Source organism: Stegodyphus dumicola, chromosome 4, assembly GCF_044657685.1.
Source record: "Stegodyphus dumicola isolate Sdum_Otavi_A_Nest chromosome 4, ASM4465768v1".
Taxonomy (NCBI): Eukaryota; Metazoa; Arthropoda; class Arachnida; order Araneae; family Eresidae; genus Stegodyphus; species Stegodyphus dumicola.
The window spans coordinates 144430554-144718911 of NC_140771.1; the positions used below are offsets into that span (position 1 = coordinate 144430554).

The 288358-nt window shown below is 32.8% G+C and overlaps 1 protein-coding gene and 1 pseudogene across 4 annotated transcripts; one reads left to right on the top strand and one right to left on the bottom strand.

The window, feature by feature from the left end:
* Positions 1 to 36362: 36362 nt before the first annotated feature.
* Positions 36363 to 217638, bottom strand: LOC118184286 (ATP-binding cassette sub-family C member 5-like). Of its 4 annotated transcripts, none has more exons than XM_035353937.2 (31): positions 217514 to 217638; positions 206723 to 206843; positions 201438 to 201572; positions 186913 to 187071; positions 185166 to 185313; positions 175609 to 175842; positions 172629 to 172802; positions 165281 to 165343; positions 165098 to 165182; positions 151838 to 151986; positions 148609 to 148716; positions 143680 to 143839; positions 131655 to 131776; positions 128935 to 129006; positions 125921 to 126045; positions 125693 to 125765; positions 125186 to 125389; positions 123508 to 123661; positions 116719 to 116808; positions 105599 to 105616; positions 105106 to 105290; positions 96239 to 96409; positions 94810 to 94939; positions 84111 to 84393; positions 81249 to 81435; positions 73583 to 73862; positions 67619 to 67778; positions 62349 to 62427; positions 49576 to 49689; positions 48952 to 49116; positions 36363 to 39727 (listed from the first exon to the last, which is right to left on the bottom strand). In XM_035353937.2, the coding sequence occupies exons 2-31, from the start codon at positions 206815 to 206817 to the stop codon at positions 39632 to 39634; spliced, it is 4218 nt and encodes a 1405-aa protein (XP_035209828.2). In that variant the 5' UTR covers positions 206818 to 206843; positions 217514 to 217638; the 3' UTR covers positions 36363 to 39631. The 4 variants fall into 4 exon arrangements, with proteins under 4 accessions (XP_035209828.2, XP_085671708.1, XP_085671710.1 ...); XM_085815582.1 differs by lacking the exon at positions 217514 to 217638 and adding an exon at positions 217374 to 217402; XM_085815584.1 differs by lacking the exon at positions 201438 to 201572.
* LOC146997718 (fragile X messenger ribonucleoprotein 1 homolog pseudogene) lies at positions 180709 to 181843 on the top strand (annotated as a pseudogene).
* Positions 217639 to 288358: the final 70720 nt, after the last annotated feature.

A 288358-nucleotide genomic window follows, 5' to 3' on the forward strand; every position in this document is an offset into this window, starting at 1 on the left:
TCATTTTTTAATAAATTGGACTTTTTTATTCTAAGAGTTGGACCTGCACGTATAATTCTTTCTCTTCCACTGTGCTTCCATATCTCATTTTATTCTGTTCTCTTCTTTTTTCATTTTTTTCCTCCCTTATTTAGAATGCAACTTTTCCTTTCAGGCCTCTAACAGATTTAATCAAGCGCTTCTGCCGTTTCACAAATGTTTTTAATGACATAATCAAATTTAGAATTACAAAAATAAAGCGTTCTCTCTACCCTGAAGTCTTCTGGGGAAGGGAAGACATTAAATTTAATATGAAACAGGCGGAAAAAAGTTTGAAATTTTTATGTTCACAGTGGGAATATTAAAATCAAATGCATTCAAATATGAATGAATGCTTCGTAATAAAAAAATAAACATAGCGAGAACTCGAAATACTTTGCAAAAAGAAAAAAAAGTGTGTACGAAATTTAAGTTTATTATTTAACTGAATCTTCTTGGGAAGTATGGACGGAAACAGGATATTTGCATGAGAAAGCTTATTGAAATATGAATATTATCTAGAAGAAGGTGGGGAGGAATTGTTTCTAAGAAACCCTCACAAAAGTAAGAAGCAATAAAAAAAGGTAAAGAAAAGAAAAAAAAAAAAAAATTCCCCTGGATTGGATGAGACATAGTTCTTTTTCCTCACGTCAGTTTTAACTTGCGAATGTGGTTAAGCAAGGGACCAATCAAATGCTTATACCAATTTTTTCAATACCTCTTTTTTTGAGTGCATAGACAGCCACTAAGAGGGAGGGGGGAGCTTCCTTAAACTGGTTCGATTTAAGCAAACATGACGAAAACATGGAGGTTATAAAAAAGACCAAGAAAAAAAGAACTCCCAGCCTTGCTCCTGCTACTTACAAACGAATCTGCATACACGGCGAGAATTCCTTTAAAAGAATGGAAACAAGGAAAAGAAAAAGACAGACCAAAAAAGAAAGTAAGGGCAGGGGGAAAAAATATACCGACGTTTCAACATTGAAAAAGGCTTCAGTTCTTGGGAATAAAACAGAGGGAAAATTCTCCATCTATATATGCATGAAGATATACATACATTCATGCGTGCATATGTGTGAAGGAAGGGGGGAATCTAAGGCACAAATTGTTCAATGTTGGTCTTTCAACGTTTGGCTTCATTCACCTTCAGCGTCCTCCTCCCTTCCTCGCCTTCCGTCCCACTCGTTCTTCCCCTGAAGTCGCTCGAAGAGCCAGCGACGGATTCATTAAGATATTAATAAGATACACACCATTTAAATTACAAATAAACGCGGGTAATTGAATCAGGTTGATGAGAGGGCAACTTTGGCAGGGGAGGAGGGGCTTGGGGGCAGAGAAATTTCGCTCGGAGGCAGGGGGTGCCAAGCAAAAGGCCCCAAATTGTCCGACAAATATCTTCCGTTCCAGGAATATTTGTTGACAAACAAAGCCCAATTACGGGTAAAGCAATTACGGCAGGGGGCACGCGGCGCCGCGCCGCTTCTAGTAGGATTGTGAACGAGTAAGATAGGTTTGCTATATTTGGCTTCATATCGCCTACATCGTTGGTTTTGTGTCTTCAGGTTACCATGCATAAAATTGCTTTATAATAATAAATAGTAGATACTATTACATACTCTTCAGAAAGTTCGCAGAAAATGCTTCTAAAGCAGGTTGTTTAAAGTGTAAAAAACTGTTAATTATCATTTTTGAAGTGATATTCATCGTGTACTCATACTCCAGAGCAGAGCCGGATTCAGACTTGATAATGCCCTAAGCGTTTTGAGATATGGGGTCCTTTATTAGTCTGTTATAATATAATATATTTTTGTACTATTTATACTATATTTTAATGTTTTTTTAATGTTTTTGGGGGGGCCAAGAAATTGGAGGCCCTAAGCTATACCTTGTGTAGCTTATACGTAAATTCGGCACTGTTCCAGAGCTACTGCCATTTCTGGAAGCAAAAGGAAAATGCCTTTCTTTCTTTCTTTTTTTTTTTTTTTTTTTTTTTTTTTTTTTTGTTTCTTTGATAGACTAAGCATCGCATCCTTTTTGAATAGTTTGAATAATCTGAAAATTTATAGAGTCATCTTAAAAAGAATTTTTTCTTATTCGGCAGGATCAGGGGTTGTGAAATTGGGCAAATAACTTGCTTTAGGCGCAGCATTAATTTGCCACCTTATTACAAGACAAGCATCTCATTATGGGATCAGAAACCCAAACTTTTTATCTCAAAATGCCAAACAGCACCAAATGTTCGGATGATGCCATAAATCATTTTTAACTACAACATGAATCATGGCGTTCCAAAAGACGTCACTTCATACATTTGTTCTACAGAGAACACGACTGTCGTCCAACCGGCAGAGTAGTGACGCTGACTACTGTACCGCTCCCGAATCCCGGAGAAAGCATGGATGCTTGTAAGCGAGAAGGGGTACTCAATATTCACGGCAAACTGAAAATTCTCTCAGAAGGTTAGTGGTTAGGGTAGAGAGGTGAGGGATGGAAGCCCCTCGAACTGCCTTCCAGGTTGTCCGCCCTTAAAGTTGTACCGAAAGCTAGTCAACTAGCTCCAGTAATAGCTCTATCACCTGAAGTACTATAGAAGTGCTGGCCTACTTTCGACCTATACTTGTATAGAGAACAGGATTTTTAATTATGATAAATTTAATGTTCTTCGATTAATATCTCTTCGGTATCAGCGAACAAAGAAAAATCATTAAGCGATTTTTATCATCAAGTAGAGACCATCAGTTGGTTGCGTAAATAAGGCTGCTGAACACTGGTATTTTATGTTGGATTCAACTTCTAGTAAATGGGTGGTTTCTGAAGCGAAGTATGGTTCTAAGAATAAGAATAAGAAAGAAAGGTCTTAAGAAGAAAATGAGCCAGTTTCTGTTACAATGTCCCACATGAAGGTGTCCTTTCTATGGCTGACAGACTTGCGAACATTTCTCTAACTGATGAAGCTGGCATAGCATTTTATGATTTTTTATAACGTTCAGTCTTAATATTCTGAAATTTTCAGTTTTATTATTTTGGCAATTCAAATAGAGATAACACATCTGATCTGGGTCTTAGTGTAAGATATTTATTTTTGAAATAAATTTCTTATATTACAGGAGAAAAATTAACTTTTGCTTTTTCCAGATGAAAGCTTTCTCTTGGATGCAAGTGGTGCATAGTATTGCACGTTCAAAATAAGTGAAATTCTTTCAATTAATTTCAACTAAGAAGGCTTAGTGCATTTAGAAAGTCAAATTGATTCAACTTTCTGTCGTTTCGAGAAGGCAATATTCTGTAATCATCAGAAGAAAGTATTTGTCAGATATTTGCTGTTGACAACGTGCGGATTAGTCTAGAAAAGTTTTCATAAATAGAATCAAATTTTATAGAAATATTAAACTGATATTTGCTTGCCTAATTTTTTTAGTATACTTTCAACCGAAATTAGTAAATTTTTAACCATTTAGAAGATACTAAAGAAATTTTGTTTATTATATTTCAATCAGAAAATACATATTAAGTTGACCCTTTAAAAAAAAAAAGCAAAACAAAAAAAACAAAAAAAAAAAAAAAAAAAAAAAAAAAAAAAAAGATAGCAACATGTATTTACGACCACATTTTCTATGATTTGGGGAACGTTTTGTGACTCTTGTTTCTTCAATTTTCGCTTATAAACTTGGCCTTTACTATAAAAAGAAACATTTCCTCCCCCCGAAAAGATTCATGCAATTTTTGTTTTGCACTCCTAAACTCCAGATTAAAATTAGATATATCTTAAAGGTACATTTATTTTTGAAGTAAATATTTCAGGATTTCTTGCGAGCTAAAAATTATAAACTAATATATAAAGAGTTATAGCATTGCTCTAAAAATATGTAATAAACTCAGGAATAAAACTCGAAATTAAAATGATTCTAAAAGCGAGCACAGAATAAATAGAAAGAGTTTCAATAATCACGTCTTTTAATAGAATCAAAGCACAAATTTCCTTCCCAAATACTTTATGATAATTTACAAAATAAATAAATAGTACGGGTTTTAAAATGAAACTGGCATTTTTCTGCACGCACTAAATCAGAGATGGACAAAACTCGGCCCGCGAGCCGTATGCAGCTGTTCTAATTGCTTAATTCGTTATGAAAGAATGTGCAACGTCATTTCATGTCTTTCCTGTCGTATTTTATATTCAAACCATCGCAGTCAGCGGAACAAGTGCGCATCGATCATACGTTCCATATGCGCATCGATACGTAAGACTATACTAGCGATCAACCTAATACGAGAGCACTAGCCTGTGCATCTGCTGAAGAATATAGTCCTATCATATCTAGCAGCTCTAATTTAGAAATTAAGCAACGACTAAATGACATTTGAATGCTACTGAGTTTTATTTATACTTATTTTTTTAAAGAAAATCTGAAAGGTTTCAGATTTTAAATTGCGTCCAAAGGGGCGTTTTTTTAACATTTTGTGTGTTACCTTTATTTACTAAATACCACGTTCTTCGCACTTAAACCATAAAATTCAGTTCAAGAGCAATATCGCAAAATCATTTTAAATTGAGCATATCTTTAGAATTTCCGATACACAGTCTCACGCGCTGGAAATAAAAATGTTTTTTCTATACAACGTTGCCGCGCTTTGAAATCCTTGAGTTTGTTAATAAAAAATTCATTAAAGTTTTACAAAATATGAAATCGATAATAAAACAAATTCCAAATTTCAAATTTGGTCTTTCACATGCCCATATTCGCAGTAGGATTACGTCGTGCAAAACTGGAGGGCTCTAGGTACCGTTGTTTTATCACAGCGCGAGAAACATACATATATTTATGCAGATTCTTCATTATTTAATTTCTTTAAATATAATACAGTGCCATAATATTTGGTGGTGGCAAAATTTGAAAAGGATGCAATGCCAAAACGAAAATAATAGTCCTTCAGGACTAATTGCCCCTTTGGACTAAAAACTGATCAGATTATCATGAAAGCGAGCTTAGGAAAAGAACACTTCCAACTTTAAATTTTTATTTGAAAATTAAACAGTATAAATATCGACCATTTGATGACCAATAAGAACAGATCCTTTTTGGCATATTTGTAATTTTTTTAATTGTAAGTGTAATCTTTTTTAAACTTTCACCATGGAGGGGTACCTCCCTAGCTCTTCGCGTCCTGCAAACGATAGAAACGCCGCCAAAGATCGTCATGGTCCCACCCTCAATGATGCACTAAAAAATACCTCTTTTGGCCTGTGGTTAAAAGTATTTGCCTATACCTGTACTAACAGTTTTCTCTAGAAAAGAATATGTGTCAACTTGAAACTTCTTGCAAGAAAACATATTGTTGCGTGCGTACGGATTCGTTACTAAATGAATGCACAAGTCCGATGAAAAATGAACAAAAATTTATTATTATCACAACAAAAATGCTTAAATTTTCTCAAATTATCACGCAGTATTACAATATCTCACAGTAGTTTTCTTTTAACTACTCAAATGTCCAATAGAACGTAATTCAAAACAGCTAAAGAACGCTAATCCGCGAATTCGCTACAATCAACAACAGTAGTTTTCTAAACAACAACAAACTAAGCAACTACTACGAACTGAGATGTTTTCCTCCTTTTATAACATTTTAAAATCACGCGCTAGAATTTTCCAGTACTTTCTCGAAATGAAAAAGAGTTATTTATTTATTTAATGCACGCGCTCTTGTATTTTCAATTTTCCGGCTTAGCTTTCTTTTAATATTCGTCACGCGCTGCACTGCGCGAGAAATAAAACCATTTAATTTATAATTGAACTAACATTTGCTTTTTAAATACCAAATTCGTAACACTGCCCCCTTCCCAAGGACTGCACGTCCCGGGCAGTACAATCCCTGGATAGGAAGCTAAACTTACAACTGTGGCATAAATGCAACTGAGGCATAAACATTACATTACAATATCAAACAACATGAACAATAAATGCAATAACTAACTTGAACAAATCAAATGCTATCAAATACTAAATATAAAACAAATACTAAATGCAAATCAAATACTAAATACAAATCAAATACTAAATGCAAATCAAATACTAAATACAAATCAAATCAAATACACATTTATAAACAAAAAGGACCATGGTCTAATACTATTTACAATTATTTACATTATGTACTATGGCCATAGTAACGAGCTAACCTGTCGTAAGAGTTCGAAGACTCACGGATCCGAACCACGACGTCATTCGTGTTCAGCGCTGTATATGGACCATCCGAAGGTGACTGTAATTTAGGACTCAGTCCTTTTCGTTGAATCGGGTTCCACAACCACACCTTGTCTCCTTTGTTGGATCTATGTCTAGTAGCTCTTGTGTCGCATCTGGTCTTCATTTTCTCCGTCGCCAAGTTGACTCGCTTTCGTGCAGAACGGTGCATCCCCTCAAACCGGGCCTGGGCGTCTTGGATGTGTTCCTCAGGCGATGAAGGCGCATCCGTATGGCGATCAAACACGTGGTCACAAGGCAGACGAAGGTCTCGACCGGAGAGCTTCTGAGATGGAGAATAGATGGTAGTCTTGCGTTTCTTTTCGACCCCGGTATGATTTCGGCGGCTTCCCGAGCTGGGTCTTTCGGACAAGGCGTCGGCATTTCCAAGTGAGGATCTCTTCTGAGGATGGATAGTCATGTCACCAGATGCTGAAAGCAGTTTGTTGTTTTTGAAGTCTAAGGAAAAATTGTATTTCCTTAAAAAGTCCAATCCGAGTATGCATGGATCTGTGATATCCGCCACATAAGCCGTGTGATGGTAGGCGGCATTTCCAAACGTGATGTTTACGTTTAACTTCCCAGTTATGTCGATCTTGTCACCAGACGCAGTCTGAAGGGTAACACAGGATGGCGTCCAAATAAGTTTGTCTTTAAACTGTTCAGCTAAATCTTTCCTAATGATGGTAACATTAGCTCCTGTGTGATCATATCGCAAGGAACTCCATCGATATTCCCATTAATGGACATTCCGTTACTGTTGCTACTCACTGTATAAATTTTAAGCGCTTTAAAACAAGGTTTTTCATTATCTGACAACCTCCGTTCCTCGATATGGTCACTAATTCGTTTACTGCGTCGTTGCTGGGAAATGGTCTTATTTTCCGTACCTCGGGATGTTCTGCAATTTCTTCGTATGTGGCCTTCAACTCCGCAGTTCCAGCATTTTAGAATTAGTTTCTTTTCACATATGTTCCGTCTCAAGCCACTGACTTGTCTGGTAAAATCATCTGCTTTATATTCCGTACCCTGGGGTGCTCTGCAATTCCGTCTTAGGTGACCTTCACTACCACATCTCCAACACCTTAGAGCCACTTTCTTCTCCCTCCTACTCCGTATCAAAGCGTCGACTTGTCTGGCTAAATCATCTAAACGAGCCATCAGTTGATCCACTGGCTCATGGACTCGCACAGCTCTAACTGGGTAGCGATCTCTACTAGTTGCTTGCTGGGCTGCCTCGAACTTCATGGCGTACAACAGAGCGCTTTTCATGTCCTTTACATCTGCCATTCGAAGAGCTTTCTGTATTTCAGGATCTCGGATGCCGTCGATGAAATATTGCAGCGACAGGATTTCTCTTGTTTCTGTCGGGCACTCCGAAAAGGCGAGGTGGGACAGCCTTTCAACATCCGTGGCGAGCTCCTGAAGTGTTTCGGTAGGCTTCTGTTGACGAGATTTTAATTGGAGCCTGCTGTAGTCTTTTAAACACTTCTCCCCAAAGCGCAACTCCAAGGCGCCGGACAGAGCTTCGAAATCTAACCTTTTGTTTTCGGGAAGAGTCTGAAGGATATCCGCTGCGTCGGCTCTTAGAGAAGCGGCGAGATGACAGGCCTTAGCTTGGGAATCCCATCCATTCGCATCCGCCACGATAGAAAATTGTGTCTTATACACCTGCCAGGAGGTCTTCCCATCATATGTGGATAGCTTCAGAGGTGGACGAGCAGGCATTGGTAAGAATTTAAAATCATCACTCCTGCTCCCTGCCGACGCTACGAATTTCTTGAAAGTATCCATTTCTTTGGCAACTTCAGAAACTCTCTCATCAATTTGTTGTTCGATTTGGTGTTGGACGGCACAAACTCTTCCTTCAATTCGTTCCTCCACAGCAGAAACTCTCCCTTCTATATGTTCTTTTACAGAAGAAACTCTTTCTTCTATTTCTTCTTTCACCGAAGAAACTCTTTCTTCAATTAGTCCAACTTTATTTTCAACTGTGTCAATTCTGCCTTCCATAGCTTCAAATTTATTTTCTATTATGCAGGTAATCTCTCTTTTCATTTCTTCTTGACCTGCTTCAATCTTTTCTTGACTAGCTTGAACGGCTTTCATTTCGTCCTTAACAGAGTTGACGGCCCCTTCCATCTTTCCTTGGCTAGATTTCATCTCTTCTTTCATTTCTTCTTTAAACGAGGCAAAGGCTGTTATCAATTGCCTTAACTGCTCTTCCATCGCTCTTGTTATTGGCATTCAAATCCCACTTCTGACACCAAAAATTGTTGCGTGCGTACGGATTCGTTACTAAATGAATGCACAAGTCCGATGAAAAATGAACAAAAATTTATTATTATCACAACAAAAATGCTTAAATTTTCTCAAATTATCACGCAGTATTACAATATCTCACAGTAGTTTTCTTTTAACTACTCAAATGTCCAATAGAACGTAATTCAAAACAGCTAAAGAACGCTAATCCGCGAATTCGCTACAATCAACAACAGTAGTTTTCTAAACAACAACAAACTAAGCAACTACTACGAACTGAGATGTTTTCCTCCTTTTATAACATTTTAAAATCACGCGCTAGAATTTTCCAGTACTTTCTCGGAATGAAAAAGAGTTATTTATTTATTTAATGCACGCGCTTTTGTATTTTCAATTTTCCGGCTTAGCTTTCTTTTAATATTCGTCACGCGCTGCACTGCGCGAGAAATAAAACCATTTAATTTATAATTGAACTAACATTTGCTTTTTAAATACCAAATTCGTAACAATATTTACACTATCAGCTCATTTCAATTGGGATAAAAGTTTTGTAAAAATAAGAAATCTATTTCTTAAATTATTTATTTTCATTTTAACTTCTTTGTACGAAGTAAAAAGGAAGTATTGTAATCGCGAAAAGTTTCAAGCAGCATATTTCAACGAAAATATCCATTTTGACCGCTATTGAATGCAATTTAACGATGCTTTTGCGTGATATCTGTACGTAAAGACAGAATAAAATACTCTTTTCCTTCAAAATATTATAAAACTGCTTTAAAATTAATTCTGAAGAGAATTTTTCGTCGCGTCTGTACGAACGTATGTACGTACGTGCGTACGTACGTATCTCGCATAACTCAAAAACGAGTAACCTCAGAACGTTGAAATTTTGTATATAGGACTGCTATAATATGTAGATGTGCACCTCGTACTTTGGTTGCAATCGGCCTCACCAAACGTATATAAATATATTTATATATATATATATATCCACTCTGTTACCCGGCTCAGTGATCTCAGTTTCTTTACTCTTATATATTTGTAAATTGTACATTTTTTGCTTTAAAAATGTTTGAATTATGTTGTTTTTATCTTCCGGTTAAGGATTTTATGCCTTTAGTAAATCTGTGTGCAATATTTTTAGAATTATCAGCAATTTTAAAGTTGTTTAATTGCCGCTAAGCCTTTTTTAATGGCGGCCATTGATGTTTACATTTGAAACAGGAGACTAGTGGATTTGTTGCCAATCTAGAGAAACTTAGCTTCGCAACAACAAAGATAACGCATTCATTTATTATTGCCAATTAAATCATGCTTAATTCTTTCTGGGATTTTTTCGAGGAAATAAGTGTTTGAGATTTACTTAGTAATTTTTAATATAGATATTTTGAGTTTTTATGTATTTTTGCCTTCTCGCGAAGTGAGAACTGAATTAATTAAATGAGAAATACTCAATCGTCTGTGAAAAACTGTTTCTTTTTTGTTTTCTTTGCTTAATTTCTTTTATACATCATTCTAGCTTTATTATAGTATTTGAATAGAACATGTGGCAACGATTAGATAATTCTATTCTTTAAATGATATAAATTTTGTGCATTATGAGTTATAATATGAACGAAATATATACGTTAACTGTTATATAATCCAATAATTAACTGTTATATAATTATTGGATTATATAACAGTTAACTTAGTTTTCGTTACATAATTATTATATAAGTTAACTTTTATATAATTATTAATACTGTTAAGTGAATCTAGGGCCAGAGTGTCGCTATGGTAAACAAATACTAGAGTGAATTTTAAAGAATGCATTTATTCTATTGTGGTTTATGCGCTGTCGGCGAAGTAGATTTAATTCAATCCAATAAGTTTAAATGAAATGCAAGAAAAAATGCGTATAATTTAATATTCCAATTTAACATTCCAATACAAGGAATTCATGCGGTGTACACATCAGATTTTTTTTTAAAGAGAAGAGTTTAAAAGAAACTGAATGATACTGTTTTATAGAACTGTGTCGTTTATAGAATTATAGAATATATAGTAGAATATTTTATAGAATTCAGAGAATTTTTATTGACAATACTTACTCTGAAAATAAGAAAAATATTGTAAGATATAACAACAGGTTGTTTAATTTAACAATAGGCAATGTTGGCATTACATTAGTATCATTCAGTTTCAGTTCAGAACAGTATCATTCAGTTTCTTTTAAACTCTTCTCTTTAAAAAAAAATCTGATGTGTACACCGCATGAATTCCTTGTATTGGAATGTTAAATTGGAATATTAAATTATATACGTATCTGGAAATTATTTAGCATACGTTATGTCCTATCGTGGAAAACAAAATCCTAAATTTCTTAAATGTAACAGTGCAACTGCTAATTAGAAATCTTATCTCTCTGCTCAGTTATACCTTTATACATTACATTTGATCAACAAAATTTCTGAAATTTTCCACTTCATAAAACGATTAAATTGACTGCTATTCAAATCGGAACTGTAAGATTTTTATGTAATAATATACATTAAATAGTTCAATTATAAAACGGATGATTGGAAGAGTGATTCTAGTGTACCCTGCCAAGAACTATCAGAAGCAAGTGAGTATAAGCAGTTCCGTGGCATAAAATTAACAGTTGAAAATCTAATCCGATTTATAAGAAAATGTGATGAAATTGGGTTTTAAAAGCATATTACTCTATCTTTAGGGAGGAATATTCGCAAAGAACTTAGCTTGAAAACTTAAAGTAATATTTGAAGCTTCTGCCGAGTTTCAAACACAAGATTTCGCTGTGCTGCACCAATGCTCTAAACATTTCACTACAAAAGCATATGCCAGCAAAACGTTTAGTTATGCGCTGAATTCATCACATAGATTATCAAAAAAAGCCATCGGCTTCTTATTCATATTTCCAAATTTGTGTTAAGGTTTAAAATCGTTTCACGTCTACAAAACCTATATACCTTTCGCAATAAATGTATTATGGCATGAACAAAATTCTATTACTGACTATTATTTCTGCTTTACGGTATTTAATTTAATAAAATCACTTCGTTAACTACCAGTATCTGACATCAGTTTTACTTACAATACTCTATAGTGATACGCTTCTTAGTAATTATTATTATTATTATTATAGTGAAACGACTCCATAGTAATAATTATCCACCATCAGATAACAGGCGTAGCAGAACCTGCTAATCCGGAGGTTTACTCTAAATTTTGAATGCAATACATCTTTAGATGCATTCGCATTACTTCCAAAACATTCCATTTGTGATAGACTTCAGTTCAAATCATAAAAAGCAGCGTTATCATTCACAAAAGGTTTAATAAATAATAATAATTAAATCAAAGCTAGGATGTACTTTTATCTCTCACAAATCCACAATATATCTCAATCTAGAATTTTAAAATTCCGATGCTCATTTTGAGTTGCTATTTGCAATAAACAAAATGCAGTACAAAAGTAAGGATGTTGATATATGCTTTTAAACATTAATAGTCAGGTATTATTCAGCCACATTATCACCTTAAGAAAACAAGAATACTACAAATGCCCCTCACGTACTAAAAGTGCTCCACCAACAAACCAACGGGCTATCTAAGCTGCCCATTTCTGCATTTATAGTAAGCTTCTTAGATATTATATCGATTGACATTATAGTGTGCAGTATTACCATCTGAATGTACTTCTATTTAACCTGTCTACTTATTTTAATACTTGGTACTAATTAGTATACTTGTTATGACATTACTTAAGCCATATTGGTTCATGGAAGTAAGTAGAACATTAAATTAAATAACATGAATATAAATTTTAGATTATGTAGTGCATTTTAAAGATTTAAGCTACAATCAAAGCAAAATGTTAATAGATACACATCTTATAACGCATCAAATAGGATAAAAGAGAATGGCAAAGCCTGGAGATTCCTTGTTAAAAACCGACTCGGGCCATTAAGGATTAACATGCAGTCGTCCGTTATTTTCATCAAAGCGGCATAATTACCTTGTCATGATAGTCAGTTCGCCTGAAGTTATGCAGTAAAAATTAATTAAATTTAGTTGAAAGTTAGAAATTTTATGCTACGAGGTTTGGGCCTCAAATGCTGATTTAACGCAGCTCCTTTGCTTAGAGATATTGCTAGGCTTATGCCACTTTCTATACTACTTACGCCATAGTATAATCACATTCTTCTAACTCAAAGTCAAGTAGTTATACCTCTGACTCAATAAGTGGTCAAATAACAGACTATACTTGCTCTGCACATGCAAGAAAACTGTTAAATGTTAATATACTTTCTTACCAAATTTAGAAAATGTAAGTTTAAAGTCTGTTGAATGATTTTACTTAAATTTTTTGTAGATGGGAGGAGGAAGGAAAATGAATCTTAACAATAGCAAAATCTAGTGTTGGCGATTGCTTGTAGAAGTTTTATGTCTCTTTCGCATGAGACAGAGAAGTAATTTCGAAATGTTGGGCTAACCGGGAAGACAGAACTTAACGCTCTGTTAAAGTTTTACCTAACAAGAAAACATTAATATTTTTACTTTAACACGTATCGACATTGTATGAATGCCCATGTATGTATCGACATTAGTCTCGAAGCACAATACTGCGTTGATTCACTTTCAATGTCGTGCAGTGGCCTGCAATGATTTTTTCTCTTTCGATTCTACTATTAGAGTCTGTTACCATTCGACAAATTGTACGATATATTTCTTTCAAATTTGATCTGTCTATTATTCATTAATAAGCTAAAATATTTAGAAGTAATAAATGCAGTTTAATTTTTTTTTAAATTTTTAATCTGATTATATTTAATTCATGTTATATTTAATTAAAAGCATTAAATATTTTTATAGAATTACATTATTTATTTTTTTTACTTTCAAATATACAGGAAATATATAATGTTCCCATGTTACTCTCTAAATCTATATGCATCTAGTATCCTACAAAGTATTTCACTATTCCACCTAGGTCATCTCTATTGATAAATTAGGTTAAACTTTTAAACATCCCATTTGGGCGATCGTTATAAACTAAATTTGTATAAACCTTTTACTTTACTCGTTTAAAGATATTTTAGAGGTTACAGAAATCTTTAAACGAGTAAAGTGAATGGTTTATACAAATTTCATTTTATAATGATAGCCTTATTATAAAACAAACAAAAAAAAATGCTTCAATCAAAATTCTAAGTAAGCTATAAAAGCGCGCTATCGAACTTGGATTGTAGTTCCCGCAGATCGCAGTTACACATATCATGAGTCCCTTGGCGCCATTTCAGTGGTCGCCAATATCTCGTAGTTCGAGCAACCCCAATGTACGGGAAGGGGGGGACAAGAGCGAAAGCGCGTTGGTTAGGCCTAATGCAATCACGGGCCAGCACACAGGCTATCGACGGGAATTGGGGGAATAGGCCCTACTAATTCGGCACCTGCTGTTGGGGAAGTAGTCCGCTGGAGCTAAAGGGGAGGGTGGCAGAGAAGGATCGAACCCGCGGCCTTTAAACGTAATGGACGGATCTTTATTAATTCAATTTTGATCAAGCTGCCGAAATTATGTTGCCATTCAAAATAAACAATGAGTTTGGCTCGTTGTACACTTCATTTCCGGGTCGCTTCCACCCCAATTACTTCCCCCCCCCTTTGCGTTGTTCATTTCATTGTTCTCTCCCTGATATAACTCCCTCCCCCACACACTCCTCACTTGTCTGAAAGTTCCCCACAAGGGAATGTCCGATCGTTTAGAATTACATTTGATTCCGTTATATGCTCGAAGGTGAAAACATCAAAGAGGAAAGGTATGCGGAAAGGTTGAGAATATTGGAGAAGCGTGACAATTTAACGAGAATTGCGCACTTGGCTTACTAAACGGGAAGCTTCCAAATTATGAACGTGATAATATAAAGTGTATAAACAGCGTGCCTTTAATTCTTGGTGGAACGCATACCGCCTTCCTCTCTCCAAAAATGCCAAATTAAAATTTTTGAAACACCTCGAAACAGTTTTATTGCTTTCAGCTTGATATTTAAGTGGCCTAGAAAAACTAAATGTATTGCGACTTGAGAGAAATATTTGTTATAAGCCTGATGCATGAAGGATGCAATTAAATAAATGTATAGTTATCTATTGAATAATTCTTTACTTTAATAGTTTTTTCTTCAACAGCCAAATGCGAATTATGATGGTGATTCGGAGTGATAATTTATGATGAATAATTTTAATTATTATTAATGATTATTATTTTAATTATTATTAATAATTATTATTTTAATTATTATTAATAATTTATTATGAAATAATATATTAACTTTTTTCTTGTCATTTTTTTGCCATTTTGAACACTTAAGTTTTAATATGAGATTTTATGTTTTATATCCTTGATTTCTAGGGAAAAAGTCTTAAATTAGTAGGCTTATCACAACTGGTTAGCTTAAAGTCATTTCAGGTTGTTAAACTGAAATCTTTACATGAAGATCAGATAGCAAATTCTTTTGATCTTATGATTTTAACACTTTTGAAATTAAAAAAATAATATATTTAACATATGAAAATTTTAATGGTGAAATTTACTAAGTATTAAACGATAACGAAACTTCAATGTGTCGCTGCGTAGTGATTGGGAAACTGTCGCCTGAATTATAATATAGATACGAATGTAGCAGTAATTTTATCGCAGAAAGAAAAGGCAAAATCTGTGAGATAATAAAGGGAAAATCAGGAAATCTCTGGCCGAAACTTTACAACCACCCTCCTCGAGTCTACTAAATATGTAACAGTGAAACAATGATTATTATTTAACTAAAGAAGAATTGTAGTATATCATTCGAATGATACGCTATAGTATTGCAGGTATTGATCTATAAAACAAGATTCCATTTTGATTGTATTTCCTTCTATATCATCATAACATTAGAATATAGTAATAAATAACAAACTAATGTTTATTCTAATATAACATTACAATAAACATAATATAATAATATACCAGTCATTCCTGTTATGTTTAATCTAACGGTGTTATATTAAAAAAAAATTATGATAAATATTCTAAAATATTTCGCCAAAACCAAGCTTATTTAAACGTTAATTAAATCTATATTAGCTTTTTTTATTATCCTTCGAAAGCATTTTCGTAGTCTAAAATTTTTCTTACCGAGGGCATCAAGTAGTTTTTTTTTCTCTAACTTTTCAGCTGTCTTCAGTTTAACGTTAAGTGTATAAAATACAAATTCTCTGTTAAAATTCTATTCAAAGCACCGTTTAATACAAATTGTATATTGAAATTTTATCTTTTTGATTTGTTCATACAATAAATATTGTCGATAAGAAGTGTTATGTGTATTGAAATATGTATTTTACCCTTTTGTCAATTAAAACTCTTTTTTTTTTTTTTTTTTTTTTTTTTTTTTTTTTTTTTTTAAGTCAAAAGGGGCAATTTGCCCAGAAGATTGCCACCATATATTATGGCCTTGCCTTATATTTAAAGAAATTAAATAATGAAGAATCTGCGTAATGTATGTATGTGGAAGCCCTAATTTGAATTTGAAATTTGTTTTATTGTCGATTTCAGATTTTGTAACATTTCGTAACGAATTTTTGATTAAAAACTAAACGATTTCAAAGCGAGCAATGGCAACACTGTACGGGAAAAAAAAAAAAATTATCTCCAACGCGCAAGATTCTGTATCGGAAATTCTAAAAAGATATGCTCATTTTAAATTAATTTGCGATATTGCTGTTGAACAGAATTTGATAGTTTGAGTACGTGATATTTAATAAATAAATGTAACACACAAAACGTTGAAAAAAACGCCCCTTTGGACGTAAGTTAAAATCTGAAATCTTTCATATTTTTATTTTATTTTATTTTATTTTTGCAAGTGGGACATTATGCAAAAATGTATTGAAATCTATCCTTTTATTTAAATCAGAAAAAAAGCAGGACGTAAGATCACTGAAGAAAGGACTATATAGCAATACCACTATACAGATTGCTAACCCATCTGGTGGTTTCATTTTCGTCCAACTAAATAGACAATTAATACAACTATAAGAAAACATGAGGCAAATCTAACATCAAACCGTCCACAATAACCATTACCATGCGAAGTAATGTGGCATAGTACTAAGAAAAGAAATTATCCATATTGTTCCATAACTGATCATCATATAGAAACATCTAGATTTTGCTCATATTCATCATTTTAATCTTAAAGGCCTGAAGAGTGAAGTAAAGCTAAGGATCATAATGGCTTACTATACTTTTTAAACATCCAGTGAATATTTTTGACAGAAATATTTCACAGAAAACGTTGCCTATATTTGTGAATACTCCAAGTAATTTATTTGAATTCTGAATATCATATTCAGTTTACTTATAACTTAAGGGATAATTACTCGTCTTCGTTTTGTAAGAGCACAAACGAAAATTTTTAAAGCAACTCGAAGCATTTTGGACCTAACTTTAACTAACTGATTATGGGAGAGCTTCTATAAAGAATATATAATCGAAAAAAAAAATTCCTTAACTCTGCCTTTCATTCGGAACTGTAATAGGAACAGGGATAAAAGTGAAAGCTTACATATTTACCGACTAAAAAATGTTGCATTCGCTCGAATTCGTGAAATGGAAAAGGTTGTCAGAGTGCAGCTTACGATAGCCTTCTTTATTTCATTTTAATTGGTTTTATTGCTTTTATATCTAAATATATTTTCTTGTGAAATATTTATTTTCTAAAATTTGGGCTCGTATTACATTTTTCATTTTATTTATTCAAAAAGAATTATTCAAATTGTGGGAGACTTTCGAATTTCATATTAACATAACCAATGCACTAATACGATGTCGAATCGTCTTATTAACATAATATCACAAACTTTCAAAACATGTAAAAGCGTGTGTTGAATCGTCTTATTAACGTAACATCACAACATGTAAAAGCATGTCTTTAGCAATGCATATGAGGACGTGTATACCTTAATGACTAAATATGACTTTTCCAGGTCCAAAATTGAAGTAAATGTTTTGCAAACTTGATTTGAAGTCTTCAAGTCCTGATTTGAAGTCTTCAGTAAATTAAAACATGTTTTATTCCACGGAGTTTTCAGGAATTCTAATTGTCATTTATTCTAAAAAGGCTAAAATTAGCATGCAGTTTCTTTATTTTTTGGGGAAAATAGAAGGTAACTAACTCTTTCAGAATATGAGTACGCATAATTGATATTTTTCATATATATATTATCCTTAAATTTCCAATTCCAGTTTTTTCCCTGTCTTCTTATTGATATTGCTGTCATCTAAATCATATGGATATTTTCTACCATAAAAATGTATCACACAGAAATTGTGACAAGAGAAAATTACTATTAAATACAAAAACAACAAAAAGAGTGACTTCCTCTCCCTTGTCTACTGGAAAGTTCCTTTGATTCCATCAGTTTTGAAAGCAATTAATTTATTTTTTCACTATTCTGTTTATTTAAAAAATCCAGATTATTTTAAATTTAAGAAGTAATGTTGAATTTTTTGCTTAATTTGTTAAAAAATTATTTCTAATTCATGCCATTTTTGAAATTAGACTGTGAAAAATATCTTGAAGTGCGCAAGAAAAGAAAGTATGAATCAATTACCTTAAATCATAAGCTAATTGAAAAATCGCGATAAATTTTTCGTAGAACTTGTAAACATTATATGCAAAAATTGACTCATTTTGTCGAGAGCGAACAATTTACAAGGATGGATAAATGCTGCCTTTTTAGATTTTTGTTTAGTACTGTTTGGACAATAATAAAGATGAAGATAAAATGAAAAATGATAAAGCTATAAAAAGGATACCAGGCAGTAATTACTGGATTAGTTACTGAATACATCTGAATCAATTTCGGTAGATTAGAATGCAGCTAAAGTCAGTGCAAGCAGTTAGATGATTGATCGTCGACCGGTACAGTTCTCAGGTTTGACAACAGCACTGGTCAACAAATTTAGGGAAGCATTTTTGTTAAACGTTTTTGTTCAAGCTTGTTGTGCAAAGATCTTAACGATCCCACGGAATAAGGAAAAACTAGCTGTAGAAGGCAGTTCAAAAGATTTATTAACACCAATGATGTCAAAATTCGGTCTTTAATAAAAAAATGAAATTTATAATAGACATCTGCTGCTATTATATTCTTGCTGTCAATATCTTTGAAGATTAAGAGAACGAATGCTTTAGATCCTATTTCCCCTCCTTTATTCCGTTTGTGGGAATACTGAAGGAAAATTCCTAGTCGAAGCTTTCGTGCAATATTAGATCTGGTTTATAATTCTTTCAATTTAATTAATTTGACTGTTTTTTCATATGCATGTCAAGTACATATATACGCGTGTTTCAGTATATATTGAACGTTTTGTAAATAGCAATAAAATGCTTAAATTGTACTAGCTAACATTCGAAATTGTAAAACGCTCTTCGCAAAAACGAGAACAAGAGAAACAAAAACATTTAGCCGAGTCAGATTGAGCACTTCTAATTGTATGACAATAATCAATACTTGCCATAAAAACGGAAATAGCAATACTGAAATCGCAAGAATTAAAAACCTACCAGTTTTAATTTTTTGTGATTCTGGTTAAAATGATATTTCATAAAGTAATAAGATGTTCTTGAAATAGTCTCATTTTTATTAACATGCACATTTTAATGCTTATTTTATGAAATAATACTAACAGTATATATATAAAAACACGAAAAGCACTTTTTAACATCTTAAGAAGGGCTGATCAAACTAAACTTAAAAAATCTGATGTGTACACCACATGACTTCCTTGTACGGAAAATTAAATTATACGCATTTTTTCTTGCATTTTGTTTAAACTTATTGGATTTAATTATATCTACTTCGCCGACAGCGCATAAACCACAATAGAGTAAGTGCATTCTTTAAAATTCACTCTATTTGTTTACCATAGCGACACTCTGGCGCTAGGTTCACTTAACAGTATTATATTTCGTTCATATTATAACTCAGAATGCACAAAATTTGTAACATTTAAAGAATTAGCTAATCGTTGCCACGTGTTCTATTCAAGTACTATAATAAAGCTAGAACGATGTATAAAAGAAAGTAAGCAAAGAAACAGTTTTTCACAGACGATTGAGTATTTCTCATTCAATTAATTCAGTTCTCACTTCGCAACAAGGCAAAAATACATAAAAACTCAAAATATCTCTACTAAAAATTACTAATTATTAAAAATTAAATTATTAAAAATTAAGAAATCTTAAACACTTATTTCCTCGAAAAATTTCCAGAAAGGATTAAGCATGATTTAAGTCGAAATAATAAATGAAGGCGTTTATTTTTGTTGTTGCGAAGCTACGTTTCTCTAGATTGGCAACAAATTCACTACTCAGCTGTTTCAAATATAAACAAGTAATGGCCGCCATCAAAATAGACTTAGCGGCACTTAAACAACTTTTAAATTGTTGATAATTCTAAAAATATTGCATACAGATTTACTAAAGGCATAAAACCCTTAACCGGATGATAAAAACACCATAATTCAATCATTTTTAAAGCAAAAAATGTACAATTTATAAACATATAAGAGTAAAGAAACTGAGATCACTGAGCCGAGTAACACAGTGGATACATTTATAAATATATTTATATACGTTTGGCGCAGCCGATTGAAACCAAAATACGAGGTGCACATCTACATGTAGTATCTATAGTAGTCCTATATACAGAATTTCAACGTCCTGAAGCTACTCGTTTTTGAGTTATGCGAGATAATGTGACGTTACAGCTACTAGCACCCCCCCCCCGCGGGCACAGGTGCTGAATTATAACTTCCTGTTTTGTTCGCGGACGAAATGGACCATACCTGCAAAAAGCAGGACTGCAGATAAAACCCCTGGGAGTTTCCGGACACAAGGAACTAATTATGTTTCTCTTCGCAGATAACAAAACGAGTGAAATCTTTGTGTAAGAGTTCTTCATGTGATTTTGAGGTGACAGGACGCATCTTTTACGTTCTAAACCACGCCAGTGGTTTCTGTAGAAAAATAGTTTTTTTTTATGCTGTAACTACAGTAAAAAGGACGCTTTTTTGCGTCCAATCTGTATGATTTGTAGCGGATATTGTATGATTTAGGGCTGTAATGATCAGTTTATTTTTATGTTTTAATCAAGAAATCTATTTTAGTTTATCAAATAAATAATTTAAAAGACAACCTGTCTTTCTTTCACCCGACACGACTTTGTTATGTGTTTTGACGTTACAGCTATAATAAATGGTGGCAGCGGTGGGATAAGAAAATCCATGCAGAGATTGCAGACCGTCCGAGTCTGAAGTTCATCTCGAGTTTGTAGGACAGCCATTGTCCGAACATGATCAGTGTTTGCAGATAGTACAGACCGCCAGGCTCTGAAGTGCAGCACGAATTTACGAACATCCGTTCAAAAAGTGATTTACAGCTCTTCGAAGTGGGGAATAGAATCCACGAAGAAGTTACGAACATCAGTCCAGAAAAAGAGGAACGACAGTCACCTGAAATAAGCTCATCTTTAAGCGCGGTGATAAAGGTGCTACTTGTGCGATCATCTTTTGTGTTCGAGAAAATTTACCGCAGTGAGCGTGTGGGACAATCATTGTCCGAAGATCATCAGATCATTGTGATGTGTAGAGTATTGAAAAAGTGATATGTGGGTGATCACCCTTGTGATCGAGAAAATTTAGATCATCAGATCTTGTGTGTGTGCGATATAGGTGCCTGGATCATCAGTGTCCATAAAATCTTAAATTGTGAGAAAGCGAAGTTGTGACGGCATCCGGTTTTGCATCGCAACCATTTCAACTCTCCAATCCAGAGGGGTAAGTACCTTGGATTTTTATATTGAGGCAGTGAAGTAATTTAATTTATTTCTGTAAATCAGTATGTAAGTTCACATAACTGTTTTGAGTCAACTTGTTCCTGTAAAGCTTAAAGAAATGTGCTTTTTGGGTTTTATGTTACAATAAGAAAGTATAAAATTTTAGAATTTAAACCTGTGTTAATAGATTTTTTTTAATATCTGAAATGTTAATGTGTTGTGCTTAAATTAAACTTATATATTGGATTGTGTAAAGGAGTAGAATTACTGTAACTTGAAGGTTTTAATGTTAGGTGGCATTCTGACATATCATTTCTAAGACGTTTTGAATGTTATAAATATTAGAATTTCAGTTAAGGTGTGTCAAACTTTTATTTGTGTAAGAACTGAGAATTTTTTTTTTCTATTGAAGGAGTAAAAGGGGAATGATAAAACCCCTAGTATCTTTCCTTTTAACTGTTTTCATATTAATGTTCATCACTAGCATATGGATAGGTATTGTGTAATTTATTGTATTTCTGAATGCATATTTTAACATATCCCAAATTTTGAGGAAAGTATATTGTATTATCATAAGCAAGTGTGTTTTACGCAACCGAATTTAAAACTTTTCAGAGGATAATATTATTTGTAGTTTCATATGTCCTCAAGTAGACAATTTTTGTTTTTATTTTTGAATGCATAATGTGCGTAATATAGTGTAAACTGTCTTGTTTTTGTCTAACATCTGTAAAATAGGTTGTGAAAAAAATTATAAAAGTTTAATTTTTACTCTCTCTTGTGAAAATGATATCTGTTTAAATCAATTGTATGTATCTGTAGTGTGAGGGAGCTAAAATTGTTAGGATCATAATTTTGGTTATATCATGGCATTCTTAGCAAAAGTTAGGAAAGAGGATCTTAAATCCTTGGCTGAAGAGTTAGGGAAAAAAGTTAGCCCTGGACTTAGGATATTGGATTTAAGACAGCTGATTATGGGAAATGAATCCTATGAAGAGGAACTAGTGAAAGGCCTGTTAGAAAATATCACTTCAACGAGGCTTGAGAGAGAAAAAAAGGAGCAGGAGAGAATTAGGAAGGAAGAAGAAGAGAGGCAAGAAAGAATTAGGAGAGAAGAAGAAGAAAGGCAAGAAAGAATTAGGAGAGAAGAAAAAAAGGAGCAGAAAAGAATTAGGAGAGAAGAAGAAGAAAGGCGGGATAGAATTAGAAGAGAAGAAATGGAATTTGAATTATCCAAGTTACGTTTACTAGCCGCTAACGGAAATGACTCTGGAAATGGTGGGAATGAAGAAAATGGACTAAAAAAAAAAAAAGCCGATATGATCTGAAAAAAAAAAAAAAAAAAAAAAAAAAAAGATGTCAAAATTTGATCCTGAACAGAACGATATCAGTTTGTATCTAGTCATGTTTGAGCGCCAAGCAAAGCGAATCTTCGCCAATCAGAATGGGTTTCGATTTTATTGACAATTTTAACAACTGACATAGTTCAGCTGATTATGCGAGAACCAGAACAGCAGGCTTATGATTACGCTTATATAAAAGGGATACTGCTTAAAAGGTTCAAACTTAGTCCAGAAAAATTTCGCATCAAATTCGTGCAATCTCAGAAACACCCCCAAACCACTTGGAGAGATTTTGCCTTTGAATTAAGGAATTATTTTGAAGAATGGATTGCAGGTTTAGAAGTTACGGATTTTGAACTTTTAAAGGATCTCATAATAACGGACCAAATGAAGCGTCGTGTAAATGCCGAAGTGCGCAACATTTTATTGAAGATAACGACTCCAGAGAAATTAGCGGAAATGCTAGAAGAATATGAAAATGTGCGTGAACCCCGGAAGAAAATCTCTCTTGTTCATAGTTCGGAGTCACGAAGGGGAAATACAAATAATTTAAATTCGAGGGATCCGCAAAAGTATCATCAGTCCGGAGGGAAAACGAGATATGCGCCCGAGAAAAAATGAAACTTTCAGAAATCAGAAAGAACGCTAATTTGATGTCCGTAAACCACTTAAGTGTTATTCCTGCGGTTCCACCGAACACTTAAGGCCTCAATGCCCGAAAGTTCAAAAAGATTTCAAATCGCCAGCTGTAGCAAATAGGGTACAGGAAACTGAAGAAGTTTTTTAACCCAGTACACAACGATGGCTAAGTGAATGGATTCGATTTACCAGTATTACGGGATTCGGGAGCATCTATAGATGTAATTTGCAACAAATACATCACTCCTTCGATGCTGACGGGCGAAACGGTTTGGGTCAAACATCCGTTTGATGCGACCCCAATTTGTTTACCCTTAGCACACGTCAAATTAGAAGGGGAGTTTGTTCAAGTGACAACAAAGGCAGCTGTCATTCGAAACGACTTAGATCAAGGCCGATATCTCCTGGGGAATAGGACGGCTACAAAATTACAAGCAGACCAACTGGATAGAAATTTCTTCCGAGTAAACGCGGTGGAGACCCGGGCTCAGAAACTCCGCCAAGAAAAGAACGAAATCGACGAAAGTCTTCGGCAAGAGTCGGAAGCCAAACCACCGGGCGAAAAGGAAGTCCCAACAAAGGGGATGAAGGAGATCAATTTCTCCCTGCCTGAAACAGAGGTGAACGACCTGACACTGCTCACTATAGATAAAACGCAGTTGTCGGATCTACAGAAGAAAAGTACGGATTTAAAACCACTTTTCGACCTGGCTGCGTCAGACGATCAAAATAACTCTACGAAAAACGTTTACAAATTAAAAGATGGACTGTTATATAAATGTCAGGAAGACCGGATAGAAAATGTAAGGAAATTACTGGTCGTTCCCGAAACTTGTCGGACAGAGGTGCTACGTTTATGCCATGAGCAGGTCTCAGGACATCTGGGCGTAACAAAGTCGAAAGACCATCTCGCGAGGTATTTTTTTGGCCGAAATGTTACCAAGACATGGAAAACTATATTCGAACTCGTGACCCTTGTCAAAGGGTGGGGAAGACTAACGACCGAAAAAAAGCACCTCTAAAATTAGTACCCGTGATATCAGAAGTATTCTCAAAGATAAACATAGATACATGTGGTCCTTTGCCCACCACGCCTAGGGGAAAGAAATATATCTTGACCGTACTCTGTTTATCTTCCAAATATCCGGAAGCAATTCCTATAGAAGACATCACTTCCCTTTCGATAGTGGATGCTTTGATGCAACTTTTCAGCCGGATGGGGTTTCCTAAAGAAGTCCAGTGCGATCAAGGGACGTCTTTTATGAGTAACTTAACAACGGAATTTTTTGAACGTTTTGGAATTAAAATTAGCCATAGTTCGGTCCACCACCCCCAGTCTAATCCGGTAGAAAGATTTCATCGCACCATAAAAAGAATTCTGCGAGTTTTATGTTTAGAGGCTGGTTCGGATTGGGAGCAAGTTTTACCCTCGGCCCTTCTGGCCTTAAGAACAGTGACACATGAAAGCACAGGGTTCACTCCTGCGGAATTAGTCCACGGAAAAAATTTGCGAACTCCAGAGACATTGTTATACGAACATTGGACAAATAATCAAGAGGAAGAACAACCGGTGACTGAGTACATTTTTAAACTTATAAATCGTCTGAAGAAATGCCAAGAGTTGGCAGTTGAGAAAATGCAAGACCAGCAACTCAAAAGGAAGAAAGGGAACGATAAAAATTCCAAAAAAAGAGAGTTTAAAGAAGGTGATCTAGTCTTAATTTTGGCTACTTCCAAAGCAAAGAAACTTTCGGCTCATTGGACGGGACCGGGGAAAATTGAAAGTAAAATGTCGGAAACCAACTACATTGTGGCTTTACCGAGAAAGAAAGAGAAATCCCAAATTTATCATATCAATATGTTGAAACCCTACTACCAAAGACCTGAGGCAATTAATTATTTGTCATGTAGCGGAAATGGTTCTGACCAAATTGATACGGAAATAGATTTTCCCTATATAGACACTGATCCAAATGTTTACGATTATTCTGAGGTCATTAAAAATAGTAAATTGGAAGAATTGTTAGAACCCTTGCAAAGAAACCAATTAAAAAAAATTATTGAATAAATTTTCGAGGAGCTTTTCTAATGCGCCGGGCATGACAGACCTCGTAGAACACGACATTGAAGTTATCAGTGATAAGCCAGTAAGATCCAAGCCGTATCGTATATCACATCGACAAAATGAAATTTTAAAAAGAGAAATTCAGCGAATGCTTGACCTAAAAATTATTGAGGTGGGAGAATCTGATTACACTTCGCCGATGATTCTCGTGGAAGCCCCAAATAAAGATCCCCGTCCTTGCGTGGATTACCAACGCTTAAACGAAGTTACCCGAACCCAGTATTATCCTTTACCCAACATAGAAAAACGGGTGGAAGAAATTGCTTCAGCAAAATATATCTCGGTTATAGACTTAGCTAAAGGATATTGGCAGATACCTTTGAGCCCTAATACGCAAAGATATGCTGCCTTCGTGACAAGTTTCGGCACTTACAGACCCTTACGGTTAAGTTTTGACTTAAAAATGCTCCATATTTCTTTTCCAAAATGATGCAAGAAATACTTAAAGGATGCGAAGAATTTGCAGTTCCGTACCTCGATGATGTAGCGATTTTTTCAAAGACCTGGGAAAGCCATCTTAAGCATCTGGAAATAATACTAAAACGTATAAATAAAGCAAAACTTACCATCAAACCTTCGAAGTGTCGTTTTGCGCAAAAACGTGTCCTTTACTTGGGCCATATTGTAGGCCAAGGTTACCGGAAACCGTCGGATGTAAAAACTAAGGCGATAAAAGATTTCCCCACTCCCAAAACTAAAACGGATATAAGGGCATTTTTAGGTTTAGTGGGCTACTATAGTGGTTGTATTCCAATGTATTCAGCGATCGCAGCTCCGCTGACGAATCTTTTAAAAGGGTGATATTCTGTAAAATGCAGACTGTGAGAGGTCGTTCACCGATCTGAAAGAAAAACTAACAAATCACCCAGTTTTGTATGCACCTGATTTTAGTCTTCCTTTTATTCTCCAGACCGACGCATCGGATCAAGGAATGGGTGTTGTCCTAGCCCAACTCTCTAACAAGGAAGAGGACCATCCGATTATTTTTCTCAGCAAGAAGTTTTCAGAGGTAGAGAAAAAATATTGCACTACCGAAAAGAAATGTGCCAGCATTGTTTTCGGTATCAAGAAACTTCATTGTTATCTAGACGGACAAGACTTTACTGTGCAAACGGATCATAACCCGCTCACTTGGTTACGGACTAATGCCAGTAATAACCCTCGCTTAATGCGTTGGGCGCTAGCTCTTCAGCCATATAATTTCTCAATTGTTTACCGTTCAGGAAAACTCAATAAGAATGCTGACGCGTTAAGCCGGAGGGCTTGTGAACCCATTCTCTATATTTCCGTTATAGTCATAAACTTTTTTTTTTTTTTTGTATAAATTTTTTTCCCATTTAAATCCATTTTTTAGAAACTATACTTTTGTTATTGTATATGAATAATTAAGTTATTTCTTAGTATTGTGTGTTTATAATTTTTTTTACTGGCCTCAATATAGTTCTTGTTATATATTATCCTTGGTAAAATGTATTAATGCTATTAACTGCTAATTAGTTTACTTTGAAAACTTGCTGTGGTAGCTACCGGGAATTGGAGTTCTGAAAACCTGGGAGAAAAAGGGTTGTGACGTTACAGCTACTAGCACCCCCCGCGGGCACAGGTGCTGAATTATAATTTCCTCTTTTGTTCGCGGACGAAATGGACCATACCTGCAAAAAGCAGGACTGCAGATAAAACCCCTGGGAGTTTCCGGACACAAGGTGTGTGTATGTGATTATGGCAAAGCCTCGAGGGCTATCTGCCTAAGAGGAGGGATGCCTTCGTGGAGGACTTTCTAAGGGAAACTGGCTCGTATACACGTTACACTTGGGGAAAACCACGAAAACGCCCATGCAGCCAGCCCGTTCGCGGGATTCGAACCTCGGACCGAACTACCAGTGTTCAGCGACTTTACCGCTCGGCCGCTGGTGGGCTCCCCGGACACAAGAAACTAATTATGTTTCTCTCCGCAGATAACAAAACGAGTGAAATCTTTGTGTAAGAGTTCGTCATGTGATTTTGAGGTGACAGGACGCATCTTTTACGTTCTAAACCACGCCAGTGGTTTCTGTAGAACAATGGTTTTTTTTATGCTGTAACTACAGTAAAAAGGACGCTTTTTTGCGTCCAATTTGCGTTAGCAGATATTGTATGATTTAGGGCTGTAATGATCAGCTTATTTTTATGTTTTTATGTTTTAATCAAGGAATCTATTTTAGTTTATCAAATAAATAATTCAAAAGACAACCTGTCTTTCTTTCACCCGACACGGGTGTCCTGACGTTACAATACGTACGTTCGTACGCACGTACGTACATACGTTTGTACAGACGCCACGAAAAATTCTCTTCAGAATTCATTTTAAAGCAGTTTTTTTGGAGGAAAAGAGTCTTTTATTCTGTCCTTACGTACAGATATCACGCAAAAACATCGTTAAATTGCATTCAAAAGCGGTCAAATTTGATATTTTCGTTGAAATATGCTGCCTGAAGCTTTTCGCGATTACAATACTTCCTTTTTACTTCGTACAAGGAAGTAAAAAGAGAATTTCCCCCCTTTTTTTTAAACATATAACAATATCATAAGACTAATTGCATGTCCCGAAAAGTATCTAAAGAACAAAAATCGGAAATTATCCCATTTTTAAATCCAAATTCAAGCCTAGGTGATAACATGTAAGAAGATCAGAAATAAAATTTTTGAAAACATACTGTAATTGTCTAGAGACTTCAGTTTCTTTCAAGTGAGCTGAATCTTTCACTGAGAAACGTCGAGGACGTACATCCGTTAGTGCTTTTGAACAGAGTAATGAGCACAGAAATGCTATATTTGCAGTTCAAACATAAAAGAACTAATTCCATTGATAAAATTATAAACACTATAGTAAACAGCGGAAACTTACAATTTGGAATATCAGCACTAAAAAGGATGGATAAATTTCTTTAAATACCTGCTATATTTAACTTACAGGCTTCCAGTAAAATGCGGTAAAAACCCCGAAGAGATGATAGAGAAATAGTCGAGGGAAACCAAAAAACTCATTCAAAAGCTCTTTAGACCAAAGTCTGGATTAATTGCAGACAAACATAACTCAGATTTTACGAATTCAAATGGTGAAAACACGGCAAGCTAATTTTTTCCTTTTTCTTTCTTTTTTTTTTTGGGGGGGGGGGTGTTTGTGTGTGACTAATCTAGAAATTTTTGGAAATAGCAAAGGTAGATGCTAATTTTATTAAAACGATTCATGTAATTTTAAGAACTGTTTTAAGCGATCATTCTATAAATATTGAAAAATTCGGATAAAGTGTTCAAACATACTGTTAAATAAGTAATAAAGATACTGTTAAATATTTTGCAGAAAAAGATCCGTAATATTTATTATATGCCATCTACGGTATGTAAATTTTCAACATAAGGATCTGAAATCAGTGGCGTAGCAAGCATAACTGGAGCCCGGGGCAAAATACCTTTTCGGCGCCCCCCCAAAACAAACACTTACAGTATAATGTATAGAATACTTTCGTAATAAGAAAATAATGCAAATAATAATAAAATGCTGAATCTGCCATAAAATACTCTAAAATATATTAAGAATAGTCACTACCTAACTGCACTAGCATTGGATTCGGAAATGTATCTGTGTCGGCGGAAAAATCAGACATACGATGATCTAGAATTAGTTAAAAAAATATTTATTTTACATATTTTTATAATTGTTTTTAAAAAGTACAATTTTTATACAATTAAAAGTTAATATATATTATATATAAGTAGATATATTTATTTATAATAATATATTATAATGCATTAATTCAATTAATTACTATATATACATTTTTCTTGCCTTGGATGAAGCAAATTTATCAATTGCTTCATCAAAGTCGATCCTTTCAAATTTTTCTCTTTCCACATTTAAAAAGGCTAGATGACTTAGGGGATCTTGTCCCATCGTTGATTGTAAATATGTCAAAATTTATTTTAATTTGCTGAACGAACGTTCACAGGTAGCATTTGATAATGAAATAGCTGGAGTATTTGAAGTGAGACTCTTAGGTTTCGAAAAATATTTTCACTATAGATCTGTAATGGAGTTTTAGGTTCCATTCCTTTTCTGCTGCGGAGTAACATCTTGCAGTTACATTCACTGCTCAAAACAATTAGGGGATATTGTGGCGTCGGTATAAAATAACCATATAATCGACAACCTTTTAAAGAAAAGGAAATAGAAGAGATTATAAAGGAAAATTATAACGTTTAGAAAGCTGGGAATATGCAAATTTAGTCTGTGTCGTCCAAAACTATGCGTTTTAGATAAGGAGTAAGAAGCGACCTGTAGCATTCCTTTTGTAATAGGAGATTAAAAACAATTGACACGCGTTGAATGTCTCAACAAGATGACTTATTTGAATCGGTAGCCATCAAGGCCATCAGTCGTTTACAGGAGAGTCAAAGGCAATCCATAGTAGTGGAAGCGTTAGAAGTTTTCCAAAATGTCATTTCCAGACTATGGAATCGGTTTCTGGAAACTGGATATGTTTGAGAAATTCGGGACAATGTCGTGTTATCGTTTAGAAATAAAAAACGGGAGCTATATGTGCATTTCGTTTTTAAAAAATAAAAATATATCTCTATTTTAGAGAAATAAAGTGGTCAGAAAGAACGTTTTGTATGCGCAGATATTTGATTGATGTACTGCAAACATTTCATTACACATTTTATCAGACAAATTAAGGAAATAAGTAATTAATTATATTACAATAATTATTAATTTTAAACATATTTTCAAGAATTCGATCAAAATAAAAACTGAAATTTTCCGGAAAATCTCGTTTGGAAACCATCTGGCGCCCGGGCTCATACACCCCCTTGCCCCCCATCGCTACGCCGCTGTCTGAAATAATATTTTTTGCCAACTGAACAGTTAACAGAGCAATCTCTGAATTGGAGATGAAAGGATTTTAAAAGATATCCTTAGTACAATTTAAGAAAATATGGTCGAAAACTATAGAATGAAGGTATTTTTTTATTTAATTTTACTAAGCTCTGATCCCATTACAAATAGCAAAAAGGAGAAACTACCTAAAGCGAAATTAAAAAATTTGCAGAATAAAGATTTATGTTTATTGGTATCTCAATCTCTAGAAGTCTATGAGAAAAGAATACAGTGGCAATAGCTATAATGAGGTTAATTTTAATAAGTTCATAATGAGGGATTCTGTTTTGTAGTAAGCATATATTGAGCTCAAATTTAGTTTATATCAGTTAATTGCATAAATATTTAATTCACATTATTATTGGATAGTGAAGATAATAAAAGTGACTTTTTCTTCTGTTACTCTATAGTTTGTGCTAACTATGCATTTAAAAAAATTAGTTTATGTATAATTACATACTTGGAAATGAGTTATTTGCTTAAATTATAGATAAAAAATCATTTAAAATAATTTTAAATTCATTAAATAAGTTAAAAGTCTAGGAATTAAGATCGAATTTTATTCTTGCTTCATTTTGCATTTGCTGTATCGTCGGCCTCGGCTTCGAATCCCGCAGAAAGCAATGATGCTTTAGATGTATGACGTCTCTGCGGTATGGCGGCACTCAAAATGCATGGTGAACCAAGTGTTATCTCGTGTAATCTATTGGTAGGGAAAGAGGGGTAAGAGATCTTCGGATTGTTCCCCTGAGTGTTCTTCCTTAAAACTGAAGCAGAACATAACACCTTATGTGGCGGGAATACACCTGTACAACTAACTGTGAATTTCTGGTAACCGTTATAATTTATCCCTGTACTTGTTAACATGCCCAATGAACACGTTTTGCCTGAAAGTACCGTTTGGCAAGCCATAGGAAGATTCGAAGTCAACGGATCATAGTGTTCGCAGTTACAGTGAGCCGGAAAGTAATTGCACGCTCGTGGAATCGACAAGAATCTAACATACAGTAGCTCACGAAAATGATCGGGCACTTTGAACTTTTTGTATTCTTTAATGAACATAACATAAAAACTAAAATAAATTAAAACAAAAAGAAAGGCTTTTTAATTATATATAAATTGAACACTTTTTTATAGTTGAAAAGAATGAAAATTTGATTTGGGAAAAAACACGCATTTCTATTTAAGAAACGTATTCTATAAAAAGTTCGCACTCTGCAAAATAAACGAATTATAGCTCTGTTAACTTCAGGCTAATGTTTCTCCAGTTTTTTAATTAAAGAACCTATTACACGAATCCCTTTATAGCAAGTTGTACCATGAAACTGCACAAAATATTTTTTCCAACTCGTAAATTGTCTTAATACATGAATGTGAAGGTGTAGTCAAGCCTCCTAAAGACAATAATTTAATCCATTCTGAATGAAGTTATTGCTTCTTCAACACTATTTTTAGATATTGCTCCCAATGATAGGTCTTTGTCTCGCAGAGAATATAACCTGCAACATATGTTAATGCTTCTTTTTCGGCGGTCGAAAACTGTCTGGTGGAATTCAATTCTAATTTCCAAGCCACAGGAGAAGGTTCCTCTATGAAATCCAAATCATTAATAGTATTTAATGAGTTTTCAATCCATGCAATCCTCGGAGTTGACTTTCTAAAGAAGTATAAGTTTTGTTCACCTTTCTTACGTTGTTAAAATGTTGCATGCACCTAAGGCGTTTGATCCAGAAATGACCCATCGTGTAATTCTGGATGTTACTGAATTATAAACCCATTTTGTCAATGTTAATAACGTAATTATTTAGTAATCATTTTCTGCATTTATATGTCATTTAACAATGTATTACGGTAACATTTTCATGACTATAAGGAAATACAAACTTAATGAACCATTATGTATTTATGAAATAAAAAATGTTGCTATTCCATCATTCACCCCTCAAAATCACAGTATGGACGCATTTTTCTGTATTTATAACATTTATTTATTTTTACATTCATTTGATATGTCAAGAAAGTTTACACTCATGCATATTATTCGTTTATTTCCTAAAAGTAAAACTACACAATACAAACTATTTGTGAAATATTTAGCTTAATCCAACAATACAAGTTCGGTTGTTTGAACATTTAATAGAATATCCGAAAATGCGTTAGTCTATAAGTTGTTCGTTTATATACAGTTGTTAGATAATTGATAGAAATGTTTCTTTTACGTGAACAGTCCACATCTGCTTTTGCCAGTACTTGGTACACGCCCAAATGCCTCAGGCTGTCTTGAGTTTCGAATACTCACTGCCGATTCTCGGTAACTCTTTGCTTTTGGTAATTCCTTCAATGTGGTGGGTAACCAAAGTCATGCAAAGCTTCTCAATGAACATTCTTCTTTTGTGAAATGAGTTCATCTCCTATGCTGAAATGATCTTGATGCATTATACCCGGAAATATATAGGATATTAAAGAAATTACGATCGGCCATCTGTCTTCCACCGTTAGGAACAATGGGGGGGGGACCAGTTTATCTAACCTTTCTACTCCTCTTTCGGTGCTATTATAATCCAGAATTATTTGAGGATTCTTTGTGTCTGTGTGCTCTGAAGAACTACACACTTGCCTCTGCTCGGGATGTATGATACAAGAGTCCTATCCTTCGTGAATTAAAAAAAAAAAAAAATGTTGATATAGTATACTTTGGAGTTCCTTTTGCAATTTAAGAAAGGAGATCAAGTCTGACTGTACAGCTCGAAGAGTGGTCGCAGAATCTCTCTCAAGCTAGATATCCTGGGAGGGGCTCTACCGTGTGATAAAAAAAAATTAGTAACACAGTGAGTATGGTGAATGTATAAAGAACTCCTTCTTCTAAACCGAAGTTAGTGCACTACGACAGACTTGCGACTTATTAGAGTACAGAGAATTAGCTATCCCTAATCTTGGAGATTGCACTGTCCGGAAACTGCCGTTCCTAAGGAGGGGCCGAAGTTGTAAATATTTTGATCTTTGTTAATTGTATTTATTATTTTCTCTATAGCTGTGGTATTTTGTAATCCTTTACTTATTTATTGTTTTTAGAATGGTGATTTTATAGTTTATTATGCATTTAATCTAATCTAGTCACATTTATCAATGATTATTTTATCCAGTTATCAGCCGAATGATATCTGCTTCTTAATTTTCACCATGTAGTTTCCGATGAACAATGATTTCTCTTTCATGTGAATCATCCATCAATTAGTACAAAATTTTCTTTCACCATTTTACAAATTCTGCATTTTTTTGCGATCAAAAGAGCTTTAGAATATATATCTCACATCTTGAAACCATGAGGCTAAAAGATCAATTTCAGCATCTTTCGAGGCCCACAACCTGCCAAATGATAAAGTTGATGAATACTGATAGTTCAACACCAAGGAAATGGGCTAACTGCAAGGGCATTTCCTCGGTTTTCCCAATGTGTAGCATAGATAAGAACCAGCTTCCTTTAGAAAGTCCTAGAAGGCAACCCTCCCTTTAAGTAGATAGTCCTCACGTTGCTATAATCAAACCAATAAATATCTCGCGATTTTCAGTCCCTTATGCACTTCCTTCAAACATTTGCAATTTTTATTAATTTTCCATCAACTACAGTTCATTATTTAAATGAAAATTATCAACTTAAATGAAGCTTTTCTTTGATTGCACTTGCGAAGAAAATCATGCTCCAAAAAGGGAGAGTTTACAACTATACTGGCCAAACACTTTCCATTGATGCATTACATGCTTGAGAGAAAAGTATACTGTGGTCCTAAATCAGATAAACAGGTGAATTACAAACAACTTTGATACGTACGATATTCTGACACTGAAACAATCCATCTTTTAGCAGTTTGAGTTTTATTAGCTGCAAAGATGGGTTTAAGAAATGATTTTTTTTCTATTAATTAGTATATATGTTTTCATTCTTGGACATCTGGAAGTAATACGCAATTGTTTTTACAAACCAATGAGTTTAATAAGTGGTGAATACTGTACACGCTATTGTGGCACAAACTGAGTGATGTGATATACATAAATGCAAAACAAAACTAAATACAAATGTTAACTGATTAAAAATTGTTTTAATCTGCATAAAAAAAAATCTTCAAATGCCTACAATTGATTAAAGGCTACTTGGAAATAATAAAGTTGCACAAGAAAACTTATGTTAAAAATTTCAAGGGAGATTCATTTTGCTCAATTTGAGTTTCATTAATTCAACAAATTGCCTCTTTGCTGGGAAGCTAAAATAAAAACCTGAAAGTTTTGTTATTTACTGGAATACCAAAAGATATTATGAAAAACTGGGAGTCTCCCTGTAAGATCAGAGGGTCAGCAGCCATGCAGTACATTTTTAGCTTTTCAGAAGGAAAAGTTTAACTACATGGCATCATCACTTTCTATGAGCCCGTAGATCAGACTGGTCATCTAAAATGCTACCCACCAGTGATACATGGGCAGATCTGCATCCATGATCCAGCCACCCCCTGGAGTACAGAGTTCTTACCTCTCTCCTCACCAAGGTAGAGCACCAATATGGATAAATTCCAATTATCCCTTGGTACAATCATATGATGTAATCTTCCTTTGGGGTTCTGGAACCACCAGACTTGTGTTTTAACCCCTGGTGCCGAGACTACCAAGTTACAGATCTGAGCCAGTATAATAAATGACAGCCAGGAATATATTAAGGCATATGAAGGACTCGGCCAACTGAAACCACTCTCATGAGAAATGGTTTCACAATGGTTGCTACATGACGGTGCACTATTTTGCATAAATATAAGAGCCACTGTGAGATCTCATTTCATTAAACAAAATATCATATTCTCGCATAACATTTTCAGGTAGCACCATTGTTTTACATACATGCTTTTCAGCCACTGTTGTTGCACAAGGATCTTCAAATAAGAATGGGCCAACAATGACAAGTGCCATGTAACTGCATCCGAGGCTAGCACTGGACATTTTGCAATCCAGAGTAAACTCTGTGACACCAAAATTCTGCTTCCCCGATCAAGTCTAAAAATTTCGCTGCTCACAAATTAGGATGTCCAGGGCAGCTACACACTATCTGCCGTAGCCCTGACTGCACCATACAGTGATTTGTGATGAATGCACTAGCTTCTCTAAATATATTTGGAAATTATTTTTGGTTGATATTTGACAATTATGGATTTTAATACTTTCATGCAACAAAAAATATGTTTCATCTGCCTAAAGAGTTGTTTAGAATGTATTATAAATCATCAGCAATTATTCCCAATACCCATATAATAAATTATCTGTATTTAGAGACATCACTTGAATTCAAATATTAGTATGATTGCAAATTGTAGGGATTCAGGTACAAGTAGAAAATAAGCTAGTGCCTCTGTAGTACCACAGTTACCAATGAGTTATTGCTGAACCTAGCTAGCAGTTAAGCTTCCACCTAATTTTGAGGGAAAACACCTTGGGGGTGGGGTCCAAGGATTTCCCAAACCTCTTCTCCTGCTACCAACCTCTTGAGAGGGTTTTTGGCTTGCCATATATTTTGAGAACTCCCTTCCGCACATACATTCAATCCTTACAAATATCTACAACTTCTCGGGAATTTAAAGCTGGATCCATTGGTATGGAAGTCAGCATCACTAACTACTATACTGGCTGGGAAGCTATTGTAAGCATATGATTGAAGTGCATAAATGCAAGATAATTAATGCTGACGTAGCTCTGTGATTCTGCCAACTTCCCAAGCACAATTAACATGGCTTACTATTTTTGCAAAGTTTCTACCTGTGCTTCACATGTGATTTGTATGGGATTCAGTTATTGATGATCTTCCACACTGACATCAGTTTACCAAGTTACCAGTTTCTTCAAAATATAATATGAGAATTTTTAGAAAGATAAAAATTTAAAGAAAAGATAAAAAGCTCTCCATTACTTCATCATTTTTAATCAAAAAAGTACATAACTTCTTGATATAAGAATAGACAATATAGAATTTTATCTGCAATGCAAGAATGTTTGTATATAAACTCACATTTCACACTTATTAGTTAAATTATTTTAAAACATGTAGGTCCTACAGTATTGTATAAAAATAGGACATCTATATTATTACTCTACTGACTTGAAATGCTGGACTCTTCTTGAAGAACAAAATTATCAGATTCACTTTGACAAGCTTTAATTACAATATTCATTTCGATTTTGCATATCAGCAACGACTGATATGCAAAATCAATTGATAAGACAAATTTAAGGAGAGTGAGAAAAAAATTTGAGCTATGAAAAAACTTATATCAATTTCAAGTCTAAATTTTGTTATTCAATTTCAGATTTCAAATTTTTGAAGAAATTGTTTTCTTAATTTCCTTCAGAACAGGCACAGTGAAGTTGAAAGTCATTCTTTTTATTCTAAAAGAATAATTTATATTACACACATTAATCAATAACAGGATGAAAAGAGACCTTACAATACATTTCAGAAGCTTTAGTTTTTATCTCTTAAATGAGTGAATTTCAAAAACTGTCTTTCAAACAAATCAATGATAAAATATATATCATAAACATATATAATAAATATTAAAATTATATATATTTATAAAATAAATAATTAATACAAGCACTGTTAAAATAGCACCATTTCTACAATTAAAATTTCTCTAATTACATAATTTAAAACAAATGTTCATGAATTAAAATATGTCATTCATTATTCCTTATTAAAATATTTTATATAATAGGATGTATATATTTCAAAAAAATAAAAGAGATGGAATATTGCATGAATGGTAACAAAATACATTTATCACATTAAAACATGTCCATAAGCACAAACAGACATGAAAAAATTATCTACAATATATTAAAATATATTATTTATGCTATAAAACAAGTTAAAATAGTATGGCATCTAAGGTCAGAACATTTACCAATCCAAAAACACTTATAAATGATCTTATACACATATACAATGGAATTATAATTTATTTAAATTATACCCCCCCTCAATAATGATGTGACAAGAGTTAAAAACAATTACTGACAATACTGTTTACTAAATACATTCTAAATTAAAAGAGCATGAAATAACATTTGACCATTTCCATACAAACATGCTTCCAATAACCATAATATAATGAGGAGGGGTGATGGGGGAGAGGAAATGGTAAAAGTTAAAGAAAGTCAGAGGTCAAAATAGAAATACTGTAATAATAAGTTTAAATAAAGCTTAGTCTACAAAACTGAAACAACCTTTCCCATTATATAAAATTTTATGTAAATAAAGTTAGCAGATTATACTGAAAAAAAAAAAAAAAATACAAAAAGAAATATTTTATGCAACATTTGTTTAAAAATAAAAAAAAGTATTATGGACACTATGAAAAATAAAGCAATGTTTGCATTTACTCAGAAGTTAAATTACAAGAAAAGAATTTATTACAACTATTTCTTTTTAAAAACAGCAAAATCCAAAAAGCACCTGCCACATGTACATAAATGCTCTTAAAGTAACCCTGTTTGTAATAATTTAAAATCATATCAATATCATCAAAGCCCTGCAACACATATCACTTACTGTATTTCTCAACAGCACAACATATACCTTTATATTCTCCTTTACGTTTCTAAAAAGGTTGCAAAAAGGAAATCAAATTTCAAAACATTACTTTGCATGATTGCTGAAAACAAAGAATTCAAAAACAAAAGTTACAGATGAGAATATGATTATGGTTCATACGAAAAAAAGACATATCAAGGAACTATGCAGAAAGTCAGCAAAGTATATCAGACATCTTTCTCTCCTCATTACTTTCATAGACTTTAAATGCATAAAAAGTAACCAATAATTAAGCTTCAATTAAAATCTGCAAATACATAATAAAATCCCTAGACTTCATTATGTATTTTCTACAGTATAAAACAATATATTAAAGTTATTTTACATTATTTTATAATGTATAATTTAATATCATACCCCCAAAGTGGTATTTCAGGGTATTATGATATTAAATTATTCCACAGTATAAAACTATAAACTAAAGTTACTGATTAATATGCAGCTTCTCATATATATAAAGAGTGTTTTGTCATACTTAGGACTGCTACTTTGGAAATAAGGTTTTTCATAATAATGATAACATGCCAATAATAGAATACATAGTTCAGAATTGGGATTTAAATAATTTAAAGATAAATTTGCTGCATTACTAACTATCTTAAGTATAAAAACAACATAACAGTTTATCTCCCTTACAACATTTTTAACAACAATGCACAAATAAATATGCACTAACATTTAAAAGATAGTTTTAAACGTCACTACACAAATAAACAAAAGTCTTTTCTTATATATACTCACAAAAAATTATTTGAATAGAGAAGTATATTCAAGATAAAGACTAGAAAAATATTTGTATGAATAAATTCATGAATTTTGAAGAACTGTCTTTCCCTTGGCAAGTTATGCTTTTCTTTAAATTTAAATGATGTAAATTTCATATTCGAATATGTTAAATGAAATTTTACACATAATTTCCATGATGATAAGAAATGTACATTTAAAACAGATAATAAAATTAATAGTGATGATTCCCTGTGAAAATACAGAACATGTACAACAAATACAGCACAAAAAAAACAAATATCACCTTATATCCAATTAAAATTTGAATTCTTAAGAAGAAAGTACCATAGGGAAAAAATGTATTAATAGATATGCTTAACAGAAATGAAAATATGTTTATTACAACCAATATAAAAGTAATTTGAAGTCAAAGGTATTCTATTGTGAACAGTAAATTTAAGTTGAATTTAGTTTTATAAGTTAAAAAAATGGATAGGGAAAGCGAGAGAAGTATACAAAGAATAACAATTCTAAGCTTTATAAAAACTACAACTGCACAATGCAATTTATTATTGAAATATTCAAAGTTAAAATTACTGAGTATAAAAGTTATGCTATATTTTTATTCTGTAACAGGACTTTGCTTTAAAATACAAAATATAACATTATTTTATAACATGACAGTAAACAAATCTTATCAAAAATATTTATAATATACTCAACATATTCAGTATGATTACTCAGTAGAAAGACAAATTTCTTCCCTTGAATCACAATTACATCAAAAAAATTCTTAAAAGTCTCTTGTTATAAAAATATATGCTTTTATGATAAAACTGTTTCACATAAAACTTATAGGTTTATGGAAGAACGTGACGTAGCCATCAATTGAGAGAAATGACTTTTAGGATTAGCCAATAGAAGAGTTGGTTGGTCAAATTCAACAACCTAAATTATGGGGAAAAAAGGTTTAATTAAGTAACTGTAATGTCTTTATTATATTATGTTTAAAAAACATAAACTAAAGAGTTAAATTGGAATGAAAATACTATAAAAAGTTAAATTGAAATAAAAATACTAGGTAACATAGTGATCTCCAAGAATTGGTGATTATTATTTAGTAACAGTAAACAAAAAAGAAATTACAAAATTATTGATAATGTAAAGAGAAACACTGAAAGTATTTTTCCTATGACTTTGCATATTCTTGATATGTTTATATTTTGTGAAACCACAAAAGTCTATTTCATATTAAAATTTGAGCATGCTCATTCCAGCATTGTCTGGCTGAGCACAGCAACTGCCATGATAATATTTTTTATCAATTCCATTAATAACTAAATGGGATTCTACATTAGTAAGTAGAAGAGTAATTCATGCTGATTTCAATGAGAAATTATACTATAATGCAACAACGAATAATTGATCATGTTCTACTTGACAAATGACCTTCTGATTCCTTCTTCAGAGCTTACCTTAAAGACTTGGCATTTGTGTTGCTGCTGTACCGAAATCTAATTGGAACTGATATGAACATTTTGCAAGAGTATCAGACAGACCACACAGTAGCGGAATGACAGTAGGACAAATTTTATTTGCCATGTTAAAAAAAAGCAGCTACACCAAGAATTTAAGGCCTGTAAAAAGTTTCAAAATTTCTCTTTCAATCATTATTAACAACGCTGTTATATCTTTGTTGGGTAGAGGTGAGCGAACGTTTTTTCTTATGCGCATGCATATTAATTATGACGGCACAGCTGTCTCTTCTACCAACACATCCGTCATTCGACCTTCGAGCGTATGGAGATGATGATATGATATTTGCTGTGTGATGGTCCGTATGATTTCCTGTGTGATCCTTTTATTCATTATTCATGTAAATAAAGTGTATTGTCCTAAATCGATGGCTTCTTTACTCTAAATATTGGCCTCTGAACAACAAATGGTAGCAGCTCTGTGGTTTTGTCAAGAAGAATTGGATATAAAATACCAAGTCGAAACCGAAACTGTCTTAGTGGAAGCCAAAAATGGAGAAGTGGAACGTTCCCGAATTAACTGGAGAGAACTATTTTATTTGGGCATTGAAAATTAAAGCTGCCTTATCACTGAAAAGACTTGACTCGGTAATTTCAACAGTAAAACCAGAAAATTTAGACGAGAAAGATGAAAGATTGTGGAATGAGAAAAATGCTGACGCCATAGCATATATAAAACTTTCACTATCGGATCAACAGGTGCTGCAGTTCTCTACAGAAGAGAATGCAAAAATTCTTTGGGAAAAAATAAAGTCAACATTTACGGGACAAGCCAAAGATCGAAAAATAGATGCTGGTAATGAGTTAAAAAATTTAGAAATGAAGTTGCATGAGTCGGCTAATGATTATATCGCAAGAGCGAGAGGAATAGCAACTAAGTGCCAATCGCTAGGCCTAGATGTATCTCCTCGGGAACTGGTGTTTTACACAGTCCGTGGACTTCGTGGAAAATTCTCTCGAATTAGGGAAATTTTAAAAACTTAGCGTGAAAAAACAATTGATGAAGTACTCGAAATACTCCGTGAGGAAGAGTCCGTTCACACGACCTGATGGAAACAATGCAGAGGCGTTCATATCAAGAAGGAATAAAAACTATAAGCCAAGAATTTGTTACATTTGCTGACGGCCTGGTCACATCGCGAAGGACTGCTATTACAGAAACAAGAATCCAAAAAGTGAGTTATCCAAAGGTAACAAGGAAAGAAAGAAGTCACAATCTACAAGTGCGAACGTTTCATCTCGTTCTGATGAAAGAAAAAATGATTTTGCTTTCCAACTTACACGTGGAAAAAATGATGAATATGATAAAATTTGGTTGCTGGATAGTGGTGCAACTGGACACATTGCAAAAGACTTCTTTTGGTTTCAGAATATTACACCAGAGGTGAGGGAAATTTACCAGGCAGGTAAACATTCAAAAATATTTTCAGAAGGTAATGGTACTGTTAAAGCAAAAACTATAAATACAAAGAATTCTAGTTTTATTAATTTAACTATTAGTAATGTTAGTTATATTCTTGATTTAAGAAATAACTTATTGTCACTCACTGCCTTAATGGATAAAGGATGTAAATTTGAATCAAGGAATAATTCTGTATTAGTTTTTAGTAGGTGTAATGAATTACTTTTTAAAGCATTTAAGAATAACGGTAGGCTTGAAGTTAATTTAGAACCATACTATAATTCTGAATGTTGCATTGCTAATGATTGTACTGGTTATAATTATGAACTTTGGCATAGTAGATTGTGCCATTTAAATCCAAAATTTATGCTTAAAATGGAAGAATACATTGATATTAATGATGTAAGTGATTTTAAGTGTGAAACTTGTGACATAAGTAAAATAACTAGAAAAAGTCATCCAAATATTGACATTAATCAGAGTTCAGAAATTTTAGAATTAATTTATTCGGATCTATGTAGCCCTGTTCAAACTGAATCAATTGGTGGGTCTAAATATTTTATGATCTTTGTGGATGATTTTTCTGGAATGTATTTTACTTATTTTCTTAAAAGTAAAAGTGAAGTATTTGACGCATTTTGTAAATTTAAAGCTAAGTATGAAAATTTAACTGGTAAAAGAATTAAACGTTTGAGAACAGACAATGGTTTAGAATTTTTAAACCAACAATTAGATAATTATCTTGTTAATTAATGTATTTTTCATGAAAAAACAATTCCATATAACAGTGAGAGTAATGGGAAAGCTGAACGGGCAAACAGAGTTCTCTTAGAAAGAGCTATGACATTACTACATGAGAGTGAGCTTCCGGTAAAATTCTGGGCAGAAGCAATTAATTTTAGTACTCAAGTATCAAATTTAACACCCCGGAAAGAAAAAGAAAAAATTCCTTTAGAAATCTGGAATGGTAAAAAACCCAAATTAAACTATCTAAAAAAGTTTGGATGTGTGGCATACTTTCACATTCCGAAAGTAATGCGAAACAAATTTGACATACCAGGGAAAAGAGGGATAATGTTAGGATATGCTAGAGAAAGAAAAGGATATCGTATTTATGTTATAGCAAGTTATAAAATAATTGAAGAACGATCAGTTAAATTTAACGAATCTTTAAAAGGTAGTAATTATATGGGGGAAAATAAATCCTTAGAAACTTGGGATATTGAAGAATTAAAAGGAAGGGGAAATGACGCAGATAAAAAACCACACCTCGAATTGGTTGTTACGGAAAATACTTAAGCAAGCGAATATGATGACTCATCGAATTTCGAAAACGCCGATTTATAATGATACCAAAATCATTTTTATATTGTGTTTGTATGTTGATGATTTAGCTGTATTCTGTAATAATAAAGAAATGCTTGAAAATATTGTTTCTAAAATTAAAAATGTATTTGGGTTACATGAAAATACTAATTCAAAATTTTTGGGAATGCAAATAGAAAAACTTGAAAATGGTATATGTTTGTCTCAAACAGAATATATTGAATCTTTATTGACTAAACACAATCTGGAAAATTGTAAAGCAGTAGAAACGCCAATCCTTAAAGGGGCAGATAAAGGTTTTTCATGTACAAATGAAAAAAATTGATGCAATTTTGTATCAGGAATTAATTGGGGAACTTTTATATTTAGCAAATAGAACGCGTCCTGATATATCATTTGTAACAACTTATTTGTCACAATTTAATCATGTACCAGAAAAAAGGCATTATCTTTTGGCTAAAAGGGTATTAAGGTATTTGAAAGGTACACAAAATAAAAAACTTTTTTATAGCAATGATTTCGGAGTTTTAAATGCATATGCTAATGCTAGCTGGGGAAATGCAGAAAATGGTAAGTTATTTTCTGGTGGTACTATTTTATTAGGTGATTCATTGATTTCTTGGAAATGTCGTAAGCAGAGAAGTGTTAGTCTGTCTACTTGTGAAGTAGAATTATTTTCTATTTCTGAAATTTGTAAGCATATTATTTGGACTGTAAATTTATTATCAGAATTAAAATGTAAACAATTTTTTAACGGTGCAGTGGTCTTGAATACAGACAGTCAAGCTGCCATCCAGTGGATGAACTGTGCCAGATCTTCTACGAAATCCAGACACATGAACTTGCGTTTCCATTTTATGAAGGACTTAACAAAGGACAATGTCATTAAGTTGGAATATTCACAAACTGATAATATGATTGCAGATTTTCTTACTAAGAGTATCAGTGAAGAAAAATTAATGTATACATTGAAAATAATTTCCTTAATCTCTTAATGTAATGTGTTATATATATTGTTTGTATTTATTTTTGTATTGAAAAAATGTTGCTCGCAGGAGGGGTGTGTTGGGTAGAGGCGAGCGAACATTTTTTCTTATGCGCATGCGTATTAATTATGATGGCACAGCTGTCTCTTCTACCGACACATCCGTCATTCGAGCTTCGAGCGTATGGAGATGATGATATGATATTTGCTGTGTGACGGTCAGTATGATTTTCTGTGTGATCCTTTTATTCATTATTCATGTAAATAAAGTGTATTGTCCTAACTCGATGGCTTCTTTACTCTAAATATTGGCCTCTGAACAACAATCTTCTTACTTAAGATGCAGTGATACACTAAAATTCCACTTCATCCTTTACATAAGAAATAAATAGCTCCCTTTATTTTATGCTTTTACTGTATAAGTTGATCAAGAGCAATTCAGCAAACCGTAATTTAGCACTACCTTCCATGAAAATACGTCACATTTTCTAAATTTTTGAGTGGGCTTGAGCTATTCATTGAACAGCTCAACCATTGTTCCATAGCTGTTTCGGAGTATGCCAAATTCTTTTCATATCTTCTTGAAGTGGATTCTAGGTTAACAGTAATCTGTAATAATTGTGAATAAGTGCCATGACTACAGATATGAAGCTTAATTCACACATACACAATAATAATAATAATAATAAAATTCAGATGAGCAATTGATGTTCCTGTCTTTACAGGTCAGTGTACTGATTCTCGGCAGGCAAAAGAACAACTCGATTTGTATCTTGCTGAGTACATGTGGAGACGGAAATAGAAAAAATCCGACATGTGCAAGTTAATGGATATATTTCTCAGTAAGATGTCAGCAATATATCTGCAAAAGGTTAAGTTTTATTTATTACTATTGACTTCACTTTTCCCACTAATAAATATTTCTCTGCAAATAGCACAGCTATTTTAAAGAATTGTCTCTAGAGTATTTTCAGATAGCAAGTAAAGCACTTCTGCTTGCTGAGAGAGCATTTTATATAATACATATATTTAGCTTTAGTCATAGCTTCAATAAATACGAAAAGAGCTTTTTCTGATGTAAAGCAAAATACTATATCATGTCCAAAACAGATATGAACTTTTAAAAGAACTGACAGTGTCATATCTGTAGAAAGCTTGTAAGAGTTACATAGCATAGACTCCTTTACATTTATCTAAGATAGAACAATTTTTCACTTTTTGCTGCTGCTGCTGATTTTTTTAAAGTGCATATGAAAACCATAAAATTAGTTCCAGATATTTCCCTTATCATCTAGTATGTAGATAACAATGTTGAAAACCATTCATTTTTAAAATTTCATTCATATTTATCATATGCATATATATATATGCTTAGCTGCAAGTAAACTCTTCACTTTGCATACGGGCAATAATGAGATTCCTAACTTAAGATAACAGAATTACTTACAACCTTTACATTACCCCCTTTTTAAAATTTCATTTGATTTTTTTTTCTCTTTTATTAACCAACATGTACTGATTTATAGGATACATTTAACCCTTTGAAAGGTACCAATATATAATATAACCAGTGAATAACCGGTTGTTTGTCAGTTTTTTAACCTAAAAAAAAATGCTATTTTCTCTACACCAAAAGCTATAATCGTAAGTTTCTACTGTTTCCTTTCGATTCTAAATGGCAGCACTACCCTATGAACGCTAAATATTTTGTAGTTATGAAATTAATATACCTTGTTCCAAGGTATCATCTTTGATGAATTCTATTAGAGGGAAAGAAAAAATTCAAAATCTGTAAATATATGACATACATATACTGAACCTTTTATATTTACTGCATTTCAATCAAAACTGATAATTAAAAGAAGATTATGTACACGTTTTTAATACCGGTATGCATCCCTACTGAGGGTACCTTGCCAATAGATAGCAGCACTAGGCTTCTCCTTCTCTACTCTGTGAGATGACAGCATTTCTTTACATTATAATAGTTTATGATGTAATAATTTGTTTATGATTAAGTTGTTTAGGATTCAGTATTATGTTCATGAAGGGATGGGGAGTTTACTGACCCTGCACTAGGACTGAATACAAGTATATTTGTTTATTTGTATTTTTTTTTTTACTCCACTCGAGTTTCATTCGTCTCTATTTAGCTAAAATTTTAACTTCAGCACTTCACCCTTTCCCAAGAAAAGACTCATCAATTTCAAAATTGCTGTCAGGGGTCAAAATTTTACACAATTGTAGGGCTTAAATGTGGCATGTTATCCCCCAAAAGACACACATTGCTTCGTGTTTTCCAAAATCCTAGAATCCAACGAAAATGAAAGGAGCTGATTGACAACTGATTTGTTATTGAGGAGTCCTGCCTTCTTTCCTTTGTGTGGTGTGATAAGGTCACACAAAGAGAAAGCTTCTTTAAAAATACAGGAAATGGAAGTGTACTTAAGTCCATCTCTTATTGCAATCACAAAAACTGCTGATTTGAAAGCATGCTTTTATTCTTATCGTCTATGTTAATTTCTCTGTGTGTGTGGGGGGGGGGCGATTCTTGGTATCATAGCATGAACCATGTTTTTTTTATTTATTATCTAAAGCATAAAATATGATTTCAAAAATGCAACATACTTTCTCATCTGAGTCACAGTGTTTCATTTTTCAATTTTTTTATTTTTTGGCTGTTATATCTCCTTGAAATATTATACTAGTTCAGTTACAGCATGATACGATTTACGTATGCAGTGTCATATTTGCTAATTTTTTTTATAAAATAATAATATTGAATTTAAATCAAGTTCAAAACCTTTTTACCCATATTTTACATAAGTATGTTCAGCTGGGTTACATTATCAAAGTGCATAAAAACATAAATCTTATTTTTAAAATTTTAAATTTCTACCAAAATTAAAAAAGTTTTTGTCTTCAGAATTACATAACTATATTCAAGCACCCATCTCTACAGATCACATCAAAAGTACACAAAATTAATTAAAAAAAACAAAAATTAACAATTGGCAGCTACCTGGAAAAAATTGTCTTAGAGGGGCTTTCAAAATTTAGGATTTCGCTCTAGATTTTTTTTAAGTCTCAATTTTGAGTCCTTAGGGTCCATAAGTTATAGTTCCTGCAAAATTTTACCATAATTTAAATTATTTTATATACTGCCCCTCAAACGGTTAAGACACAGTGAATTAGTTTAATTGTTGGGCTAGGTGTACTTTAACATAAACTCAGAAATACAGCAAAATCAATTTTCTGCATCCTGTACCCAGAGATTGTGTGTGTGTGGGAGGGGGGGGGAAAGAGTGGAAAAACAATTAATTTATACTAAGCATGATCTAAAATATATAACTGGTAGGTTTAATCTAGCAGCTATCCCTGTAGATAGAAATACACAAGGGGCTTTTAGATAAAATAATTTCAAATAACAACATTCTGAAAATTTCATAATTCTTTGCAATCCATTTAAGGGTATTAAATAATTTAATTATTATAAAAAATTTTAAAAAGCACTAAAAATCAATAAGCATTTAATTTTGGCAAATGCTACTATGCCTCTCTCCATGAATGACATTGGTATTCTTTAAATTCTTGGGCAGAAGATAGCATTTGCCCAATCAGTAAGATGCTGATTTATAGATTAAAAAGATCACTTTTGATCTTTATTTGCAGTAGAGTAACAACCATTTAATTGATTCTGTTAGACATCAGGCAACCCCGTCCTCCGTTACCAACCAACCATTTAATTGGCAAATAGTGAAAACATGTTGATTTTCAGCAGCCACGCCAAATAAAGGGTTAAAAAGTAATATTTATTCTAACTGGAAAATAAAAACAGTAGCTTATTTATTAAATTATAGCTCCCCCCCCAAAAAAAACTAGGTTCTAAATACAATCATGAAGGTGGCTGTCATTTGGATACACACATTCTACAAACTGACCTTTCATGTTTTGTAATATATTAATATAACACAGCTAAACAAATTTCAGCAGACAGTTTTTTTTCCCAAGTTCTTTTCTATTATTTATTTTGTATAAGTACATAACCAATCATTTTACTCTTCAAAGTTTACTTCATTTCCTTTTACTCTTTCAGAAGAAAATAATCACATGCAGTCAGATTATCAATTTTGTGGGTCAAGGACTGAATTGGACTGTGTTTGATGGTGGCAAATTGGTCTCAATTGAAACGGCAACCCTGTGCCGTGGCCAACTTCACTCCATTAGCTAGTACAGTTACGCAAGCAACCAATAAACTATCAGCGACAAACAGACACTTAAGCCGCATATAATAAAGATATTTATTTATTTCATTTTATTTGTTTTTTCAACGTTGCTGGTTTTTGCCAGTTGCTTATTTCCAAATTCTATTATATATAGATGTTAAATTTATTTATTAAATGTTAAATGCACATGCTCTTGTATTTTTAATTTTTCCAGCTTAGCTTTCTCATAATATTCGTCACGTGCTGCACTGCACGAGGAATAAAACAATTTACAGTTACGCAAGCAACCAATAAACTATTGGCAACAAACACTTAAGCCACATATATACATAAGATTCTTATAATTAGACAATTTCAGATGATACAACAGCAGTGAGATGCAGTACACCATTTATATCTCTCTAATTTATAAATAAATATTTTGCTGCTTTCAACAAGCCTGAAAATTTCTGCCAAAACACAATCAATGACACCATAATTCTACGAAAAATATATTGTCTTGAACATATGAATAAACATGTATTGTTATTTTTCCTTTATAACTAAGGGTCATAATAAATCATTTTCCCCGATTCAAAATTCAACATGTACAAATATAAAATGAATAGTTATTTATACTTTATACAAAAAGATTAGAAGAAATGTAATTAGCATTCCTATGATGTAATTAGCATATGCAAAAAATATATGCAACTTACTTTCCCTTCAGACAGCACCATTACTCGATCACAGTTTGCCACAGTTGTGAGTCTATGTGCAATAATTAAAACTGTTGAGTTAGAAAAAACTTCTCGTAAAACTTTTTGGATTATTTTGTCTGTTTCGCTATCAAGAGAAGCAGTAGCTTCATCAAGGAGAACAACCTTCAAAAGAAATTACAAAATAAACCTTTCATCAATAATATATATATACACACATAATCTTAAAGCATCTTAAGCATCTTAAAGTTAAAATTAAATTGGAATCAAAGCAATTTCTCAACAATATTAAAAACTGCAACCGTGGATAAGAGGTTCTGCAAGCATAATACCACAAGAAAACATGACTTTTTTATTCAGAAAAATACGATGACTAATTATAAAAAAGGTTAATAATAATAACAAATAATAATACTTAAATAATTGCATACATACTTAAACATAACAATATTTTAATAATAACGATTTTAATTTATACACCTTTAACATAGAAACAGGTCATAACATGAATTACTGCAATATTCCTCACCCTCTCATTTAAAAATCCAAATGAAAATATTTGTTTTTCCTTTGAAAATCTACAAAATAAAACATTGTTTAATGCTTATGTTGCTGCTAATTTACCTTGCTCTGATGCAGAAGGGCTCTAGCCATGCACAGCAACTGTTTCTCTCCAACAGAAAAATTATTTCCTCCTTCTACAATATATGCTTCCAGCCCACCTTCTAATGAAGAAATCTGCAAGATGACAAAAATAAATAAATGAAAAAAAACATAATAATCATCTGAAAATATTTAACTCCACTCTTAATATCTTGAAACAAATTTATTACTTTCAAGCTGAATTAAATATTTTGTAAAATGGTCTCCATTTTTTAAACTGTAGGAACAAAATCACCAGGTTAAAACGCAGTCAAAAGATTTAAGTCATTCACTAAGCACTGAGATACTTTTACTTAAAATTTGGCCTTGCTACAACAATAAGACTGCACTTCATGCCCTTAGACCACAGATGCTCAACATGGCATTTTTATTCACACTGCAGACACTGAGATGTTTGTTGGGGGTTAACGGTTTTAGGCGTGGTTACAAAGCATTAAGAAGCAATTAAAAACACACTTGGAAATTTTGGTTACTTAAATATTTTTGAAATGTTTAAAGATCCACTTCATTATATAAATATTGCAGTCCTGCATCTTTACAAAATTATATCACATCATACTGGTCGACCTTTCACACAAGATGGTGCAAATTGTGCATAATTTTATTTTCTTTATTCCAAGATATTAGAAGTTACAAATCATCAGTCTTATACTCTAAAACATAGACCACAAATCCAAACATGCAGTGATATGCAGTATGCCCAAATAGTATGCTCTTTTGATACAAACCACTGCATATGCTATGGTAGGAATAGATGCATTTTTTTAAGTTCATTACTATAAACATTTCAGATGTCTTTAATATATACCATTCTGTTTTAGTATTGCATGACAAATTTTGATACATAATTTGAATCAGTGCAAGTGCAATACACATCTAAAAATTTTAATGTCTTTACAATCACTGCCCCCAGATTACATTTAAGAGATATATAACACATCCTTGTTGCAAAGGTAGAAGGACACTGAAAATCTCCAAAAGTATGCTGAGCAAATTAAAAACTGAAAAGAAGCAGAGAGTTAAAAAAATATTGGGAAATTAGGTCCTAGGCTTTCATACCTGCTAATTTATTGACAATAAAAATCCGAAGACTTCTGAAAAACATTTTCAGAAATAAGCGATAAGTGCATTGTGTAGAAAAAAAAAAACTGACACTCGAAGGGAATATTCTGAAGGAATCAGATGGCAGGGATATTTACCATAAAAAATTAAAGTCAAGAAATGAAATTTATTTTAATAAAATAGAAAGAAATTTTAAAACTTTAATTGCATTGTTTAAAGTTTACAACAAAGATAGTCAAAATCCTAAATATGAAAGGTAAACACACTGCAAAGCAAGACAAAAGATAATAATTAATTTTTTTTAACTTTCATATTTTTAAAACAACTCAATTTTAATACATTACTATTATTTTAAAAATGCGAGATAACTTTATTGTAATGTTTATTAATAAGTAAGATTCACAATTTCAAAGCAAAATTGGTTTTAAAATCAACAAAATGTTGAAGTCATCAAACCTAGAAATGTGCAGTAGAAGGATTCATATTCTAAAAAAATCTGATGTGTACACCACATGACTTCCTTTTATTGGAATTTAAATTATACGCATTTTTTCTTGCATTTCATTTAAACTTATTGGATTGAATTAAATCTACTTCGCCGACAACGCATAAACCACAATAGAATAAATGCATTCTTTAAAATTCAATCTAGTATTTGTTTACCATAGTGACACTCTGGCGCTAGATTCACTTAACAGTATTAATAATTATATAACAGTTAACTTATATAATAATTATATAATGGAAACTAAGTTAATTGTTATATAATCTAATAATTATATAACAGTTAACTTATATATTTCGTTCATATTATAACTCAGAATGCACAAAATTTATATCATTTAAAGAATAGAATTATCTAATCGTTGCCACATGTTCTATTCAAAAACTATAATAAAGCTAGAATGATGTATAAAAGAAATTAAGCAAACAAAACAAAAAAGAAACAGTTTTGCACAGACGATTGAGTATTTCTCATTTAATTAAATCAGTTCTCACTTCGCGAGAAGGCAAAAATACATAAAAACTCAAAATATCTATATTAAAAATTACGAAGTAAATCTTAAACACTTATTTCCAGAAAACATTCCAGAAAGAATTAAGCATAATTTAATTGGCAATAATAAATGAAAGCATTATCTTTGTTGTTGCAAAGCTAAGTTTCTCTACATTCGCAACAAATCCACTAGTCTCCTGTTTCAAATGTACACATCAATGGCCACCATTAAAAAAAGGCTTAGCGGCACTTAGACAACTTGTTAATAATTCTAAAAATATTGCACACAGATTTACTAAAGACATAAAATCCTTAACCGGAAGATAAAAACAACACAATTCAATCATTTTTAAAGCAAAAAATGTACAATTTACAAACATATAAGAGTAAAGAAACTGAGATCATCGAGCCGGGTAACAGAGTGGATATATATATAAATATATTTATATACGTTTGGTGTGGCTGATTGCAACCAAAATACGAGGTGCACATCTACATGTTATAGCAGTTCTATACACAAAATTTCAACGTTCTGAGGCTACTCGTTTTTGAGTTATGCGAGATGTGTACGTACGTTCGTACAGATGCCACGAAAAATTCTCTTCAGAATTAATTTTAAAGCAGTTTTATAATTTTTTGAAGGAAAATAGTATTTTATTCTGTCCTTACGTACAGATATCACGCAAAAATATCGTTAAATTGCATTCGATAGAGATCAAAATGGATATTTTCGTTGAAATATGCTGCCTGAAACTTTTCGTGATTACAATACTTCCTTTTTACTTCGTACGTACGAAGTAAAAAGGAAAAAGAAAAATTATTTCAGTATAATAAAGATGAATACAAACAGTAATCCAAATATTTGTCAAGAGTTAAGCACTGAAGTACCAATCATCAAACTGGCTTAATGTATGTACATAAAAAATTAGCAGATACTATTATAAAACTATCCTAATTTTTATAAAATTCTGAAAAAAAAATCATTAAAGGTGCCAAATATGCACTTTTAACAAAATTTAATGACAGCAAGTATATATGCATTAATATATTTTTTCAGCACTAAAAGAATCATTTTGAAAATGGCACAAAATAAATAAGACGAAGCATTTAATTTAAAATCTCAAAGAATTTATTTATTTTCTCAAAGGAAAATAAATGTAAATAAAAAAAATTATGGAAAAACTATAAAAAATTACAGACATCAAACTATCAAAAATTACAGACAAGTCTCTATTGCAAGCAATGCATCTGTAGCATTCTTGAAGCTGTATTTAACACAGTCTCCATTATAAGCAATGCACCTTGCCATTCCTGAAGCTATATTTGGTGGTCGTGTGTGCTTAATGCATGATATAATTAAAGAAAATAAGAGTAGACAATCTCCTATAACAAAAGAATATATTAAATACTAAATTACAATTTAAATTACATTGCAGAGATCAACACAGAGCTCGGAACACAGTTCATGCTACCTTCGCGTACAGTTGTGTGACGAGAAGTCTGAGTGAGTAAAGATGTCGCTTTGCTGCTCCGATTAAGAACTGGATTTTACACGTGGCGCCATCTCATGAATAGAAGTTGAAGTATCTGTCGGAACGCCACAGTACTCCCCCCCAAGTACCATCGGTACGTTATAAGTACTTTGGGTTAAATTTAACCTTTCTTCCAGATCTGGTAGTTTTAGGTTGCTCTTTAACAGGATGTAAGCTTTCTTCCGGGAGTGATGTTGATGAGGAAGTTGTTGGATCTTGCATTAGAAATGCTGGTTTGAGACAATCGATTCCAATCACTGATTGTTTGCCATTGCAGATGATGGTGAAATGTTTCGGTGTTCGTTTGACAATTTTGAATGGACCATCATATGAAGGTGTTAAAGGTGGCTTAATTGCATCGTTGCGCACGAATACGTGCGAAGATGTCTCAAGCGCAGGATGTACAAAATAGCTTGGCTGGTTATGCGAAGATGCTGGGGTTGGCGAGATATTGCTCATGGTCTCACGTAAACGTTGAAGGAATGTGGGAGGGTCGATAACTGGAGTAGATTCTGGGTGAAAGAATTCACCAGGCAGACGGAGGGTTGCACCATATAACAGCTCAGCACGTGCTACCAATGTCTTCTTTGAATGTTGTGCGAAGACCAAGCAAGACTAGGGGTAAGGCTTCTGTCCAGTGTGTGCTACTGTGGCACTTCAGACCTTGTTTGAGAGATCGGTGAAAGCGTTCCACCATCCCATTTCCAGATGGATGGTATGGTGTTGTGCGAATATGGCAAATGCCAAGAAGAGAGGTGAGGGATGCGAACAAGTGACATTGAAATTGTCGGCCTTGGTCAGTAATGATGGTGGTAGGCATGCCAAATCTTGAAAGCCACTGGGAGATGAATGCTCAAGCTACAGTTTCAGCGGATATATTTTCAATAGGAATGGCTTCAGGCCATCTTGTGTACCGATCAATACAAGTGAGGAGGTAAGTGTAACCATTTGAAGGAGGCAATGGGCCAACCAAGTCTAAGTGCACATGATCAAAGCGTCTTGCTGGAAGGTTAAATTGTTGAATGGGGCTGTGAGTGTGACGGGATACTTTACATCGTTGACATCTAATACATGAACGAGTCCATTCTGTGATGTCTTGATTCATTGCTGGCCAGACAAATCTGTCCGCGATCAGCTTTTTGGTGGCACGGATTCCAGGATGTGCCAAATTGTGCAAGGCATTAAACACTTCACGTCTAAAATTGACAGGAATATAGGGACGTATTCTATTGTTCTCTGTGTCACAGTAAATTTTAAGCGTTGGATCAATGTGCAGCGGTTGTAACTGAAGGGAGGTTTGTGCATTTGAGATTAGGTTCTTGAGTTCCTCATCATGCAATTGAGCTTTTGCAATTTCAGAGAAATCTGGGGTAGTGAGGTTGATATTGTTTACCTGAGACAAGGCATCAGCGACACAATTATCAGTACCAGAGACATATCTGATATCTGTACTAAACTGGGCGATGAAATCCAGATGTCGAAGCTGATGAGGAGAACATGAGTCAGAGTTTTTTTTAAAAGCGAAGGTTAATGGTCGATGATCAGTGAAAATGATTTAGTTTTAATCCATGATCTTTAAGGCGAGTGAAAATCTGACGCAGATGTTGAAAATGTTCTTCCGCATCTGTAGATGCAACCAGGATATCATCAAAATATGGGATGCAGAAATCGAGGACAGACAGTACTTGGTGTATGAAACGCTGAAATGTTTGGCCAGCATTGCGAAGGCCAAACGGCATATATAAGTACTCAAAGAGACCAAATGGTGTAGTCACTGCGGTCTTGGGCACATCTTCAGCATGCACTGGGATCTGATGATATGCTCTGGCAAGATCGAGGGTAGAAAATATGTTTGTTCCATGAAAAAGATGGGTACAGTCTTGGATATGTGGGACTGGATATCTGTCAGGGACTGTGACGGCATTAAGTCGACGATAATCTCCACAAGGCCGCCAGTCACCATTAGACTTTTTAACCATGTGAAGTGGACTGGCCCATGGACTTTTAGATGGGCGAATGGTTCCCTGTGCTAGCATGAATTCAAATTCTTTGCGAGCAGCTTTTAGCATCTCTGGAGAAAGACGACGAGGCTTGGAAAATACAGGTGGGCCATGTGTTTCAATGTGATGATACACTTCTGGCTGATGAGTATGCTGCCCTGATTTGGATGGGTTTAAAATGTCAGGGAATTCTGCTAATAACCGATGAAACCGTGTGCTGCCCGATACAACACTTATGTTGGTAGGTACGTTCAATATATGAGAAGCTTGGCCCTGTGATGTCAGCTGAGTTGTAGCATCAATTAAGCAATTATTCTTGACATCCATTAGAAGGTGGAAATGTGTCAAGAAGTCGACACCAATAATTGCTTGAGTTACATCCGCAATAATAAAAGGCCAGTTGAAAGTCCGCCGCAAGTTTAAATCAAGTGTCAATAGTTTGGTGCCATAGGTTGCAATTTGGGTACCATTGGCTGCATACAGTACAAGTTTATTAAGTTGGTGAGCATTTGATTTAGTTCTCAGCACTGATATGTCAGCTCCAGTATCTACTAGAAAACATAACTGAGTTGAACGATCAGCCAGTACTATTCTGTCGATGTGGCGGACATGCTGTTGGCCAGCAGAAGACCACCCATTTAGTTTCCCGCTTGTACAAAAGTGCATGGAGGGGCACACTTGCGAGCTTGAGCTCCAAGATTCATATGATAAAAACATATGCCACTTGTGGGTTCTTTGTACTGCGTTCGAGTATTGTGACGAGATTGACTCCTGCTTCGGGCATGAAATTTATTACGTGGGCCCTGATTTGATCGATTGTATCTCCGTGAAGCATGAAGACTTGTAGAGAGTTCAGATACTTTTTTGGTCAATTCAGCCACTTGTTGTTCGAGGAATGAACTGGAAGGTGCAGCATTAGCAGCACTGACATAAGCTGGAGTAACAAGTTCATTAATTTTGTCAGCCATTGCTGCTAAACGGGTTAGATCTTCATTGGAAGCAGCAAGAATTATTTGTAAGTTATTAGGGAGACGCAAAAGCCATAGTGACTTCAGCAAGTCTTCACTAAAATGGCTTCCTGCCAGATCACGCATTCGTGACAGCAAGTATGAAGGTCGCTGATCTCCAAGTTCAAGTCCTTGTAGTAAAGTACGTATTTTTGAAGATTCACTTCCTGAATAGATTTCAATGAGCTGCTGTTTCAGTTTGGAGTATTTATCACAATTGGGTGGTTTGAGAATTAAGTCATGCACTGAATTCAGAATATCAGACTCAATTGCTGCAACTACATGGTTGAATTTTGTAGAATCCTCACTAATGCGAGCGATAGAAAATTGTGCTTTGATCTGAGCGAACCACAATGAAGGATTATTTTTCCAGAAAGGCGGTGGCTTCACCACAACGCGTGTGATTTGTGGCTCTGGTGGAATATCGTCGGGCATACTGATAGATAATTTTCACTTTAATTAATAAACACTTAACAGCACAAATATCGTAGCATGAGGATACACTATTGATATTTTACCATGATAACAATAAATATTTTAACCATGCAGAAAAAATTTACGTAACGATACACACACAAATAATACAGGGTCAGCAATTACACACACAAATAATATTTTACCGAAATGCATTTGAAAAGAAACCCCTATTCGAGAAAAAATGATGCGTTCATTTTGTATTGCGCACACACAAAATCACCACTTCACACTGCTAAGGCACTTTCGAAGGAAAAAAGGAAATCACTCCTGTAGCACATGGGAAAAAAATTCACTACTTTCGAACACTGAGGGAAGAATTTTGCCGTAGTACGTTGCAGAAAAATTACTGATGTAGCACATTTAGTGAAAATCACTATTGTATCACACTTGTCACAAAAGTTGAATGATCGAAGAATTATTGCACGACTGGCGAAGTCAGCGGAATGGAACAGATCACATTGATGATTTGCTGAAGCTCCTTGCGATGATAGCACGACTTTGAAAAAACACAAGCAATATATATCAATACTTCTAGAAATAATTGAAAGGGTACGTTGTAGCATACGTTTAATGTCCATATTCGTTGTTATTTTTAGTCAGTTCTTCAGAATGCCTTGGATGCACGTGGCTTAGGGTCGTTGAAAATTCATTCTCAGTAGCGTGCTCAGTCAAAAGGTCACCACTTTTGGTGGTCGTGTGTGCTTAATGCATGATATAATTAAAGAAAATAAGAGTAGACAATCTCCTATAACAAAAGAATATATTAAGTACTAAATTACAATTTAAATTACATTGCAGAGATCAACACAGAGCTCGGAACACAGTTCATGCTACCTTCGCGTACAGTTGTGTGACGAGAAGTCTGAGTGAGTAAAGATGTCGCTTTGCTGCTCCGATTAAGAACTGGATTTTACACGTGGCGCCATCTCATGAATAGACGTTGAAGTATCTGTCAGAACGCCACATATTTTAACGCAATGTCCATTACTAGCAAGGCACTTGTGCCATCCTTAAAGCAAACTCTCAAATTCTCTTTGGAAAAGTTCAGGTGAGCACTGTTTTATCATTGCTTTACAAGCACCTTATTTATGTCAGCAAATCGTTGTCTCAATTAGACCAAAGAGTTGGTTGGTTGGTTAGAATAATAACTGGCACAAAACCAAAAATGATTATATTAGAAGAAGTTATATCAAGTCTATTTAGTTAAAACTACATACTTAAAAATCAATGAACTGATGAATACAAAAGTATGGCAAGAAGAATATATGAATAAAATTGAGTGAATGAATACACATATAAAATGAGATAAAATAACACAATCACGATATTTCCGAAAAAGTAAGTGTCTGAAGACGCAAAATCCAGAATGGATAAAGCCCAATTTGCTATCATGAAAGTTGTCATCAAAAACAGGTAAGTATATACATTACCATGATAAATACATATCAAATTCAGATTCTTATTTGGTCTTTTTTTTTTTTTTTATGGTTCTTGACACTTTTGGAACACACAGTGACCAGCATATGAAATACATCACATGCATATCATACTGTGAACACCATGTGAAATACATCACATGTATGTCATACTGTGACCAGCATGTGAAATATATCACATGCTGATAACAGTATGATATGCTCAAATATCAAACAGAATGAAGCCCTTGTCATCCTCAGAAATGAATTATGAACAGTATTCAATACTCAGTGCAATTGAATGTCCTTTTCTCAATTATATCTGCTATTAATCATCTAAATATCCACTTTGTACATACTTCATTATAGCCTAACTCACCATCTTTCATGTTGCATTGTCATCAAAACCCACTTATTCAGAAAGCTCAAAGATCATGTACTCGAACTCATTTGGTATATTGAAGGTTTCTTACTGTATGGTTTATCTTTACTGCTAGTTTTCCTTTTTGAAATGGTTGAAAATAGCTATTATGTATACACAGTGGACCATCCATAGTGTTCCATTAAGATACTTCCTTCATCCATCTATGTATACTACTATTGTTGATAAAGTTGAAGCTATTGGATACAGCCACTTTAACACTCCATTGGGTGCATTTGATCTACTAGGCACAAATCGAGCACTTTTGTTTTAACTATCTCCTTCAAACATTGTCATTCTTTCTCCATTCAGTTAGTTTCCCCTCTCTTTTAGCGCCACTGGCAGTTGTAAAGGTCAGTTGGTAAATATATTTCTTCATTTCCAGTTGCTGATGAAACGATCTAACAGGCTCATTACACCCAATTATGTTGCAATACGACAAGTAAGTTTTCTGTGATTTTGTTAATACTGTATCACATTTTTTGGTCAGAAATTTCATATAATAAAATATTTTATGATTATCTACAAAACTAAGTGTGTTTTCTGACTCTTGCTTCTCAAGCACATTGAGCCTGATCACGTCATGAATTGCAAAATGTTTTAGTAACTTAAAATACTGCTCATTACAAAATCTGACAAATACATTTTCATAACAACATTATAAATATTTATTTGATTCAACCTTCAAAAGAAATTTGATTTGAGAAACCTTCAAGACCTTGAAGAAATTCACTGTTTATTGGAGGCATCCGATGAAGACTACGATGATGTCAAAGATGAAGATTTTGATGTCGAAAACTATATTGATTCAGGAGATGGTGAAGAGGAATGTGAAGAGAGATCAGAGACAGAATAAGAGGGAAGCGAAGATGACAACATTGAAAAAATACTGACTTTTATTTAGGACAAAGGCAGACCACACCACTGAAGTAATTTTGGCTTCAGCTGTGATGGTAATATTTTGGTGTCCTACATTCCAAGGAAAAACAAAAAAGTCCTTCTTGTATCATAATTGCATGATAATCAAGCTATTGATCTTTCTACTGCAAAAAAGAGAAACCAGAAATAATCAGTTTCTACAATGAAAGCAAGTTAGGGGTAGATGCTGTAGATAAAATGTGTGGATCATATGATGTGTCTCAGAATGTAAAACAGTGGTCCATGATAATCTTTTTTATAATGTTAAACATTGCTTCAATCAGTTCTCAGATCATACATGTAGGTAATGGGTTCACAGCTCTTAAAAGAAGGTTGCTCATAAAACAACTGCTAATGAACTTGTGTTTGGACAACTTGCTCAATGAAGTCTGAAGCCTATTGGGTTGCCAGTACACTTACAACAAAAATTAAAGAGATATGCTGCCAACCAAGAACAACCTCACAATTACGATGAGCCACAGATACTTATAAAAAGACAAACATGTGAAAGATGTTATTTGGAGACTCATAAGAGAATATTAAGCTAATATGACTGCAAAAAGTGTCACAAAACAACTTGCCTCTCATATGCTGTTTACACGTGTCTACCATGTTATAAGAGAGAAGCAGAAGGACAGATATCTGCTAATGAATCAGATGAACAAGAGATTATACTTATGTTCTATTTTAATTAAATTTAAATCTATAATTAGTCTTGTACAACAACTATATGAAAGTTATTTTGCAAATTGTTTTAATATAAATAGTTTCCTTTTAAGACTATAAAAATTGTTTTATCGTACCTTAAGTATTTTTATAACTTGTGAAAGTTTAATAATAATGCATATTGATTTTTGTAAGAGAAAACTTTTTATACATAAAAAAGTTTAGTAAATCAAGAAGTGCCTCTCAGGCTCAATGTGTGTGAACATGTTCCGAAACATACCGCACCCGACAAAGTGTTTATAATATGTTGGGTAATAAGTTAGGCTGACTTTTACATTACTTTCAAAATGATACTCATACACAAGAAATTAGACAGAAAATCTAGCAGAGAGCAAAGGCAAACTGCATTATCTTTATTAACTACACAATCTCCGCACCAAAAATTCCAGGACTGATATAATAATAAATCAGAAAATTTATATGTGTGTTCCTAGAAACAGTAGATAATGTCTTAAATCATTTTTTTTTCTGTCTGAATAAAACAGCAGCACAGATGTACCACATGTTAAAAGAAGCTGAACTTAACATTACCTTGCATGCTAATTTACAAGAGCATATTATTTCTATGACAACCAGGAGCCACAAAACCTTCAGAATGCTGATTGAAATGGCTTTTCATAGACAGCTTGTATAGTGCAAAAAAACTGACAATTATTTACATTTGGATCACTCAATTATTTTTGAAAGATGGGTGAGTAAGTCAACCCATTATGACATTCTTTATATTACAACAAAAGAGTCATTCATAAAAGCATTTGGATTTGCTGCAAAATGAAATAAAGGTTCTGATTTCTATAAAAACAGTTACTAATAAGAATGGAACAGACTGCCCGCAGTATTATGATCCATTAACAAGATAAAGTGCTAGATGGAAAGGCAGCCAGTTACTACTATTCATGAAAGCCTGCATGCAGCTATCACACATAAAAATGATGTTCAATTTTTTTTTTTTTTTTTGATTAGAAAGGAGATGGATTATCTGTAAAGGAACTTGTATCAGTGGATGAAGCTATATACTGTTCAATTCAGTAATTATTATGATATTTACAATATGGTATTTGCTGTAATCATGATAATGGTCATGCATATGCCTTTGTTACTTCAATATTTCCCTTACACCATAAGATAACTGCATTTCCCTTTTTTCCAGAGTCCCAAAACCAATCTCCGAGTTACTATTTCCTGTTCTCCAAGATAAAATGAGTGACAAAAGTATAGCACTGTGCAGACTTTCCAGCTATTTAAGCAGTTATGAAAAAGCAATCCAAAGACATACCAATATAATGCTTTCTAGAACTGCATACTTATTTGTATTTTGGAAACTGCATACTGATTTTCAAGGCAATTATTTTGAAAGAAAAGTCAAAATTATACATATGTTTTATATTATTTCAGGCAGCAGCATAGTGTTTTTCCAACTCATTTTGCATTAATGGTACAAAGGCTAACAAAACTACATGCAAAATATTTATTAAGAAAATGATGATGTTTTTGAAATGGCCTTTTAAAAGAAATATCATTTTGCCTCGTTTGCTTTGCGTTGATACAATTTGGAAGATAATCATATTCTGAAGGCACTAGGTACAACTTCACCCCTTGCATTATTAGCATAATACTGCACTGAATTTAAGCCACAATTTTATTTAAATTTTTAAGATGTAAAATCAAAACTTATCTTGAATTTAAAGTTATTTTTTTTAATTCCTCCAATTTTTTTTTTAAATTTTAAAATTTTACTTCTGGTTTAAAATAAAAGTAATGTGGTACATATCACAAGAAACTATCTTCAACTATCATCAATCATACTAAATTTATAAATATTTTGCCTTCTGGTATTTTTAATCATTTAGTGAACTGAAATTTCCTGACAAAAAATCTAGAAATTAAAGTTTATCCAACAATCTTCTTGCTAACAAAAACTACTAAAACATTATTCTCCAATTTGCACTGAACCTTTAGTGACTCATTTTGTTATGCTCAAAAATAAAACTTTATTATTTATCAGATAAATAAAAGATCTTATACCACAGCCATCAGTGATTCTATTTTGCCAAATTACAGTTTTCCTCATAAAATGAAGAATATTTGCTTTCAGTGTGATTAAAAGCTATACATGCAACATGGGATAGAGTAAAATACAAACAAAATGTAAAATAAATAAATTTTATAAGATATTAACTTTTGATTTCATATCTACTTCTGAAAGAACTTTCCACAATATTTCATCTTCAAATTCATTCAAAGGATCAAGGTTGTACCTGAAATAGATTTTTGTATTTCTAGATTATACTATATCAACCAGAAGTGTACATAATCATTTACAATAATTATAAAAATATAATTTATTTTATTAGAACTATTTTAAGACAATGCAAATACATATTTCATTTTAAAAGAGGAACTGGCTCATAATCTCCTTACACATAAGAAAAATTATAACAACTTCATTATGTCTGGGCTCGTTAACAACCTCATTAAGTCTGGGTTCGTTTTTCTGGAACCAAACTTTGGGTGGGCTTCTAGATTTCAGGAACTTCAAATACTGAGTAACTATTGAGTTACAAGGAAGAAATTATATTAAAATCGTCACTTAAATGAAAGTTTTCATATGACACGAAGAAAAGGTATGATATTCTGAAGTATCGAAAATATCGAGTTAGTGAAAGTACTCAATGAACCAAGATAAACAAAAATGTCATATTTTCAATGTCATATTCTCAAGAAAATATTGACCAAAAGAAACTGAAGTTCTAATCTTATTCTATCTTTATATTCTATAATTACTATTTTCATATATTCCTCACTTGCCTTTTTAATCAAATAAATATAGTTATTATTACAAAAGTACTAGTGAATATTGATTCTATATTTTAACTAATGTTTTAGCAGAATTAGTTAAAACAATTATCTTTCTATTTATAGTTCTTTCAGTTGATTAACAGAACTTGAAAAAAGGAAAGAACACAATTAGTGTTTAACTAATCAAGATGATTTACTAATGCGTTTTAACTTAAATGATTATGATAAAATAATGCTTTATGTACAGTTTATTACTCATAATTAAAAATTGACACTTTTCATTCCATATAAAATAGTATTCTTCTCAATCAACACTAATTGGTACAATGTAATTTTAACTCTTAAAAGTCTTGAATTAAGTACAGTCAAAAGTCGTTAATTCGGACACCCATAATCCGGACCTCAAAGCTACAAACTTTCTGCGCATGAGTCGCATTGTAAGACTTTTACGGCTGCGAATATGCGTGTGCACATGCGTGTTTAATGTATAACGGATGGTATAAGCTAAGGTAAAATTATCTAATTCAGTTAATGTTGCAGATTGCATTGTTCCTTAATCTTCGAATTGGATCCGGCTTATTATTTTTTGCAGACTGTTAGAGCAATTTTATAAAAGTAAGCTTGAACTTTCGATTATGTCAAATAAAATTTCCGATATATATTTACTAATATATAAAGGATCTACAAAGCGAAAGTATGTTTCGAAGTCCATTCAATAAAAGTGGAATTGCTGCAAAAAATGACCTAACCGTTCTGAAATTTGTTTATCAATTTTACACTGCTCTGCTGTGTGTGTGTGTGAGGGGGAAATGCCACGCGCAATGAATTGGAAGTTGATCTGTCAGCACTATCCTTATCTTCAAAACAGATGTTTTTATTTTATTTGGCTTATAATTCCTTACTAAATGTAGTATTTCATCTCGATGTACTCCGTCTTTGATATGATTTAAATCAAATTCCTCATCATTATAATTTGCTTCCGATAGTGAAGAAAGTGACACAGAGGTTATTGAAAACAAAAAAATTTCGATTGACTAATTAGTCGGTATTCTCGACACAGCAATTATAGGATTTGAACAGTGGAACTTTGTAACTGAACAAGAAATTATGTCTGTTTATAGAATTAAAGAGAAAGTATTATCACATAAAACGAAGCAACTTAAACAACTTACATTGAAAGAAATGTTTAATAAAGTAAACAAATAAATATTAAGCTTTCTTTTTTTTGCAAATTTTGATACCCTTTAGATCATAATTGTTCTTTATTTCATAAATTACGATTTCATATTTTTAATTTTATAATTTCTGCATGCCATCTTACCAGATTTAAACTGATGATCTATAATCCAGAAAAATCGATAATCCGGAATCGCCAAAGTTCCGACGAGTCCGGATTAACGACTTTTGACTGTATAATGAAGAAAGAAGGCATGGGAGACTGTTAAAGTTAAACTCCTACAAATTGGTGAGCGGCGTGTACCAGCGGGCTGCGGACTTGGATTTTTCTCGGATTTCAGCTGATGAGGATTTTGCTCGAGTTGAGACAAAGTGCTCTATGCAAAATATAGCTTCACTGCTTCTCCATTATATTTTCCCGAGAACTTTAATTAGACATTCTCGAGGTGATCATAATATCAGGTGTTTGTCCTGGATATCCCTACTTTTTCCTGACCAGTATTTTTCCAGATTGGTCCTTACCAAGGCGTTCCTGATAAAGAATGTTCCTAAGTACTACTTTAGCGCATGATTATTAGTGAATATACCTGACACTTGTAAGTTCTGGATCGATGTGAGTTATTACTATCCGGCTCTTGTGGTTCCTGACACATAAACATTTCACACAGAAATATGTTCTTGAAGAACGCATTTTTTTCTGATCGGGCGGTTAAGTTTACAGAAGAAATTAACCCCTTTTCCAGAAATTCTTGTGCAGAATGGAATTCAACGCATGAATGTTAGCTTATTAACTGTAATCAAAGTGTTGGCTCAAGGAAATAGACATCCTCCTTGAGAAAAATTGGACACTTCTCTCAAGGTTATATATTCCGGAAAATCTGTGAGTGATTTTAAAATTTGTCTACCTCTCTATCTTTTCAAATTACTTAGAAGAAAAACATTTGTTTTATATATGTAAATTACTAAGTGATTAGAATATTTTGAATAATGACCAGTTAATTTAAAGCCTGCAAATGAAAGTTTAAAGATTTGTTTAGCAGCTTAATTAGTGAGCTATTGAATATCAAAAATAGTAAACTTATAAATTAATATGAGTATGTTAATTTTAGAATGAGATAGGTGTTATTTTTATCCCAATGTTTATTAGTTATTGTAAGCTGTAATTTGGTGTGGTACTATGTGATATTTTGCATAGTATTATTATGGTAGGGAACAGATCAGTTTAACCAGTTAACTTATGTTAGAATTATTCAACAAAATAAATGTGTTTGTCTTATAATTTTATTGCATTTATTTATCTTGTGTATTTATTTATTTATTTTTGGTGGTCAGTCAAGTTCCTCCATTTGTTTGAGCTGGGAGGCTTTTTAAGGAACATGGAGCTTTTATTGAATTTCGATTATAGTTTTTCCCTAGTGGGCTTCACAACGTGCCCTTTTGTACTAACCCATATTTGATATGATTTTGTACTAACCCTATATGATATGACTTATGATGAATGTGATTTTTTAGTTAGTTCTGTTCGGCACCATGTGTTGAGTTGAGTCAAAGTTAAAAGTCATAAAAGTTTAAAATCCCTTATTTTCAGCTACGATTGTTTTTATGATTTATTTTATTTCGAGTTTTCAAATTTTTATTTTGAGTTTATTTTGAGCGTCAGATAAAAGTCATAAAAGTAACACCCTGTAATTTTCAGCTATTTAAGAGGAAATAAATTAAGCGTTGCTCTCCTGGAAGGACTCATTAACACGAACATCCCCACAATTCTAGGAGGAGAATTAAATGTCAAGTATTGTGACTGTGGGTGCCAGAACTCAAACTGCAATGGAACTATTGTGCATGATTCTGTGAGCAACTATCTTTCTGTTATATTTAACTTTTATAGTACATCATGTACATCAATAAGTTTACCTTCTAAGTTTAATAATGCTCTTGAAGTTCATTTCATGGAATAATCTTTCATAAGTAAACAACACATGGAGTGCAGCTTAAATGTTTGGTTTAGTTTGTTTGATTACAGCAAAGCATCAAGTAGCTATCTGGTTAAAGGAATTTACACCTTCATGGAAGACTACACATAAAACAGCAGGGGGTCGCCAAAAATTTTAACAGTTTTGATATTTCTTTAACTTATTATAATAATTTTACAATTACCAAATATTTTTATACTGTGTATCTGAAAATAGATAAAGATAAGACATTACAGACAAAGAAAAAAAAAAAACATTTCAATGCATTCTTTTTATAATATAAACGTTCATTTTCCTTGCTTTGCCTGTGACGCTCTCATTTTGTCTGTTACTTATTTAACATTTTCACATTGTTCTTTGTCTTAAAATTAGAAATTAAAGTTAATAACCTAAAAGTGCAATAGTATATTACAATACAAGTGAAAAAATGGACAGTTTCACTCATGCATGTGTCGGATTTGTGCAATAGTTATAGGGCCCCACAAAATTTTTGTAAATATTATGGGGTCCTGCGAGTGGCGAAAAAAAATCTCAGTGATAAAAAGGGGTTGCGACTGAAAAACGTTTAAGAAACCCCGGTCTAAACTACATAAGATTAGGACTGCAGAAGATTGGAAAGAAGTCATTTGATTTGAGGAGTTCTGCTTCTGCCTTGACAATTGTTGACTGACATTAAAACAAAACAAAAATGAAGCCTTTAAATGAAGATTAAGTGCAAAATTTGGTAAATAGCAAAGTTGGGTCATTGATTTCCTAGAATATTTCATATGCTCTGAATTAGGCCCCCTAATTGTACTTAATATGCATTAGAACCACCAAATTTTTTGATGAACAGGTACTTCTCTCCCCCCTTTCAGAATCCTGCTGATAATTTAAGTGAGAACAAACCTATTTTTCTCAGTGACAACTGTCACTTACAGGTTTCATGAACAATCCAAACAGCTCCAATTAAACTTACTCTCTCTGGCCAGCAACATCCCTGAATTTAATGAAATTTATAAAACCACCTAGAAAAACAAGTCAATAACAGTCAAAGACCCCAAATATTTAAAAGGACTAGTTTGATGCTAGAAAGAATAATAAACAATATCCACATATTTGCAGCATTTATGTCAAGAAAAATGCTGCTGTCATTTATGCTAACAAAGAGATAAATAGTAATTCTCATTTACTAGAGAAGTTTTTTGTCTGAGGAGCATATTCATGAGTTGCATTTCTACACAGCTTTAATAATATATGTAGATTATTTGTTATCAATATCAAAGACTCAACTATTATCTTTTACTGTTCAAGTTTAAACAAAATTACAAAAGCTATTACATGTTTAAATTAAACTCTTGTTGCTGAAGAATTTTATCAACTTTGGATTCAAATTTAATTCACTTTTAAAAATATGCAAGTTTTGAAGGAAGTGCATCAATAAAAATTAACAACTTCTACTAACAAATGCAGTAAATGTCATTTATATGACAGATAAATAGTTTTTAAATGAAAGCAATATTACCTAACAGTTCCTTGAAACAGAATTGGATCCTGAGGTATGGCAGACATTCTTGAACGTAAATCCTCCAATCCTAATTCATCAATATTGATTCCATCAATAACAATGCTACCTGATGTTAATTCTACTACTCTAAATAAGGCAGCTCCTAATGAAGATTTCCCTAGATTGAACACATATTATTAATCAACAAGCATAATAATCACAGCAAATTTATAATTCTGGTTAGGTTAATTTGATTAAATCAGTGCACATGTCAATCATCTGCTCAAAGAAAGGAAATGCTTTTGTACAGCACTTTTGACAGAAATTGGCTTGCATTATATTTAAGGAAAACCAATGCAGTCAGACGGTTTATGAAATTTTGGTCTGAGTTGAACTAACAGCATTCAACAGCCTTATCCTCTTAGCCATTGATTAATTAATTTTCTTTGAAGAGTGGAATACTAATTCACATGCACTTTAATAAATATGACTTCATTTCCTAGCAAGACAAAAAGTTTTGGCTTAGACATTATTTTTTTTTTTTTTTTTTCACTACACATAATCAAATCGCTTTAAGCTTCATATTTTCTTTATTTAATTGAAAGCTAAAGACGGAGATGCATAAATGCATATTTACAGGAAACTTTAAAACTTGTGACGTAATTTCTTTTTTCTATTCCTTCTATCTTAATTGAAGTTATTTGCATGGCTGTGTATAGCAAAACTTGTCTATAAAAAGTACACTCTAAAATAATTTAATTACTACAATATGAGACTTCATACAGTGAATTTTCCATGTTACTCCCAGAAAACAATATCTAATAATATGTGTTATTTTTTATTGAAAACTGAAATGTCAATAACAAATTCAGAGCTTAGCAAAGTAACATTTTTGCTCATCACAAATTATGATTGGAAAAAATAACCTTGCATAACAACAAGCACAGTAAAACATCACATAATTGGTAAAGTAGTACAAATTTTGAATTATGCATTAATTTTCCCTACTGGACTCTTCAGTTTGGACAATGGAGTGAAAGGAGGCTGAATGATAAGCAACTGGTTATTTTTACTTTTCTTTTTTAATAGAAATGATCTCAATTAGTTAGGAGACAGGGCAATACTGATTTTGTACTGATTTAAGTGCTAATTAAGTTTGCAATGAGTGTTTTAAAAGATGTAAGTGACCAATGTGAGGAAAAAGAAAAAGTTAAACAAACTCTCAAATGACCGAAAAAATTTCTGAATTTTTGAATGGCAATCCTCTGAAAAGAAAATAACTCCATTCAATATTTTTTGACAATAATAAAAAACAAAAATTCCAACGTATGTGAGCAAATTTCCAAACATATAAATGATCTTGAAAATGGAACCTTTTTTGGGCAAACAGGAATTCAGAAATAACAGCCGCTGTTCCCTATCAACAGCAGTGCTATATTTCATAGACACATAGCCCTGCTGATCTTCCTACTAGAGCGATTGATCATAAACTCCTACCGAATGTATCCCTTTGGTGGCATGGGCCATCATTCTTAGTGCTAGACAGCTCAAAGTGGCCGCTGCAATGTTCTATCAGCTATGAGACCAGTACAGTTGCATCTGTGCTGGTCTCATTGCTGATAAAATGGCCACTTTGAGCTGTCTAGCACTAAGAATGATGGACAAAATCAATTTTTTGTACAACAGCTTATTCGACTAATGACATTCTGGATAATTTATTTCAGAACCCTTCTTCTTTATCTAAAATAGCTAATGTAATTCCGTTTTGCTTAAGATTTATTTCTAGGTGCAAAGAATGGGTCTTTGGTTCTGAAGATAATAGATTAAAAAATCCTGCAGTAGTACCTTTATTTAATGAAAGGCAAGGTGCAATGAAGTTGATCATTAAGTGAATCCAGCTTGTGCACTTCCATAATGATATAAATAGTCTAAAAATAATTCATCTTTAAGTCCTAAAAAGTGTCTTAAGCTCACTTTCTCCTTTTCTAGATGATGATGGCATTTTACAGGTGGGAGATCATCTGCAAAATTCTGACTTAGCATTCAATGTCAAACATCCTATAATTATCACGTGTCAACACAGGATTGCCTTATTACTTGTTAAACAATATCATGTAACTTATATGCAAGCAACGCTCAGTTTACTAGCTAATATTTTAAAGCAGAACTATTGGGTTGTAAATGGTAAGAAATTGTCTATTATCCATAAATGTATTGTTTATCACAAATATAAATTATCATCTAATGACCAATTAATGGGGAACTTGCCAAAGATAACACTTGAGAGACCCTTTTTAGCACAGATATTGATTATGCTGGTCCTGTAATTTTGAAATGTTAGAAAGGTCACTGCTTTAAGAACACAAAAGGTTGTATAGCTTTGTTTGTATGTCTAGCTACCAAAGCTTACCATATTGAGCCAGTTAGAGACTTAACTGCAGATTTTTTCATTGTTGCTCTTAAGCGATTTGTACCAAGGCATGGTACACCACCGTACTTGTGTTCGGATAATGGCATAAACTTTGCAACAGCAAAAAGAAAATTGTCTGAATTGCATACTCTACAACTTTCACTTAACAGCAATGAATTGATTTTAAACTACTTGGTTCAAAATACTATGGAATGGAAAATGGATCCCCTGGCTTCTCCCTACTTTGGTGGTTCGTGGAAATCTGGGTTTAAGTTCATGAAATTTCATTTGAAAGGAATGACAGGAGAGACAAAGTTAACATTTGAGGAATTAATTACTCTACTAACTCTAATTGAAGCTGTGTTAAATCCCAAAAGAAGATTTCTCTAACGTTAAACCCACTTTATTAAAATGATGGGTATTATTACAGTGAATGAATCAAAGCTTTTGGAAAAAATATTATAAGGAGTATTAAAACTCCTTGCAACAAAGACATAAATGGAAGAAACAACTTCCAAATTTGTCTGTAGGTGATCTTGTAGTAATCAAGGAGGACAACATGCTCCTGGTGTTTGGCCATTAAAGCGCATTGCTGAAATCCATCATGGAAAAGATAGCACTATTAGAGTTGTTACAGTAAGAACTTATCAATGGACATTTTAAAAGATCTATAGTAAAACTTTTACCATTGCCACTGAATCGGAAATGATCTATTCTTAATATAGTGGCAGAGCTGGAAGTATGATTGGATATGTATTTAATATTTGCATTTCTTTCTTTTTCTTTGTTTTCTCCATTTTTAATTCTTTGTTATCATTAATATATGATAATTTTTTTAGTGGCAACATCTTTCGTTTTACTACTGAACAGTTTTCTTAGCCATGCTGTGCTGTCGGTATTTTTCTGTTAAATAATATTTCATGCTTTAGAATGTTAATAAAGTTTGTCTACAAAGCTGATTCTTCTTAGTCCAAGGTGAGTAACAATAGTTCTAAATGAAGAGGGAAAATAGGCTCTATGTTATGGTGACGACATGCATTGCCATAGCAGATCAGGGAAGGGTAAAAAGACATAGAAGTGCCTATTGCAAAGCAGTGTTCTGCAAAGACAGCAAATTTATCAAAAGTCATTTATTACTTTGACATACAAAGAGATTAAAAAGTCTGCATAATGAGTCAAATTTATTGTAACTGTTAAAAGTACTTAAAAAAAATGGGCTTGAGAACAGAAATACCATCATTTTGTTAATAAGCGCTTACTTAAAAAAAAAAAAAAAAAAAAAAAAAAAAAAATCCCAGCTGTATTCACTGATTAAGAGATAATTCAAAGTTTGATACAGATAACAACTAGTCTGAAAATTTACGGCTGTTGTTGATGAAAACAAAACTTTCCTCATCATCAGTGCTTTTGTATAGAATGAGGGAGATTATCCTTGGAGCAACTACAGAGATGATGACCAAGAATGGCTTTTTGAATATACAACTTAAGCAAAGGAGCAACAAGAAAGAACAATAACACTGAGAAACAAGAAAGAACAATAACATTACTTAAAAGTTAAAAACTTTACTGCTGATTCGAAAAAAAAAAAAAAAAAAAAAAAAAAGAGAGAGAGAGAGAGAAAGAGAAGAAGAAAAGGGGGGAAAAATTAATGAAAATTAGATATCAGACATATTGTTGTATGAAAGTAAGTTAAAAACACTTAACAACACTCTGTTTTTAACTTTTATTACAAATTTCGAAAATTTTCGTATTTTAGGATCTTTTAAATCTAGTACGATACCATGTAGAAATTAGAAAATTAAAAATATGAAAGAGTTGTTTATGAAATAATGAAGGATTTATGGCCTTAGGGATCAAAATTTACAAAAAAAAAAAAAAAAAAAAAAAAAAAAAAAGCAGCTTGATATTTATTTATTTGTTTAATTATACATTTCTTTCAATGCAAGTTGTATACGCTCTTTTGTTCTCTGTGCTAATAACTTTTTCTTTCGTTTATTAGGCATTTTCCCGCCTTCTCAGCATGCCTTCATAGCGTAATGGCCTGCAGGCTGGGCGCATATTTGAGAGATCCGTGGTTCAATTCCTGGCGAGGGCGCTGCTCTTTTTTCACTTCTCCTGCTTCTAAAAAATACCTAATGTCTCTACAGTGGCACCCAAACTAAAAGGGTGGTGGATGATGATTCTCCACACCCAGGATTTGGTGTTTGGGTCTCCTAAAAACCCTAGTCGCCCTTTAAAAAGGGGAGTATATAAGGTATTTCTCCCGACTTCTTAGCATGCCTTCATAGTATGATGGTCAGCACGCTGGGCGCGCATTTTAGAGGTCCACGTTTCAATTCCCGGCAAGGGCATTGCTCATTTTTCATCACTCCTACTTCCAAAATACCTAATGTCTCTACATGTTTTATAAACATACATACTTTCTTTCCCGTGTCGAGTATTCCCACTAAACTGTCAGTCAAGATCTTTTCATTCTCAAAAATTTTTCTTCCCTTTTGTTAGCGAGTTTCCAGATTTAAAAATCATTCTACAGATTTTGCAATCCATTAGTTGATTGCTGATTGGTGCATTATCATTGGAATGGAAAACTTCTGTTAAATAATTTTTTATATTTTTTTTATTTTTCCACATTTCTTCACAAAATCTTGCCTTCTATAGTGTTTAAAATCCACATCAGAATAATGTTGCTGTTTTGCCTGATTTTGAAATCACACTTTCTTAAACCTGAATTGACTTGGGCTATATTTTCTTTCACCAAGGCTGTTATAGAAGGTAAGTACCACATATTTTTTTGCTTTCCAAATCCTGCAAACACATCTAGAATTGAAAACTCTTTCTGATATAATGGAAAATTTAATATTGATGAGATTGTGTAATAAAAAATAATATGCTAAATTAATTTAATTAAGGAAGAGCACATTTTGTCATGCTAACTTAATTTATTCTGAATCTAATTTTTTCTGCCATCTTGCTATTATGCCAAAAAAAGAAGACCAGTATTAGTGACATTCTACTCCAAACAAATATGTTTTAGTCTTCAATCATTATTTGTATCATACAGGAAAATATTAACCTCTACTTGAAGAACTACTTAAGGCCAAAAGTATCATTGCAACTAATGGCAATTAATTTAATGTCAGTGATCGTACACCTGCTTGTGTATTATATTCATCTTTCTAGACTTTTAGGGGAGGGGAGAAACGCTGGTCTAGAGGCCTGGATATTGGATTATTCCAGACATCAGTATCTGTATTTTGGGCTTTGCACTATCCTTGTTACATATGGATTAGTATCAAGAAAATGTGGACACCAGTATAGCAAAACATAGCGTGTATAGAAGCTATCTATATCTTGACAACTATTTCAGCTTTTCTCTTGCCCATAGAATTAAAGATGAACAGGTTATATTTAATTGAATGCTCTTTTACAGAAAGTTCTAACTGGTAAGAAATGATAATTAACTCAAGAAAATTAATCACAGAAAAACAATTTAAAAAGCATACTCATGTGTAATAGTCATTTAGAAAATACATTGACATGATATTTTTCATTCAAGCAAAAAGAATTCTTACCAGAGCCTGTTTTGCCTACTATACCAATTTTTTCTTGAGGTTCAATGCTGAATGTTAAACCATTAAGAGCCAAAGGTAGACTAGGTCTGTAACGCATTTTTACATCATTAAAAGTAATTCGTCCTCGAGTGGGCCAGTCAGGGGAAGGTCTTGTTTTTTCGATTACAGGAGCAGCTTCCACATCAAGTTCTTCAGCATATGTCTGAATGCGTTCCACAGATGTGAATCTTGCTTCCAAATCACACCCATGTTTCACAATGACTTGGTATGTACTATTTAACTAAGAGAAAAGTATTTTAAAAATTAGCACCTAATTTACATTTTAAATATGCACATATGTAAATATAAAAGAAAATCTGATATTTTAATAGAAGAATCCCTTGCTCTCAACAAATACTAAAGAATTTTTATAATCATATTATAACATTTTTCTTTAGTATCTTGCATTATATCTTTTTTTTTTTTCCCAATAATGACACTTCCAATTAAAATGTTAATGACAGCAATATTTTTCAAACTTAAAATACTTAATGTTTAAATGTTTGTTTTAAAATACTTAATGTTTAATATTTCTTTATTATTACTTTTCTAAAACATGCTTTCACATTTTTTTTTATTTCCCACAGAGATTATTCATCATATCATAGATAATGTAATAATTATGAGTTATTACATTTGTTTAATGAAGATTAAACAATAATAATTCAGTAATTAAAAATTCATTATTTTATTCAGTTCACTCATAATGTTTCACTGCGGAGGAAATTTTGTCAGTGACTTTTAACCTACTTCCCGATAAGCTGTCGAGTTCAAATTTTGTACACACGCTATCTGTCAATGACAATGCAATCCAGTTGTGTCTTTTTTTTTTTTTTTTTCTTCCAAAATTTGGTTTAAATTTTTTAATTGAATGTTTAAACCACTTTTGACACATATCTTCATTTAATGAATGAACTAAGCAAAAAATAATTTTATTGTTTACATCATCAAATACAATGGAAAAAAATCATTTCAATTAAACATGTATGACAATTCTAATTTAGCTGCAAATTTTGATTTTCTGAAAAATTGCTCGATTTTTAGACTGTTTGACATTAATGGTTTCAAAATTTCAACATCTAAAAATATGTGTGAAGCAAAGTTTTGAAATTTTTACAGATTATAAAATAAACCTTTAACACTCTTTTAAAACAAGGATGATAAAAGAAATATTAGATGAGTGAATTTCTACTCTTTTTTTTTTTTTTTTTTTGATGTGCTGCAGTTTGAAGCAGACAGGAGGAAAAAAAAAATTCTCATAGAAAAATTACTTTTGAATTTGCCACCTTGATGCAATTAACAACGAAGTTTGCCATCTTGATGCACTTTGACAAATTGGCAACATTTCTTCATTTTAGCTTCAAGTAAAATGCTTGTTATAATACTGTTATTACATCCAATTTTCAAAACCCAATATTCAAAACAACTTCTTCATTCTCTGAATGACATTAATTTTTCTTTATTTCATAATTTTCTTAAATTGCTTGTGACTTGATAATAACTAAAAATTTCATCATAGATAAAAACAGAACATATAACAGAACTAAAAAAAAAAGTTTTTAGAGAATAAGCTTTTATTTAAAAGGAATATGATAATTAATGCACAAAAAGGGAAAAAGTACTGAGAATGATAGATTAAATAATTCATCTGCAATATACAGAATTCATCTGCAATTTTATATCACAAATAATAAAAATATGAGATTTCTAAATAATGTCAACAGTCCATAAAAAATGCACTATCATACATTAATGTTAAAAAATCATTATTTTCTACTAAAGAATTTTTATAATATGATAAATGAAAAAAATATGTTCTTATAATTAAATTCGTTTATTACACCTAACTACAAAGAAATAACTACAAAAAAAAAAAAAAAAAAAACTCTTCAAATACACAGGTAACTTATAGAAATTACAAAGATATTTTAACTGTTGAAATTCAGAGCTTATCGGTGAAATCGTTAGAATAAAGACAGTAACTGGAAAATTTCTAGAACACAACAGAAAAGTTATCTACAAAAAATATGTAAATACAATAGAACTTTAGCTGTTCAAAGTTACACTGTATTTACAGATGTTCCTCTTAGCATAGTTAATATTATTATTATTATTATTATTAAATGATATTTTAGCCCCATATGATGAATAGAAGAAAAAAAACATACAGTGGAACTTTAGATGTTCAAAGTTCCACTGTATTTACAGGTGCTCTACTGTATCCCCCCCTCCTTGTTCATCATCATGCATGGCTAAAATATCATATAATATCATCATGCAAAATATGGTAAATAATGGTTTATTTATAAAATCTGTGATCTAAAATAAGATAAATTAATAACCTTAATTCTCAACAAGAAAAGAAGCATGAAAAGGATTTTGATTTTTATATTCATAAACAGATCTACAAAACTAAAATTAGATTCAAAAAACAATCTTTTATTATATTATACCTCTAAGACACAAGGTATATTTCAAAATACTGATAAAATGAATCTTCATCACAACTTTTTTTTTTTTTTTTTTAATTATAAATTCCAGCTAATGTCTAGAAACAAAATTTTTTATGCAGATTTTATGCAATAACTGCATAAAAAATGGGGATTTTTTTTTAATGGAAGATCAAATTGTTCATTAGCAATTTTCGTTAAACTGAACATTGGCATTGCAAAGCTATGCATGTAACATGAGTCTTACTGGAAAACAGCTTTTCAATTGTTACAGACTAGAATTTAGTGTGACTGTGTATGCATTAGTGATGTAAGAAAGGCAGGATCATATGGTTGGTGACACAGAGTGCTAGTGCAATTTTTTTTTTTTATGGAACCATTTCTAAGAAGGAAATAACATATGCAGCATAAAACTTAGAAATTACTTTTTCTAATTCACATTAACACTAGAAAGATAATATTTCCCCCCTTACTGAAAAATCTAAAGCTATTTTATGGGTTAAATTAAAATTAGGAATGCAATATATATATCATAAATAACAACTTTATATTTTAAATATAAAATTATGTTATACAATATTTGGGTACAATATTTTTATCAGCATATGGAACAATCAACTTGTAAGATCCAAAAAGAAAATTTAAAGAAATGAAAGAAATGCTGTAATGTTAATTATGTAATGTAAGTAATTTTATAACCTAAACTGAGTACATGAAAACATACTTATGAAATATCTTTAGAATCAGAAGAGGTAGCTGCATCTTTAGCAAAGGAATCAGCGTTTTTGTTTCCTACATTCTCTGCATATGTTTTCATTCAAACTTGTAAATTTTAATTTGACTATTTTTTTGAAACAGCTGAACAATTTCTTGCGCTGTCGGAGAATGACGTTTGAAGTTTGCTATTGCATGTACTGAAGAAAGAGAATCTTATTGAATTGCGAGCTGAGTGTGTTTATTATTAATTGGAATTTCTATTGCCTTTCTAATTGCTGAAATTTCCACCTGCAAAATTGTGTTCTCTGGTTATAGGCTTCTTTTCCAGGGTATTTTTAGATTTCTGGCTTTATGGAAAATACAAGCTGATCTCAATTTTTTCATCTATTTCTGACCCATCTGTAATTCCTTTGGGCATGCACTGATTAGTGGCTCTTTAAAATCAAATTTTATGTTAGGAGAATTTGCAGGGTGCAAAAAATACAACCAAGGTTGGGAATTCAAATTTTTTTGGACTTTCAGTTATTTATTATATAAATGCTTGATTCCTAGTATAACATCAAGCAATTTATTTTTATATCCCTCAATAAGTAATAATTTTTTTTACTTTGATTAGCATAACTTTATATGTTTGCCTCAACACTTAAAGAGGAAATGCTTCTTCAAAGGTAAATTAGCAAAACCAAAATTGGATGTGCACATTAATTTAACTACTTTAATTAATATGACAAAAATTAAAAGCTAACTAATACATAAAATGACAGAAATTAAATGGTATCAAATACATATTGTAATGGAAATTAAAAGATGTAGAGAAGAAAAATAGAAAACAAAATTGCTCTCAAAATGCACTTTTGTGTTTCACTCAAAATGTATGCTATGTAAAAGGTATACTTTGTCAATTATTTAAACTGATGTAAATCTTTTTAATCCAATAACTTTTCAGTTTTCATATTAACCCATTTATGCCGAAGGTTAAAAAATTGGAATTTTTGCATGAAATTTCTATATGTTAGATAAAAAAATATAATAAACAATGATTTGAAGAAGAATTTTTTTTTATTTTAATTAGTTTACAAGTTATAAACAATTATTTAATTAGTTTACAAGTGTTCCAAAAATGGAACACTAAGCAAAACCATTGCTATAATGTTACAATGTATAAAATCGTGGGTTACCTCTAAAAATGTGGTTATTCCCATTATTCGGTACAGTAATTGGAAGAACACTTAACATGTAAAGCCACATTACATTTTCCACATCGAAAAGTAGTGTTTTTATGACATTGAGCACAGCGAGTTTGCTTTCCTTGCTTTATGATCCTATGATTTATGCCATCATAGCGTGAATCAATGTTTCGCTTCTGAGAGAGTTTTCCTTTCCTGCCAGGTTCTGCAGGATGACCATGAGTCTCAAAATAATGGCATGCTACACGACAACGGAATTCTAAAAGATCCATTGGTTTTGCATCATAAGTTTTGTGTAATTGCCAAGCATTTTGTAAGGCCATTTCGAAACAGAACAACTATGGACTTGAATACCATTTCTTTCCACAAACTGATGCTCTATATTTGTCAATGTTTTCGTCTGCTCTATCCACACCTCCCATAAATTGGTTATATACTTTTATCATGTTTGGCTGCTAAGCTTGGATTTTCTTTTTTTGTTCTTGTGAATAACGATTTACAAGACACAGTGGATTTACACCAGCACCAGATGATGCAACAGTCACAACACTGTTGTCATGCCATCTACAGACAATATTGCCTTTGCCATTAACTCAATAACCGAATGAGCCTCTTTCCATTTTCTTTAGGGCAACATCCGATTGCAATGGTGGTTTATCAATACGACCTTTTCTAACTGTGCCTGTTGCCTGATGACCCATTGAACCAAGTTTATCAAGCAGGGCAATACTTGTGAAAAAATTATCAAAAACAAAATGATACTGCCCAGGGTGCTCCTCTATTAGTGCATCCGTAAACCGTAAGACAACAGAAGCACCAACACCATACTCCTCATATTTGTTTGCCAGATTTTTACCTTGATAGGGTTCGAACCAACAGGAAACATTTCAATTGAGAGTTTGTCAAGCTTAGGTTTACACCCTTAGTTGAAGCATATAAATTTGAGTATGTTACAATGAGTTCCATGACATCGTCATTTAGGAAAAGTTCAAAATGTTCTGTAGGAGTTCTTACTTTGGTAACTGGTAACTGAGTAATTCTTCCTGATATGGGTTGGACATTTAGATTTGCTTTTTCCCATTTTCGTACAACTTTTTCGAGCTTTTTCTTCTTTGTTAGAAGTGATTGTTGCAAAGTAGAAGAAGTCGATGGAACCCCATCTGCAGGAGAATCAAATTTAGGGAAATATGAAGGATCATCTGGGTCAGAGTCAGCATCAAAAGAACCATCCCGAACAAGATAAGCAGGTGCGCGCAGCAAAGAACCAGGCAGATTATTTATTGTTCCCGCATCTTCCTCACCGGAGTCCTCATCAGAAACAGACGCTGTAGCATTTTCAGGTGGTTCTATGATTATGGCACTTGCTTCTATGTTGTCACACGTCTCTAAAAGATCAGTTAACTCATGTAAGGCTATTTCGGACATCTTGTGTCTTGGAAAATCATTTCAACTAAAAAAATATGAAGAGAAAATATATGCGTTCTTGTGGTAGTGGTTTTGCCTAGTGTTCCAAAAATGGAACACTGGAAGTTTCAAGCCTATAACTAATTCAAAACTAATAGCTTTTCTATTTTCTTTTTGAAGTAATAAAGAGTAACTTATTGAATAATAATGCAATTGTTTTTTTTTTAAATTTTTAAAGTATAATGCAACAGAGTTATAGTTATCTGTTTATAGATGAATCTACAAAAACCTTGACAAAAATGAAGACCAAAATTTCACAACATCACAGCAGCCAAATATATGCAGGAGTGACAAACTCTGCGTTCTAAGCAAAGCCATATGCCCTTACAAACTGGCTGACATCACAAATCAAACCATGTGTGCGACCTTGAACACGTGGGCTAAAAATAACTTTTATGTGAGGCATGTTATAAAAATGGAACAGTAGGCATAAATGGGTTAAAATATTTAAATTTAAGAATCAGGCAATTTCATTAAGGTAAAATGGTAGCTCAGTATACATCATTAATCTGTGCTAGATCTTTGGCCTTACACCAAGTTGGATGTATACCAAATGAAATTTTCCAAACAAAATAAAGGGAAAATAATTAATCCATTTAAAATAAAAAATTCTTCTGTTATTATTTTAACACTTTTGAGTTCAGTGCAACTTTTACGTATAAGCTACACAAGCTATAGCTTAAGGCCCCTGCTTTCTTGGGGGCCTCTCAAAAAACCCTCTAGGCATGAGAAAATCATATTTGGCACTGACATATAATATCTAGACCTGTAAAGGGCCCCATATCTCAAATAGTTTAGAGCCTTATACTTAAGTCTAAATCCAACCCTGGTTGAGTGTTAAAATAATAACAGAAGAATTTAAAAATAATAACATAACATGAACAATGAATAACATACTGTACTGTTATAATAACCGTACGAAAACAGAACAACAATAACAAAATATGTTCAAATAATTCCTAAAATGAATAAAAAAGTATGAGAGAATAAATAAAGCAACCCCACATTATAAGTAAAAGTAGGCAGGACACTAGAATGTCACTATTGATCATACAAGCATAGTCCCACCACACCAAATGTGCAGTTCCACCTCAATTTTGATGAACAATGGTTCAAGGGTCTCCAACCCATCTGACCTTAGCACCTAACAACTTGAAAGGATTTCAGCTTACCAGTATTTTGAATACTCCTATCCCATGCTGCACAGATCGCAAACATCCATGCCTTCTCCAAGATTCAAAACTGGGCCCAATGATATGGCAGCCAGTGTCACTAACCACAATATTAATCAAGAAGGCAGTGATTCATAAGCAAGAATATCGAAGACAATTGATAGAAACGGTGCCATATATGGCTGAATGCAAAATTGTTATCTGAGGTTGCCATACATTTATTATCACACTTTTATGCAAAACTTGTCATAGCATTTTCTTGAAAGATATAAATAACTGCAATGTGTGTAGTCAAGACTCAAAGAAATTAAGCTGCATTCCAAACAAATGTATCCACCAAAATAATTTTTGCTTTCAAACAGGATGTGTACTAGGTCGGATTATTTTCAAAGTGAACACGCACAGAACTACCAGTGTCTTTAATGATATGTTTTTGTTTAAGCAGAAAACTTGACTTTGATTTTATATATCTGAACATTTATTAATAAATGAACAACATCATAAGTTACTAGGCTTTATCCAAAATAGTTAAAAAAAGTTAAAAAGAGAGAAAGAAGGAAGAAGATGCACCTGCATTAGGCTTTATGCAAAATAGTAAAATAAATTTAAAGATTGAGAAAGAAGGAAGAAGAACTACCTGCAAGACCAGAACAAGAGCCAGAGCTGAAAATGCTGGATTCACATTATCTCTAAAAAATATAACAAATACGGAAGTTATTAAAGCTATAAGAAGGCACAGAAAGTCCATTCGAATTCCAAGCCATCGCATAGAACAATAATACAAGTAAAAGGGTGAAGTGTGCTGGTCCACCAACTGTGTAAATCTAGCAAAAAAAAAAAAAAAAAAAAAAAAAAAAAGCAAATATTAGGTAAATAAACACACAAATTTATAATATAGCAAACAATATCTAATTTAAACATGATTTTAATGTAATTCAATGTTTAATTCCTTATTTAAAGTTAAGTTCTATTTTAAAATATATTTTTTATAGCCAGCTTCACCAGATATTATAATTTTCTTAGAATTTTACATCATAAGAACACTAGTAGAAGAATAAAGCTTTTATTTATCAAAAAATATGATGAACATAAAATTAATAATTAATGTGCATATAAATGCATGCATAAAAGTAATATAATCACTTACAGATTTTAAACAAAAGTAAATCCAGATATTTACCTATCAAATATTATTACAGTTGAATCCTGCTATAAAAAACCAAGCTCTAATGAGTCACCAACTATTCTGAATATGAATTAACTTTTTTGCCCGTCCAATTTCCTACACAATTAATGTTATTTTATGCTGTTATAGCAAACCTACAAAGACATGAAAATCAAATATGATGAACTTAGATGATTATTTTTGATTGAAAATTTTTTTGTAAATCAGGCTGGCAGGAGTACTGTTGGAAATCTGAAGTCTTTCGCCTAAATCAGAAGAGTTGACAACTCAGCTATAGTGTAAAACTATTAACGCATAGAAAAGAAATGGATAATAATAGCTGTAATTAATTTTTTATAATTATCCACTTTGTTCGGTAAATGAGAATGGCTTTTGATTTATCTACTTCTTTTGGTTAAATGTGACAATGGCTTTTAATTGTTACTTCTTTTGGTAAATACGAAAATGATTTTAATTTATTCACTTTTTTGGTAGATGATTTACTTTTCACGTCTTTTTTTTTTTTTTTTTTTTTTAATTTTTTTGGTAGTATAGTAATATTAATTTTTTTGTGGGGGGAGAAGAATTCATCATTCGGTTTTTACACATTTTTTGTGAAATAGTCCATTTTTCTTATCACATCGGATATAGCAAACCAATCTTTTGCTCCTTTGACTACACCAAAATTGAATACAAATATATGCATAGTAAACATCAGTAAAATATTCAAAATACTTTACAAATCTCTATAATAAATTACAAAATTTCAAAATAAAAGTTTATTGAAAAAACTACATTGAAAACCATTTATGAAAAAGTGAGTTTGCACAACATGAGTTTCATTTAGAGATGATAATACCAGTGTCCTAGCTTTTTTTTTTTTTTTTTAACATTTTTTGGACAAATTTTCACAGCACTTCTTTTTTTTCGAAACTCAGCATCAACAAATATTCTAGAACAACATCTGAATACATAAAATCTAAATCTGAGAATATTAAAAACCTTGAAATTTACAGATCTACCAGGATGCTGGAAGATATGATGAAAAATTAGGAATCTCCTGGTTTTACCAAGAAGATTGGCAGCTTTGATTATGTCATTTTTGTTGACAAAAAGAAGGTTTGACAAAGTACAACAAAAAAAAGCATGATTATTTTATTTAATACATTTCCTAGTGCTGATATAAGAATGGCAAAAATAAGTAAAAACAAAATCGATATTAAACACGCATTTAAAAAAAAATTTTTGGTTGCATGTTCGTATATAAAACAGATATTGCAGCACAAAAATAAAAAATTTTATCATTTTGTAAAATGTATCATGTTTAAACCTGAATTAAGAACCATCTTAATAAATTTTTCCTCTCTCTCAACAAATCAAAAGTTAAATGTACACTAAAAATTATCTTATACTATTCCATGGATTTGATTCCATGATTTCTACTTTCAGAGTTACAACTACAAGATGTCATGCCATTCTAAAAGTTACACAACCAAGATAAATTATTATTTTGCCTACTAAAGTTCTCCAAATTTAAATCCTATATCAGCAGCATTACACTGTAGAGTCATTACGATTTTTTTGAAGCAGAAGTAATGAAAAAATAGCAATGCCCTTGCCGGGCTCGAACCTCAGAGCTCTTGAATACATGACGAGCATGCTGACCACTACACCATGAGAGCATGCTAAGAAGGTGGGAGAAATAGCTTTGCCAAATCCTGGTGGTAAAGAATCGTCATCCACCACTTTTTTTTTAGTTCGGGTGCCACAGTAGAGACATTAGTTTTTTTCAAAGCAGGAGACATGAAAAATGAGGAATGCCCTTGGCGGGAATTGAACCACGGATCTCTCAAATATGCACTGAGTGTGCTGACTGCTACGCCAAGAAGGATTTGCTAAGAAGGCAGGAGAAATACCTTACAATATCAGTTCTTAAATTCTCATGTTAGCCTTCTGCCGTCAATAACAGAATTCAATGACTTCTTCTGTGGGTCTGTTTCAGATGTCAAACTATTTTGCAGTATAACTTAGCAGTTTTGTACAACATTCCATAAAATGTCAGCAAGCATCTTTTGTTACCTCCAACCCGAAATATTTATAATACTCTAATTAAATTTCATTTGTAATTTTTATTTTGCATTTTTCTAATAATATTCATTGAGTATTTATTCATTGCCCTTTTCAACCCTCATTTAAGAAAGATCATTGAATATCCATAACTTTTTGTAATCAATTTATTAATATTACTAATAAAATTTATCTTCATAAAATAAGATTTAAAAATATATTACCATTAATTAAAATCACATTGAACTAAGAATATATTTAACAAACCTATCAAAAAAGTCATCTCGCTTCTGAAAAGCTCTAATGGTAGATAAACCTTGCACAGTTGCCCTAACATGGCTGAAGATTGGTGATCTTGATATGTTTTCAAACCTTTTTAAGTCACGCATGGTAACTTTAAACATCTTTTGTAGAAAAAAGAATAACACACCCAGTAATAACAGAGGAATCACAAACCAGTAGTAAACAACCATGACTATCAGCAGAGCAAATAGTAATGCAGAAATCTTTTGGAGCAACGATACCATTATTATTGGCATATTTGTGTCAACTAAAGAAAAATAAAAAAATAATTATAATTTATACCTAAGAATTAATCATTATTTATACTTAAGAAAAAAAAATCCAAGACATCAATAAAATTTCATAATAATTGCATGAAAATCATGTAAAATATATAACGAAAAAGGAAAAAATAAATAAATTTTATATAATCAAAAGACGAAAACAATTATAATGCTTAAATTAAAATATGATTTAAATATTTGAGGGTTTTTGAAAAAAAGTAAATTTTTTGTTTGAAGTTATATAGCAAATTTTCAAAAATATGTTTCCCCACAGTTCTGTAATTGACATAGATGGAGAGAAGCATAAATATTTGACAACTTCTTATACAATATGATCTCTTACATTCTTATTGTCATTCATTCATTATTTTTTAAACTAATTTAAAATTCTCCATTAAATATCATTAATCAATAATGAATCAATAATTAAAAATAAAACTTGCATTCCTCTCATGGTTAAATAAACCAATTAAGAAAAGCTAACTACTATGGAGAAAACTTAATATATTTTTGCATGATGCAATCATGTAAAATGTAATCATACATACAGATTACAAAGATAATTTTTTAAGAATAATTTTGAATTTTATAGTTCTTATAACTACTTGGTACCTTTAAAGACTGCAAATATGTCTATAAATACACAAAATGTCTTGAAAAGACTAATTATATCCTGTTTTGAATGAAACAGTTGAAACTTTATTCTACAGAATAATCCTAAAAACCTTTTAAATATCAGTTAATGTAAAAAGCAAAAGTACACCTACGGGCTCAAATTCTGTCTGGTTGTTTAACCAATTAAAAAGGAGCCTAAAATGCTATTTTTCTCAATACTGATGCCTCTGAAGATGAATTTTTTGGGACATTTGTTCACATTTACATTTCACATATCTTCCATCAAGTATATATTTTAAACTAGCAGCTTTGCTGCCAGCCTTCGTCTGGCTTCGTCTGGAACCAGAAAAATGGCTGAAGGGAACACCAAACGTTAAATTTAAATACTGCGTAGCATTTTACTCTGCAGAACAACTTCATAAAAAAAAAGGTTATTATGTTTAACAAAATTACAATAAGCAATATCCCTTAATACAAATATTAATTATCCTAATAATAAATTAACCAACTTCCCTTTGCAAAATCTTAAGAACTCAAATGGTATAAAGGAGGTTAAGAACTTTGTTTCCTAGAAAAATCACTCATAACTTTTCAATATCTTAAAAACAGTGAAATGAGCAATAAATAACATAAAAGAATACAAAAAACAAAAAATTCTGAAAAGCAAAGTATAATTAATAATATTTTATCTTGTATTTTCAAAATAATTTATATCCCTTAATACAAATATTAATTATCCTAATAAAAAAATTAACGAACTTTCCGTTGAAGAAAAAAAAATCATGCAAAACTTTTCAATATCTTACAAACAGTAAAATAAGCAAAAAATAACATGAAAGCAACTCAAAAAACATAAAATTTCGCTCAGAATTTTACTCTGCAGAACAACTTTATCAAAAAAAAAAAAAATATATATATATATATATATATATATATATATACAGTCAAAAGTCGTTAATCCGGACTCGTCGGGACTTCGGCGATTCCGGATTATTGATTTTTCTGGATTATAGATCATCAGTTTAAATCTCGTAAGATGGCATGCAGAAATTCTAAAATTAAAAATATGAAACCGTAATTTATGAAATAAAGAACAATTATGATCTAAAGGGTATCAAAATTTGCAAAAAGAAAAAGCTTAATATTTATTTGTTTACTTTATTAAACATTTCTTTCAATGTAAGTTGTTTAAGTTTTGCTTCGTTTCATGTGATAATACTTTCTCTTTAATTCTATTAAACAGACATAATTTCTTGTTCAGTTACAAAGTTCCGCCGTTCAAGTCCTATAATTGCTGTGTCAAGAACACTGACTAATTTGTCAATCGAAATTTTTTTGTTTTCAATAACCTCTGTCACTTTTCTTCGCTATCGGAAGCGAATTATAATGACGAGGAACTTGATTTAAATCATATCAAAGGCGGAGTACATCGAAATGAAATACTACACTTAGTTGGAATTATAAACCAAATAAAATAAAATCATCTGCCCTGAAGATAAGGATAGTGCTGACAGATCAACTTCCAATCAGCGGTGTGAAATTGATAAACAGATTTCGGATTTCAAAACATACTTTCGCTTTAGATCCTTTACATATTAACAAATATATATCGGAAATTCTATTTGATATAATCGAAAGTTTAAGCTTACTTTTATAAAATTGCTCTTACAGTCTGCAAAAAATAATAAGCCGGATGCAATTCGAAAATTAAGGAACAACGCAATCATCAACATTAACTGAAATAGATAATTAGATAATTTTAGCTTATACGTCCATTATACATAAAATGCGCACGCGAAAACGTATTCTGCACTTGCGCACACTCATATGCGCACGCGTGAACGCCTCTGCGCATGTGTCAATGTGGCGCATGCGCAGAAAGTTTTTAGTTTTGATGTCCGGATTATAGATCATTCCGAATTATGGATGTCCGAATTAACGACTTTTGACTGTATATAGTAAATGACAATGAAATATGCCAATCTCTTAAAAAAAACAGTGACATTAAAAATTCGATGAAAAATTGTTGCCAAACCCATATCTCAAAAAGAATGAAACTATTCAAAATGATGGGATTTCATCAAAAATCTATCAACAACAATAAGACAGGAAAATTGTTGCCAAAATCATATTTTTAAAGATGTGAGTTGTGAGAAGTGTACTCGGAAGTTCATTTAAAAACTTTTTTAAAAATGAAAATATTATAATTTTTCCAAAATTCTTTTTGTAAAAGCAGTCGCTAGGATGAAAGTTCAATGTGTCCAAAAATCAAAGAAAAATAAACTGTACATTTTTAAAAATAAACTCTTTTAGAAAAAATCCCGCTGAAAAGGTGTTAAGCTCACTTTGTTAAATAAATTCATATTTAATCGATTTATTGAAACACAAAATTTATTTTAAGTTCATAAAATAGCTAAGTGCCTACGTTTCATGACGATGTGAAAATGGTGTGTGTAGAGTAAAATCTTGCTTTCCTATAGCCCATTATGTCACAAAATGACACGATTTCGTCACAAAACATAAAATAAAAAAAATTCTAATTCGAATTTCGAAAAAATTGCTTCGAGGTGCACTGGCTCTTGTCTAGATGCACCTATGTACCAAATTTCATAGCCATGGGTCTATTAGCTTATGCGCAGCACAAACAAAAGACAGACATACACACATACACACAGACAGACTCTTTCTTTTATTATATGTAGAGATAATGAGGATCGGAAGTTGTATGCTTGAAGCAAATAAAACAACCATAAATATCTAGATGTCATCTTTCAATTTCTAGACAAAGAAATGCATGAAAATGTATCATTCAGTCACTTAACCTTTAATATTCTCGTTTCCACTGCTATTTTAAATTTAGTTTAATTTATTAAAATTTTGAAAAATGTGTTTTGAATTAAAGCAACACTACAAATGTTATTTAAAAAAAAATTATATTTTTTACACAAATAACATTTATTTTCAGGAAACTCTTCAACAGTTTTAACAGAAAAAAATTTACAAAAATATATAGTCAAAAGTCTTTAATCCGGACCTCAAAGCTACAAACTTTTTGCGCATGCTTAAACGCATAATGCGTCCACGCATGCGCATAATACGCTAATTTCAACTATGCGTAATGTATGCTTTACGCATGCGTGCGTTGAAAGAAATGTTTAATAAAGTAAAAAATAAATATTAAGCCTTTTTTTTTTGGTAAATTTTGATACCCTTTAGATCACAATTGCTCTTTATTTCATAAATTATGGTTTCATATTTTTAATTTTATAATTTCTGCATGCCATCTTACCAGATTTAAACTGATGATCTATAATCCGGAAAAACCGACAATCCGGAATCGCCAAAGTCCCGACGAGTCTGGATTAGAGACTTTTGACTGTACTTCTATCGTATTTAAGAAATCATATTTGCATGCATATTAAATAAACATACCATTTCTTTTAAAAAAGATCAAAAACAAAAATAAGAACACTCAACAGAGTTAATAAAATTATTATTATTTTTAGAGAAAGTAGAATATCCATAACAATTTACAGTGACTGACCCTAAAAGCAATAAATAATAGTGAACACAAAACTGAGAAAAAAGGATATAATCAAATGCTTTCAGCAAGTGCTTATAAATTATTTTTCTTTCCAAAACAAGATGCCCAGTTTTAAAATAATTTTTACAATCAGCTAACATCAGCCACTAACTGTCTTGTCCTAATATTTCCCTTTAATCTTTTCTTAAACAAATCCAGTGTAAAAGATACCAGAACAGGTGAATACAATCCCAAGTATTTTCCTTTTTATGAAAAACAACTTTTCGAATTCAGTCTGCAGTCATAAATATTTTCAATGATCTTTTAAAGCTTCAGAAAATGTACTTTTTTTTTAAGGTATTCAACAAACCCACTAAATATGTCGGATATTTTATGAGAATTCACTTCAGTTTACAGTTTTTACAATCCTCTATACTAGTTACAAAATGATTACTACAGTATCATTTCTTACACTTAAAGAAAGGATGAAATCAAGATTACAAAAGATATAACTATCAAGTTTTATACTTATCCAAAAGCGCATCGTGCTAAAATAAATAGCAGTGGAAACGAGAATATTAGGAAAAATGAAGTGACTGAATGATACATTTTCATGCATTTCTTTGCCTAGAAATTGACAGATGACATCTAGATATTTATGGTTGTTTTATTCACTTCAAGCATACAAATTTTGATCCTCATTATTTATCACTTTGTGACAGTCTCTTTTCAACTGTACAAAGCTGAAAAACAAATAAAAGCAATCAGTGCAGTGTACTAACAGCATGTTAGAAGAAAGTCCTGGAATTCGATGAAAAAAAATTCTGCATTTCTGTATTCAGTTTTGACCTCATCTCTTTTAAAACCATGTTGTTGTAAATGTACACCGAAATAATTTTCTTTGAAGTTGTTAAGGACCATTTGTAATTCTCTGGAATGTCAGGCATAGTTGCAAAACATTATCCCTTTTAGTTTTATTTTCAATCCAAAACAACAAAGAAAAATCAGTAATGATGCAGTATGCAATCTACCACTTTTGGTCAGTTACTTATTTCTTGGATGATGCTAATAAGATGTTATTTTTAAACATGATGAAAATAAATAAAAAAAAAGAAAAAAACTGAAAGCTTTTCAGATTTTATATTATGCTTAAAGGGGCTTTTTTCAATGTTTTGTGTTTTACCTTTGTTTATTAAATATCATGCTCTTAGCACTTAAACCACATAAAATGCAATTCAACAGCAATATCACAAAATATTTAAAAATAGCATAGACTCGCACGCTGGAGATAAAAATGTATTTTTTTCTGTACAGTGTTGCCATTGCTTGCTTTGAAATCAGTGAGTTTGTTGATCACAAATTCTTTAAAGTATTACAGAATGCAAAATAGATAACAAAACACATTCAAAATTTAAAATTTGGGCTTCCAGATGCCTATCAAGTAGAGGATCATGTTATTCAAAATTTGATAGCTCTTGGTACCATCGTTTTTTCACAATGGGAACAAACATTACCTACATTCATGCACATTCTCTTTTATTTCTTTTAACCCTTTGTGGCACATTGTGTCCAGTCTGGACACACCTAAAAATTTCCTTCTGTATGCACAGAAAAATTGAATGAAAAAGTATTTATAGGTTACTATAGGTTACTCTGAACCTTCTTAGTAGATGGCAGCTCAACACAAACCAGTCCATGTATTTTAGCCATGTTTAGTTTTTTAAGACCCTCACTTTTCAAAGAAATCTTCCAGATTTTTTAGGGTATAAAAGGAATTGTTCGAGAAGAAATTTCTATGTCATTTTTTTGGCTGCATGCTAATCTCCTTATTGTGTATTAGTTTTAAATTTTTACCTTGAAATCTTGCCTAAAATCATACGGTGAACCCTAGATGTGCCTAGACCGGGCTCACCGATAATCTAGGACAACTGAGAGTTGGTATTCTTTGTTTCTCCGCATCTCATCGGTCAGTTCATTGACAACAATACTCGTTTCAGCACTCTTTTCGAAGCTCTATTCAATCAGTGTGCAAACTTTGAGCACACCCACAGAATTAAACGATAAGTGCTATCTTCACAAAATTTTACTTGTGTACTCCTCTAGGCCTAATTAGACTGCCTACCTTTTGTTTTAATCAAAACTCCAACTTTAATAAGTAGCATGCTGGAAAGGGTTAAAATAATACAGGGTGATAATATTTGGTGCAAGAATTTGAAAAGCGATTCAGCCTATTACAGTAATTCAAGCAAAATTATGTTTCGTGACTAATAGCCCTTCTGAGCTAACATTCCTTTGGGCTAATGATTAAAAATATTTAAATGAAATTTATGTAATGCACAGATCCCATTAATTAATTTAATAACCAATTATTTTTAATTCCATTAAATTTAAATTTCAGTAGCTTCATAAAATAAAAAAAATATATTCAAATGTACAGTAAGATAGTAAGAAAAAGAAATGATTTAAACAAGCAATTTTAATGGTACCATCAATAATAGCTAACAAAAAGTGACAGATCGCATACTACATTGTTTCTTCAAAATCACTGATAACAAGGTTCAGAGAAGTGAGGGTGAGAACAGGCAAATGACTTCACAGTAGAGCAGCATCAGTTCAAATTTTCCCTTAAAATCTCTTTTAAAATGTTAAAAGACACTACAAAAATAACAATCAGATTAAGTTGCATAAATTTGCAAGACTGTAGTTTCAAATGTTAAATGGAAACTTCTTCAACTATAGGAGAAAAAAGCTGCAGATCGCCTTCTTTTCAGCAATTTTTTTCCCCCTTTTCTGATGCTGAAGAAGCGGGTTCTATTTAACTTTCAAAATTATTATCCTCCAAATTTACACAACTTACACATTCTGTTTGCTATAGTATCTTAAAGATATGTTCTTCAGCATGCGGTTTTTTTTTTTTTTTTTTTTTTTTTTTTGGCTACATCTTTTGGCAAATTTTCTGAAAAAAAAAAAAAAAAAAAAAATTGTCTACAGATACATCCTAAAAATTGCATATGGGAAGAGATAAGCACCATATTTCCAGAAAAGACCAGTTTCACCAACATAATTGAACTTGTACTGGTAATAAATTTTTGCCATTATTTGTTGATAACTTAGAAAATCAGTTCAATATGTTCACACTTTATGTAAATTTTGATTTTGTTCTCTCCAAGAGGGCACCTGCAAGTGCCAAACTATATCTATTGTACCAACTTGTTCTTCCTCGATAAATGCAATAATGAACATGTGTGTCTACTTTCCATCCACTTTACATGGTCCGTCGAGAGCCAGCAATATGTTTGGAAGACGTGTCAAGACATTTTAAACGTTCTAAAATAGCAGGATATTTCTTGCAAAGGAAACAGATTATATTTGTGTCTGGGTGGTGAGAATAGCAGCGGAAATATGGAGTCTTTTTTAAAACAAAAGCGAATCAATAAGGGCAAGTTAACTCGTTTTATTTCACAAGTAAATAGTTTACAAAATCAAGAAAATTCTTTTTCTGTCATTGAAGTCTATGAAAGTGATGTTAGTGCTTTAGATGCTGAAGTGCATAGTTTAAACAATAACATTCTTGGTACTTGTTCTGACACAGAGTTTAATAAGTATGAAATAGAAATGCATGAACTGTTTTCTAAATCGGATGTATTAAAAAATACTTTAAAGGAAGAACCAAGAAAACTTTCTAATTCATGTCAAGATATAATGAATGCTAATGAAAATGGTTTAAAACCCTTGAGTAAAACTACCAGTGTTTACTTCTAATTATCTTGATTGGATATCATTTAGGGATTTATTTCTTGCCAGTGTTGGAAATAATAGTACATTAAGTGACAGTAAAAAATTGCAATATCTTAAGCTTTCTGTGAAAGGCGAAGCTGCTGTTTTACTACAATCAGTTTAAATTTCAAATGCGAATTATGAAAAGTACTACAATCAGTTTAAATTTCAAATGCGAATTATGAAAAGGCATCGAAAGCGCTGAACATTATGAAAATAAAATAGAAATAACAAATGCAGCATTAAATAAATTAATTTCACAGCCTGTTCTAAAACATGAACCAGCTTCAGGTTTGCGGAGATTAATTGATACCACACAACAGTGCACTGATACATTAAAAATCCTTAAACAGCCAGTACAGCACTGGGATACTAAGATTATTTTTCTGTTAAAAGGAAAACTTGATCATGAAACACTAAGAGAATGGACGTTAGAGCGAACAAACAAAAAAAATTTCTACTTTTTCTGAATTTAAACTCTTTATTTTAAACAGAGTGAATGCTATTGCTTCTTTGACAAAGCGGGAGAAGGCGGGCTTGTTTTCTGAAAATAAAACTCACAGTTCAGGTGGTAGATACGCTTTTTCATCCCAACTTGTGGCTAATTTGTGTGTTCATTGTAATTCTCATTCTCAATTATCTAAATGTGATAGCTTTTTAGAACTTCTTATCAAAGAAAAATGGGATATTATAAAAAGGAATAAATTATGTGCTAATTGTTTGAAAGATAGCAAAATGCATCCCATTTTTAAATGTCGTGCAGGCATGTGTAAATGTTGTTCACAGCCACATAATACAGTGTTATGTTCAAAAAATTCAAATGCTGAAAAGTGTCATACACCCAAGGAACACAGAACTTCTACTATTAGCAGCAATAACCCACAGTACCTGTCACACAAGCAGTTTTGTTGCGTACTGCAATTGTTTATGTTAAAGATATTAATGATTTACATAAATGCAGGATGCTGATTGGTTCAGGTAGCCAGGGCTCATTTATTCAGGAGCACTGTGTAAATTTATTGCAGCTAAAGCATACTAGTGCAAACATAAGTGTAAATGGCTTGAGCTCGCAAAAAATTGGTAAGGTTTCAGGTTCAGTTCAATTACAAGTAACATCTTCATTTTATAAAAACGCAAGCATTTCAGTTAATGCATTAATTATACCCAAGATCACATGCAACCTTCCTCAATATCAAGTTGATAGGTCTGTTTTGACAGCTTTTAAACACTTGTGGTTGGCAGATGCAAACTGTTTCCAGCCTGGCTCAATAGATATTGTTTTAGGCGCAGATGTATTTGGCGAGATAATGCTTCATGGACGTTTAACTGTTCCGGGACATTCGTTAACAGCCTTAGAATCAATATTTGGTTGGGTCATTATCGGCAAGACAAAATGTGTATCACAAACAATTATATCTAATCATGCTAGTTGTACCAATGTTAAATTTCAGCTTGAAAAATTTTGAAAATTAGAAGAAATTTCAGAAACAAAGCCTTACACAGAGGAAGAAATTGATTGTGAAAATCATTTCAAGCAGAATTTTTCTAATGCCTCAACAAGTAGATTTGTTGTTAAGTTTATATTTCGTAGGTCTAGCAGTGAACTTGGGTCATCTAGGGATGTTGCTGTACAATGTTTACAACACACTGAACGTCAATTTGTTAGGAATAAATCTCTTTCCACACAATATCACAAATTTATAAAGTACTATCAACAACCTGGTCATATGAAATTAACATGCAATCCAGAAAACAAAATTGATGTTCCAGCTAATTCTAGTTTTTACCTTCCGCACCATTCACTTCCGGATAAAAACGGTGATAAATTTCGAGTGTTATTCGATGGATTTCAAGAATATATTAATGATGCTTTCTTAACAAAGCAAATGCAATTCTCACTAACCAAACTGCATTATTAGGAAGAAATTCCAGCACAGAAATTGATCCAGCAGCAAACATGCCTGGGGGTTTCACTTGTTTAAATTATTCTTTCATCAGATTTTCCTCAGAATTGTAATTATTGCTATCGTCAAACCATCATATTGTGATCCTTGAATTTCATAGTCATCTTTCTCAGCACATACTGCTTCATGCTATCTATGAACCAATTCACCAGGTAATTAGAAAAATGCTAACCCCTCTAACAACTCATGGACCAAAAGTGTGGTCAATGGGCAAGATTAAAGGTGCAGGTATTTAAAAGTGACATGCAGGAATCTTTGACAGTCTGCAGAAATGCTGCTTTCACAGCATACCCCTTTTGGGGGTGAGGAATATTCTATTCTTCATTCCTAGACTTTAAAAGGGGAAAATTTTTTGCAAATGGTCTGGTGGTCTCCAGACATTGGAAATCTAGATTTCGGACTTTAAAAGTTGATATTAATCTTTAATATATTAAATTGATAGAACCATTCACTTGCCATAGTATCTAAACCTCAATAATCAAAATTCTCCTATACATAGGATGAGCATATAATTTACATACCTTCATCAGTGTCATGAGTGAATACATTAAGAATTCGTCCAGTTGGAGTTGTATCAAAGAAATGCATTGGACTGTGAAATACTTTCTGGAGCATCTTATCATGTAAACTGCTAGATGCACGTAATGAGGTCTAGGGGGGAGAGAAAATGATTGTCTTAAACTGCTATAAAAAAGTATTACATGTAATAAAAATGACTAGCAATGACTACATAAAATATACAGACTTACAGGAAAAATTATAACTAAGAACATAAGAACATTGATCAGTATTTGTGTTGTTATTATTTGCAAGCATTTAATGCTAAGAGAACTCAAAAAAATTAAAATTCCTAATAAGGAAATTCCATTTAAATACAAACTTTAATATACAGAATTTCAGAGAAATAACTTATTTCACTAATTAATCAAATAAAATTTGAGTAAATTACTTACTACTATTTGACACACTGCAATCGATCGCATAACTACTTACTCAATGCAATAGATTGCATTTTTCTACTGGTATGTAAGCTGCATATTTTTACAGATCAAATCTACTACAGAAGAAAATTACCAGCAAATTATATCTTACACTAGACTTAGGAACTCCTTCTATGAATTTTGATATTCATTTGAGATAAAATTTCTCTTTAATTTCATTTTTTACCAGTTAGAAGGGGGATTAACTAATTTGATAAAGGGAAGTACTGTTTCTGGCAAGCTGTTATTTGTAAATATTACAGTCAGCTCAAAAACTCACACACTCTCTTTCGGTAATGAATTTATTTAAACTGCAAATTTATAAATCTAATGCTCATCTAGTACTTAGTACATATAGACAGAGATCAATATAGAGCTCATGTAGTACTCATGAAGTAATTAACATGCAATTTTATTAAAAATTTTTTCGACTTGCATTTTCTGCAGTTTTGATATTAAGAATTTTAAAAGGCATCAGATGAGCACAAAAGCTGTATTTACAACAAAAATAATAAATAACTTTTTACAGGAGAATATTTATTTCTATACTTAAGAGTACAGTTCAATAAACAGCTAATAACCACTTTTAAGAGACAAATGGTTAAATACTTCGTCTTTACCATGTTAAAGTAAAGATTGCTTTTTTTAGAAATGTTTTTCATATACTTATACACAACATTATTGGAAAAGGTATGTGTATATAATACTATCACTTAACACAAATAGTGCTAACAATCTGCATCAATCTATGCACTTTCCGTAAAATCAAAATTCCAAAAAAGCACTCACCTCATTAAGTTTATATTACTGGAGATAAAAATGCTATAATTTACAGTCATAACATAAATTATCACCAAATAATTTTTTTCAAGAAATAAAAAAAATTATTTGTTGAAACATATTTAGTATAAAAGATTTAACTCTGCTTAGATACTGATATTATTTTCAATATTCAAAACATACAGCTTACTTTAGTAAAGAGATATCCAAGGATTAAGCTGGCTACCAACATTGCAGCAACTGACAAACCATAAACTAGTTGAAAGAATTCTATGTCTGGGTGGTCAGTAATGCTTGGTAATTTATATCCCTGCTTATCTGCTACTGCTTCTAGCTCAGGAACAGATTCAAATGTATGATTCTTATAAAGAAGAAAAGAAAAAGGAATAAGTTTATATACAATTTTGCTAGAATGTTGAAAATAAAGATATGAATCGTTTTTTCAGTGGCAAAGTGAAAGCATTCATTTAAATAACATAACAAAAATTAGAAAATTTAATACTAACAAGAGTTATTTTGATGAAGTTAACAAAAAATACAATAATCTATGTAAACATGCTAAAAAACACATTTAAACATTCTGATGCAAGCATTCATATGCGACACATCTACTTTATCAGCTGGAATCTGAAAGAATAGTTTGAACAAGTTTAAGTTTCCCTTTTTTAGAAGCTCTTTTGTATAGGGTTGCTTCGTTGAGGATTGCTATATTTTTTAGGATCGATGTCCAGGTACATGAAAAATTGAAATGAAGGCCATTGTTGCAACATGGTCTTTCAGATACTTCGAAAGCATCTCTAATTTTAAGGCTGCTTTTGTACAGGGGTTTACTGATGATTTATGACCTGTCTGATTATAGATTTTCGATGTTTAGGGGTTATTTTACCAAAGATGTGCTGTTTTCATTGCTTATAGGTTAGCAGAGTGTCTGTAAATATGTCTCTTACACTCAAGAATTCTTAATGAAAATTTTCTAGACATCAAGTCAATAAACTGAGTTTCTGCATTTGTATCTTTCCTACAGATGAAAATGGCACACCTAATAAGTTTTCATTACTTGTTGTGCTAGTACCTGATGTACCTATTGCACTGGCATATGATCTATGCATTCTTAGGAATTTCTAGATGTATAAGGCTGAGGTTATGACAAGGTTGTAAAAAAAAAAAAATCTTTTGAAAACTGAAGAGATGCATGGGGTGACAAAATACAGCAAAGTGTTCCAATGAATTTACTTTTGTTTGGTTTTAGTATTGGTAGGAACTTAACCTTTTCTAAATTAACTACAGAAGTTTGTCTTTTGATTTTGTAGCTAAAATTTTCAACAAAAAGGAATGGGCATCTGTTGTTTATTGAAGTTTGTAGGATGCAAATATATTTGCCTTGGCACAGTTTAAGAAAACAACATAATTCTTAAGCACTTTTTAAGTAAAAAAATAAAAGGCAGTTATTTCATAAGGAAGAAATGATCATACATAATTACTGCTGGGTTAACAGATAGTTTTACAATAGGCTGTAGTGTGAAGAGTATTGCCAGTTCTTAAGATCAAAATGTACAGGAACCATATGTTATTAATGTTATTATTATTTCTTGTTAAATTGTATGTTAGGTCAACTTTCTAACATAAAAGCACTTAAAGTTCATCTTCCGGATATTTCCATAGTTTAAAGATATAATTAATGTATCTCTTCCGGAAAAAAAAAAAAAAAAAAAAAAGTTTTTAGGTGGAACTTAATAAAAAACAAATTTTCTATGCTCTGCATATACTTTTCAGTCAAAATGGGTTAATTTAATAGTTTAGGACTGCTACTTTTTAAATAGGTTAATCCAAGTATTTTTGAGAAAAATTAATTTTCCATAAAAAAGCCTATTATCTGTTAATAAGTTTACAATCTTGCAAGACTAACACGAAAACTGGTATAATATAAATAAAAATAATTAAAAAAGCAAAGACCTCATGCAACAAAACTCTAAATGCTGAAAAACAAATTTACAGAACACATTCAGCAGCAGGTCTAATGTGAAAAGATAGATGATGTGATGATGTATCACTGAAATTATCTGATTTTTCAGATTACCATATTTTATCTCAAGATACTTATACCCAAACAGAAATAATACTATGGTTTTACACAAAAATTTCTGCCCATTCTTCTAAAATAGATAATTTCTATAACCCTAATTTATATAAAAACAGAGCTAATGAAAAAGGCCCTCTGATGTTCATCTGTGGTGAAATAAGCTGCGGTTTTTAAAGGGAATATCTTGAAGAAAATCAATGTACTCTCAATGAATTTATATCAAATATTAACTATACAGAAGACTGTCTGATGACTTATCAGTTCACCTCAAACCTTCAAAATAATATAACTAGAGCACCTAAAAAGCAAACTATACACAAAATTGTTCTCATTCACAAATAAAGAAATCTTATGCTAGAAAACTATTGAAAATACCAAAAAATGGTTCAAATAGTTCTTCAGGGTTACAGAACTGAATTACATCTGAAACAGAGAGTGTCTTCAGGTTGAATTTTACTAAAGATGAATTTGTAACTTAGTTAAAAGGAAATTGGAAAATCTTCGGTGAAGGCAAAATCCATACAGAGTTCCTCAAAACATACTGGGATTGGTGCGAGGAGGACCCTTTTAGGGGTCTTCATCTGCATCTGGGATTCAAGGCTGGTTCCTTCCATATAGCAGAAGATCACTATTATTCCCATTTTGAAAAAAAGGTAAAGTTCATAAGAGACCTGACGGTTATAGATCAATTTCTCTTACATGCATACCTGCAAAACTGATGGAACAAATGGTAATCAAGATATTAAACTAAAAACTGTGGACATCCTCTCTGATGAACAGGCTAGGTTCCGCAAAAATCGGTCAACTACTGATCAAGTTTCTCGATTGATTCAAACTATTAAGGATTGTTTAGAGAGAAGAAATATAATGACAGTGATATACGTGAATTTCAAATCCACTTTTGGCTTCACCTGGAGAGAGAGGATAACTTCTAAGCTTAAAAACCTCAAAGTAGGTTCCAAGATGCCGAGTTCATTCCGCGAGTTCTTGAGCCAGAAATGCTGTAGGATACACTATGAAAATGCTATCTCATGTTTTATACTTCAAACAAGCTTGCCACGGGGTGCAAACAGGCTTGCCGCGGGGTGCAGTTAGTAGCTGCTCCCTTTTTAACATCTACATAAATGATCTCATTCTGTTGCTGAAGACAGCTGGAGTCAGGTGTTTGTTGTTTGCAGACAATCTCGTTTTATGAACTCAGGCAGAAAAAAGAATACCAAATTCAGAATTGAGAAGAAACTAAATGAAACACTCGTGACTTTGAAGAGATGGTGTAAGGAAAATAATATACTGGTAAATCTGACAAAAATAGCAGTATAAATCTTATCCCTTATGCACCGAAATATTATTCCAAGATCTTCTATCAGAGGTCTTGTTTCACTAACAATGATAAATGTACCTACTTAGGAGTGTTTTTTGATAATAAACTGAGCTGGAGGCTCCAAATAGACTTTTTTAACTGAGATACCTGAGATAAATTTACCACACAAATCACAGGGAATAGTTGTGGCCAGTTTTAGGCTTTAAACTCGTCAGGACTGCTTGGCAAGTCATTTCTACCATGTTAGTATTCTTACTAGCCCAAAATGCCCACTTTGTGGCTTAAATGAAGAAATGGACAAGATTTGCATCGGAGGTGCCCAGCGCTGTTTGAAGCCTCTGAAGCGGAGAGGTATTGAAGCACTAGAGGCCAAATGATGAGACATCAACTTTTTACGTTATATGTTCACAGAGTTCTGTTCTGTTTATCTTATTCTCTACCACTGGAAGTTAAAAAGAAAAAAGTCAAGATGACACAGCAAAAGAAAACTTCATACACTTTCACCAAGGGTATAACATTTTTACTACTTTTCCCTAAGGCAGCAATTTTGTAAAAAAATATTGTTACACTTTTGCTCATACTAGTTTTAACAAAAGGAGGTGAATCTGGAGAGGTGAGTAAATGGCAAGAATTCATTTAATGGATTAAGCATATAAGATTTAGAGCATTAGCACTTCCAATTTAAAGTATTATATAATGATATATTTCCTTTTTAAATTTTAATAATTTTTATTTGGCCACAATCATTTTGGATTGCATTATTTAATCAAGGCAAATTACACTAGAGCTTGTTCACAGTATAAACATCTCATTAAAAGGACTTCCCCCCTTTTCTGAAGCATTTTTTTTTTTTTTTTTCTTTTCTAATTTACAAATGTATACCTTTTTTTCTTTTCTGAAGCTTTTCCATTGGCAGAGTATAAGGGTGTTTAACTTCTCAATACTGATTCACATACTGAATACAATTCATAAACACATTTAGAATGAAGACTTATTTAAAGATATTTTTATACTTTTAACCAGCAATTTCCTTTTATTTTGACAAATTTCTGGATATATATTAAAATATTATGATAACTTTCACATGCTGCGTATTTTAAGATTCTTAAGATATCTGATAAACACAAATGCGTGTTAAACAGCAAGAAAAAAACAATTACAAACATTATAGCTGTATAAAACTTTGTTCAGCAGACTGAGCATGTGAATCAGTAATGAAATATTCAGCAGAACTTACAATGCACCCACCATACCCCATTGAAACCTGGATCCAGTACTTCTTAGTTTTGGGGATAAATCAGAATTCTAGCCGGTGAACACCGGAGCCCTAAAAAAGAAGGCTCCATCACTTCTATGTAACTGAAAACCAGTTTTATCAGAAGTTTTATTTATTACTCCCTTGTACAAAGTAAAAAGGAAGTATTGTAATCGCAAAAAGTTTCAGGCATCACATTTCAATGCAAATATCTATTTTCACCACTATCAAATGCAATTTAACGATGTTTTTGCTAGACATCTGTACATAAGGACAGGATAAAGGATTCTTTTTCCCCAAAAAATTGCAAAACTAATTTAAAATGAATTCTGAAGAGAATTTTTCCTCGCGTTTGTACGAACGTATGTACGTATCTCGTGTAACTCAAAAACGAGTAACCTCAGAACGTTTAAATTTTGTACATAGGACTACTATAACATGCAGATGTGCACCTCGTATTTTGGTAGCAATCGGCCGCGCCAAACGTATATAAATATATTTATATATATATCCACTCTTACTCAGCTCTGTGATCTTAGTTTCTTTGTTGTTATATGTTTGTAAATTGTATATTTTTTGCTTTAAAAATGATTGAATTATGTTTTTCTTATCTTCTGGTTAAGATTTTTATGCCTTTAGTAAATCCGATTGCAATATTTTTAGAATTATCAACAATTTAAAAATCATTTAAGTACCGCTAAGCCTAATAATTTTTTCCATGGCGGCCATTGCTTGTTTACATTTGAAATAGCAAAATAGTAGATTTGTTACCAATCTAGAGAAAATAAGCTTCGCAATAACAAAGATAAAGCCTTCGTTTATTATTGCAAATTAAATCATGCTTACTCCGTTTCGGAATTTATTCGAGGAAATAAGAGTTTAAGATTTACTTCACAATTTTCAATACAGACATCTTGAGTTTTAATGTATTTTTGCTTTGACGGAAAGTAAGAACTGAAATAATTGAATGGGAAATACTGAATCATCTGTGATAAACTTTTTTTTTTTTTTTTTTTTGTTTGCTTAATTTCTTTTGTACATCGTTTTAGATTTATTATAGTATTTGAATAGAACATGTGCTAACGATTAGATAATTCTTCATATGATATAAATTTTGTGCATTCTGAGTTACAATATGGACGAAATATAGCGCTATTAAGTACACCTATTACCAGAGAGCCGCTATGGTAAACAAATATAGTGAATTTTAAAGAGTGCATTTATTCTATCATGTTTTATGCGCTATCGACGAAGTAGATTTAATAGGGGGACCAGAAAGTAATGTCGCTTTCTTACATTAAATTCAAATGAATACATTTTTAACAAGTTTTTATTTTTAAACAGTAATATAATCACCCTCGTTATCAACAACCTTTTGCCATCTAGAGTACAGATATTCAATCCTGGACCAATAAAAATCAATTGGTTTTTGAGTAAAATATCTCGAGAGGACATTTTGGACATCATCCAAATTTTGAAATTTTTTGGCACTAAGAAAATGTTGTAGGGATCCGAATAAATGGAAATCCAATGCTGCGATATTGGCCAAGTATGGTTGGTGAGTATGGCAGTACCACTTACCACCCCAATTCATTAATTTTTCCCAGTGTTCGTTTTGCACAGTGCAGTCTTGCATTGTCGTGTTGCAGAATGACGCCTTTTCTGCTGACAATTGATATTTTTCGATTAAAGATTGGTTCACTCCATCCAATTGTTCACAATAAGGTCTGCATTAACAGTTTGTCCAGGTTTTAGCAATTCAAAATGAACAATTCCGCGAATACTCCACCAAACACACAGAAGCGCCTTTTCGGGGTGTAAACCCTTTGTAACCCCCCTATTAAAACTGCCTTTTGAGATTTGGATTATCATATAGAATTTATTTTTTGTCTCCACTAATCAAACAATCAAAAAACCGTTCTGTATGCTGCCGTTGAAGCAATACGTTGCATGTGATCGATAGGTTGGCTTTGTTCTTTTTGGACAGATTATGGGGGACTCAAACCCCTGCTTTGCTTATTTTTCCATTCTGCTTTAAATGTTCTTGGAAGGTAGATCAAGGCTGGTTAAGAGTGTTTGACATGGATTTGCTTCCACTTCTGCCCTTAGCATGTTGTTGTCAGCATGCACAGAAACGACATTACTTTCTGGTCCCCCTATTAATTCAATCCAATAAATTTAAATGAAACGCAAGAAAAAATGGGTATAATTTAATATCCTGTACAAGGAAGTCATGTGGTGCACACATCAGATTTTTTTTAATAATAAAATTACATTAAAAAAAAGACTCTCACTTCTGAATGCATGATTCTCTTTCCTTGGAAAACAAATCCTTGAATGGAGGTCGAAACTTTTAAGGGGTATCAGAAAACCCCTATACCGACAATGTTAAAATGGCCGTTTTCGATGTACCTTTTCTCAAAATCTGCCGTAGATAGAAGCTTGAAATTTTTTCTGTAATTAAGTATACCTATCTGATTATACTGAAATGAGCTTTTGAAGCATTTTGAACTTTAGAGTAAATTACAGAATATTTTGTTAGTCATAGTAAAATTTAGCACTTTTCTCACACAAAAGAATTTTAAAAAAAATATTTTTCTAAGTTTATTACAAAAAGCTCATTTCAGTAAATATTAGGGAACCTAATAAATAAGCCACAAAAAATTTAGATACCTGTGAGCAGTAGTTGCTGAGAAAAGGTACATCAAGTATAAAAAAATCACGTTTGGAGAAAAACCCGTTTTTATGAAAAAATTCTCATTGATCAAAGCAGTAGATGACAAATTAAAATTAGATTTTTTTACAGTTCTAATTTTCATAGAGATTAAAGAATGGTATTTTTAGAAAGATAAAAGTGTAGAGAATTTGAAAATGCAAAACTCCGAAATCACAATTTTTTGAAGATTTTGGGGTTCCAACACCCCTTAAGGAAAGAAACCCTACCCACATATCAAAGGCTTATTCTCCAAAAAGTACAGTGAATTTATGACAGATGGAAAATTTTCCAACACTAGAGTCTTCCTGCAGAAAAAAGTATCTGCAGACTTTCTGTAACTCTATCACTTGTTACCTTTTCCTCAGCTAACCTTGGATTCGAGGAAAATTTTTTTCGTCACATTCTGATTCAGAGTTAGAATTATACTGACAAGAGATCATGGTTAGATTCTTCTGTCTTTGTTTTAATACCTATACATCCTCCGTTAAAATTTTCTCCATTTCTGTTACTGTTTATAGTAACAGAAATTTTCTTCATCTTTAGTCTCATTAGTGATGCTTTAACCATTTTAACATTTTTCTTTAGTGTGGGAAAAAATTGGTCTTTTTTCTATTATCCCTTTGAAGCAGTACACTATATTCAGACATAAATTGAGCCCAAGACCGCTTTAGCTATTTCTTAGTTTTAGTTTGAAATTGTAATTCGATCCTGAACCCAAAATAAATCATGACAAGTACTTTATTATTTAACTATTCATCATTTATTTAAAAACTTATTAAATTTTTATTTATCTCTTTATGTTTTGTTAAATTTTGATTTTAATTGTATAATTATTCTAATCATTAATAATATAATTATTCTGATCATTAATTCCTTAATTATTTTAATAAATTATTTAATTTTTAATTACTTTATTATTTTATTAGTCATTTTATTTGTTGTTCCTCTTTCCTGATGATCTTCCATAGGGCTCCGGCACTTTCAGTTCTAGAAATTAAGCCCTGATATCAAGCATTGGTAATCTTAAAATTATGTTCTTAATTTGATGTTCATAGTGGAGGGGGGGGCAAAAAAATCTAGTTCAGTAACTTTTTTAAACTATTCACGGATATGGATTTTAAGATCTTAATCTTTTCAGCTTTTTTTTCTGGAATATTAAGTTGAAAAACTGATATGTTTAAGCCAAACATTATTCCTATCTCATTTGTTCTAGACAAAGTTACTGAAATAAGAATGCTAGAGTTGTGAAAATAGTATTTTCATTAGCTAAAACTTTTGAACTTTACATTCTGCTAGTTCATTTCTTCAAACAGAAACATTTAGTAAGTACTCATTTTCAATAAATTTATTATAAGAAAATATGTTTGACACTGCTACAACAATGAAGAAATATTTAGTTTCTTTAATTCAGATATACTATGATAAATGTTAAAATGCTTCATGCTAATTTCAATAAAATAAACTTCTTACTAGGACATAACACCTCAGATTTTCTTTACCCTTCATTCATTTCTTGAAATAAAAGTTTTTTTCCCCTTATTAACCCAAAATAAAATACTGAGCTTTAACAGTTAAAGTTCTTGCTGGCCTGCATCTGTTACTGAACTGTGCTTCATTTCTATATGAAATACGGAAAATTTTATTATAACATAAGTGAGTATATACTGTAGATATAAAATGCTCACCCCATCTCCTTCAGACAACCAGACACTTAACCAGTATTTACTAAATGCAGCAGTGGCAGACTGTATTAAAAACCAAACTAACACCAAAGCACACACTATGAAACCTCCTGCAGCTTCTATATAACCTACGTATGTGTTGTATGATATGGAACCAGTTTCTGTTTTCTCTTCTGTTGACAGCTGACCTATAAGGATAGTAAATCATTTATTGATTTAACATGTTTTATTTTATTTTGAAAGCAAACAGCACTTTATAGCCAGATACAAGTTTATAAGCATATCTTAAAATTTCAAAGCAAACAATAAAATAGACTGCCTGATTTTTTAGTAAGAAAATTGAGTTAAGAATTTATTGTAGGCAGAAACAGATAATCACAGGAAAACTTAGGCAGCACAAGCAGAAATGCAAGCATTATGTTTTACATGCCTTTAAATCCAAATACTAGAAATTTTAAATCTTAAGCAACATGCTAAGTTCTAAAATATATTTTACCTGCTTTCTTCTTGGCAGCTAAAATGTATAAATACTCACATTAAAATTTATCATAACCTAGGAATACAACATGAAGACAGCACAGAACATTAATATATGAAAAAAATAATACAGCTCAAAGACACCAAGAGACAAACAGTTTCAGGTTGAACACTTGAAAAATAATAACAGTTAATCTATGACCAAAATAAATAAAAGTCTAATGTTTCAGTTCATAAACAAATAAGAGGTACAAGAGAATAGCATACAATTTTTAGGAATGTATAAAAAAGTTAATGATAGAAATTCATTAAAAAGTACAGAAACCTTTTCAATTTTGACAGTTACAGTTTATTTGTTAAAATATATTTTCATTTTCCTATTTTCCATAAGATTTGCCATCATTACAAAAACTAGTTGACAATATAATATAGAAATATATTTCCAGAAAAATGTGCCATGATAGATTCCTTATATTCAATAGCTGCAGTTTTAAAAATCAGAATTTAGTCAATTTTACTAAGCCTTAATAAATTAATTGCTGGAAGATTATGTTAACAATAGCTAAGATGAAAAGTTTTTTAAGCAGCATGCACACACTGTTAGAGACTCTAAATTTAATTTTACCTTTATTACTTAATACGCCAACATGAAACTTAAACAGTGTATAACAATACAAGTTTAATAGTTATAAATCAGTATTAAAAACAAAGCACTATCATTGTGCCAGATATAAAACAAGAAGTGGAAGAAGAAATGCATAAAGAACAAGGTATGAAAACCAAGGTATTGATGACCATGTAATACCACTTACAATGCTAAAGGAAATTACATGAATTTAATTCAAGCTAGCAAGCTACCTAATTTATTTTTTCAAATATTTAGGTACAAAATAATGACAGTTAATCAGAGAAAAATCAAATATATAATTTCTGACAACTTTATAACAATTTAGTTCAAAACTTGATGAAAATATTTCCGACTCTCTTCTTCACACACAACCAATTGTTCAGAAAATCTCTCTCTATTTTAAAATGTTAAAATTTATGTAATGATAGAAAAAAGTTCTTCAATGTATAAAATTTCCAGCTTGTACTATTTAATTTTAATTCTTTAGAAATTTGATAAAAAATCTTAATACATTAAAAAAATAAACCTTTGATAAGAAATTCAGAATAAAACCTTCACAAATTCAATCACCAATTTTTCTTCCTGTCTGCCAATAAATATATATTGTAAAGAACTTCACTTTCAGTGGTAACTCACATTTGCTTTTACAACCAAATGGCTAAAGGTTGAATGAGGAAAAATTATCTTTTATTTATTTCTTTTAAAATATAATATATACAGTCTAAACTTTTAAAATGACTAGCACTAGAATAGCAATGATTCAAACAAAAAGCTTGCCTTGCACAGTTCAGTATGATTTTTTTATTTCTATTTTCTTACATGTCTCAATCACTACAGGTACTAAAATAAGTAACTGTAAATTTTATCTGTAATTGCAAACACAATTAAGAATTGATTAATTTCAGACTTTTTTATGAAAAAGGAAGACATATATAAGACTAATAACAAAATATAAATTTACTAATTATAAAACACAGTCTACAGGCAACAATTTGGAACTAGTAAGGCCTATGGAAAGTAAATCAAAAACTAGAATAAAACAAAATATTTTCAAATGAAAAATATATCTTTTCATTTTTATCAACTGCATTAGTGGCAGCCAAGGAAAATATATATAGAAGACATCGAAATGATATACGATACAAAGACTGAAATCTGGACATCCAATATTTAAACGTTCCAGCCCTCACAAAATTTGCAATGGAAATACTCAAGAAAAAGAAAGTGTGCAGAAAAAGTGATTTTTCTTTCGACTAAGACTATTGTATGTTATTTTCAAACACCTACAGACAAAAAAAAAAAAAAAAAAAAACATTGCCCAATGCCAATACATGACCGATGCTGCATAGACCTCACCATACTTTCAACCCTTGAGTGATTTGGGAGTTAGTATTTTTCTACCTGCCCTAAACAACAAGTGAAAACCCCAAGACATACTTGTTAGGCATGATATGTTACACAAACGTTTTTCCGTTTTTCCTTTTATTGGTACAGCAACAAGGAAAGGACAAAAAATTAGATACTGAAGAATAGTTAACATACCAAACTACATTCTTTCTTAATTTTATCCAGTTTATTACTTTTTTTTTTTTTTTTTTTTGAAGGCCTGTTATTGTTACAGCTATCATATAAGAATTACAATCTGAATTTTTGATTATATCAAAAACAGCATCTATTTTTGGAGCAGAAGTAGGATCTGCAAAGTGAAAGCATGTTTTAATGTCAATCAAGCAAAATGTGGAATTGCTGCAAATAATGGATAAAGGCCTAATGCAAATAATTAATCTCAAAACTATGCGAGAAGCAAGGCAACAGAAAAACCGAAAAAGGAACTTTTCGAATTTATTGTAGAACCAAACACATTCACAACGAATAACAGAAAAATCATTAAAACTGCTGATTGAATGGGCCAGACAGAATCACAGTAAGGGTATGCCATTGAAAAATAAAATGCTAATGGCTCAAACCAAAATATGTCATGATTAAATGGAGTTAAAAATTATGTGCACATATTTGAAAGTTGATTAGCCAAATTTAAAAATTGCCATGGTATAAAGCTGTAAAAAATTTTAGGGAGAAAAGCTGATACTAATGCAGTTGAACAATTTGCAGATTACTTCATGGAACTTATTAAGAGCAAAAAGTTTTAGATCAAATTTATAATGCTGATGAAACTGGTCTTTTCTGCTAATATATGCTCTAATACCTTGGCAACCTCTGCAGAATATACAAATGCTGTCACAGATTTCAAAGTGAGACTAATGATTTTGGCATGTGCAAATGATGCAGACATGCACAAATGTGAACTTTCCACAATCGGAAAAAATACACAACCTTAGCATTTAAAGAAGTAAAAATTTTTCCTGTCTATTATGACCTGAGAATCACGTTACACCTCAGGCTCAGTTGCTTTACCAGATGATGCAAATATTGTTCTGATTACAGACAATGATTCGGCTTATACTTTACTAAAAGTTTTAATGAAAGATAACATCTCAGTCTTATTCTTTCCTCCAAGCTGTAGACCCATCATTTAGCTACAAATATCGATGTGCCGTGCACGCTGAAATGCAGATATAAAGTAGCCTTTTCAAAATCTATTCTGACTTTTCTGAAAAGTGACAAGACCATTTGAACGAAAAAAATTGACACAGCTTTTTGCTTCTATGTATAATGTTGAGCTTAAAATATTGTTTCTAAAATGTTATGTGCCACCACTGCCACTATCTAATGTTAAATATGAACCTAAAAAGTGCAGGGTTAAATAAATTTAAACTTTGATTTAATATATAATCATTGAAATATTCCTAAACGAACAAACAAGTATACTTAAATAAATAATAAATTGTTAAATAGAGCATGTTCTCAAGAGATTATATTTTGATTTTTTTTATGGTTTGGCTTATAATGAAAAATATAAAGATAAAATATAAAGATAAAAACTTTTAATGGGGGAACCTTACGAATATAGGGCATTAAATTCAAATGGGACACAAATCCCCAATAATGAAACAAATGTCATCATATAATCCAACATTTATTAGCATGTAACATCTCTGTATTGTGCAGATTAATCTGTTTAACTTTAGAGCAGCAGAATATTTTAATTAAAAAAAAAAAAGTGCACTGAAATTTTCATGGATTATAATAACTTGCTCTTTCTTTTCTAAGAAAAGAATATCTTCCAATAAAAAAAGAAAAAAGAAAAAAAAGAAAAATTCAATCTTCTATGGATTTTTTCAATACATCATTTTACTACTCCTTCATTTAAAAGATGCTGAAATTTTTGTTTCTTCACAAATCACTAGACTTAGCTTGAAAATGTTAATGAAGTCAGCTTCTTCAATGTTATGCTGAGCAATGCTTTTTCTCTTCTATTTATGATTCTCTTTTTGAATGGATCTTTACTATATAATAAATGTCTTCTGGAAATTATTTTTTCTTTTCATGTGAGAAGTAGGTAGAGTATTCAACACTTATTACATTCAAATTTTCGGCAACCAAAACGAATATATACAGTACCCATCACTTATTAAACTCACTGGTTAATAAATTCAATCACTTATTAACTTCAAATTTTTAGGAACTAAAGCAAAAGCATACTAATCAACAAGAAAACTGCCATTTACTAAACTCATCGCCATTGTTTAATTCAGATTAGCAAACAACTATTTTCTCAGTACAGAATATCCTACTTACATATATCAAAACTTTCATTGTTAATCCATTTAAGTATTGTGGACTGTGACTTTAGCATTCAGATATACAGTGCTATAATAAAATAGGATTGACTAATATTTTTCTATCCCTTGTCCCCTGTACATGTGAGACACTGTTTTTAGTGTCCTCATAAGCACTGCACTTAAGAAGGCAGAATTTACTTAACTTTAACAAAAACAATCCTCTTGAGGCATTGCAAATGAGTGTGGATTTCTTCTTGAATACCAGTTGATAGGAGGTGGAACTGCAACTTCTATATCATATCGCTTAAGATTTCCACATTCAAAATCTTCCCTTTGAGATAGACACATTATGCTCACAGAGAGTTATAAAAGAAGTGAAATGCTTCTAAGAACTGTCATGCATTTAAGAATCTTTGAATGGAAAGGAAGTGGTAAATGAAGACTGAAGAAAAAGCAAAAAAAGCATTGATCGTGCTTGCAGCCATGGAGTAACCTCTCTGTTGGTGAAATTTGAAAAAAAATCATTGGAAAATACTTTTTTTTTTTTTTTTTAATTCTGTTGTGAGCTTAATTTGTAATATGTCAAAGTGCCAAGGAAAAAGACTTTAACTTGAAAGTAAAGGATAAATTGTTAAAAGATTTTAATGTTCTTGTAATCACAGAGAAAAACTACATTTAAACTAGGAATTTCTCAAACTGCACAGTGCGATTTACTTAAACATGGATTTATAATTAATGAGAAACTAATAAAAATGCAAATATCTCAAGAAAATGCAAAAAGACAGAAAATCAAGGAAAAAAAAACTACTTTTCTAGAATAATTTCAAACAAAACTATATAGTGTTCCTATTTCTTGAGCTTTTTTTACTACAGTACAAAGTCTTTAATCCGGACGTCCATAATCCAGAATAATCTATAATCTGGACCTCAAAGCTACAAACTTTCTGCACATGTATAAACGCATAATGCATTTACACATACGCATAATACCTTTATGCATGCACATAATGCGTTTACGCATGCGCGTTTAATGTATAACGGACGGTATAAGCTAGACTAAAATTATCTATTTCAGTTAATGTTGCAGATTGCGTTGTTTCTTAATCTTCTAATTGGATCTGGCTTATTATTTTTTGCAGACTGTTAGAGCAATTTTATAAAATGTAAGCTTGAACTTTCGATTATGTCAAAAAGAGTTTCCGATTCTGGAGCTGCCAAAGGATCTACAAAGCAAAAGCATGTTTCGATGTCCATCAAACAAAAAGTGGAATTGCTGCAAAAAAAATGGATAATGGCTTGAAGAAAATGACAGAGAGGTTAGTGAAAACGAAAAAATTTCGATTGACAAGTTAGTCGGTATTCTTGGCAGAGCAATTACAGGACTTGAACAGTGGAACTTTGTAACTGAATAAGAAATTATGTTTGTTTATAGAATTAAAGAGAAAATATTAGCACATAAAATGAAGCAACTTAAACAACTTACATTGAAAGAAATGTTTAACCTTCCAGCGGGCGTGTGTATGTGTGACATACACTAGATTTTAATTTTGAATTTTTTTCGTAGACCAGAAGGCGCTATGACCGCGTGTTCTTGGCTATTCTCTCCTCTTTGTTCGCCCTTCTTTCAGTCGTCTGCTGGATTTCGAGGGGTTAATGCGAGTCTGCAGATTTACTATTTGTATTCCAGAAATACGCGCGACCATTGAAGTAAGTTTTTGCTATATCTAATTTCCTTTTTTATTACAGAAAATCTTTATTCTTTTACATCTAAATCTTATGATTTTGTATAATTTGTGTGCATAATTACTTTTAATGATAAAATAGAAGCACTGTATGCGTCACATACGCGCGACCATGTATGATATTTTTGTACATTTCTTTTCAGTTATGGTGAATAAAAGTAAAATGCTCGACATGAATGATCCAAAAGATCTTGTGATTATAAGAAATATGCTTTTATGTGACAGTGATGACGATGAGGACATTATTATAGATGAAAGCATTACAGACGAAGAAGAGCGAATTTCAGAAAAAGGTGATTCAGAATCGGAAATTAGTGCAGAGGGCAATTCTGAAGAGGGAAATAATGATAATAATTCTTCCGAAATGTATATAGCTCATCAAATGAAAAACAGAAAAGTCATCGATTCTTGGACATGGCATAAAAAGAAAACTAAACGAGCGCCTCGTAACATTATGTGTTCATGTTTCTGGAGTCATCGGTGAAGCTAAATAGCTAACAGATATTTTGGATATATGGAAATGCCTCGTTACTGATAGTTTGATAGAAATCATCGCTGAAGATATGAATAAGTTTATTTCTTCTGTGAAGTCTAATTATTCTCGTATAAGGGACAGCAGAGAAACGAAATGGGCAGAAATAAACTCTTTTGGGTTTACTTTACTTAGCTGGTATTTATCATGGTAACAGAGTTCTGGAATCTTGAGGAACTGTGCAGAATGGAGGAATTTAAAGTAGTAATGAACTTGAAGAGATTTTTGTTTTTACTAAGAGATTTACGGTTTGATGACATAAACACAAGAGCAGAACGAAGAGAAGTCGACCGCTTGGCTCCAATAAGAAACATTTTTGAAAAGTTTGTCTCTAATTGCCAGAAGTGCTATTCACTTGGAGAGAATGTCACAACCGATGAGAAATTAGAAGGATTTTGAGGAAGATGTGGTTTCATTCAATACATTCCCCCCAAAAACCGTACAAATATGGCATAAAAATTTATGCCATGGTAGACGCTCGTATGTTTTACACATACAATATGGGCATTTATGCTGGAGCGCAGCGAGATTGTCTCTTTACGTAAGCAATAAACCACAAGATGTTGTAAAAAGGTTGACAGAACCCATTGATAACACTGGAAGAAATGTAACCACAGACAACTGGTTTTCAAGTTTTGAGTTAGTACGAGAAATAGATGAAAAAAATTGTCATTTGTAGGTACTTTGAAAAACAATAAACCTCAAATTCCGGATCAGTTCAAGCAGACGAAAACTCGGGAACCCTATACGAGTCTTTTTGGATTTAGAAAAAATATGACACTTCTCTCCTATGTACCCAACGTTATAGAAACGTCATATTGATTTCAAATCTTCATGATGACGTAGCAATAGATGAAAATACCCAAGACCAAAAAAAGCCTGAGATTATCACATTTTACAATCGTACCAAAGGAGGTGTGGATACAGTGGATAAACTCTGTGCTTCCTACAATGTTGCCAGGAACACCAGGCGTTTGCCTCTTGTAGTTTTCTTCTCTATGCTGAATATAGCAGCAATCAATAGCTACATAATTCATTCAACAAATAATAGTGAAAAATTACTTAGAAGATAATATCTGCAAAAGCTAGCAAATGATCTTGTGAAGGAAAACGTTGAAAAAAGAATCCCTAACTCTCTTCAAAGTGAGCTGAAATTTAAATTGTTGAAACGAAAAGCAGAATTAGCTGTCGTTGAAGAAATGACTTCAGGGAAAAAAAGATGCAAACCCTGCCAAAATGACAAGCATACTAGAATTACGAGGTTCAGCTGTGAAATTTGCTTAAAATTCATTTGTCTAGAGCACTGTAAACATATTTGTTCAGACTGTACCGATGAAGTGACTATGAAATTGATTTGTTATGTAATATTTAATGTGTTTTTTCACTTACTGATTAAAAATATAAAAGTTCAGTTGAAATATTGGCAGTTTAATTTTGTTTTACTTTCAAGTTAGTTTGATAAGTCTTTAGTCCATTTTATATTGTTTTTTGCTTTATACTTATTTTATTTTCCTTAATTTAAAGTTAATATTGTTTAACTCAATTGTACTTATTCAGAAGTCAAACAACAAAAATCAGCGTTATATTTAAAAAATTTTCACAGGACTAGTATCGATGGTTTTACCGAACCATCATCTTCAGCTGCAAAACCGCAAATGTACTTATTCAATTGTACTTATTAACATTTAACTGTTTACAAATTAATTTTAATTTTTTTGCTCTGGAAAACTTATTTTTTATAATAGCGTATCTAAGAAATACGCGCAACCTTTCTTGTTGGTGCAGAAGGCGCGCCCGCTGGAAGGTTAATAAAATAAACAACTAAATATTAAGCTTTTAAAAAAAAAAAAAAAAAAAAAAAATTGATACTCTTTAAATCATAATTGCTCTTTATTTCATAAATTACGGTTTCATATTTTTAATTTTATAATTTCTGCATGCCATCTTACCAGATTTAAATTGATGATCTATAATACGGAATCGCTGCAGTCCTGACGAGTCTGGATTAAAGACATTGTACTGTAATTTGCAAAATAATAAAACCGAATTTTGTAACAACTGACATCTGTCTCACATGCTAGAGAAACAGAAGAACTTTTAAATAAATACAAGCTACAAAAAATTTATAATACAGACAAAACTGGACAACATTATAGGGTATTACCAAAACACACACTTTAATATTTAAATATGAAACAGTAGTTGGTGTTAAGGAACTGAAGGAATAAGTTACTGTATTATGAATGTGCAATATGGACCCAACAATTAAAAAGATAGCACTGATTATTGAAGAAAGCAGAAAACCTTGAAAGGAGTCAAAAGTTTATCACTAACTTATGAGCAACAAGAACTCATGGATAACAATTAGTATTTTTTACTGATTTTTCTTTTGAAATGGGACAGCAGAGTAAAAAATTGAAAAAAATAATTTCATTAATTAGATAACTGCAAAACACACAAACCTCTGGTATCGACTATCAATATATATATATCCTGTATATGTTAATACTAGATATTATATGTATCCTAGATATATTAATTCAGGATATTATATGTATCCTGGATATATATATTAATAGTCAATATCTCTAGAAGCCATGCATATTATAGTTAATGCAGGGATGTAATCTCTTGAAATCAGTTAAAAGCTGTTTTTAGGAAAATGTGATTTTGATGTAGAAGATGTTTTAGAGGGAGTGCTAATGTTAAGACAATAGAGAAATTATGAAGATTCATTTCTTTACATGTCAATTCATAAAAATATTGAGGCAACATGTGCAAAAATTGACAACAAAAACATTAAACAAACTGCAGAAACTGATAACAAAAGTAATACAGAAAAAACTGATGGCATACCAACATTAACTGAATTTAGAAAAGCATACTAAATTCTAAGTAAAACTCTTGAACGAAAAGGTGCACATGAAAAAAGCTACCAACAGTTTTACAAACTTGAGAATACAATTGAAAAAATGTTGTTGAACAATCTGAAACAAACACAGATGGAACAACCATTTGAAAGAGATAAAGTTTCACCAAGAACGTAACTATAAAAATATTTTTATAAAGATTTTAAAATGAATTTTAAAAGTGTATATAGTTTAATTTCAGATTTAATTTTTAATTATTATTTTAAGATTAATTAATTAATTAACTTGATAATTATTATTTTACTCGAAAAGTTTAAAACTGATATCACTATTTAAAAGTAAAAAAAATAGCAATATATTAAACTTTGTGGCTTAACAAATCAAATATGTTTTGGAAAAGAAGTGATTTTAATAAGTTGTAATTACTGTACATCTTATTTTTATAGTACTAGGTGAAAATCAATTTGTACAAAAAGACTATGCATTAGAAGCATGCATTCATAATATTAGCATCAAAATGTGAACTAAGGACGTCTCTGCAGTACCTTATATAGCAAGCTAACACACTACAGCAAACAGTCATAATATAAATACTATAAAAGATTTTAGCTTTGAATTTCCTCTTGATTTTTTAGTAGCCAGCAATACCATTTCCAAATACGCACATTTAAAGAACCAATAAAATGCTAAGTTAATTAAATCAAGGAGACAAAGATTACATTCTCTTTTTGCTACAATTTGAAAACAATATACCAAATATTTCAGATTCAATATTTTTCCAGAATATTTAATGACTAGCCTAGATTAATGTTAACAGTTTTCTTCTACCTAATAAATATATTTATGTATTAACATTTCTAATTTACTGATTCCTTTCTCAGTCATAAAAATATTCTGAATTTAAATTCAGTGCTTTCTTTATATACATTTTTTCCACATTCCAGTTTCCAATATTTTTAATTATTGAAATAATTTTATATAAAATAAGTTTGTTGAAATTAATTTAAACACAGCAACAAACATTTAAATTTTAACAAAAACATTATATTGAGAAGATATAATTTGTAGATATAAGCAAACTAGCAGGGCAGAACAGGTATGTACAGAGTAAGTTGAAGAGTGACTTAGAACCTAAGCACACTTAGAGAATGAGATATGCAAGCAAAGCAAAAGCAGAATCCAGCTAGTATAATATGTTAATTTCTTCAAAAATAAAAATAACTTTTAGCCTTAAAACAGCCTGAATTATAGCAGATTAATAAATAAAATACTGAATCAAACAATTTTTCTCCATCCCTTCTTCTTTGACATCAGTGCTTAAAATATGTGACAGTTGAACAAGAAAATTATCTACCTTACATAAATTAAATGTTTGACTTATCTTTTGAAGAATAATTTATTATCTGATATGTTAAAAAAGAAACTTTGGAATAAATTTGCAAAGACACCAAACAGGAAATTAAGGTTTCATTATATTAATATTTATAGTAAGATTGAAAAATGAAAATTTTAGTTTCCAGTCAAAGCAAAATCTTTATACACCAAGAAAAGTAAAGAACATTTTCACTTATAATGTAAATATATTTAAGGAAAGCATCAGTTTTAGGATTAATTCTTATCTTAAATATAACAAATACTTAGCTTAAATATAATAAGCATTTTTAAAAGAAAAAACAAATATTACCTTCAGAGCCATATAAATCAGTTGCAGAGCTTAAGACTGAAGACTTTTTATAATCATGTGAAGGAATGTAAGTTTCATTATTATCATTAACTAAAAGGATGGGGAAAGAAATTAAAATTTTAGTAATGAAATAAACAAATAAAAATTTTAACACATTAGAAGCATATGATAAAGTAGAAAAGATAATCATCAAAGCATCCTCAACATTAGAAATGCTGTCAACATGAGACTAAATGTAAAACTAGTATGCATTTAGTACTGGTAATTCTAATGTTAAAATGTCACAAAATGTCTTTGTTTCCATAAATTAGTAATCATTAAGATTTTAAGCATTAAGATAAACATCTTGTAGTAAGCATAACCTTTAGAAGTCATAGCATTAAATGACTACATATACTTCATATTAAATCAAAAACATTCCTATAGGTTCATATTAGTTATAGATTACAACTACAAGTTGAAGAGAACGTCACAATTCATGAAAATTTAAATTTAGGGAATAAAGTATGCTAAATATAAAAATTAAAATATAAAGAAAATATAAAAATAAAAACTGGTAAAGAAAATTATTTGATAAATAATAAAGAGGCTATGAAATACACCAAAGCACTTTCTGATCAAGTATATGTCTTGTATAAGTTCCTTTATTGAAGATAAACAAATTATTTTTCATTTTATTTAAACACTTTTCTTTATTTTTTCACTTTTCACAAAATTTATTCTCTCACAGTTTTATACCTAATTATTATTTGAGTTATGTTTGTTGCTTCACTCTTATCAGTGCAGTTTTAAATCTCCAATATGCAAAACATACTGTATATACCCCCTATGTAAGTCGACCACCACACTTTTGAGAAAAATTTTCAGAAAAATAAACTTCTTGCAGAAGCGGCGGTGCAGCCACCACCATTGAAAAAACAACATGCCAATGTTCTCAATAAAATTTCACTCATGATTTAGAGAATTTTTTTTTATTTCCATTTTAGCACATGATAAAATTTTCAAAGAATTTTATTCGAATGCTTCAAATTCTGATTCAGACTCAGAATCGCCAAATAAATCCTGAAATTCCTTTTCATACATTGGCAAGTCATCATAAATTTCATTACTTGATTCATCACAGTTAGTGTCACTTTCATAATTTGGATAGATTGCATCATCATCATCTGTGCCATCCAAGTTATTGGCAATGCCACAGTTTTTGAATGATTTGATTTTCATTTCAGCTGGAATCATGCTCCAAATGTCTTTCACCCACCATGCAATTACAGTTATGTCTGGCTTTCTAATATCGCCACCTTTGGTTTTAGTACAGAAATTGAATTGTATCTATTCCACCCAATGCTTGTGCATATTCACCTTAAATGGCTTATTTATGTGACAACCAGGGCTGTAAAATGGATGTCAGACCTGCTGGAATCAAAGAAAGTGTTGTTTTTGAATTTTCTGCATGCTTTTTCACTACTTCTGAATGATGTGGTCGAAACATACCCCAATCAAAAGGGAAGGTTCTCCTAAAAGTTCACCTGGTTTTTAGCACCACACATTTTGAAATCAGTCAATTGTTAGGGTGCCATCCACTTAAGCATTTTTCTAGATGCACATAAGAAACACCTGACAGATGAGTAACGTTTTTTGCTTGAAAATAATCATGGAGGCAACTTATTGCCATTTGCTAAACAGGTACGAAGTGCTGTGAAAAAGAGTTTTCTCATGACCAGTCATCTTTACCAAATTGTTTTTTCATCCTTTTTATCAACAGAGAAATTTTTATGGAGATGAAAAGTCAAGGCGGTATCATTCATGTTTTCTATTTAAGACATTTTAAAATTAGTTATTTTTCTCTTTTTAATCACATACTTTTCGAAGTTTATTAATTTCTCTTCAACAAGACACAATTTCTGTGAAATTTTGGCAAGATGGTGTGTAAACTTAGTCCATAATAATTCATGAATCTCATGCACCAACGCTGTGATGCATCAAAAGAGTCATTTAAAGGAGCAGATTTTTCATTTTTGCAAGTTTCATGGCTTACACAGGGTTCATAGCCACATTTTAGTTAAAAAAATAAGCATCTATAAGCACTTTTCAAGCACATTTTAAGAAAAGAAATAAGCACCTGTCTAATTACATTATACACAACTGCATAACCTTAAAAGAAAAATTAGACTTGAAATTTAAAATATGAGCAATGCAATATTTATTAAGAGAATGAGCATTACTGGAAAACAATTAACTTTTTTTTTAATTTTAAATGCCAGTTTAATTTACAGAATTAGTTTACAATGAGAGAAAAAAAAAAAACTATGCAGAACTAAACTATATTACCAGATTTAATGATGAAATTTCAATTCAAATATAGAAAATAAATAATAATAAGCCATATTAATTGTATTTGCTTAGCACCTAATAATAAAAACAATTTATTTTTCCACTCATATTAATATTTAAATAATTTAACTTAAATCAAAATTCTGAACATTTTCTAAATTTTCATTGCATAATAGATTTTCCTTAACATATATTCCAAGCAAAGTAATTTAAGTAAAAAAGGAGGAACATTTCTGAAATCAGGAGACAGGAAATTGCTTCATGCAGTCATCCTTTAATAGTAAAAGGTTAACTAACCCGCATACTCAGAAATTGCCGAATGTTCCGTATAGTCAAGCGTAACTGAAAAAAAGAGGAGGGGGGAGATTGTAGCCGTTCTTTAGATTTCTCGGCTAAATAAATGATTTTGATATTTCGATATGTGCATCATATAAAAATAGACCAACGGAACTGAGAAATATTCTGCTTAGAAAGCACAGTAAAACTCTTTTCAGTGTTCATAAATAAATCTCAGACTGAACATGAAAATTAATTATCTCTGCAAAATACCGCAAACGTTTTTGCGCAATACGTGCGGCATAATTCTTCCATACCCGATATTACGCAATCGGAATCAACAGCTGCCGGTATTTGGAGAATAAAGAACTAAATAAAGGAAAAGAAAGAGACTTACTAATCTGGGATGTTTTTGATTCTAATTTTGAACAGACTGCGTTAAATTTTTGGAATAGAATCATTCTTCGCTTAGGTTGGGTAGACCGCAAAACTTTTAGTCCTATTTAATCCAGATTGGACAGTGATAAAAAAAAAAAAAAAAAAAAAAATCGCTGCTTCAATATTAGAGATTTTACGGAGAAAGTGGAGAACCTCCCAACCTCCGTACTGTATCATGTATTGCCCCCCCCAAAAAAAGAAATTATTCGGACTATTCGATTACTTTCCTTTTATTTAAGCCATTCCGAATATTATTCCTTAGAAAGTTAATCTGTGTAAAAATACACCCATTTTTATTTTACCCAAATACACCCATACACCAAGTTTATCTACACTTCAGCAGCTACTGCAACTATATTATTATAAATATTCATACATATGCTCAAAATAAAAGCATAACGATCATAATACACACAAATATGAACTGACCACAGAGAATGAGAATGCAAACTATTAAAATTTTGATAGAAATTCAAACGTGTGTAGTATTTGGGTGGGAGGAAAAGAATACCGAATGTACCGCAATTTTCTACGGTTTTCGCAATTCTTTGACCAATAGAACAACGTGCACCTGTCTGTACTCTCTTGTGCACCATAGGTTACTTTAATGCAGAGAAAGGGGGAAAAGCTATTTCTAGAGTATGATTCACCATCATCCATATAAGGAAGAAAAGTTGTTTATTTAGTTTCGGCTCTGGTACGGGGGGAAATGCGCGTTCATTAAAAGAAAGCAGTGAAAGCAAAAAATAAGCACTAAAACAAAAAAAAAAAAAAAAAAAAAAAAAATAAGGGCTTTAAAGAAAAAGTAAGCACTTATAAGGGCCTTTATGTTTTATTTTCAAATATAAGGACTTATAGGCACTTGTAAGGACCGCTACGAACCCTGTTACAAACATGTCACAGTTCGGGTTATGACATATCCTTGCCACCTGCTGTCTACAAACCAGTCACTTAACACTTTTTCCGGTTTTAGGAAAAATGCTGATCCATGATTGCAGGGCCTTTTTAGATTTAGGGGTTTTAGAGTAAAGTCAAGATGGCATCTGATTCAGCAACTTTGTAATCAGTTTTAGACAGGAAAGTAAAAAGAATAATTGAATCAACTGCAACTATGAGAAAAGTGGACTCTCCATGCGAAGAATATTCAAAGAATGACTTGGTGTATCTCAAAGAACATTCTCTTCCTCCTTTGAAATAGAATCTTGGAAAAATCAGAGAGGTTTCTCCGGGAAAAAATGGACTCTTTTGGTTGCTGAAGTACAAACATCAACTGGACTTTATCTGCATCCAATTTCAAATGGTGTCCTCTTCCTAAACAGTCATCCTGAGCTAGACAATTCAGATGAGAAGGAGATATTTTAAGTTTCAAAATGTTTTTCTCCTTATTTTATCGTTCTCTATAGGTGGTTCTGTCCTCGTGCCAGATGTTTATCTGCATATGTATTTTTAATTTTGTTTTTGGGACAACAAGATGGAAAAAGCCAACCAACACAATTCAGTATTGCATGAAAATGCCAACACGTAAAAAATTCTACAAGTGCATATAAAAGTCTAAACCTTATTTATTGTATGATAAAGCCAAGTTTTTCAAGGTAATTATAAATTTATATTCAGTCCATATTCCTTTTAATAATTACTGAACCTACCACCAAACAGGTTGGTTTATTTAATTACGGCAAAGCACTTGAAGGCTATCTGCCTAAGGAGAGGGATGCCTTTGTGGAGGATTTGCTAAGAGAACTGGCTTATATAGACTTTACACATGGGGGGAAACCATGAAAACACCCATGCAGCCAGCTTGTTCATCAGGATATAAGTACCTCTGAGTAAGATGGACCAGAGAAAGCACATTTTTGGCAGACATTGAAATAACTTCTCAATTAGCTCTCCTGTCTTGAATCAAAATGATACAACAAAATATTGCATTATTTGAATGGATGCTAGCAACTATGCACTGGGTGCTTCTGTGTTAATACAAGGAAGAGGTTCACAACGCTCAATAGAATATGCTAGCTGTTTATTGTCAGCCACCAAGAGGAATTATTCTACAGCAGAATAAAAAGCCTTTGCTGTTATATGAACCTTGAATAAATTCCATGGCTATATTGCAAACTGAAAGATTATGGACAATTTTAATTATAATAACTCTGCATATATAAGAGACTTTTTATAATATAAGAAATGTTTCCATTAGCAATCAATGTAATAGCCTTTAATAGCAAAATAATTGGGATTTAAACATCTAATGACAACATATATAAAATCATTCATATGTGTTTTAGCACTAAAGAGAAACATTAACAAACTTCAAAGCATATGTTTGCTGAGATAAGAGTATTTTCTGACACATTTTATGTCATTTTATGCAATTAGTTGTTGATGACAATCTATTGATCTCATGTCTCTCCAGCAGTTACAAGTTAATTTGCATACACATACTACTTACATAATAGCAAGCATAAAACTTCTAAAATAATGCTTCTAAATTTTTACAAATTTAGATCATTATAAAATTTCACAACATACAACTAAATGCAAATGTTTATGAATTCAAACAATTAAAAAAATACGCAACCTACAAATAATTGCATAATTGCCAACTAACTAAGAAAATTCTGAGGCAACTTCAGTTGTTATGCTGACTCAGTAATTCATTACTTCAGAGAAAAATCTCACAGGAATGATTGCAGCTCCATTTAAATATTCCTGAAAACTACCGTGACATACATGCATATACACATATTTTCAGCTTCATTAGTGAAACAATGTAATTTTCTTAAGTTTATTAAAAGTTACTTTATGTTTTGCTACATCATTTCACATAGTTGTCTACTTTTTGATTTCTCAACATTTAAAAAAATAATTGCTATTATTATTTTTTTTTTTTTTTTTTCCCCCGGAGGCAAGGTTAATTTCTGGAAACTGCTACTTTTATAATTTTCTTTACTCACAAATGAATGTCTAGTATGATCAGTTAAGGCATTTTTATGTAGACAATGGTTTTTTACCTAACCCTCTAAGTATTAGATTAGAATCGGAAGTATGCACCATAACAGGTGTTGGAGATGAGAAACTGATAGAAGAACAGGTAAATTTCATACAGTGTAAAGCATTTTGGTAAGCTGCCAATTATTCAATACATTATTCTTAAAATCTTTATCAGTAGGGCTTCAGAGGATTTCTTTTAACTCAAAAACTTGACATTTACTTTTTTGTAATGATAATAAATAATATTTTACAGTCTGCACAGCATGTAGGTTATCAGTGTTCAAGGATGTTGTACATTCACAATATCACCCACATAATTAAATGAATTTTCAATGAGAGTCCATGAAGACAAGCTAAACCAAACAAGTTTTGTCAATACTGTATATTTCTCTTTACCATCTTCTTTTAGTCCAATACTTCAAGACAAAACTCTACAATACCAATTTCTCCCCTCCATTTATGTATGATACAAAAAGGGGGGCACTTTTTCGCACAAGTCAAACATTTTGTCAGAGCATATGAATTTGCTCAGACAGAATATTGACCTCTTACTGAACTTTATCAAATTTAAAAGTTTCAAATTTATGCAACCTCTAAATGAAAATATTTCTTCTAAATAAAATCTGACCAAGATAATAAATCTGCATGCCATAAACTCAGAAATTCCAGATCTGAGAATTCTTGATCCTCAAATCTAATTTTTTGACAAATAAAAACTTTATTTTTTTTAGAATAATAAAAGTGTTTATTACTCACAATTTGTAGTATCTTGTTTTAATTTTTCATTACTTGGCAGCAATCGAATTAATGATGCATATTCAGAGTCCTTTTTCATCAGTTCATCGTGAGTGCCTTGTTCAACAATAGTACCATCTCTCATGTATATTATGCTATCACATTCTTCTAAATACTGAAAAATATTTTTATAAACTATATGCATAACAGATTCCTTTGATTCATTTCAATGACACAAATAATTAGGAAAAATTTACAATGAAAGAGAAAAACAAATTTAAAGGTGAGAATTTACTTTATATGTTAAACAGCATACACATTGGTGCCAAAAATATTGCAGAATTATGCTTTTTTTTTTTAAATTTTCTAAAAAAGAATATTAAAATGTATAGTAAATACAACAAAATTAGTTTTAAACAATCTTGTGTACTTATTGATGAAACAGTGTAAGTAAAACTACTATTCCATCTCATGTAATGTACTTACACATAACTAATAAGGGTAGTGTCTTATAAAAGATCTCTCCCCTCCCCCACGTAAAAAATCAGTGAATTAATAAATATAAAAATCTAATAATATTAATATAAATTAATAAATATATAATCTAATACTTAGAAGGAAGACAGAATAAATGGTATAGTACAGGAGTCTTTTAGAATTGAAAGTCAGCAATTTCGTGACACCAGATACTAAGCATATGGGAAAGAAGTGATCACTAAGATAGTACCACAGAGATTCAAGAGGTATGAAGGTCAGCGAGGTTTACACTATGAAAGAATTTAGAATCCTCTGAAAATTGTTTCAGAAATTCAATAGCATTGCATCATGCAATAAAATAATGATGTGATATTATTTTGCTTTTACTTTTGCTTCTAAGATACTTCAAGTTATTGATGACGCTACTTTTAAGTTTTGGCATTAAGAAGAAACAAGGAACAAGAACCAGGATAATATTCCATAGAAAGAAAAGAAAACAAATGACTGAGAAATGCAAATTAAGATTTTCTCCTTAAAAAAAAAAAAAAAAAAAAAAAAACTAATAGAGCTCAACGTGTAAAGAATTAAGCATTTAAAATTTATGAACACTAATATTCTATTACAATTAACAATTACTTATTTACAACTAACTATACTGTTTTATCCAAACAGCATTTTGATATTTCATTTGAGGAAAACATATTTGAACAAAAATGATTTATGACTGAAATCAAGAAAACGTGAAAAATCAAAAGCTCTAACAACAAAATAATACTAGGATTTAATTTTAGAGATAAGATAAATTACATTTCAAAGTAAAATATATTAAACTACTGATATGCATAATATGGTTTTCGGACCTTTCAATTTCCACACCAATTTTGATAAATTTATTATCCATTTTGATATTTAATTAGTTTATTTAAAGAAATTTTAAAAGTGCTTTAAAAAAGTATGAGTTATAAATTCAATGCACTAATTTATTATAAAAGTTGAAAACTAAATTCTACTAACTTTTCCATTAAATATTTCATCATCTGGGGTTTAAAATATGACAGAACAAAATACATATCTATACTAAACTACACAACCACCTTAATATTAAAACGCTCGAATTTTTAATTCTAAAGAACTCCCCCCTTGCTATCACTGTAACAATCATATATCATACAACCAATATCAATATCAATCATACAACCCAATCATATATCAAGATATTTACCTGCAACTGATGTGTAACAAGCAAGATACTTTTATCTTTCAGAGCTCCTTTAATACAGTGCTGAAATATGTGACGTCCAACCTGGCTATCGACAGCAGACAAAGGATCATCTAACAAATATAAATCTTTGTCAGCATACAGTGCTCTAGCAAGGCTAATCCTTTGTTTCTGGCCACCACTTAAATTTATCCCTTGTTCGCTCAACTATGAGAAAGTGTAAAAACATTTTTTTTTAGTATGAATGCAGCAAACTATTTCACAAAATTAACTACAATTTTAAATTGCAAGAAATTAAGCATATATTGGCAAAAATGTTTAAAATTAAGGTACAAGAATAAATTTATTATATTTTCAGTAATGGATACATTTTAAAAATAATTAAAAATGCATTGTAACATGTAAAAATATTGATCACATGATTTCTCCTTATAAAAACAATAAGAAATTTATAATTATTTATTAATTTATATTTAAAAATATTTTATTTTCTTTGTACTCGGACATTACCTCAGTTTGATCTCCACCAGGTAATGTAGCTATATCATCATGAAGTCCACAACAATAAACTGCTTCATAATATCTAAGCAATGAAACTTAAAATAGCTCAGTTAAGATTTTTCAAGAATACAAATTTCTTTTAATCAAAATTTAAAGAAAAAAAGTATAAATTACTATAATTTCTAAACTTTCATATAATATTCTTAAAATGAAAATAAAACAGTAAAATGTTCTGACCTTTTAGAACTAAACAACTGTCCAAATAAAATATTTTCCCTTAGAGTTGCATTTAGAATCCATGGTTGTTGGGCTGCATATGCTATAGAACCACTTACTGCAATCTGACCTTTTATAAGACACATCTGCAAAAAATACAAGCAAACACTGCATTTTAAACTGATAGCTTTAGATTTTGCATATGTATAATACTAAAAAACATGCCTATCTTAATTTTAAAAATCTGTCTTTATATAATGAAATTTTTGTCCTATTTATGTGCCATTTTAAAATTAATTTCACATTCATTTTAACAACATATTTTTACTTCCTTGTACGAAGTAAAAAGGAAGTATTGTAATTGCGAAAAGCTTCAGGCAGCATATTTCAACGAAAATATCCACTTTGACAGCTTTTGAATGCAATTTAACGATGTTTTTGCGTGATATCTATACGTAAGGACAGAATAAAAGACTCTTTTCCTCCAAAGAAACTAAAAAACTGCTTTAAAATGAATTCTGAAGAGAATTTTTCGTGGCGTCTGTACGAACATACGTATGTGCGTGCGTACACATGTATCTAGCATTACTCAAAAACAATGTAGATGTGCATCTCGTATTTTGGTTTCAATCGGCCGCGCCAAACATTTATAAATATATCCACTCTGTCACCCGGCTCAGTGATCTCAGTTTCTTTACTCTTATATGTTTGTAAATTGTACATTTTTTGCTTTAAAAATGATTGAATTATGTTGTTTTTATGTTCCGGTTAAAGTTCTTATGCCTTTCGTAATTCTGGAAGCAATATTTGTACAATTATCAACAATTTAAAAGCTGTTTAAGTGCGGTTAAGTTTTAAATAACATGGCGGACATATTTGTTTACATTTGAAACAGCAGAATTGTAGATTTGTTGCCAATCTAGAGAGACTAAGCTTCACAACACAAAAATAACGCCTTCATTTATTATTGCGAATTAAATCATACTTAATTCTTTCTGGAATTTTTTCGAGGAAATAAATATTTAAGATTTACTTCGTAATTTTTAATACAGATATTTTGAGTTTTTATGTATTTTTGCCTTGTCGCGAAGTGAAAACTGAATTAATTGAATGAGAAATACTCAATCATCTGTGAAAAACTGTTTCTTTTTTGTTTTGTTTGCTTAATTTCTTTTATACATCGATCTAGCTTTGTTATAGTATTTGAATAGAACATGTGGCAATGATTAGATAATTCTTTAAATGATATAAATTTTGTGCATTCTGAGTTATAATATGAACGAAATATAATACTGTTAAGTAAACCTAGCGCCAGAGTGTCGCTATGGTAAACAAAGTGAATTTTAAAGAATGCATTTATTCTATTGTGGTTTATGCGCTGTCGGCGAACTAGGTTTAATTCAATCTAATAAGTTAAATGAGATGCAAGAAAAATTGTGGATAATTTAATATTCCATACAAGGAAGTCATGTGGTGTACACATCAGATTTTTTTAACTGAATAAACAAAGAATGCAACAGCTATCAGCCAAATGAGAAATGTGCTTTTATATAGAGGATTTTCTAATAATAGCTGGTTCTTATTCACTTTATACATGGGTCCATCAGAATTCAGCCCTGAGTGAAAGAATGGGGTTCAAGATTTTTATTCACAGAATTAAAAGGTAATCTACAAAGCCAGAAAGAAACGTAAATTTTATAAAAATAAAAATGGAAGTAAGAAAACTATTATGATAAAATATTCAAGGACTACAGTCAAAAGTCGTTAATTCGGACACCCATAATCCGGAATAATCTATAATCCGGACCTCAAAGCTACAAACTTTCCGTGCATGTGTCACGTTGACGCATGTGGGTAAGACCTTTACGGCTGCGAATATGCATGTGCGCATGTGCATAATAACATAATACGTTTACACTTGCGCATTTAATGTATAACGGACGGTATAAGCTAAGCTAAAATTATTTAATTCAGTTAATGTTGCAGATTGCGTTGTTCCTTAATCTTTGAATTGGATCCGGCTTATTATTTTTTGCAGACTGTTAGAGCAATTTTATAAAAGTAAGCTTGATTTTTCGATTATGTCAAATAGAATTTCCGATATATATTTAATAATATGTAAAGGATCTACAAAGCGAAAGTATGTTTTGAAGTCCATTAAACAAAAAGTGGAATTGCTGCAAAAAATGGATAAAGGCATATCCTTTGTTTATTTCATGCTGCTCTGCCGGGGGGGGACGTTGCGGCGTACAATGAACTGGAAATTGATCTGTCAGCACTATCCTTACCTTTTGGGGCAGATGTTTTTATTTTATTTGGCTTATAATTCCTTACTAAATGTAGTATTTCATCTTGATGTACTCTGTCTTTGATATGATTTAAATCAAATTCCTCGTCATTATAATTCGCTTCTGATAAAGAAGAAAGTGACACAGAAGTTATTGAAAACGAAACAACTTACATTGAAAGAAATGTTTAATAAAGTAAACAAATAAATATTAAGCTTTCTTTTTTTGCAAATTTTGATACCCTTTAGATCATAATTGTTCTTTATTTCATAAATTACGATTTCATATTTTATAAATTTTATAATTTCTGCATGCCATCTTACCAGATTTAAACTGATGATCTCTAATCCAGAAAAATTGATAATCCGGAATCGCCGAAGTCCCGACGAGTCTGGATTAACGACTTTTGACTGTATATATCTTAGAGATGCCTTCAGGAGCTTTCAAAGTTAATATATTTCATTCATATTAAAGATGGAAAAAAAACTCACTAAGTAACTAGCCCTTTCAACTAACTAAGTAACTAGCTACTTCAAGCACCTGGAATCCGTTCCTGAAAGAATTACTACTATTTAGTGGTTAGTGATAAGACTAATATATAAATTCAGGAGAGTAAGGCATTGCAACTGTACACATTCTACATTTTATATTTTACCTCAGTTTATGCTAAAAATCTCTTGAATCTATACTTAATATAAAACTCAATTATATACATATATTAATACTGGGAATGAAAAAGTTACTTACTTGACCAAGAAGAGCAGAAATCAATGAAGATTTCCCACTTCCATAAGGTCCACAAACACCAATTAATTTTCCCTAAAATTCATTATATTATTGTAGTAGATAATGTAGAAAACTTCATTTAACATATATAATAAAAAAAATTACAAAATGATATTGCTTATTTAGCACATTTAAAAATGATTTTAATCTAAACAGCAGTTACTATTAAAAAAACTACCCATAAAACAAAATTTACATCAGTATATTTCTAGTGTTCTACAATGCAGTTTCACATTCTAAATCAGTATAACTTTGCAAACTGACTCTGATTTAAAATTAAAGAAATGATTACAGAGAATGCTAATAAATTATTCAACTCCACAAAATTCACATCAGTTTGCTATATTAATTTTAAACCAAAATTAAAGAACTCAAAATAGGAATAGAGCTATTTTTAGAGTTTAATTTGCACCTACATTACAAGCAATTACACATCAATTCTGCCATAAGCAGCGTGAGTAATAAATGCCTGATGTTAATTCCATTTAATAATATGAAAGGGAAACATGCAAAAAATTGCAAATTAATGTCCTATTTTATTGTCAAAAAGTATTAAAGCCATAGCCATTTTCAAAAGTTACTTAGTTTCTTTTCAGAAATAAAAACAAATCACCATTATAAAAGCGAAAATTGACATCAATTCAATGCTGAATTTTTCTTAACCTTCGATTAACAAAGCCATTACATGTTCAACAATGTTTATTATAATAATATTTTAATTAAACTTTCAACAGCCATATCATATGCATGTCCAAAAATACTTCTCTTCATTTACAAACAATTAAGGCTGTACAACACAGTATATTTGGTAAAAATGTATCCATAGGATAAGAATACTTTGGAAATGTAATCATGAAAATACACTCTTTCGCAAAAAAATTGCAGCACCAAGGACTTTTGCGATCATGACAAAATTTGGTATGCAAAAACATCTTGATCGAACATGCAAATGAACAGGAATTGCGATCATAGCACACATTTCTAGTGCACAATTCGCAAAATATAAAACCAGTAACAGAGGCGGAGAATTTATCTTTTTTTGTTGTTGCCATTGTAATTCTGTAAAGAAGCAACTAAAAAGATGCCATTGCGATGATATCGAAGACCTTACAGACAATTAAATGACATAAAATGTGGTGGCATTGTAGGGTTGCTTGAAGCTGGGTGGTCATACTGAGCAATAGGCCACCACCTTCAGCATACAGACACTGTTGTGCAAAGATGTTGGCAGCAATGGTTGCTATAAAGCAACTGCCGATGAAATGAAGGCTCTGGAAGGCCAAGGATGGCAAATGCGATGCAATATAGGATAAATGTTCACCAGGCCAGAACCGATCCAACAGTACCACTGTCGACTATTTAAGGCACTAGAGCCACGTCTATACCTTCTGTGGTACCGCCCACCATCTCACGGCACTTGTCTGAGGTGTGGATACCTCACATAGGCCTTTGATCCTACAACATCGGCGCAGTCGTCTGGAGTGGTGTCCAGCCGATCATCATGGCTGCCATCAGACTGGCATCGTACAGTACTCAGTGATGAATCTCGTTTCACTCTTGAAGCAGATGGCCGTGTCCCTGTCCGGAGAGGGCAGGGCCAGCAGTCCTAATCAGCCTTTTGTTTTGCAAAGGGCATACAGCCATAACCCCTGGTGTTATAGTGTGGGGCACTATTTTTTATGACAGCAGGTCATCTTTAGTCATCCTCCGTACATCTTTAACAGCTCAATAATATGTTGATACCATCCTGTGGCTGGTTGCATTACCCTCCATGGAACGTCATCCTGGGGCCATTTTCCAACAAGATAATGCCAGGCCACATACCGCTCGCATACCTCTGGACTGTCTCCGTGCAGTTGATACTCTTCCTTGGCCAGAAAGGTCACCAGACTTTTCACCAATCGAACATGTCTGGGACATGGTAGGCTGCCAGATTTGGGCAACACAAAATATCTCAGATCTGGAACGACAACTGATGAATGCCTGGCAGAATGGATGACAATAGTAACCTCCTTGCCTCAATGAATTCAAGTATGCATTGCCACCAGTGGCAGTTCGACTACCTACTAATTTGAACACTCAATGGGTGATTGTGAGCCATAGACAGGTACTATAACCTTGATTTTTCAATCATTTTATATCTGTGTATGAGCTATACACATGTTCAATTTCATCAAAAACAACCACTTCCTTCATGGTGCTTCGATTTTTTTTTTTTTTTTCAAAAGAGTGTATATCTTTTTCATAACATATTTTAGAACTCTGAGGCTTACAGCAAAATCCTTGGTAGGTTAAAAAATTAAGTACATACGTAAGCATCTAATATGCATCCAAACAATTAAGGGACTAAATTAGTAATAAAGTAGTCCAGTTTCAGAATGAAACAAACATTTTGGAATTGTAAATTAAGAAAACAATTCTTTCTCGTTATCTTTCTACGAACTTCCAAGTTTGGTGCATTAAAGACACTATAGCAATCCATACACTTATCATTTCTAATGAGAGACATTGTGTTCTTTAATTCTGTTTTTTAAAAAATACACTTTTCAATTTACTAATTAGTGCTTTTGATATACAGCTTGAGTGACAGAATGCAATTTCAAATTTAAACTAAAATACAAACATAATTCACAACAACAACATTTATTTTTTGTAATATAAGGAAAACTCAAAGTACTAACTTTCAGAAGTGAGAAACTGATGTCAGTTAAAACAGGTGGCAGACCAGTTTCAGACTGCAGTGTTGATACTAATGCTGTTTTGGGAGAGATTTCTTCTGGGACATTTTTTTCATTTTCTGCAACTGAAAAGGAAAATGTAAATTAAGTGCATTCATATTCATATTATACATTATTTATTATTTTTTCAAATTATATTCAAATGCAAATTCGTCTGCTCAACAAAAAATTTCAAGGAATGAATGAAAATCATGCAATTGAGTTAAACAAAATTTCACAATTTTTTTTAATCACAACTTTTGCATGAGCATAAAACAGGGTTGCCACTCAAACAGGAGAATGGAATTCCCTGACTTTTCCTAGGTGTGTTTCAAGAAAATTGAAGACTATCCACACAGTGCCCGTTGGTTGTGCTGAAGATAAATTATGGTACCGCTTTAAAACAGAAAAATTTGACAATTACATATGACTTATGCACACAGCTGGACATTATAATTGCAAAAACACGAAGGAATGATCTGAGGAACATCAGAATCACATTGAAAGGATGAAGAGGTTGGGATATGCTTATGATTAATATTTCAGCGCATTTTGACAATGCAGGCGGGTGAAACGACATCGGAAGCACTGCATCCAACTGGTGGATTGCTGAGGGTCATACTCTCAATGCCCTCCCATGAATAATGCCCAAGAGGGCAGACATATTGTGAAGTCAGCCCTGCTAAACTATACAACCACATCACGGACCATTAGTCAGGAAATGTTTGCAGCACGCCCAGTATCCACTGGTAAGGCACGTCAATTTTGCAGCGGTGTGGACTATCAGCACGGCGATCATTACATCAGCTTCCCTTGACAATGCAGTATAGAGAGAGATGGCGACCCAGGAGCGCCTAACGACAAAGTTGGATACAGGTGTGGTACAATGTTGCCTTTTCAGATGAGTCCTGGTTTTACGTGCAGTATTCTGGTGGCCACATATGTGTCTAGAGGCTCCGAGGAGACCACATGTCACTTGCATGCATTTGGTATCAGCACAGGGGCCCTGCACTTGGTGTGAAGGTTTGGGCAACCATTGGGTACATGATATGCACATCTCTAGTTCAAATCAACAGTAATTTGAAAGCAAATCGGTACATTTCTCACATCTTAGGTCCACTGGTTGTGTCCTATCTTCAAGGCCTGCCAAACACCATCTTTCAACAAGAAAATATAAGACCACATGTTGCACGTCTTGTTCAGGCCTTCATCAATACACATGTGACAGCAGGGCCTGACACGCGGATGGTTTTCAAAGACTAATCGGATACAGTTCGGGAGCCACTCCCTCTAGAGCATAACATGTTTACAACATAAAATACCTATCGCTGCATTACCTACACGACAGGTAGACATTGCATGGCAATATAACATAGCTCGACATGGCATAGCATTTCGACGTGACATAGTATAGAATATAGCAACATAACATATTTACAACATTAAACACACAATGCAATGTAACTTACACAACAGGTGGACATAGTATAGCGACATAACATAGTTAAGCATAGATAACACATAGACATTCCTGAATAGAATATTTTATTGCTGCCCTGGTCTGCATGGTCTCCAGATCTGCCACCCACTGAAAACATCTGGTCATTGGTTGCTGAGAGAGTGGCCCACCATCCATCTCCAGCTAATGATGAAGTGTGGCATAGACTTGAAGCAGCATGGAATGAGTTGCCCATTTCTGTCATCCAAGCCCAGTTTGACTCCAGACTAACCAGGTAAGGACCATTTTAGTTGCCAGGGGTGGCAGCTGCTTCTACTAATTTAGCACCCTTGTAACCTCCAAACTGCTTACAAATTTAATCATTTTGTCTTCATACCATACTGTTTCTGTACATTAAATATCTTTTTTTGTATTTGCTTTCCTTCATGGTGTTGCAAATTTAATGGTCAGCAGTATATATGTAATTCCTAAAGCATTACTGTAATAACTATAATAGGAGTTGTTTTCTCCACTGAGGATTGAGATTAGTATCTGCTCAATCGGGATTAAAATTGTCTTTTCTGCAAATATTTTGCAGCTAAAGGAAGAAAGAAACCTAATTAATATATTCTAAAATAAATTCAAGTATTTTATATTTATTTAGAAGAATACACAAGTAAAAAACATGTGCACTAAATTTTATGATAGTATGTCATCATAATGCTAAAATTAGTTTCACAAGTATGCCACAGAAAATGGTCTGCAATTTAAAAGTATTATTAACCAAGAACAAATAAACTTAAAAGAAAGAAGCCACATTAAATGATATGAATAAAGTTAATTACTTAAAGATTAAAAAGTGAATTAAAAAATAAATGGTATTTGGGTGAATATAGATATATTAAATGATTAGCCTAGATCAGTGGTACGCAAACTTTTTTTGAATGCGACCCCTGTTGTAGAGAGAAAATTTTTGGCGACCCCTAGAGATAAATGTTCATAAATACGATGTATATTTCACGCATTTCTTTTGTTTCATCGAATAAAAACATCATCATATCTGACTCGTATTAATTTTATTTATAATTTTAAGAAAATACTTTTTGTATAACACAAAAATCAGTAAATTGCCCTTTAATGAGATGTACGTGGCTGCAAGTTTCTAATTATCTCATCGATGTTTGGTTGTATGTTGCTAATTGCAATTCGCATATCATCTTCAGGGTTTAAACGCGAGCGGTATTTAGTTTTTATTGAAACTAGTTTGCTAAATCCAGTTTCACATAAATACGTTGATGCAAATTGTATTAACACTCTGCTGGCATTCTTGCATAAAAAGGGATATTGTTTTTCCACAGATAGCCAAAATTTTTGGCAAGGCTGAGTCTTAAATTGATTTCGAAGAGTATAATCACTAATTAGATCTATCAATTGCTCTTTCTCACTAATTTGAAGAGTTGAACTGCATATGTTACAGGAAAATGGATCACGAATCCAACCAAGATCGTTTTCAGGAAAATCCTCGAAAAATTTTCATTTAACTTTTCAATGTGATTGGAAATGATATTTTTAAATGTAAATATATCTATATTATTTTCCTTGATAAAATCATTAAAGCAAGGGAACATTTCGGTGTTGTTTTTATTCAGTTCCGTTTGCCAGAGATTAAGCTTATTCTTAAAAGCTTGAATTTTACTGGCTGAAGTTATGATAGTTGAATTCTCACCCTGCAAGCTCAAATTTAGTTTTTCGAAAATATCAACTAAATAGCTCAGCTTCCCTAGCCAAACTTCATTGATATAATAACTTGCCAATCTATGTTTCTTTTCGATTAAAAACATGTACACTTCATTTCTCAAATCAAATATCCGTCGTAGATTTTCCCACGTGAAAGCCATCTGACTTCCGTGTGTAACAGTAATCTCTCACACGTTGAACCCATCTCATTGCAAAGTATTGAAATTAGACGGTTGTTGTGGCTGTTGCATTTAATGTAGTTAATTGAACTAACAACGTCTTGTAATATGTTGTGCAACTCTTCATCCATATCTTTTGCAACAAGAGCTTTCCGATGAATCATACAGTGATTAAATACCATATGAGGTGCCACCTTCTGAATTAAGCCTCTGAGCCCTTTATTCGAAACTGTTAATGCTGCAGCACCATCAGTACAAACCGCAACACAGTTTGCCCAGGTAAGGGACTTTGTTTCAAAATATTAATTTATTACTTCGCCTTCCAAACTTTTGCAACATAAAAACGTTTCTGTTATATCTTCATTAAAAATAAACCTAATGTAAATAATTAGTTGTGACATTTGAGTAATATCGGTAGTCTCGTCCACTTGTAAAGCAAATACAGATGAATTTTGTATGCGTTTTATGACTTCTGACTCGATATTTCGTGAAATTTTGGAAATCCGCCGAGACACGGTATCTCTTGATAATGGTATTGTTTTTAGTTGATTTCCATATTGCCATGCATAATTGATGTCATCATAGTTGCTGCCAGAAGGATAAGGAATTCTCCAATTGTATGGGGTTTCATTGTTTTTCCTATTAGGTAAGAAACTTCTAAAGAAGCTCGTAATGCTTTCTGAGGTATTGTTGTAAATTTCTTTAAATGTGCACTTTGAATTTTCAGATTTTCAGCTCGTCTTTGAAAAAAATAAGCATGTTTATTTTGAAGTTCTTTATGTTTAGTTTCCAAGTGCCTTTTTAATTTAGCTGGTTTCATGCTCTCATTTGCTAATTTTTTGTTGCAAATCACACATATCGGGCGTTCTTCATCATCAACAACACAAAATATAAAACCATACTTAATAAATTCCTCATTGTATTTTCTTATTTTTTTAGATCGGGCATTTAGTTCAGTATTTTGCGACTCCTCATCAGTATTTGTTCGTTTGTTAGCTGAAGACGTACCTGGTGTATGTATTACCCATTTATCCCTTATGAAGATATTGGTTAAATTATTTAAACTAAAACAAATAATATATAAAATTTTATCATTTTTTATTTGAGAAATTCAATAAAATTAACAGAGGTCTTTCTCTAATGATAGTACATACCTGATAACAAAGAGTAGCAAAGCCCGATAAAAATATAAAAAATCATAATTACACAACGTCACATGATAAAACTCGAGGATAAACTAAAGCAATTGCTGGCCATCTGCTACATGCTACAACTTCATGTCTTCACTCTGACTATCAGATACACCGTGTACCTCGCCATCTGATTGGCTGATCACGGGAGCGAATTTTTCCCCTTTCCTTGCAGTTAACGTCTAGTCAAATAGGCGCTTTTCAGTAAAAATGGCGAATTACCGCGAAGAGGGCACTATCTACCGGAGGTTAAACTTGCGTCTTCACACTTTACATACATTACACATTACGGTCAAAGAAAGAGCGGACAGCATGAAATTGAAATTAAACAGTGAGTGACGGCGCTTCACTCTTTATATATACACTGTATGGTATGCAGCATGCAGGCATAATGCATTTCATAAAAATTTGGCGACCCCCAAAAAACTTCTGATGACCCCCACAGGGGTTGCGACCCCTAATTTGCGCACCACTGGCCTAGATGACTGATTATTATTATTTTTTTTTATTATTTCTTTCCAAAATGAGAAATAAATCACTTAAGAAAGAAGAAAAGGTTTAGAAGATTTTGTTTTATACATGAATGGGAGAAATTAATTTCATTCAACATGGACTGCACATGGGCTTGCGAATCTCTGGATTCTCGAGGTTACTGGAAACTAAAAGATGCTGGAAACTCGCTTTGCCTTTTGGCTCTATACCAACTGTCCGAATAATGCTCACGTGATACATAATTCGCCAAGAAAGTGATCACTTCTCAACGTTGGTGTGAAAATAGCTTTTTTGAGGATTGCCATCTAAAATTCGACTTTTCCAGATTTTGACTAAAATATTTAAATTCCCTGACTTTTTGGTCAATTTTCAAATTCTCTTAATTTTCCTGTTTTTTCAGGTAGAACAGCAACCCTAATAAAAATATAATAAACTTTTAATGAAAGTCCACCAGCACATACATAAGTATTTTTATATAATGTAAATACATTTTTAATTATAATTATTTAACTCTCTCAATGTCAACTCTTTTTAGATTATTTTCTTGTTAAGTGCTGCATTTGCATACCATTTTATTATTCACATTTGTATAATTTACTTTGCTACTTGTTTTCACCAAAATCAAATGATTAGAATGACTTCTTTACCACTAAAATAAATTAGAACAAGCTAATATTAAAAAAAGGCAAACAATGTCAGATAGACAGAGGAAAAAAATCAAGCAACAAGGAGGGTTCAAAGACTTTAGAAATAAAATTAGTCTAAAACATGATGTCATGAAAAAGTCTTAAGTTTTAAAAACTTGAAAGATTTTGTGGTGAAAGTAATAATATGAGATACTTCAGAAAGTTTGCTTAATTTAAATATATTTTAAAGAAACAACTTTTTGGGTTAGAAGAGTCAGAAGTTTAAAAACTGCATCTAAATACTGTGCAACCATAATTTTACACTGACACTTTTGCTTTTCCTCTGATGGATATTTAAAATATTAAGCTTATTTTTTTCACAATAAATTAGAACAATGATTTTATCTTTAGTTATAAAATCAAATTTGTAACCTTTTTTGACACAACAGCAGTCTGAACATATATTTGTATGTAATGAAGCATACTTTAGATGCAATAACATAGGAATGTTGATTGCATAGATAGTTCTGTCCAAACTGACAGCAAATTTAGAACAGCTGAGGCAGATTAACTATTCATTTTTATTTCAATTAGCATCTGTGGCCACAACTGATATTGGCATCCTGCCACTTTCAAAACATTTACATTTCTGATAGCTCTGCATTAAAAACACAGCAGCAAGCAACATTCCAATTAGACCAAGCTGCAGGAAGCAAGTGCATAGTTATCCAATATAAAGGCTCATTAAGAGAAACATTTTTGTTTAAGTACCAAATTATCTACCTTATCATCAGTATGATGTTGGTGTACTTAATTATGGCAAAGCACACTAGGGCTATCTGCCTAAGGGAAGGGGTGCCTTCGTGGAGGACTTTCTAAGGGAAACTGGCTCATATACACGTTACATATGGGGAAAACCACGAAAATGCCCATGCAGCCAGCCCGTTCGTGGGATTCGAACCTCGGACTGAACTACCAGTGTTCAGCGACTTTACCGCTCGGCCACTGGTGGGCCATCATCAGTATGTAAAAGTCATTAGAATAACACTAATGGAAATGATGCAGCCCAGAAATGGTCATTACTATTTTTCGAATACAGAGGGGAAGAAGAAATTAAAATTAAGGGGTTATTGCTAATTTAGGTCTTAATTTAGATTCACACAATTTTTACTTTACATATGCCCTCTTTCAAAGAGAATAAAAAAAAAAAAAAAAAAAAAAAAAAAAAAAACCTTGTGACAAAAAAAAACTTTTTAGAGAAAAAGGATTAAAGCATTAAAAAATGAAGAGAAATATAATTTTGGAAAATACAAATCACAAAATGTAAACTGAAATAATTATTTAAATAATTGCGAAATATAAATTTGTGCAAAATTTTGGAGTCGTATTAAATTTTTCAATCTGTCTGTGTTTTAGTTCATAAAATCATATTTGTTTATGGAAGTCTTTTCAAAACTCTTTACATGATATCATAATTATAAAAATACTATGCAATCTGCATTCATTTTGGATAATTACAACAAATTTCAAAATTTAATTACACAAGAATTTTAACACAAAAATACTTTTTATATCATAAATATAATAGTAATAGTCAAAAGTCTTTAATCCGGACTCGTCGGGACTTCGGCGATTCCGGAATTATCGATTTTTTCGGATTATAGATCATCAGTTTAAATCTGGTAAGATGGCATGCAGAAATTATAAAATTAAAAGTATGAAACCGTAATTTATAAAATAATGAGCAATTATGATCTAAAGGGTATCAAAATTTACAAAAAAAGAACCTTAATATTTATTTGTTTACTTTATTAAACATTTCTTTCAACTCGCGCATGCGTAAAGCATACCTTATGCATAGCCAAAATTAGAAAATTGCAACCAGAAAACTATTTGATTTGTATTCGTGATATTTATAATGAAGAGGAATTTGATTTAAATCATATCAAAGATGGAGTACATCGAGATTAAATACTACATTTAGTAAGGAATTATAAGCCGAATAAAATAAAAACATCTGCCCTGAAGATAACGATAGTGCTGACAGATCAACTTCCAGTTCATTGCGCGCCGCGACGTCCCCCCCCCCCTCCCGAGCAGAGCAGCATGAAATTGATAAAGAGATTTCGAAACGGTTAGATAAACAAAGGATATGGCTTCATCCATTTTTTGTAGCAATTCGTTTTTTGTTTGATGGACATCGAAACATAATTTCGTTTTCTAGATCCTTTGGGAGCTCCAGCATCAGAAATTCTATTTGACATAATCGAAAGTTTAAGCTTACTTTTATAAAATTGCTCTTACAGTCTGCAAAAAATAATAAGCCGAATCCAATTCGAAGATTAAGGAACAATGCAATCATCAACATTAACTGAAATACATAATTATAGCTTATACCGTCCGTTATACATTAAAAGCGCACGCGAAAACGTATTCTGCGCTTGCGAAAACGCATATGCGCAGTTGTAAATGTAAATGTCTTGTGCACACGCGTAAAACGCCTATGCGCATGCATCAACGTGCGCATGCGCAGAAAGATTTTAGCTTTGATGTCCGGGTTATGGGTGTCCGAATTAATGACTTTTGACTATACTGCTGAAATTACAGTTGCACTGCTATTAACTTTCATTTGCAATCCCTTATGTTCCCAAACTGGAAGGTTCCGCAGTCCTTCAAAATAAACATCTCCGTCAACCGGACATATCCACTTTGGCTGAATAGTGTGCTAACTGCACTAGTAGCCAAGGATTGTTCACATTGTTACTTGAAAAGGCCTCTCTTCCATATACAAGGTAACTGGCCTTTTAGAACTGCAGTAATACATTCCAGGATTTATAAATAATAATAATTAAAAAAAAATATTTAAACTTAATCACAGAATGAGAGGCTACAACATTATTTTTCAAGAAAGGTAAAAGGAACAATTGCATAGAAGCATTCTACTGCTATTAACCAGCAGTTAAGCTCATTTGCTTTATGAGGACAGGCCTATTTTTATCAGAGATATTTTGTTACTGTATTGTATTTTATTAGTTTTCTATGTTATCAATGTTTCTATGTTAACAAAAGTTCATTTTACATTGCTTTACAGCAAGAAAATGTTTTGGTTTTATATTGAATACAATAGCTTTTACAAAAAGATTTCCAAGGCAAGGACTATTTAAATTACATTACGATATTCTAGCAAAGGTTTTCAAAAACTGTGAACTTTTTTAATTTTTCTTGCAAATTTTTTAAATTGGACTGAAATTTTTAATAGAGGTCTAAAAAGTTACTTAAAATCTAGATCAACACACATATACATATATATATAATAAAGTTTTGAAATATATACATATATATATATATACAGTCAAAAGTTGTTAATCCGGACTCGTCGGGACTTCGGCGATTCCGGATTATAGATCATCAGTTTAAATCTGGTAAGATGGCATGCAGAAATTACAAAATTAAAAATATGAAACCGTAATTTATGAAATAAAGAACAATTATGATCTAACAGGTATCAAAATTTACAAAAGAAAAAGCTTAATATTTATTTGTTTACTTTATTAAACATTTCTTTCAATGTAAGTTGTTTAAGTTGCTTCGTTTCAAGTGATAATACTTTCTCTTTAATTCTATTAAACAGACATAATTTCTTGTTTAGTTACAAAGTTCTGCTGTTCAAGTCCTATAATTGCTGTGTCAAGAATACCGACTAATTTGTCAATAGAAATTTTTTCGTTTTCAATAACCTCTGTGCCACTTTCTTCACTATCGGAAGCGAATTATAATGACGAGGAACTTGATTTAAATCATAGACAGAGTACATTGAGATGAAATACTACATTTAGTAAGGAATTATAAGCCAAATAAAATAAAAACATCTGCCCTGAAGATAAGGATAGTGCTGACAGATCAACTTCCAATTCATTGCGCGCCACGACGTTTCCCCCTATCCCCTGGCTGCAGAGCAGCGTGAAATTGATAAACAGATTTCAGATTTCGAAACATACTTTCACTTTGTAGATCCTTTATATAATAGTAAATATATATCGGAAATTCTATTTGACATAATCGAAAGTTCAAGCTTACTTTTATAAAATTGCTCTAACAGTCTGCAAAAAATAATAAGCCGGATCCAATTCGAAGATTAAGGAACAATGCAATCTGCAACATTAACTGAAATAGATAATTAGATAATTTTAGCCTAGCTTATACAGTCCGTTATACATTAAACGCGCATGCGTAAACGTATTATGCGTGTGCGCACACGCATTTTCGCAGCTGTAAATGTATCACGCGCATGCGTAAACGCCTATGCGCATGCCTCAACGCGACACATGAGCAGAAAGTTTGTAGCTTTGAGGTCCGGATTATGGGTGTCCGAATTAACGACTTTTGACTGTATATATTTCAAGACTTTATTTCCTTTGTTTCACAGACGCTCTAATGCTTTTTTTCTAAAATGGCTTTTTTATCGCTCTTTTTCTCTTTAAAGGGGCGGGGGAATATGTAAGATAAAAAAAAAATGAAGCTCAAAATTACTAACTTTAATTTATCCTTTAAATTCTCGATTCTAATTTGGCTATGTCTCCTTACTGGAATCTAAAGTACGTCATCTGAAAATTAATCTGGTTCGTGTTTATGTAATCATACTGCAGAGCAACACCTTTTGTCCAATTGGATTGAAGAAACTTTTTACCATAAATACCACTGCTACTACTGTGCACCCCTTTTTTCCCTGTTTTGCTTGCTGCTTGTAACGTGTGTTCTCAACGCTCTGCTTTATCCATTGTTCTAAAATTTTAATCTGTTACATAAAAGTGTGGAAGGTGCGATGAGCACCCAAAATGAGATGTGAACAGTGCAGAATTTACATATAAGGTAAAGCTTAGGGCCTCAGCACTAAAAAAATTAAATATAGTATATATATAGTATTAAAATACAGCATAACACACTTATAAAGGGCCCCATATCACAATAGCTTAAGGTCTTTTAAATTTATATCCGGCTCTATATGTGAACATGTTTATGCTTATCAAGTGTCCATGAAGAAATTTAATGTGTTGTCTTCGTCTAGTTGTCAGTATGGCACCTTGTGAATCTACACATTAAAGGCTTTCCAAATAATTGCACATAATATCTCATAAAAATAATAAAAACTAAGGAAAATAGATTACGTGGCAAAAAGAGAAAAAAGGAGGCTGAAATATGGAAGAAAAACTAATGAATATAGAAAAATAGAATAAAATGCATTTACAAGGGTCCATTAGTCCATATTATCCTGATTCACAGATTCTTTAACAATTTTAAAAAATGTGTTTCTATTCCATTAGCATTTAGTCGTGCATTATTTATATATCTGTAATAATCAGAAGTTGTTGATTGGAAAGAACATGATTTACGAAGTGATGAAACTTGTTGCATAAAAGATGTTAGCAGTTACAGTGATCAATTTAACACTTTTTTCTTCTTATTATTATTTCTTGAGAAACACATTCTTAACATAAATTACACAGTATAATGGGTTTCAATCTGCTTATCTGTTCTTGACCACATTTGTGCCTTTTTTATATTTTTATAACAATTTCAAAGTACAAAACAGCAGCTGGTGAGAACTGAGTTGACACCAGAAAAGTGAGAGATATAATGCCATGTGTCCAAATGAAAATCTAGTTCAGAATCTATCAGTGAGTTCTTTATCTCTACTGGTTAATTTTAAGTTTCAGTTTTCAATTTGAAATCATTTTTGGCTGTAACTGGTTGTATTTTGAGTTTCAATTTGCACTTTGAAATTATTATTGGCTGAAGCATTCGCATCACGTAAGAGTTAAGGCATTAATTTTAAAATAACACAATTCAGATGGATTTATTATATGCAGTACTATTTCTAAGCTGGAAAAGGGAAATAAAAATTAAGAATCAAGGGACTATTGCAAATTAAAATTAGAATTCAGATTTACACTTTTTTTAATCTCTCTCTCTCACACACACACACACATATATATATGTAACATGAAAACAATTAAGAAGAAAATTAAGGATGCTAACACAGACTTGCTATAACATTTGGACTGAAAAACAAATACAAGAAAATCAAACACAGTGAATGTTTCTTGATGACTGTCTCTGAAAGTGCTAAATAATTCTTAGACCATCAATAAATATCACTATTTGACACTCTCGATACGATTACACTCCTTCATAGAAAACAGGAATCTTTTGGTACCATAAATGGTAATTTCATGAAGATTTCACTTTGCTGGCACACAATTAACATAAAATACATACAAGTAAATATGTATGAGCAACAGATAAAAAGTGAACAAAATATGCACTTACTTATTAAATTTACTTCTCCTTTTTCAGACTTCAAACCTTGCTGAGAAATATTTGGGATCATTTGCTCCCAAGTTAAAGTTGCATTTGATACATTGATAGCAATGTCTAAACGATTAGGAACAACAGTATAATTTTCTTTTTCTTCAAGCTGAAGAAGAACCTGAAATAAAATTTTTAGTTATTATAATGCAATATTTGGTTTAATTTGGACATTTTGATTTGATGTAAAAAAATGAAAGAAGTACAACTGAAATTAGCAATGACAGAACCTTTCGAATTATTGAATATACTCTGAAAAAGACAATATTTCCCTTATAATTAGCCTATCATGAGAGAACATTAAAATTTAAAGCAGAAATAAAAATCTAATTTGATACATACAATAAAACTCAATTATAATAGAAATCCAACCATCCATACAACTTGAATGTAGAGCTATGTGGATTACAGAATTATAAATCTTTTTCAGAGTTGCTTACATTCTTCTTTGCTAAATTTTTATATTACATTTGCATTGTTTGCAAATAAACAACTAAAAAAACAGTCATATCTTAATATCTTCAAGATTTATTGAAAAAAAAACAGTCATATCTTAATATCTTCAAGATTTATTGAATATAAAGTAATTATGTTTTACTTTAATTAAAATTATATATACAGAGAAAATGTCAGAACAAGAGAAAAAGGTTTATGAAGAGAAAAAAAGAGAAACGCTATGGAATTTTTTTTTTTTTAAAGTACAACAATTTTTCAAAACACACTGTAATATTTTAGATTAAAAAAACTGTATATGCACCAGTGAAATTACTTTCAAAGTTAATTTTTATGATTTTAAATAAGAAAAAAATAAATACACACTTTATAAAAATCGCAGCAATGCTTTCATCCATATGCTAATTTTGCCATTGCCTCTATTACATGCACACTGGGGGGGGGGACAACTCTATATCTCCTGTTCTACTGGGAAATTGACGAAATTCAACTTGTGTTTTTCATGTCTTGAACGAGCGACTTAAGATATGTATTAGATTTATATATATCATTGTTCTCATATGGGTATTTTGATACAAAATAGGACTTTTTCTGAACTGGCATGCAAATTTTTTTCCATATTTCGATTCTCTGACTCAAATTATGCCAAGCTGCCAAGATTTACAAAATTTGCACAAGTAGTTTTTAGCAAATTAGCTCTCAAAATTTTAGCTCCAAAATGTTAATTGAATTTGATATATATTTATTAGCATCTCTTTTTTTTATTAAACTTATTTGATTCATCCTTTCATATTTCAAAATTAAGATTCATTCCAAACAAAATTCACCCATTTTTTATGATTTATTTTAAAATAATTTTTATAAAATTATCAAAAATTTTGAAACATAGTCTATCAAATTTTTACCATCATCTTAAAGCAGATGTTTCTAAGCATACCTGCAAAAAGTTAAGCGTTTTTTATTCAAAGTTTCAGAATATATGCGCGAATTTATATGTTGGCTAGTTTTGAAATTTGGCATACTTGTTGAAAGCAATAATAACATTAAATGTGGTTAAATTTATTCGAAAGTATGAATGATGACTTTTTCCCCACTCATGGACAATGAAAAAAAGGAAAGAAAAATAGGTTGCTATATAGGTTGCTATAAATTAAGAAGTTAAGTCAATTTTTCTTGGCTCAAACTGAAAAAAAAAAAAAAAAAAAAAAAAAAAAAAAAAAAAAAAAATGGGGTAAAATAAATTTTTAAATTTCTCCATAAATTTCTCAGCAAAAATTACAAACATTTCTAATTTCAGTCGTAGAATGGAAATATGGGAAAAAACTGGTACATTATTCCAGAAAAAATCCGATTTTGTATCAAAATACTTAAAATCTAGATCAACATTATGTGTATATATGTATATATATATATATATATATTATGTGTATATATATATATATATATATATATACACATATATATAATAATAAATATATTACACATATATATATATAATAAAGTTTTCAAACATATATATATTTCAAAACTTTATTTCCTTTGTTTCACAGATGCTCTAATGAGCAATGCTATACAGTTATGCTCTAATGAGCAATGCTATACAGTTATGCTCTAATGAGCAATGCTATACAGTTATGCTCTAATGAGCAATGCTATACAGTTATGCTCTAATGAGCAATGTTAGAGCAATGATATACATAAATCTAATATATATCCCAAGTCGAGTTTTAGAGACATGGAAAACTCGATTTGAATTTCGTCAATCGGCCCAGCAGAACAGAACATAGAGAACTATCCTCTTTTTTTTTTTTTTTTTTTTTTTTTCCCAATGTACAGCTAACGACTACCAAACATTTAATAAAAGTACGAGAACCAAAATTTTGAATTTATTAAAAAAAAAAAGTCTGTTCTTTAGCTCTCCCATTTTTAATATAGTTTCCATTTTTTTAGCAGAAAAATTATTAAAAATGCTATTTCGAATAATTCCTTCTTATTCCTTTATATGTGAAACAAGCTTTATTGCTGCATGAAATATTGAGGAAATTAAGCATTGAGTGTTTAAGTTAGAAGTCAACTTCAGGAAAGTTGTGGACTAGTAAAATCATTGCATATGTTAACCATATAAATTCAGAACTAAACATAAAAAGCAGAGGAACATACACTCAGAAGTCAAGATTAATCTAAAACAAAAGATTTGTTCATATTTACAATCCCTGTTTACAGCAAAATAAGCACTTAAGTGTATACAGAAAGTAATAAATAATTTCACAAATAAAATTAATTGCCTTTCTCAACCCAAATATGCTATAATGTTAAAAATTGTCATTATATTTCCAATGCTAAATTTTCTGAACATCAAAATTAATGTGAATTAAAAGCACAAGCAGATTATCAGAATTTTACGGTATAAAGTTATTTTTCAGTATAGTTTTAAAGGAAAATATTGGTGCTTTTGAGGTATCAGAAACTCAGTTCGTTTTTCTTTGATCAACACGGACTAGCACCTCATTGTACACCTTACTGTCAAGGGCTTTTCCTCTTTATAGATATTCTTTGTGGATACCACAGCAATCCCACCAGATACAAAACATAACCTTTTTGTTAGTCAAATTGCATTTACGATGCTACCAAAGAGATTACCAGGTGCAAACCAACTCCCTTTTCAGCCTGTGTTGTTGAAGTAAATCCATTTTTTATAACAAGTAATGATATGGTCCAGAATTTTGTCTTTGCATTAATGTTCGAGCAGATTAATGCAAGCCCGAATAAATGTCTGCCCTTATTTGCTTGAGTCAGATCATGCGGCACCCAGCGATTGAACTTGTATGTCATGTTTATGTGATACATAGCATGACTAATGGACATGGTACTAATATCTAACTCCTTAGCAAACTCTCCAGTGGTCATATATTTATCTCCTTCTGCAAATTCTCACAGGGCCATTAACAACAGCACTGGCCACAGTGCTCTGCTTCTTGAATTTCATAGTCCTCATTTTTGAACTTTCATTACCAAACCTTCATAGCACCATATGATACAACATTAGTATCTAAAGCTGTACACATGATTAGTGTGCCTGACTTTCTGCAACACAGCTGGAAGTAAATGATGGTTCTAATCTGGCAACAAGATAATTCCTTTTTAGATATCTTAATGATAAAGATACTTGTTTTTAAATTTCACAACACAGTGTTCTAAAGCAAGTCTTTCTTTCAAATACCAAAAACTGTTCTGACTGTACAGACAAGTATTTGCAGTGATGGGAAAACATTTGTTAAAACCTAATATTTGCCTTCCTGTTGCAACTATGTTCTTACTGGTACTATATTCATTTCAGCAGGTAATTATGCATTCATTCTTCTATATGCACATGATTCCTTCATGGATCTCTGGGATTTGAAACAGTAAAGCAGGAACTACGATTTTTTTTTTTTTTTTTTTTTTTTTTAAATTGTTACTGCAGTAACATCTGCTTTGAATTCTGTATTGCAAACAACAGAATCATCCACTAAGATTAAGAAAAGAAGTCAATCAGCCATAATGCTATCATAGTTAGTTCAGTAGCAGAGAAACTCAGGAAAGTCAGATAGCTGCCAAAAATAAATTGTGAGGTACTAACACTCTTGATTTTGAATAATCCAGAAATACCAAAATTTTTTAGACATTTGAACTTCTTTTGAAATCCTGCAATTTCCCCCTACAAATATAAAAGCTGTTAACTACAGTGTAAAATCCTTAACAAATTGAGCATATTAATCAGTTAGCACATACAGCATTTTAAGTTCTAGGATTTCTTTTGTTTTTCAAAAAAATTTCAAAATTTTAAGAATATTAATTTACAATATGTTTATATTATTATAAATTAATATTTAAAAAAATTAATGCAAAAACTTTTAGAATAAAAATTATCAAATTAAGAATAATGTATATTTAAGAACCTGGGCAAGAACCGGTTATCTGCAATATTAGAAAACTCATTCATCTATTCAAGTCAATTATATATTATACTAAATTCAATTATACTAAATATTATTTATTATACTAAATTCAAGTCATTTAGCCCTATTGCTAACTCATGACTGTATTAATTAATGTATCAATACATTTGTATTAATCAGTATTTCCTTAACTTAAAACAATTTATATTCAAAAACAAGAACAATATGAGTGAAAGAAATCTATATATAAAATGACAAAAAATTAACATATTTAATTTTTATTTTAGGTCAATATCAGTCAGTGATTATAAAACTGATCTTCAAATTCATCAAGAAATCTAAGCTGCGGCTGTAAAGTTACAGTACCTTCAAAACTTCACATGAAGCAGCCAGAATACAAATGGAACACTTGAATTCAATTTTGAGACAGAGCACAGACTTTTCACTTTTAAGGAAGGAAGCTAAATTTTCTGTAAAATACCTTAATAAAAGCACTTACCTGCAATCTTGAAATTGCTACCATACCATTGACAATATTCCTTATGATCATAGGTAAAGTACGAATTCCATGACTCGCAATTGTATTAACCATTACTAAAGTAAAAGCCTTTAAAATGAAAGAAAGAAACATTTACAGTTTTAAGATAAATAATGAAATTTATATTCAAGAAAAATACATGTATATATAATTATTTATCATAACATGTAATAAATACAATAAAATATTCATTATATTTCATTTAATGTGGTTAGCAAAGCTATAATACAGGGTGTTTATAAAGTCCCGGACCCATTTTGATGTATAATAACTCATAAAATAATGAAGATATAAACAAACTTATGGCATTTATTGATGGAATAACTTATATTATATATATATATAACTTATATTAATATACATTTTCCTTTTCAGGTTTGAATATCTTTACTTTTGTAAATATCATCTGCACGTGTGGTTAATTTCAGATAATTTCATTTCCCAGTCTAAATATCTGTACTTTCCTAAATATCGTCTGCTTATTAATTGCATTTTTCTCTCTTTTGTTTTTGGCAACTACTGCAATGTTATGGGGATCTGAAAACCCCCATGAATACCGTGAGGCACAAAGGGATTCCCCAAAGGTTAATGTGTGATGTGGACCACTGCACGACCGAGTCATTGGGCCTTTCTTTTTTACAGAAAAGACGGTCTCATCAGTCATATACTTAGACATGTTGGAAAATTTTGTATTTCCACAACTAGAAGAGCTTCAGCCACATGTCTTTTTGCAATAAGATGGTGCACCACCTCATTGGGGTACCATCCTTCGTAGTTCTCTGAATGACCATTTTACAGGAAGATGGATTGGGCGAGAAGGTCCAATTCCTTGGCCACCCAAATCACCTGTTATAACGCCGCTGGACTTTTTCCTTTGGGGATTTGCAAAGGACAACGTTTATAGGAGGAGAGTGTCGAACATTGATGACCTAAAAGCCAGAATTACAACCGCAATAGCCTCTGTGGATGCCGACATGCCTGCCGGTACCTGGCGTGAAATTGAATATCGACTTGATATTCTCCGTGCGACAAAGGGGGCACACGTGGAAGTTCATTGACAAGGGTCATGAAACTTTTAGAGTCTATCTAACCATTTATGTTATTAATTTTAATCTACCTTTATTTTTTATGAGTTATTAAACATCAAAATGGGTCCGGGACTTTATAAACACCCTGTATATGAAACATATTGAATTTCAATTTAAAAAAGTGCATTACGAAGGTACACATCAGATCTATAATAAAATTAAGATAAAAGAATAAAACAGAATAAAGTATTTAATATTTATTCGAAAATATAAGATACAAAACCTAAAGAATGCGAGAAAATTTATTTAATATACATAAACACAAAGAAAGAAAAAGTAAGATGAAAATTTTCAACCATTTTCATTTAAATTAAGATAAAATATTATAAATGGACTTCACAAGACAAAAGCAAACCATCTAATACAATAATCTAAGCTATCTTACAATGATAAATGATGATAACAATGATACAATAACAAAACTATGATAAATTTTATATAAAAGAAAATGTGATGTCAAAATTTTTCAACACTTTCATTTCTCAGATAAGATTATATCATTAATGAAACTAAAAAAAGCAGAATATTTAAGAAACAAGATAAAGATTTTTCCATTACAGAAAAATAATTTTCAAAAGTTTCTGATTGGCCACATCTCCTAGTTTCAATTACTGTTAGAATTGCCATGTTTTGGGTGCATTTTTTTAATATACATATGACAATAGACCACCTACGCATGCATCTAACTTACATGTGTTTTAATAGACATGGAATTACACAATTTATATTTAACATCCATTAGCAGATCCACTGACTCTAAAAGAAACTAAATTGGTAATTAGATTATCTGAAACTAAATTAATCTGAAACTAAATTGGCAATTAGATTTTCGTTTACTTTATCAAATTTCTTCCTTTTTATAAAAGGCTTCTTTCTATTTATGAACAAAATACCATCTTTGAGTACAAAAAGTGTTTTTCGCAAATTCACTAAATCTCCATGGAGTTACCGAGTTTTGAGGATGAGGGGGGAGGGAAGCGAATAATCAGAAAGTACCCAGTTTTCTATATATGCCAATTTGATACTTCCAATATCTTACTATCAGCTCATTTTGTACTTGGTAACATTTTTCTTAATATATTTAAGTAAATGTAAGAAAATATATCTCTCTTAGGTCACTTATTTCAGTAATAAAGAACAAATTAGAGTGATAAACTTTAAAAATGTTTATTTAATTTGAAAACAAGAACAATTTTATAAAAGAATAGAATACATTTAATTTAGTAATGGCTGATAGGCAACATTGATGTATATAAATTTGTTACAGAAAACAATTTGGTACCTATTGTACTATAACAGAAAAGATCTCAAGATAATTTATATAAATGTACAAACATATGTTATGAGAGTACTTTTTCATCAAAGCCATACCACTTGGAGCTTCTTTTTCCTGGTGATAATTCTCTTTATAACCATTACTTTCATAATCACATTTTTATATAAAAAAATTTCTTTCTTCCCCCAAATGGATTTTATGATTTGGAGTTTGCCAAGTAATAGATGTGTATTATCCTTTCACAAAGACAAACTGAATTCTGATAATCACCTCATGAAATTAAAATTATGACTGAAGCCAAAATGACTATGCAGCTTTCATGTCTACCAGGAAGGAAAAAGACGTCTGAACACAAATGCAGTTAGTCAGATGATACACTTCTTTGGTTACTGCTGGTAGATTTACTTATGGTATCAAAAAAGCCCTATTGAATTTTGCGAACCAATGCTCATTTCAGAATGAATGACAAAATAATGGTCGAGTGGAATAATTTATCACATGCAAGCTATGTGCTAGTTCTTTGTTGTCTTGTCCTAATGTTAAAACTGATGAATGCTAGAAAATTGTGGAACACCTGATGACAGTTCAGACACAAAAAGAAAAAAAATAATATATGCTGAGTTCTCTCAGCAAGTAGTTAGAAAACATTTCCTTGTTGTTTATTGAAATGATTATTCATCATTTTGTCTAGCACCAAGCCAAAGAAATAACCAAAACGCACCAATATGGTGTCAAAAAAACATGGTATGAATTTAATATAAAAGGGCAAACTGGAGTAAATAAAAGTAGAGAAGTTATTCAGAGGGATAAACATTATTAAGTTTACCTCGGCTGGAGTAATATCATAACCAAACAGAGTATATGCCAAAATTGTAAATATTGTAGCTATTACAGCAGACAGTGATGAAACAGAAGAATTTACTGTATGAAGATATTGAACTTTTTGCAAAAGGCTCCTTTCCTTTGCTCTAGCAGCTGCAAATATATAAAGTATATAGTATTTAAAATTTTCAAAATAAAAAATAATAATGTTGAATGCCACAGTAAATAAAACAGAAAAAAAATTAGTAAAAAAAATATTACTATAATCAAATTTAGGTGCATTTTTTAGCAAATTTTTTAATAAAACTTGCTAAATCTACAATAACTACATAGCAAATTTTTAGGATTAATAGCATAATACAGATATAAAAAATAATAATTCACATATTACCAATTTTATATGAAAGTTTGCTGAAATACAGATTACTAAGCAATATAATTTTATTAACTGCCACTGCATGCCAGTTTTAATTCAATTAAATTCTTCTTTGAGCAGCAAAAAATTTGACTAGATAATCATTCTTGACAGCAGAAATTAACATAAATAGTATATGCATAATAGTATTACAAAGTGTTACATTAAATATTTATTCCTTGGAAAAGAAGATAGCTCCTTCTCTCCTCATCAATTTAGAGTTCATATATATATATATATATATATATGTCATGATTCCGGGAACATAGAAGAATTAGCTCACAGTCATCATAGCTGAGCATGAAGGCTTATAGGTGAAGATAACAAAACATGAACTTGAAGAATTTCCAGTCTTTATTTCCACACACATAAAATCATCTCCATAGATGTTTATCCAATCATAATGAAATCTGATACATTTCTACGATTCAATCATAATGAAATATGATACACTGCTATTTATATTGATTCTTAAATTTAAGACGCAGGCACTTAAATGGAAAAGCAAAGCGAGGAGATAGTAGCAAGGTGGGAGCTACCAGAAGAAATGATGTAATTAACTGCAAGAGGTTTTTATACCAGAGTAGGTGCTATTCTAGAGATAAGCTATGATTGGTTAGTTATTAGTTTTGGTTACCCTTTTCAAGCAGCATTATGCAACATCGAAAGATCTCGAATTTGGGAGAACAGATGAATTTAGGGAGAGATTACCAAATCTAGAATGTTAATTTTGAGGTCATAATTATTTTTTAAAGCAGCTGTGATATTTTCTTATATCTTACATATATATAAAGCAGATTAAAGTGCACAGTATATATCTGTGCAATTAGCTGACCTTCAGACAAATGTCATATACATGTAAGAAAAATAAAGATTATGTAAAAGATTAAATTAGCAGCGTAAATTAACTTCCTTTCTCTATTTTAAAAATAGCAACATCTATTTGCACTGCGTCACTTCGAGAAAAATCTATGTCATATGACTTATACACAATTCTGATGATGTAAGTGAAAATAAAACAGACAATAGTAATTTTATAGCAATATTAACTGTCCAATCAAAATGCCTTGAGAACCAAAACTAACTCAGTCTGAATAAGATTTCACCCTGAAAATAATGCACTTGCTTTCTACGCTTTGCCTTAGCTCGACTGTAGACTGTCTGCTCCTTCTTTTTTGCTGCAAATCTTGCAAAAATGTAAGTCTTTTGGAACAGGCACATTTAATGTGCTGACTTGTGTATAGCCACAACATGTTGCTGAAAATAAAACTGAAGATTTAACCTGCCTTCACCTCCAATTTGCTAATCATTATGGATCAACACTTCTATGCCATCAAAATTCCTGCTGCTGAATATATTACATATATGCACTTCACAAAACTTAGGGTAAAACTTGGGTACATAAATTAGTATGTTTAATTAAATCCAAAGAAAATTCCAAGTACAATAATGATACATTTTAATAATTTTTCATTTGCATAGTTTGGGTTTTATTATTCATAATGACAAACAATTCAGCTAAAAGATCTCTTAAACTTTTATTATCCCTGTTTTTTACGCATGTATAACAAGAATATTAAATACATTGATAAACTTGTATCAACAAGATTCTGTTTCATGTTTATGAAAGAAAACACATTTCCAGGTTCAGATAGAAGTTACCTGTCTTTAATAAAATACTTAATTATTATAATTAAGAAGTTACCTGTTTTTAATAAAATGTCTTATAATATTATATTGTAAAGAATCATCTGGATTCCTACAAAATAGCATTTTCTAAGAACCTAACTACATAATTTTATATCAGAATTTCAAAATGAATGGAAGGCAGGATCTTACATATATATAAAGCAGATTAAAGTGCACAGTATATATCTGTGCAATTAGCTGACCTTCAGACAAATGTCATATACATGTAAGAAAAATAAAGATTATGTAAAAGATTAAATTAGCAGCGTAAATTAACTTCCTTTCTCTATTTTAAAAATAGCAACATCTATTTGCACTGCGTCACTTCGAGAAAAATCTATGTCATATGACTTATACACAATTCTGATGATGTAATCAACTTTGAAGTAACAACAGTAATCAACTTTGAAGACAAATTTACAGATATTCTGAGTGAATGAAAAAATGGTGAGGAATCTTCATATTTTACCAACATCATAAAAAATAATTAATTTATTAGATTAAGTGATTTTAAAGAAAATTTTCCTAGATAGTAAGGAAAAGCCTGAAATATGCCTCCATAAATTTGAAACTGAATGCATTAAAGTTTAGAAGATAAAACAGCACTAGCAGGCAAGCCGGCTATTCATTGGCCGGGATTTGAAAGTTGGACGGAACTACCAGTGAAGCCCGCTTTCATTCACTGGAATTTGAAAGCTGGACCGAACTACCAGTGTTCAGCCATTTTGGCTGGGCTGCGCCCACTGTCTTCACGTATGCATACACGTTACACATGTGGAAAATCACGAAAACACCCATGCAGCCAAGCTCACTGAAGCCTGCTGCCTAAGGGAAGGGATGCCTTCGTGGAAGACTTTTTAAGGGAAACGCTCGTATACACATTAGACATGCGGAAAATCACGAAAACACCCATGCAGCCAGCCCGTCCGAACTACCAGTGTTCAGCGTGTATATGGCACTTTTTTTTATACCAGATATAAAGGGGGGGGAATATCATATTGATGAAAATAATAAAATAGTAGCAGATCACTTCCACAAATAAGGAAATATTTGCAGAAATGTTCAGAACCTGCAAAATTCAACCATGCATTAGCACGCATTTCCAAAAATATCACAAAAATACAATCAGAATAGTAAATAATTCAAAATTTTTTAATATATCAATTTTTTTTTAAATCATGCTGAAATTACCTTCTACTTTTCACCATAAAAAAAAAAAAAAAAAAAAAAAAAACTGACTCAAACTTTTTTTTATATGTTTTTATTTTGAAAACTACTATGTTATCCAGATCAAACCCACTAGCACATTTAGAATACTTGCAGGGAATACTTCACTAATACTGAAAGAATAGGAATGTATTTATAGCTAATACTAATAATAATCTAATAATTCTAAATACTGACATCAGCATCAATGTGACATTCCCAGTGGTTCAGCAGTTTTTGAATAACCAGATACCATTAATAATGAAAAAAACTGAAAGCTTTAAGTAAGGCTATAAACAACATATTAGTTTCAGAATATAGTGTACAGCCTGTCATTTTTAACTGATAGAAAGAAACATAATGAAAGCTTTAAATAAGGCTATAAACAACATATCAGTTTCAGAATAAATACACAACCTGTCATTTTTTAACTGATGGAAAGGACCATAATCAGGTTTAATTCAAAGAACAGATTTATTAAATCCAATATGTAATATTGATAGTATTCATAAATATTCTTACAACTGAATGACAACTTGCCTAGCATTATGATCAAGTCAACTCGCAGTATGTTTCCATTTACAATGCTACTTAACCATGAATTTCTGCAGAGACTGAAAATAATATTCATTGTTGATTTAATAATGTCTTACGGACTTGTAATATGCCATTGGGCCATTGGGGCCTGCAGATAGTGTACATCAGAGCCCAGAGTTGTAGCATCCATATGTAAATAGCATATTTTTGGAGTCTGATGGTTGAAAATATCACTTCTTTTTGAAGTAATATAAAATTATACATAAGTGGAAAGGTAATCTAATCAAGAATATAATGCATCAAAGTTTACTCAATTATCTGCATTCTACAAAAAATTATAGCCTAATAACTGGAAAAAAGAAACAAAACTTGCTTAGATTCATGTGAAATAGATTACCTTAGTTTCAATTTAATTGATGAGCATGAATGCTTAGACACCTAAGAAGGCATCCTCTTGTTCTGACAATAAGCCAATCAGGTCATGAAAGAATTCATTTAATGAATGTATCGAATCGTAAAGAAAGGCATCTGTCACACTATTATGAGTCTGCTATTACCATGACTGGCTTTTCTGTGCCCTTTAATTTACTGACCTTTTATAAAATGTAATAAAATAATTGCAATAGTGTAAAGAATTGACTGGTCAGCTAGAAAGCAATGTAAAATGGCACTGTAAAGTGAAAAAGACTATAGTTGTTAAGATATTAGAAGGAAAATTGGTGGAAACTTAAATAAACATGACATTCTTAAATTTTTAAAGTGGTATAGGAACACTGAAATCTTTCCAAGCTAATGATACATTTGTAGTTGAACCGGATTTAGCTTCATGCCATATTGCTGTTGCACAAAAAAGTGGTTTCAAGACAATCATATACTCCTGATTTAATGGTCTGGAAATAGTCCAGCATTTAATCTGTAGTGCTGAACAACGATAACTTGCAAGACAGAATTAATTTATCAATAAACCCCAATTAACAGAAGCAATAATTCAATCTTTGCTTTATATTATAACTACTGCAGAATTAAAATACTTAGTTCACTCCATGTAAAGGTGTTGTAAAACCATGACTAATATTAAAGGTTACTCAATTAAATTTTAAATGACATACTGATATTTTTCTATATTTCATTTTTTCAATGTGATTTCTCCTTTTCATCTTTATAACAGCTTTTCTCATAAATAATCCCTCATAAATGTTATAGCATAGACCCACCAGCGGCCGAGTGGTAAAAGCCGCTGAACATTGGTAGTTCGGTCTGGGGTTCGAGTCCCGGCGAATGGGCTAGCTGCATGGGCGTTTTCGTGGTTTTCCCCATGTGTAATGTGGATACGAGCCAGTTTCCCTTAAAAAGACCTCCACGAGGCATCCCTCCCTTTCTGTGTAGTGCCTAAGGGCGGAGCACGTAATAAGTTTTTTAAAAAAATGTTATAGCATTACATTCTTGATTAAATTATCTTTCCAATATATAATTTTATAGCATTATTCCAAAACAAATTGGCGTTAGGGACCATTAAACCTCAAAACGGTCAAGCAGTTTTAACCACCATGAGCAAAAGCTCATTATAAGAATCATCATGCCTAACATGTTTTTCATGCAAACCTGATAATGCTCTACAACTTTGTAATTGCTATTTTTTCAACGTCTCTTACAACTTTTGAGATAGGATCATTAAATTTTGAATTTCTCCAGTATGGGGCACACAACTGATCTCATTTTAAAGGCCACCATCCTTTAACCATATAGTATATACATAATAGCTCATAACTCATAATAATATTAAGTTATGGTTAATTAATTATTTACAGAAGAACTTAATTTCTTATAAACCTTGTATTCTTATGCATATTTAACATGATACATATATTATTTGGGCTGAATTTTCCATATTCACAATCACTTGAATTTTGGATTGCTTGAACCTTTTTCCTAGTCTTCCTCAATATTGTTGAACAAAGTAAGCATGTGAGTGCATGCACTGCAGAAGCACATAATGGCATATGCATAAATGAAATGACACAAATATATGCAAATATATGTATGTATGTGCATACAAATAAAATAAAACGCTGATACAAATATCAGAGAAAGAATTCACATGCTGCATTCCAAATTAAGAGTAAACTGATGCACTGAAATGGAAATAAAATGTAAATAAAGGAAAAAAGTTGTGATGGCTAAGAAACTTGAAAATTTAATTTTAATTCTGAATGAGAAAAGAAACAGATAATGAAACCAAAATTACCTACAATTCAAAAGTAAGTATTACATTTATGAACAAAAGCAATGAAACTAATAGAAAAAATTATATATAAATGAATATAATAATAATAAATATACTAAATTACTGGTTTTGCATTATTCTCTATTATATTTGGAACAATACTGGTTTTTGTATCATTGGCTTTGATTATACTTGGAATAAAAGTTTTACACAAAAGCATGAAATGCATTAATTTAAAGCACATGAAATGTGTGTGTGTGTGTGTATATATATATATATATATATAAATTTAAACAAATTAAATTTAAATTTTAACAAACACGTACAAAAGTAAAAAAGCAAATTTAAAGCCAAAATTTAAAAAAGCAAATTTAAAGTAAAAAAATTAAAAAAAAAAAAAAATGTTTAAAAAATTGTACACATATAAAAGATTTAAAAGATTTAATTCTTGAACTAATCTACAATATCATTTAAATTCAGAAGCATAAGCAAATCAAGTGCAAAACCAATATATGAAAATAAATTCACTAATTTAGAAAATTAAAATACCGTAATTTCCGGAAGAAATGCCGCGGCGTTTACGTGTTTAAAACTTAAATTTTCAGCGGGTGCGGCATTTAGGCGCACAAATATAAAATATTTCCTATGATGGCCATTGTACATAGTTTCGATGGCCTTGTCATTGTGCATAGACTGGTGCTGTTCCCGCACAAAAGACCACTCAGTTGCTTTTTGCGAACGTTATTTTGTTTACATTCTTTCCTTTGAACGGATCTACATGCCTTATTCACCCTAAGCGAGATCTCAGAAGAATAACATTCTTCCCCCTTTCAAATCAACAATCTCATCAGTTTGAATAGTCTCTCTCCTCTGCCATTCGATGAATCTTCCAGTACCCATCCTCTCCTCATCCCTGCCTTCTCTGCAATTTTTTTCAAAGGCGGATACGACTCCACCTGCCTTGCAATAATGAACTCTGACATATTTCCCCTTCAGCATGAATAAATTTTTCTTGGCATTCTGCCAGATACGGATCCCATCAGTTTGGGTACAAGTACTTGTTGAATAGTTTTTAAGCAAGAAGGGAGTGGAAAATTTTTGAAAATGTCACGGTCTCACCGGTGCCTCCAAAATTTTTTTATCTTCGATAAGATAGATATTATTCTAGGATCTGGCTACTTGTTTTCTATTTTACTTCCTGGACAAATAACTTGTTCTCAAAGTGATTTAATTGCTCAAAACTCAATATTTGGTTTCCTCATATCTGGAAAACTACCGGAATCTCAAACGAAATCAAATTTACTTACAAACTTGCATATTTATGAAATAAATAGTGATAGCTAATTGAAACGGTTTTAGGAGTTAGAAGAAGTGCCAAATTCAACTGACACTGTATTATCACCTAAAGAACAATTTGTTGAAATGCATTTTCAGGAAAATTACTCAATTAATTCAGTTGGTCGTTTTGTGGTGAAGTTGCCATTTTAAAAATCTAAATCTGAATTAGGTAATTCAAAACCAGCTGCACTTTCTCGATTATATGATATGGAACATAAATTTAAGGAAAACTCAGAATTTGAAAACCAATACAAGGATTTTATGCATAATAGGAAAATTTAGGTCATATGGAATTGGTTACACAAAACGGTTTATATAGATTTCAGAATGAGCAATATTTCCTTCCCCATCATGCAGTGATCAATCCGGCTAGTACAACTACCAAATTAAGAGTCGTTTTTGATGCTTCATGTAAAACTTCCAGCAGTAAATCATTGAATTCAATCTTGGGTGTTGGTCCTAAATTGCAACGAGACATTTTCGTAATTTTACTTAATTTTTTATTTCCAGAAATAGTCTTTTCAGCAGACATAGAGAAAATGTACCGTCAAGTTTTAGTGTTCGATGAGGATCGGAATTACCAACAAATTCTTTGGAGGTTTAACCCTAATGAAGAAATACGCATCTACAAGTTAAACACCGTAACATATGGTTTAGCTCCAGCTTCTTTCCTAGCCACTAGGTGCATTAAGCAAATTGCACTAGATTATTCACAAAATATTGCTGTTTCTCATACTTTACTACATGATGTATATATGGATGATTTGCTATCGGGTTCAAGTATCGATAGTGATGCAATATCACATTGTAAGGAAATTACCAATATTTTAGAAACGCACGGTTCACCTACGAAAGTGGAATTCTAATTCAAATGCATTTCTTGCAGAATTTCAAGAACATTGTTCATTGGACACTAATTTAGAAATAATTCCTAATGATAAGGAAAGCACGAAAGTCTTAGGAGTATTTTGGAACTCTTCAACAGACACATTCATTTTCAAACCCGTACTTGCACTCACCTCACCGCTGACAAAAAGACACATTTTGTCCCAATCAGAACGCATCTTCGATCTATTGGGATTAATTTCACCATGTACTGTTGTATTGAAAATTTTTTATCAAAAGCTCTGGCTTACAAAAGGGGACTGGGATTCTCCTATTCCACAAAGTCTTGCTGAAGATTTGTTTAAATTTCAGAAATCTTTCAATGCAGTTGAACATTTTACCATTCCTACAGGTGTCACGCTTATTTCCTCTGACACATTTGAATTGCACGGCTTTTGCGACGCTTCAACACTTGCTTACGCTGCTGCAATATATTGCAAACAAATACATGGAAATGAAATAAAGGTTTCTCTCTTAGTTTCTAAAACAAAAGTCGCACCTATCAAACAAGTACCTGTTTTTAAATTGGAACTTTGCAGTGCTCATTTGCTTTCAAAGTTATATCGTGCAGTCATGAACACTCTCAAAAAATATAAGTTTGATGTTTACGCTTGGACTGACTCCAAAGTCGTACTTTTCTGGCTTTCGGCACATCCCCGTAAATGGAAGACTTTTGTTGCAAACCAGACGTCTCAAATAATCGAAGTACTTCCAACAAAATACTGGAGGCATGGCCCTTCCAAAGAGAACCCGGCAGATATCGCTTCGCATGGTATTGATCCCAAATGTCTTCCTAATTGCAACTTGTGGTTAGTGGCCCAAGTTGGCTTTTTTTGGATTCGTCTCACTGGCCGAAAGAGGAATTCGTTTCCAAAGAAATCAAGGATCTAATTAAAGCTGAACAAAGATATGATCCTATATTTTCATTTCATAGTGCTACATCAAATGAATTATATAGTGATTTATTTTTAAAATATTCATCATTTTCTAAGATTATATGCATTTTAGCATATTGTTTAAGATTCATCAATAAGTGCAAAACCAATAACAAATGTCAAACACTTATAACTGATTCCTTTTCTTCACTCACTTACACGGAAACTAAAAATGCAGAAAAAAATCATAATTAAAATAACTAAAAGCTCTATTTTTAAAAGAAACATTCATAAATTAGCACCTTTGCCCATATATCAGAACTAATGCCTGATAGGGTGGGAGTATGTTCCAATGCACCGGAACAGAACAACTCAACCTGACTCTTTCGCTTTTGGAACTATGCCAAAGAACATTGAATTCAGTTGAACAGTCAGACTCAGACGAATGCATTCGCAAGGCAGCTGGAATGCTGACTATTTTTCACTATTTTTGTTGTGTTCTCGTGTTTGTACGTTTTATATGTCATTTTCTTGTTTAAACTTGTATTGTGCAGTTATTTAATATAAGTTTATGTTTAAAACGAGGACGGGTATCTAGTTCACTCACATTACTGCACAACATACATTTTGGAGGCACCAGTGAGATTTTATCTTCGATAAGATAGATATTATTTACAGCACAGAAGCTATACCGCTGGTTTTAAGCTTAATGTAATTTCACGTGCTGAGCAAATTGGAAATCGAACAGCAGCTCGAGAGTTTGAAGTTGATGAGAGATGTATTCGACGTTGGAGGACTGAAAAAGAATTTCTTAAAAATATGCCACAACAGAAACGAGCCAAAAGAAGTGGTACTGTAAGTTAGCCGAATCTAGAGGATGACCTTGAACACTGGGAAACAAGGAAAGGGAATGGCAATTTCGACTGTAAAAATTCGCTTACAAGCAAAATTTATAGCAAAACGACTGAATATAAATGATTTCAAAGAAGGTGTAGCAGATTTATGAAAAGAAAAAATATTTCTGTGCCTAAAACAACAGTCGGGCAACAATTACCAATGGACTGGCAGGATAAAAAGGCAGATAATAAATATGGATGAAACGTTGTTAGCTTTCGACTCTCCTGCAAACAGAACTGTTGATGAAACTGGTGAAAAAACTGTATCTGTGCTTACGACGGGGCATGAAATAATGTCATTTACATGTGTGTTAGCATTTGCCGCAAACGGTGACAAGCTAAAGCCGATGATCATTTTTAAACGAAAGACTATTCTGAAGGGAGATTTTCCTAATGACGTAATTATTTGTGCAAACGAGAACGGCTGGATGTTCGAAACAATCATGCATCAGTGGCTACAAAAAGTTTGGCAGTGTCGTATGGGATCTTTTTTCCAACCAAAAGGGATTTTGATAATGGATTCCATGCGTGCTCATTTACTTGAGTCAGTGAAAACCAGATGTCAAAAATTGTCTATGACCGAAGCAATAATTCTTGATGATTTGACAAAAATCTTAAAACAGTTAGATTTATCAGGTAATAAATCCTTCAAAGCTGAAGTCCAAAAGTGGTGGGAGTGTTGGATGAGTGAAGTATTGCATACGTATACCAAAAGCGATAAAATGCGTAGAGCATCTTATGAAGAAGTTGCAAAGTGGGTAAGAAGTGCATGGAAATCGGTAAAAACATCGTCAATAATAGTAGGGTTCAAAGAAGCTGAAATTATATCCTTCGATAAAGCGACTGTAAACCAAGAGGATGAATGTGACGATCTGAAAGACTTGGACTTAGATCAGGATTTACTAAATCTTTTTAATTCAGATAATGAAGAATAAGATTTTGATGGCTTGATATGATGTATAGTTTGCTTTAATTCCTTTTGTAAGTAAAATTTAAAATTTCCTTTTTTCATCCAAAGTTAACATTTTGTTGTTTCAACATTTTTTTATAATATAGTCTGAGTATTACAAATATGGACTTCTTTAGTGGGTAAATACAAGTATATATGTAAAGCTAAATATACTTTCCACATTTCTTACCTTTAATTTATTTTTGAGTTATGGTTTCATTTCATGCATTTTTCTTAACTGGTATGTAATATATCAGGACTTAGGTTAATAATTTGCATCTATACGGCCCACGACGATGTCACGCGCAATTTAATCTATTGCGACGTTTATGCTGATGCGGCATTTCTGTGAAATTTTAATTTTTTCCCCGCCATTTTTCTCGAGTGCGGCCTTTCTTCCGGAAATTACGGTAATCCAAACAATTTTTTTAAAAATGCATAAGTGAATGACTGTTGAGCAGGCAGGAGACAGACTTATCAAGCGGAAGTTGCCTCCAAACCTAACTCCCTTACTGCATTTAAACTGCAATTTTTCTTTTTTGTAAACTGAATTGGTTACTGTTTTATTAGGAGAATTTTCCTGAAAGTCCAGATGGGTGTTATCAATTATGAGTTTCTTATTTAAGGAATCTAACAAGATTCTGTTACATTGAATAAAGTCATACCCTAGAATTTTCTGATACGTGGAATTTATTTTCATATATTGGTTTTGCACTTGATTTGCTTATGCTTCTGAATTTAAATGATATTGTAGATTAGTTCGAGAATTAAATCTTTTAAATCTTTTATATGTTTACATTTTTTTAAATATATATATATATATATATTTTAATTTTTTTGGCTTTAAATTTGCTTTTTTACTTTTATATGTGTTTGTTAAAATTTAAATTTAATTTGTTTAAATTTAAATTTCATTCCTTGCAGCAATGGTGCAAAGAATTCTTTAATTAAATTTATTTATTTAAATTCAATTTTTCTTATGAAATAACAAAATATGTAATAATAAAATTCCGTATTTTATTACATATATATATAATATTATAAGCTAGGTTGTTATATATATATATATGTTAGATATAACAAAATACGATAGCTGCTGTAAAAAAAATAATTGGTGACCTCAAAAATAACATTCTAGATTTAGTGCTGTCCCCCTAAATTCATGTTCTCCCAAATTCAAGATTTTTCTATGTTATGTAACATTACTGGAAAAGGGCAACTAAAACTAGTACTAACCAATCACAGATTAGCTCTACTTATACCTCAGATTTCATATAAATACTCTTTGCACAATAACTATGTCATTATACTGCTAGCTTCTACCTTGTTAATATCTCCTTGCTTTGCTTTTGTAAAATGCTTGCGTCATTTTGTGTTAAAAACCAATGCACATAGAAATTTATCATATTTCATTATGACTGAATCATAGAAATTTATTATATTTCAATATGACTGAATCATAGAAATGCATCAGATTTCATTATGACTGGATAAATAAATATCTGAGATGATTTTATATACATGGAAATAAAGACTGAATTCGCCAAGTTCATGTTTTATTATCTTCATCTATACGCTTTCACCGTAAGGCACAACGACTGCAAGCTGATTCCTCTTCTTTGCTTCAAAATTGTTTATATATATATAGTTAGAGGTCAAAATATATTTCAAACTAGAAACAAATAAAATTCCAAGAGAATACAAATCACATATTTGTAATAAAGTGATGTTCATAAATTTGGAACACAAAATTTTGTGTCTTCATTTAACAAGTAATAAAACATGGAATTGATGTCGCCAAAGATGACGAAAGACTATGTCATAAATGTTAAATTTTAAGGAAAAAAAGACAAAATATTTAAAAATTTCAGATTAGTAAAAAACAATCAGAAATGAAACTCATATGTTTTTTGTAGGTGAGAAGGGTGGGATAAATTTTAGAGCAACTAAGGTTTGCTAAACAAAATTTACAGGATTTTAACTGTGCTTGGGATGATTAAATCTATTGGAATGTTAAGATAAAAAGGGGAAAAAATTACTAAAAATCTTTTTAGAATTTTACACAGACAGCAAATAATGGTTGACATGGGAGAGGGGAATATATATTAACAGGCATACAATATACAGGTAGGATATTTTATCAATAACAGAATTTCTTAACTATACCATAAATACACAAATAAAATTATCAGATATTGCATTATCTAATTTATAATATAATGAATACAAGATAATATAATGAATACAAACCTCGAACATTTTCCATGAGATGTTTCTCCCATGCATGGAATTTTACAATTTTCACATTTGATAAAAACTCAGACATCAATGACACCTGCAAAAGTATATTAAAAGAATATGACTGTTTCTAACAAGATATAACAATATGCAAATGCAGAAATAATGTAAGGGTGTTGAAAATAATGGACTTACCCTTTCATCAGTAGCTTTGACTGTTTTTTTCTGATAGCGAGCAGACACATAGGATATAATAAACTGCGAACAAAAATTTAGATAATTTATTATAAAATTGCTTTACTAAGCTATATTAAAATTTTAAGATAAATATTATATCGATTATCAACTACTTTCACATGATAAATAAAATTATGAATAAGAAGCTAAAACTGAAATAAAATACATCAAATTTTTATAATAATTAATACATTTCAGTGCTTCATAGAGTAATTTAATATTATAACACCTTAATTCTGCAATCCTTTAAACAGAAATATTGTTGGATTGTCAAAAAAGCAATTTTGGCTTTTAGTGTGAAATAAAGCTCAATGTGACTGCATAAAAAATTACCTTAAATCAGTCAAACATCTTCCATTTTGTTCAATGACATTTTGTCATTTTTCTGGTACCATTATGATTCCACAATCACAGAACTTCTGTTGTTTATCAGCAAACAACCAAGTACAATTTGAGCTCATTGTTATTACTGAAACTTTAATCATTTAAGAAGTTTAATAAACTTTAAAACTTTGAAATCCACTGGTGCAAGGTTAGGGATATATGGAGGATGTGACATGACTTCCCAACCAAACTTGATAACTTCATACGCGTTGCTAAAGATGTGCACATTCTCGCACAGTCATGGTGGCACAGCATTTCTTTGTAATTTGCAAATTCTGGCATTTTCTCTTTGACTGCTTCCTCTAATTTCATAAGCTGTTGGCAGTAAATATCTGAGTTGATCACTTGATTGTCTGAAAGCAGCTCAAAATACACTATACCTTTGTAATACAACCAAATTGACAGCATGATCTTCTGATGCAATTTTAGATTTTGATATGATTTGTGCTGATTCAGCATGCTTGGATTTTGAGGTACTTTTCCATTACGCCGTCACAAACCTCGCCAAGCAGACTTTATTGGCGACTACATACAGTATGCACATAAAAAATTTTAACAAATGTTAGTTCGAAGAATGTTTTATTTTGAAGGCATAAACATTTTAATAGCATTTAAAATTTTGTACAAAGCCAATAAATAAAGACAATATATTTGTAAAAAGACATTAGTTTAAGAATTTACTATGCTTTCATGGTTCAACATCCTAAGTCGCCGGTTCATATCACGTGACCTTAAGTGATCTCATCCCACGTAAACTACGCTACAAAAATCTAATTCTCTCAGTAATTATTTACATTAATTTCAAGTTAAATCTTAGTTTGGAATATAAGTTTAAATGCAAAAATTATTTCAATTCATACGAATAGCTTACTCAGAAATTATGTAAAACCACAGTGCTTTACTTCTTTAGTGCATTCTCAATTAGAATTGATGAATTTAACCCTTGACTTTGCCTTTTGTATATTTTCGCCTTTGGGAGAGCGTGTGGTTTCATCCTAATTGACTTAATTACTGCAAATGGAATAGGGGCATAAAATTGAACTATCTGGTAAAAATTCTATATAATTGTACGCCAGTATTGAAAGAGACAATCAATCTGATAAGAAATGGCAACGGCTTGTGTAAACGCAACATATTAATTTTATTTAAAATGTATTTTCCCGATTGGCAACAACATTTTTTTAGAACGCTAATGATTTGAACTGTAATGTTTTTGAGCAGTAATGTTGATGGTAATGTTTCTGAATAAAGCAAGTATCTAACAATTAATGTTTGAAAGGTAATGTTTGACGGAAATGTTTTGAATAAAGGAACTAATTAATTGCTAACATTTCAGAAGTGGGATTAACTAGAATTATTATCTAGGATTTAACAACGTATTGCCTTAATGTACATTAAGCCTAAACTGAATGCGGAAACTCGCCAAAACTGAAAGTAGAAAGGTACGCGAATTTATAAACTGTTTATGTTATGTCTAAGTATTAAACGGAAAGAACTTAATTATTAATTTCAAATAATAATTATTGTATTATTATTTGAAAATGATGGCTTATTTGGCAAGAGGCAAGAAATGTGACTTAAAAGAACTTGTTTTGGAACTTGATGTAGATGTCCCTTCTGATATTAAAATTGTAAGCTTAACGGATATGATTTTGAATAGTAAGAACTATAACGAAGACTTTACTAAACAAATGCTATATAGAATTATAAATGATCGTTTAGACAGGGAAAAGTTAGAAATTTTAGAAAAAGAAAAGCAAAGAATACTTGAAATGGAAATTTTAGAAAAAGATAAGCAAAGAGCATTTAAAATGGAAATTATAGAAAGAGATAAGGAAAAAACTTTTGAACTTGAAAAATTGAAAATAGAAGTGGAAATCAGAAGTAGTAATGTAAATGATTCTGTTCCTTCTAATGTTAATATTGCAGAATAGAAGTAATATTTGTGATATGAGTAAATTAATGCATAAGTATGATTTAAATGAAGGTGATATAAGTTTTTATTTAGTTTTATTTCAGAGACAGGCATGACGTAAGTGATCTGGGTTAAAAGAACAAAACTGGGTTTCTCAGCTGTTGGATCCATTGCTTAATAAAGAAGTATCGTGCTATTTGGACGACATATTAATTCTGGCTAAATCTTGGGAGGAAAGGATGGAAAAACTTAGAAAAGTGTTTGATAGATTGAGAGAAGCAATGCTGACATTGAAACTGACAAAATGTGAATTTGGAAAAGATGAAGTTCAGTATCTGGGATTTCTAATAAAATCAAATGGTATGCAACCTGGATCAAGAAAAGTACGAGCCATATTAAACTTTCCTAAACCAACCAATGAACATGAAGTTATATAATTTTTTGGTCTTACAAGTTTCTTTAGAAGGTTTGTACCGAAATATGCAGAGAAAGCCGAGCCACTAATGAGACTGACAAGGAAGGATGAAACATTTCGTTGGAACGAAGATCAGCAAGAAGCATTCAGTACTTTAAAAGACCATTTAACTAATGAACCAATACTAGAGTTACATAATCCAGAAGCAGAGACTGAAGTGCACACAGATGCGAGCAGCAAAGTGCTGGCAGGAATGCTGTTACAAAAAGGTGAAGATAGAAAGTGGCACTTAGTTTATTGTGCAAGTAAAGGAACAACAGAAACAGAAAGGAATTATCCTTCAAGCAAATTAGAATTAATGGCTATAGTTTGGACTTTGACATGACTTCGAAAATTTTTAATTGGAATCTGATTTATGGTAATTACAGACCGCCAAGCTTTAGTTTATTTAAACGCGAAGAAAACTTCAAATCCTCAGATAGCAAGGTGGAGTAATCTGATCCAGGAATACAATCTTGAAATAATGTACAGACAAGGTAAAAAAATGAGTCACATAGATGCATTGAGCCGATTGCCAGTTGATCAGCCAGAAGAAACTTTAGATTCTATAATTGAAAACAACTTGGAAGTTTGTTTAACACTAACGATAGATGAACAAATTCTTATCATTCCGCATTCAGATCCAGAATTATGCAAATTAATAGACATTTTAAAGAAAAAGATAAATGATAGAACGAATGCAGAGAAATATGTAACTGAAAATTACGTCTTGAAGAATAATCGATTGTTTCGTAAGGTAAGAGATCATTAAAAGGAGAAATTGTTATGTCATACTTAAATCGATGAGAAAAGGTATTGTAGTAAAATGTTACAATCTTTTGGGACATTTTTCAGCAGATAGAACTGTTGCCAAAATCAAAGAATCATACTGGTTTAAAGGAATGAAACAATATGTTATGCGTCACATTTCGATGTGTTTCGAATGCCTAGTAAATAAAGTGGCTAGTGGTAAGAAACAAGAGTACTGCATCCAATTAGACTGGTAGAAGACCTTTTGCAATTATACATATAGATCATTCAGGACCATTCGTAAAAAGTTCAAGAGGAAATACAGAACTATTTGTAATAATTGATAATTTTACAAGATTTACACAGTTATATCCTATGAAAAGTACTGCAACCAAGTATGTGTTAGTTGCATTGAAGAGTTTTGTAGATAATTTTTGGTTACCAGAAAAAATTATCAGCAATAGAGGAACATGTTTTACAGCGAAGGAATTTCAGAGTACCCTCAAAATAATGGAATCAGTCATACACTCAATTCAACTCAACATCCAAGTGGTAATGGAATGGTGGAAAGAGCAAATCGAACAATTTTGGCTACGATTAAAACGAGTATGGAAAATCTGAATCAGAGAGACTGGGACAAAAAGATTAAGGAATGCGAAAGAAATCTAAACAATATGATAAATAAGATGAGGATGATTACAGATGAAGACGCAATTGAAAGGGAGAATTCAGTAATCTTACAGAATGAAACTAGAAAGAGAATTGAAGATATGCAAAAGAAAATGAAAGCAAATTATGACAAGAAAAAAAGCAACCCTTTCGCGACGACTGTCACGTCTACGTGCCAGCAATGAACACACTCACCTCCCAGCCAACATGCAGGCAAGCCAGAGCATTTTCCCACTGAGCGCCGACTGTCACGTATTTGTACCAGTCTCCTAAAACGTTTTTAAAACTATAATTTCTGCCACAAGATGGCACTGTATGTCCATATGGTTTCAGATACATGTACATTAAACCTTCTACTCGAAATGAGAGAAGCACGACTCACATACACGTGTTTTTGATTATATAAATAAACGGGGAAATAAAGGTTTCCGAATGGCGTGATTTATGACGTCTCTTTAAATCGCACTTTATTCGCACGTGGTAGTTGTTTATTGCAAGTAGAGAAGTTTTATTTGCGCTAAAGCGTTGGGTATTTCGGTTTGCAGTTCAGTTTTTAGAAAATAATTAGATCTTGTTAGACGTGAATTCTTTCTGTTTTTACCGTTGCAACGTCGAAGCGTCGAAAATGTTTAACAGAGCATGAAATAGCAGAAATGATGCAAAATATTTCAGATATTGATTCTGAAATTCTGATATTGATTCTGAAAGATTAACTGAAAGACATTTTCCAAAACTTTGTTCAGAAGAGACTGATAAGAAAATGAGGCGACGATGCTTCGTTTGTTCACATTCCCGGAAAAATCCTCCAAAACGGCAAATGAGTTATTACCAGTGCAAGGAATGTAACGTAGGACTGTGTGTAGATCCCTGTTTTCAAATTTTTCATACGAAAAGAGAATTTTAAGTAATATATTTAGTTTTCAGATGTATAATGTTAAAAGTCATAAAATGGTGAGTAATGGAAATAAAATGTGTAAAATATGCATTTAAACAAGAAATAAGGCAATTAAAGTATATAGTATAAAAATATCTATAAAGCATAAGCCGTTTAAATACTCTATAGAGCATTTTTAAACAATGCCTTGATACTTTGGAAATTTCATGGATTTAGGCTTAGTAGCAAAAAAGCCCCCGGCCCTGGACAGACGCTCACATAAGACACTGCCGGCCTCCGCGATAAGCACCCGTTTGCACTACCCGGCGCAAAGGGCTTAACATTCAAACAAGGAGAAATAGTACTTATACTTATGAGAAGAGTACCTAAATCAACTGGAGAATCAACCAAAACACAACAAAAGTATCGAGGACCTTTGGTAGTTACAGAAGTTTTACCAAGTGATACCTATAGAGTGACTCAATTAGAAGAGAAGGTGAAAGGATATTTCTTTAGTACAACAGCTCATGTAAGCCAATTAAAGTCATGGCAGTGCCAAGGAATCAGAAGAAGACAATGATGATAGTGATGACATTAGTGTTAATGGGGATAACGATAACAACATGCCGCATATTACTAAAACTAGGACTTGGGGAAAAAAATAGAAAACGACAGTGAATCCATATGACAGTTAAAGACTTTCGAACTATAAACATTAATATTACAGATTTAATTTTTTAAGTATAAGTTCTTAATGTTCTGAGGTCGTAACTAAGTCAGGATGCCCGAATGTAAATGCAACATAGTATTAATTTTACTTAAAATGTATTTTCCCGATTGGCAACAACATTTTTTTTAGAACGGTAATGATTTTGAGCAGTAATGTTGATGGTAATGTTTCGGAATAAAGCAAGTATCTAACAATTAATGTTTGAATGGTAATGTTTGACGAAAATGTTTTGAATAAAGGAATTAATTAATTGCTAACACTTGTTTTGAAAATGAGGAGTAAAAGGTTACCAGGAAGGATATTCCGTTTGGCTCCAGTTGTAACATTATTGGCGACTTTATCGCCTGCGCTGGCAAAATGAAAAAGTACCGATTTTGATCTTTTTTCAATTAATGTTATTGTAGACGATCTATTTTTCATCATCAGTGATAATTCATTTCGAGTAAGGGTCGATTACATTATGTTATCATAAATATTGACTCATTCAATCCATGCAGAACCCAAATATTTCTTAATAAATTGTTTCTTAATAAGTCCAAGACATCTTACATAATTTTCAATTGTTGTGTATGATACATAAAAATCTTTTTGCAATCTCTCACACAATTATGAGATGATCTGATTCAATTATGGCTTTAATTCTGTCATCATCAATTTCTGAAGGATGGCCTGAACACTGGTCATCTTCAAGTGAAAAATCTCCAGAATGAAACTTTTTAAACCAATTCTGACATATGCATTATTTTAAGTAAATACCATTACCTTTTCTTATCTCTTAGTGATCTGCAGCTATTTTCTTGCCTTTATGAAAATAAAAAAGTAAAAATATGTCAAAAATGTTAATTTTTGCACCCCATGTTAAAAACTGAGTGTAAATTAACAGTTGTAAACAAAAATACACAGAATTTGTCTCAATAGCAACTTAAAAGTGTCAGCTGCCAGATCTCAAAAGATAAAAAAAATATAAGATTGACACAAGAATAACAAAACGAACATAATATTCTCTATTTGTGAAAATCAAAACTGCTTTCTTGCCAATCTAATTCTCATATTCTCCCTCCCTTATTAATTTTGGAACATTTTTTTAATGAAGTTGCTTCTTTATTTTCTTGAAATACAATGGTAATGATGAATCTATTTCATGGGTTGAGCCTCTCCTATAGAAATTAAGTTTAAAAAGTCAATTTTTGTTCTCAATTATTTAGTTTCATGTGGGTAAGGTACCCCTAGAAACAAATAATTATATCTCAAATCTTTCATATGAAATGGGTATTTGTGTATCTGCATGTATTGAAAGCTGAAGAAATAAAATGGGAAAAGTACATTTTGTTGAGTTTTCTAACAATTATAGTAGTTGCTGAGAATTTATTAAAATTTTTAACAAGCAAATATAAAATCTGAAATTCACGTAGTCCATTAAGATATAATTTTGCTATGCATACTTAAATTTATGAACAGTTATAAATTATGTTATAATATTTGTCAAAGTAACATGTTAATTATGTTAAGAAAAAGAGCACAGAAACTTACCTGAAGAGCATAAGTCAATAAAAATACAGCCACTCCAACAAAACAAAAGGGTCCCAACAGCCACCAAGTAAAAATTATAGCTCCAATAATGACAAGTGGGCCATCAATGATTAATGGGAAATTATATACCATCGTAAAAACTTTTCTGCAGTCATTTGAAAATAAGTTGACAAGCTAAAAATAATCAACAGAATATTATTATGGAAGCTAAAAAAAATTGTTTTTGAAACATTTTACATTTTAAACATTCTAGATCAATGGACTTCACACTTTCAGTTCAGAAAATTAATAAAAGGATTTTTTTACCATTTTTATCATAGTCCCACAATCTTTAGTAAAGTAAATTTTTAAAAAAATCTGATGTGGACACTATGACTTCCTTATATGGCTATTTAATTGCACACATTTTTTGCTGTACTTCATTTAAACTTATTTTCTCAAATTATTCTAACTTAAATAACCAAAGGCAAGTTGAAAATGATATAAAATATTGCAAATTTTAAAATTAAATATCCAAGTTAATTTTAGTCACATAGGAGGTCAAACTTTTAGTATTTTTATTTTTTTGTAACAAGTATAAAACTTTCTGAAACGTAAGTACACAAACCAGGAGACTGCATTAAAAGCTAGATGTTTGTTATTCGCCCAAAATTTATTTTTTTAATTAAATATTACTAAAATGTTAATATTTTTATCATTTAAAACACTTCTGTTATTTGAAGTATATGGCTTCAGCCAACGATTGTGCAAATAAACACCATGTAAGATGATGGATATGTGTGTTTGTGTGTGTATATATATACTTTTCACACTGCCGATTGCAATTATAAAAAAAAGAGATGCACAACTACATGTTACAGCACATACAAAATGTTACAGCACTCGCACATACCAAATTTTAACATGCAATGGCTAATCATTTTTGAGTTATCTGAGATACAGACATACATATGCATAGATGTCATGCAAAAATTCATTTTATAATCTACTTTAGGAAATTATATGCATAAAAACTGTTTAATTTATATTACTTTACGCAACAGCAACAGAAAGAAAAACAATTAATGAATTATTTTAGATGTTAAATTTTAATAGTCTACATACTATTAAAAAATTCTCTTGAATTTTGATTTGCAGAACTCCAGGTTCTGCAGAATACAGTTTGAAGACCACTGTTCTGGACAAGAATATTATCATAAAAGAAAATGTAATTAAAAATTCACAGGGTTTCAAAAGTATCTTTTATTAAAATGAAATATGTATCCCATTCAATGCATACTCATAGAGAAAAACAAATCCTCAAATGAGGATTTTAAAGCTCTTTGAAAATTTTATTTCATTTTTCAAGAGGCAGAAAAGCAAAAATGTCTTGTTTTGTAAAAATTTAAAACATGATAAATAACATTCTTGAAAAATTCATGGATTTTAAATGAGTAAAATATAAGTAAGTACAGAGGAAAAATTTTTCTTTAAAACAGAATAATCTGAACACTACAGAAGAAATCTGACCAAAGTATAGCAAACAAACATCCTGTATGCCATAAATTCAACTTAATGATATACAATGAATATATCCAAGTTTATGGAAGTAAATTATCTTGGGGAAAAAATATGCTACACATATCAAGTACAAAATATACATACATCAACATCAAAAGGGAAAAAAAGAAAAGTCTAAAATTAAGACAACATAATGAGGTAAAATTCATTAATGAAATAATTCATGACCGAACATGACAGAAATGTAGCAGCAAGAAAGAGCAAAATTAGATAAAAATCCATTAAATTTAAAACCCACTACAGTCAAAAGTCGTTAATCTGGACTCGTCGGTACTTTGGTGATTCCGGATTATCGATTTTTCCGGATTATAGATCATCAGTTTAAATCTCGTAAAATGGCATGCAGAAATTCTAAAATTAAAAATACGAAACCATAATTTATGAAATAAAGAACAATTATGATCTAAAGGGTATTAAAATTTACAAAAAAAAAAGGCTTAATATTTATTTGTTTACTTTATTAAACATTTCTTTCAATGTAAGTTGTTTAAGTTGCTTCGTTTTATGTGATAATACTTTCTCTCGTACATAAAAAATCAAAACATCTTGATTAAAAATTGTAAAATACAGAAAAACTTAAAACATCAAATACAGTTAAAACAGTTTTAAAAAATGTTTCATAACATTAGAGTTTCTACATAAAAACGAACAATATGGCCAATGGGCAAAAATAAAATTTTAGGTGCACAAAACTTGAAAGTTAACTTTTGTTTTCACTGAGGAAAACGACATTTAAGTAAGTGAACCAACCAACTTAATTCGTTACACTACTAAGAGTTTCAAATGCAAACAAACATCAGCATATTAGGTCACTTTTAAATTGTTGATAATTCTACAACTATTACCTGCACATTAACTAAAGGCATAAAAACCTTAAGAGAAACATAAGAATAACACACCTCAATCACTTTTAAAGCAAAAAATACACAACTTACCAACATATAAGAATAAAAACACAGAGCTCATCCTGAGTGGTTAGAGTGTGTGTGTCTCTCTCTCTCTATATATATATATGTTTGGTGTGGCCAATTGCAACAAAAAAGGAAAGTGCACAATTAGATGTTATAATGTCCTATACACAAAATTTAAACATTCTACAGCTAATCGTTGAGCTACAGCTAATCGAGATACATATATATACATATGGACATCACTAAGAAATCCATTTTAAATTCATTTTACAATCTGTTATGGGGGAAAAAGTGACTTATTCTATCTGAATGTACATGCAAATATGCAGTGTGATTTAATGCATATGTTGAATGAATGTCATGCAGATAAATCATTAAAATGGAATCAAGAGTAATAAAAATAGGTATTTTCATTGAAATATGATACCCAAAATTTTTCATGATTATAAAACTTCCTTTACTTTAAAAAAGGGAGTAATAAAAAAATTAATAACGATCTAGTAACTAACCTCACCAGATGAAGAATGAGAAATGGAACGTAAACTTGTGATTTTCTTATACAATAAAGCTGAGATGGCTGATGAAGCTCTGATTGCAGTTCGAATATTTATGGCCCACAAGAGAGAAAAAAATGTAATGCGTATTGCTTCAGAGAAGATAAGACAAATCATCCAAGTGATACCAATTAATTCTTCATCAGTTGGTTTTTGAATATATTCCAAGAGAAGTCTCATGAATACAGTCTGAAAAAGAAAAAATAAATTTTATTCATTTTTAAAAAAGAATGATGGTTGCTTATACTATTGTGAGTACAAATAAGTCTCTGCACTTGAAAAAAAAAAAATGGCACCATCAGTAAGTCATGGTTAAAATCTTATGATGTAAAATATGTATCACCATCATATATTATTTTGTGCTAAAATGTTGAGTTTTAAGCTGAATGAGCATCATTTGTAAGAACTTTTGATTTACTTCTTTAATTTGAAGAAATCTGCAGCTGAGGTGTATTAACTGCTTGTAGCAAGCAGCATATGGTGAGGCTGCCTTAAGTGAGAGAAATGCGAGTGGTTTCAAACATTTAAGAACGGTGAATTTGACCTCCCACAGAAAGAATGTAGCAGAAGTATGCAAGTATACGAAGACACAGTATTGGAAGCATTATTGGATGAAGATTTGTGTGAAACGCAAATACAACTTGCACTTACATTAGAAGTGACTCAACAAGTAATTTCACATTGTTTAAAATCATTGGAAATGATATAAAAGCAAAGAAATTGGGTTCCATACTGAAGCCAAGAAACACCAAATGTCAAATTTTTACACATGAAAAGCTGCTTACCAGATAGAAATGAAAAGGTTTTTTACATTGCATAGTCAGTGATGATAAACAAATGGATCCACTACTATACCCAAAGAAGAAGAAATCATGGGTCCACTTGGCCATGTTTCAACATCAATAGCCAGGCCAAATATTCATGGAAAACTATCATGTTGTGTATATTATATAGTGGAATCAACTTGGTATCATGTATTATGAGTTGCTCAAATTGAATGAAACCATTACTAGGCTTCTCTACCAAACATAACTGACGAGAGTGAGCCAAAGACTCAAAGAAAATTCTCCCACTACAACCCGAGACATGACAAAATTATTCCCTTGCATGATAATGCTCACCCACATGTTACTGCACCAATCAAAATCTACTCGGAAATATTCAAATAAGAAGATTTCCCCTCATGCTGTATTTACCAGATGTTGGTCTTCTGATTATTACTTGTTTTGATTGATGACATATGGCCTATCTCAGCAGCACTTCACATTATACGAAGATACCAAAAATTGGGTTGATTTGTAGAATGCTTCAAAATATGAAGTGTTCTTCCAATGCAGTGCCCATATACTTCCAGAGAGAAGGGAAAAAGTAGTAGCTAGCAATGGACAATACTTTCAATAAAACATACCATACTATTCTTTCACAATAAATGCCCAATTTTTGACAAAAAACCGCAGAGTCTTATTTGCTATCCCGATAAAACAAGTCACATGAATGCAGTTTAAAAAGTGAATAAGCTAAATTTTTCCAAAAAATATATACTCATTTAATTTACCGACATTCAAAATGCGTGAAAATTTACTGATATATTCAAAGCATTGAAAGTTTATTTATTTTTTACTTTTCAGTTGCTGATATTTATCAGGTTATTTCAGAACTAGAAATGGATTTGGTAAAGAGATAACACATAACAAAAAAATATATGTCGAAATAAAGAAATATGTCAATATAAAATTAGGCAAAAAAGTAATCTTAGTTTACTGCAGATTTTGATCTCTGAGAGCAATCAGACATTTTCAGGGCAATTTTTAGGATCAAAAAGATTTTTGCTCCTAAAAAAAAAGGTCCAACATGTGACTGCCTTGAAGCATTATTCAAAACCTATGCCAAGCTATGTTTGCCATTTTTGCCTAATTTATAACATGTAACAACCTAACAAATGCATACCAGCTAGTTATAAAAAAACAAATGCATACCAGCTTATTATAAAAATCCTGTCTGTGCCATATGGTTTTTCAGCTTCCTCCTCCGTATAATATTTATTTCATGTTTGTTAGTTATCTGGCATCCAACAATACTTCACCAAGAACTACACATATCATTCTTACAAGCATCTGGCAATCCTATTTTCTGAATTCTTCAAAAAAGGTGACTTTTATTTATTTATTTATTTTTTCCTGTTCTTCTCAATGCTCTCTCTCTCTTTTAGGACTAAATGGCTGGGAAAGGTTTATTCCCCCCATTTCAAAATCAGTTTCAATGTGATTGTAAACAACAGAATGCATCCACAGATCAGCAAAATGGAGAAATAACTAGCAACAGCTTATCACCATTTGCCTTTATATAATACATACAGTCAAAAGTCTTTAATCCGGACTCGTCAGGACTTCGGCGATTCCCGATTATCGGTTTTTCCGGATTATAGATCATCAGTTTAATATGGTAAGATGGCATGCAGAAATTATAAAATTAAAATTCGTTTACTTTATTAAACATTTCTTTCAACGCGTGCATGCGTAAAGCATGCATTACGCATAGTCGAAATTAGAAAATTGCAACCAGAAAACTATTTGATGTATATTCGTGATATTTATGACAAGGAATTTGATTTAAATGATATCAAAGATGGAGTACATCAATATGAAATACTACATTTAGTTAGGAATTATAAGCCAAATAAAATAAAAACATCTGCTCAGAAGATAAGAATAGTGCTGACAGATCAACTTCCAGTTCATTGCGTGCTGCGACATCCAATTCTAAAAAGCTGTTTTTGGAAAATCAACATGATGATGATTCTTTAAGGATGGTTTTTCAGAAATTTTGCAAAGAATATCACAATCATAAAAATTTTATATACCCATTATATTTAATTAATATAACAAATCTTAAAGTTTTATAACTAATTTTCATATTTACACTTGCCTTTTAACATTATTTGTAATAACATTACTGCAATTATAATTTTTATCATTATTATTAGATTTTTAGTTCTCTTATTTTACACAAAATTAGAAGACCCCACAGCTTTCTTCAAATACAAACATATTCATCTAATTAGGCACATCCACTTTAACTGGCTGATTAAAATTCACCAATGATTGGTTAAAAGAGGTGCTTGGCAATTACTTGAAAAGGTTTCAATTCCTTATATAAGGTTCCTGGCCTTTGTGAACTGCCCTAAATATACCATTATGTATAAAAAAATAAAACCACACTTATGATGATATTTAAATAAATGTTTTTGTTTTGTATACTTGTTACACATGATGCCTAATGGAAAAATACGTCTTAGCTTAGACTATTGTGTAAAGCATCCCAATATGTCATTTCTTGGGAAAGTGACAAAATCTGATCTTGTAATCCTGGCCTCAGAACTTGGACTAATGCTAAATAGTGAAGTTAAAATACTTGAGTTATAAAAGTTAATAGTTAATTTGAATGAATTTAAGAAAGATGTGAAAAATTATCTCAAGAACATAATGTCAAGTCATACTGAAGATGAGCATTGATAAGGAGGAAGAATGAAAAAAATCAGGAATATGAACTGGAAAAGTTAAGTTTGACCCTAGAAATTCAAAAGAAATGAGAGTCTGTTATTGTCCAAAGCCTTGCACCTAAACTTAACTGTCAGAAGATTTTGCCATGTTTCAAGCCTGAAGAAGATGATGTCAATATATTTCCAGTCCTATTCAAGAGACAAATGAAACTATTCAAGGTAGAACAAAGCTTTACTCATCTCCTCGGGACTTTATCATCAGAGGATTTAAGTTCATTGCTAGGGAACCAAGGGTTGTTCTCAAAAACTAATAAGAATACTAGTAGCTCTTTCTGAGGAAACTTTCTAAGGAGTTTTACTTTCAACTTTGGATAGACTATGAAAGATGATTGAACAGAAAATTACAAGTTTTGATCAGCTAAAAAATGTAATGATTTTTTCCAAATGAAAACACACAGTGTTGTTGATTGCACAGAGCACTTTGGATAAATGGCAACAACTAATTTTCTCTAATACTTTAGCAGGAAAGAGTGATGCCAATGATAACATAAGGGAATTCATTTCTGGAAGATCGAGGGAGAGCTCAGATACATTTTAAGTCAGAAGGTCATTCTCTAAACAGGCATTGCTTTGCTGTAGGTCAAAGAAGTGTAAACACAAGCAAAAGATTTGAAGCCCTGGTAAGAAACTTGGTAAAACTCCTAGTTGTGGCACTAAAGGAGTATTAAAAGCAAAGTGCCCAAACTTTTCTCCAAATAAACAAGACAAGGGGCTCCTGATGAATTTGGCTGAAGTTTTAACCTTACATACTTCCTCTTCTAATATTCCTCAGGTATTTATTTTTGTTCTTGATGCTGAATTTCCCATTTATCTTGATACTGGAGCTAGCCAATCTGTAGGAAGAGAGATGTTGCTTAAATTTTTTCAAAAATTTGGGCAGCAATTTGAGGTTTAGCAGAGTAAAATTTCACTGGCTGATAGCCATACTTTCAATTCTAATGTTCTCCAGACAGCAGAGCCAGTCAAATTAAATGGGAAAATAATTGTCACTACAATGTTTTTTTCTACCTCATGCAAGAGGAAATCAATCTTTTAGGAGTTGACTTTTTACAAAAAGCAGGCATTGTTATGGATTTCTGTAAAAATGGTTTTCTGCTGAAGATTTTCAATAACCATTGTGTTTGACCTCATATTCTACTGAAGAGGAGACACAGAGAAAACTTCACATTTGAAATAGGCTCTCTTCTTCCTGAAGAAGGAGCAAATCTAACAAGTTCTCAAACAGATGAAATGGATTCTTTACTAAGCTCCATTCACAAAATCTTTCAACCAGGGGGAGGTGCCACTCATATTGTGAAGCAATACATTAATACTGGAGATCACCGTCGCATAGCAGTAGCTAATTATAGACTTTCCCTTTATAAAAAGAAAATTTGTAAAAAGAACTGGATGATCTTCTCCAGAAGGATATAAATGAGGAATGTGAATCACAGTGTGCAGCCCAATAACTGCACTCTTCAAGACGGAGGACTTCGCTGTGAAAGCATGTAGTGAGAATGGCACTTATAACAACACTTAACATAAGTGATGTTCATGAAGTAGCAGTAGCTTTTGAAAATGATTAGCAACCTGAAAGCAGATCTCCAAATCCCCCTGTAGGGCTACCACCTGCACATCCGAAACATGACAAGCCTGTTAGTATGACAGAAAGTAAAAAAGTTGAGGAATTTTCTCAAGCTAATGAACAAGAAGCATGTGGCATGCTTTGGTAAAAATGACAAAAGGTGACTTTCATATTACTGAATATCTGGGGTGGAAGACCACATATACAAAAATCATACCTAGTGACAGGTTACAGCTAAAAAATATTAACCAACCTATCACTAAGGTCACATTCCATCATTTCGAGATACCTGTACCTGAAAATGTACAAGAGTATTCTAAACTTGAATATGCTCATAAAGAATTTTAAAATGTGATAAATGCTGCTGTATGTAAATGTAATGCCAAAAAGAAGTGCCTACAGATTATAGAAAGATGTGATGGATTAAAGAAAAGAGCTCATATGCTTAGTGATATGCATTTCCTGAATCTTTGGTGAAAAGTTTTGTTATTGAATAGGACAGAAGAAGCAGCTTGCTAGCTCGAGAATTCTCACCTTCACTCAAATTTGGGCTATGAAGAATTCACAGTACAAGAGGATTTGGTGGGATAGCCATTGGTGCTCATGGAACTAATATTCAGAATGCAAGGAAGCTGTATTGAATCAGTGGAATTGATTTGGATAAATATAGTTGTACTTTTAAAACATTTGGCCAGGTAGGAAAAAAGGTAGGAGTATGCTGAAGAATCGGTTCAAGTGTCTCGAATGCCGGTAAGAAAATTTATTGGAAAAAACTGTGAGATTATTCAAGAAATCTGGTGTGGTAAAGAGTTCAAATTGAAGGAAGTAACAAAAACCTGTCTCTGAGGGAAGAGATTCCATTAGAATTTGTAGGAACAATAGAAAGCATAACAAATACCAAAATATAGCTGGAGTATCACTTGGCACATTTAAAGGAGGTAGAAAAGTTGTGCCAAGAAAAATTAGATATAGATCAACAACTCTGAACTCAAGTAGGATCTGTACAGAATTTTCCTGTTCCATGGCGACCTGGTCCAGAAGAAAATTCTAATTCAGAAGGAGACTGAGGAAACAGTTGAGGTGGAGGACCTTGTAAAGAAAAGGTTGAGGTGGTGGACCTGGCTCCATTCGGAGATGGGGAGGTGATTTCTGCTTAAATTACAGTACAAGTAACACTTCAGTGATTTTATACATAACATTGATAAATGTGGTGGACATAATTCCTACCAAAGAGGCTGGGTAAGTTGACAATGAGAGGCAGAAAAAAAGTTGGGTCACACTTCATCCTTAAGTAAAACATCACAATCTAAAACAGCCAGGATTTTGCCTAGACGTGATGGACACTACATTATTCTAATGCAAAAATTAATTGCCACCCACTTACGCAATAGAATGCACCAGCAAACCAAACAAACAAATAAGAGTACACCCCTCTGCTCTTAGACTCTATGGTCTTAATACAAATGTCAGTCCAATCAAATCTTTAACTAAAAGAGGAAAACACATAAAACATAAGCCAGTTGTGTTGCCGTCTCTGTAGGTTGAAGTCATCAGTGAGGGGGAAGATATAACAAGTCATGTGTGCTTTCACTCTTTTTGTGATTCAGTGGTAACAGTGAAACAATGTTTTATTCTAAGATATTTTAATTCAAGGAGCCAGTTTGATTTTTGGATAATGAATTGTGATAAAATGTTGTATAATGATGCTTAAGTAAATGTCCTTGTTTTATATATCTGTTATACACTCCATTATATAAAAATTACATATGAAAAATTAACCGTTTTTGGTAAGAGCCTTCAAAATTTATATTATATGAGGAGGGTAAAAATCAATTGTACAGAGGTAAAAACAGGCCTCTGTTTTCGAAATAGTACTCTCTCAACATACTTTATCTTAACAAGCAATTATTCATCAATTATATGTTATACAACTATTAATTTAGCTATAACATTCATTCACCATAATTTTAAATTAATATTTGTTATCAATTTTACTTTTCAATTACATTACTCGTACAAATTTTATTAAAATTATTCAATTTCTTAAATTTATTATTTCTAAATTGATTATAGCAATATTCACTATCAAAATATTAAATATTTACTATATTAATATTTAAAAACACCATTTTTATAATATTTTCTGCATTAACATACAAAATTATTTCAATAATTTTCCATTTATAGTCACTTCATTCTCAAAATATTAGAAGAATCTTAACACTAATTTTAAAAATATAATTATTTATCTTAATAGCCTTCCCTAAAAGTAATTGAAAACTTAAAATTTATTGCTTAATTTAGTAAATATAATTATTAAAAATTAAATTTTCTAACAACATAAAATTATATTTTTCGTACAAAATTGCTACACTTTTAATATCCACTATGGTAAGAAAACAGCATTACATACCATTTAAATTTGCAAACAGCATCACTTATTAGCACTTCTCTATAGGATGATAATGTAAAATATTTCTAGCTGCAGTTATTAGAACTTTACTTCATTCATACAACACAATGTAAAATTTGAAAATCCACAGCAATATTTGTGATATGTTTCAATGAAGTGACTATAATTTAATGCATTATTACTGAAGAATAATTATAAAGTTTAATTATGGATAAAAATCTGTTGGAGATGATAAGTTTGAGTTTTTTGATAGACCAACATAACTAAGGAAGAGAGGAACTGAAAATAAAACATAACATCACTAGGTAAGAGAGGAACTGAAAATAAATTAAAGGCATACAAACTTAAAACACATTCTTCAAACAGTAATTACTGACCTTCAAAGCACTGGGAGTGCATTAGTTGAAATGATTTGCAACATTCACCCCTACAATCTTTGAAAACACTCACAAAATCACTTTCATAAACAAAATACTGGATTAATTTTCAAAGCACTGAATGATGATTTTTTTTTTTTTTTTTTTTTTTTCACTTCTGGATGCTGAATAGATCAAGAATGATGTCTCATACTGGATGCAGAATAACATAAAATTAATAGTCAAAGCTTCAGTCTTTCTCATTAACACACTTATACATAATTATATATAACGATTCTATACATGAATTTTCCAATAGCATACTTGCACTGATGAGATGCTGTCAGACTAGACATAATGATGTAGAAGTATTGATTGGGTAGATGTTGATACATAACGAACAGCAAACTTGGCAGTCAAGACTGCTTAAATATTAATTTTTATTTCAACTGACATTTGTGGCCACAATCACTTTCCATTCATAATGACAGATTCAAGCATTTACATTTTTGATAACTTTGTGGTAAGAAGAAAGTAAGCAAGTGGCAGTCTAGCTAGGGTGAGAATGCAGAAAGCAAGTACATAGTTATTCATTGTGGAAGCTCAGTTTAAGAGAAAAGTTTCAGCTTGAATTAGCTACATCATCATGTTTATATAAAAGCCATAGCATATGGATTAATCTAGAAATGACAGAGTCCAGAAAAAGTTATTAAGCAATTGCCATTTTTAAAACAGAGAGGAGATATACAAGAGTTAAAATGTAAAATTAAGGGACTATAGCTAATTTAAGTTATAATTTTGATTTACATATTTTATATCTTACATATATATTTATATATATTTAATTTAACAAGCATGTATTTACGTAAAAAAGCAAATTTAAAGTTAAAATAATGTGCAAACATATAAAAGATTTAATTTTCGAACTAATCTACAATATCATTTAAATTCAGAATTTTGAACATGATTACCAAACAATATCTATTGGAATTTAAAAAAAAGGGGGAAAAAACAACTTCATTACTAATAATTAATAGGCATCAAGCTATTGTTCACATTGTTTCCACAAATACTGGATAAAAGCAAACACCACTTCTTGTGGTGTTATGCTATAGCATGTTAATGCATGATACATAGCATTCTCTTCAAACAAAATTAAATTCAAAATCAGATAGCAAAGAAAATGTTCTATCTATGTAGATAATACTAACTTCATGATTACATGAAATATATATTCTACAAGGGGGGGGACTTATTTTTTTTCTAAGAAAACATTATATATATAAATAAAACTGGGGTACTGTCTATAAGTACTTTAGCAAACAGTTTAACAAGTATATTTATGCAATTACAACTTTTCAGACGTAGACAAAGAACACCTAGTAAAATCTTAATTAGGTCTCACTAGAGGCATTAGTAGATATAACAATATACATGCATATTTAAATACTATATAAATGCTTTAATATATTTAAGTATTATTATGCTTGAAATATGGCTGTTATTACTTAAAGGGGATTAAAACCTAAATGAGAACCTCATTAAAATTCATACATATATATGTGTGTGTGTGTGTGTGTGAATGGCTATACGGAAAGATACTTAAGTTCTTATACTTACTGGGCCGATGAAACCAAATGCCACACAAAGAATGTACATAAAACATGCCACAAGGTAACGAGTGCGCATAAAGCGAAAAAGTGAACAGGAAAGTGATGCTTTTTGTAATCCCTTATTTTTAATTTCTTTTGACCAAATTTGTGAAAACCTAAAAATTAAATAAAATTGATAAATATGAGGAAAACATTATCAATGATTAAAAAATACAACATTATTTTCAGACAGATTACAATAAATTACCAACAGAAACGGAATTAAAAATTTGAATTGCATAAAAAAAATTACATTTTGACAGTTATGTAGTTTTAAAGTTCAATTAAAAAATCATTTTAAATATTATTGTTATTAAAGCATAACTGCAGTCACCTAAAATAGTTATTATAAAAAGAAAAAAATTATATATAATGATTTTAAGGAGTCCAGCTAGGGTAATCTCATGGGTTTAACTAACAAATTAATTACAACAGAGATGAAGTACTGCATTTATTGCTTTTAAATTGCTTAGTTTGTTAATAATAACAGAGCTATTAAATTTAAAAGAAAAATTAAACAGCTTACATGTCCATAATGGAAACACATTGGCATGAAAAAGACAAAAATATTTTATTTCCCAAGGTGAAAACAAATTTCTGTTAAACTGTAGAGTTTCTAATAAAACTGGAAACATAAATCTCTCATGATTTACTGATTGGAAACACTCTCCTTTTAAATTCATAAAGTTTGTAGATGAAAATGTCAACAACAAATTCATACAAAATCTGAAATAAATAAAAAAATTAAAATTCAGTGCTCAAGGTGTATAAAATTGATCTAAAGGACTGTGTACTTCTAAAATTTGGTGGTTCTTAGTGCTGCCATTTTCCACGATAAGAGAAATGCACAATTTTACATACACATGTACAATTTTAGAAATGCTCTTTTCAAGAGAAAATCTTTCACAACACTGTATTTCTTCAGTCATCTTGTCTATGGTGTGACCTATACATATGAAAGATTAAATTTTGCATATATACATCATTTTCAGATAACTACCAACTGTTCTCGTATATGATGCTTGTTGTTCAGTTAGAATTAATAGTTTATTGTATAGAAATCAAAAATCAGACCATATGGATGAAGATACTCATAAAATATTGAAATGAGACTGATAATTATGCTTAAAACAATACAGGGCCACACAGGAATTGCTGCAAAATGTAATACTGCAAGCAATAAAAAAGCAACAAATAGGAGTAATTCATGAGTCAACAATGTCACATATCAGGTTGTTCCTTTCTGGCCATGGGTAAACACAAGAGGCAGAGAAAGTGTTAAGGAAATTCTCTACTTTGCAGTCAATAAAACACATATTAATACAATTCACTCACCATACTATGCAATTAACCCACCTAATGCTAAGCCAAAATAAGTTAAGTTCGCTCATTTCCAAAACTGTTATTTAAGCTTTCACATTATCTCCTAAACATTACATTAGTAACCTGCTAAGCTAATGTTCAGTTTTCGAGACAATTATGCACTTTCTAAGAAAGATTTGTTTTCTTGCTTGTGTGCATTCAATTATTGCTAGTAGATTAAAGAACTACAGAAAGATTAAATTTACCTTATATTAAAACTTTGACACAGTAATTTAAAAAGATTTTCTTTATAAAAGCTTCTTTTATGCCTTTGATCTTTATGACACAAGATATTAGAAAGTTCTTTATCTAGCTTTGACCTATATAAAGTAAGAACAATTAAAAAATTTTACCTGGCACCATTAACTTGACAGCTGTCTAAAGGTGAACAATGATAAAGATCACTCTCAGTCAATCCTCTTCGAAATGTACGCCAAACTAATGGAGTCAACCACGAGAAAAAAGCAAAAGCATAGCATCCAGTCATGTCAACAGGCATATAACTTCCTGGCCTACAGGAATAAAAATACATCAGCCAGATGAAAACAAATGGTACATTAGATCATTTTTATGATAATAAAAAATGTCAATAATCAATATGCAAAGAATCTAAAAAAGATTTAACTTTAATTTCAAATCACTCTCATTCAGAAGAAACTTTTATAAGATACAGTTTCTATTCAACACATTTTTATAATAAGTAACTTGTTAATGTATGAAAAATCAGATAATACATATGATATACATAAGCAACCAATTTCATTACACATATAGAAAACTTAAATTACATAACTTACATCAAACTTCTCATCACGCTTAATGCAACAAAAACATTTCTAGTGATAAATAAATTTTAATATCAAAATCTCATATTTGAGTTTATATCATCAGTCTCAACCATCAACTTTAAGATCAAGAAATTTTATGGCACATGTATGTTACCACTGGATATATGTTCTAAAATTCTCCATGCCTCTATTTAACATTATATTAAATTTCAAATCTACCTGCCAAATATGAAAACTGAAAAAAATTAATTAAAATTCTAAATGATGGCTGAAGTAACAATACTATTTGATTTGTACAATTAAAAAAAATCACTCTTCAAAATGCAGTAACGAGGAATGCATTTGGTACTACCACATTATGTGTTCCACTGTGACAAGAATAATGGGCAAAACATTATGTCGCTGACATACCCAACTCAAAATTTTATGAAAATATATTTTACCTAGCAAACCACTAATGATTGTGTACTCATTATGATAATGTGTATTGCACAGTTTTGAAATCTGAAGATTATGTCTGTGGTTTCTGTTTGAGATTAACATAGGGAGTTCCCCTCCCCCTGCAATGAATTGTAAGTGTGGAATTTCCTGCTACTGAGGAACAATGTTATGCATTTTTCAGAAATATGACTGTTTATCTAGTAATAGTGAGTGTAGGAATGAACATTCCATGAGGTTTATTTTACAAATGATCAAACTGTCAAACTTATATTGGAGAAAATGCCAATACGGAAAGCAAACACACTGTTTTGAAAAGGTTTTAAAGCACACAGATGAACAGCCTCCACTGGCAGCAAAAACTTATAAATTTCCTGGATTGATTTTCATTATTATTGTTAAATTAATAATATGCCTATAAAATAACACATTTGGCTACCTTTTACCTATCTCCAATTTATTTTATTATTATAGAAATCTTGCAGCATTAAAGTAGCTCATGAATTATTCTTAGATGATTGTGATGCTAGTTTTCTTTGAGTATGTAAACTTCTTTCTTTCTTTTTTTTTTGGGGGGGGGGGGGGGAGTTGCTACGAGATGTTGAGAATTCTGCAATTCCCTGCATATTTTAAGTTAGTATCTCTGTGCACACAGGCAGAAGACTGGGAAAAGAGAAAATTAAGTACAGTGGTGCCTCACACAACGAACTTAATTCGTTCCAGGAGCAAGTTTGTTATGCGAAAAGTTCGTTATGTGAAACACGCTTTCCCATAACAATACATGTTAAAAAAAATAATTCGTTCTGTAGCATAAAATATGCTAAGATGACATAAAAAAAGATATATTTTTGTTATTATTTTTATTTAGATACACCTAAAAACATAATTTAAAAAAAAAAAAAAAAAAAAAAAAAAAAACATTTTTTTAATTTTAAGACAGACTAAGTAGAGCTACCAAATCTTGCACATCTTCATTCATTTTCTGCTTTTTGGCCGATGGTTTCATGAAAAACCTGTCCAAAGTCGTTTGTTTTTCTCTTTTCTCCGACATCTGCCAGAAATAATGGACAAGAGTATCGGAGTAAAGATCGTTGATCCTATTTGCTTCAGCTGAATCCGGATAGTGGGCATTGGTAAACTCCTGAACTGCTTTCCACTTAACCAGGATGTTATTGATGTCAGCAGTTGGGATTGGTTGATTGTTTGATTGTTGCTCCTCGTTATCAGATGACGCTTCCCTTTGAGCATTGTCCTGTTGCTGGACCAGAAGTGCTTGGAGCTCGTCAGTTGTCAGCTCTTCTTCGTGTTCCTCAATAAGCTCCTCTACATCCTCTTCTTCTACCTCTAATTCCAACCTTTGGGCCACTGTGATGATGTCCTTCACTACTTCTGTGTCATCAACTACTGCTTCTTCCTGGGTCCATGAAGGCACAAGCATCTTCCAAGCAGAAATGAGGGTCCTTTGTGACACTTCTTCCCAGGCCTTCTGTATAAGTCGTATTGCCATAAGGACATCAAATTTCTCCTTCTAAAACTTTCGGACAGTCATATTGTCTCCACCAAACTCGCATTCTTCAAACACCTTATTAAAGAGGGCTCTAGTGTAGAGTTTTTTAAAGTTCGCAATAACTTGCTGATCCATTGGCTGAAGAATGGATGTGGTGTTTGGTGGCAAATACTGCACCTTGATAAAAGGATAATTTTCCTGGAATATTTCCTCTAGGTCTTTTGAGTGAGAAGGGGCATTGTCAAGTATCAGAAGGGCTTTGAGCGTCAGTTCTTTTTCCAGCAAGAATTTCTTCACGGCAGGAGCAAAGGTTTCCAGAATCCATTCGTTGAAGATAACTTGGATCACCCAGGCTTTTTGATTGGACTTCCAATGGACGGACAGTTTGGACTAATTTGGCTGATTTGATTGCATCCTTATTTGTCAAAATGGTGAAAATGGTGGTCTTACTGAGGCCAAACTCTTTGACGAGGTCACACTGTTTTACCCCACATTCACTCCTTCTAATTATTTCCTGTTTCATTTCAACAGAAATCACCTTCCTGCTTTTTTTAGAAGCCATGATATAAAAAAAGTATTGATTTTAACTTAAAAGGAGGTATTGCTGCGATACGTGCTTAAGTTAAGCGCAGTGACTAACAGCTGCCTGCAGTGCCTGCGCGGAAGGATGCAATACATCGGCAGCAATCGTGGAAGCTTGGGCGAAGCAGTCGTGGAAGCTTGGGCGAAGCAGTCGTGGAAGCTCGGGCAAAGTGGTCGTGGAAGCTCGGGCGACTTCATTGCGTGAAACGAAGTTCATTGTATGAATCATGAAATGAAGTTCGTTGTGTGCAGCGTTCGCTGTGCGAGGCGTTCTTTATGCGAGGCACTACTGTAATTTATTATGCAATTCATTGCATTTTTAATTTAGTTACTTTTTTACTATTTTATGTGATTTCCATTATTTTACGATGAATGCTTCTTGCAATTTGTGTAATTTTCAGTTCACCACCATTTAATCCCTGTTTTCTACACGTTAGGTTGGCGAAAAAATTGTTGCCAACAATTGGTGACTTTGAGGAATGTTAGACAGATAATGCAATAGTACTATATATTTATTAATATAATTTAATGCAAAACTGTAGAGGAACAGAATTGTGATTCAAATTTGTTAGGAAGTTTATTTAATACTCTTTATTTAATGCTGCATCCACATACGATTATGGATAAATATATTTTCTTTAATTTGATATATATCTATATTAACAGGGTTTGTACACATTTCTGCACATGGAAATTAAGTACTTTTAAGGACCATTAATGAAAAAAATTACCGACCTGTCAACATATGGGAACTGAATAAATTCAATTAAAGATATTATCTGTGCCTGAACTTAACTTTGTAATACCATCCCTAAGAATAAAATAGATTCCTAAGGAGGATACATTATTATTAAACATGATTTAATATACATTATTATAAAACAAATTTGAGAATAAAATCAACTTTATAAAATTTAGCAAGTAGCATTAAATATTTGACACTTATAATAGTTGACATATTTGAAAGAAGATTAATGATATTTTATTTATGTTTTACTAACTGCTTTATGTTGACTTTTCCTTTATGTCTCATTTTGTCATGTACTTGCTCAGTCTAGAGGTTTAGTAAATAGTAGGTAGATTTTACGTCAAACGGCACAGGTTAAAATGAGAACTAAAATCATAATCAGCATGACTGGTAACAGAAGACTGGCTGTTGTCACCGCTGTTGCTTGCCTAGAGAGAGACCTGCTGATCAGAACAGACCTGAAAATCTGATGTACGTACAATTGGCAAGTTTTGAAAGTTAGTTATGCTCTATCTCTCCGACGCAGTTAGTATCCTAGCTTTGTGTACAGTTCCTAGGGTTGTAACCCAGTTAATATACTTTAAGGATAAATCTTAAGATTGCCCAAATGGTGATAAGTCGCCAAATTTAGAATTGTTTAATAAAAGAATTTACATCCCCAAAAGTGAAAAGTTGTTTAAGAGCTATTCATTGCAAAAAAAAAAAAAAAAAAAAAAAAAAAAAAAATGAAATAACTTCAAAATGCTTATTTTTTATTTCTTGGCCAGAAACTCGAGTATTGCATAATTTATATTAGAAATAGGAACAAATTATAACCCATGAACCCATTCAAAAGATAACCATATTTGTCAGTGAATCACTCAAAATATTCCACTAAAATGCTTTTTCACATTCGAAATGGCAGTTGTAAAAACAGACGGAAATTTCAGATGATTAAAATTAAGGACTTTTGTGAGTCTGGATGGAGTTTAGGACTTTTAAAGGCCAAAAACCAGTTCCAAAAAACCTAACGACTTTTAAGGACCCTCAAAGATTGTACAAACCCAGTAATACCTATGCTGCTTGACAATTAATAAACACAATATTCTGTGACATAATGATAATAAATATTGTTCTAGGAAACAAAACATGCTAAATCTACAACAGAATAATTAAGGTATTCAACGGAAGTAAAACAGGATTCAGATCTGGAACTACAGAAAAGGAAAATATTTTAAAGGAATTTTGCAGAGTATTATGGAGGCGTAATCTTCTACATGAATAACAGCATATCTTACAGTAATAGTTGGTACAGTACAAAGTCCGAAATCCGAACGTCCAATATCCGGAATGATCTAAACTCTGGACCTCAAAACCATCACCAGCACTCAGTCTTTATGCATGCGCATTTGATTCCCCTCTCAGTGCATAATAATACATCTGGAGAATCCCGATTCTTAATTTCACTTCGACACTAATTAAAATACCTTTTTATTGAAGAAATAATCATTTTAGCATAAATTTGTACAACACACACATCTCAAAGCGAAGCATTCCACATATATACAACATTGATCTGATGCCAACCTGGTGAATCATTATTTATTATTATTTCCTTTCATCACCGCATGTTTATCAATGCATGACAACTTGAGTAATGACTCATGTAATGATGCCTAAACAAATTTTTTCATGTTAGTAATTGAATAATAAAGGCGTATGATAACCTCTTATGTTGACATTACGCTTGGCGATGATTACAGATTTAAGTTAAATGCGCTAAAAAATGTTGACGAGGAAAAATTTAACAAAAATTTCTTTCTATATGCTAAAAACAGGTTTTGTTGTTGATATTTAGACCCAAAGATTACATTTAGGGCTATTTGAATTAAGAATAACTGATTTGTTATTCACATTAACCCAGAACCAGCTAGTATGGTCTCACCAGATTGCAGAATTTAGAATCCACAAAGACTGCATCAGGTGGTAAGATATCCAGTGCCGGCCTTCAATAAGGCTTAAGTATATGTGGGAATTTATTTATTCAGAACTCTGATAAGCCTTAAGCATGTCCAAGAAATAGACATAAGTATAACAAATAACTAATACAATAATCGTCTCAATGCACGATAGAAGCAAGATGAAATTTAATGGAACAACTTGTAATATTAGTCACCAAGCTCATGATGCATAGCCAATAGTTAACGCTAGCTAAATGTGATGATGATAGCCGCTAATTTTAAAGGTTTTGAGATTTCGCAAAAAAAAAGGTGAAATTTTCCAATTAATGGATTTTGTAAAGAAATGTGGAGAAGCGGTAATAAATGAAGATGATATAAAAGAAGTTTCTCATTGTGATGACAATGCTTCTCAATCATCAATCAATTAATGAATGGCAAAATCTGTAGTATGATTCTAGATCCAGAAAATACCACTAAGAAAGTGAGAGAAGTTACTGAAAATGAAAAAATTTCGGTTGAGATTGACAAGTTAGTCTGAATTCTCGACACAGCAATTACAGGACTTCAGCAATGTAACTAAACAAGAGATTATATCTGTCTACAGAATTAAAGAGAAAGTATTGGCCAAAAAACGAAACAACTTAAACAACTTACAATGAAAGAAATGTTTAATAAGGTATACAAATAAATATTAAGCTTGCTTTTCCCTTTTTTTTTTTTTTTTTGTAAATTTTGAAATTTTGATATCCTTTAAATCATAAATATTTCATTATTTCATAAATCATGATTTCATATTTTTATTTTATAATTTCTACATGCCATCTTACTAGATTTAAACTGATGATCTAATTAATATCTAAAAAAAATCTCAAACACAGAATCGCCGAAGTCCCGACGAGTCCAGATTTCGGACTTTATACTGTAGTTAAGACTCACTGAATTATTGAACTCCAATATATATTCTCCATTAGTCTGGATCCTCTTCATGGGACTGATCAAAAGGATTATTGGCATATTTTCTCATTCTTCTCTAAATGCAGTTTGATGATCCTGCATATGATCTTCTCTGTGCTACTGACCTACTGAGAACATCCCAATTACCTTTTTTCTCTGTACTACAGTCAAAAGTCTTTAATCCGGAATGATCTATAATCCGGACCTCAAAGCTACAAACTTTCTGCGCATGCATAAACGCGTTATGCGTATATGCATTTCTATAATCCGGACCTCAAAGCTACAAACTTTCTGCGCATGCATAAACGCGTTATGCGTATATGCATTTACGCATGGGCGTAATACCTTTATGCATGCGCATAATACATTTATGCATGCGCGTTTAATGTATAACATATGGTATAAGCTAAGCAAAAATTATCTAATTATCTATTTCAGTTAATGTTGCAGATTGTGTTGTTCCTTAATCTTCAAATTGGATCCGGCTTATTATTTTTTGCAGACTGTTAGAGCAATTTTATAAAAGTAAGCTTGAACTTTCGATTATGTCAAATAGAATTTCCGATTCTGGAGCTGCCAAAGGATCTACAAAGCGAAAGCATGTTTCGATGTCCATTAAACAAAAAGTGGAATTGCTGCAAAATATGGATAAAGGTATGAAGAAAGTGACAGAGAGGTGATTTGTTTCTCTAACCATTCCGAAATCTGTTTATCAATTTCATGCTGCTGTACGGGAGGGGGGGAACGTCGCGGCACGCTATGAACTGGAAGTTATCCGTCAGCACTATCCTCATCTTCAGGGCAGATGCTTTTTTTTATTTGGCTTATAATTCCTTACTATACATAGTGTTTCATCTCGATGTACTCCGATACGGTTTAAATCAATTTGCTTGTCATTATAAATATCACGATGATGCATAAATAGTTTTCTTGTTGCAATTTTCTAATTTTGACTATGTGTAATGTATGCTTTACGCATGAGCGCGTTGAAAGAAATGTTTAATAAAGTAAACAAATAAATATTAAGCCTTTTTTTTTTTTGTAAATTTTGATACTTTTTTATCACAATTGTTCTTTATTTCATAAATTACGATTTTATATTTTTAATTGTATAATTTCTGCATGCCATCTTACCAGATTTAAACTGATGATCTATAATCCGGAAAAATCGATAATCCGGTCCCGACGAGTCCGGATTAGACTTTTGACTGTATACACCTTTTGACAACATGCTAATTGCACCTCCTTCAATCTCGTTCCACATTCCTGAGAATATGAGCTCATATCATTAGGGTGATATATTCAGTATTCAGTTCCTTAATTACATCATTTGTTCTACAAATAGAAAAATTTTTAAGCACGTATGGAAGAGAGGGTATGGATGGTGCTCCATGAAAAAAGTAAATGATCCAAAAGTATAATACTTCTCTACTGTAATGAACCATGATTCAAAATAAGCAACTGACCATTCTATTACAATCTGAACAAGCAGATATCCACTTCTTATCAGTAATGTTTCACTTCAGTTAATGACTAGAATCTTAGTACAAATTATGATTCATCAGAGAACACCACCACTTCCGATGGCCCTACAAGATATATACGACATACATATACTCATGTGTTTCGCCATAATCAGAACAATTAATTAATCCATGCAAGTAACTCAACATAATCAGTTAACAGAAGATATTTTAAGCATTAATTTGGGTTCTGTGTTACTTGAAAGGTTGGCAGTAATTGATGCAATAAGTAATAATTTGTGTAAGAATATGCATGAAATGCTTCTTTTTGTTAATGTAGAAACATATCAGCCATCACTTGTCATTCTGCTTCCTTTATGATCCCAACCAAGTACACAAGCTATTCCACTAAATTTTATAGCTTTCTGAAGTCTCAGGATGACATTCTTCGTAGTCATTGTAGTTCATTTGGTCTGGCTTATAGACAATTCTATTCATTAAAATGAACAGAAGAATTTTCTAAATTATATCTTTTTGCAAATGGTACTAGTCTTCATCAAAATGTGAAGTACAATTTCTTTTAGCAACTGTCAAGTGGTGTATTTCAGCAACAAGCAGCAGACAGACACACAATTACAAAGATCATCTTCTAAACAACTAAATGGTTTAAAAATAAATAAATTATTGTTTGAATTTCTCAAATTCACTCTCCTGAGATGGAACCTTTAGCCTCTATGATTGTTAACTCTTTCGCATCGAAGTCGCCCGTAACGCCCGTTCATTCAGGCAACGGCAAAACGCCCCAACGCCTCGTTTATTTTCTACCTAGTTCCTTCCCCTTCACGTTAGTGTATGGCTCATTGGTTTCGCGAGTTGTTAAAAGACATGTCAATCATTCTTTTGAAGCAAATAAAGGAGAAATACGGAAAGCTATTGACGTTCGCAGGTGCAATCCGGCCCTAAGGTGAAACTGCACACAATGGATGAAACCGCAGGGGGAATAGAAAACTATTCCAAGACAAATTCGTAAACACGGGCGTTTTCGATGTTTGTTGAAAACAGATTTGGTGGTCTCTCGATGCGAAAGAGTTAATTATTTACTTCTCTCTTGATTAATTCTCTTGATTGCAATTCAAATAGCCAATAACTGATCAAAGTCACTAGTTGATCACACAAACATTTTTTCAATCATATACCATACAAGTACCCAGCTTTTCAATTCACTTGAAGAGAAGAATACAACACAAGTGACTAACATTTAACCTACTTGTCAAAAAGCTTAAAAAACATTCAAAGTACACAGCTTTTCATTTCAAGAGCTTACTTCTCTGATCATTTAAGTTAATGTTTCTCAGGTTTTCGTTTAAAAAGAAAAGAATGAAAAGCAAGATTAAAAACAACTGACGTTTTCTCATTATAAGTAACTGTATGCAATATGAAAATTATTTTGAATTTTATCAGAACAAATCTGATAGAGAAAAGAACAAGAAATTATTCATCTTTCTTAAAGTAACTCAGATATTTCCAGTACAAACTGAAATCAGTATATTTCATATTTTTCTTCTTGGTCATTTTTCTACTTTGATACATTATTAAACATATTCTTTTATGTTTAGCATAAAATAATATTAAACTATTAAATAACATATGTTTCAGCAGATAAATATAAACCACATTTCATAAGTAAACTATATATGAAGAAAACCATAGTAAGAGTAATAGTTTATAAGTAAATTATACATATGCAACTAAAGATTTTATATATCTATTTTTGTAATATTTCTATTACAAAACTATACTAAAAACTGTTGCAAATAACTTTTATTTGTGATTATATTTCCCATTTGTATTTTACAACATGTGTGGCAACACGCTTTTTATATTTTTTCTCTTGGCAATGTTTTTTTTAGTTGTTGTCACTGTTTTACTTTACCATGTAGAATTTACTGTACTTGTGCCATTTTGTGTTTCAATATATGTTAATTTAGATGAATCTCTGCTTATTTATTTGTCTCCATTCTTAACGTTAGTCTTCATCAGGTTATGGGTACCAGCATGATATAACTGTGCGGGGAAATTTATGAGCGAAGTGGAGATAAACATTACCGGCAGTTCGTAAGCCTAACACGGCAGTTCTTAAGCCTTACATGAGTCGGCAAATTAGTTCGCAAAAATGGAAGCTGCAAAGATATTGGTTCAGCCGTTATGCGGAAAAAGTGATTGGCCTATTTGGAAATATAGAATTAAGTTCGTATTAAATTATCACGAAAACGCTTTAGAAGTCATGGAAGGAAAACTTAGGAAGCCAGAGGAGCCTGATCATGTGGCCGCTGAAGAGATTCGAAAGAGATTTAGAGATGATATGAAGGTTTTTAATAAAGCAAATAATTGTGCTATGATGGTTCTTACGAACTCCATGACTGAAGACACTTTACAAAAGGTAATGAGATTTGACAGCGCAACAGACATTTGGCTGGAACTTCACAAAGTATTCGAAGATTCGTCCGATAACCAACTTTATAACATATGTTTACAGTTCTTCAAATTCAGTTGGTCAAATGATGATATGGCAGCTCATTTGTCAAAACTGAAAAATCTATGGAATGAACTGAACAGTGGGCTTGAAAATAAGGAAGAAAACAGACTGCCAGAAATGCTGTTGATTTGCAAAATATTGGATACTCTTTCTCCCAGTTACCGTACTTTCAAATCGAGTTGGTGATGAAAAGAGAACTTTAGATGAATTAACCACACAATTGTGCACCCACGAAAGAGAATTAAGGAAAGATCCAAATTTTTTAGAAACTTTAGATCAGGAAGCATTGATAGCAAATCCGGAATTTAAGCGGAAATCATCTATTAACAAGAAAAACAATGTCAGTGTAATTATTGCCACCAGAGAGGGCATTGGGTCAGAACATGCAAGAAATGGATAGCTGATGGAAAACGGCCGAAACCCAGACCACATTATAGGGCCAAACAAGGGAAATAAAAACAGTGTTGCTGCAAATATGACACTTCTAGCTGTAGATGATACAATATTTTCTGCAGAAACGAATTCTGATGATTGGTTTATTGATAATAGGGCCTCGAAGCATGTCGTCAATAACAGGCACTACTTTATAGACTTCAAAAGATTTAAGCTTCCTCATAGGATCACTGTGGCAAATGGAAAGTCATTACCAGCAATTGGAAAAGGCACCATCAAGATAATGACCATTGTAATTGGGATGAATCAAATCAAAAATCTTGAAAATGTCTGGTATGTTCCAAAAATAAGTAAAAATCTATTTTCTGTGTTGGCATCTCAAGATAGAAATAAAAACAGTGTGTTTGAATCAACATTTAAGGACTGCTATTTAAAAATAGATGGTGAAATAGTTCTGCATGGAACAAGAAATGCTGGTGGGGGTCTCTTCAAAGCCGTGATGAAGACCTTAGTTCCTGAAACTCACATTGACATCAACATGACTGAGAATAATGAATCAACTCTCCAACTTTATCATGAACGATGGGGTCACCAAGATAAAAAGCATGTAAAGGCCATTGTAGAGAAAGAGTTGAATATTAAGATTAAGTCTGATATGAAATTATGTGAAGCTTGTGTATACGGAAAATCCCACCGTTTAAAGTTTGGAACCAGGAAAGCGGTTACAAAAGCTGGAGAATTGTTTTCGACAGATGTTTGTGGGCCACTTGATCAGTCATTTAGGAAATACCGTTACTTTGCAATCTTCAAAGATGCCTACACCAAATTTCGATACTGTTTTTTCTTAAAGCACAAATCAGAAGTAAAAGATGTGCTTGAAAATTTCATAGCTCACGCTAAGAACTTGGGGCATACGGTTAAAGAAATACTCAGTGACAATGGTGGAGAATTTGACAACCAAGCCGTTTGCAAGATCTTGAACAAGCATGGAATCTCCCAGAGGCTCACAGCTCCATATACACGAGAACAAAATGGCAGTGCTGAACGAGAGAACAGAACAGTCCTAGAAATGGCCAGAACTCTCAAATACTCGAATGAGGAAGTGGACTTTCCAGCTTTCCTATGGGCAGAGTTCGTCAGTACTTCAATTTATATATTGAATAGGACAGGCAAGTCTTCAGTTCCTAATTCAAGCCCTTATGAATTATGCATGGGAAAGAAACCCAAAATAAAACACATGCGCATCATTGGATCGACTTGCTATACTCATATCCCAGTTCAGAAGAGGAGAAAGATGGACAAAAGGGCAACTAAAGGCTATCTCCTTGGTATGATGGAGATAAAAGGTACCGCATTTACATCAAAGAAACCAGTACAGTAATCTGTTCCCGAGATGTCATATTTGAAGAGAAACCTTCCATGACTGGAAACATTATAACATTGCACCCACAACAAGTTTCTGGAAGAAATTCATCTCAAGATGATGAAGTTGAAAATAAAGTAATAGACGAAGGCCCTCAATCCGAGAAACAGAAATATGAAGGCTCAACACCCAAGAAAGCTTTCCAGAATGATCCTGAAACTTTAGAAGAGGCATTAACTAGTCCAGATGCAGAAAAATGGAAGTTAGCCATGGAAGAAGAGTTGGAAAATTTAAAACGAAATGAAACTTGGGACATAGTGCCTAGGCCAGAGGGAAGAAAAGCTGTGAAATGTAAGTGGGTCTTCAAGAGAAAACTTAACAAAGATGGACAAATGGAAAGATATAAAGCTCGTTTAGTTGCTCGTGGCTACACCCAAGTCAAAGGAATTGACTACAAAGAGACGTTTTCTCATGTAATAAAAACAAAATGAATTAGAACTTTATTAGCATTCTCAGTTGAGCAAGACTGGCAGGTTCATCAACTTGATATTACTGCAGCCTATTTAAATGGAAGACTGAGTGAGACAATTTTCATGGAACAGCCATTCGTGAGTCTGCATGAGAAAACACAGAGAAGTTTGCTTGCTAAACAGAAACCTTTATGGAATTCATCAGTCTGGGAGAGAATGGAATGGTGCCTCGATAAATTTCTGAAATCAACGAGCCTAACAAGATCCAGAGCAGATCCTTGTGTTTACTTCAATAAAGAAAAAGAGTTAATTGTAGGTGTGTATGTGGATGATCTTCTTGTAATGTCCAGCAAAGAATTCATCATTCAGGAATTTAAGGATAATATTGCAGCTACATTTAAAATCAAAGACTTGGGAGAAATACATCACCTTCTTTCAATTAGGATAAGCAGAAGGGAAGATAGCTGTGCGACTCTTGACCAAAGTGTCTATGCTAGTGAACTCTTGGAAACAACCAATATGCAAGATGCTAAAGGAGCATCAACACCATTAGATCCAGGTATGAAATATACAACAGCCACTAAGGATAACATGTTGAATGCTGAAGGAGCATTAAAATATAGGCAGGCTGTTGGAGGGCTCTTGTACCTAGCAGGAGGAACAAGGCCAGATTTAGCTTTTGCTACTACTTACATGAACCAATTCAATAATTGCCCAAGCAAGGAACATTGGGCTGGTGTACAACATATCCTTTGTTACCTAAAACAGACCAAGGAATTAAAGCTGACTTTCCAAAAGACAGGAAAGAATTTGGAAGTGTTTTGTGATTCTGATTGGGCTGGTGATCAGATTGACAGATAATCATTTAGTGACTATGTAGTGCTACTAGCAAGTGGAGCTGTCTTATGGAGCAGTAAGAAACATCAGACAACTGCATTGTCAACAGTTGAAGCTGAGTACTTCTCAATGTGCCACGCAGCCAAGGAAGTACTGCAGTTCAAAAATTTTTTTAAAGAAATTGTGGGAGAACATTTTTTAAACTTTCCACAAAGCATATTTGTTGATAATCAGGGTGCCATTTCTTTAGCCAAAAACCATGTCACTTCAGAGCGTAACAAACATATTGAACTCAGGCATTTTTTCTTGAGAGTAAAGGTTGAAGAGAAGTTGTTAAACTTCACGTATGTGCCTTCCAGTTCAAATGCAGCAGACATGTTCACAAAGAGTATGCAAAAGAAAGCCTTGTTCAATCAAAGGTTCTGTGTAGGAGAGGGAAATTTAATCAAGGGGGAGTGTAGCAAATAACTTTTATTTGTGATTATATTTCCCATTTGTATTTTACAACATGTGTGGCAACACGCTTTTTATATTTTTTCTCTTGGCAACGTTTTTTTTAGTTGTTGTCACTGTTTTACTTTACCATGTAGAATTTACTGTACTTGTGCCATTTTGTGTTTCAATATATGTTAATTTAGATGAATCTCTGCTTATTTATTTGTCTCCATTCCTAACATTAGTCTTCATCAAAAACAAACAATTACAAATCGCTATAAATTAAACACTTAACAAAAAGTTAATGTTTAAAAAAATTAACTAAAATGTAAATATGTTATTAAAGCAATCAATATTGCTATAAAAAGTTAACAAGATTTGTCCAAATGTTATTCTGATTAAAAGCAACATGGGCTAAACTTACCCCGTTTTTACTCTAACAGGCAACAGGTGTTTTAAAGAATTTACATATTTTCCCATTCCAGGATGACTTTCATATTTCAGAGTGACAGTGGTTGGTTTGTATACAGAATCCCAAGACTCATTATCTCCAAGTGAACTAAGATATTAAAAAATAAATGTCATATTTACATTTAATAAATTTCATAAATGTAATTTAAATAAATGTCATATTCACATATGTCATGTAATGTTAATGGCATGCATTTACAATTATCACACTAAAATATTACCGTATTTGCCGTTGTATAAGATGCACTTTGTTTCTTTGAAAATAGGTCTGAAAAACTTGGTGTGTCTTATACGTCGATACTCAGATTTTTATTACATTCATTTCTGAAAATTTCCTGTATTCGAAGTTATGTGAAGCTTTTCTTGTTTCCTTGCAGAGTGTTGGAATATTACAGTTACGTAGAGTTCAGTGAATGCGCATGCGCTATCATCGATGATTACAGCCAAGTTCGTTTAAACTTTCCAATTTTCATGAATGACTTGATAAGTGTGTGAAATTTCTACTGTTCAACTTTCTGAAATTTGTTGGCAAGTTATGGCTTAAAATCAATGTTGGCATTGATATAACACAGTATACAAGCTATGAGTGATTGTGCATGCTAAAGAACATGGAAACAGGGCTTTAAAGAGGCATTTTGGGACACCCTAATTGGAGAAAATGATAAGAACTTGGTGGAATCAGGAAGAGGACCTAAAAAAGCAACTCATAGAAGCAGAAAGTATTACTTTGTTTTACTCTAAATTTAAAATACTGTAAATTCATTGTAATGATCAGTAATTAAGTTTTATGCTTAAAAAATGTGAATAACAAAGGGGGTGCATCTAATACATCGGCAAATACAGTAATTAAAATATATTAATCAAAATCATGTCAATACTTGATTCTTTCAAAAGTAAAACAATTTGATAAAAGATCCCTGCCTTAATTTGAAACCTCTCCTACTGGTATTTCTAAGCCAAATCTTTAAAATTATGAAACCATCTTTGTTAACTCTCTGTCAGAAACAAGCTAAAAGCCCATCGAATTGCCCAAAATACTGCTGCTCCAATTAATTCCTAATGCCAATTTTGTCGTTATTTTTTTAATTAAAAGATTTTAGTTTAGCACATTATTCTTTGCCAATTAATGATACCAAATGGAATTTATTTCAGTTTATATAATCCCAACTAATCATGTAAAACATCTTGCATTCCAATCATAAATGTACTTAAGTTTTTTATGCATTCAAGCTTTGTTTCAGCAATACTTTTTAATCTGGTGATAAAGCATAACTAAATGTTTAATTTCAAATAATGTTTAGGTTGCTGGAATATGAGAAAGCACACAAGTTATTTGTGAAATGAGAGGGATGTCTTTACGAATGACTTTCTAAAGGAATCGGTGAGTTCTTTCTAATGGAATTCATGTCACACATGGGGAAAACCATTAAATCCAACCTGTTCACCAGGGATTGAACCTGGGTTAGATTAACAATATTCAGCAGTTTTAACCACTAATAAATAATAGAAACGCTACATTTTTAATAATTTAAAACATGATCTTATTTACTTTTACCATGTACTTGGCTATAAGAATACAATTAAAAATTATTACAACTATTCAGTACAGTGACCATTACATTAGAATGATAAGTTAAAATAGTGCCCAACTCATAGCAGTACATTAAGTCCATTATAGTGATAATGCCTTACACAATTTTTTCTGTAAAATGCTAGAAATTTTTACAGTAGGTTAAAATGTACGATACTTTTCTGTTTCGTTGGCGCAAATCTCGCAAAGCAGACTTTGTTGGCGACAGCATACGGTATACACATAAAAAATGTTAACAAATGTTAGTTCTAAGAATTTTTTTTTTTTTTTTTGAAGGCATGAACATTTTAATATGGTTTAAAATTTTGTAAAAAGCCAATAAATAAAGACAATAAATTTGTAAAAAGACATTAATAATTTACTATGCTTTCATGGTTCAACATCCTGATTTGCCGGTTCGTATCACGTGACCCCAAGTGATCTTATCTCACGTAAACTAAACTACAAAAATCTAATTCTTTCTCGGTAATTATCTACATTAATTTCAAGTTAAATCTTATGGAATACAAGTTTAAATGTAACAATTATTTCAATTTGTACGAATAGCTTACTCAGAAATTATGTAAAACCGCAGTGCTTTACTTCGCTAGTGCATTCTCATTAGAATTGATGAATTTAACCCTTTATTTTGTCTTTTCTATATTTTCGCCTTCGTGTGAGTGGCGTGATTGCATCCTAATTAATTACCGTGAATGGTCTTATCAAATTTAACTAGCAAAATTTCTATGTAATTGTATGCCAGTATTGAAAGAAACAATCAATCTGATAAGAAATGACTGCAAATTGTTTTGAAAATGAAGGGTAAAAAGTTACCAGCGAAGATATTTCGTTTGGCATCAGTTGCACCATTATTGGCAACTTTATCATTTGCACCGGCAAAACAGAAAAGTAACAAATGTACATATATAAAGGTAGGACTGTTGGTAAATGAAAGCCAAAGAAGAATTAAACTTTGTTCATAATAATCAGATTTTCTTTTAATAAAATTTGGCTCTAAATTGGAACACAGTTTTAGAATTATTTTAATTAGCAAAATTTCTATGTAATTGTATGTAAGTATTGAAAGGAACAGTCAATCTGATAAGAAATGACTGTGAATTGTTTTGAAAATGAAGAGTAAAAAGTTACCAGCGAAGATATTTCGTTTGGCATCAGTTGTACCATTATTGGCGACTTTATCATTTGCGCCGGCAAAACAGAAAAGTACCAAATGTACATATATAAAGGTAGGACTGTTGGTAAATGAAAGCCAAAGAAGAATTAAACTTTGTTCATAATAATCAGATTTTCTTTTAATAAAATTTGGTTCTAAATTGGAACACAGTTTTAGAATTATTTTAATGACTGATTTATACAGAAATAGATTTTCATTTGAAATCATTCTCTGTTGAATTTCCTGCTCGCCATTATTATTAAGCATTGTTCTTTTTTTATTACTTAATATGATTGAAACAGCTTCAGAGCTTCTAAAGTAGCTCTGAAACTTCTACTTCCAACTAAGAGCTCACAGATTTTAAAAAAAAAGTGATCTCACTGCTGTTTTTGTTATTATTTGAATCAAAGTTTCTGCATCTGAAATTATTATATGTTAATTTTCTCATCTTTTTATTCAATCAGCCACAGATAATGCTATATTCAAGAAATTATTCTTTTGTTTTGAAAAAAATGAGTGGAGAAAAACTTCATCTGTTTCATAAAATCTTAGGTTAAAATAAAGAACCAGTTCATTCAAATCTAAAGATCCTGAACTATGTTAGGAAAGAAAAAATACAGAATACATTTAAATGCAGTTTAGATGCATCACTGGTAAGATGTCAGTTTGCCTCTATGGATGTGGAAACAATAACATCTTTTTTAAATTTCAGGAAACAAAAAAAAACAAAAAAAAAACAAAAACAGGAACATCAAACTGACAGCCCACAAGTTGTATAGAGCCCCTGAAGTAATTTTATGCAGCCCACAAAGATATTTCAATTATGGTGCTGCAAAGATTTCAAGACATTTTATTTGAAGCTCGAAATTACATTATTTTCATTTGCATTTAAAATGGACATAACTAACATCCCAGAAAATCTACAACATAGCTAATTAATTTACAATGTGATATGAATCTTATTCAAAGATTTGAAGGTATCAGGTTTTATTAACTTTTATTTGTACCTGGAAAAAAATAAGCTCAGTTATAGATTTTTGCACTAAAAATAATCGCTTTGTTTGAGAACATATTTATATGTGAACAGCTTTTGTTCTTTTCACAGTTGAAAATTAATAAGAAAAGAACATGACTGATTAATGAGCATCCATAATCCATGATGAAGATAATTTCTTGTAATTTTTTTCCAAGGCTACAAACTTTATCAGAATAAAAACTCTACCAAATATACAGCTATAATAAAAGATACTTATCTAGTATATATATGTGTTCCTAGTTCAAAGAAAAATTTTAAAATAAGAAAAAGAGACTAGGTTATTATTATTCAAGCTTTCATAACTTATGTTTAGTTCAAATTAAATTATTTAATAATGAATTACACATATCAAAATGATTTGAAAGAAATGTTAGTCTCAGAATATGATATTTAGCTGTCAGCATATTTGAATTACAAAATGTAACCACCAAAAATGTCTTAAAGGTACCAAACTTTAGATTTCAGATAGAAAATAAATATAAATTTTAATTTTTTCTGGTACTCGCATATTATCATTTGACCAACCAATTAGCAGGATTTATATCAAATTATTGATGACCATCTGCTTTAGAATTCTACAGTAACAAATGCCGACTGTTGCCAAAAATTAATATCACTATTATCGTTGTATGATATATATTTAGTAAGCAAATTTTAAATTTACCTAAAATATATTTTATTTTATTAACATTTATTTTGCTAAAAAAAAGAGATAGAAAAAAGGGGGAAGGAAAAGACAAAAGAAAAAAATTCTGGCCAGTAAGCTGCTTTCACATCATCCATTTAGCCTCCATGTGTTGAGTTTGACCCCACTGCATAAAAACGCCAGATTCTATCAAAAATTTAGAAAATTAGTATAAGAAATTTTGCAATTTTCTAAGCAGTACACATATGCCCATTAAGGAGTAAAAAAAAATCAGTGTCTAAATTTTTACACATGCAGAAGGTAAGATTAATAAATGCATTTTAGCATGTTCTCAGTATCCACAAAGGTAGATGAAAATCTTTAACAAAAGAACTGCAACTAAATATTTCAAAAGTAAAAAAGTGTATATATATGCAACTGCTCAAATGACTTGATAGGGCATATTTAATAATTGAATTTTTTTATTTTATAATGTCAACAAAATTATTATTGAAGTACATTTAATTTAAAAATTTTAAATGTGGGACACATTTTTTGGAAAATATTTTATCTTTTGCCTTCTCATCATAATCTCTCATGGAGGATGCACATTTTAAGTTCCATTTCGCTAAGTAAGTTTTCAAACTTGTCACTTATTGACCGCAGCCTTTATAGTTTAAAATAGCAGCAACAGAAAAAGTATTCAAAGTAGAAAATATCCATATTTTAATACTCTGTAGTATAAACAGATAAAATGGAACAAGACTCGGCTAAACAAGTAACTCAGGTCGTTAAAGAATAATTCTTCAGAAATAAACATTCAGCATACTTACCTTTCAATGCCTTCTGTTTTCCCAGAAAGCAAAAAACTTTCTTTCACCTCACCAGATTTTGTCATTCTTTCTAATGTGTTAATTGATCCCGACATTTTTATGTTTATTCAGAAGAAGAAACCTGAAATAAAAATTAACATCATACGCACATAATACTATACATACACATACCGTATTTGACGGCATATAAGACGCACTTTTTTTCCTAAATTTGGTCTCAAAAAAGTTACCTGTGTCTTATACGTGAAGGTAATTGCATTCAATAACTGTTTATTTGGCTTTTACGAAACATGAGAACTAAAAGAAACCACGCTATTGAAACTTTTTTTCCTTGTGTGTGGCCGTCTAAATAAGGGTGCGTCTTATATGCCGTCAAATACAGTATATGTTTTCCTATAAATATTTATTGCCTTATAATTAGAAATCCAATACTAGTTGACAAGTGCAGTACTTTCTGATTATTTACACCCCAACCTAAAAGTTGCGAATTCACTACTGACCTTCAACAGCATTTGCAATTTTGTTGGCAAATAATAAAGATAAACATTTATTTGTGTATCTTTACATCTATTTCAAGCATACATCCAGTGGGCCCTAGTTTTTTTTTTTTTTTTTTTTTTTTTTTTAAATTCATCTTTTTCCATAGCAGACACACTTCTACTCTTTAAAAAAAAATTTAACCTAGTGAACTTGGCACTCAAAACTGATCTTAAAACGAGATATAAAAAAAGAGGAATATGACACATATGATTTACTTTTTATTTCGATATAAAAGAGAATTACATATTTTCATACTTATACCATTCCTATTCTTCAGATGACTGACTGTATGCACCAAATTGTGATCTTTTAATAGCTATGAGCACCAAAAAACTGTACTACCAGGCAGAATGGAGAAATATATTATAATGTTAGCACAAAATGCACTTAATCATCTTTAATAACATATATATTTAACCAGTGCCAAATCCTAGACCATTGGCTGCTCGAGGGCAAATTAAAATTGGCCGCCCTTTTTAGAGAAATACAGTCAAAAGTCTTTCATCCGGACATTCATAATCCGAAATGATCTATAATCCGGACCTCAAAGCTACAAACTTTCTGCGAATGTGTACACGCATTCTGCGTTTACGCATGCACGTAATACCTTTACGCATGCGCATGATACGTTTACGCATGCGCGTTTAATGTATAACGGACGGTGTACGCTAAGCTCAAATTATCTAATTATCTATTTCAGTTAATGTTGCAGATTGCGTTGTTGCAGTAATCTTCAAATTGGATCCGGCTTATTATTTTTTGCAGACTGTTAGAGCAATTTTATAAAAGTAAGCTTGAACTTTCGATTATGTCAAATAGAATTTCCGATTCTGGAGCTGCGAAAGGATCTACAAAGCGAAAGCATGTTTCGATGTTCATTAAACAAAAAGTGGAATTGCTGCAAAATATGGACAAAGGCATGAAGAAAGTAACAGAGAGGTGATTTGTTTCTCTAACCATTCGGAAATCTGTTTATCAATTTCATGCTGCTCTGCGGGGGGGGGGGGGGGGACGTCGCAGCACGCTATGAACTGGAAGTTGATCTGTCAGCACTATCTCATCTTCAGAGCAGATGTTTTTATTTTGTTTGGCTTATAATTCCTTACTAAACGTAGTGTTTCATCTCGATGTACTCCGATATGATTTAAATCAATTTGCTTGTCATTATAAATATCACGAATACGCATAAAATAGTTTTCTGGTTGCGATTTTCTAATTTTGACTATGTGCAATGTATGCTTTATGCATGAGCATGTTGAAAGAAATGTTTAATAAAGTAAACAAATAAATATTAAGCCTTTTTTTTTATTATTTTTAATACCCTTTAGATCACAATTGCTCTTTATTTCATAAATTACGATTTCATATTTTAAATTTTATTTAATTATTTCTGCATGCCATCTTACCAGATTTAAACTAATGATGTATAATCCAGAAAAACCGATAATCCGGAATCATCGAAGTCCCGACGAGTCCGGATTAAAAACTTTTGACTGTATTACTATTTATAATCTACTTTCCTGAGGCAGGAGCAAATTTTCTTTTAAAAAAATTAAATAGCTGTATTTCTATAAATTATTAATTATCTTACGCGCCATGATCTTCAGAATTATGATGAGCATTAATTATCCAGATTTTCTTGAAGCTGATTACTATTATTGTTTCATCAGTTAGAGCCCATGCACCCAAAATCTGTGAGCAAATCAATTCCAAATTCAAAAGCAATCACTTTGTAGACCAATATACTTTAAAATTTAGAAAAGCTTACTTTCTCAATGCTTATAACAAATTTGGGCTAGACTGCAGATTACGGTCAAGTTGCCAAGTGAAGCGAAATTGTACCAAATCTGGTAACCTCTTCACTTAAATACGAATCAAATGCTTTCAGATCATTTACTGCTTTTTACAATTTCTTAAATTTCGTGATAAAACATTTTACTCCATTTTGTTGTGGATTTTCGTCAATTTTCTTTGACTTTTTAAGTGAAAATAGGTCGATGTGTACATGGCTAAAGTCAAGGGAGTGCGCAATGCCATTTTTGTGAAATTCTGGGATGTTTTTTTAAGTGAAAATAGGTTGATGTGCACATGGATACCGAGTATGTGCAATTTTTAAAAACGCGCCAAGCAGTGGGTGGTTTTTCTTGAAGTCCTGTTTTAGATATTTTTGCATCTTTACATTATCTATTTTTTGCATGATTACAGAATTAATTCAAATTCGCAACCACCTAATATGGTGATATAATGAGTTAGTGTTTTTCTAAAACGTGCAAAAACTATCGATGTGGCGACTTGCGAATTTTTTTAAAATGCACCAAACTTTACCATAATATCCAGTTTTACCGATGCAATTATATTTTTTTAGGAGCGAAATATTTTACAAAAAAAAAAAAAAAAAAACGAAAATGTACCAATTCGCATGATATGAAACTTTATTTTGACAAACATAAGTTTTGGAAATGTAATTTAAGACAGTGTGATCAGCAAGTGAGACTTAGAAAAGACAACTGGTTTAAATGAAGCAGAATTCCATTTTGTTCAGCTTTGAGATTTATATACTGCTGGTGCGAGGAGTTGACGGATGTCAATTACATTTTGTGAAAAGGAACTTCGATTTATCGGATAAGACTTATAGATTCGAACAATTACATGCGTGAATTATATGTCTTGAATATGGAGAATAAACCAAACAAGAAGATAGGTGGACCAGATTGCATTGTGGAAATTGATGAAAGTTTGTTGTTTACTAAGCGTAAAAATAATTGTGGTCGAGTATTACCCGAACAGTGGGTGTTTGGTGGTATATGTAGAGAAACAAAAGATTCATTTGTTGTCACTGTTTCTAATAGAACTGTCTCTACCCTTCTTAATAAAATTATTGAAAGCATTGCAGATGGTAGCACAATTTATTCTAAGAGTTGGAAAAGTTACCAAACAAATGAAATAGAAAAAGAAGGATCCTAAAGTTAATCATAAATACAATTTTATTGATCCTGCTACAAGAGTTCATACACAAACAGTTGAGAGAATGTGCGGCAGTGCTAAATTTAGGAACAAAAGACATAAGGAGGACAGCCAGACATCATTTAGAATCATATTTATCAGAGTTCATATGGCAACAGCACCAGGTCAAAGAAAATAAAGACTGTTTTGAATCTATGTTAAACATTATCGGCCCATTTTTCACCAAGTACCATAAATTTATGCGAGTACTTAAAAATTCAGAACTTTAAGCTAAAAGGCTGAGGGAGAAATAAGCAAGTTAATATGGTAGGTTTCCTTTTTTAAAATCCATATTTTCAAAATTTCTACTATTTTATTACATTCCTTTCTTTTATAAAATAAAATGGTACTAATGTATTAAGTCAACCGTGGAGGTTAACAAAAATCTTGTTAAAGTTAATTCAATCATTTATATAAAATTCTGAAGGAACTAAAGTTTCTTCAATTTAAAAGCAATGATTATTTGACACACTTTGTTTTTTCAAGCCATTAAAGGGCTTTTATTAATTTCTACTATTTTGCTTGGCCCCTCTGATTTTACTGGAAGTTCTGTTTAGAGTGGTATGAGTACAAACTTTCTGCAGATAACTGTTCTACTGTATTATTGTTTTGTGGCCACATTCAGCTGACCATATGTCCATTAATAGACATTGTTTTTTTATAGTAGGATCCCATAATTTTGAAAATAATCCATTGCTTGCTGTTCTGAAAAATGAAGGCCCAAAGTTTTAACCTTTTTTTTTTTTTTCTTTCAAAATGCAATAAAAAATAATAGCAATAACAAATAATTGATATCCTTGTTCATAAGAACAAAAGATGGCTTATGAAAAAACAAACAAAAGCACAGGTATTATGAGTGTGTTGTTACGGCTCTAGTGTAGAAATGGGTGCCTATTCGATTAGCGACAACGTTTTGTAATATTTTGGTGATGAAATCTCATTTCTGGTTACCATGATAGTTTAACTTTGCTTTAGCCTCCTGATTTTTTAAAAATAAAAATAGATTGATGTGTACATGGTCAAATTTAAAGCAGTGCGCAATGCCTAGTTTGTGCAATTCTGGGATGATTTTTTAAGCGAAAACAGATCGATGTGTACATGGACATAGAGTTTATGCAATTCTTTGACTTCTTATTTTGGTTTTGTGTAGCGGCCATCTTGAAATTGTGTCATCCTGGCGCCAATCTTGGCGTCAAAAAAGAATCGCCAAAATACAAGGGGCACCCAATTGTAAACTTTTACCTGTTGTTACATCTTACTTATCTGTTCTTAAAAGATGCTAAATGGAGATGCTTGGGGATATTTTCAAGATCAACGAGTAATACACAAGTATAAACAGACTAAGCCATTGGAAAGCTAAAGATTGAGATCAGAGAGCTTATTCGCTGGCAAAGGAAAGGTGATATCTGAAGGCATGTTTGATTCCGTTGTGAAAATTTCAGATTTGCATGGTTAAAGATAATAATTGTAAGCTTTTGAAACTAAAGTTAAGTGTACTAGCAGCAGTAAGCGTACAAAAGTCTATTAATATAAAGGTAGAATAGTCTTTAACTTTTTATCTTTAGTTATTAAAATGTGTATTGCTGAATTGTTGTCTTCTACTGTTACTTACAGCTTAATTTTATCAAGAATTGCTATTCTGTACTTTTTATGAACTACTTATCATGTTTTTCTTCAATAAGCTAAAATGTTATTACATAATGCATCTACAAAGGATAAACTAGAATTAAATTACATAGTACAGTCAATAGTCGTTAATCCGGACTCGGCGATTCCGGATTATAGATCATCAGTTTAAATCTCGTAAGATGGCATGCAGAAATTCTAAAATTAAAAATATGAAACCATAATTTATGAAATAAATTATGATCTAAAGGGTACCAAAATTTACAAAAAAAAAAGCTTAATATTTATTTACTTTATTAAACATTTCTTTCAACGCGCACATATGTAAAGCGTACATTACGCATAGTCGAAATTAGAAAATTGCAACCAGAAAACTATTTGATGTGTATTCGTGATATTTATAATTACGAGGAATTTGATTTAAATCATATCAAAGAGAGTACAACGAGATGAAATACTACATTTAGTAAGGAATTATAAGCCGAATAAAATAAAAATATCTTCCCTGAAGATAAGGATAGTGCTGACAGATCAACTTCCAGTTCATTGCGCGCTGCAACGTCCCCCCCACCCGCAAAGCAGCGTGAAATTGATAAACAGATTTCGGAATGATTAGAGAAACAAATCACCTCTCTGTCACTTTCTTCATACCTTTATCCATTTATTGCAGCAATTCCACTTTTTGTTTGATGGACATCGAAACATACTTTCGTTTTGTAGATCCTTTGGGAGCTCCAGCATCGGAAATTCTATTTGACATAATTGAAAGTTTAAGCTTACTTTTATAAAATTGCTCTTACAGTCTGCAAAAAATAATAGGCCGGATCCAATTCGAAGATTAAGGAACAACGCAATCATCAACAGTAACTGAAATAGATAATTAGATTATTTTAGCTTATACCGTCTGTTATACATTACACGTGCATGCGAAAACGTATTCTGCACGTGCGCACACGCATATGCGCAGTTGTAAACGCCTATGCGCATGTGTCAGCGCGGCGCTTGCGCAGAAAGCTTTTAGCTTTCAGGTCCGAATTAACGACTTTTGACTGTACAATTTATATGTAGTAGCACAGTTATGATTTGTCACAAAATTCATGATCATACTCTAAAATTACATCAGGGATATAATTATTAATTCCTCTATTATATATAATACGTTCCTAGATTATCTGAGCTATTTCTCTTAAATCATTGGAAAAATCCTAGTATCCTGTACGGCTTTGGCACGATTATGAAAATTGTCACCAACACCAATGTGACTCGATTACTGCTCATCATACTGTTACCAAATCCCATGTGTATTATACTCTTGGTTTAAGCCAAATTCAATTTGCAGTTGTTATGGCCCTGCACATCCCAAGAAGCTTAAATCACTAATCATCGTTTTAAAATTAATAAATACATCGGCTAAAGTGCAGAATCGCAGACTTATTTGTTTGGCGCTTTTTACAAGCGTAAGAAGAATTGGATTTTTGTAAATTTTCTTTGAACTTTTTACGTAAAAATAGGTCGATGTGTACATGGATAAAGTCAAAGGTGTGCATAATGCCATTCTTGCACAATTCTGGGATGTTCTTTTAAGTGAAAATAGGTCGATGTGTACATGGATACTGTTGTGTAGCAAATTTAATATAATTAAATTAATCACAGAAATCAAAAGTTTAATGTGTCAATATTCAAAATTTTAGCTACACATCAGGTTTGGATTTATTAATTTATTTGGTTATTATTAGTTTATTGCAATCAATTTGTGATTATTTGGTTTTACGTGAAATGCTTAGCTAGCGCCATTTGGTGTCCACTTCGTTTTCAAACTTGTACACTCATACAATGGATATAATTGAATTTTCACGTAATAAACTCAGTTTTTCATGTCAAGAATTAAGTTAAACTCTTAGAATTTAATATCAATAGTTGCAGAAAAATTAGCTCTTTAATTTGAGATAACTTTTATTTTCCTAACTTCAATTACAATTTAGTTATGAGCTTTTAATTAATGGATTTTTGCAGTTGTCGTTGCGATTTCTATTCTTGGGGAGGAAATCTCCCTTTTCCGGTAAAATGCTGATTTTTAGAGTTTCAGTGCACTTTCACTGGAGCTTGGTCCAGGGTTGTTGAGATTCCCATGTTCTCCCCTCTTCTAGGTGTGGCTGGTTGGCGAGTTGGAAAATCCATTGTGGTTTCAAACCAGTTGGTTTTGGCGAGGGTGTTTGCATGACAGAAAGCTGGGTGTCGCAACTGGTTTTCCCCTTGGTGGAGCGTGAGTGATGCCAAGTTGGTGTTCCCTCGCGTAACTTTTTAACGGGTGGTTTCGAGGGGCAAGGTAACTTTTTGGCCGCAAGTTAAGCTTATCTGACTAGATTAGAGTCATGTGCTCTGCACGCCGACTGAGCAAAATAAATGGCGGAGTTTCTCCTGCCCGATCCCATAGCCTTCGTTGTTGAAAGAAAATGAAATGAGGCTTCAACTTTCCTTCTGAGGTGTCTGCAAAATCGAGAAAATTCCAGAAAATTTTCAAGCTGCTGTTTACAATTTTCTTCAGCCTTATAATGATCAAAGGAGAATGTTATGTGCATTTTAAAGGGACACAGGAACACAAAGAATTTTCCTATCAGACTGACCTGAAACCTATTCCAAATAAAGTCATAGCGTTGTGTTAATTAGCCGGATAACCCTGAAATAAAAATCTGTAGTGGACTGGTGAAAGACATGAACAATTCATACCATTGATTGATCAAAAAAAAATATGATTATTTATTTAAATATTATGCAATTTATATTTTGCAAATTTTAACAAGTTAGGATGTAATAATAAAATAAAAAAAATACTTTAACAAAAAGACCTCATAATTTTCCCTCAAAAAGATTCTACAAAATCAAACATTATATTGACTAAAAACAGGCAAGTATAATCATTTAAATTGAATGATAGAGAAAGGTACCCTCCCTGGGGAGAAAGAAAAAAATATTTAACAATTAGTACTTTGTAAGAGAAACCGCACTGAATAAGCATTTATGAACTTGGTTACAGATTTGGGAAAAACACAACAAAATAATACTGATTTATTATTGCACATTTTAATTTATGAAATGAGAGAATAAACCGGGTAAAATTTTTAAGAATAAAATCAGGCTTTACATCTTAACAGACAACTTATTCCAACAGCGTAGTAAAGAACTCAATTAATTGCACCTGGTATTAAAACCTTAACGATAACAAAATTACTGCTTTAATTAAATTATTTAAAACTAATAATATATTTCCCTAACCATTCTAAATAAGTTACTTTATCTCAGCAATCAGAATTTTAGGAACAGCATAACAAGAAAAATTTTCTTAAGTACAAAAAAGAAATTAGTTTATCATCAAAACCATCAGCTATTGGGGGAAAAAATAATAATAATTAAATAGACTTAGCTGCTAAAAATCCTGGAGCTCCGTCAGGATTATAAATACTCCCAAGCTCCCGATTAAACATGACGAAACTAGTTAAGGGTTCGGCGTAACACAATGATAAGTTATAATAAACAAGGAATAAGAAGATCACTTTCTGGAATTTCTCAATTTTGCAGACACCTCAGAAGGATGACGACCAACTTGCCGATTAACTTGATATAGGAGATTACAGTGAATAAGTTCCTTTGATTATTATAAAGCCGAAGAAAATTTTTAAACAGCAGCTTGAACATTTTCTGGAATTTTCTCGATTTTGCAGACACCTCAGAAGGAAAGTTGAAGCCTCATTTAATTTTCTTTCAATGAAGGCCATGGGATCCGGCGGGAGAAACTCCTCCATTTTTTTTGCTAAAAGTCAAAGGTGTGCATAATGCCATTCTTGCACAATTCTGGGATGTTCTTTTAAGTGAAAATAGGTCGATGTGTACATGGATACTGTTGTGTAGCAAATTTAATATAATTAAATTAATCACAGAAATCAAAAGTTTAATGTGTCAATATTCAAAATTTTAGCTACACATCAGGTTTGGATTTATTAATTTATTTGGTTATTATTAGTTTATTGCAATCAATTTGTGATTATTTGGTTTTATGCGAAATGCTTAGCTAGCGCCATTTGGTGTCCACTTCGTTTTCAAAATTAGAGTAGCGTGCAGAGCACGCTACTCTAATCTAGTCAGATAAGCTTAACTTGCGATCAAAAAGTGACCTTGTCCCTCGAAACCACCCGTTAAAAAGTTACGCGCGGGAACACCAACTTGGCATCACTCACACCCCGCCAAGGGAAAACCAGTTGCAACACCCAGCTTTCTGTCATGCAAACACCCTCGCCAAAACCAACCGGTTTCAAACCACAACGGATTTTCCAATTCACCAACCAGCCACACATAGAAGAGGGGAGAACATGGAATCTCTACAACCCTGGACCAAGCTCAAGTGAAAGTGCAATGAAGAACCCTAAAAATCAGCATTTTACCGGAAAAGGGAGATTTCCTTCCCCAGAATAGAAATTACAATGACAACTGCAAAAATCCATTAATTAAAAGCTCATAACTAAATTGTAATTGAAGTTAGGAAAATAAAAGTTATCTCAAATTAAAGAGCTAATTTTTCTGCAACTAATGATATTAAATTCTAAGAGTTTAACTTAATTCTTGACATGAAAAACTGAGTTTATTACGTGAAAATTCAATTATATCCATTGTCTGAATGTACAAGTTTGAAAACGAAGTGGACAGCAACCGACGCTAGCTAAGCATTTCACGTAAAACCAAATAATCACAAATTGATTGCAATAAACTAATAATTAACAAATAAATTAATAAATCCAAATCTGTTGTGTAGCTAAAATTTTGAATATTGACACATTAAAATTTTTATTTCTGTGATTAATTACATTAAATTTGCTACACAACAATACCGAGTATGTGCAATTCTTAGAAACGTGCCAAGCAGTGGGCGATTCTGCATTTTCCCCAATACATCTTGCACCTCAAAATGAGTAGCCTACAAAAATTCAGGAGCGGTAGGTTTCCTATTTCATAAATCTGCCACCACATTGATAAAAATTTATTCTTGAAGTCTATAAGCACTTTTTTAAATTCTCTCTATCATAAAAAATATACCTGAACGAACAACTGAGTTTTTTACAATAAAATATAATTATTTATAACATAAGCAATAATAATATAGAAGATGACTAACGGAAAAAAAAAAAGAATATCATTACATATTTTTCCGTTATAATTCTAATGAAACTACACATATATTATTCTTCAAAACATAAATATGAGTTATGTCCACACCCAAAACAGCCGCAAATCAGATCACGTGATCCAACACGTTTCGATTTTCACATGCTACACGATTCATATTTTACATGTATTTCGCAAAACAGGTTACGCTATTCGCCAAATTTTCATGATCATCACTCAGACTGGGAGGCATAAAGTTGAAAATTACAACATTACCATATCCTGATTGGAACTACATAAACAGCTGATCTAATAATATTCAACCTACCACAGCTAAATTGCATTTCGAAACTACGCTATGGACAATTTACTTTTTTTAATATGTATGAATCTTACGGCACTAAAAAGCATCACCTACAATTTCTACTTTTCTTAAATGAAATTAAAGCGAAAACATTGTTGGCTTACATTAAATAAAACTCTTCAAGAGTTAAAACACACATTGACAGCACTCATACCACTGCTTACAGACGATAAATTACGAAAGCATACAGACCGACAGACAAAGAAGAAAATAAAAAGGCGTATTTTGCACATGCTTAGTCTTTCTGCAGATAGGATGAAAATTTAAGCAATAACCTTTCTGTTGAATGAATTCTACGTACGCGAACTGCCTAAGTTGAAGTGAATCTTTTTTTTTTTAAAGGCGGGTTACTACCTTGGCGTAGATTATCTTTTTTAAGCGTTGGCGACTTTCAAAAGTTTAGATCACTTGGAACCTTTGAGCTCCAAGAGACGGCTCTGTTTTTTGCTCTCTTGATTTGTCTATTTTGTAAGTATGATTTTCACTATACGAAAGGTCGGATAGCTAGCTGAAATGTCAGTTGACAATAAAGGTAACTGCCTCAATAAGCCGACGGCTTCTGTCAAAGATATTGACGACGATGTCTAAAGTATTATTCAAAGTATTACTGAACTAAAAGATGCCATCACTCACGTGCAGCAACTGCCAATTACACGCGAAAGCATAGAATTAAGACGCTCCATGCAAGCTGAACTTAAGGCACAAGAAGCGCAATTATTTTCTATCATCTCTAAGTGTTGGTTTTTAAGATTGGCATATATATAACATTTTCAAAAGAATCATCCACTTCTAACAAAAAATACATTATGGCAATATACAAAAAGAAAACTTTATTAAAGAAAATCAGACATAAGAAATCTTACCACATTCTACCAAATCATAATAATTCATACATTGAACTGCGGTGCTTAACCACCAGGGTGCCTGGGCGCCTGCCCTACCCCTCATCGAATAACATGATAAAAGTTTCGAATTATGAGAAATATAACTGAATGTGCTAAATAATTAAATAAATACATATTTTTTCCCTTAAGTACCTAATTACTAATCCATGCATAATTAACTATTTTTTAACAACTATTTCACAGAAGAAATCATGTACACACAAGAGAAACAAAATACGAAGTGCGACGCCTTAGTGCCACTGGTAAAAACAAAATGCAATCAGGAGGAAAAAAGAACAATATACAATAAAGAATCTGAGCAACAATTTGCATAATACATATACAAAATTACATATTACTAACATTTAGGATCGCCCTTGAGCGTTTACTGAAATTGGGGTCCCTAGTATCATAACAATAGTTAACAACCACAGGATTGTCCAGTTCCTGTTTATCATAAAATGCCCTAGATAGGCGGCAATAAAAATCACAAAGATCCTCTATTCTTAACTCTTTACGAATTTGGCTATTCCGAATGTACCAGGGGCATAACATATCATACGCAATACCCCGTTTTGGGCAGCTTGTAACTGCCTTCTCTAACTTTTGCACAAGTATGCCCAGACGGGGCATGCATAACTAAGAATTGGACGCAACATGGTTTTGTAAATAAGCAACTTATTATCAATAGATAGAACACTGTTTTGAGCAATTAAGGGGAAGAGTGAAGCTTTACTAGCTCGAAACTTCCTGAGAATATGTGTAACGTGTGGGTTCCATGTAAGAGATTTACTGAGGATCACCCCAAGATAAGGGACCTGCTTGACCCAGGGAATGTCCACACCATACATTTGCAGGTGAGTCGGGAAATTCTTCTTAGTACTGAACAGTACGGCATGTGTCTTGTCGACATTCACTTTGACTTTCCATTTGGTCAGCCAAGTCTCTAGTAAATATTAATTAAAAGCTCATAACTAAATTGTAATTGAAGTTAGGAAAGTAAAAGTTATCTCAAATTAAAGAGCTAATTTTTCTGTACATTCACTTTGACTTTCCATTTGGTCAGCCAAGTCTCTAGCGAGTGGCTGTGGTGTTGTAGCTGTTGTAGCTGAACTAACAAATGCACTTTGTTTAAGGATCTCTGCGTCGTCTGCATACATGGCTAGTGTTGTGTTGTGTGTAGTGGGGATGTCGTTCACGTAAATATTGAATAGGGTAGGGACCAGAAGGGATCCCTGTGGAACACCAGCCCGTATAGGCCGGTTTCTGGATAATGAACCAGAAACATGAACGACAAAGTGTCTACCGGTTAGGTAGGATTTAATTATGTTTGTGATGTATAGCCTGGGAGTCCCAGGTTGTATAATTTGTATATGAGGGCATCCAGCCATACTCTATCCAACGCCTTGGCGACATCTAAGAAAAGTCCACCAGTGACACGATGTTGTTGCATCCCACTGCTTATTAACTCAACAACTCTGTAGAGTTGATGCGTTGTCGAGTGCTTACGCCTGAACCCAAACTGATAGGGTATGAGGACCTTCTGCTCATCCAGGAAGATGTTTAGTCTATGGTGAATAACAGCTTCCACGATTTTGCTAATTGAGCTTGGCAAACTGATTGGTCGGTAACTCTCAGGAGCAGTCGCAGGCTTGTTGGGCTTTAGCAGAGGGACAATCTTGGCAGTTTTCCAACAGGTTGGGAAGTATTGCCATCGTAGTATGATATTCACTAACTTAGTGAAGTAGAGTATTAGTAGAGGAAAATGCTTGATCATCTCATTTGTGACCCCGTCTACTCCAGGGCTCTTCCTTTTTGCAGTTCGCATGATATAGAGACAGACCTCCGATGGCATGGCTGAGATAATGTTGTCTATGCATGGCTGTGTTGAAAAATTGGAGTGGAAGTCAGCAATAAGCTGTTCAGTGTCTGAGTCTGAAATGCTGTTAATGCAGAACTGAGATTCCAGATGCTGAGCTAAAAGTTCAGCTTTCTCAGTTCCGGTGTAATGGATCCGTTGAGGGCCGTGAAGGGGCGGAATGGCGTTGTAGCATTTTTTGTACCTCTTCACTGCTTTCCACAATGAGTTATCCTCTGGAGAAAGAGATCTGAGGTAGTTAGTCCATTGATCTTGTGAGAGTTTATTTGTAAGAAACTTGACCGCTTCGCACAGGCGATTGAAGTTCCTTTTATCATCACGGTGTCTGGTACGTTGATACGCTCATCTTGCAGCATTTCTCTGTTTAATCAATAATCTGAGCTCTTGAGGCTTGTGTTTCATACCAGGTTTAACTTCAACTTGTGCTTTCTCATAAGCATTTTGTATATTTTCAGTGAGGTCCTTGACCAAACTATCAATGTCACTCCCCTTGTGTATCGTGGGTAAAGTGTACTGAGTGTTGGAGAGGGCTTTGGCAAAGACCTGCCAGTCTGTACGAAAGGCCCTGGTGTCTGATGTAGTATATATGCTGAGGTCCAGAATAATCCTAACAGGATTGTGATCACTTGAAAGTTCGTCCAGTACGGAAATATCCAGTGGAGAACTTGTGTTCCACAACAGGAAAAAATTAATAATTGCGGTGGACCCAACAACATACCGTGTTGGTTTACTTGGAACTGCCAATTTAATCCGTGCCGACGCGGCCAAGGAATAAATCAGTCTGCCTGTTGCATTAGAAATGTAGCAGTTCCATGCGCGGTGTCTTGCGTTCAAGTCTCCACCAATAATAACATGTGTACCAAGTGTGAGTAGAATTTCAAGGTCTGCCTGAACGACAGCCACATGTCTCATGGGAGGAATGTAGGTGGAGACAAAAGTGTATGGAGTGTTAGTGTCTGTTGTGATGCAGATAGCTGTGTCCTCTACGGCTGAGAGCTGTGAAATGTTCACTTGATAATGGGGAATGCAGCGTTTGACAAGAAGTGCAGTAGTACTACCAACAGTAGCACTAGCAGCACCACAACTGCTGACAGTCTGTTTATGCATATCAACATTAAACTTATTAACAGTATTTACAGACCTTTGAACGTCACCCTTGGCTACACTAGCATAACTGCGCCCGGAGGCAACAGCAGAATAACTCAAATTTGCATTAGAAGTACTGGGCATTTTAACACCATTATTTACATTATTATTTACATTTTCTGAGTTTGCACTCTTATTCACAATTTTATTTCCGACTATGCGTCGGGGGAATTTCGGACATCCGCGATAATTGGCGGTGTGTCCTTCTTGCAGGCAATTACAACAAATAGGAGAGTCTAATTTTTTAACATTACATTTATCAGTACGATGTGCACCCGCACATTTCACACATCTTGGTTGTAGTTTGCAATTTTCACTACTGTGGTGGAAGTGTTGGCAGCACAACATTTCCACGCACTTTATAAGGATGTATTTCGACAAAGAAACATAGCAGTTTTTTAACATTATAAATAGATTGCACCCCTGGTACATTCTCTAAATGAACTTGAAACAAAGGCATAGGAGCCTTAGATTTGGTTCTGTGCATTTGGGTAACTTTTCGAGGTTTATACTTTAAATTAACCAGCTCCTCAAAAATGTCATCTGAGGGGCAATCGATAGGTAAACCTCTTATAACTATTTTGATGGGCTTATCCATCTTTCTGGTAATTAAATAATGATCTACACTTTTGTCATCCAAATATTTTGTTATCTGACGGTGATAATTTTTCGTTTTCGGAAAAACTTTTAAAAACTCGCCAGTAACTTTAGCTGCAAAATCTAAATTAGTTTCAGCCCTCAATTTTTTAGAGAAATCCGAAAATTTAAGTGGAGGCTTCACCATTATCGGTTTCACCTTCGGTTGTTGCATTTCAATAACCTCAATCTCTTCACTAACTTCCATATCATTATTAGTGGCAGTATTATCTGCATTAGCATTTTCACCTAGCTTATCAAATTTATTGCTAACATTAATTTCTGCATTAGCTTTGACTAATTTAGCAGGCCGAGCCGTATTACGCGGCTGTGTAAAGCCTTCTGAATCCTGAATTTCGCTAACACATCTTTTTCCTTTTTTCGAAGGCCGTTTAAGCAAAATTTTTGTTTTTTTCTCCGCTAGGAGTTTGTGCAATTACACCAGATTTATCACTAACATTTTTTACACTTGATACAGTATCATTACAGTTAACAGAATTGACAGTAGATATAACCTGCATTTTAGGGACATGCTTAACAACATTCAACTTATCACATGATAAATTTACAATACTAGGATTTTGGGCCCTAAAAACGTCGCACTTACCCTGAAATAACAAAGCCAGTCTTTTGGCTATTCCACTCCTTTTTTGGTGTATATCCAGACGTTTTTGCTTATTCTCCTCACTGGATAATGTATTGAGATCACCTTCTGTTAACCGCTCATCTACATGAACTGCAACATTCAGAAGCAGAACTTGCTGAAGCGCGAGTTGATAATCCTCCGCATCGTAACAATCCTTGTTTAACAGCTGACTCCAACCTTTGCCTAACACCTTGTCTGCATACGCACATATCTCCTCGGGTAAACCAGAGAGATTTTATTTAATAACGTTCACAACCTCGGGCGGAGGAAGCGGCGGGTAATCCTTCGGATCCATTCGTCACTTATCCACAGTTTTCAGTCTATAGATATTTTAATGTGTGCAGTTCCGTCGATTCTTCTCTCAATTTCAATCAATAAACTCGACTATGTTTATTAAAAATGCTGACATTAACGAAAAACTTTCAACATTCGTAGTCTCATTTCTAAAACCATTTCAAAAACTCAAGATTCTGAAATCATAATAATGAAACTCTTACAGATACATTTTTAACTCATTCTTTTTACAATTTAATATCAATGTTGCCAAAATATTAAAACTTAAAATTATGCTTTATAAACAAATGCTATCAATTCCCCCCTTATTTGTATTTAAAGGTATAATTTTAATCAGTCAGTCATGTCCATACTTTAACAAGTCCATCTTTTAATTTCACCCTAGGTAGATACTTTGTTAAAATATCTGCTTCTTGATTTTGTGAACACACAAACTGAGGAATGATTTGATTCATTTCATATTCATCCTTAACAAAGAAATATTTTCTATTAATGTGCCTTGAACTGCTACTTTGTTTTGGTTTTTTAATCCAATCTATTAATGCTTGACAGTCTGTTTTAATTTCTATTGGTTTGTCAATTAGATCATCTTGACCCAATCCTTCAAGTAAAAAGATGTACCATTTAACTTCACATGCACATTCACAGAATGCTAAAAGTTCAGCTTCCATTGTAGATAGAGCAACTATTCTTTGATTGTTGCACTTCCAATTTATGAAATTTTTACCTAATTTAATGAAATAACCTCCAAATGATTTTTCATCTTCAGTAGTACACCAACTTGCATCTGATGTAGCATTTAATTTCCCATTGTCTGAAGTATACGCTAAACAAGCATTTTGTGTTCCGTTAATATATCTAAATATCCTCTTTACAGCTTTCCAGTGTTTCTCTCTGGGATCTTGACTATATCTTGACAAATTAATTACTGCAAAAGCTAAGCCTGGCCTTGCGCCTGTTGCTAAGTAGATGAATGAACTTAATGCTTCTTGATATTTTGTCTTCGACACAGGTGGCGAAGATGCTATGTCATCAAGATTTTCACCCAATATTTCTGGATTCTTGATAGGTTTACATTCATCCATTTCAAAGTTTTTTAATATTTTAGTTATATAGTTTTCTTGACTGAGTGAACAATATTTTGACTCTAATAGTTTTGTTTATATGATTTTTTAACTGCAGCTTCTGAGTAATATTGCACGAGCTTCAAACAGATGTAATCGTTTTCTTTACTCTATAGATTTTTTATTCATTATCTATTCATATTATTATTATTATTATCTATGTTTTGTAACAGTTTATGTTTCAGAGAATGGCAATATACTATGTTGTTCTTCTTTATTAGAGAGTTGGTGTAACTTTTGTTTTCCTCATTTGAAAGTATGAGTAAAGGAATTATTTAATTATTGTAGAGTCATAAATAACTAAAGAGATATAGATAGTTATTTGCGAGTAATAAATAGTTCTTGAGGTAACAAATTTGGTGAAAATTTTTGAACATTTGGCGTCCGCTGACTGGACTGTTATCTGTAAATAGAATTCTTTCGTTTATTTATAATGGATGTTTTGAAGTGCAAACGATCTGAATTTAGGAGATTGTTTACAAAAGCTTTAAATGATTTTGAGAAGACTGAAAATGATTTATCTTTAGACGGAAAGGAACAGCTTTAGTATAGCCCACCTTCAAAGTTTGGCGAATTTGGTTTGGCGCCAAAGCACATGAAATGCGTTGTTTTGAAAAATGGTTGCCATCCACATTTTCGACGAAACTCCGTGTTTCAAAAAATGGCGGCCATCTTGATTTCAGCAGAAATCGTGGATAATAGAAATAAGTTTACGACTATTATACACGATTTTAAGAGAAAGAAATATTAAGAAATGATTAATTAAAATGATTAAGTTTAAAAGGATGTAATTTTAAAAACAATACCGGAAACCTTTAGCTATTTCACCTTTAATAAATAATTTGGTGTTACGTCACAATGTATTCTCCATGCTACGCGTAATTTCTATTTTCTCTTTAAAAAAATAATGAATTGTTTATTATTGTAAATTAACATCAAATTTTTTAAATTTACATTTCTGAGCTTAGGTGTAACTGAAAATAAGTATAATAAATTGTTTATACAGTGTCTCACAAAAGTGATGGGACACTTGTGCTTTACAAAAGGAAACTGTAGTAAAATAAATTTAAAAAAAATGTAAAACATTTTTGTGGGTGTGTATCATACTTAAATTTAGTAACAATTATTACATAACATACATTTTCTCAACATATTAAAATATTAATTTAATAAAAATACAGTTGCTTAGAACGGAGCAAAAAATGGCTCACATAAGTGATGGGACACTTACTTTTCCATCAAATATTTATCCAAAAATTTTACTTTTTAAAAGGTTTTAATATTTTGTTGGATTTCCTTTTACTTTTAAAACATGATTTAGTCTTCTTGGGATGGATTCGAGTAATTCTTTTGTGATTTCTGGAGTGATTTTTACCACATTCTTCTTGAAGCACCGATTTTAATTGTTGTTTTGAAGAAATGGTGTGTTTGCGAATTCTCGATTCCAATTCTTGCTAAATATTCTGTATGGGATTTAAGTCTGGAGATTGTGGTGGTGTTTTTATTATTTCAGGACAGTTATACAGCAGCCAGAGTCTAATGTTCAAAGCATTGTGCATGGGGTAATTGTCCTGGTAGAATTTAAAATCGTTATGAAGGTTCAATTTTCGCGCTGATGATTTCAAATTTTGACTTAAAATGTCAATATACTTGTACTGGTCCATTATACTGTCAATAAAAACAAGAGTACCACCTCCAGCGGACGACATACACCCCCATAATACAATAACTCTTTCTCCACCATGTTTTACTGTTGGCACCAAGTTCTGTTTTCGAAATTCTTCCCTGGGTTTTCTCCACATCAAGATTCTACCGTCAGAACCAAATATATTAAATTTACTCTCATCAGCAAATATAACTTCATTCCAGTAATCAGAATTCTTATTTATGTTGGATTTTGCGAAAACCAGTCTGAGTTTTCTATTCTTTTCACTTACGAAGAATTTTTTCCTGGCTGCTCTACCGTGATATCCAGCAAATCGAATTACTCTTCTAATAGTCTCAGGTTTATCAATTACTCCATATAATGCTTGTAAATGAGCAGCAACTTTCGGAGCACTCATTCTTGGATTTTTTTAATATTTCGAACGATAATTCGCTTTATTCCATTGGATAGCTTTGATGGTCGGTCAGGTCTTCTTTTATCCTGAATCATATGACACTTTTTATATCGTTTAATGATATTAAAAACTGTTGAATGACTCATGTTAACTGTTTCAGCAGTTTCTCTAATAGAATTTCCGCGTTCAATATGAAAATTAATAACTAATTTTCGAATTTCAGGCAAAGTTTCTTTTCGTTTAGCATTCATGGCTGCACACAGATAAAAAAAAACAGAAATTCCAAAACAAACTGGAGAGAAATACTGCAGACGATTTTATAAATTATTGCCAATTGCTTTTGAGTAAAAATAAAAACCCCCCATAAAAGTTTTATTGTAGTACTTAGTAGTATCTAATGGTGTCCCATCACTTATGTGAGCCATTTTTTGCTCCGTTTTAAATAATTGTATTTTTATTAAATTAATATTTTAATAATTTGAGAAAATGTATGTTATGTAATAATTGTTACTAAATTTAAGTATGAAACACACCCACAAAAAATTTTTACATGTTTTTTATGAATTTATTTTACTACAGTTTCCTTTTGTAAAGCACAAGTGTCCCATCACTTTTGTGAGACACTTTATTTAAAATTATCATGATACAGTAAGCGAATTCTACCAGTTATTACAACGATAAAGAACGTCTCAGTCTCTCATATTTGTATTTCATACAGCTTCAGTATTTTCAAATATTTTTAAGCTTTAGCATTTATACAAATAAAAAAAGTTTTTCTTAATTAATACTCTGGAACATATCAATTTTATCATATTTACAAACTGATGTTTTGCTACGTAACAACATAATTCCTTATATACGAGTAAGTAGACAATTTTCACTATTTTCTAAAAATTTTAAACTTCACATTAATGAAAAACAGGTTCTTAAATTCCTAAATCACTTTATATTCTCTGTAGGCAGGCATACTAGAATTCTACACATAAATAAATAGAAAATTTAATTTCTCGCAATGAAAGAAAATATTATAAAAAAATAAATACTACAAATTAGGAACACTAAGCAATGCTTCACATACACACACACATACAGTGTCTCACAAAAGAGATGGGACACTTGTGCTTTACAAAAGGAAACTGTAGTAAAATAAATTCATAAAAAACATGTAAAAATTTTTTGTGGGTGTGTTTCATACTTAAATTTAGTAACAATTATTACATAACATACATTTTCTCAAAATATTAAAATATCAATTTAATAAAAATACAATTGTTTAGAACGAAGCAAAAAATGTCTCACATAAGTGATGGGACACTTACTTTTCCATCAAATATTTATCCAAAAATTTTACTTTATAAAAGGTTTTAATACTTTGTTGGATTTCCTTTTACTTTTAAAACATGATTTAGTCTTCTTGGGATGGATTCGACTAATTTTTTTGCGATTTCTGGAGTGATTTTACCCCATTCTTCTTGAAGCACCGATTTTAATTGTTGTTTTGAAGAAATGATGTATTTGCGAAATTCTTCCCTGGGTTATTTCCACACCAAGATTCTACCGTCAGAATCAAATATATTAAATTTACTCTCATCAGCAAATACCACTTCATTCCAGTAATCAGAATTCTTATTCATATTGGATTTTGCGAAAGCCAGTCTGAGTTTTCTATTCTTTTCACTCACGAAGAATTTTTTCCCTGGCTGCTCTACCGTGATATCCAGCAGATCGAATTACTCTTTTAATAGTCTCAGGTTTAACAATTACTCCATATAATGCTTGTAAATCAGCAGCAACTTTCGGAGCACTCATTCTTGGATTTTTTTAATATTTCGAACGATAACTCGCTTTATTCCATTGGATAGCTTTGATGGTCGGTCAGGTCTTCTTCTATCCTGAATCATATGACTCCTTTTATATCGTTTAATGATATTGAAAACTGTTGAATGACTCAGGTTAACTGTTTCAGCAGTTTCTCTAATAGAATTTCCGCGTTCAATATGAAAATTAATAACTAATTTTCGAATTTCAGGCAAAGTTTCTTTTCGTTTAGCATTCATGGCTGCACAGAGATAAAAAAACACAGAAATTCCAAAACAAACTGGAGAGAAATACTGCAGACGATTTTATAAATTATTTCCAATTGCTTTTGAGTAAAAATAAAACCCCCCCAAAATATTTTATTGCTTACTTCAGACGATTTTTGTTGCATAGTACGTAGTAGTATCTAATAGTGTCCCATCACTTATGTGAACCATTTTTTGCTCCGTTCTAAACAATTGTATTTTTATTAAATTAATATTTTGAGAAAATGTATGTTATGTAATAATTGTTGCTAAATTTAAGTATGAAACACACCCACAAAAAATTTTTACATGTTTTTTTTAAATTTATTTTATTACAGTTTCCTTTCGTAAAGCACAAGTGTCCCATCACTTTTGTGAGACACTGTGTAAGGATCTTAAGTTTTACTAACGTTTATTTTATTTTAAATCTTTACTATCACTTCTTATTTTCTACTTCCGGCCAGAATTATAAGCGTTAACTTATTTATGCAAAATTTGTCTGGCGAACGCCAAGTACTTAAGTTGTGGCTTTTTGCCAAGCGAGAGAGAAGAAGGAGTTAGTCGAAGCAGGCCGCTTACCTTAGAAGTTTTACTCAGTTGCTGGTTGCCTTCCAGGCAAGAGGTTTAATCCTCTTGATAATTTTAAACGTATTGTAGTGTTAACAGTTCTCTGTACTAAATACGGCTTCCTGTTAATATAAGGCCAATCTTCCACGTTTATTATTTCAAAGTTAAGCTAGAGTTTAGTTATATTTTTATATTCTTACGTTTAGACCACAAGTAGTGGGTCTTTGTATTCCGAAGTACGGAAATTATTGTAAAGTGAGAAAAATAAAGGGTTTTGTATACCCTTCTTGTGTATCCTGTCTACTTCCCACAGTCATTGAACATAGCTTTAGTAAGCTCTCTGTTCCGAGTCAGGTCCTTGCATGTTCCCAAAGAAAGTAAGACGGAACATTGAACCTGATAGTGGCTCCCAACAAAGAAGAATAACTATGGCCGAGTTTCAAGAAGAACCTGTGCTGCCTGCAGAAGCGGCTCAGAATCCAGAAATGCCAGCTGCCGCCCTGGAAGGATTTGGTTACATCGTCCAGACAATGCGCGCTTCGATGAAACCAAAAGCAACATTTAATGGAAACTCACCGGTAACCAGTTTTTTGGAAAAATTGGATGACCACTTCATGCTCTATCCCGTGCACGAGTTTCAAAAAGTAACCTTAGCTACCAGCGCTTTGAGGGGCCAAGCGCTTAACTGGTTCAAATGTATAGGCAGAAGTCTCTTGGGTCAAGCAGGAAGTCCCACCTATACTTACGAGAATTTCAAGAGTGCCCTAGTAACAGCCTTCCCTGTCGTAAGGGATCGTGCAAAATTAGAAACGGAACTTTTCAGCATATACCAGAAACGAATTGAAAATCTCTCAAGCTTTATTTTAAGAAAAATTCACGTCTTCAAATTCTTGTATGGAAACCGTCCGGATCCTGAGATAATTCAAGTGATTTTGCCGAGGTTACTGCCCCAAGTGCAAGACTTTATTGAATTAAGAAATCCGACTACACTGGAAAAGTTGTATGAGCTAGCAATCCAGTTTGAAATTAGAAGAACTGCGGACATTGAAAGAAGACGCCAATATCAACAGAGAAACCAATTTGGTGCGCCAAGACTACAGCAAACTCAAGCACACGGCTACGGAAAGAAAGCGAATCAGTGGGCAAGGAAACCCGAGCATTCAAAAACAGCCGGCGAACGTCGACAGTTCAATAGCAATCCAGGAAAAATTCTCAAGGCCAGTGGAAAAAGAAGGAAAGCACGGAAATGAAAAATAATTTAAACTAAAACGGATTTCTGCTGACGGGAGGGTGCGGAAATCCGAAGGCCACGAAAACCCCTCTTCCTTCAAGTTAAATACAGTAATGGTGAAAAATTTGACTCTTCCGAAGATTGAAGTGTTGGTGAATAATATCCCAGCCACCGTACTCCTGGATACAGGCGCGCAGTGTTCCTGTGTGGCAGAAGATTTTTTTAGGAAGTATTTTCGGAAATACCGCATATATAATTCGGATAATACGACAGTGTTAGCTGCGCAAGGAGAAAGATGCAAGTGCATAGGTAAATTACCGCTATACGTCCGTATCAAGAACGAACAAGTAAAGGTTATGTTTTTATAGTAAAGAATCTGCAAGCACATATTATCTTAGGGATAGATTTTCTTTCAGAGGCAGAAGCAACGCTGGATTTTAATGAAGCGTCCCTTAAGCTGACAATGAAACCAGTTCGAGAAGAAAAGGCTGAACCGCCGATGTTAAACCTTGACCACCTGCCTAATGAAGAGCAACGAAGAATCCGACAAGTGGTAAGTGAATTTTCTTCGTTATTTAGTGATATTCCAGGATTTCCTCAGGTTACTAACCATAGTATTGACACCGGAGATTCAATGCCAGTTCGCCACAAAGCATACCGGTATGATAAGAATAAGGAAAAAATTATAGAATGGCATATCACCGATATGCTACGTAAAAAGATCATAACGCCCATCTCAAGTAGTTATGCTAGCCCGGTGGTTTTATGTAAGAAAAATAATGACTATCCATTGACACATCCAAAAAGGTGGAGATTCGCAATTGGCTACCGTAAATTAAACTCCATAACTAAATATCCGGTATATCCGTTACCTATTATTGAAGAAATTCTAAGGAACATAACATCCACCAAATATATGACGACTTTAGACTTAACGACTGGTTATTTTCAAATAGGGCTTAGGCCTGAGGACGTGCCTAAGACTGCTTTTATAACCAAGTCTGGCACTTATGCATTTCTGCGTATGCCGTTTGGCCTTTCAGGGGCACCGGCAACATTTCAGCGATGTATGGACATTGTATTAAGGCTTGTTCTTGGAAAGTCCACATTTATCTATTTAGACGATATCATTATTACTAGTGATAATCTCGACCAACATGTACAGGATTTAAGACAGGTGTTTTCTTTATTAAATGAGGTCGGTCTAAAAGTTAATGTCGAAAAGTGCAAATTTGCAGCCCCTGAATTAAAATATTTAGGTTACAAAATAGCTCAGAAAGGAATCGAGACAGACGAATCAAAAATAATCGCTGTACAAAAGTATCCGACTCTAAACACGGCGAAGAAGCTCTCTTCTTTTCTAGGACTTTGTTCATATTATAGGTCCTTTATAAAAGATTTTGCAGCTATTGCTGAACCACTGTTAAAATTAAAAAGGAAAACGGCAAGATTCTCGTGGACGGCCGAAGCAAATAGTGCTTTCGAAAAATTAAAACAAGCATTAACGCAAGCCCCTGTGTTGAAATTTCCTGAAAAGGATGAGAATTTAGAAACTTCAGCGGATGCTTCGGATTATGCGGTAGGAGCGGTACTTTCGCAAAATCAGCAGCCCGTGGCATTTTTTAGCCGAACTTTAAATCAAACACAAAGAAACTATTCCCCGACCGAGAGAGAGGCACTTGCAGTTCTGTTAGCAGTGCAAAAGTTCCGAGTCTATTTTGGAAAGGCGCCAATAACAGTGTACTCTGATCATGCGGCGGTAACTAGATTGTACTCAGGGAAAAACTTATCCCCAAGGTTAATAAGATGGGCACTCAAGCTACAAGAATATAATCTGGTAATCAAGCATACCCCCGGAAAGGAAAATATCGTAGCAGATGCCCTATCCAGAATTAAAATAGATGAAGAAGGTAATACTGTAAAGGTGGCAATGCTGACAGCATGTACAATAAATTCCCGAGAAACTGTAATAACCGAACTGGGTAAGGATCCTGAGTTTGGAAGCATTTATGAGTATTTAAAGGATCCTGAAAATTTTAGCCACCAAGATATTGTGGCGATAAGAAATAGGGCGGCCCATTACGAACTAATAGATGGTCTATTATTTTATACAAAAACTACGAATTCCAACAACGAATTTCGACCTGTTATCCCAGCTAGTCTTAGATTAAATATCCTGCAGGAGCTCCATGACAGCCCTTTAGCTTCTCATGCTGGTATTCGAAAAATTATCCAACGCGTACGCTAGGCAGTCTATTTTCCTGAACTGCAAAAGTTAACAAGGGCGTATGTCCAGTCCTGCCCAACATGTCAAGCAGTTAATTATATTAATTTCCGCCCGGCCGGGTTTCTAAATAGTATTAAATCCGAATTTCCAAATGAAATAATTGGCATCGATTTATTGGGCCCTTTCCCAAAAAGTCAGTTAAATAAAATTCGTTATCTCCTTGTTATGGTTGATCATTTTAGTAAGTGGACCGAAATTGTTCCCTCAAAACGAGGCTCCGCGAAATTAGTTACTGATTCTATTTTAAATAAATATATTTTAAAATACGGGGCGCCCCTAAAAGTTATATCGGATAATGGTCCTCAATTTGTAAGTAATGTATTTGAAGACATGTGCCAAAAACTGGGCATACGTCATTTAAAAATGGTCCCGTATCGGCCGCAATCAAATATAGCGGAACGGGTCAATAGAAATATAGTGAAAATTATCCGTAGTTATGTTAAAAATTTTCATAAAAGCTGAGATAACTATGTCAATGAATTTGCTTTTGCCCTTAGGACCGCAAAACATGATACAACGGGCAAAACTCCTGCTGAGTTATTTTTTGGCAGAAAGATTATAACGCCGTTAGATAAATTTTTTTATGTGCTACAAAGAGCCCTAGAATTTAAAATGGGTGATATAGAAAAACTAATTAAAGAAGCAAAAAAGAATACTGAAGTAGCACAGAGAAAACAAAAGCTATATTATGACTTGAAACGACGGGGAGTAACTTATAAAGTAGGGGATGAAGTATTAAAAATTAAGCATTCACTTTCTTCAGCACCAGAAGATAAAACTGCCAAATTTTTTCCACGATTTGAAGGACCATATGTAATAGAAAAAATAACTCACGCTGTAGTAGTGTTAAAAGCCAGGAATGGTGAAACCTGCTCCGCAAACATTGATCAAATCAAACCCTACTATGATCGTAATAAAATGCAAATATTTACAGATCTTTTGCAGGATCCGGCACGGCGGACAGGGCAGGCACAAGCTCCAGAGGTGGAACAACGACAAGTACAAGGGCAAGCCATTTAGAGGCAGGAGCAATTGAAAAGAAAGTTTTCCCTTTGGAAAATTGAAGGTAACAAGAAAAAGAAGCCGTTCCACCGTCCAGAAAAGAGAGCTCACGAACACCCCCAGAATGAAGAAGGGAGAAGGACGACGTATGCAAAGAGAGCCAGGAGAAATGACGGCAACAATAACCCGGCTCTAAAACGGAAGATCTACTCATCCGACAGGACTCTCCGCAGCAAATGTCGCCGAATTGCGGAAGGGCCACCAGCGGCGGAGGAAAAGTTACAAGGAAAATTTAAGAGGCCAGCAACGAGGTCCAAGCAAGAACGCGAAAGAAGTTTCCCGGTTCCGCCAAGACCAGCTGCCATCAAACGGCCAAGACCACAGGCAGAGACGATAAAGAAGGTATTCAAGGGTGACCGAACTGGAGAAAAAAGAAAGCTTCTAGAGGAAGGCGCTGAAGGGCAAGCCCGCACACGAAAGAGGATAAATCAAACGAGAATCTACGCTACCTTCCAGGACTGGGCTCAGGAAAAAATGTACGAATATCACAAAGATAAGTAAAATTTTATGTTACTTTGCAAACTTAAGTTAATCTTTCATTCTTACTGCAAGTGGCAGATTTCAAGAAGTTTTACCTCATGCGAGGTCTACCTTTATCGCCAAAAAGGCGAGAAATGAGTTGTTACCGATTTTGGTATTATGTTTTTCAATTACTCGCGCGTAAAACTAAAGTTGATGTATAATAGGAATATGTAAAGTCTTAAATATTGTAAAAGTTATTGTATAAATTTTATTTAAAACATTCTGTCAAGAAAGAAGTTTTAGTCTGAAAGACTTTTTGAAATGTAGTATTTCAATGTAGAAAGAATTGGCACTTGCTTTGAAAAGAATAGAAGTTAACAATGTACTACTAATGTATGTTTTCAAATGCGTAAAATTAACGGCATGTTAATATGTTCTTATATACAATGTGAACTGTTATTTTAAATGTTAAGAAATACCGTGATAATACCGTGAAATACCGTGAAATACTGTGAAAGAATTGGCACTTGCTTTGAAAAGAATAGAAGTTAACAATGTACTACTAATGTATGTTTTCAAATGCGTAAAATTAACGGCATGTTAATATGTTCTTATATACAATGTGAACTGTTATTTTAAATGTTAAGAAATACCGTGATATGGTAAAGTGAAAGTAATGTTAAAAATTTTTTTTATTCGTGTGACTGTAAAAAGACCAAATCATGGTGAATATGTGTTAAAGGTTGAATGAATGTAGTTAGGCTCTCTAACGCTACACTTCAGAGTTAGCCACTTTCAGAATAGTACCTCAGGGATTAGAGTTGAAGTTAGGGTGTGTTACGAGGTCTTGGTATGTTGAATTTTTAACACGTTAGTGTTTTGATTGTAAGAGGAAGTGTTGAACACGTATACATAAACACATTCGTGTTTGGTGTTCTTTTACAACACATGCCAGAGAGCACGGGGAGAGATAATTAAAATAGTCATGAATGAAATAAGAATGTTAAGAGAAATACAAATATGCGTGTTACTTGCCATTTCATTGTGTAACATTTCATTAAACTAGTTTTCCTTCCAGATCTCTGGAAGGAACCAGATTTGAATAAAAGCTCCTGTTTAGATGCAGTACAGATGAAAAAGTGCGTGTCCTTGGAGCTGCTATTGTAAAAACAAATTTCATTTTTTTAAATTTCTAGTTTCTAGTGAGAAATGTTTGTAAAAGATTGGCCGCGCGTTAGATTCTAGAGCTAAAAGTTTTCAACAAGGTCGTTTCAGACCTCAGTTTCAAACTAATTAACTCTGGCGGGAAGTATGTAAGGATCTTAAGTTTTACTAACGTTTATTTTATTTTAAATCTTTACTATCACTTCTTATTTTCTACTTCCGGCCAGAATTATAAGCGTTAACTTATTTATGCAAAATTTGTCTGGCGAACGCCAAGTACTTAAGTTGTGGCTTTTTGCCAAGCGAGAGAGAGGAAGGAGTTAGTCGAAGCAGGCCGCTTACCTTAGAAGTTTTACTCAGTTGCTGGTTGCCTTCCAGGCCAGAGGTTTAATCCTCTTGATAATTTTAAACGTATTGTAGTGTTAACAGTTCTCTGTACTACATACGGCTTCCTGTTAATATAAGGCCAATCTTCCACGTTTATTATTTCAAAGTTAAGCTAGAGTTTAGTTATATTTTTATATTCTTACGTTTAGACCACAAGTAGTGGGTCTTTGTATTCCGAAGTACGGAAATTATTGTAAAGTGAGAAAAATAAAGGGTTTTGTATACCCTTCTTGTGTATCCTGTCTACTTCCCACAGTTATTGAACATAGCTTTAGTAAGCTCTCTGTTCCGAGTCAGGTCCTTGCATGTTCCCAAAGAAAGTAAGACGGAACATTGAACCTGATAACTGTATTATCAAAGAACTCATATGATCAAGTGCGATTACGATTGCAAACACTACGTATTATAATAATGAGGTAAATTTACTTATAGGGTCAAAGTTTACAGTTTTGCTACTGTTGAGTAGATCGTCGGGCTATCGATATATATCGTAAGTCGGAAAGCATTATAAACATATCAAAACAAAAACATTAAAAATACAATTTAAATGAAAAATGATGTCTTAAATATAATTCACAATTAAAACAACAATACAAATTTAAAATACACAAACAATATGTTAAACATGGCATATAAAATACGTTATATTACAGCTTGTCATCACACATTATCTATTTTTCCTTTATACACAACGATCCGTATTCGCTCGAAAAACATCAAAGTTCGGTGTCCATGTACACAACCATCTATTTCCACCTTAAAAATATCAGAGAATTGGACAACTTCGGCATTGCGCACTACATTGGCTCTGCCCATGTACACATCGATCTATTTTCACTTGAAAAAAATCCTAGAATTGCACAAACTAGGCACCGCGCACAACCTCGGCATTGCGCACAACATTGGCTCTGCCCATGTACACATCGATCTATTTTCACTTAAAAAAACATCCTAGAATTGCACAAACTAGGCACCGCGCACAACCTCGGCATTGCACACTACATTGCCTCTGCCCATGTACACATCTATTTTCACTTAAAAACATCCTAAAATTGCACAAACTAGGCACCGCGCACAACCTCGGCATTGCGCACTACATTGGCTCTGCCCATGTACACATGGAGAAATCAAATACCGCTGGAAACGTAGACTCAATCCGAACAACACAGTCTACCAAGCTGAATTGTCAGCTATTAAAAAAGCAATCGATCTCTGATATAGTCACCAAGAAACTGTCTATATCTATAGTGACTCACTGTCGAGCATAGCCGCCATAGAAGGACCAGCCAGCCGAGACCCCTTCGTACTCAACATACAAAGGGCATTAGTCAACCTCCCACTCAGTTATCGTCCCATCATTAGCTGGGTACCAGCGCACACAGGTGTAGTCGGCAACGAGCTGGCGAATGAACAGGCAAAACAAGCGGCTTCGGGTATCTTCCTGCCAGAACAGGCTCTACCTCTGCCTTCCTCTTATCTCAAAAAGATTACACGCGGCGACCTTTACGCAGAATGGCAGCAGAGATGGGATACTTCCCGGACAGGTCGAAGGACGTATAAATTTATCCCAAAAGTTACAGACCTTGTTTTCTCCAACTCATCTTCATTGACTACGTTCCTCTCTGGGCACGGCCCGTTTCCTGGTTACCTACACAGATTTGGACTTAGAGACTATGATCTCTGTGAATGTGGACTAATCGGAACGCCAGACCATTATGCATTTACATGCAGATTGACAGAGGCGCACGACATGCGTCCTCCTTCAGATAGATATTGGAGGGAATGGACAAAAGTGCTACTAGAACGGAGGGGTGCGTGCTTTAAGCTTCACAAGATCATCAAGTTCTGCAGGGTACACTTTTCATTTGTCACCTAATACCTCCCAGCGCATAACCCTGCTACCAGATAAGTAATATCTGTTTACTACTGTTATGTCCATATTATTTTCATCATACTCTTATCCTATTCGTTAGATGCATTTAACGTATTACCTTAAATACTACACTTTATGTGACTTTTCCTTGACTGTAATAATCATCCTCGATGTATTTATAGTATTAACTTAATTATTATAATTGATATCATATACTTTCATTTTAATCTGAATGTTGTAACTACAGTATATGTTGTCAACACCTTAACGTGTCTAATATATTAATTTAATCATTATAATCGTAATCTTATGCCTTCCACTTAAATTGAATGTAGTAAATACATAATCCAACGTATATATATGTAAGTGGATTCCCATCAGCATTAAGTAATGAACTGACACTCTTATAAGTATGTTTCATAAGCAAATTATCTTAAGAATGTATTATAGTATGTATATTTAAGCATTGCCATAAGTAATGTAAGCAAGATCCTGTATGCGTATCAATAATATGTGTTGGCAGTTGTACAACATTTCATGCTTGTTTAATCATTGTACGAGGGCAACCCCCCCCAAAAAAGGTCTCAAAATTTCATGCTTGTTTAATCATTGTACGAGGGCAATCCCAAAAAAAAAGTCTCCTATATTTTTAGATATACAAAGAACCGTTTATTTTCTATAATTGCTACATCACTTTAAAGATTGAAGAATGCTTTATTTTTCAACATAATCGCCATTTCGGTCGATGCATTTTTGTAGACGCTGTGGCAGTTTTACAATGCCCATGTCATACCAGCTTGCCGCAGTGCCCTTCAGGAAGCGTCAATCGAGTTCAAGAAGTTGTTCTTTTCGTCTCCATAGCGGCGAAGAAATTCGAGGGATGAATCAACCCGTTGCCGTTTGTGGTCTTCTGTCAGCATACGCGGCACCCATCTTGCACACACCTTCGAATATTGCAACTTTTCCGTTAAAATCCTGTGGATGGTGTTTCTGGAAACCTCAGGAACCAAAATGCAGAGAGCATCCAGAGCGATCCTCCGATCTTTACCCATGAGTTCCTCAACTTTCGCGATTGTCTCGTCGGCAATTGACGGCCTCCCGCTCCTTTCTTCGTCATGAATTTCAGTAAGACCGGCTGTAAACTCTCTACACCACTTGACAACACGAACGTTTTTGACATCCATGCACGACTGTCCATACACTTCCGTCAATAGGCGATGAATTTCAACCGGTTTAACGCCTTTTGCGTTCAAAAATCGAATAACTGCGCGCACTTCGCACTTGGCGGCAACGTTTATCGGGAGCTCCATTTCGAATGGCTGCCAAGCCAAGACTGAGCATCCTAGCATGTACAGTATGTCTTTAGTATGTGACACGGACAGATACGCAGCATAGATTAAGCCAAGTTCACCAATAACGATTTGTAGTGAAGTCCGGACACCTTACTAACTAAATGTATTAAATTTCATGCAGTGCTCTTAACCCATTACTGCCGATGGAACATTACACAATCAGAGCAATTGTAATTATACGCGCGTATGAATAATACTCAGCTCAGTACAGCACTTACATCTTTTCATGTAGCAGACAACGTCTGCAAAGGTGCCATTGTAACAACCATTACTGTGAATCGGTAACTTCTGACTTAGACTCAATAAATGCCGCTGGTTTGCGGGGCTCGCCCTGGAAGTGGCGAAAGTAGATAGTAGATAATTTCTACAGGTCAGGCACTATTCCGATTGGTTATACCTGAGGCCGGAAGCCTGGTCTGTAGTGCTCTGCCCATGTACACATCAATCTATTTCCACTTAAAAAAACATCCTAGAATTGCACAAAGTAGGCACCGCGCACAACCTCGGCATTGCGCACTACATTGGCTCTGCCCATGTACACATCGATCTATTTTCACTTAAAAGAAATCCTAGAATTGCACAAACTAGGCACCGCGCACAACTTCGGCATTGCGCACTACATTGGCTTTGCCCATGTATATAGCGATCTCTTTTCACTTAAAAATCAAAAATTGAATAAAATCTGCATTGCTCATATACTAAGAAATCTGCTTTCACTTAAAAGAAACAGGAGAATTGCAAAAATTCGCACATAAGCAACTCTATTGATTCGCGTTGAAAAAAATTAAAAAAAAAAAAAAAAAAAAAAAAAAAAAAAGAATTCTAGAAAAATTGAGCTTACTACAGGCGAATCAAGATCCTAGCTTAATTGATTTCTCAGCCGTACATTCTTGCAAATACTACCATTCGATGACTTTTTCTGACTAACTAACCAGCATGGTATCTTACATTTTTCACAGAAAACATTATCCTTCAATAATCGACAATCCATCAAAAATTCTCTGAAAAGTTCATATTCTATAGTTAATTCATACATAAAATATCTGTTCCCAAAATTTTACTCTTCTTTGAAAACTCCCACCTTAAATTTTCCTTTATTATCTCCTGATACTTAATTACAACATCACTAACAGCAGTTTTAGAGCAAGCAATAACTAAACGCAAAAATATCACCTCAAGTAGCCAAAAAAATATATACAAAATAGTATTCATGGTATCTGAGCGTTAAACAATCGCCAATAACAGTGTTACGAATTGTGTGTTTAGATATTAATTTTAGTAGAATTCTAATTTAAAATGTTGTATTTCCTCCTGCAATGCAGCCTGAGATAAATTTTAAGAGAAATCTATGCCGGAAAAGTAAGAATACAGGGCACGTGCATTAAACTTTGAGTAAACGGATATGTCGGGAATTTGTATTGAAATTGAATAAATGTAACTGATTACTAAATTAGCTGTAACCGTAATTCCATCCTCTTGTTTACATTGCGTTTGGCGATAGTATGGGTTACCAGATCATATCCTTTACGCCGCTCTTGGCGATATTTTTTTGTTTAAAATTCCGGGTGGGCTATACTAAAGCTTTACCGACGGAAAAATTTCGTTAAGGTTAAATTAGTTGAGGGCAAAGCGAAACCTATGATTGAAAAAGAACAGACTTATAGAGAAGAACTGATTAAAATTGAAAAAGATGAAACTGTGATAAATAATGAGTTTGGTGAGTCAGAATGCTATATTGATAAGTAGAGAATGGTAGAAAGCAAAATTGTTTCGCTTCTAGCTGAAAAGGAAAACGGTTCTGCTGTTAATGAAAGCTTAACTCAAAATGCTACTGTACGTTATCCTAAGCTTAAACTTCCGATTTTTGATGGGAATATTAAAAGCAAGTTAGGATTTTGGGGCCAGTGTATAAAGATCGATAATGATCCCAATTTAGATGATCATGATAAATTTGCATATTTATTGCAATCTATGGAAAAAGGGTCATCTGCTGAGGAGTTCAAAAGCTTTCCGCCCTGTGGCGAAAGTTAGGCTAAAATTCCATAAGCGAAGTAAGTTGGCGCCAAACTATTTTGGCCTTCAAAATTTGGCGAATTTTTCAGGCGCACTAAATGAAAGCACTAAAATGTGATTTTTAAACTTAAACAGAATAGTAACTTCTAAGTTTTGCAGTAATGAAACGCCGTTATTTATGTAAACAGAATATTAAAATGAGATGATAAAATACTAGATGAGTAAAACAAAGTCCATCAGCTTTGCAAGTAAAAGCATAGTCTTATATATATGTATGTAATTCATCATAAAATAGTAGAACGAACAATTCTTATAAATAATTATTGAGTAAATAAATATACACTTATCAGATCAGAGCACTGCGAAGTCAGTTTTAAACGTAAACAGAGTAGCAAATAATGTGTGTTCAGCATCATAAACTAACTAAAATATTCAAGTTACTATCATCGTGGAATTCAACACACTAAACAACTTTCGTTCAAAGCTTTAAATATTCCACATCTTTCGATTGCCACATGCAAGAAACAAAACTAAAAAAAAAACATAACTAAATAAAATTAAATGAAAACATTCATAAATTATAAACTTTATGTCATATGAAATCCAACAGTCTCCCACCAACAACAGCTTAACCATCTGCAAATATTTATATAAATATAATATTAAACATATATATAACAATAATAGTAAACAGTAAAACTTTTAAAGACAAAGTATTTCAAAATTAAATTTAAAAAAAAAATCTGGCTGCACTAAATTCGCACTCTTACACTTACCGAAATAAAGCTCTAGGTTTGCCACAAGAAAACATACAGCCGGAAACCACAACCAAATTAAAATCGTGCCAAATAAAAAACTCTCGCCAAGCTTGGCGCTCACCCCGATTATGGAATTTTAGCCAAATTTTTGTTCTTTTTTCATCGGATTTGTGCATTCATTTCGTAACGAACCCGTACGCACCCAAGAATTTTTCCTGTCAGGAGAGGAATTTTTGAATGCCAATTACAAGAGCGATGGAAGAGCAATTAAGGCAGTTGATCTCAGCCTTTGCCTCGTTGAAAGAAGATATGAAATCTAATCAGGAAAAGATTGAAGCAGGACAGGAAAAGATTGAAGCAAGACAAGAAGAGATGAAAAGAGAAATTACCTGCATAATAGAAAATAAATTTGAGGTTATGGGAGGCAGAATAGACGCGGTTGAAATTAAAGTTGGACAAATTGAAGAAAAAGTCTTTTCTGTGAAAGAGCAAATAGAAGACAGAGTTTCGGCAGTGGAACAACAAATAGGTTACAGAGTTGATTCTGTCAAAGAAGAAATAGAAGGCAAATGATGACTGCATTCAGAGTCGTAGCTAGGGTTTTCAGCGCCCAGGGACAACTGACGATTTCGCGCTCCCTACTGCTTGCCAAGGATAGAAAACATTTAATTCTAAAATGTCGTAACATCAGTTTGGCGTCCCTTCAATTCTGCGCCCGGGGACAGATGCCCCCCTTGCCCCCTCTAGCTACGCCCCTGACTGCATTTACTGTTTTCCAAGAAAAGATGGAAGTGGCCGTCAACTCCGTTTAGGAAGAAATGCAAGCGAGACAGGAATGGATGAAATTGGGCCAGGAATCCGTTAAGGAAAAAATGAAAGCGACACAGGAACAGATGAAATTGGGTCAGGAATCCGTTAAAGTAGAAATGAAGACTGTTCAAGAGAAGATTGAAGCAGGTCATAACGAAATAAAAAGAGAAATTACTAGCGTAATAGAAAACAAATTCGAGGTTATGGAAGGCAGAATTGACGCAGTTGAAAATAAAGTTTGACAAATTGAAGAAAACGTTTCTTCGGTAAAACATCAAATTGAAGAAAGAGTTTCTTCGGTGAAAGAAGAAATAGAAGAAAGAGTTTCTTTTACAGAAGAAAGAGTTTCTTCTGTAAAAGAACATGTAGAAGAAAGAGTTTTTGCCGTCGAACAACAAATTGATGAAAGGGTTTCAGCCGTTGCGAAAGAACTGGATACTTTAAAGAAATTCGTAGCGACGGCAGGGAGCAATTCGGATGGTTTTAAATTTTTACCAATGCCTGCTCGTCTCTCTCTGAAACTCTCTACATATGATGGGAAGACCTCCTGGCAGGTGTATAAGACACAATTTTCTATCGTGGCGGATGCGAATGGATGGGATTCCCAAGCTAAGGCCTGTCATCTCGCCGCTTCTTTAAGAGCCGACGCAGCGGATATCCTTCAGACTCTTCCCGAAAACAAAAGACTTGACTTCGAAGCTTTATCCGGCAAATTGGAGCTACGCTTTGGCGAGAAATGTTTAAAAGACTACAGCAGGTTTCAATAAAATCCCACCAACAGAAGCCCACCGAATCACTCCAGGAACTCGCCACGGATGTTGAAAGGCTGTCCCACCTCGCCTTTACGGAGTGCCCGAGAGAAACGAGGGAAATCCTGTCCCTGCAGTACTTCATCGACGGCATCCGGGATCCTGAAATACAGAAAGCTCTTCGAATGGCAGATGTGAGGGACATAAAAAGCGCTCTGTTGTACGCCATGAAGTTCGAGGCAGCCCATCAAGCAACTAGTATAGATTGCTACCCACTCAGAGCTGTGCGAGTCCACGAGCCAGTGGATCAACTGATGGCTCGTTTAGATGATTTAGCCAGAGAAGTCAATGCTTTGCTATAGAGTAGGAGTGAGAGCAAAGTGGCTCTAAGGTGTTGGAAACGGGGTATTGAAGTGTACATATGACGGCATTGCAGAACATCCCAGGGCACGGATAATAAAATGGATGATTTGACAACACCAGTGAATGCCTTGAGACGAAATATTGGTGAGAAGAAACCAACCATAAAGTGCTGGAACTGCGGTGTTGAAGGCCACATACGAAGGAACTGCAGAACACTCCAGAGCACGGAAAACAAGAGAGGCGGGTTAAACAGACAATTAAATGCCATGGGACGTAAAAAGATTGACAAGAAACTAAAGTGCTGGAACTGTGGATCTGAAGGCCACGTACAAAAGAATTGGAGAAGACCCCAGGGTACGAAAATTGAGACGATTTCTGAGCAACGACGCAGGAAACAAATTAATGACCATATCAAGGAACGCAGGTTGCCAGATAATGAAAAACCTTGTTTTAAAGCACTCAAGATTTCTACAGTGAGTGGCAACAGTAACGGACTGTCCATCAATGGGCATATCGATGGAGTTCCTTGCAATATGATCATTGACACAGGAGCTAATGTTACCATCATTAGGAAAGATTTAGCTGAACAGATTAAAGATAAACTTATTTGGACGGTATCCTGTGTTACCCTTCAGAATGCGTCTGGTGACAAGATCGACATAGCTGGGAAGTTAAAACTAAACATCACGTTTGGAAGTGCCGCCTACCATCACATGGCATATGTGGCGGATATTACAGATCCATGCATACTCGGACTGAACTTTTTAAGGAAATACAATTTTTCCTTAGACTTCAAAAACAATAAACTGCCTTCAGGATCTGAAGATATGACTATCCATCCTCAGAAATGATCCTCACCTGGAAATGCCGACGCTTTGTCCGAAAGAACCAGCTCGAGAAGCTGCCGAAATCATGCTAGGGTCGGAAAGAAACGCAAGACTACTAGCTATTCTCCATCTCAGATGCTCTTCGGTCGAGACCTTCGTCTGCCTTGTGACCACCTGTTTGGTCACCCTACGGATGCGCCTTCATCGCTGAGGAACACATTCAAGATGTCCAGGGCCGGTTTGAAGTGATGCACCGTTCTGCACGAAAGCGATCAACTTGGCGACGGAGAAAGTGAAGACAAGATACTACACGAGAGCTACTGGACACAGATTCAGCGAAGGAGACAAGATGTGGATTGTGGAATCCGACTCGACGGAAAGGACTTTGTCCGAAATTACAGTCACCTTGGGATGGCCCTACACAGTCTTAAACAGGCTGAATGAAGTCGTGGTTCGGATTCGTAAGTCTTCGAACTCTAAACCTAAAGTCGTTCATTACGACAGGTTAGCTCATTACTATGGCCATAGTACGTAGTGTAAATAATTGTACATAGTGTAAGGCCATGGTCCTTTCTGTTTCTAAATGTGTATTTAGTATTTGATTCGTATTTTGTATCTGATTTGTATTTGATAGCATTTGATTTGTTTTATTTATTGCATTTATTACTCATGTTGTTTATCATTGTGTAATGTTGCGGGGCCCCAACCTGCACGCAACAATAGCGGTGACTGTTATGAACTGGAAAGTACACTAAGTCTTGAGAAGTGTTTAAATCCCTTTTTATTCAACTTTAGAAATTACATATGCGTGCTCTTGACGCTCACAAACTACGCCGACCCGACGATAAAATAAAAATAAGAAACTAGAAATGAATAATAACAAGTGACTACCTACGAGGCTCTCTAAACGTAACTAACCTAACCGCGTTCTAAGATACCGCTGATAATTCAGCAAACTTCTGAATATTACGTTGAAAGATTTAACTATCTGCTGAGGCAAGCACACAGGCCGAAACGCGTGGTTCTTCAAATTCTACCTAACCACCTCCACGCTCGTGAAGCAAGAACTGAGTTAAATAGAAGGGAAACTTTCGAACTCGTTTCCCTTCTATTTAACTCAGAATACTTCCGCTGACTATTTTGAATACTTTGCGCGTTCTACTAAATTTACATACTCTGGCATTGGCAATTCCAGGGAAAAGTAAGGCTTGACAGGAAAGATAGTTTAAACTTAAAATAAATGTTAGTTAAAATAACTAGAAACCCTACATTTGCCGCTGCCAGAATTTGGTAAACTTGGAAACAGGTCCTAGTAACGACCTGTTGAAAAGTTTCCACAATTCTGAACTAAAATTTAAGAGCCTCGTTTACATAAAAAAAACTGTTTTCTCACAAAAGTTGGAATAAATTTCTGTAGACAATTATTTTACCCTTACAGCAACCTTTCCTGGACTTTAGCAATCAATCTGTTCTCTTCCTTCCAGCATCTGGAAGGAATAAGTATCAGTATCTTTCTAAATACATTATAATTTACACTTTCTTGACACTGAATAAAGTTTGTTTTTGATCGATTTATTTTCCTTAATTACTGCTTAATTCACATTCATTTAAGTATTCAAACATGAATTTAACTTTACTCTGGCTCTCCACCATGTGTGGTGTCAAACGGGAATATTCGTGTTTTAGTATTGCACCACTTCCCCTTACCACAATGATTTGTTAGAATTCAACGACCAAATAGACACACCTTACTCGACATTCTAAAACTCGATGAGCTATTTTAACATTCTTAAAATTCAAGTGTAGGTGGAGAACCCTACAAAACACATTCATTCTAAATTCCCCCTCATTCATCTTTAGACATGCAGGCTTTCGCTCTAAAGCATGATTTTATCTACAGTTTAATACTTAAATTTGAATTCATTTCTTTTGAGCATTTACTTTTAGCATCTAAAATTTTATGCTTCTAAACTAAATTCTACTTTTACATAACTTTCAACTATTTACGTATATTTACAAAATTCTAATCCATATGATTTTTAAAATTTACCATAAAATGAATAAGAGATAAATAAATTTTTACTTCACGCATTCTTCGCCAAGCTGGCGGCACTGAAACTAAATTTCTTATTAATACAAGAATACGAAGTTATTTTTATCTTCGGCCAAATTTTGGCTTTAACATAACAGAATTAGTCTTTCGACCAACAGAAACTGCTCGTTCTTAAATTTTATACTTAAAGAAAATAATACTTTTGCCTTAGCTAAATAAAGTAAAACAAAACTAAGTCTCAACCTAGACACATTGACTTCCGTCAAAACATAGAACTTCGTATTTACGCATAACATTTCGGAACAAAAGAAAAAAAAATGTATAGAAAATTTTAACTTATCTTTGAGTTTTCAATGATTGGAACTCCGTCATTCTTTTCTGGCAGAACTGCTCCCATGTTATAGGTTTCATGGACCTCATTCTTCTCCTTAATGACCTCCGAGTGTTGTCCACGTTAATTTTTCTTTTTCGCCCTCTGTATGCTGGCCTCTTGGAGGGGTAGTCGTTGGATTGCTGTCTTTTCCGTTTTGCCCCTGGACGGCTTGTCTTGGCGTCCTCCGGTCTGCAATCGTGCCGGAATTTCTTCTGTTGGTGGTGGTCTTTTCGTTCCTCCTGCTGTCTTTTCGTTCTCGGAAACGGCGGTCTTGTTTGCACCTGACTCTCTGGCCCTGGAAGCGTTTTCCTCGATGCAGAATATCTACTGCGATACGTTGTAACTGCTGTTTTCCTCTTTACCAAAGCTTCTTTACGCGGCGGCGTTGCTTTCTTTTATTTCTTAAATGCTGGAGTCTGAACGTTTTCATTTCTTCTTTTCGGTACCGTCGCATGACTTGTAGCAGGGCTAGGTTTCTCTTCAGTTCTCTGCTTCTTGGGCGGTGGAGCGGGTGACGTTACTTCTGGACCTTCTACTTCTTTTACGCTTGAGTCCTGCAAGAAACTTTTAAGGATTTCAAAATCATTTTGATTATAATATTTCTTCACCTGGTCGGGTCTTTACAGATTTCTCCTCTCTCGTTCTTAAGGTACAATACGACTCCCTTGATTTCCTGAATTACATAGGGGCCTTCAAATTTTGGAGTTAACTTTGCAGTAAAATTGTCTGGGGCACTTGATAAAGAAAATTTCCGCCTCAACACTTTATCCCCAACTTTAAAATCTGCTTCACGGCGTTTCCTATCATAGTATAATTTTTGTCTATTTCTTGCCGTATCCGAGCTTTTAACCGCCTAGTCATTGAGTTTTTGCACATCTTTTTGTTTAAATTCTTGCTCTCTTTGTTGCACAAAGAATAATTTATCTAATGGCGTAATTAACTTCCGTCCTAAAAATAATTCTGCTGGAGTTTTTCCCGTAGTATCGTGATTTGCCGTTCTTAAAGCATAAGCTAACTCATTTATGTAGCCATCCCAGCGCTTGTGATGTGTTCTAACATAACTTCGAATTATTTTTACAATATTTTTATTAACTCTTTCTGCTATGTTTGCCTGTGGTCTATACGGAACCATTTTGATAAGGCGTATGCCAGTGCAAATGTTTTCAAATATTTGGATAACGAATTGTTTACCGTTATCGCTAATGACTTTTATGGGTGCACCGTATTTTCAAATGTATCTGTGTAAGAATGCATCTGCGACTGTTTTGGCTGACGCGCGTTTAAGTGGAACAATTTCTGTCAATTTTGAGAAATGATCTACAATTACTAAAAGAAAACGATTTTTATTTAACTCACTCTGAGGGAAAGGATCAAGAAGATCTATGCCTAAAATTTCATTCGGAAATGTAGCGCGAATGCTATTTAAGTACCCGGCCGGGCTGTAATTAATATCATTTATTAACTGACATTGATTGCAGAACCTGACATACGCAGTCACTATTTTGTATAATTGCGGGAATATACCGCCTCGCGTACCCCTTTTAAAGTCTTTCTGACCCCTAAATGACCCGCTGTTTTCACGTCGTGTAATTCCTTCAAAATGCTTAATCGAAGCGAGGCTGGGATGACTGGTTTATACTCGAGATTTTCGTTTGTTTTTTCGTATAAAATAATAAATTATCTATTATTTCATAGTTTTCAGTTCTATTTCTTATCGCATCGACAACTGTGTGCTCAAAGCTTTCGGGGTCTTTCAAATATGCATAGATACTTCCAAATTCAGGATCAGCTTTCAATTCAGCAATAATTGTTTCTCTAGAATCTAAAATTTTTGAAGTCAACACACCGCATTTGAGTTCATTTCCTTCATCGTCCAGTTTTATACTAGAAAGTGCGTCAGCTACATTGTTTTCCTTACCCGGTTTATATTTAATTATGAGAATATTCTTGAAGTTTTAAAGCCCATCTTATTAACCTGGGCGTTAGGTTTTTTCCCGAGTAAAGTCTACCAACAGCCGCATGATCCGAAAAGACTGTTACTGGCGCTTTGCCGAAATAAACTCGAAATTTGTGTACAGCCACTAATAGGGCTAATGTTTCTCTCTCTGTAGCTGTATAATTCCTTTGTGTAGGTTTCAACGTTTTACTAAAAAATGCCAAAGGATGGCCATTTTGCATGAGAACAGCACCTACAGCATAGTCCGAAGCCTCTGCTGCAATTTCCAGGTTTTCGTCCCCCTCCGGGAATTTCAAAACAAGGGCATTGATGAGCGCTTCATTTAACCTTTCAAATGCGGTATTTGCTTCTGCTGTCCACGTGAATTTACTTTTCTTTCTTTTAATTACTAACAAGGGTTCAACAATAATAGCAAAATCTTTTATGAATGACCCATAATAAGAACATAACCCAAGGAAAGAAGAAAGTTACTTGGCGGTGTTGGGAGGTGGGAAATTCTTGATGGCTTTTATTTTTGAATCTTGAGTTTCTATACCCTTTTGCGAAATTTTATAACCGAGATATTTAAGTTCTTTAGTTGCGAACTTGCATTTTGAGGCGTTAATTGTAAGACCGGCCTCTTTTAATAATTTAAAAACTTCTTCTAGGTCTTTAATATGTTGTTCCAACGTACTACTCGTTATAATTATATCATCTAGATAGATTAAAGTCGATTTTCCTAGGACAAGCTTTAGAACAATGTCCATAGCTCTCTGGAATGTTGACGGGGCCCTACACAACCCAAAGGGCATGCGTAAAAATGCATAAGTGCCCGATTTTGTTATAAACGCGGTTTTATGTATGTCTTCGGGTCTCATAGCTATTTGATAGTAGCCAGACGTAAAGTCCAACGTAGTCATGCATCTTGTAGATTTAATCTTTCTAATAATTTCCTCTATAACCGGCAAAGGATAAACTGGGAATTTAGTAATACTATTTAGTTTTCTGTAATCGATAGCAAACCTCCAAGCCCTTTTATCCGAAGGAGGAAACTCGTTTTTTTTCCTACATAGTACGACTGGACTCGCGTACTCACTATTTATGGGCGATATTATTTTGTTCTTTAACATTTACTGAATATGTTCTTCTATAATTAGGTCTTTCTGTTTATCATAGCGATAAGGTTTAGTCCTACAGGGTTTGTCGGCAATTAACTGAATATCATGCGTAATAATTTGACAAATACCAGGCCGTTCTGAAAACAAGTTTGAAAAAGTACTCACCACTTGCTGGATGGCTTGGCTTTCATGGTCATTCAAATGGCTAAGGTCGACTTGCGGTTGTTCCACTGGTTCCACCACCCTCCGATCCATATCCAGCACAATAGAACTTTCCTGAAAATTCAGTTTGGCCTTCGCGGCTTTTAAAAACTCCATACCTAAAATAAGTGGACTTTGCAAGTTTTTTAATACAAAAATTAATACTTTAAGGCTTTCGTTTTGAACCTGTATTTTTAAAGATAATTTTACGATACATTGACAAGTTTGTCCTTGCGCTGCTATGATTTCTGTGTTTTTATTTTTAAATAATCGTAACCTATTAAAATTCTTCTTAAAAAAATATCACTCATAAAATTACCTTCTGCTCCTGTCTCGATGAGGGCTTCTACTGGTACATCGCCAACCAGGACTTGTATAATCGGCAATTGTGAGTTTTTTTACGACGACCGTATTTAAGTATCTTCTTGAGGGTTTTTTTAAAACATCCGAGGTCTGGACCCTCGCTTTTACAGGCCCCTCTACTCGTTTAAAGCTTTCCTTTCAACTTCTGCCTTCTGGGTACGCGGACGGTCGTTTTCAAATTTCCTTTTTGGGCCTTGACCTTCGAGCTTCGATGAGTTAGCTTGATAGTTCTTTCCCCCATAAGAGCGCTTTGCGTTTCTGGTCTGCTCATTTGAAGATTGCCTTCGGATAATTTGAGAATACGATGCCCCTCTAGCTTTTTCCGCTATTCTGCGATTTTGGAACTTTATCAGGTTCAGTGTTCCTCCTTACTTGCTTGGGGAACATTAAATGACCTGACTCGGAATAGGGAGCTTACTAAAGCTATGTTCAATAAATGTGGGGAAGGGTATACGAAACCCTTTATTTTCTCTCTTTACAATGATTTCCGGACTTCGGAATACAGAGACCAACCACTTGTGATCTGAACGTAAGAATATAAAAAATATTAACTAAATTCTAACTAAACTAACTTTGGATTAATAAACAAGTGGCTACTTGAAGATTGGCCGTATATTAACAGAAAGGCCGTATGTAGTACAGAGAACTGTTAACACTACGATACGTTTAAAATTATCAAGAGGATTAAACCTCTGGCCTTGAAGGCAACCAGCAACCGAGTAAAACTGCTATGGCAAGCGGCCTGCTCCTAATCACTCCTTCCTCTCTCTTGCTTGGCAAAAAGCCACAACTTCAGAACTTGGCGTTCGCAAGACAAATTTGCATAAATAAGTTAAAGCTTTTAATTCTGGCCGGAAGTAGAAAATAAGAAGTGATAGTAAAGATTTAAAATAAAATAAACGTTAGTAAAACTTAATATCCTTACAACTTGACCGCCAATTCGAAGAGCTCCTGCAATGTGCTTGGGTTTCTAATTTCGAAGTAATCTTGAACAGCAGGTAGCAATCTTGGTAAGATTATTTCAATAATCTCCGCGTCGGGTTTCTTCCCATACAGCATATCCGTCAGCTTAATTTTTCGCAGAATAAAGTCCGTCAACTCTTCTATATTCCGTTGATGAAAACTATATAGTTCGGCTTCTAGCCTTGCTCGGTCTTTCACTATGGGGAAGGCCTTTAATAACGATTTTTTGAAATTTTCAAATGTATATGTCTGGCCTCCGAATTCCCCTCATAAAAATTTGCCTATATTCTTCCACCATAGCGAGGCCTGTCCTCTTAGTGCAGTTGTGGCGATGGCAACTTTTTGTCTTTCAGGCACAGGGTAGAGCTGGAAGTGACTTTCGAGGCCTTCTAGAAATATCGCCACCGAATTTTTTCCGTCGAAATTGACGTTTGGCTTGATTGACACTCTCATCGTCTGGACCAGGTATCCAAATCCTTCCAATTGGCTTGCCATTTCTTGTTGTTGTCCAGCAGCTTCCATCCAGTTTTCGGCCATTTCAGTTCAACAAGTGTTCGGGCGCCAATGTAATGTTGCGTGGTCCCAACCTGCACGCAACAATAGTGGTGACTGCTATGAACTGGAAAGTACACTAAGTCTTGAGAAGGGTTTAAATCCCTTTTTATTCAACTTTAGAAATTACAGATGCGTGCTCTTGACGCTCACAAACTACGCCGACCCGGCGGTAAAATAAAAATAAGAAACTAGAAATGAATAATAACAATTGACTACCTACGAGGCTCTCTAAACGTAACAAACCTAACCGCGTTCTAAGATACCGCTGATAATTCAGCAAACTTCTGAATATTACGTTGAAAGATTTAACTATCTGCCGAGGCAAGCACACAGGCCGAAACGCGTGGTTCTTCAATTTCTACCTAACCACCTCCACGCCCGTGAAGCAAGAAAGCACACTTTCGAACTCGTTTCCCTTCTATTTAACTCAGAATATTTCCGCTGACTATTTTGAATACTTTGCGCGTTCTACTAAAATTTACATACTCTGTCATTGGCAATTCCAGGGAAAAGTAAGGCTTGACAGGAAACATAGTTTAAACTTAAAATAAATATAAACCGTACAATTGTAATGTAATGCTTATTATTGTATTTATGCTTTAGTTGTAAGTTTGGCTTCCTGTCCAGGGATTGTACTGCCCGGGATGTGCAGTCCTTGGGAAGGGGGCAGTGTTACGGATTTGGTATTTAAAAAGCTACTGTTAGTTGAATTATAAATTAAATTGTTTATTTCCCGTGAAGTGCAGCGCGTGACAAAGGAAAGCTAAGTCGGAAAATTAAAAATACAAGAGCACATGCATTTAACATTTAATAAATAAATATCTCTTTTTGATTTCGAGAAAGTACTAGAAAATTCTCGCGCGCGATTTTAAAATCTTATAAAAGGAGGAAAACCTCTCAGTTGTAGTTAGTTTGTTGTTGTTTTGAGAGTTTGCTTAGAAAACTGCTCTTGTTGACTGTAGCGAATTCGCGGATTAGCTTTCTTTAGCTGCTTTGAATTAAGTTCTCTTGAACGTTTGAGTAGTTAGAAGATAACTACTGTGATATATTGTGAGACTGCACGATTATTTGAGGAAATTTAAGCATATTTGTTGTAATAATAATAAATTTTTGTTCATTTTTTATCGGATTTGTGCATTCATTTCGTAACGAACCCGTACGCACGCAACAATATAGTAAATATTTTGAGTTTTTATGTATTTTTGCCCTGTCGCGAAGTGAGACATGAATTAATTGAATGAGAAATACTGAATCGTCTGTGAAAAACTGTTTCTTTTTTGTTTTGTTTGCTTAATTTCTTTTATACATCGTTCTAGATTTATTATAGTATTAGAATATGTGGCAACGATTAGATAATTCTTCATATGATATAAATTTTGTGCACTCTGAGTTATAATATGAACGAAATGTAATGCTGTTAAGTGAACCTAGCACCAGAGTGTCGCTATGGTAAACAACTATAGTGAATTTTAAAGAGTGCATTTATTCTGTTGTGGATGCGCTATCGACGAAGTAGATTTAATTCAATCCAATAAGTTTAAATGAAATGCAAGGAAAAAAATGCATATAATTTAATATTCCGTACAAGGAAGTCATGTAGTGTACACATCAGATTTTTTAATTGAAACTTTAGCAGAAATATTGGTTATCTTTACCATCACCATCGGAAAAAATAACTGTGGCTAAGCTTGAGCTATTTTCAGCTAACGGTACAACAATCAAAACGCATGGTAAAAAATTATTAGAACCTGATTGAGGGCTATGCTGATCTTTCAACTGGTCTTTCATCATTGCGGATGTCAATAAACCAATCGTTGAAATAAACTTTTCACATTTTAATTAGTTAATTGATAGTAAAAATAGAAAATTAGTCAACGGCACTACCTCATTGATGACTAAAGATATTTTGTGTGACAATGGCGTCAATCCTAAATTCATTGCTAATACTTTTCAAAACCAACATAGAGCTACTGTAAATAAATTTCCTAACTTACTTAAGTAAGTTAGAAATTACCCAACATAAAAAATAATAAAATTAACGAACATGATGCGCAGCATTACATCGAAACCATATGTAAACCCGTATCCTTAAAGTCAGAAGACTTTCTCAAGAAAAGTTGATTGCTGCGAGAAAGGAATTCTATTATATTCTGCAAGAAGGTCTCTGCAGACCATCCAAAAGCAGCTGGTCAAGTACATTACACCTAACTCTAAAACAATCCGGTGATTGGAGACTATGCGGTGATTACTGTGGTCTTAAAGCAAATACTTACCAGTCCGTTTCGGCGGGTGGCGTTCGCACCCCGAGGATAAATATCTAAAACCGACCGCTCGCAGGAGGAAACCTGGTATTTGATCTGAGGAGCGGACGCCGGCACCTGACCTGGAGGATGAATATTCGGAACCAGCTGGAACTTGCGCGGGAGAGAAAGGCAGGAGACCCGGTGTTGAGGGAATGCAGAAGAGGAGACCTGCTCTCGTCTTTTTCAGTTCAGCATCAGCCTCCTTGTGACGTCCGCTGGTAACTATGTCGGTTGGGGTTTCGGCCTTGGCTGGCATAGGCTCATGATGCTGGACAACCCATCCCTTGGGATCGACTGGTAGGAATTTCCAGAGCCGACCATCTTTGGGAGGAGACCCGGGGTTTTCCCAGACCACTGGCTAGACTTGTGTCTTGACAAGTCCAGCCAGTGGTCTTATTTCAGGTCCTTGGGTAAATAAGCAGACTTCACAGTGACTAGAACCATTGTTCATATGGTGGTGGGTGCGGCTTGGCAGGGACCGTACTGCTACTGTCGTGTCTGTGACCTTGGATGTGGGAACGTTATGTAGATTCTAAGGGCTGTCCGTGTTGGGCTGGCTCTCCGGTCAGAGCTCGGCGGTGGATGATGGCAATGAACATGAGTAGTCCCCATGAGCTGATCGGGGGTATGGCGCCCCTCCGGACAGTCACCAAGGTTGGATTGTCATGACTTGTATGGCAAAAAGCTAGGTAATGGTGATCCTCTCTTGGCATGCTGTCTCTACCAGTCCGTTACCCTTTACTATTTCTAACAGACTGTATACATATTCTATATGCAAAAGCAATTTTTTCAACTACAGATTTGATAAGAGAGCCTATCAACAGATTCCTGTTCATGAAGTTTTTATTCCGAAGGCCGCCGTTATAACACCTTTTAAGTTTTTTGAATTTCTTTATATGACATTTGGCCTACCCAAACCTTCATAAGGTTTATGAACGCAATGCTTAGCGGCCTAGACTTCTTATTTTTCTATCTCGACAACATTCCCATTGACTTTTTAGAACACATAAAAAATATCTTGAATTAATGCTCCATAGACTCAATAACCCAAGTAGCACATGACGTGGCAAAGACTTTGCAAACTGGTCCGAAAGGTTGCAAAGTGGTCGTGGTAACTTTTACAACGTCTTTACAACGTGGCGAAGACCCAAAATATTTGCCGTTGCATCTTGGCAATTTGTCGACGTCGCTGAAACGTCAAGATATGACCACTTTTAGACGTGGTCGTTTTAGCATCTTTTTCATAGTTCATCAGCGTTACTTTTAGAATGAAAAGATATTAAATCTACCCTTTCAAGAATCTGAAGTCCGTATAAGATTTATTTTGCAATATTTCATTACTTTATTTCATCTAAATATATTAATCTAAGGTAGATTCATCTAATGAAATACAAATTTAATATAAATACTTGAATTATTAAATTTAATTAGTATACTTGCTAAATTGTTTAAAATCTTGTTAAAATAATGAGTACTTAAAATATTTTTTATAAATATAGCAAAATATTTAAAAATGAAACTAATCTATAAAGTAAGTTATTAAGTTATACATTTTATGTATTTTAAAATATCATATTTCCGAAATCAATGAAAATCACATGTTAGCAATGATTACACTGCTGAAATATGACTTTATTTATTATTTTTGAAGTAAGGACGAATTTATTTGAATTAATATGCTGACATAATATGAAGCAATTTACCGCATACAGTGCAAAAAGTACAATTTTCGCGAAGATATGATGATGTATTCAAGAAATAAATGAGCCGATTTTAAGAATTCCGAGAAAACATCCAATGTTAAAAGACGATGCATATCCATGCATATTTAACGGCTGTCCAATATATATGACGAAAACTCACCGACTGTCAGGAGAAGCAGAACCAAAAAATTAATGGAAAAGGAGGAAGAAATATTAATACTATTGATGGGAAACGACAAAAATTTATGGATTTGATAAATTACTAATAAATGTTGACATCAAAATTAGAGAAACTGTGAACAAAAACACGAAATTCAAAATTCATTACGTATAAAAATTCTGATGAACTGTTTATTATGTTTTTTACGTTTTTGTCCATCTCCATGCATTTAAAAATGCTTGGTTTAATCCTAGTATTTGGTACACTCGGGATTTGGCGACATAGACATTACAAATGTCTTAGCGAGTCCGATAAATGTTATTTTTGTAAATATAATCTTGTGAGCATTGTTCGTAATTCTATTCAGTTGAAATAATTCTTCTAGGCCATTAAAAAAAGATTATATTAAATTATCAGAAGAGCCGTCGAAAGGTTTAATGCAATCGTATAAATCGCTGAAAGTTACACTGGATTGCTGTTCGAATGATGTTATGGATGCTTATATAAACGAACATCTCGAGGTTTGCGAGCTTTGATTAGCTGCTAAATTCGAACAAATTACTGACTGAGCAATTTCGTTGAGACTCCATTTTATTTTCGTGAATTTTGTCTTCGCGGTTTTCTAATTCACCTTCGGAATTAAATACTGGAGAGCTTCAATACAGAAAGAGACGATTGCCGTGCTACTTGGGAGTTTTGGACTGTGCATAAGCATTGCAAAATGCAGATTTAGTCTGAGCAAATTTGAATTTCTAGGTTATGAGATATCAACGGAAGGAATCAAACCTCTTCCATCGAAAGTTGATATAATTAAACAATATTCTATGCCAGAATCCTTCACAAGCTTGCGTAGATTTTTAGTAATGGTGAACATTTACCATCGCTTCATACCAAACTGCGCCAAACTACAACAACCGCTGACAATCTTGCTTAAAGGGGTAAAGAAAACAGCAAAAATTATTTAATTTAAATTGAAGATGCGCAGAAGGCTTTCACGGATATCAAAAGCGCACTGTGCAATTCTGCAATGTTAGTTCACCCAAACCAGACGGAGAAAATCACCCTAACTACAGATGCATCTGATTCCATTATGGGTGCCCTGATCCATCAAATATCGGTCGCGGACACTTAGCCGACAGGGACACTTAACCGACACCAGTTAGCCGACAAGACATTTAGCCGACAGGGACACTTAGCCGACATGGACATTTAGCCGACAGGACATTTAACCGACACGGACACTTAGCCGACGCGGAAACTTAGCCGACAGGACATTTAGCCGACACGGACACTTAACCGACAGGTCATTTAGCCGACACGGGCAGTTAGCCGACAAGACACTTAGCCGACAAGGACACTTAGCCGACAGGACATTTAGCCGACACGGACAGTTAGCCGACAGGACATTTAGCCGACGGGACATTTTGCTGACACAGAGAGTTAGCCGTCAAGACATTTAACTACGGGACACTTAACTATCAACACGTTTAGTCGACAGGACACAAAGCCGACAGTAACGTTTAGCTGGCACATACCCAATAATTATTCAAACTTACTATCAATTACAAATTTCTCGACTACTTCGTAAGTTCAATATTTAAGTTATTTTTTCACTATCAGTAAAATTCATTTTTCGATTCTTAAATATCTCATGTATACTTTTAATTATTGTGTTAATTTAGCATTGTTTGATATATAACCATGGACCTTATAAGAAATAGACCAACCCAAATGGGTTTTCTCCCTTGCCTTGGCATATTGCCGGCTGTCACCTTGAGCACATCCGGAGGAGTTGGGACGACTTGCAGAAACTTAATAATAGTTGGCTATTGCAGCGCTTATAATTTTCAAGAAAAAGCTGGTGATAGCACTCATTTCACAAATTAGAATTTTTAGATATTTTTATTTTTGAAACTGAGATTGATTTTTAAGAATTTAGCATGTTTATCAAGCGTAATTAATGTTCTAAATAATTATAAAGCTGTTACATGCTTTCAGGTCTGGATATTTCTTAGCTTTTCCTATGCTGTAAGGAACTTTGTATCTCCTTCTTTAAAAAAAAAAAAAAAATATTTTAAATCTGAACTAATAGAAAAATTCAAACAAACAGTTTTCTCTTACAATTTTGATGCTTTCTATTGGTGTAAATAAGTAAAATATACTAAAATCGAAAAAATGGATTTTTGAAAGTTTTTGCTTAAAATTCTTATTTGTACTGCTTTTTTAAATGTATATCTGAATATTATAGCATAATATTCTACAAAGGAGTTTTATTTCAATAATATTTCTAATACATCATAGTGATTAACACTTTTAACACTTTAATAATTTTTATGCATTTATTCTAATGTTAAAAATTGTATTTATCTGTAATTATTAATTGTGCTAGTATTTTATAGTGATTATTTTTTTAAATTTATGTCTAGTTCTGCATAAGTTTTCTTATTTATTGCTAATTTATTTTATTAACCCAAAGGAGCGGCAGCTCAGAAAAGCTATTAGTTTCGAAACGGCATTTTGCTTTGTTTCACTATAAATGTCCGTTTCACTTTACAAACTGTTGCCACCAAATATTATCGACCTGTATTAAATTTTAAGAAATTAAATAATGAAGAATCTGCATGAATGCATGTATGTTTCTCTCGCACTGTGAAAAAAACAACAGAATTTAGAACCATAAAATTTTGAATAACGTAATCCTCCACCCGAACATGTGCACCTGGACGGCCTAATTTCGAATTTGTTTTAATCCATATCATGTTTTGTAACTTTAACGAAGTTTTGATTAAGAAACTCACCGAGTTCAAAACACGCAATGGCAACCCTGTACAGAAAATCTCCAGCGCGGAAATTCTAAAGATATGTCATTTTCAAATATTTTGTGATATTGTTCTTGAATTAAATTTTATGTGGTTTACTTGCGAAGAACATGATGTTCAATAAATAAAGGTAACACGTAAAACGTTACAAAAACGCTCCTTTGGGCGTAATATAAAATTATATTGCTGAGTGCTTCCAGAGTTTATCTTTTTTTTCCCTCATTACACTCAAAAAGTTAATGCTCCGAATTTTATGAATTACTAAAATAAATAATAATCATCTTGTAATGTTAATAATTTATGATCATATAATCAAACAAATGATCGTCTTGTTATGCTATAATAATTTTAAAAACTACTGCCTGAAAATGCTCATAAAATCAAAGAAAATTATCAGATCTTGTTTAATTTTACCTTATTTGTTTCAAAGCATCATATGCTATCAGTATTATTTAATTTTACTTTATTTGTACACATAAATAAGTTCATAAGTTTTGCCTTTAGAATTTTTAACGTTTTACTAAAGTAAAGAAATTTACAAGAATTACGCTTGAAAAAAATGCGCAAAATGCAGTAAAAAGTGCTTTTATGAGATATGTTAAATCTTGTTTGCAAAAACTGTGACTTTCATAATCTCATCACTTATACAAAGTATCACATTTAATAATTAAAAACAGTTATGTGATACAAACGCCAGCGGTTTCCGTGTTAAAGTAAGCCAGATCGTCCCTACTCTTTCTTACGGACATGTGGGCGACGCACGCTCCGCCCACTGGGTTAGTTTATCTCTTATAAGGTTCATGCATGTATCGTGCTGTTTGGTGTATATTGGCGAAATTGATAAAGCGCTAAAATTTCTCGTCAGGGAATATGAATGAAATTTCGAAAGGAAAAAAGAATTTTTTTAGCTAAGTACGGCGGTCACTTAATTACATTTTAATGTGAGATCTTCAAAAATTATCCATAAAGCTTCTTCATTTAATCAACTGGGTTCTTTTGAACATTTACACTTCATTAATAATTTTTCTTGTTTACTTAATGATATTAATTTTCCAATCTCGCTCTTCCAAATGCTTTCAAATTTTTAATACCTTTACGTTTCATTACTATTTTACACATCACATCATGTTACATTCTCTTACAAAATCGTTTGGCTCTTCCCACTAATGAAATTTTCTTTTCCTGTCACGAAAAATCTGAATAATGTAATAAAATTTATTGTTATTCTTGAATTATACTTTTTATGGAAACATATGGTGGTGAGGGTTAGTTTAGCAAATATATTTTATTTTGTTATTAAAAAAATTTAAAAAAGTGAATTTTTAAGACAAGCAAAGGTATAAATTATTTGCGACCTCTATAATTTGCAGTTCATGCCACCATTCTTGAGATAAAAATTCTGTAACATTTTATTGACCACGCCTCTCGCTTAAAATACTTACTTAGGTTAATGTTTATAGCCCTAAACTAGTGCATAATGTTTAATTTAGAAGTAAAATATTTTTTAAGGTTTTGTTTTATTCATTTTCGAGAAATTTCAGCGCTTTTTCAATTTGGCCAATGTACACCAAACAGCACGATACATATTAAACAATGCTAAATTAACACAATAATTAATATGAGATCTTTGAGAATCGAAAAATGAATTTTACTGATAGGTGAAAAAAATGACTTTAAATATTGAACTTATGGATTAGTCGAGAAATTTTGCAATTGATAGTTTAAATAATTTTTGGGTACGTGTCAGTTAAACGTCGCTGTTGGCTTAGTAACTTGTTGACTAATGTCTTGACAGGTAAGTGTCCCGTAGCTAAATGTCCTTACGGCTAACTCTGTGTGTCGGCCAAATGTCCTGTCAGCTAAGTGTCCTTGTCGGCTAAATGTCCTGTCGGCTAACTGTCCGTGTCGGCTAAATGACCTGTCGGCTAAGTGTCCGTGTCGGCTAAATGTCCTGTCGGCTAAGTGGTGTCGGTTAAGTGTTCCGTCGGCTAAGTGGTTGTCGGCTAAGTGTCACGGACCCATCAAATATACAATAAGGAAAACAACAGCTAAGCTTTTTATACCGATCCTTATCATCAACAGAGAGAAATTACAGTGCATACGATCGAGAACTACTTGCAATCTACCTAGCGGTAAAACATTTTAAACACATACTGGAAGAACGATTATTTATTATCTTCACTAATTATAAACCTATCACCTTCGCCTTCCTGCAGAATTCAAGACTAGTCCGGCAGTTGAACCGTATAATGATATTTTAAAGAAATCTCGCCATTTTTTGAACGAACCACCAACTTTATTAGTCAAAGCTTACACCCCCCCGGGGGTCGACGTAGAGAACTCTGCGAAGCTACTGGCTAGGATCTGTACCTAGGCAGTCTTGGCCACGGGGGCATAAAATTTATGAACTTGGTGGTTCTGAAGGCTCTGGGAAAGGTCACTCATTGGCCGGCCTCGGAGTCTGGCACGTCCTAGCGCGGCGTGGTGCTAGTAACCCGGGGGTTTTCCCCCGGGGTCGCTGGGTAATGTCCCGCTGCGACGGGCTCGCCCGAGCGACTGGCAGGAGCATTAGACGACCGGTGCTGCCTGGTGTCTTATCCAGGTGGTGCGCGGCTCTACTGGAGGGTAATAGTGGAGGTTGAACCTCCACGACGTGCCCAAAGGTAGAGTCGACCTGTAGTGAGATTAAGTTACTCGGAACAGGGAAGCCCAAACGCCATAGTCAAAGCTTACAGAATAACTGAAAAACATTTTTAATCGCGCTCATCGTCTGCGGATATTGTTTGAGCGCGGTTTCTTTACATTTCTTAGTGGAATTATGTTGGTAACGTAGCAACGCAAATACGTTACAGTCTTAAATTCCTTCCCTCTCGGAGAACTTTTCGAAGAAAAGTTTTTCATTCAATCTGATGGAACTTTCAAGAAAAATTTTCAGTTTTAAATGCATTAAACTTTTTTTTTTTTTTTTTTTTTTTTTTTACAAGAGAAAGATGTTCAAGCATATCTGTAAAAAATACAATTAGATACTTGACCAAATGAGTACAAATGCTTTCAAAGAAGCATTTTGAATAAACATATAAAATGTAATATTCTAATATTACAAAAATTTATACAATGAACTCGTAATAGTGTAGGATTAGTCCCAGTGTTTTTATCCAACCATACTAGATATTATGATCAGTCTGAATGATGAACTTATGATGTCCATCTAGGTAGAACTTTAACTTTTGTACTGCAAAGACAATGGCAGTACACTCCCTTTCGATTGTACTGTACTTCTGTTCAGTAGGTGAAAACCTTTTGCTTAGAAATATTATTGGATGTTCTTTGCCTTTAGCATAAGTGGTTCTGTGACAATACAACGCCAATACCAATATTCGAAGCGTCGCACTGAACGATAAATGGCTGAGAAAAGTTCGGACTGCATAAGACTGAATTTTGTGTTAACCGTTTCTTGAGTTCATCAAAAGCGTTTAGGCAGTCATCAATCCAATTTATGGTTGATTTGCAACATTTTCTTTTTAACAAATCTGTCAGTGGTGCAGAAATCACAGAAAATTCAGAAATATACCTTCGATAATACCCAGCATGTCCTAAAATGACCGGAGCTATGTTTTCGTGGTAGGTTTAGGGAAGTCCTTTATGGCTGGGATTTTTATTTCTGCTGGTCTTCTTTGACCTTGTCCTACTACATGACCTAGTATTTGACGGTCGTATGAGCAAACTGACAATTTCAAGGCTTAATATGCAGTTTAGCAATTTTCATCTTCTCCAAAACAATTTCTAAGTGCTTCAAATGTTCTTCCCAGTTTTGCGAGAATGCTGTAACATCATCAATATGGGTACAGCAAATTCTTCACAGTTTTTTAACAATCCTGCCATCAAGCGGCTAAAACCATATAGTGCCTTTTTTAGCCCGAAAGGTAAACTTAAGGGCTTAAATGTTTCAAAACTTGTCACAAAAGCAACGTAACGTTGGGTTCGTTTAATTAGTGGGATATGCCAGTAACCTCTAGTAAGATCTAAAACAATTATGTATCTGGCAGATGACACTTTTTCCACTAAATGTTCAATGCTTGGCAAGGGAAAATATTGTGTTCTGTTCAAGCGACAGTAATAAATACATGGTCTTGCCTTTTTTCCAGGAAATTCAACCAGTATGAGTGGAGAGGTAAAATCCGATTCACCTAGTTCTATTACTTTGGGTTTTATCATCCTTCCTACTTCAGTTTTTATAATCTTGGTTTCTCTGGCAGACATCCGATAAGGTTTTGCGCATATCGGTCTTTTCAGCAAATTAATGTGGTACACATGAGTTTTATTTTTCTCGGGAAACTCGACTACATAATTTGTCTCTGATAATTTTTGAATTAATTTTCCAGGACCTACCCATTTAACTGATAATTTGTTTGTCTTCGATGGAACTACAACTAGAACTAAGCCTCCTTCTTGAAATTTACGTTCTGCGGGTTTGCGATCATACCAGAGTTTTTGCCTTTCTTTGGTTTCTTCCATATGCTGGACCGCTAGTTCTTGATATTTCCTCATTCGATTCATTAATTCAAAAATATAGTCCACTACTGTATTTTCTTGCTCTTCTTTACCAGATAATTTTTCATACAATAGCATAATTGGAGCTCGTAAGTTTCTGCCATGAACTAATTCTGCGGGCGAGAATTCTGCGTACTGTCGTGAATAGGGGTTCGAAGAGCAAATAAAGCCTGAGGTAAGATTTTATCCCAGTGCTGACCCTATTCTAGACATAGAACTTGAAGAATTCTTTTTAAAGTTCTATGCATCTTGTCTACAGGATTGCTTTGTGGGTGGTAAACAGAACTTCGTACAACTTTAATTCCGAATTTTTTTAGTAAATTAGATGTCAGCGCACTTGTAAAAGATGTGGCTTGATCAGTTTGGACCTCCTTTGGAAATCTCATTCGACTAAAAATTTGAAGGAAAACATCTACAATCGTGGTTAAACAAAGATTTGCGACAGGAAATGCATCCGGGTATTTTGAAGATATGCAGATTACAGTTATAAGATACTTATTTCCTGAAGGTGTCACGGGCAGAGGCCCACAAGCTTCATTTATTTTTGAAAATATTTCTGTGATAACAGGGACATTTTTCAAATGTGCTTTCTTTTTATCTTGTGGATTTCCAATTCTTTGACATTTGTCACAAGTTTTAATAAAATTCTCGACATGTTTGTAACAATTTGGCCAATAAAAATTTTTTAATAAATCATCTTTGGTCTTTGTTGCCCCAAGATGGGCTGCAGTTCTTCATGACAAATAGTCATTAACTGTTTCCGATATTTTTCAATAGTCAATCAATAATTAGTGGAACAACAATCAATAGTCTTTATGTTCCATCACGATCTTAGTTTTTGAAAAAGAACATTTGGCCTTTCAACATATACCTAGTACTTTTAGAAGATTTTATTTTAGCTTCTTCATAAAGTGACTTCAGTTCGACGCTCTCCTTCTGTTCTTGTATAAATATTTCTGGACAGGCGTTTATCAAATCTAATTCTAAACTTTCATATTTCACAGGAAGCAAACTTTCATTTTCAGTGAGTGTGTCTTTGTCGTTAAGTTTAATTTTAGAACTTAACTCATCTATTGAGACCAGATTTTCCGTTTCTTTAAGTCGTCGTTGTTGAGCACGAGTTTTTACAGCCTTTATCATATGAATTTGAACTTCTTCATCTAGTTTTGCTTCTTCAAATAATGCAGCGCTTTGTTACATAGAAGATACCTTCCTTGATCTAATGAATCTCTTAAGACTGCACCCTTTGTTATTATATCAACAAGATCACATTTAAGCTCTACCTCAGCCAAAGTTAAGCACACTGGATGTTCTTCCAGAGGTTGTTTGTATCCACACGGTCTCACCCGTATACATGGAAGGCTGTACATACGTTTGGCAAATTAAATCCAAATTTGCACAGGTATCTCTAACTATAGGCATTTAATAGCCATTTACTTTACCTACCCTGGTATATGGAGCCATAACATCCTTACAACTATTTTTGGAAAATTCATTAGAGGGTACAGTTTTATTGGATGCTACATTTTATAAATTCTTCATGAGTTAATCACACTGAGGTCGAAGATGCGAGTAGGATCCGCATTCATAACAACGAGGTTGTCTCCGTTTCTCAAATTCCCTTTCATGAATTTTATTAGTACATTCTGTCCTAATTATAGGTTTAGGATTAAGATCTTTCGAGATTTCTTTAGGATTATGTCTATTATGATAACCACATTGCATTTTGTTCCCGTTTTGATGACTTTCTTGTTTTGTTCCCGTTTTGTTTTCTAGGATTTACCCTCTTAAAGCTCTGTTCAATGCTCTCATACTCGTCTAATGTTTCTGCTAGCTCATATGGATTTTTTAATTTCATCCATTGGTCGAGAAAATGATCCTTTACTTCCATGAGAGCCCTATATTTAATTTACTTTGTAAAAATTAAATCTTTCAGATTCTAAAATGTCTTAATTTCTAAATACGCAATCCACTCCAAAGAATAACTATAAAGTTCATAAGCATAATTTCTCCAAGATTTTTCAGGAGTTTTTTTTATGTCGATAAAAGCACTGTTTCAGTTTTTTACTGCCAAGTTTATATCTTCTTAAGATTAGATTTTTCCCATATTCGTAATTAGTCGCAACTTTAGATGGTTTTTCTGGCTAACATATTGGAGATTTCAGTGGGTAAAACACCCAAAAGGTTAGCCACCCAATTTTTCTTAGGAACTAAGCGATTTCAGCTTTTCTATCAACATTTTTTAAATATAGTCCCATTTAATCCCTTTTTTTCGTCAAACTTTGGCGTAATTAGTGACAACTAGAATTTGTTGCTCGATTCTACTATATTCGCTGTTGATTCTCTAGCTCGTATTACTTGATTTTCAATTTCAAGCCGCTTTATTTCCAATTCATATGCCCTTGCTTCTCTAGCCAGACATTCTTCTCTCGCTTCCTGATCTAGGCGTTCTTCTCTCGTTTCTTGAGCCAAGCGTTCAGCAGTTATTCGGCTTAAAATTAATTTAACTTCTTCCTCATAATAAAACTGACTTTCAGTCATTATTTGTTTAATTTCTGGGACCTTACTAGTTAACGGCACTTCTTCATCTAATTCTTCGGCTACTTTTATTAAATCTTGTTTTCAACCTTTGGCAAGAACTGACATGTTTAGAAATAGAAAAACTCTTCGACAGCAGAATTAATTTTAAAGACGTTTAGTTAATATTCAAAAATTCAAATCAACTTGCTCAATCTAGCCTTTTTTATTAGAAATTCAAGTATGACGCAAAGTATTTTTTTAAAACACTTAACGCAATAAAACTTATGAGGTTTCCAGTTTTTGCATCTAATGGTTCTGTGAGACTAAAGGTGCATCCAAGAGATAATAAGAGGTTTTGTAAACAATAACAACATTTATTTACAAGAAAATATATAAAAATTTCAAGAGGTTTTGTAAACAATAACAACATTTATTTACAAGAAAATATATGAAAATTTCAATCAATTAGAGATATATTATTAGGCATCTCTGCCTTCCATGTCCTACACCTTTAGTATCCTGCCTGCCACTGACTATTAGGACGAACACAGCGCCTTCTAGTCAGAATGACGCTGGAAATATGTAATACTCCCCACCTGAACTCACTTGAGTTCACTTACCATTGAATTTTAACTAAATTTACATTCAGGAACCATTTAAAATTACAAGAATAAAAATATAAATAGCATATTATATCAAATACAAAGCTTCAAAATTATTCAGTGACTTAACATACAAAAACCAATTACACTTTTAACTTCCTAAGAAAATTGTTCAAATATCAAGCATTAAAATATAAGCACAATTAAACTATCATTAATACACAGATAGAACAATAACATGTTGCAACTCAATTAAACTAACACAATTAAGGATTAATTTTCAAATTATACACAAGTTGTACTGAGCGTTTTATTTGTCCTTTAGGAGTCTGAATAAGAAGAGAACGAACTTTTCCATCTCTTCCTGCATATATCTCTAATATTTTCCCCATCATCCACATATTTCTGAGATAACGCTCATCATTAATCAAAACAATATCATTCACTATGAAACTATTTTACCTGGTTGTGGAGAAATATAAGCTGATCTTAGATTAAGTAAATATTCCTTTCTCCACCTGTTCCAGAAGTGATTCGAAAGTGTTTGCTGATATTTATATTTCTTTACCAAAGAATTCCTATTAACATTTAAATTTTCATTTTTATGTTTTATTACAGGTAAAGACACCAACCTTTTACCAATAAGAAACCAATAAGAAAATGAGATGGGGTGAGTGGAGAGGGTTCTGAGGGCTCGTTGTACAGATACGTGATAGGCCTAGAATTAACCACAGCTTCAATTTCCGAAAAAACAGTTTCTAATTCCTTCAAAGAGAGAGAGGATCGTCCAACAATTTTCTTTAAGCAGGTTTTAACCGTTCGTATCTGTCTCTCCCAGAAACCTCCCCACCATGGACGTTTTTCAACTATAAAATTCCAAACTATACCTTTAGAAGCAAACAAAATTTTAAATTGATCATTATCTGTCTGATTCCACCATTTTTTCAATTCACAATTTGCTTTTTTAAAAGCTTTGGCGTTATCAGAATATATAGTGGAACATAATCCTCGACGAGAAACAAATCGTCGGAATCCTAACAAAAAAGAATCAGCACTTATGTTAAGAACTACTTCTAAGTGGATACCTCTTGTCACTGCACAGCTGAATATAAGTAAATAACACTTTGAATTAAAATCACGAACAAAAAATGGTCCGGCAAAATCCACACCGCATATATCAAATGGTGGATGCTCTTGAATTCTAACAGGCGGTAAAGGAGCAACCACCTGCATTCCAGATTTCACTTTGAATCGTCTACAAATCAGACAGTTATTTAACACTTTTTTCACAAAATGACGACCTTTAACAATCCAGAATTGTTCTCGTAAATGTGTTAAAGTTGCATCAACACCTAAATGGCACATTTTAGTATGAGAATCACAGATAAGTAGTTCAACAAATTTATCATTAGATGGAAGAAGACAAGGATGTTTGGCTCGCATATCGTTACTTGAAAACTGTAAACGTCCCTTTAAACAAAGTAAGTTGTTATCATCAAGCTCAGGATTCAAATTAAATGTGCGTGAACTCTTATCGATAGTGCCTTTAGAAAGAAGTTGGGTAACTTCTGTACTATAATGCTTGAATTGAGTATTGATCCAAAAACGCAAAGCTTGCTCGAGTTCTGGAGCACACATAGGTCCATTTTATTTTGTAGAATTAGGTTTAGAATTGCGCACAAACCTTTTAATCCACGCAGTAATCTACTTAATTCGCTTAAGTCATTAACGTCCAGTAACGACGACATAGGTAAGTTTCCATTAGTTGAACTGGGTACCATGGAATTAACCAGTGCGGTCCGTCGCTCTTTCACTATAACCCGTTCATCACAGATGTCATTAAAATGATGTAGCGATTCTTAAAGAGGCCATGAGTAAAGCGGTTTAGACAACCAAACAGGGCCTGACCACCACAGAGAACTTGTAAGAATCCTCCTAGCCGATTCTCCTCTAGTAGTAAGGTCTGCTTCTTCGTTGCCCAGTATGCCAACATGAGCTGGCACCCAGGTAAGAACTACTTGTAACATGCTTTCTTTAGGGTCTTTTATGACTATGTTACTTATGTTCTTGTGTTCTTGAAGGCCTTGTATGCCACTGTAAACTTATTCTGCTTAGTCATAATAAATAGCTTCTGAAGGCAGGGGCTTTAATCCGTGTAAGGCAGACATCATGTCAGCTAGGTAATGGAGCCCCTGTTCTCTGGTTAACAGTTAACAGTAGTAAGGTCTGCGGGATTAATGGTTCCAACACTCTGGTAGAGTCAGCGACTGCACTTGAGCTACTCTGTTGGCGACAAATGGTTTCCATTGTTTAGAAGATCCTTTCAACCAATGAAGGACGATTTGAGAGTCGCTCCAAAAGAAAATTTGTTTCGCGAAATTAGGAAATAGACCTTGTAAATAATTTCCTAAATGTGCAGCGAGAAGTGCTGCCATTAACTCTAATCTTGCAAGAGTCAAAGTTTTTAAAGGAGCAACCTTACTTTTTGGCATTATAAAGCTCACTTTGATTTGGCCATTGTAATTCACGTACCTTAGGAACGAAACAGCCCCATATGCCTTGGGACTGGCGTCACAAAACACATGAAGAGAAACTTCACTTATTTCTACACTTTCAAAAAACCTTCTTTCAATAGATACTGATTCAAGTTCACAAAGTTCAGAACACCAGGTTCTCCATTTATTTTGTAGGTCACTTGGCAAATCTTCATCCCGTTGTAGACCACGTTCCCACATCTCTTGCAGAAGAATTTTCACAGTGATTACAAAGGGACTAATCAGTCCACATGGATCAAATATCTTTGAAATAACTCTCAAAACGTGACGCTTGGTGATTCTAGCATCAATGGAATCCCTAACATCTCTTAAATCTAATTTAATTTTATCCTCAATCGGATCCCACTTCAATCCCAAGAAACCTGTTCCTTGCCCGAAGTCAGTATTTTCCTCATATCCGTTTTCATTCCAAAGTTTATACAATTCCGGACAATTAGTTTTTAATTTCCTCAAATGAAATCCCGCTGCTTTTAATATCTCTATTGCCATAGACATCAAATGATAAGCATCTTGAAAGGTATTGGCTCCATAGCAGAGATCATCAACATAAAGAAAAGAATTTAACATGTCATAGCATTTTGGATGATGTTCCTTAAATTTCTTAATGTGAAATTTTAAAACGCAAGCCAAGGAAAATGGCGAAGTAGTTAAACCGAATGGGAGACGATTTAAATGAAGAGTTTCGGTTGAATCACCTACCTCTTCGGGAAACCACAAAAATTTAAGGTATTTTCTATCTTCCTCCGCAATCTCTATCATAAGAAAAGCTTTCTCTAAATCTCCGCAAAATGCAACTTGATATTCTCGAAATTTAAGAATTATGTCCAATAAATTTGCATAAAGATTTACTCCCGATTCTAGAGACTCATTAAGAGACTTATTATTTACATTAGACTTACTGCTACAGTCATAAACAATTCTAACTCGAGTTGTTTCCTTGCCATCCCTAATTACCGCTCTGTGGGGCATATAATATCCTGAATTTTTATCTTCATTAACACATTTTCCCACAATCTGACATTCTAACTGATCCGATATAATTTGTTTATACTGGTCATAAATTTCCTGATTTTTATTTAGTTTGTGCTTTAACGAATCAAAACACTTTTTCGCAACCTGATAATTAGAATTCAACCCAACTGCAGGTCCCAAGTTTTCCTTCCACATCAATCTACAAACGTACCTTTCCCCATTAAATTCCAGAGAATTTTCAAATTTTTCAATCAATTGAATGTCCCATTCAGAAAAGTTTTGTTTGTCTGACTGAAATTCTTCTATTTCCAAAAATTGTTTCAAATCGTACAAAATGGAAGAAGAGTCGATGACTAAACATACATTTTCATAATTATTAGTCAATTTATTACTTCCTTCCACTCCCGCTAGTAACCAACCGAAACAAGAATTTATCGCAGTAATGTTTTCATTTAACTTTACTCTCTCGTCATAAACAATATCCCAAAATGAATCGCATCCGATAAGTATTTCCGTCTGACAGTCACCAGAAAATGAATCAGCCAAAAGTAAACCTCTTTCCATCAACGCATTGCGAATAGATACATCAGGAATTTTCAAGGACAAATTAGATATATATTCCGTTATGACAGCTTCTAACTCGTACGATTTCGAACTTTGATCCCTATTGCGCAACGTCAATGAAACGATACCGTGTTCCTTCTCACGTCCCATTTTGTCTCCGAAAGCAAAAATAGCTATTCTTTCGTAGCGTATTGACTTTAATTTTAATTCTTTAACTAATCGAGATGAAATAAAACTTCGATGACTACCATTGTCTAAAATAACATTAGTTAAGACTGAATTTTTATCCGAACAGGCTAAAACTGTACATGTTTGTAAAAAGGGCTTATTTTTGGTACATATATTACTATGAGACGCAGAAATATTCTCGGCGTTTTTATTAGATTCAGATTGTGAGTCATTCAAAACAGTTTCGTTTTCCACTTGCTTCTCACAACCTCTCATCGTAACATTAACGGGTTTATTTTTTCTACACACTGACTCATGATGAAAATTGCTTAAACAATTTTTACACGATATTTTTGCCCTACATACGCGTGACATGTGATATTTTTGAAAACAACACCAGCATCTAGCTTCAGTCTTGAGCTTATTTATTTTTTGTTCTACATCCAATTTTTTACAACTTACGGAATCGTGATGGCCGTCACAGAATAAACAAACATTTTTTATTTGTATATTTAACGCTGAAGCGGTTGATATATTTTTAGGCTTTGAATAGTTTTTCTGATAAGTTTGACCACTTTGATAATTTTGGGAAAAGGATCGTTTCGTTTCGTAACTTTTTAAGGGGCTCATCACAGTTTCGTTAATTTCCCTAGATTCGACTTCATTCCTCAAAAACGTAATAATTTCTGAAACCTCACAATTCACTTCCCTGTTTCGTTTTCGGTGAAAATCTAACACCAAATCTTGTGGTAGCAACTTCAATAATACTGGATTCAATAAATGCCCATATGAACCCTGCGTTACATTTAATGAACGCAAATTTCTTATATTAACTTCTATTTCATCGTATAATTTACGCAAGCCCTTAACATTAGACGAACATCTAAGCTTAATAATTTAGTCATGTAAGAATTTACAATAGAATCAGTTCTACGATATCTTTGTTTTAAAAGCTCAAGACATGAGTCATAGTTTTTCTCATTTAATTCAAAACCCGCAACAACATTATATGCAGGACCAGAAAGAAGAGATTTTAAATATTGGAATTTTTCAATTTTCGTAAGTGAATTGTTTGAACCGATTGCGCTATCAAAACAGTTTAAGAATTCCATAAATTTGCCAGAATCACCAGAGAATCGCGAAATTTCTAAGTTTGGTAATTTTAAAGCCGTAACGGTGTTTTCCGAAACACTAGATGTGTTAAGAACTGAAGAAGTCCGCTGAACATTTTCTGCTGCTAATCCTTTAATTTTGCTCTTTAGTTTAATCTTAGCTAACAATATTTTGTCATCGTATTCTTCCGAAGCTTTTAATTCACTTTTAAAAATTTCCGGATCGTCTATGAGTGCTTCCACCTCTAAATCATGGCTTTTCAAGACATGCTCTTTCGTTTCTGATAGTTCTAGTAGTTCTGATAATGAACTTACGTCTTCGACAGCTTCATCGAACTTCTGCACTCTTTTAACTAGTTTAGTAACACTAGCGCGAACGTTACTTCTTTTTTCAATTATTTTCGAAAGCTTATCCATATTAACTCAGAATTTGTGAGTTCAAAAGATCTTACCTCCACAGTCCAGTATGCAATGTTACGTATCCAAAAGCGTACATACAGTATCCAAACTTCTCAGAACTATAATCCACTAATGATGGCTAATTACTTCCGATATTCCATATTCGCGGACAAGATGCACCAATTTTGCATCTAATGGTTCTGTGAGAGTAAAGGTGCATCCAAGAGATAATAAGAGGTTTTGTAAACAATAACAACATTTATTTACAAGAAAATATATGAAAATTTCAATCAATTAGAGATATATTATTAGGCATCTCTGCCTTCCATGTCCTACACCTTTAGTATCCTGCCTGCCACTGACTATTAGGACGAACACAGCGCCCTCTAGTCAGAATGACGCTGGAAATATGTAATACCAGGAAACAAAAATCCACGAAGCTTTTTTCTTTTTTTTTTATCTTAAAGTAAATAAAAAAGAATTCAAGCCTCTGAGTTGATTCACACAACAACATTCTTGATTTGGGTCTCAAATATAAGAGCTCAAAATTTCATAATAGAATTATTCTAATATTAACGTAATAAATTTGCAACTCTAATACAAGAGCTCAAATTTTAAAAGAACATTAAATATTTTGACGCTTTAATCCAAAAGCTGAAACTTAGAATATCGTTCTATTAGTTGAATATTAAGATGCAACATTTTCTTACAAAATGGCACAGTATTCACTAAAACTTACACTCATAAGTACTGTATTTTCTTTTATTTTTAAATAAACACTGATTTCAGCTTTCTATCCCAGCGACTACCACCAAATATTTATTCTTTTATACGTCTGTAATGAAGTTTTAAAGAAATCTCGCCATTTTTTTTGAACGAACGACCAACTTTATTAGTCAAAACTTACACAATAACTGAAAAACATTTTTAACAGCGCGCATCGTCTGCGGATATTCTTTGCGCGCAGTTTCTTTACATTTCTTAGTGGAATTATGCTGGTAGCGTAGCAAAGCAAATACGTTACAACCGCGTTGCCGAATTTACTACAGACATACGCTACACTTCTCTAAAAGAAAACATCGTAGCAGACACGCTATCGAGAAAAGACACCATCGCTACTCCAGCTCCAGTTAATTAATTGCCAATTGCCAGGAGTACGAAGACCTCAAGATTCTTAAATCAAATTCCAGTTTGAAAATAGTACAACTTTCTGTCCTGGATTAGTTGTAAGAAAATTTACTCTGATACCTTCACTAGTTTAACCGGCCATACATTTCTAAAGAATTTCGCGAAAAAGTACTTTTTTTTATACATAACTTATCCCATCTTGGAATTCCTGCAACAGCGAAGCTGGTGACAAAAATATTCATTTGGCCTGGCACAAGCAAAGACTGTCAGCTATGGTCTAGAGCATACTTGCAATGCCAACGTGTCAAAGTTCACAAACACACCCATTCTCCAGTTGCTGAATTCTAAGTTTCCGGTCAACGTTTCAAGTACCTTAACATCGACATTTTTGGCTCTTTACCATCTTGCAAAAGTTTTAGGTATCTGCTTACCATCATTGGTAGATTCACTCAGTGGATCGAAGCTGTACCTTTGCAAGACCAAACTGCAGATACCATCGCAACTGCGCTCGTCGCGACTTGGATTTCGAGGTTTGGAACCCAGAGGAGATAACGTCTGACCAAGGTCGACAATTTGACAACGAACTCTCCAATTCTTGAGGAAATACCTAAGTTTCAAAGCTAACAGCACCACAGCTATTAATCCACAAACTAATGGTTTAATCGAACAACAACATCGAACTTTGAAAAACAATCTGAATTCCCATCTGCAAACGTCAAATTCTTGGACTGATATCCTACCTTTAATTCTTCTTGGCACTCGATCTGCCATTAAAGAAGATTTGCATTGTTTTCCTGATGAGCTTATCTGTTTATCTGGAGAATTTTTCTGTAATTCCCCAACTGTCACACATTCAGGTTTTATTCAAAAATTACAAAGTCACATCCAAAACCTAAAACCAACACTAAAAACCAGCAAGCAAAGAAACCAATTTTCATGCACAAGGACTTAGCAAATTGTTCACAAGTATTCATCTATAATAACATAATTTCATCTTATCTTCAACCATCCTATCTTGGACCATATTTACTTAAAGCACGTTTTGAGAATTTTTCGATGGGGAAATTTCAGGTAAAAGTAAAAGAATATCGATAGATAGACTGAAAACTATGCTTAAATCTGAGAGGTGAAATAACAACAAATCTTTAGACACGTGAATCTGATAAATCCAAAATCTTAACACCACTTCCAAGGGACAATGATCCTTCCAAAAACTCGCCTCTGGATGTCATTGAAATATGTCGTCTTTAAGACGTCCAGATGTCCGCGAACATCCACTGTTTTGCAACCGTTGCAAAGATGTCTTTGCAGATGAGGTTTTTGTCGCATAGACGTCATTATTGCGTCTTTTGCAGGTGATATTTTGATTGTGAAAGCATCGTATCCCGACGTCTTAACGGCGCCTAAATTTTCGTAAAATTCCACCTTTTTGCAACAGTTGTGAAAATGTCGTTATTGTGTCCTTGTGTTACGTATTGATTTATGCAGAAAAATAAGCTTAATAATTAATATGTTTTTCTTTTTTTTAATTTTGTATTCATTGTATTTATCTAAAGTTTAAATAGTTTATCATTTCCTGAAAACCAGAAGATAATACATTTTTTTCTCTTTAGATTAAATATGCATAATTAATAACAGCTTTAATTATTTTCAGTACTTTAAACTATATTTTTTAAATAACTAAAATTCTATGTTACGATTATTTAAGATTTCATCATTTTTTTCTTTAAGTGAGAGTAATTATGAAAGTGGTTATTATAAATATATAACATTAATAATAGATTTTAAGTACCTAAAACTCAATTAGACACAAATAAAAGTAAAGATATATATGTGGGGGGAAAAAAAAGCGAAAAAATTCTGATAACAGAATTATCACATTTATTTCTGTTAAATCTTAGAGACATTGTGTGTGTGTGTAATTATGGCAAAGCCTCGAGGGCTATCTGCCTAAGAGGAGGGATACCTTCGTGGAGGACTTTCTAAGCGAAACTGGCTCGTATACACGTTACATATGGGGAAAAAGAAAGCGCCCATGCAGCCAGCCCGTTCGCGGGATTCGAACATCGGACCGAACTACCAGTGTTCAGCGACTTTACCGCTCGGCCACTGGTGGGCCCTTAGAGACATTGAAAATTGCCCCTGTCATGATAAAATAGGAAGCTGTTCTTAAGGTAGCATAATCAGTATTTTACCTGAACTCAAGTATAAATTTATTCGCGTTTCACAGTAAAAAATATAACCATTAACTTCTATATCTCCAAGTTATGCAAATGAAAGACAGTATAAAGTAATTAAAAATGTGATCAAAAATATTTCATACAAAAGTATACCTAAATCTAATAAATTCCGATATTCATATCTAAAATGAAATAATAACCTAACAAACAACATACATGACAGTGCTGTTTAAGTAAAAACATGAACTAGTAGTGTTTGAAAGTATAAATAGCAGTAAGAAGGTAACAGAACTAAAATTTCCAATTAATAACAAAAGATTTGTGTTTTTTAAATAGTAAGCAATTAAAAGTGCAATAATTATGGATTTCAGTTTTACTAGCAATGCTGATGTTTCTTAACACCATTTCTTTCGATCGAGATGCATTTTTTGGTTTGAAATTATTTTCTAAATGCAAAATGCTATAATGATGCTTAAAACAATGCTTGCAGGTATTTGCACTCTTACACATTTTAACTTTATGGACATTAGACAAGCAATTAAAACAAAGTTTATTAGTCTTAACAAACTCTATTCGTTTTTGCACTAGTAAATACAATCTGTGTTATGTGATGTTTCTTGGGCAACAAAATAGGATATTTTCTGTCCTGCGCGATGTTGGATTGTCTTAATCTTCCTCCATTCTTATCGATAAAGGGGTTCAAAGAAAGGATCTTACTATTTGAGTTTAACAATTGATTCTTTTTCAAATTATATTCATTAAAAATCTCATCCATTTGAACTACTCTAACAATTGCATTTCTAGCGTATTGCAATTCTTCGGTTTTAAGGTAATCCTTAATCCTTGTTGCAGTAGATTTAGCTGAATTATTCGCAAATCGAAAACACCATGCGATGATTCTTTTAAGTTTCAAGAATGATGAAACTTCATTAAGGACTGGAATTTGCGAAGCGACTGTTCAAATTGAACAAGAAACATTTTTCCGTTGTTCCTTTAAAGACTCTTCTGAAAATGGTAAGTTGATAGAGAACGGAATATTATTTGAGTTAAGCCACTGAGGACCTGTCCACCACAAGTCATGAGTAGAAAGTTCTGAAGGCAAAAGACCTCTTGATGCGCAATCAGCTGGATTCTCCTTTCCTCTTATGTGATTGCAATGTGATGAAGGTAAGACTGATTGAATTTCTGAAACGCGGTTGGCTACGAAGGTTTGCAAGCGTGTTAGTCCTGATTGTATCCAGGACAAAACTATCATTGATATATATTGATATTATAACTCCATGCGTAAATATCGTCAACATGAATTTGTAATGAATTCTGCACAGCTTGAGCCAAATGCACTAATAGAACTGCAGAGCAGAGTTCTAAACGAGGAATAGAAATTACTTTCAGGGTAGCTACACGAGGTTTTGATGTTAGTAGCTGCACTGAAACTGAAGAATTATTTGAAGACCTTAAATAAATCACTGCGGCGTAAGCTTTCTCTGATGCGTCACAGAAACAATGAAGTTTTACATTTGTAGATTTGGGCAATAATACTCTCCTAGGAATATGAATGCATTCAAGATTTGCGATATCTTCACAATAGATTTTCCATCTTTGATTGATTTCATCTGGCAAGCGATCATCCCACGAGATTTGTAATTTCCATATGTCTTGAAGCAAGATTTTTGCTGCAACTATAAAAGGTGCTAACCAGCCAAGTGGATCAAAGATTTTCGAAATAGAAGACAAAATTATTCTTTTAGTAGTTTCGAGATTTCCTAAGTGACAAGTAAACTCGTCTTGCGTTGGATACCACTCCAAACCCAATAATTTTATTGATTTAGTATCAACTACTGTACATGAAGAATTTGAGTTCCGAGCACTCAAAGTAGTTTCCAAAATCGAGCGATCGTTTGTACACCATTTATGCAATTGAAAGCCACCTTTTTGTAAAAGTTCACTCAGTTGTGAAATTATCTCAACTGCGTCCTCTACTGTGTCTGAACCAAATAGGACATCATAAATATAACAATTGTGTAATATTATTTCAGCTGCCTTTGGGAATTTAGTTCCTTCGTCAATTGTTAGTTGTTTGAGTACGCGAGTAGCCAGGTATGAAGCGGAAGTAGTGCCGTACGTAACTGTGCACAACCTGTAAGTTTTAATCGGCTTCGATGGATCATCTCTCCAAAATATTTTTGGTAATCGCGATCTTCATCATGAATTTGAACTTGTCGATACATTTTCAATAAGTCGCTAGTAATAACTATGGGATAGCATCTAAACCTCAAAAGAATAGTAAATAAGTTGTCTTGTACTTTGGGACCATTCATTAGAGTGTCATTAAGCGATATCCCTGATGTAGTTTTAGCACTAGCATTGAAAACGACGCGTAGTTTTGTGGTAAGACTCGATTCTTTTAGCACGTGATGATGCGGTATATAATAATGAAAATTTACTTTATCCAGATTATCATCGGATAATTCTTCCATGTGTCCAAGTGATAAATATTCGGACATGAAGTCTTTATACTGTTGATATACTTCAGGAGTTTTTATTAGTTTTTGTTCTAGACTAAGAAAGTTGCGAAAGGCTGATGGTCTGGAATTACCCAACTCATTTCTTTTAGGCTTGAATTGCAATTTTACTGAGTAACGACCATTTTCACTACGGACGTGATTTTCCACGAAATGGTTTTCACAAAATCTTTCCTCTTTAGTTAAAAGTTTCGATGTGGGAATTTGTTTCAAATCCCAAAATTATTTAACTAATTCCTCCGTGTTTATGTTTAGCGTATTGACTGAAACCTGCTTACGGTTTGGGAATTAAAAATGTGTAGTTAAAGCAATTACCCATCCTAACTTAGAACAACATGCAAATGGAAGATTTTTGCCTCTTTTAATTACCTCGACATTGATTAAAGTAAAGAATACATTAACTCCAAGCAATATCAATTTCTCACGATTCATGAAATGTAGGATCTTCTAAAGTTAAATCTTCGAAACTTTCATATAAATTCACAGGTAATGTTACACTTGGAATGTTTCCTGTAATTTTGTCTATTATGTAAGCGGACGTTGAAATTCTGTAATTAGTATTAAAATGAGGTGTAAACAACAACTCAACTTCTTCAGTAGTAGTTGTATTGAAAGTACCTAAGCATGACACTAATATCTTCGAATCCTTTACGCTCAATCCTAAATTAATAGCTGTTTTCCGACGAATGAATGATTTTTCACTACCTGAATCTAGTAAACATCTACAATTTATGAATTCATTTTTTTTTGCGTTTTGAACCTTAATTAAAGCAGTACACAAAAGTACATGACTAAGTTTACCATTAGCATGAGCTCCAAAATGTTGATTTTCATAGTTGTTTGCACAAACAGTTGGAGAAACTTCACTCAAGTTGTTTTCTGGTTTAATTTGCGATTTCGGAACAAACACTTGTGCTTCCGGTGAAGGGAATCTAGATGCATTTTTTGGTTTGAAATTATTTTCTAAATGCAAAATGCTATGATGCTTAAAACAATGCTTGCAGGTATTTGCACTCGTACACATTTTAACTTTATGGACATTAGACAAGCAATTAAAACAAAGTTTATTAGTCTTAACAAACTCTATTCGTTTTTGCACTGCTAAATTTAAAACATTAGAACACCTGTATAAAAAATGATCTTCTTTACAAAATAAGCAAGTAGAATTAGTAATCAGAGAAGTAACCCTATTATACACTGGTTTATTTGATTTATGCGTTTTACTAATTAAAGGTTTACTGTTCTGTAATGTTCTAGCGTAATTCTTCAAAAATTCTATCAAGTCATTCAACTTTGGTATTTCGTCTTTTTTTAATTGACGCTCCCACCACAACTTTGTCGAAACATCAAGTTTTTGCAAAATAATATACAACAAAGTATCACTAAAATTATCTATCCTTTGATCTAATATTTCCAATGAGCGAGTTATTTCGTTTACGTTATCTACTAAATATCGAGGATGCAGATTCCGTTTGTATTTGTGAAACGTTAAGAATTCCTTTAATAAAAGCAAATATCTGTTTTCTCTTATTAGAAAATCTCTCTTCTAGTAAATTCCAAGCAATACTGAAATTTTGATCAGCTATGGGAATTGACTGAATAATGCGATAAGCATCATTTTTCAAAGAACTCTTTAAATATTGTAATTTTTGAGCTCCAGAAAGATTTGGATTGTTGCGAACACTAGCGTTAAATAAATCTTTAAATGTTATCCATTCTGTTAAATTTCCGCTAAATGTGGGTAAAGATAATTTCGGTAACTTTAAACTTTCAGAGATTGATTCAGGTATGACAGGTTTGTCGCCATTTGCATTTACGACCTTGTAAATCTTTAACTTACGAATAATTTTTAAGTGAACCTCTTCAATTTTCTCTAAAATCGACTGTTCTTCCTCAACGAAAGTGTCTATTTTATCATCATCACAATTAGTATAAATTTCTCTAAATAGAAATTTAAAATCTTCCTTAAAGATTTTACATTTTTCTAGGATTAATTCAGCTTCAGCATTATCTAAGTTATCATATTCTATTCTCTCGATGAATTTCGTTAACTGTGTTTTCAAAATTTTCTTTCGTTTTTTTTTCTATATCTGACATATTGAAAATATTCTAAATTCTCGATTTTACTAATACTTTAAACACAAAAATAGCAGCAATAACGAAATGTCAAATTCAATTAAAATGCGTTAACTATTTCACTCACCTCGAACACTGTATCCATTGCGTAACTCTTGAGAGTTCTAAAACGAAAGTGCATTATCAACACCATTACGAACACGTAGAATTCTTATTCACAAGCGCGGGTTTTTCTCGAATCTCTGGCGTAGGACGGAACAGAATAATGTAGCGTAGCGGTATCTTAACTTTAAATTAATAAACCTAAGAATACATCAATGCGAGTGGACTGTAAATTAACCTTTATTCGGCAGTTTGAACTTTCGAACACAATACAGCACAAAGTAAAACGACAGAGTTACAAATAGCGTTTGTAAGAATGCAAGAACAAAATGCGAGCTGCGCATACATATGTATTTACCTTTTTTTAGTTTCTACATTTTAGAATAGTGCTAGATTACAATGACCATTTCAGGCATTTTTTATAATCAATAACTTCCCTTTGATACTGTACAAAAATAATTTAAATAATATAGTATACGATAATAAGCTACAGTGTCTCACAAAAGTGATGGGATACTTGTGCTTTACAAAAGGAAACTGTAGTAAAATAAATTAAAAAAAAAAACATGTAAAAATTTTTGTGGGTGTGTTTCATACTTAAATTTAGTAACAATTATTACATAACATACATTTTCTTAAAATATTAAAATATTAATTTAATAAAAAATACAATTGTTTAGAACGGAGCAAAAAATGGCTCACATAAGTGATGGGACACTTACTTTTCCATCAAATATTTATCCAAAAATTTTACTTTTTAAAAGGTTTTAATATTTTGTTGGATTTTCTTTTACTTTTAAAACATGATTTAATCTTCTTGGGATGGATTCGACTAATTTTGTTGTGATTTCTGGAGTGATTTTACCCCATTCTTCTTGAAGCACCGATTTTAATTGTTGTTTTGAAGAAATGGTGTGTTTGCGAATTCTTGATTCCAATTATTGCCAAATATTCTGTATGGGATTTAAGTCTGGAGATTGTGGTGGTATTTTTATTATTTCAGGACAGTTATACAGCAGCCAGAGTCTAATGTTCAAAGCATTGTGCGTGGGGTAATTGTCCTGGTAGAATTTAAAATCGTTATGAAGGTTCAATTTTCGCGCTGATGATTTCAAATTTTGACTTAAAATGTCAATATACTTGTACTGGTCCATTATACTGTCAATAAAAACAAGAGTACCACCTCCAGCGGACGACATACACCCCCATAATACAATAACTCTTTCTCCACCATGTTTTACTGTTGGCACCAAGTTCTGTTTTCGAAATTCTTCCCTGGGTTTTCTCCACATCAAGATTCTACCGTCAGAACCAAATATATTAAATTTACTCTCATCAGCAAATATAACTTCATTCCAGTAATCAGAATTCTTATTTATGTTGGATTTTGCGAAAACCAGTCTGAGTTTTCTATTCTTTTCACTTACGAAGAATTTTTTCCTGGCTGCTCTACCGTGATATCCAGCAAATCGAATTACTCTTCTAATAGTCTCAGGTTTATCAATTACTCCATATAATGCTTGTAAATGAGCAGCAACTTTAGGAGCAGTCATTCTTGGATTTTTTTTAATATATCGAACGATAATTTGCTTTATTCCATTGGATAGCTTTGATGGTCGGCCAGGTCTTCTTTTATCCTGAATCATATGATTCTTTTTATATCGTTTAATGATATTGTAAACTGTTTCAGGAGTTTCTCTAATAGATTCTCCACGTTTAATATGCAAATTAATAACTAATTTTTGAATTTCAGGCAAAGTTTCCTTTCGTTTAGCATTCACGGCTGCACAGAGCTAAAAAACACAAAGATTCCAAAACAAACTGGAGAGAAATACTGCAAACGATTTTATAAATTATTGCCAATTGCTTCTGAGTAAAAATAAAAAACCCCAAAAATATTTTTATTGTAGTATGTAGTAGTATCTAATGGTGTCCCATCACTTATGTGAGCAAATTTTTGCTCCGTTTTAAACAACTGTATTTTTATTAAATTAATATTTTAATATTTTGAAAAAATGTATGCTATGTAATAATTGTTACTAAATTTAAGTATTAAACACACCCACAAAAAATTTTTACATATTTTTTAAATTTATTTTATTACAGTTTCCTTTTGTAAAGCACAAGTGTCCCATCACTTTTGTGAGACACTGTAAGTACGTTAAAGTAAGCTGTCCGTTAAATAGCACATGATGAAACATTTTGTTTCTATTTATTATGAATTTCTTTGTTATCACAAGCACATAAAATTAAGCGAAGAATATACTTAAATTATGAATATACTATAAACTATACTTAAATGACTTACTTAATATACTTATTTAAGTATAATGAATATACTTAAATTTAATAAAGAACAAAACGTAATTTCCAACATTCATTTATTGAGATAATCTAATAGACATACATAATGGCAATATTTAAGAAAACGTGAATTACACAATGCTTGGAAGAATAGATAACAAACGACATGTAATAAAGCTGCAATTTGCAATCAATAAAAAACATATTTAGTGTTTTTCAATATGACACAATTAAGTATGGCATAATTATAGATTACAATATTTCATAGTCATGCTAATATTTCCTTAACAGTATTTTTTCGATTATATGCGCAAGGTCTGAGCACCAACCTGTATCATGAACACAATAATCGATTAATATGAATGATATACGCTAGTGCCCTTAGGACGTTATAACGGAATCCACGTATCCAAATATAACGATAATTCGTGTATCCAAATATTGCACAACGTTATAACCAAATCCGTATATCCAAATATAACGATAATCCGTGTATCCAAATATTGCACCGCTGGAGCCACTGAAGATTGGAAAACCACAATATAATTTTAATCACCGGAAAGTCATAAAACACCAAAACAGAACACTAACTGTATAGACGATGTTAGCACGTTGCAAGCAGATATTCACAAACAAAATAAGCAGAAATTCGGCATTACCACGAAGATTTCTCATCAATTCAAAATAAACTGCCATCATTATATTTTTGTACGTATTTGTACTCTTTCTGTATTGAAGCTCTCCAGTATTTAATTCCGATGGTGAATTACAAAAGCGTGAAGAAAATATTCCTGAAAGTAAGATGGATGCAAATTATCGCGCAATTACTAACTTGTTCCGTTACTAACTTGTTCGAATTTGGCAGCTAGCCAAAGCGCGCGGTTTATACGATGGGCATGAAACCTTTCGACGGTTCTTCTGATAATTTAATAGAATCTTTTTTAAACGGCATAGAAGAATTATTTCAACTGAACAGAATTACGAACAATGTTCACAAGATTATATTTACAAAAAAAAATATTTATCGGGCTCACTAAAACATTTGTATTGCCAATATCGCCAAATCCTGAGTGTACCGTAATACTGGGATTAAACCAAGCATTTTTGAAAGCATGAAGATAGACAAAAATGTAAAACCATAACAAACAGTTCATCAGAATTTTTATAGGGAATGAATTTCGTATTTTTGTTCACAGTTTCTCTAATTTTGATGTCAACATTTATTAGTAATTTATCAAAGACATTAATTTTTGTCGTTTTCCATTAAAATTGTTAATATTTCTTTCTCATTTTCCGTATACAGTCAAAAGTCGTTAATTCGGACACCCATAATTCGGAATGATCTATAATCCGGACCTCAAAACTAAAAACTTTCTGCTCATGCGCCGCGTTGACACATGCGCATAGGCGTTTACGCGTGCGCGTTTTATGTATAATGGACGTATAAGCTAAAATTATCTAATTATCTATTTCAGTTAATGTTAATGATTGCGTTGTTCCATAATTTTCGAATTGGATCCGGCTTATTATTTTTTGCAGATTGTAAGAGCAATTTTATAAAAGTAAGCTTAAACTTTCGATTATATCAAATAGAATTTCCGATATACATTTGTTAATATGTAAAGGATCTAAAGCGAAAGTATGTTTTGAAATCCGAAATCTGTTTATCAATTTCACGCTGCTCGGCGGGGGGAACGGCGCGGCGAGAGCATAATGAATAGGAAGTTGATCTGTCAGCACTATCCTTATTTTCAGCGCAGATGTTTTTATTTTATTTGGCTTATAATTACTTACCAAATGTAGTATTTCATCTCGATATGCTCCGTCTTTGATATGATTTAAAACACGTTCCTCGACATTATAATTCGCTTTCGATAGCGAAGAAAAGTGACAGAGGTTATTGAAAACGAAAAAATTTCGATTGACAAATTAGTCGGTGTTCTTGACACAGCAATTATAGGACTTGAACAGCGGAACAATGTAACTGAACAAGAAATTATGTCTGTTTAATAGAATTAAAGAGAAAGTATTATCACATGAAACGAAGCAAAACTTAAACAACTTACATTGAAAGAAATGTTTAATAAAGTAAACAAATAAATATTAAGATTTTTCTTTTTACAAATTTTGATACCCTTTAGATCATAATTGTTCTTTATTTCATAAATTACGGTTTCATATTTTTAATTTTAGAATTTCTGCATGCCATCTAACGAGATTTAAACTGATGATCTATAATCCGGAAAAATCGATAATCCGGAATCGCCGAAGTCCCGACGAGTCCGGATTAACGACTTTTGACTGTACTTTCCCTTTCTGCTAGTCCTGACCGTCGATGAGTTTTCCGTCATATATATTGGACAGACCTTAAAAATTTATGGATATGCATCGTCTTTTAAGATTGGACGTTTTCTCGGAATTCTTAAAATCGCCCTATTTCTATCCGTGTATACATCTTCGCGAAAATTGTACTTATTGTTCTCTATGCGGTAAAATGTTTAATATTATGTCAGCATAATTCAAATAAATTCGTCCTTACTTCAAAAATAATAAATAAAGTCATATTTTAGCAGTGAAATAATTGTTAACATGTGATTTGCATTGATTTCGGAAATATAATTTTCTTAAATATATAAAATGCATAAGTACTTGTAGAACATAAAATGCATATCTACTTATAGAACATAAAATGTAACTTACTTTATAGATTAGTCTCATTTTTAAATATTTTGCTATAATATTAAAAAAAATATTTTAAGTATTCATTATTTTAACAAGATTTTAAACAATTTAGCACGTATACTAATTAAATTTAATAATTCAAGTATTTATATTAAATTTATATTTCATTAGACGAATCTACCTTAGATTAATATATTTAGATGAAATAAAGTAATGAAACATTGCAAAATAAATCTTATGCGGACTTCAGATTCTTGAAAGTAAAGATTTAATCTCTTTTCATTCTAAAAGTAACGCTGATGAACTATGAAAAAGATGCCAAAACGACCACGTCTAAAAGTGGTCATTTCCTGACGTTTCAGCGACGTCGACAAATTGCCAAGATGCAACGGAAAATTGGGGAAACACAAAAGCTGGAAGAAACATGAGGTTTCCTGTATGCCTGAAAGATTACGAGGTACAATCTATCATTGGGAACAGAGTGCGTGGCGACATCATTTGTGTTACAGAAGCTCCATCTGTAAAACTCTTCGGGTGCGATTTTTCTTTCCCCAAGGGCCAACATTAGCTACCGTGAAATAAAAAGAACGACCGAGTTTCTGTTTTGGAAGTTTAATATGAATAAATATAAATAAATATTAATCTTATAGGAGTCAAAGCATTTTCCTATTTTCCAGATACTTCTATCATGTTAAAAACTCTGCTAAACATACAAATAAAAGGATCTAATAATAAAAAATAACAACTTTATTTAGGTAGAGAATAAAAGAGTTTAAAATAACCTAACTGGAAAAGGTCATCCAATGCACAATGTGTGATATAGTGACATTATAGTGATGTATGACGAACTGCCCCGGCAGGATATCAGTCAACCAATGAGATTTCCTAGAAGCGATGATACTCGGATACATTTTCTTCCGAAACACAGTTGAGATTATCTAGCAGATCTGAAAGCGGCTTAAAGAGCGATTGAAATTTCATAGTTAGCCCTTTATGGGTTAAAAAGAAACAATAAAGGCCTTCTAAGTAAGGGGTAAAATATGTCATGCAAAGGAATATAACTGCTTGACTTGAAAAGAATTGGGTGCAATTAGATGTGAAATGATAATTGTGAAACGCCAACGATGTCAATTAATACAATATAATTTAATACAATCATTAAATATAGAATTTTTGGTAGCAAAAGTTATTTTTTATTTTATATAGAAGGATGTTAGTTTAAGCTAGTTAGTGTCTGTTTTATATGTGCTTGGAAACCATGCACTAGTTCCTCGCCTAACTGAACAGAAACATCAGCGGTTGCAACATACAGGCACAGAAACTTTGATCTGGAACTTACGAGATTTTTACGTGTGCCATTTATCGCGCTGTGCACTTCGAATTGACAAAATCTTTATCAATATAATGCCTTTATAATGCCTCTCAGAAGATTCATAGCAAGAAGGGGCAGAATTAAGATTATATATGCGGACTATGGTACCAGTTTTGTTGCGACGAATAATGCGTTAAACGAATTTGATTAAAAAAAAAATAATATTGTTTTCAACAATTGAGAAGACTGAATGGAAGTTTAATCCTCCAACCTCCACCCGGTGGGAGGATTTAGGAAGAGGTTGATAAGGACTGTAAAAGAACTTTTAAGACGAGTGTTGGGTCATAAAATGGTGAGTTACATTGAACTGGAAACTGTACCATACAATTGTGAAGCAACAATGAATTCCCAACTACTACTAACTTATTTAGAGGACGAGACGATGGATATAAAGCTATTGACGTTCTTTAGAAGTGTCTAGTCCAACAGAACTGCCTCAGCATTTTCAACCTCAAGTGACATGAAATCAAGGTCAAGACGCAGACCCTATAAGGTCCTTTCTACTACAAACAGCTCTAGATCGTCACACTGATACGTCAAAGATCAGTCGATCCTCTTATTATTGAGTCCCATATGCCAGGCAAATCTATAACCGTTAGAGTTGGAAGACAAGTCAAAGTTCCTCATCAGCTGAATCTCTGTTGTGAATAGAGAGTATGATGAAATTTTAGGAAATTGCAAAGCGGGAAAATGTTCAGGAACATGAACGAATTCAAAGAATAGAATGTAATTTAAGATGTTCATTGTAATGTATATTTTTTTATAGCAAAAGTTATACGTTCTGTTATATATATATATACAAATGGAGGACAAAATAATGCAAACACCTGTGAAAAAGTATGACGTATTTTACACCTGCAGTACAGTCGCGCCACCTGCAACAGAAGTCTGCCACCTAGTGAGCGTGAAGAGGAAGTTATCAGTCTCTCAACAGCAGTCACCTGCGTTGCATGCTTCGAACGAACTGTCTGTGAGAAGTTGAAATGTCAGATCTGTAAAAACTCCAAAGAGGAATGCTAGTTGGAGCGCATTTAATTGGAGCATCGGTTACGGAAACAGCAAACCTTGTGGGGTGTGCAAGGAGTATGGTATCAGCCGTTATGACAGCGTACCCGAAACAGGTAGGACGACATCTTCAAAGCACAACAGTGGCCGAAAGTCAAAGCTGGCTGATAGGGATAGACGGGTCGCGTATTTTTTCTTCCTCCCCAGGAAACGCAACCCGCTATTGAATTTGGCGATTTACGAGGTCTTGGCGAAATTGTGTGGCTAGCGCATGCGCACAGATGGACGAACTATCGTGATGATATGTCGTATTTTATAGCGTGATACTTGATCGCCGATATTTCGTAATGGCGGCTTATATGTAATTGTGCATGTATCAAACATAATTACTGAAGCAGCAAACTTCATATGTGATTAGTGGGGGTTATTAAATACAGAAAAATGGCGGTTAATTTTCCACAGAGTGTACTTACGGTGCTTTGTTTTTATGGCTGGACTACGTGTCGAGTTATTGACAGTTACTAGCACTGCATATGGTTAGCGTGGTCGCATTACAGAAAAGGTAAATATTAGGCATACACGGGGGAAAAAACTTTTTCAACTGAGCATGAGCTCATATGATATGATAGCAATGTAAGTAGAAGTGCTTTTTTTCCGTTTATGGAATGCTGGAGTAGTACATACCATGTCTCAGCACCTGTGTTATTACATCTTTCATGTAAAGTTTTGGGATTTAATAAAACCATGATATTTAATAATGATTATATTTGGTTGAAAGTGAAGAATAAAATAATAATAATTCTTTCTAATTTAATAATGACTATTCTTAGTTTAGCCTATATAGTTCAGTATTAATAACTCTAACTATAACATGTATTCTATATATTTACCTATTAAATAATTATGTTAAGATATGTATTGTTTCTTATAAAATATCAAGTGGATGTATTA

Excerpts from the sequence above, each read along its gene's own strand:
- LOC118184286 (XM_035353937.2), bottom strand. The coding sequence starts at position 206,817 with ATGTCGGGATCAATTAACACATTAGAAAGAATGACAAAATCTGGTGAG. Across the intron at positions 129,007-131,654 it reads TCAGTTTCTCACTTCTGAAA|GGAAAATTAATTGGTGTTTG; the intron begins GTTAGTACTTTG and ends AATGAATTTTAG. Across the intron at positions 49,690-62,348 it reads AAGTAGATATGAAATCAAAA|ATTTCTTCATTAGAAGGTGG; the intron begins GTTAATATCTTA and ends GTCATCTTGCAG.